This window comes from Salmo salar, chromosome 14, assembly GCF_965601325.2.
Source record: "Salmo salar chromosome 14, fSalSal1, whole genome shotgun sequence".
NCBI classification, from domain to species: Eukaryota; Metazoa; Chordata; class Actinopteri; order Salmoniformes; family Salmonidae; genus Salmo; species Salmo salar.
Window position 1 is genome coordinate 11,032,726 of NC_138304.1, and position 288,358 is coordinate 11,321,083.

Here is a 288,358-nt window from a genome sequence, read left to right on the forward strand (position 1 = left end):
ATTTGGTTATCCTCTTCAAATACAGTCCCGCCCACGTACCACTATCGGCTCTCAAAGTAGAGATCTGAACCCTTGAGTAAAAAAGTTAAGTATCATAATCTCTGTTCACTCTAATTACAATAATTTTCCGCATATACATTTATGTGGTGATTTCTACGTTTCACTCCTTAAAATATGATTTTGATAGGTATTATGTATTGTGATGCCGTTATAATGCATTTTAAGACATGTCATAAGTATGTATGATCCCGTTATATTGTCCTATGTCATTTCACAATGACCCTGTCTATAACAGCTATTTTGAAAATACATGCTCATGTAACAACTAATAACCCATTATACCTGTCAGCTGTAAGTAAAGTTTTACCCAATTGCATCATAGGAAAGAAAGCCTGATTACTGACTTGTGGTGTCAAGCAGTCATCCAATCACAGTGAAGGACACTGGTTGAAGAGAAGAGCCTACCGAGACAATTAGCTTGCATGTGAATGGGTGAAGGAGAAAGGGCAGATTTAGCCTGATTATGCGTCTGTGTGTTTGCTGATGGGATTGGAAGGTCCCACAAACCTCCTACTTGCATTACAAACCACACCAGGAAGGGGAGAAAAGAGGGATAGATGGGTAACATAGGCCTTTGAGCAAACTTACTGGAGGTTGTTTGATACTGGGCCGATGAGGTCTCTGAACAGATGGTGAACATTTTGGGAAGAAAGAGAGAAAGTGAAAGGGGTTGTTGGATCTAAAGCTTGGAATTTTTTTTACTAAAAAAGCTGTATCTGTGCAATGTAGTCATAGCAGGCAGTCGTAGTTCTGAAATATTATTTAAAGAATGGCCTTGTTTTGGCATGTTGACACTCAAGTGAGAACAGACTGGCACAGCTTTGGGGACCATTTCAACAGGATTTATATCTGAAACGATAAGGAGAGACAGGCAAACTGATTTCCTTAACCAACACAAAAGTCTTGATTTTGAGATGCGTTTACCATAGCAACAAAGCCACCTCCGATGACTAACAAACACAAAGGCATACCCGTGGCAAATTCTTATTATCTGAAACTACCTGGTATATGTGAAATAAATGAGCCTGTTGAGCGTTTGATGGGCTGTCTTGAAATCTCACATGCTTATGCTCCCTTGTCTTGCTTTCAAGTCATCATCCCCATGGAAACGCCTGACATCAACAATTTATCACACACCCCATAATACTCCAGTCTAGCCCATAAAACTCCAGCTAGCATATGCACAGCACCTGTTTTAACTTTTACAACCCTCAGCTGACAAATGACTATATGGGAGTAAAAAGCGAACGGCTTAGTCCAATCAATTTGGCGTATGCCACTGAAGCATCCATTGTTATTGATGGACATGAGAGGTTATACATGTATGTGCTAGGTGGCATGTGATGTGGTTTACGAAAGGTCAATCAGTAAGGCTTTTCATTCATCTAGTAAACTCATATAATTCACATCGCTTCCTATCTCACTCGTCAGCATAGCAGGTATTTCTAGGTAGTATATATAATGTTACCTCGTCAGCATAGCAGGTATTTATAGGTAGTGTTAATAATGTTACCTCATCAGCATAGCAGGTATTTATAGGTAGTGTCTATAATGTTACCTCGTCAGCATAGCAGGTATTTCCAGGTAGTGTCTATAATGTTACCTCATCAGCATAGCAGGTATTTATAGGTAGTGTTAATAATGTTACCTCATCAGCGAGGCAGGTATTTATAGGTAGTGTTAATAATGTTACCTCATCAGCATAGCAGGTATTTATAGGTAGTGTTAATAATGTTACCTCATCAGCGAGGCAGGTATTTATAGGTAGTGTTAATAATGTTACCTCATCAGCATAGCAGGTATTTATAGGTAGTGTTAATAATGTTACCTCATCAGCATAGCAGGTATTTATAGGTAGTGTTAATAATGTTACCTCATCAGCATAGCAGGTATTTATAGGTAGTGTTAATAATGTTACCTCGTCAGCATAGCAGGTATTTATAGGTAGTGTCTACAATGTTACCTCATCAGCATAGCAGGTATTTATAGGTAGTGTCTATAATGTTACCTCATCAGCATAGCAGGTATTTATAGGTAGTGTCTATAATGTTACCTCATCAGCATAGCAGGTATTTATAGGTAGTGTCTATAATGTTACCTCATCAGCCTAACAGGTATTTATAGGTAGTGTCTATAATGTTACCTCATCAGCCTAACAGGTATTTATAGGTAGTGTCTATAATGTTACCTCATCAGCGTAGCAGGTATTTATAGGAAGTGTCTATAATGTTACCTCATCAGCATAGCAGGTATTTATAGGAAGTGTCTATAATGTTACCTCATCAGCATAGCAGGTATTTATAGGAAGTGTCATAATGCTACCTCATCAGCCTAGCAGGTATTTATAGGAAATGTCATAATGCTACCTCATCAGTATAGCGTCACTTCTCTACTCCTCCTTTAATATTAGCGCGTCTGTGGAATGTCCTTCACGTACTGTATTAACTTCAGTCTATGAGCGTGTCACACGGTTGCACCACGGTTGCTGATTGACCTGTAGGCTCACTCATGCAATAATCCCTTTCCTTTCTTTCAACCAATGGGCTTGAATCTAGGGGAGTATTTATATGTCAACTCAAACCTTGTGTCTCCCACTTGCTGTTTTTCAGCAACGGTGTTCCAATGACCTTTCACGCCCCCACTACCACCAACTGAAGGCCCGTCATCGGATCCCCGGGGGGGTTCGATGCCAGCTGCCCAGCATAGGGCAACCTGTCATCAGCATCTGACTCTGAGGAGCATTCCTTGGAGACGAGGCCTACCCCAAACCTTTCAGTGAAATTCCATATTGTAGTCTGTCTCTGTTGTCATTCAGTTAAGCCTGTACTTAATTGAAATAATTATTATTACCAATGACAACCGTTTAGTACTGTTGTCAGTACTATGAACGCATTGTATCTTGATGCTAACCTCTGTAATTGAATGGAACTCGTTGTATGTGAGTGAGAGTCGTAGCGGTGAGCAGTGCAGATGTTTCCCTAGTATAGTCATCCCGCCATTGGGCCAGGATAGAAACATCCTCATGGTGAAGTCATCCAATTGTCTCTTCTATTCTTCACACTCTTTGACCTAAAAATATCATCATGGTGTACTTACTATGAGTGACCTTTAACCTTTTGTTGAGTCTAAATTAGCTTTGTTCCTTCCCACCTAGCATACCAAAGTAAAAGTGATGTCATACTGTACATGCTATACGTTCCATAATTTATTTCATATGTTAGACACATTTTTTTGGGGGGGGGGATCATCCTAGAGTGTAAGATATTAAACATCTGGATGAGCCCTTAAAAATGTGTTCCAGGTCTCAGGTGAAAGAAATATATAACTTCAAAAATGCATATGGAAGGACCCATTCACAAATTGTGGAAAATTTGGGAATAATAACCATTGGATATAGACCTACCTATAACATTCTGAGCTGAATACCTCAGTTACTCTAACTGTACAGTAGGTTGTGAGGTACACCCTTCTCTCCTCCAAGTTTAATGTCTCCATCAAAGGAGGATCAAAAGACGGGATTTAGCCCTACATAACAGAGGATAGGAGTTATTTTTCCCACTGAACTCCAGTGAGTTTCTCATTCCCTCGTCCCTGCCGAACGGTAGCCATGGCAACAGCTAGATGGAGGGAAGCACGCCGATGATAAGGGATGAGAGAATGGGGATGAAAGGGTCGGCAGATCGTTTGGAGAAGCCTGACCCCTCTGCCGAGGACCTGTCTCGTCTGGTGAATTAATACCGTACGCAGTTGGAGTATAGAGATTGACAGTTTGGGGCCCCCAAAACTCTCTTGGGGGGCAATTTAACACATATTATGAGACAAGAGTGACACAGACACTTCTGAGGCTATTTTCACAAATTTCTAGATGGGTCTTTCTCACTTTACTCATTTAAAGTGAAGTTGCCACTACTTTATTTTTCACTCACTATTAGAAACGCACTTTGAAAGCCAGCCTGCTTTATGAGACGACTCATTTGTCACGGTATAATTGCAGTCATAAACAGTAACCCAAAAAAACTGTGAGGTGAATTTGGGTACACCAAATACTTTTTTACTCAAAATCAAAGCTACCTTGGCTTAGAAGCTACTGGAATTGATATAAATGCACAATTCCTTTCCTTAGAGTCTTCACACTGCCAAAGAAGCTGCTTGTGTGCTTCCGTATGTTAGGCCTTAAGGCTGCCTCGGAGGCAGCTAGACAGATGTGGGGTGGGATTGGACACACAACATTTGTTTTCTCAGCAATGAATTGGGCTGAGTGTACCTAATTAGGCAAAATGGCCACTAATTGAGCCCCAGCTGTATGTAAAGAGATGTGAATTCTACTTCCACACACCCAACATCGCTACAAGCTCCGAGACTCTCATCCTCTATTCCTCTATTCCTGTTCCTCGCCCCGAGCTCCCTTTGTTCATTCACAGCAGAACGTAGCACGGTGAAAGATTTGTAAGGATAATGAGTACTGGGAGATAGACTGGAGTACAGTAGGGAGGGTTGCTGTACTTTGGGGCTCACTATTAGCTAGTACAACATGTAGTTCTGCAAGTATATTTGAAAACTTCAATTTTAAGAAAATAGTTCTAGAAATGAAGGATTTTCAAAACAATGTATGTAGGCTATATTAAATATACATATTTCAATAGCATACGTAAGATAACTTTCATGTTTGCAAAAGACCAAGATGATTAGATGCTTTGTATTACTAGCGGGTTGAACTTGAGGAAACAAAACTATGAATGATTCAGTGCATCGTTTTCAAAGGATCCATCTGCACAGCTTCTTAGGGCTGACTGAAGATAACATGAATTTCTCCCAGACTTCACAGAAAACAGATTTAAAAACTGACATTTCCGCTGAACTAAACTCCAATGAGTTAAATCAGTTGGCATTGGACTTCTTGGAAGATGAGATTTTCTTTGCAGCTCTTGTATCTTGGTCATCAAAGTGTTTGGCATGCGACCAAACTGTGAATTCTCACTAATCTGATTTTGTCGTTAGAGCCACAATGAAGCCTTTGCGGGAGCTAGTGCAAACAAAGCCCTCGACAGTTGAGAAGCTGAGGCTTGCGTCACAAATGGCACTCTACTCCCTATATATTGGTCAAAATGAGTGCACTATGTAGGAAATAGGGTGCCATTTGGCACGTCAGCCCGAGAGCCAGGCCAGGGAGGGGTTTTAGGCTGAAAGGCAGGTGGAGATGGATTTTTACGAGGACCCTTTATCTTAAATTCATGAATAGTGAGTCATTTTATGAGATGGGCGCTGCAGAAATTAATGATAGATGCACATATGGTTTAACTGTAAAAAAGAAGACTGACTGTGTGTACTATGGTAACTTAATCTTAACTTTGATGAATGTTTGAAGCTGGGCTCCCGAGTGGCACAGCGGTCTAAGGCATTGCGTCTCAGTGATACAGACCCTGTTTTGATTCCAGGCTGTATCACAACCGGCTGTGATTGGGAGTCCCATAGGGCGGCGCACAATTTGCCCAGCGTCGTTAGGGTTTGGCCGAGGTAGGCTGCCATTGTAAATGAGAATTTCTTCTTTACTGACTTGCCTAGTTAAATAAAGGTTCAATCAAATAAATAAATAAAAAGTCTATTCATCACTGCTTTTAACCACATAAGTTATCATTAATAGATAGAGCTAGATTAATGATTAACTAACACATTGAGGCCCACTCAGAACACGTGGCAAAGAGAGTTTTACGTTGCTTCCTCTTTTTCTCCTCTCCTTCTCATTCATACTGGCAGTACTGCTTTAGTAGGTGAATGAATACAATGGTATTAGTTTCTTGGTAATGCTGTACCTTTTTTAGTCTTTTGATAAAAAAATAGACAACTGCATTGTTATTATGTAAAGTGGCACCCTTATAAGAGATACACCTGCACATTTGTCTTCTTAAAAATCTAAAACCCTGACATTTTTAAGTGAAGAAATTGCTGACCTTTGCGGCCAGTATAACACATAACCACGTGATTTTGCCCTGTTTAATCTAATGTCAAGATTTTATCCTCCTTTAAATGCAGAAATAACTAGGATAGTGCAAAAGAGTGTCATTGACTTCTTCTGTCATGTCCTGACCAATATAAGTTGTTATTTTCTATGGTAGAGTGGTCAGGGCGTGACAGTGGGTGTTTTTGTGTCTGATCTATGTTTTCTAGTTCTATGTTTAAATTCTAGTTTTCTATTTCTATGTTGGGATTGTTTGGGGTTGATCTCTAATTGGAGGCAGCTGATCCTCATTGCCTCTGATTAGAGATCATATTTAAGTAGGGGTTTTTCTCATTGTCGTTTGAGTAGTGTGTCTTCCTCGCGTCACGGGTTGTTGTTGTTTTCCTATTTTCAAGTTATTAGTGTATTGCATTCAGTTTCACTTTTAATAAATATGTGGAACTACGAAAACGCTGCATCTTGGTCCGCTCCTTATAACAACTGTGACTTCTTCTAAGCCTTTTCTATTGTGTAGGCTAAGCTAAGTCAAGTACCCAGCAGCAGATGTTCTATAACTTACATGATTGTAAATTAGCCGTCTGAGGGGAGGAGTCAATATGTTGTTCAAGGTCATGAACTCGGGACCGTCTGTGTTTACACAGACGTTTGTGTCTGTGTCAAACACAAACTGAGTGTGGGGATGGTGGAAGAACGTTACAGGGTCATATTTAAAGAAACTGCAGAAACTGTTTTCAAAATAGGAGTAGTGTGATTTCCAGTAGCCCTTTCCTGCAGTCAATGACCAAAAGCCTCATGGGTGGAATGTTATTAATATTTTGCATAATTTCATAATTAATAGATATCGTTGTTTTTTTTTAAACCTGACAAATCTGGTCTTTCTATGTCACACAGTTTTGTTATATTTCAGTCGTCTGTGATGTTTATAAGTGTAATATTGTAATATTGGGATGCAAACTCAAAATGTAATACATTTCAACTCTTTATCTGACAAATCCCCTAACCATGTGTGTGATGTGTACACTTTTGTTTCAAAGTCTATTTGTTTAAGACTACCAAGAAACACTCTGTGTGACCCTGATTTAGCCCACTGCAGTAAAAGGTTAAAAGGAAAATCCACTCAAAAACCACTGTATCCAAAATGTTTTGCATATCAGCAGTCAAGTTTTCAAGTGAATGGACTTTCATGATGATGTGGCCAGTGACACTTTTCTTCTTGAAAGTGCAATATCTTGATAACATGACTGCTGACATGTAAAACATTTTGGCACTGTATCAACAGTGGACTAAGGAAAAAAATACCAAAATAAATTTTTTGGAGTGGATTTTCCCTTTAAGGCGGTTAACCAGCTGATGCATACTGTAAGGCCTGGGATTTAATCTAATTCCGGCAGTCTCATTTCAGGGTTTATTTTTCAAACCTCAGCCAAGTCACAGCGCTGTGTCCATTAGCGGACAACGCTGAGCATTCAATGAGCAAACATTCGAGGCCATGAAAATTGAGTGACTTCGGAATTGAGTTGCTTGGGAATTTAATATATTTTCCTAATTTCAACATATTACAAAGCTACAGTCCTCACAATTATCAGAGGCATAACAAGGCCATCTTGAACACATTTGTAAATAGACATTAAACATTGGATTTATGTTTGCAATGAATATACCATGAGCTATATGCCTCCAGCCCAAAAGGCAAAGAAACATAAAAGTAGCAAGGTCGGTATTTACTTTGGGCTGATAATATACTACCATTTCAACATCTCTGTCTCCAATTACCCACTAACCACTGCCTGAGCTCACATGGCCTTCCTAGTAGGTCCACAATAGCAGACGCTGTTTATCTCAAAGTAATGATAGAATTTATAATCAGGTACTATGGGTAGGAGTTAAAGTAAGGACAAGTTTAGTATGCTATTTTAAACATGTGCAACATACATGCTTTTGAAAACAATTGCTTCCAAGTTACAAGTTCATTAAGTGTTTAAACAAGAAACAGTCAACGCGAGTCTCAGAATTTCTTCGCTTTGAAGTGCTAGCCTGGCTAGTTATCACCCTGCTTTGACTTGTCCTTTTATGGCTTTGACTTGTCCTTTTATGGCTTTGACTTGTCCTTTTATGGCTTTGACTTGTCCTTTTATGGCTTTGTTAAATGCAGAAAACATTGAAGCACCAAATGGAACCGCCCCCCCCCCCCCCCCCCCCCACTCTCTCTCTCTCTCTGTTTACATTGCCAAAACAAGTGAAATGGATAAACAAAAGTGAAATAAACAACAAAAAGTGAACAGTAAATATGACACACACAAGTTCCAAAATAATACATTTCTCTCTCTCTCGCTCGCTCTCTCTCAATTCAATTTCAATTCGATTTAAGGGGCTTTATTGACATGGGAAACACATGTTAACATTGCCAATGCAAGTGAAGTAGATAATAAACAAAAGTGAAATAAACAATAACAATTAACAATTAAACATTACACTCACAAAAGTTCCAAAAGAATAAACACATTTCAAATGTGATATTATGTGCAAATAGTTAAAGTACTAAAGGGAAAATAAATAAACCTAAATATGGGTTGTATTTACAATGGTGTTTGGGTCTTCACTGGTTGCCCTTTTCTTGTGGCAACAGGTCACAAATCTTGCTGCTGTGATGGCAAACTGTGGTATTTCACCCAGTAGATATGGGAGTTTATCAAAATTGTGTTTGTTTTAGAATTCTTTGTGGATCTGTGTAGTCTGAGGGAAATATGTGTCTCTAATATGGTCATACATTTAGCAGGAGGTTAGGAAGTCCAGCTCAGTTTCCACCTCATTTTGTGAGCAGTGGGCACATAGCCCGTCTTCTCTTGGGAGCCAGGTCTGCCTACGGCAGCCTTTCTCAAAAGCAAGGCTATGCTCAGTCTGTACAAAGTCAAAGCTTTCATTAAGTTTAGGTCAGTCCCGGTGGTCAGGTATTCTGCCACTGTGTACTCTCTGTTTAGGGACAAAAAGCATTCTAGTTTGCTCAGTTTTTTTGTTAATTATCTTTTTGTTTTCTCATGATTTGGTTGGGTCTAATTGTGTTGCTGTCCTGGGGCTCTGTGGCGTCTGTTTGTGTTTGTGAACAGAGCCCCAGGACCAGCTTGCTTAGGGGACTCTTCTCCAGGTTCATCTCTCTGTAGGTGATGGCTTTGTTAAAGAAGGTTTGGGAATCACTTCCTTTTAGGTGGTTGTATAACAGTGGAGGCTCCTCAGAGGAGGAAGGGGAGGACCATCCTCCTCAGTGAATTTCATAAAAACAAAAATGGTAAAACATTGAAAAATGTATCCTTTTTAGATACAACTATTCTAAATATATTCACGTCGCCATATAATTGATTAAAACACACTGTTTTGCAATGAAGGTCTACAGTAACCACAACAGCACTCTGTAGGGTAGCACCATGGTGTAGCCGGAGGACAGCTAGCTTCCATCCTCCTCTTGGTACATTGACTTTAACAGAAAACCTAGGAGGTTCTCGGTTCTCACCCCCCTCCATAGACTTATATAGTAATTGTGACAACTTCCGGAGGATGTCCTCCAACCTATCAGAGCTCTTGCAGCATGAACTGACATGTTGTCCACCCAATCAAAGGATCAGAGAATGAATCTAGTACTGAAAGCATACGCTACAGCTAGATAGCACTGCAGTGCATAAAATGTGGTGAGTAGTTGACTTAAAGAGAGAGAAAGACAACAGTTGAACAGTTTTCAACAAATTCATTTCTTAAAAAATGAAGGAGATGCAAGAGGGAGAGAGAGAGATTTTGTCATTTTTTACTTTTAGCTAGCAAATGCAGCTGGCTAGTTAAGTTCCTCAAACACCCTGCTCAAACAGAGGGATGCTATGTTAGCTAGCTAGCTATGACTATCCAACACAACACTGGAAGTCTTCCAAGTCAAGGTAAGCTTTTGGTTTTATTAAATTATTGCCACCTGGGCCCGCCTGTCTAACTGCTTACTGACTATACACTGTAACGTTACTGCATGATTGTAGCAGGTTTACTAACACATTAGTTATATTAGCTATGTTGACTATGACGTTACTTTAGCTAATATGGAGACAACGATGTAGACTGTGTGTAGCGGTTATGACATGCTTTGGCTTCGAAAGGTGTGTTGTTCATTGTCCACAAACGAAGGGAAAAGGTGAGAGGAGGAGAGTGCATAGAGGCTAGAATGAATACAACCTGGCTGCTATGATCAGGGGTGTATTCATTCTGCCGATTCTGTTGAAAAAAAAGTTTTTTAAACGGAAGCAAACGAAACAGGGATAAAAATACCTGAATTTAGAGAAACTCTTGTTTGCAACTGTTGGACTAATGATTACACCCTAGATAAGCTAGACGCAGGCAAGAGTGTGAAAGGCGGTATTGAATGTGTCACTGTCATCTCAAATTTCTCTCTCGATCTGTGTGCACCTACGTTGTAAACTTTAATCAATAGGCTAGGTCGTAGCAACCTCATGATGGGTATAGGGACAATTTGAGTATCATGTAGTAGCCTAAACCTATCGATGTTTCATTGAACTGGGTGAATGGAATATGAATGACAGTCATCTAACATGCTGTAATAGAACTAAGGCCATGCTCATGAACAAAATGATTGTCCTCCCTCGTCATAAACAGTGTTTTACGTTGTACACAGAGGATATTTTTGTAGAGTTCTGCATGCAGTCTCAATTTGGTGTTTGTCCCATTTTGCGAATTCTTGGTTGGTGACCGGACCACCGAGACCTCACAACCATGAAGGGCAATGGGTTCTATAACTGATTCAATTATTTTTTTTCAGGTCCTAATTGGTATGTCAAATTTTATGTTCCTTTTGATGGCATAGAAGGCCCTTCTTGCCTTGTCTTTCAGCTCGTTCACAGCTTTGTGGAAGTTACCTGTGGCGCTGATGTTTAGGCCGAAGTATGTATAGTTTTTTCTCTCTCTCTTCATCCGACAACTCACCTCTAAAATGCAATGACAAATGACATCAGATCCGTGTGGGAGGGAATACGTGTTTAAATAGTGTTGAAAATAGTGTTGAAATAGTGTGGTAAAGAATGAGTGTTAAAAGTGAATCACTCCAACTGACTGGATTCATTCCTGACCGTTAAGCTCCAAGTCACCTAAAGTTAATGGCCCAGCCATTTACAGGCTGCCTCCCAGCCAGGACAGATCTTTTGACCTTCTGCTGGCATTTTAACATGCTTCAGATTCACCACAGACAGCAGTCGAGATGTGAACACTGCGATAATAGTACCAACTGAAACCAACAGTAACAATGGGATTACATAGAGTCTTCTCGTATCCCCTGCAACAACAAAAAAACAAGTACAACCCGAATCTGAGATTTTGTGTGAGAAAAGTTGAGTAGTTTTAGCGAAGTACGACTGCTATACAGTATTTGACTCGGCGGCCAGCATAACATGATTTGTCTGGAATGCGAAGGTCCATCGGTCTGGTAATAGAGAGGTGTCTGCCTGATACAATATCTGCACCCCAAATGGCACTTTATTCCCATATGCATCTGCTCAAAAGTAGTGCACTACAGATGTAGGATCTTAATTTGATCACCATGTTGCAGGAGAACGCAGGAAATGCAGGAAATGTAACACGTGTAGTGTATTGAGGTGGAAAAAGGCTTCTGGAGTTTGTAATTTCCACTTTGAAATTTCAGACTTTATTTTTCCCTTACTAAAAAAAATGTATCAACCCCACAAAAATATCCATTAATTATAATCCACATAATAATTGAAATGTCCTGTTGCTGCAGAATTATTTTCCCACTGTAGCAAAATCGCTCAAATGAAGACCCTACGTCTGTGTATAGGGAGTAGGTTGCCTTTTGGGAAGCAGCCCAATGTCTGCCTTGGTTGGTGAGAAACGGCAGACTAAATGCACAATGGACTAGGAGAAGAGAATGAGCTTGAGGATCTCATGATAAAGCCCACAGTCTCCATAGGGACAATAGAACTGCCATAGCATTTACTCACTTGTGATTAACAGTATTCTGAGAAACTCTCATTAATAATGCAAAGACAATTACTGAATTACTCTTTAATGTCAGATTGTATACTTAGAAAGGGCAGTACGGAAATTCAATGTAGCCCTGTACGATTTAATAATGTTATAGACTGACTGGATTCTCAATGTTATGTTATGAGAGGAGGAATTCAGTGATGTGTGTGACTATGACAAACAGGAGAGATTGAGTGCCAACATTTGTTTGTTGGGCGAACAAATGGTGACAAACGATGGCAAATTGGAGTGGAGCCCCCCCGCTGAGCTATAGTCTGCCAACTGGGATCACAATGGAAGAGGTACGAGGGGAAAATAAACACAGGCACACACATACACACAATGCTATCCAAATGAAAGGGTGGGGGGTAGGGGGGGGGGGGGTTCAAGGCAACATGGCATGCATACAGACAGCCCTCACACACAATAGAGGATAAAGGGATAAGAGAGCATATTAATTTGAAGGGACAGAGACACACACAACACACACATCAATGCATAAACGCTCACACGGGACCATCTAATCCAATGTTTAAGATTAAAGAGTGGAGCCACAGTGTGTGTTGAAGAGCATATGCCCTAAATCCTATAAATCTATAAAATAGCGACAGATGTAAACAGAGTTCCCTGTGTTTCTGCCTCTGATTTGGAACCCTGGGAAAAATCCCGTTCCCTACACCCTCTCATCCAATCCCATTCCCAACTCCCAAACCATTCCACATGGGCAAACTCAGTGAAGTTCAACAATGGGCATAGACTAGATCAGGGCTCTCCAACTGTGTTCATGGATAGCTACCCAACTATAGGTTTTCACTAGGTTTTCAACCCCAGTTGTAACTAACATGATTAATCTTACAAACCAGCTAATTATTACAAGTGCGCTAGATAAGGGTTGGAATGAAAACCTACAGGATGGTAGCTCTTAATGAATAGGGTTGGAGAGCCCTGGACTAGATAGATACGGTAGCCAGAACAAACCAATAAAAAATAGATTCGGAGGAGCTGCAGCCCATTTCTGAAAAGGGGATTCAATGTAATTGTCCAGAAAAACAAAGATTTTTAATTTCCCCAGAGATACGCTTTGCCAACTTTGTTTGCCTGCAGAGACCCGTGTCACGGGAAGTGCCAAGTAGCTATCCGCACATTGTTCCTCTATTGGCGATGCTGTATCTTCTCTCTTCAGACGCTATTAGCAATAATAATGTCTGGCTAATTAGCAAGACGTTTGGGTAACAGCCCCTATGGAAGTTTCTGAACCATTCTTTGTGTTGAAATAGTATTTTATGGCATGCCTATTTTTAATGTCTCTTAAATATGTGAGCTGCACTTGATTGAGCTCGCCTGGCAGCCTGGGACAATGGAACCAATGGAATAGTCCTAAAAGTGCAAACCCCAAACCCCGCCCATCTTGCACTCAAGGCAGGCTCGTTCAAACGCTCAACACTTTCCAAAGAAAACAGATACTATTTGAACCCAGGTCTGCTTTGTTTGTGTATCTATGCTTTATCTGCAGGTAACTGCCAAAATAATGAAAACACCCGAGTAAAAAATGTGGGATACAAAGTATATTGAAAGTGATTCCACACAGGTGTGGTTGCTGAGTTAATTAAGCAATTAACATCCCATCATGCTTAGGGTCAAGTATAAAAATGCTGGGCAGACCATTATTTTGGCTACCATGCTCCCATAGGATGACAATGTCCCAATCCACAGGGCACGAAATGGTTTGCTGAGCATAAAAATGATGTAAACCATATACCATGGCCGTCTCAGTCACCAGATTTCAACCCAATTATGGGAGATTCTGGAGCGGCACCTTTGACAGTGTTTTTCACCACCATCAACAAAATCCCAAATGATGGAATTTATCGTGGAAGAATGATGTCACATCCCTCCGATAGAGTTCCAGACACTTGTAGAATCTATGCCATGTTGCAAGACACTTTATGTTGGCGTTTCCTTTATTTTGGCAGTTACCTGTATATGACTATCAGGACATCTCTGGCAGACAGAGAACATCCACCAGGCCCACTCGCTCTCCTCCCAGGCCTCCAAAACAGACAAGTCATTGTGTGTGGGCACAGATGAGATTTGCATGCATGTTAGACTGGATTACACACCCAGGCTCTGGGAACCGGGACCCCTGGGGTCTTCCCCTCTATTTCCCCTCGCTGGTGAGTTCAGGCCGGGCTAGAAAGACCCTTCAACGTAGAACTTCAAACAAACCTCCCAGCTTAATTGGCCCAGAAAACATATCAGATATTACATTAAATTCTCTGATTTTGGGCTTTTTAGTTATTTTGAGCTGTCTCTGCACTTTATTGAAAGTAGCATTGAGACTTGCTCAAAATGATCATGCTATGCCAACACTTACAGATCTATACTGATACCCATTCATTCAAGGTTTAGTGGGGAGAATGACAGTGTAGAAGGGGGTAATCCTTGAACTGATACGTATATTAACTACTTTAATCCTTGAACTGAGGATGCTGTGTCTGAGAGGGTGGAGATAGGCAGGCTGACAGGGGCATGTAAAGCGCCTTAACTTAAGGATGTCTGGGGCCTTACAGACAACATGGTGCCTGCTACTGAGTACTGTACGTCAAAAGTCCCCTTTGTAGTGTAATTGAGACAGGAAATGTCAACCAGCATATCCAACTTGATTGACATATGCGACTTATGGGATAAAAAACCTGTAACATGGTTATACGGACGTTTTGGGACATCCCGCTTGAAGATTTGTGAGGGATATGGTTTTTTGGTGGGTAAATTGTGCGTATTTTACCGTATGAAAAGCAAAAGGTTGACTGTTGTCTCAAAGATTTAATGTAATGTGTGGGGTATTTTTGGAGATAAAAGTCGGTCTCGCTTTAAATTACGTTCACCTTATATAGGCTTCATAAAGCCTTCATAATGCCTTCATAAGCACTACATACATGTGTTATAAAGCATCTATAACCGTATGTCATGCTTTATAAAGGGTTCATAAATGTGTGAAGTCACATTACACCTAATCTTGTTTCCAGACACTTCCACCCAAATGCGTGGAAGGTCTTATGGACCAATACATCAAATTTGGCCTTCATTAGTTAGGGTTAGGTTTAAAATCACATTTTAAGAATATACATGTTGGAAATGGGCAGGGTTTAACCATAATTATGACTTTGTGGCTGTGTTAACTAGTGACGACCAGGGAGATGTTTTTGCTAACAAAGGACATAGCCTGATGACAAATACTTTACTCGGGAAGGTCACTCCCATAGAATTCTATGGTCACTCCCGCTAGGGCCAATTTTGAATGGTTGATATCCCAGGCTTATACGATGCATTCGGAAAGTATTCAAACCCCTTCACTTTTTCCACATTTTGTTATGTTACAGCCTTATTCTAAAATGGATTAAATAAAAATTCCTCAACAATCTACACATAATACCCAATAATGACAAAGTAAAAACAGGTTTTTAGACACTTTTGCAAATGTATTAAAAATAAAACACAGAAATACCTTATTTACATTTGTATTCAGACCCTTTGCTATGAGACTCAAAATTGAGCTCAGGTGCATTCTGTTTCCATTGATCATCCTTGAGATGTTTCTACAACTTGATTGGAGTCCACCTGTGGAAACTTCAATTGATTGGACATGATTTGAAAAGGCACACACCTGTTTATATAAGATCCAACCGTTGACAGTGCATGTCAGAGCAAAAACCAAGCCATGAGGCCGAAGGAATTGTACATAGAGCTCTGAAATAGGATTTTGTCGAGGCACAGATCTGGGGAAGGGTACCAAAACATGTCTGCATCATCAAAGGTCCCCAAGAACACAGTGGCCTCCATCATTCTTAAATGGAAGAAGTTTGGAACCACCAAGACTCTTCATAGAGCAATCGGGGGAGAAGGGTCTTGGTCAGGGAGGTGAATCAAGAACTTTATGGTCACTCTGACAGAGCTCCAGAGTTCCTCTGTGGAGATGGGAGAACCTTCCAGAAGGACAACCATCTCTGCAGCACTCCACCAGTCAGGCCTTTGTGGTAGAGTGGCCAAACGGAAGCCAGTCTTCAGTAAAAGGCACAGCAAAAGACACCTAAAGGACTCTCAGACCATGAGAAACAAGAATCTCTGGTCTGATGAAACCAAGTTTGAACTCTTTGGCCTGAATGCCAAGTGTCAGTTCTGGAGGAAACCTGGCACCATCCCTACGGTGAAGCATGGTGGTGGCAGCATCATGATGTGGGGATGTTATTCAGTGGCAGGGACTGGGAGACTAGTCAAAATTGAGCGAAAGATGAATGGAGAAAAGTACAGAGAGATCCTTGAGGAAAACCTGCTCCAGAGCGCTCAGGACCTCAGACTCGGGCGAAGGTTCACCTTCCAACAGGACAATGACCCTAAGCACACAGCCAAGACAATGCCGGAGTGGCTTCAAGGACAAGTCTCTGAATGTCCTTGAGTGGCCCAGCCAGAGCCCGGACTTGAACCCGATCGAACATCACTGGAGAGACCTGAGAATAGCTGTGCAGCTACGCTCCACATCCAACCTGATAGTGCTTGAGAGGATCTGCAGAGATGAATGGGAGAAACTCCCCAAATACAAATGTGTCAAGCTTATAGCATCATACCCAAGAAAAACGCAAGGCTGTAATCGCTGCCAAAGGTGCTTCAACAAAATACTGAGTAAAGGGTCTGAATACTTATGTAAATGTGATATTTCAGTTTCTAAACTCATGTTTTTGCTTTGTCATTATGGGGTATTGTGTGTAGATTGAAAAAACCAATTCAATCCATTTTAGAATAAGGCTGTAACATAACAAAATGTGGAAAAAGTCAAGGAGTCTGAATACTTTCTGAATGCACTGTATGTAGCCTGGGGACGATGTTACACCAAGAAACACTTACCTTGATGATAGCCCCTAACATAAGGAAACTGAAAGTTGCTTTCTTCTGGAACCAAGTTACATCTCAGTACACAAACACGCACTCAACAATATAACAAAGCCATATCGCGTGGTGCTGGGCCCAGTCAGGTCTTTGACACATTCACCCACTCCAGCATGGGAACAGAAGAGCGGTAGTCTCAGGTTGGACTATTCCAAATCACCTTGGCTCTGACACAAGCTTTGCAGGTCCATCAACCCATTTAAATACCTCTCACACCCTACAGTGGGGCAGCAGGGTAGCCTAGTGATTAGAGTGTTGGGCTAGTAATTGAAAGGTTACAAGTTCAAATCCCCGAGCTGACAAGATACAAATCTGTCGTTCTGCTCCTGAACAAGGCAATTAACCCACTGTTCCTAGGCTGTCATTGAAAATAAGAATTTGTTCTTAACTGACTTGCCTAGTTAAATAAATGTTAAAAAAAAACAGTAACCTGTGGATCATGAGAGAACCTTCATAAATCAGCAGAACGTTAATAACCAACTTATTGACGTTTGATGTAGTGTCCTGTAATACTTTGTTTGAAGTGAGCAACCTGCAGCCATTGATAACACGTAAAGGCTTAATAATGTAAACACAAATGTGTTAACACTTTAATTATTTTATTTTTTTACCTTTATGTCAGTTAAAAACAATTTCTTATTTACAATGACAGCCTAGGAACAGTGGGTTAACTTCCTTGTTCAGGGGCAGAACAACAGATTTTTACCTTGTCAGCTCAGGGATTCGATCTAGCAACCTTTCAGTTTATGGCCCAACGCTCTAACCACTAGGCTATCTGCTGCCCCACTTAGGGAAATAGGGAACATTTACATTTACATTTAAGTCATTTAGCAGACGCTCTTATCCAGAGCGACTTACAAATTGGTGCATTCACCTTATGATATCCAGTGGAACAACCACTTTACAATAGTGCATCTAAATCTTTTAAGGGGGGGGGGGGGGGGTTAGAAGGATTACTTTATCCTATCCTAGGTATTCCTTAAAGAGGTGGGGTTTCAGGTGTCTCCGGAAGGTGGTGATTGACTCCGCTGTCCTGGCGTCGTGAGGGAGCTTGTTCCACCATTGGGGTGCCAGAGCAGCGAACAGTTTTGACTGGGCTGAGCGGGAACTGTGCTTCCTCAGAGGTAGGGGGGCCAGCAGGCCAGAGGTGGATGAACGCAGTGCCCTTGTTTGGGTGTAGGGCCTGATCAGAGCCTGAAGGTACAGAGGTGCCGTTCCCTTCACAGCTCCGTAGGCAATCACCATGGTCTTGTAGCGGATGCGAGCTTCAACTGGAAGCCAGTGGAGAGAGCGGAGGAGCGGGGTGACGTGAGAGAACTTGGGAAGGTTGAACACCAGATGGGCTGCGGCATTCTGGATGAGTTGTAGGGGTTTAATGGCACAGGCAGGGAGCCCAGCCTACAGCGAGTTGCAGTAATCTAGACGGGAGATGACAAGTGCCTGGATTAGGACCTGCGCCGCTTCCTGTGTGAGGCAGGGTCGTACTCTGCGAATGTTGTAGAGCATGAACCTACAGGATCGGGTCACCGCTTTGATGTTAGTGGAGAACGACAGGGTGTTGTCCAGGATCACGCCAAGGTTCTTAGCACTCTGGGAGGAGGACACAAGGGAGTTGTCAACCGTGATGGCGAGATCATGGAACGGGCAGTCCTTCCCCGGGAGGAAGAGCAGCTCCGTCTTGCCGAGGTTCAGCTTGAGGTGGTGATCCGTCATCCACACTGATATGTCTGACAGACATGCAGAGATGCGATTCGCCGCCTGGTTATCATAAGGGGGAAAGGAGAAGATTAATTGTGCGTCGTCTGCATAGCAATGATAGGAGAGACCATGTGAGGATATGACAGAGCCAAGTGACTTGGTGTATAGCGAGAATAGGAGAGGGCCTAGAACAGAGCCCTGGGGGACACCAGTGGTGAGAGCGCATGGTGCGGAGACAGATTCTCGCCACGCCACCTGGTAGGAGCGACCTGTCAGGTAGGACGCAATCCAAGAGTGGGCCGCGCCGGAGATGCCCAACTCGGAGAGGGTGGAGAGGAGGATCTGATGGTTCACAGTATCAAAGGCAGCAGATAGGTCTAGAAGGATGAGAGCAGAGGAGAGAGAGTTAGCTTTAGCAGTGCGGAGAGCCTCCGTGACACAGAGAAGAGCAGTCTCAGTTGAATGCCCAGTCTTGAAACCTGACTGATTAGGATCAAGAAGGTCATTCTGAGAGAGGTAGCAGGAGAGCTGGCCAAGGACGGCACGTTCAAGAGTTTTGGAGAGAAAAGAAAGAAGGCATACTGGTCTGTAGTTGTTGACATCGGAGGGACCGAGTGTAGGTTTTTTCAGAAGGGGTGCAACTCTCGCTCTCTTGAAGACGGAAGGGACGTAGCCAGCGGTCAAGGATGAGTTGATGAGCGAGGTGAGGTAGGGGAGAAGGTCTCCGGAAATGGTCTGGAGAAGAGAGGAGGGGATAGGGTCAAGTGGGCAGGTTGTTGGGCGGCCGGCCGTCACAAGACGTGAGATTTCATCTGGAGAGAGAGGGGAGAAAGAGGTCAAAGCACAGGGTAAGGCAGTGTGAGCAGGACCAGCGGTGTCGTTTGACTTAGTAAACGAGGATCGGATATCGTCCACACTTAGTGAATTATCACAGCTAAAACAAATAAACATTAATGACATGTTTAAAGTACTCATGTCTGTTTATCTTTACATTTTTAAAACAACACAAATATATGAAGTTTCAAAAAGTCCAGTAATGCAATTACATTGAACATTACACAGGGCTGTGAAGACTGTAGCATGTCCCTTAGCTGGTGAAAGAATGGTTCTTGCCTCTCTGCCTGCTGGAGGTACTGCATGTTGGTTCCAACCTTAAAAGTATCAACTAAGAAAGTTAGCAGGTCTGGACAAAGGCATTTCTGTGCTGTGTCAAAAATACTCTAAATGGATAGATGCGGAAACTCCGTTCGAGTTGTATTATTATATTAATTTACAAATCCCATGACGTGACTGTCACGTCCTGACCAGTAAAGGGGGTTATTTGTTATTGTAGTTTGGTCAGGGCGTGGCAGGGGGTGTTTGTTTTATGTGTTTCGGGGTTTTGGGGTTTATGTTCTATGTTAGTATATTTCTATGTTTGTTCTAGTATGTCTATTTCTATGTTTAAGTTTCTTGGGTTGACCTTCAATTGGAGGCAGCTGTTCCTCGTTGCCTCTAATTGAAGGTCCTATTTAGTAGGGGTGTTTTTTCCTGTGTTTTGTGGGTGGTTGTTTCCTGTTTTGTGTATGTTGCACCTGACGGGACTGTTTATAGTCGTTTTGTTGTTTGAGACTTAAATAAAAGTAATTATGAGCACATCTCACGCCGCGTCTTGGTCCCCATTAGAGGACCCGCATTACAGTGACGATGAAACTTGGCTGTATCTAGGGGGATTTTTATTTAGCCGAGCCTGCTAGCTAGCTAAAATACGTTAGCTAGCTAGCTAGCAATTGCTGTGAAGTCAACGATTGAGGTATCTATGTAAATCTAACTCAAAACTGAACTACTGCAAATTAATGTAAATGAAAATAAATAAAGATTAATTGAATAGTTTTTCACTGTCCAGTGGCACCACAAGGGGGCACATGTGTGCTTACTACACTACAGAAATACTGCTAACCATACAACAGTGTAGGGCATGCTCACTGAATTAAAGGGAAACTACACACACAAAAAAAAAAATGAATTAGGCAAAACATTTTAACAGATTTTAAAAGGGTCCTACCAACGTTTTTGCTGTGCATGACTACAATTTAGAGTGTGTGTCATCCAGAAGCACAGCATTTTGGTCCAATATTGGCTATGCACCCAAGAGGGTAAGAGGTTGGGCCATCCTAGACATGTTTTAGAGTAATATAATATATGCAATTTAGCAGACACTTATCCAAAGCAACTTACAGTCATGCGTGCACACATTTTTAAGTATCGGTGAGCCCGGCAATTGAACCCACTATCCTGGTGTTGCAATGCTCCACCAAGATACATGACAAAGTTAGAAAGGCTTTGTGAAGCTTCATTTTAATAGAATTCATTCTTGTTTATGCCACCCGTTATAAAACCCAGGATTATGCCATATTTGACATAGTGGGTTATAGCACATTTGACATGGGTGGTTATGTCACACAGTTATGCCACGTTTATGAAGCCTTTATAGAGCATGACATACAGACATGTGTCACATAGATGATGTGACACATTTATATGGTGTTTATGAAGCCTTTATAAGCTGCACGTCATTTAAAACGGGACCCAAAAGTAATATCTCCGATGGGTGAGCTATACACTGACTCACTGAGTTTAGTGTGTAATAGCAGTCCATTCTAGCAGTCTCACACCGTACAGTACATGCATGACTGTATACAATTCATACCTGTGTGTATTGCATGCAAGTGTAGCCTACAGTATGGGACCAGTGTGTGTTTATCGCTGTGTCTGTTGTATGCCTGTGTTATTGCACACAAAATATCCCACAATAAAGCACCACATCGGTATAATATATTATATTATATGTTCAAATGTATTCGTCCCTCTGAGCATAACCGTGAATAGATAAACACAGCCTTGTTTAAACGCCAAAAGCCCCGCGGTGCATTGCAGCCCTGAGGATTATAAATGAGAGCGGGCTTAATATTGATCCCAGGGTAACCGATGAAGCGCTAATAATTTGATAATATCCTTCCACACACACTGTTATTAGTGACGTTAATGCTCTACTGCGGATAGCGCTACAGAAACATCCATGACCATGCACTTACTGTAATATCCACTGGGAATTTTGATGGGAGCGACATTCTCAGTAAAGACTCAATCAAATGCAACACGAGGAACACCGGTCATGCCCCTTTGGATGTTTAGGTTTAATTGATTCTATTCATATGTCCTGGGGTATGAGGTTATCGATTTGAGGCACTTGTGTTTTGCCTTTGTTTTCATGGTTGAAACGGTCTTTTGCAGGCAATGTTGTGAGGTGAGATTGTTACAGGTATGGTTGTTACAGGTGCACGTTACAGGTATGGTTGGTTTTCTTATTAGATACTGTATCTCATCATTGCTGAGCAGTGGGAGGGTTGAGGTGCTGCATCCACCCACAGCGCCTTTGGCTTTTGGAATGAGGTGCTAACATTTTCCCTATTTCCTAGAATTGTTCCCTATTTCATAAGGCCAGGAGTTGTTCCAGACCATATGACCTGGGCCGGGTATATGTTACGGAGAGAATCTCTAACTAGCGCCCAGAATATTTCCTGGTCAAGTCACACAATCAGAGAAAAAAAAAGGGTTTGATTCCACTTCTGACATGTTGCGTTACTGAGATACAGCACATGCATTAGGCAGAGAGACACGAGGCAAGTTAATATTTACTGGGTAGAACTTGAACATGACTAAAGGTTTAACCCTTCACAGGACATTGTCATAACAGATGCCTTATTCCACATAAAAGACAAGTGGTATAACACTTGCATCAAAATGCTAGATTTCATTTACTTCAGAAAATAACATTCAATCACTGTATTTCACCTCAAAAAGCAACACGACACAGATGTCCAATTCCATCCAATTCTCAATAGGTATACCTACTAATTGCCTGAGCAAAAGGCCTGAATGGATTTCAATTGGCAATGTACTACAAGTAGCAGTATCAATGAACCAGGCGTCCAACCCAACACAGGCTATCCCCCTGGGGTATTAATTTTCACAAAGGCACAGATATGAGTGTATGGGGGTGGAGAGCTGAGCCGGGGAGTGGGTGGAGGCGATTGATTCAATATCTGAGGTTGTGCCGCAGAATACAGATTCAGATTCAGATTCACACACGCACACACACACACACACTCAAGCGGCTTATGAGTTAAGGCAAATATAAATGTGGTTTGTATTCGTTGATAGTGAGCCACGAACCCTCGCTGCCTCTCTTATTTTCACGTTGTAATATAATCATCTGTAGCCTATACTGCAGGGCACTGGTCAATAGAAAATAGATACATGTGTACAGTATTCCTTCCTTAAATAAGACCTTTAAAAGGCACTTTTGTTGCGCTGAATATTGGCTCTTGTGTATAAATCAAGGCATATACACTGACTGTACATAACATTGCTCTTTCTGTGACATAGACTGACCAGGTGAATCCAAGTGGAAGCTATGATCGCTTATTGATGTCACTTGTTAAATCCACTTCAATAAGTGTTGATGAATGGGAGGTGACAGGTTAAAGAATAATTTCTAAGCCTTTAGATAATTGAAACATGTATTGTGTATGTGTTTCATTCAGAGGGTGAATGGGCAAGACAAAATATTTAAATGCCTTTGAACTGGGTATGGTAGTAGGTGCCAGGCGCACTGGTTTGTGTCAAGAACTGCAACGCTGCTGGGTTTTTCACGTTCAACAGTTCCCCGTGTGTATCAAGAAGGGTCCACCAACCAAAGAACATCCAGCCAACTTGACACAACTGTGGGAAGCGTTGGAGTCAACATGGGCCAGCATCCCTGTAGAACGCCTTCGACACTTTGTAGAGTCCATGCCCCGACGAATTGAGGCTTTTCTGAGGGCAATATTAGGAAGGTGTTCTTAATGTTTTGTACACTCAATGAGTGGAGTAACCATCCAGGCAGACATTTCAAAGATGTTAAATGGATCATCCTGGCTGATCATAGGTCCGCCACATAATCTCTCCCACAGACCCAACAGTTGATACAGTCACAATATGGCGGCTGGCTGACTCGATCCTTACATGCTACAAGGATCCTTCTAAGATCCTTGTAAGAACCTAATAAGCTATTGTGATCTTCAATCCTGGACTTCCAACCTGGGGATCCACAGGGTGTGTATGCATTCGTTCCAGCCCTTTACCGACGCAGATGAATCAACTAATCGACAGCTTGATGATTAGCTGATTTGGTTGAATCGAGTGTGTTAGTGCTGGGCTGGAACAAAAGCCTGCAAACCATATAAAAAAAATAGGACCAGGGTTCAAGAACACTGGTATAAGCCAACAACAGCACACCATATCTTCAACCAAGAGTGACGGTATATGACTGCGAGTACTGATGTCTATTTCAAAGCATTTAATAGACAAACCGAATCCAACGAAATCGCATGAATTCACGACAACGTATTCCTAAAAATGCAATCGTTTCATCAGTGGTATCTTTAAAACACATAGTTCTGTTTCTCTATAGCCAAGACTAAAATGTGCGATGGAATGAATGAAATATCCCTGGTCTGTTTTTGTCTCGTTCATATTTCTCTTCTGACTTGTTCATCAATCATCCACAGCCCATTAACAATCATTCTCCAAGACAAATAATACAATCAGGGAAAGGGTCCTATAGCCTACCGCTGTATTTCCAAAGAGATAATTGTAATATATCAGCTGATGTCAAATTATATGCTGTTATTCTTGCAGCTCACTTACCTTTATCTTTGTCAGATGACTAAAAGCTCATTTACCCTCAGAGCGGATTCGCTCAAGGTAGAATATTCCCGACATGCTCGTTCTAGACACGCCAACATGACTGTAAATCAGTGCTTAGAGATTGGGATAACACTATGTATTAGAGGAGATGTATTCCTAAATGTCTATGAGGAATAAATTGTGTAATTATGGTGTACTAGGCAGTAATCTACATTTGCATTTTGGTCATTTAGCAGAAGCTTTATCCGGAAGGACTTACAATCAGTTCCTTCAACAAATGTAGGTAAAACAACCCCATTTAACCATCATTGCTAAAATGGCTCCATAAATGTCCTTAGGCCCACTCCTTTGTTGCACAGTAGTCACATGGGAGTTACTAGGTAATTCTAGTTACGCTGATATTAGAGTAGGTTATGTCATGAAACCTGTATGACTGCAATATACGCAGCGATTATGTCATACTGTTCTGTCTTCCCTTAGTCTAGTGTCTAAAATATTCACTTTAGCATGTAGCAGCTTCATCTGCTGTAAAAACAAATCACCTTCGGTCTGAGCCTCAAAAGGCTCTCCAATGTAGATCCTTTAATAATTCATAACTCAAGTAACTTTGAGTCCATCAGGGTATATGTAAGATACAAGCACAAGGGCATGGACTTTCCCATTTTAGTCGTTGTGATTTGTCACCTGTAGACTGTTATAGAGTCCAGGTGGAAACAACAACAAATATTTCATCAATCGGATCACAGGATTATAGCCTACACCTATGCATCACTCATTCTTCCAGGTATTATTCAAACTTGAGCGGATTTCCCTCACATTTTTGGGAGAGGAAAGTACAATCTATATTTAACCTTTTACTGCAGTGGGCTAAATCAGGGTCACACAGAGTTTTTCTTGGTAGCCTTAAACAAATCTACTTTGATACTAAGGTATACACATCACACACATGGTTATGGGCTTTGAAAAAAAGAAGATGCCTCTACCATGTCAGGTATAGAGTTGAAATGTACTATATTTTGAGTTTACGTCCCAATATTACACTTTTATATACATCACAGAAGACTGAAATATAACAAAACCGTTTGATATAGAAACACTGGATGTTCAGCTGTTTGGTTTAATAATGTTTATTAACTATGAAATTATGAAAAGTATGAACAACATTCCACCCATCAGGCCACTGGAGGGCGATTTGGTCATTTGACTGCAGGAAAGGGCTACAAAAGTTAAATATGGTAACATATCATCTGAATTCCTGAATTACTTCAATAAGTAAAGGTAACTGGATCTATTTTTGGATGTATCTGTTTAAAACTAAGGCCCCAAATCAATAAAAAAAGGAAACTACGCTGCAGGTTCACTCATAATGTTTATAGTACATTTTAAAGGGATAGTTCATGTTTTGGTTTCAGCTTCGAAACAGTGAACTATCCCTTTAAGGACAGGTATGGTTTCGCATCAATGTTCAATGATAATGTCTGTGATTGGAACAGCTTATTGGGTGTGTTTTGTTTTTAATGCGGGTAATTACACCACCAATCGATGATTACAGTGATTACATCCTGATGGAACCTGCAGATTTTCCTCTACGTGCAAGTGATCGAATACAGGCCTAAGTTCCATAGTAAAATGCATTGATGTGATAATTACCAAACATGATGTTGTTGACAAGGCTAGCTTGTTCTAAAACCAAGAGTTTATCCCCTCTTATCTTTACTCAAAGGTCAAGAACATTGCATGTCCTGAGCAAGGCATAGAAGTACTAGGCCTACAGTAAACACATGGTTACATAATGCTTGCCTATGTTTTCCCATTTAATGAATACCTCTCCTGACATATGCTAAACACGCCATGCTAGCAGTATTAGAACATTGTAAAGGTTACCGAGCCTTATCTGATAGCATGGTCCAACACAGTGGAAATGGGAGACCATGGGCATTTGTGTACAGCAGATCTACAGATCCTTGATGGTGCTCCAAGCGTTCTGCTTTTCTGCAGAGCACACAGTGCTCCCTAATGGCACATTTTGGACAGTTTATGATTAAAGGGATATTTCGGGATTTTGGCAATACTCTATCTCTCCAGAGTCAGATGAACTCATGGATACCATTTTTATGTACAGTATCTGCATCCAGTATGAAGGAAGTTAGAGGTAGTTCAGTGAGCCAATGCTAACTAGTATTAGCGCAACGACTGGAAGTCTATAGTATCTACTAGCTTGCTAGCAGTTACCATAGACTTCAAGTCATTGCGCTAACGCTAGTTAGCAATTGCGCTAACACTAGTGAGCGACTTCCTTCACACTGCACTCAGACATAAAAACGGTATCCACAAGTTCATCTGACTCTGGGGAACTAGATAAAGGGCTTCCTTGCCAAAATCCTGACGTATCCCTTTAAATAGACTAGACAGTATTTCACTGCAATAGCACCCCTAATTGATGATGCTTATTTTTTAGTTTTGATTACTAAACATTATAGAGTAAATATCACTGTATATGTAAAATTCTTTAGTTTGTTGACCATTGTTAAGGTTCACAAATGTACATTACGAAGCACATGTTAAAATATCCAAAATGCAGAAAGAAATATGCACTTCCTCTACATAGGCAACACAAATGAGTGTCCTCTGTTATTTATTCTGATCTACGATACCTCTGGGTTGTCTGATTACTAATGCTACTTGCTATTCCATTCTCTTCCTTCCTCCCTATACCCTTGGCTATCTTGAATATCTATCTACATAAGCACTGATCGGAGAGAGCTAAAAACGAGAGGTGAAAGGCACTCCTCCTGGCACAACAGGATCTATTATAAGAAAGGAAAGGAAAGATTAAAGGAAGCTAGCATGGGGTACATAGTTCAGATATGGAAACACAAATGTTTTCCACTAACAAGTGCACTATAAATAGCGGTTTTGAAAACTTGATTTATTCAACATCAATTACATCATTCAAAATATTAAAACAGAGAGCAACGGTGCCCCCTTGTGTACATCCTTAATACCACGTTATATATTTTTGTATACATCTTTCGGTAGATATTAAATATTCTATCTACTACAGAAACACTACAAGCAACAATATTTCAAACAAGTTTGCTAAAATGTGCAAAGATTAATGTTGGGATAGGAAAATGGGTAACACTTTATTTGAATAGTCCATCTGTAGATGCTCTACAGACTCAGTAACGTTTCAACTAACTATGTACTAACCCTGAACCTATCTCTAACCCTAATCTTAACCCTAACCCTAGCCCTAACCCTAACCTTAGCCCTTATTCTAAACCTAACCCTAACCGTAACCTTAGCAAGCAGTATTTATTGCCTTACCTCTCTTATCCTACCTCATACAGTGAGGGAAAAAAGTATTTGATCCCCTGCTGATTTTGTACGTTTGCCCACTGACAAAGAAATGATCAGTCTATAATTTTAATTTTAATGTTTGTTTATTCCATGTGTAACCGTAACCTTAGCAAGCAGTATTTATTGCCTTACCTCTCTTATCCTACCTCATACAGTGAGGGGAAAAAGTATTTGATCCCCTGCTGATTTTTCTACTGTATTATTGATTGTATGTTTGTTTATTCCATGTGTAACTCTGTGTTGTTGTATGTGTCGAACTGCTTTGCTTTATCTTGGCCAGGTCACAGTTGTAAATGAGAACTTGTTCTCAACTAGCCTACCTGGTTAAATAAAGGTTAAATATTTGTTTTATTTTAAAGTTGCTTATCAACAGATAGTATGACTGGACTATCCAAATAAAGTGTGAACGTAAAATAGACTCCACAGAGCTTTAAAGTGGGTTGCATAAGCCTATAGGTCATTGGTTGGATCTCTTCTGCATTGCAGAGTTTAGACACACACCACCTTTATTGTAATGTGAATTCATTGACCTTCTCATAGTAGTTGGAAGACATACTGTATGTGTCACATCACCTCACCTTTGACCTTTATTAGGGCTTCAGTTGTCATTCAAGTTGACAGCAGGGACGTGTTCAGTAGTGCATACCGTAGCAAAATGTGTTGCAACGGAAACCCAGAAGCTGTGTTCTAATTGGACAAGTTCAGGTCATTGCCTCCCCATTTCAAAACATTTTCTCCCTACTGAACATGACCCTTGTCTATTCTCCATTGTCTGAGCTCTGGGCGTGCTGCACTACTTTGGGTTCAACAAGGCGATCATAGGATAGTATCAGCATCACCTGGAAATAACAATCCAATGTTAAATTGTAAAAGTGTACATGCCAGCCACAAAAAGCATCATCAAATGTGGCTAACGTGCACCACTTGAAAAAGTAGTGAGGTGCTAAATCCTAGTGAATGAAGTTCATAGATTGATAGATCGTAACTTCTTTAACTGTATCATGGGTTTGAATAGACACACACACTGTTACTCACTGTGATCATGAGGAGAAGAGCCAGCATCATTCCAAGCATCAGGTACAAGTTACCGGTTAGTCCTCCAGCCCAGAGAGGCCCCAGGATAGTAGCCAGCCCGCCAACAGAGCGCCTCACGCCTTGACTGAACCCTAGACACCAGCAGGAACACACACACAAACACAAAGACAATCCCATTCATTTTAGTGATTAATGACCTCTCCTTCCTGTAAAACAAATGGCCATTTAGTGATAGTTAATGATCATTCCCCTAATCATTCTCAGCATTGCCATGAGTCAAAGCCTCATTGCCTAGGGGGGGGTGAGTCAAAGAGCCTGATTGACTAAGATTAACTCAACCTTCACACAAGTGCGTTGTTGGAACATTTCATTTTCAGAAGGAAATAAAACAAAACCAAAGCTAAAATATTTCATTATTTTACCTAAATCAGTCTTTAATATTAATATTTGTATTCCTTCCAGAAATAACATTTCTAAACGTCATCGTAAATCAGCACTACGGTGAGTCCAGCTCAATGAACCAATACATGCAATTGTCACATTCGCTGACCCAACTGGAGTGATACGCTATCAAACTGCTATGTCATGAGTCAAACGGCGGTGATGTAAGTCAGACACCCACCTTGTGTTTTCTCTGCAGTGACTTTGGAGAAGAGGGACACCTGGGACACGGCCACGAAGGGAAGCCCGAGCAGCTGCAGGAACACTCCGATGATGAACGTTGCCAATTCCCAGGAGTACCCACCTGGACACAGGAAGAGACACAACCTCAGTCAGATGGATGATTGTTGGTGAAATGGTTGAAATTCTACTACTACAACTCCCTCTGGGAAAAGAGGTGTATGTGTGTGTGTGCGTGCGTGTTTGTGTGTGTCTGCTTGCTTATATGTGTGGTCTTCATGTGCCTCCGAGTGGTGGGTTGTATATCACTTACACATCTATCATTAACATCTTCATAGTCACCTCACCACCCTATCCACCCCAGGAGTCTCACACCAACCCTGGGTACAGATCTAGGATCAGCTTCCCCTCCCCCAATCCTAACCTTAACTTTTAGTGGGGAAAATGCTAAACTGACCCAAGATCAGCCATTAGGTTCACCCTACTCCCACCCACTCACCGTGGGGGTTGGCCAGGAAGATGAGGCACCAGACGCAGGCTACACTGCAGATGACCAACCCCACGGCCAGCACCACGCGGTCTTCCACCTGGCGACTCAGCCAGCGCACCAAAAAGAAGCCCAGGATCACCTCAACGCCACACAGGCTGTACATCAGGCTGTTGGCAAGCTCTCCGAAGCCAAAGGAGCGCTGGGTCAGAGGTGTCACCATGGTCTAGAGAGGAAGGGGAAGGGGGACATGAGAAATGACATCACTATGTCAGGGTAGTCACCATGTTCTAGGGAGAGAGAGGAAGACAGGAAATTACATCAGTATTTGTTTACCTCTTAATGGGAAAGAGTTCCCAGTACCCACTCTATGAACAAGGTGTAACGTCAAAATTATATTGTGAAAACGTATGAACATGAAAAAGAGCTTTCAGGTCTTGAAACACGGTTAGGGTTAGCCATATGATGTGGTTACGATGCAACAAAAAAAAGATGGCGTCCTTGTTTAGGCTGTTGCTGCAGAAGCTCTTACCTCCAGTGCTGTCTGGTTGAAGAGGGTGATGAACTGAGCAGTGAGGAGCACCACCACCTCCTCCCTCAGAAACTCTACTGAAACAGAGAGAGAGAGGTAAGAGAATCCATAAAAATGTTCACCACATATGCAGGCATACTTCAACCTTCCTCGAAAACTCGACGAAGCTGGAAAACGCCTGAATTTTTGGACATTTTATTTAAGCTTTATTTAACCAGGTAGGCCAGTTGAGAACAAGTTCTCATTTGCAACTGCTACCTGGCCAAGATAAAGCAAAGCAGTGCGACAAAAACAACAACGCAGAGTTACACATGGGATAAGCAAACGTACAGTCAATAACACAATAGAAAAATCTATGTAAAGTGTGTGCAAATGTAGTAAGATTAGGGAGGTAAGGCAATAAATAGGCCATAGTGGCGAAATAACGACAATTTAGCATTAACACTGGAGTGATAGATGTGCAGATGATGATGTGCAAGTAGAGATACTGGGTTGCAAAAGAGCAAAACATTTATAAATAACAATATGGGGATGAGGTAGTTGAGTGGGCTATTTACAGATGGGCTGTGTACAGGTACAGTGATCGGTAAGCTGCTCTGACAGCTGATGCTTAAAGTTAGAGAGGGAGATAATAGTCTCCAGCTTCAGTGATTTTTGCAATTCGTTCCAGTCATTGGCAGCAGAGAATTGGAAGGAAAGGTGGCCAAAGGAGGTGTTGGCTTTGGGGATGACCAGTGAAATATACCTGCTGGAGCGCGTGCTACGGGTGGGTATTGCTTTGGTGACCGGTGAGCTGAGATAAGGTGGGGCTTTACCTAGCAAAGACTTATAGATGACCTGGAGCCAGTGGGTTTGGCGATGAATATGTAGCCAGTGCCAGCCAATGAGAACACACAAGTTGCAGTGGTGGGTAGTATATGGATGGGGCTTTGGTGACAAAACGGATGGCACTGTGATAGACTACATCCAGTTTGCTGAGTAGAGTGTTGGAGGCTATTTTGTAAATGACATCTCCGAAGTCAAGGATCGGTAGGATAGTCAGTTTTACGAGGGTATGTTTGGTAGCATGAGTGAAGGAGGCTTTGTTGCGAAATAGGAAGCCGATTCTAGATTTAATTTTGGATTGGGGATGCTTAATATGTGTCTGGAAGGAGAGTTTGCAGTCTAACCAGACACCTAGGTATTTGTAGTTGTCCACATATTCTAAGCCAGAACCGTCCAGAGTAGTGATGCTAGTCGGGCAGGCAGGTGCGGGAAGCAATCGGTTGAAGAGCATGCATGTAGTTTGACTATTATTTAAAAGCAGTTGGAGGCCATGGAAGGAGTGTTGTATGGCATTGAAGCTCGTTTGGAGGTTTGTTAACACAGTGTCCAAAGAAGGGCCAGATGTATACAGAATGGTGTCGTCTGCGTAGAGATGGATCAGAGAATCCCCAGCAGCAAGAGCGACATCATTGATGTATACAGAGAAGAGTGTCGGCCCAAGAATTGAACCCTGTGGCATACCCATAGAGACTGCCAGAGGTCCGGACAACAGGCCATCCGATTTGACACACTGAACTCTATCTGAGAAGTAGTTGGTGAACCAGTTGAGGCAGTCATTTGAGAAGCCAAGGCTATTGAGTCTGCAGATAAGAATGCGGTGATTGACAGAGTCGAAAGCCTTGGCCAGGTCGATGAGGACAGCTGCACAGTACTGTCTTTTATCGATGGCGGTTATGAAATCGTTTAGGACCTTGAGCGTGGCTGAGGTGCACCCATGACCAGCTCGGAAACCAGATTGCATAGCGGAGAAGGTACGTGGGATTTGAAATGGTCAGTGATCTGTTTGTTAACTTGGCTTTCGAAGACTTTAGAAAGGCAGGGCAGGATGGATATAGGTCTATAACAGTTTGGGTCTAGAGTGTCTCCCCCTTTGAAGAGGGGGATGACCGTGGCAGCTTTCTAATCTTTGGGGATCTCAGATGATACGAAAGAGAGGTTGAACAGGCTAGTAATAGGGGTTGCAACAATTTAGCTGGATAATTTTAGAAAGAGAGGGTCCAGATTGTCTAGCCCAGCTGATTTGTAGGGATCCAGATTTTGCAGCTCTTTCAGAACATCAGCTATCTGGATTTGGGTGAAGGAGAAGCAGGGGGCTTGGGCAAGTTGCTGCAGGGGGTGCAGAGCTGTTGGCTTGGGTAGGGGTAGCCAGGTGGAAAACATGGCCAGCCGTAGAAAAATGCTTATTGAAATTCTCGATTATCGTAGATTTATCGGTGGTGACAATGTTTCCTAGCCTCAGTGCAGTGGGCAGCTGGGAGGAGGTGCTCTTATTCTACATGGACTTTACAGTGTCCCAAAACTTTTTGGAATTAGTGCTACAGGATGCAAATTTCTGTTTGAAAAAGCTAGCCTTAGCTTTCCTAACTGACTGTGTATATTGGTTCCTGGCTTCCCTGAAAAGTTGCATATCGCGGGGGCTGTTCGATGTTAATGCAGTACGCCACAGGATGTTTTTGTGCTGTTCAAGAGCAGTCAAGTCTGGAGTGAACCAAAAGCTATATCTGTTCTTAGTTCTACATTTTTTGAATGGGGCATACTTATTTAAAGAACAACCAGGCATCCTCTACTGATGGGATGAGGTCAATATCCTTCCAGGATACCCGGGCCAGGTCAATTAGAAAGACCTGCTCGCTGAAGTGTTTTAGGGAGCGTTTGACAGTGACGAGGGGTGGTCGTTTGACCGCGGACCCATTACGGACGCAGGCAATGAGGCAGTGATCGCTGCGATCCTGGTTGGAGACAGCAGAGGTGTATTTAGAGGGCAAGTTGGTCAGGATGATATCAATGAGGGTGCCCATATTTACGGATTTAGGGTTGTACCTGGTAGGTTCCTTGATAATTTGTGTGAGATTGAGGGCATCTAGCTTAGATTGTAGGACGGCTGGGGTGTTAAGCATATCCCAGTTTAGGTCACCTAACAGTACGAACTCTGAAGATAGATGGGGGGCAATCAATTCACATATGGTGTCCAGGGCACCATAACAAGGGGTCTATAACAAGCGGCAACAGTGAGAGACTTATTTCTGGAAAGGTGGATTTTTAAAAGTAGAAGCTCGAACTGTTTGGGCACAGACCTGGATAGTGTGACAGAACTCTGCAGGCTATCTCTGCAGTAGATTGCAACTCCGCCCCCTTTGGCAGTTCTACCTTGTCAGAAAATGTTGTAGTGGGGATGGAAATTTCAGAATTTTTGGTGGGCTTCCTAAGCCAGGATTCAGACACGGCTAGGACACGAGGGTTGGTGGAGTGTGCTAAAGCAGTAAATAAAACAAACTTAGGGAGGAGGCTTCTGATGTTAACATGCATGAAACTAAGACTTTTACGGTTACAGAAGTCAACAAATGAGAGCGCCTGGGGAATAGGTATAGTGCTGGGGACTACAGGGCCTGGGTTAACCTCTACATCACCAGAGGAACAGAGGAGGAGTAGGATAAAGGTATGGCTAAAGGCTATAAGAACTGGTCGTCTAGTGCGTTGGGAACAGAGAATAAAATAAGCAGATTTCTGGGCGTGGTAGAATAGATTCAGGGCATAATGTGCATACAAGGGTATGGTAGGATGTGAGTACAGTGGAGGTAAACCTAGGCATTGAGTGAAAATGAGAGAGGTTGTGTCTCTGGAGGCACCAGTTAAGCTAGTTAAGGTCTCCGCATGTGTGGGGGGTGGGACAAAAGAGCTGTCTAAGGCATGTTGAGCAGGACTGGGGGCTCGCTCACATAAAACAATAATAACTAACCGAAACAGCAGTAGACAAGACATACTGACATTAGGGAGAGGCATGTGTAGCCGAGTGATCATAGGGTCCAATGAGCAGCAATAGGTGAGTCGGGGAGCAGGTCAGTAGTCGCTACCATGCTACTACTAAGAGCAGGAGACATGGCGTTCAGAAAGCAAGCGAGCCGGGACTAGCAGATGGGTCTTTAGCGACAATGCAACGGAAAATCCTGTTGAAATCACATCGGACGATTACGTTGGCAGACCAGTCGTGATGGATCAGCGGGGCTCCGTGTCGGCAATAAAGGGTCCAGGCCAATTGGCAAAGAGGTATTGTAGCCCAAGAATTAGCTGGTATACCTCTTCGGCTAGCCGGGAGATGGGCCTAGCTCGAGGCTAGCTGGTGCTTGCTTCGGGACAGAGGCGTTAGCCAGCAATACCCACTCGGTTGCAGCTAACTAGCTGCGATGATCCGGTGTAATGGTCCAGAGCTTGTGTCAGGAATCCGGTGATATGGTAGAGAAAAGCTGTCCGATATGCTCTGGGTTGATATTGCGCTGTGTAGACTGGCAGGTATTGACCGAGCTAAAACTGGCTGGTGTCCGAGCTTACGGTGAAGACCACTAGCAGTGGCTAACTGACTACTAGCTAGTAGCTAGTTAGCTGGCTAGCTTCTGATGGGGGTTCCAGTTATAAAGTATAAAAATAGAAGATCCATACCACATTGGGTGAGGTGGTTTGCAGGAAAGTATATTCAGTTCGTAGATGGAAAGTGAGATTAAAATATATACGAAAAATGAAGAAACCGACTATTTATGCGGGACAAGACAAGACAAACACACGTCCGACTGCTACGCCATCTTGGAAACTAACGAACTAATGAATGAGAATATTTACCACATACAAAGTCGATAGGCTTTACATTCACAACTCTCCTTCCATCGCCCTCAAACCCATTCCAGAATGTGCTACAGACAGGCAAAATCAATGATAAAGAATGTTTGCAGCATTTAGAATTTAGTCTCCCTTTCGCCCACAAAACTCCACACAGGCATAGAGCCAATTAAAGAGGATGTCCAACATACATACCACCTTCTCCTTCCAAAAATCTACACACACAGAAAGAGACTCAATACGAGTGATCTGACATACACACACAAACGCAAGCTGGCACATAAAAGATACTTGAGAGACTGAATCCATACAGGAGACATTTAACATGCACTAATAGACAGAGACAACTCAACAGGCAAGATGGTGAGAAACTATCAATATACATGTCTAAAGAGTAGAGTAGAGAGAGAGAGTAGAGTGTTACTTTATTAATCCCAACTTGGGAAATTGTTTTATCACAGCATGTTTAATCAATTACTTACAATAACAACACACACAACAATGACCAACAAATGATACAAACTTTTTCAACACATTAAGATATAGTATCCCTAAAATAATAGTCTGATTCTGTAGTGCTGTTTTCTATCTCTCCACTCACCTCGACTAGCACTGAAAATTGTGAGGGGGTTTGAGATAGTCGAAGGAGGGGACGAGGAAGAGGTAGAGGAAGGTGGCGAGGGAGGGCACTGTGAAGGGTCCTGGAAAGGGTGGATCTCTGAGGAAAGGGTTGTCTCTATCTGGTCGTCCCAGACAGTGCCGTAGGTCTCCGGTGTCTCCTCTGCCCTTACCAGCGGCACCTCCTCTTCGATCTCTCCCACAGCGATACCCCCCTCTCCGGAGCTGATAGGTGGTATGTCCCAGTACAGGGCCAGCACCACAAACTGGAGCAGGATCCACATCAGACACATGAAGATCTGGAAGAGGGGGAGGAGGGGAGGAGAGGGTGTAGGGGTGCAAGATGGTTGAGATGGTAGAGTAAAATATTTTTATGCCAGCATTTTAATGTTTGTGTGTTGAGGGTGCAGTGTTTAAGAAATGTTTTATAATGTTTTCTTAGGTTTCTATTGGTTTGATGAAGTATTTATAAATACAGTGCATTCAGAAAGTATTCAGCCCCCTTGACTTTTTCCACATTTTGTTACGTTACAGCCGTATTCTAAAATTGATTAAATTCATTTTTTCCTCATCAATCTACACACAATACCTAATAACGACAAAGTTAAAACAGGTTTTTAAATAATAATAATACCTTATTTATTTATACTTTCCGAATGCAAGGTCAATAAAATCATACTGTACAGGCTATAGTGTTAATGTACCCGCTAACTCTGAACAGGAGATTAAAGGTACATGCATGGGAGCTAAACGGATGTTTGTGGTTTAGTATTCATGAAGCATAGAGCTGTAGAGGGAGAACCGGAGAGGATAGATTGTCTGGATGCTGGGTGTTTACCCCGGGAGAGGTGTAGTTGTTCACCACAAACGGCCCCAGCTGGAAGTCGCACAGCCTCAGGAACAGATTGAATGCTGGCCCTGCAAAATGGAGGGTCGTATTCATTAGGCATCAAACGGAAGAAAACAGACAAAAAGAACAGGGAGGCACCACCTAAACTTAAGATACACATGTTTTTGTTGTAGGAGCAGTTTGGGGGTGGGGGTGCTATACATTTTTATCGGTAACGGGGGGTGGGGGGTGTTCGGGACCATAGCCACGGGGGACCAGTACGGAGAAAAAAAATGTATGAAATGTATGCATTCACTACTGTAAGTCGCTCTGGATAAGAGCGTCTGCTAAATGACTAAAATGTAAATGTAAATAGCCGCGGGAAGTAGGGGTGCTGAAAACCCCCCTGAAAAATCTGAATATATTTTTGAAATAATAATAATAAAATATATTTTTTTCACAACAGTAGTGCACTGTGCCTAGTATTAACAGTATTTTCAGCATCTCCATTTTGGAAAAAAAGGTAGTTGTATAAATAAGAACAGTATCTCGCAGGATTCAATAGTTGGAATTGTCCTCTCTCTTTCTCTTCGATTGTCATTCTAATGGGATGCAGAAAGAACAAAACCCTGTCCTCAAACATTTACATCAAAAGATGCTAAGTTATGGGCAAAGACAGAAAACATCCGCATCAAATTAAATATTTTTCTTGATCAAATAACATGGAAAACAACAACATTTTGTGCAGTATTACAAACCACTTAATGTCAATGTACATTACTGTATTGTACATAGGCTGGTCATTTAGGTTTTTATCTAGACATTCACAATGCAGTAATTGAGTACATTGAGAAATCAAGTGGTTTGTGATGATGTAGCTCAGTTAGTAGCGCATGGTGCTTGCAATGGTAGAGTTGTGGGTTCGATTCCCACAGGGGACCAGTATGAACATGTATGCACTCACTACTGCTCTGGATAAGAGTGTCTACTGAAAAGGAATGAATAGACCATTAAAGTTTTCACATAAAAATACATTGCATTTGCAACGTATTTCAAAAAACTGGAAAGCATATATCAAGCAAGTGTTTTTATTTTCCACAAGTATTATCATATTAACTGTTTTGTACAGATAAGAGACTCAAGTTACAAATGCTGGTAAACACTCAAATACATAGAATTACATTTTTTTCACAAAATGTGTGCACTGGGCCTTTACTAGTCCTGTATTAGTGGACCAATATAGAAATCTTCAGTGCTGTCAAAAAAAACTAAAAACTGCATTCCCCCAAATCGCAGCACCCCCACCCCTAAACTACTTCCTGCAGCTATGCGTTTGGAACAATGTAAACAACACTAAATAAATTATAATTATTGTAAAGTTTTTTTTTAAAGCCTTTATTACAGCAAAGACTAAAAACAGTTGCATTCATTCGTGAATGCAATTTCCGAAATGGAACAGTTTAGGCCTATTTATTGTTTACGGGAGTTATTCAATGGTAGCTTTGATATTTTATTTTAAAACTGAAATGCTATGCTGTGTGATGATTGATTGATTGATACAGTAGCCTATATAAGTATTGAAATATAGGCCTAAGCAATGTTCCCTCAAATTGTTTGGGGCACTGAGCAAATTTCAGGTCTGCTGAGCGCAAAGTTGAAGTTGTGAAAATTCTGTGCAACTTCCAGCGTGCTTTTACTGTGAACACTGAGGCTGTACCCGCTTTAAGTTACAGTTTTAACAGTGGCCAACAGTGGCCATGAGACTTTTGAAAAAACATGCAGGCTTGACATTTATCTGTTTACCAACTTGTCCTTCAGACAAGGAGGTGACTGAAATTGTTGTTGTATTGTTTCATGCAAGAAACCGCTTCACAAAATAAAATGCATTATTATTCCCATACCATTATTACAGTGAATCAGACAAATTAAGCTACCCTCTGCCTATTGGTTACTTAGCTTATTAAGGCATGTCTCAAAATATTAAGACAAAAAACCTCTTTACCTGACTGGCTTTTCACTAATGACTAGAGATTTACATGTTTTATGCTCTTGTAGGAAGCAATCACTCGCCTAATGCTGACTACAAATTATCTATAACTGGGCTAATAACTCACTAACTAGCAAAGGATATGAACAAAATGTGCACACGCGGCTACATGCAGCTCTTGCTTTGATCTCCAAATAAGTGCATCTACTCAATACCACAGCTGTAAACACAGTCCAGTTCAAAGTAAATGGTAGAAATCCATATATGGCAATGGTCTGTGTAGAGTATGGGCTGAGTCGTGCACAATATAATCGAGGGTGTGAAGTACTTAAGTAAAAATACTTTAAAGTACTACATTCCTGAAGAAAAGAATGCACTTTTTACTCCAAACATTTTCTCTGACAACCAAAAGTACTCGTTATATTTTGAATGCTTAGCAGGACAGGAAAATTGCCTAATTCACGCACTTAAAGACAAAATCCCTGGTCATCCTTACTGCATCTGATCTGGCGGACTCATTAAACACAAATGATTTCTTTGTCAATTATGTCTGAGTGTTGGAGAGTGCCCCTGGCTATTCATAAATTAAAAAAAAACAGAAAATTGTGCTGTCTGGTTTGCTTAATATAAGGAATTTGAAATTATTTATATTTGTACTTTTACTTTTGATACTTAAGTATATTTTAGCAATTACATTTACTTTTGATACTTAAGGATATTTAAAACCAAATACTTTTTTTTAACTTTTACTCAGGTAGGATTTTACTAGGTGACTTTCACTCCTACTTGAGTCATTTTCTAATAAGGTATCTTTACTTTTACTCAAGTATGACTATTGGGTACTTTTTCCACCTCTGAATAGAATCCTACTGAGATGCGTTCTGCCTACAACTGCATAGTTTGTTTTGTTTCGGTATGTAGCAGTAAGGTATGCGTAACTAACTGCAGGGAAGTCAGGGCGCATGAGAACAGAATTGGGTAGCAAACAAAGCCCTTTATTACGGCGAACAAACACACGGCACTAAGAACACTAAACAAATACGGGTTGACATAACCCGGCGCAAACCAGTCTGATGTGAACATACATGGAACAACAAACAATTCCACACACAGACATGGGGGGGAACAGAGGGTTATATACACGTCAAATAATGAGGGAATGTAAACCAGGGGCACGGGAAAACAAGACAAAACAAATGGAAAATGAAAGGTGGATCGGTGATGGCTAGAAGACCGGTGACGTCGACCGCCGAACGAACAAGGAGAGGAACTGACTTCGTGACAGTAGCATTGAAAGTGGGTAATATTGCGTTGATTCGATCACAGTTGCCACAGTAAAGGCAAACTTTGATAGTGTTAACTAGATTGTAGACCTACACAAGGCTGGAATGGGCTACAAGACCATCGCCAAGCAGCTTGGTGAGAAGGTGACAACAGTTGGTGCGATTATTCGCAAATGGAAGAAACACAAAAGTGCTGTCAATCTCCCTCGGCCTGGGGCTCCATGCACGATCTCACCTCGTGGAGTTGCAATGATCATGAGAACGGTGAGGAATCAGCCCAGAACTACACGGGAGGATCTTGTCAATGATCTCAAGGCAGCTGGGACCATAGTCACCAAGAAAACAATTGGTAACACACTACGCCGTGAAGGACTGAAATCCTGGAGCGCCCGCAAGGTCCCCCTGCTCAAGAAAGCACATATACATGCCCGTCTGAAGTTTGCCAATGAACATCTGAATGATTCAGAGGACAACTGGGTGAAAGTGTTGTGGTCAGATGAAACCAAAATGGAGCCCTTTGGCATCAACTCAACTCGCCATGTTTGGAGGAGGAGGAATGCTGCCTATGACCCCAAGAACACCATCCCCACCATCAAACATGGAGGTGGAAACATTATGCTTTGGGGGTGTTTTTCTGCTAAGGGGACAGGACAACTTCACCGCATCAAAGGGACGATGGACGGGGCCATGCAATACACAAGCCACCAAGTACACAAGCCAAGTGAAGTTTTTAGTGTAATTGCAGATGAAACCAAAGATGTAAAGAAAAAAGAACAAATGTCTTTAGTTGTGAGGTACTATTACAATGGGGCCATCCACAAAAGCTTTTTACACTTTCAGTCAGCTTAAAGCTTAGACGCAGCAGGTCTCACAAAAATGATAATTGATTGCCTTGAAAAACATGGTCTGGACTCTGAGGGGCAGGCTTCCAGCAGTTTTGATAGTGCTACAGGATATCACACTTAAAAATAGTGGTGATAGATCAGTGGAGGCAAGGGGCCTTCTTTCTCAGATAGATTTACATTTCATAGGGCTTTTGGTTACCTTTTGTAAAGTGCTTGGTGATGCCAAATGTCTTTCTGACATGCTCCAATCAAGCTCTCTTGACCAAGCAAGGGCTGTGGATCTAGTAGATGCCCTTACAGACACATTACAGGACTACAGAAGTGAGGGTTATTTTGGAGAACTGGAAAGAGGTTGAAGAGATTGCAGAGCACTGCAAAATAAGTGTACAAACAGTGTGTAAAAGACAGCCTAAAACAAGCTTAAGATTTAATGACTCATTGATGATGAGCATTGTAGGACAGAAAAATAGTGACCAAAGTGATGGTGAAAGTTATCTTTTAGCAGGTGCTTGACAGTTTGAGCTGCATAGATGTTTTCAAAAGAAGAATTGCAAGATAATGCAAGGGGTCCAGTCTCTCAACCCAAAGAGCACAACATTCTTGAATGATGAGCATCTGTTTGTCTTTGCTCAGACCTTTGAGTCAGATTTACAGAACCTCAAACATGAGGTTCATCAAACCAAGTGGCTTCTTGATAGGAGAGAGAAAAGTGGAAGGGACAGACTGTCTACTCTCCTTGACTTTGTTGTGTTTCTAAAACCTTATAAAGAGGACTTCCATGAGCTATTTCGACTTTGTAAGATTTCTGTTACACCAGTCAGCAGTGCTTCTTGCGAGAGAAGCTTCTCAGCTTTAAAACTCATTAAAACCCACCTTAGGACAACAATGGTTGATGACAGGTTAAGCCACCTGGGAATTCTCAGTGTTGAGTCAAGGAGGGCCACGTTCCCCTCAACATGGATGAGTTTGTGAAACATTTTGCCAGTTCTCACCAGAACCGCAGAATTATACTGTTTTAAATCTACCTAGGATAATTTGGCACTTAGACGGTCCCTCTGGTCATGATTAAAACCTGCACTGTGTATTAGCTAGTACACTGACATTCTAAAATGATAAATCCAAAGGGTATCATGTCACACAGATTTAATTTGGTCTTGATTAGGCCAATTCCAAAACTGTTCTTTGCTATAGGTTAAAATAATATATATGAGCATAAATATGATACTGTAAGTTTGTAATATTGATGGGCACCAAAATTATAATTTTTCAAGTCCATTTTTGCTTGATACCTGGTATGTCAAATTGCAGGGTGTTTTTTTGTAAATTTACTTTTTTTTGTAAGTAAACTATGCAATTTATGTAACACACAAATGCTATCTTATCTCTTTGGTGCTTGAGCTTTATTTTCTGAAAATATTTAGGGTCTTCAACACTTATAGACCCAGATTATATATTCATGAAAACAGAGTGACCCAAGTCTCTCCAGTGTGTGTGTGTGTGTGTGTGTGTGTGTGTGCGCGTGTGTGTGTGTGTGTGTGAGAGAGAGAGAGAGAGAGAGAGAGAGAGAGAGAGAGAGAGAGAGAGAGAGAGAGAGAAAGAAAGAAAGAGGGAAAGAAAGAGGGAAAGAAAGAAAGAATGAAAGAAATTGAGCTGCAGAGGTGGAGACACTGACTATTCATAGTAGGTTAAAGAATTCTAGTGAACGAACCCTTTTGGACCACTCTATCTGCCACATTGAAGAACTCCGGGTTAAGTCTTCCTGTCTGGGTTGGCGCCCCCCCCCCCCCCCCCCCCCCCTTGGGTTGTGCCGTGGCGGAGATCTTTGTGGGCTACTGCATGGCAGTATCCAGGCTACTACGCGTCCGCGCGCAGTTTAGAGGGAACGTTGCCGTTTAGAGGGAACGTTAGGCCTAAGTAAATTACGGTATTAAGACTAAACAGGATGCGCTCTTAGGCCTACAGCTCGATGGTGGTTATACTGGGTTGAATTCAGTTGAAGTGAAACGTTCAGATATGGAATGCTACAAATCGAAATGTAGCATAGAGCTGAACAGATTCCATATTCTACATGATAGACAATAATATATTCCCATCTGAGCGGTCTGTATCACGTCGGATGTATTCATGGCATTTCTATCTGCAACGTTTGACAACATTTGGCTACTTTACGTGGCGCTGGTGTTACGCTTTTATTACCAAGTGATACAGTAGCCTAGTATCGTTCCATTTGATTTGGTTTTAGTGTATGATTTACCCCCCATGCTGTTGATCAACGTTTGGATCGGTCTATTTTTATACAAATACTTATCTACCTATTTTATTGCTGACAAAATAAAGCAAAGAGTGACAATGCTTGTTCTGTTCAATAAAATGTGTGTGATTTACAGGATTGTAGGGGACAATGTTGTCTGTCAAATGACGTTTGTAAATAAAAACAGTACATACATTTAAAAATATATATTTTCTATTTTCTATAGGCCTGTTATTTTAAAGTGATAAATGCCTATATAAAAAAAGAACAGTGTAAAATATATACAAATAATTTAATAATTCATTGTTCAAATCAAAATTAAATAAAAAACCTTTTTGTAAAATGTAAGGGGAATTAGGTTATTCTGTTTATGATGGAGTGTGTTGATGGACCTCCCCTTGGCCTATGACGTGCTACGGTGCGATGAAGTAGCATATCTTGAAGAGAAACAGTCAGTAGCCTATAGACAACATATAATAGAATATACGTATCTTAATCTCACGAAACCTAGTGTAAATTACCGTTTGGCATAAAAAATGCCGAAAACCGTTGGCGATACATTAATTGGTGTCCTTGATGACTTGGGAATGACTAAACTGAAGGGGTTCAGACAAAAACTCTGTGAACGCAAGCAGGAGCCAAAAATTCGCAGGGGCAATGTTGAAAATTTGGACCCAATAGATTTGGCAGACCTTCTGACTCGTACTTTCACTGAAGACGGGGCTTTGGATGTGGCTATAGAGGTATTGAGGGCAATTGACTGCCATGATGGCGCAAAGGAACTGACGGATTTCAAGAAAGGTAAATCGAACATACGCCCATTGGACATTTTAATATATATTTAAAAAATGTCATTTCATATCTTTGAAAGGTTTGAAAAACACTTCAGTTAACCCAAAAGTAGTCTAGAAGAAAACGTTATTAAATAAATAATACACGTGTTTTTAAATTGCATTAAAATGTCCGTATGTAAAACTAAGGAAGTTGACCGTTTTACATTCTATTTTGCACATCTGGGCTGAGTGATAGCCTAGAGGATATTTACATTTGCAACTCAAAATAGGCCTTATACATTATACAATAAACACGTATCTTTAGGCCTATTATTCATATTTCTATTCAATTGGTGGTGTCTCGTGAAGCTTATTTTACAGCTCAAGAATCTTGGGTAACATCGGGTGCTGCTAAGGGAAGTGCACCTGGACCAAATAACATGATCAAAGGTAAACACTAAAGCAGGTGTTATATAGCCTAATGTCTCAAATACGTTATTAAAATGTAGGTTTTACTGTAATTAGTAATGGTTTATGTAGGGACAAATTCAACATGTAAAGTATTCTACCTTGATGAACAATCACAAAAGTCCTTCCTTTTAATTTCTTCATTAAAATGGTAGGTGAAACTGCTGCCCTCCTCTAAATCTTCAACAGCATTTTTCACTCCCCATATTTAATGCTGTCTGAATAACAAAAAGTGCATCATCAGGCCTATCCTCCAATTTGCACACCCTACACGCACACACACACAAAAACAGGCACCATTAAAGGAGGAGTGTAGAGATATAGGCCCCTATCAAATACATTATGTATGCCTTGCAGTCCGTCACCTTTAAAATTCCTAAACCATGTCCTATCTCTACCTCAGACAAACACTTTGTGGACCATCATCGGACGGCCCTGATCGACAGAGTGAGCCAGGTGGCACCCATCTTGGATAGGCTCCTGGAGAGGGGAGTCATCACCGTAAATGCCTACAGTGACGTGAGGGCTGAAAGAACCAATCAGAACGGGATGAGGGAGCTCTTAGATGTCCATCTGAAAGCATCTGGGTCCAAAGGCAAAGATGTGTTCTTAGATATCCTGATGGAACAGGAGCCATACCTAATCAGTGAACTGAAGGGGGAAAAATGGAGATAGGGGCCACTTGATTTCTTTTTTTAGGGCAAGGGACAAACATTTGATGATAATAATGCACTCTGTTTTTCAGTATATTTTTACACTGGAAAAATGAATTCTCTCCAAAGTTTGCAAAAAATGAAAACCAATTATATTGACCCGCTGTTTTTTTCTTTTCATGAGCAAATACTGTGTCGTGAATTCTAATCATCTAGCTGTTTGGAACTCAACAATAGAAAACATACGAATACGTGTAGTAACATTGTATTATGTAGCCTATACAAATGAGTGCATCTGTGCTTTGGCTACGTAGTTTCTTAAACATAAACAATTCGAGTTTCCATTGGACACATTCAGGTATGCCCCTCCATTTTGTTCTGTCTGCTTTTGTTTGCATCAGTTTCTTCTGTTTGGTTTCGTTTGGTTCCTCGTTAGTGAATACATGCTACCATCCATATATGGCTGCCTATAGAAGTAGGTGGGACAATCATCTTGCAAATGCCGCGTTCACGTGCTAATCGGAACTAGGAAACTGACATTTCCGACAAGCTAACTGGTTGTAGTTATTCACATTCCGCGTTCAACCAGTTAGCAAGTTGGAAATGTCAGTTTCCTAGTTTTGACTAGCACGTGAACGTGGCATTAGCCTGTTTTTAAATGTTCCAAAGTATTCTTCCTTTCACAACATGTTTTCTTAGTTTGCTTGTGTGCCAATGCTTTGTTTGAACAAAACAAATGAACATAGAGTACCACAGTATGAGTCATAATACCCATAAAACCTAATGGTCAAACAGGGAAATGGTTCCAATTGTTTTTCCACCATTCACTTTTCCCATAGAGGATTTTAGAAAGACTTAAAATAAGGGGTGTATTTCATATACGCTTACCCTGGCGTGATGTTTTGATAACCGTGTAAATCTCTCTAGGACAAGATGACTTTTATCAATATATTTGCCTGTATTTACCCCCCCCCCAACCGCCCCGCCCAAAATGAAATGCTAATTAGCTGCTAATATGGCTATCATAAAGAACTGCAAATGCCATAACGATCTGAACAAGACCGCTGAATTGAGGCAAAAGGAAAATTTTTAGCTAAATGTAGTAATGAATAAATTGGCCAAAATTTTTTTAATTGACAATTCTGTGAACTGTCTTGTGCATTTTCAAAACAAAGAGTATATATAGAGCCAAATATAGCCGTGGGCAGTAGTGGTGCTAAGAAAATAAATAATGATAATACTTTTTTTTCTTTAACCTTTATTTAACTAGGCAAGTCAGTTAAGAAATATTATTTTCAATGACGGCCTTGGAACAGTGGGTTAACTGCCTTGTTCAGGGGCAGAATGAAAGATTTTTACCTTGTCAGCTTGGGGATTTGATCTTGCAACCTTCCGGTTACTAGTCCAACGCTCTAACCACTAGGCTACCTGTCGCCCCAAATATATACAGTACCAGTCAAAATTTTGGACACCTTCTCATTCAAGGGTTTTTCTTTATTTTTACTATTTACTATTATTTTACAATGTAGAAAAGACATCAAAACGATGAAATAACACATATGGAATCATGTAGAGCTTTGCACACTCTTGGCATTCTCTCAACCAGTCACCTGGAATGCATTTCAAATAAAAGTTGTGTTAAAAGTTAATTTGTGGAATTTCCTTCCTTCATAATTCGTTTGAGCCAATCAGTTGTGTTGTGACAAGGGAAGGGTGGTATACAGAAGATATCCCTATTTAGTAAAAGACCAAGTCCATATTATGGCAAGAACAGCTCAAATACGCAAAGAGAAACGACAGTCCATCATTACTTTAACACATGAAGGTCAGTCAATCCAGAAAATGTCCAGAACTTTGAAAGTTTCTTTAAGTGCAGTCGCAAAAACCATCAAGCACTATGATGAAACTGGCTCTCATGAGGACCTCCACAGGAAAGGAGTTACCTCTGTTGTAGAGGATAAATTCATTAGAGTTACCAGCCTCAGAAATTGCAGCCCATATAAATGCTTAACAGAATTCAAGTAACAGACACATCTCAACATCAACTGTTCAGAGGAGCCTGCGTGAATCATGCCTTCGTGGTAGAATTTCTGCAAAGAAACCACTACTAAAGGACAGCAATAACAAGAAGAGACTTGCTTGGGCCAAGAAACACGAGCGATGGACATTGGAACGGTGGAAATCTGTCCTTTGGTCTGATGTGTCCAAATTGGAGATTTTTGGTTACAACCGCCATGTCTTTGCAAGACACAGAGTAGGTAGACGGATGATCTCTGCATGTGTGGTTCCCACCGTGAAGCATGGAGGAGAAGGTGTTATGGTGTGGGGGTGCTTTTCGTGATTAATTTAGAATTCAAGCCACACTTAACCAGCATGGCTACCACAGGATTCTGCAGCGATATGCCATACCATCTGGTTTGTGCTTAGTGGGACTATCATTTGTTTTTCAACAGAACAATGACCCAACATGCCTCCAGGCTGTGTAAGGGCTATTTGACCAAGAAGGAGAGTGATGGAGTGCTGCATCAGATGACCTGGCCTCCACAATCACCCGACCTCAACCCAATTGTGATGGTTTGGGATGAGTTGGACCGCAGAGTGAAGGAAATTCAGCCAACAAGTGCTCAGCATATGTGGGAACTCCTTCAAGACTGTTGGAAAAGCATTCCAAGGTGAAGCTGGTTGAGAGAATGCCACGAGTGTGCAAAGCTGTCATCAAGGCAAAGTGTGGCTACTTTGAAGAATCTAAAATCTAAAATATATTTTGATTTGTTTAACACGTTTTTGGTTAATACATGATTCCGTATGTGTTATTTCATAGTTTGATGTCTTCACTATTATTCTACAATGTAGAAAAAAACTTGAATGAGTAGGTGTGTCCAAACTTTTGACTGGTACTGTATATATTTTTGGAAAACATGTATTTATCACAAAAGCAGTGCACTGGGCCTTTACTAATATTAGCGGACCGATATAGACTTCTGTAGTATAGGGAATGACCAAATAAATTCAGCATCTCAGCTTTGGCAGAAAAGGTAGTTGTATAGTTTGGACCGCTCCTGAGTGGCGCAGCACTGCATCTCAGCGCTAGAGACGTCACTACAGACCCATGTTCAATTCCAGGCTGTATCCCAACTGGCTGTGATTGGGAGTCCCATAGGGCGGCGCACAATTGGCCTGGTTAGGCCATCATTGTAAATAAGAATTTGTTCTTGACTGACTTGCCTAGTTAAATAAAATACATCAATAGTTGTATTGTTGCCCTGTCCCTTTCTCTGCAATTGTCATTCTAATGGAACATTTACATTAAAAGGTGCAAAGTTATGGACAAAGGTACAAAACATCCACATCAAATAAAAACATTTCCTTGATCAAATAACATGGAACCACAACCACTTTTTGTGCAGTTTGCATTTTCCATCCTTACAAATGACTTAATGTAAATGTACATTACTGTACTGTACATAGACTGGCCATCTAGGTTTGTACCTACAGACTTTCCATCACCATGAAGAAAAGCAATGCACAATACATGAATTGAGTACATTGAGACATCAAGTGGCTTGTGATGATGTGATTTGATGATGTGGCTCAGTTGGTAGTACAGCACCGCCGACCTCAAACTACTTCCTGCGGCTATGGGCTGGACAAATCTTTCTGCCTGCACTGGCGCTGCAGACAGATATATCTGCTAATAAGGGACTATTAAAGGCACAGTGCATACTTGTCATTTTTTGTATTATTATTATTTTAAAAATTATTCCGATTTTTCTGAATCAGCACCCTTACTTCCCGCGGCTTTGTGTAGTACAGGAAGGTACTTTGACTGAGATGCACATCTGGTAAAAACAGCGGTGCGCCATAGTACTAATAAGATCATGATGGCATATTAGGAAAAAACTGACTGACCAATCAGGAGGCCAGCTTGGCGACATGCCATGATGGCAGCGAAAACGCCAGCGCGTTCCTCTGGCCGGGTGCTCCGTGTGAGGAAGCCAAAGATGGAGGAGCCTGCTCCTGCACCAATACCTGGAAGGCATCAACACGTGTATTAAATAGGTCTAGATTGTGTGACCAAATCAAAGGCTGTATAATATCAGGACCATAAGATTGGAATGCCATCCATCTCTCTCTCTATCACTTTCTCACACACACAAACACACACACACAGACAATTGTAAATAATTCACTTAGCGTTTAAATGAGTGGGTATAGGCCTACAGTGCAACAACAGAAAACCACAAACACTCCAGAATTTGTATTTGTCTCACCTGCTACAAGTCGACTGCACAACAGCAGCCATTTTGAGTATCCCATGAAATACATGAAGCTACCTAGGGGATAAAATATGTAATTTCACCATTAGTTGTATCATCTGTGGCTTGCACTTAGGACTCTTTTAATTGGTCTTAGGAATTAATTGCCTACTGATGTTGCCATGAGTGTAAGGTTTTGCACATTCATATTTACTTTATCACAACTTTGCTGCAGTTGGAGGTTGGATAGATTTTTTCATAAACACCATAAAATCTGGAAGCAAGTCTGCCCATATTACTGTAATCAAATGTATAACAGACATTTCCATTTCTAAGGACTGCCGTTTCCTCACTCTCCCTGCAACATCACATCAGCAGGCTAGCTGGGAGGGTTGAATGGAATCTAATGTTTTTCTTTATGACTCTCAAGTCAATCATTCCTGTTTCAGTTAAATAAATCATGTGTTGTTTGTTTGCATCCCAAATGGCCAGTATTGCCTATACAGTGCGCTACATGCACTACTGGTCAAAGTAGTGCACTATGTAGGGAATAGGATGCCACTTGGGATGCAGACTTCATGTGCCTTGCGACAGCTGGTTCCTGTGCCTGGTAACAATTTGAAGCTGTGAAGCTTACCAACAATCTCAAAAAGGTTGGAGTAGAGGATGATGGTCTTTGTAGTTCGGGTCCGGTCGGACCAGAGGCCGAACAGTGGGCCCGTCAGCAGCCCACTCAGACTGAATGCAGACAAACCCAGACCCAGGAAGTATGGAGGTGCCTCCAAAATCTGGAGATACCTCCATATTGTAGGGAGGATGACAGCTGGGAGAGAGTGAGTGGATGGAGAAAGAGAGAGAGAGAGAGAGAGAGAAAGAGAGAGAGAGAGACGCATTAGACATGTCTCATTTACCATACAAGCCCATTTGAAAAAGCAATATTTTAGTGTTTTTATTATGCATGTTTTAGATTCCAATGTGACAAAAACATACAAATCATATGACAGTCAGTCAGATATTTTTCGTTTCATTGTGGAAATATGTGTACATTTAGGCAGTCGAAACCAACTCACCATACTCAATGCCACTTAACAGAAATATCAATCCAATAGTGAAAAAAGTACAATTCTTCTTCTGACGATAATCCATCACATAATATGACTTTTCTGGCTATCGCACATCAACGTTTGCCTCCTCATATCGTTCAGGGACAAATTTATCAAATTAGATTAAGCAAACAAGAGGATGATGACTCCAATCAAGCCTATTTCCCCTTGGTAAACATTGGAATGTACTCCACTGTGTTTTGGGAATAAAGTCGTATTTTGGTCGCTTCGAAACTCTCCTTTGCCCCACAGGTAGTTTCCCCCACAGGTAGGTACTATAGCAGCCTCGACAGCTGGTAAAAACTCGATAGGCCTTATCAGCATATCCCCCAGAGTCTTTCGTCCTCCATGAACCACTATAATCCAATTAGTAAATATCCCAGACAAGCGTCATTACTTCAAATACCTGAAGGAAAATTCTGTCATTGGTAGCAGGTTGACCAAGAATATTGGGGACTGTAGATCACTGCCTAAAGCCTGAGCTCTGCATATTCCACTGCAGGCATAGCCAATGTTCTTCTTCTGCTGTTTTGTGTTACAAGGTGAGATAAAGCACACAGGACATGATATCTATTATTCATTATAGACAGCTCTCATTTCACTGTATACACTAGGTGCGCACACCACTCCAGACCAAAGTGCATATACACAAGCAATGTTTTAAAATAGCCATCCAGGTTAAGTAAGTGCTACCCTAACCCTAGGGTACTAGCTACAGTATACATAGAAAATTGCCCTTTTAGTAATGGTTTATGGGTGTAGCGTACAATATTAGCGGCAATGGCCCCTGCACTGCATGCAACACCTCCACAAATATACCAGCACAGAAATATGGGATTTACATTTTAGAATGTATACTAAAGTATCTGGGCCCTCATTTATCAATGTTGCGTAGAAAAGCTTCTAAATTAACTCATACGAAGAAAATGTAGAATGTTCGTAAGTACAAAAAGTTGGTATTTATCAATTGCTCTTACGCTTGATTTACACACACCTGTAAGTATTATGCCTTGATAAATCAGACATGTTCTTAAACACTGTGCTAGTGCACGTGGAGTCTCATTTACATAGAGAACAGCCCTAAATGACCATTTATGGTCACAAACCTTCCTTTAAAGCTGAAAGAAATGTCACTGATTTCTGTCCGCCAACATGGAGGAATCAAAGAAGACAAAGAAAAACAACTTTCAGGACGCAGAAATAGAACTTTTGATCACTGAAGTGGAAGCAAACCAAGCCATACTTTTTGGCGCCCTCAGCAATGGTTTGACAAATAAGAGAAAGAAATATTGCTCGGGAGCAGGTTAGAGCTGTGGTAAATTCTGCCTCATCTGAGTGCAGAACATTTAATGACATTAAAAATAAATGGTTTGATTTGAAAACATATGCAAAAAAAATGATGATCCACAAAAGGGATATAAGTGCAGGAGGGCAGAGAGACTCTTCACTGTCTGCTATCGACCAGCGCATTGGCAGCATTATTGGAGAGACCTCAGTGTCTGGCATCATTTGTGATGGTGATACTGAGGACCGTCTCCCAGACCCTGAAGGAATACCAGACACACCAACTGATGGTGATACTGAGGACCGTCTCCCAGACCCTGAAGGAATACCAAGCACACCAACTGATGGTGATACTAAGGACCCTCTCCCAGACCCTGAAGGAATACCAAGCACACCAACTGATGGTGATACTGAGGACCGTCTCCCAGACCCTGAAGGAATACCAAGCACACCAACTGATGGTGATACTGAGGACCGTCTCCCAGACCCTGAAGGAATACCAAGCACACCAACTGATGGTGATACTGAGGACCCTCTCCCAGACCCTGAAGGAATACCAAGCACACCAACTGATGGTGATACTGAGGACCGTCTCCCAGACCCTGAAGGAATACCAAGCACACCAACTGATGGTAAATCAAGCTTTATTTTCGCACCCATATTCAGACATGGACCACATCTAAATATTTTTTCTTGAAAATAAATATAACATTATAAATGTAACAAAATTAATATTACAAAAACAACAAACATGAAATCTTCACAGATGTGGGTGATTTGCCTGACCCCCTCATCCCCAGGCCTACAAGAAGGGTGTCCTCTTTTGTGAGCGCTTCAGCTGTGCCACATGTTTTGACTGACACAATCCTGAAACAACAAGAAGAGATCAACATGTCAATTCTTGAACTCAAACAGCAGCTGGAGGATGTAAGGGAGAGCGAGGTATGTTGTCACACGTTTCACGCTGTCTAACATTTACTGGGCACAATACATCACAATGGTATAAATGTCATACCAAATGAAAGACGGAAGTCTTGGGCACATATTTTGTTTTCATTACATCTTCATATGTTATTTCAGTACGGAGTTGTAGACCGTTGAAGAGAGTGTGCCCTTGTGCCAAATTGCCCCATCAGCCGGTAAATTGTCAAACTATGTCGGGTAAGTTGTCACATTGGATTATCAACAAATAAGAACACAACTTATTAATTGTGAATATTGAACCAAATTCAACTTCATTTAAAGAACTCAAAATAAAAACAATCATGCCTAGAGAATCTGGCAAGTCATGCCTTTCAATCAAAGCAATAATTCTGGCAAAGCACACATTAAGTGGCACGTCCACTTTACTTTGAACTTTGAAATCGAACATTCTCTGGCGTGCACATACAGTGCCTTGCAAAAGCATTCACCCCCCCTTGGCGTTTTTCCTATTTTGTTTCATTGTAACCTGTAAATTAAATAGATTTTTATTTGGATTTCATGTAATGGACATACACAAAATAGTCCAAATTGGTGAAGTGAAATAAATAAAAAAATAACTTTTCTTTCAAAAAGAAAAAAGAAAAAGGAAAGTGGTGTGTGCATATGTATTCACCCCCTTTGCTATGATCCCCAAAATAAGATCTGGTGCAACCAATTACCTTCAGAAGTCACATAATTAGTTAAAGTCCACCTGTGTGCAATCTAAGTGTCACATGATCTCAGTATCATACACCTGTTCTGAAAGGCCCCAGAGTCTGCAACACCACTAAGCAAGCGGCACCACCAAGCAAGCAACACAATGAAGACCAAGGAGCTCTCCAAACAGGTCAGGGACAAAGTTGTGAAGAAGTACAGATCAGGGTTGGGTTATAAAAGAATATCAGAAACTTTGAACATCCCACAGAGCACCATTAAATCCATTATTAAAAAAATGGAAAGAATATGGCACCACAACAAACCTGCCAAGAGAGGGCTGCCCACCAACACTCATGGACCAGGCAGGAGGGCATTAATCAGAGAGGCAACAAATAGACGAAAGATAACTCTGAAGGAGCTGCAAAGCTCACAGTGGAGATTGGAGTATCTGTCCATAGAACCACTTTAAGCCGTACACTTCACAGAGCTGGGCTTTACGGAAGAGTGGCCAGAAAAAAAAAGCCATTGCTTAAAGAAAAAATAAGCAAACATGTTTGGTGTTTGCCAAAAGGCATGTGGGAGACTCTCCAAACATATGGAAGAAGGTACTCTGGTCAGATGAGACTAAAATTTTGCTTTTCGGCCATCAAGGAAAATTCTATGTCTGGTGTAAACCCAACACCTCTCATCCCCCTGAGAACACCATCCCTACAGTGAAGTAGCATCATGCTGTGAGGATGTTTTTCATTGGCAGGGACTGGGAAACTGGTCAGAATTGAAGGAATGATGGATGGCTCCAAATACAGGGAAATTCTTGAGGGAAACCTGTTTCAGTCTTCCAGAGATTTGAGACTGGGAAAGAGTTTCACCTTGCAGCAGTACAATGACCCTAAGCATACTGCTAAAGCAACACTCGAGTGGTTTAAGGGGGAACATTTTAAATGTCTTGGATTGGCCTACAGTAGTCAAAGCCCAGACCTCAATCCAATTGAGAATCTGTGGTATAACTTAAAGGTTGCTGTACACCAGCGGAACCCATCCAACTTGAAGGAGCTGGAGCAGTTTTGCCTTGAAGAATGGGCAAAAATCCTAGCGGCTAGATGTGCCAAGCTTATAGAGACATACCCCAAGAGACTTGCAGCTGTAATTGCTGCAAAAGGTGGCTCTACAAAGTATTGACTTTGGGGGGTGAATAGTTATGTACACAAGTTTTCTGTTTTTTTTCTTATTTCTTGTTAGTTTCACAATAACATTTTTTTTTTCATCTTCAAATTGGTAGGCATGTTGTGTAAATCAAATAATACAAACCCCCTCAAAAATCTATTTTAATTGCAGGTTGTAAGGCAACAAAATAGGCCAAGGGGGTGAATACTTTCGCAAGCCACTGTAGATCCACAGTAATTGTTGGAATGCAATGTAATGCTGCAGATAACTTGCTTAAATGTTTAAAGTCTTAACAAAACAGATGTGGTGTTTAAACGCACTAATGGTACAGTATTGTAACAGCCTATATGACGTACATCCGTATCTGACTAATCAGACTCATCTTCGGAGTTACAGTTCTGGCACACATATATCGCCTGGCCTGAGGCACACTTCACCTCACACACTTCACCCAAGTCTCCTTTGGAAGGCTGTTTGAAAATGGCTCCACACAGACGAGGCTGAAGCACTCCTCTTCATCTGATGATGACTCTTATACGATTTCTTTTTTTAGCTGCCTTGTTCTTTGCAGGTCCCGATTTTGCTTCCCTTTCCTTTCTTCGTAAACAGCCTTTTTGCTACATTGTGCCTTTATTCTTTTCCATTTCCAGTGCCTTCTTCACTGGTGTGTCAGTTAGAATTCCTGTTTTGCGCCGTTTTCTTCCTTTGCAAGCTGGTTTTTCAGTGGCTAGCTTTTGGATATGGCCGGATGTCCTCTGGAGTTGGTAGTCCGCTGTCAGCAATGGCATTGCTGGGCAAGGGTGAGCTGGTGTTAGCATAAGAACTGGGCAGGTCTGTGAATGAGCTCATGCTAGGCAGGGCTGGAATAGTGTTGGGGCCTGGCAAGGCTGGAATAGTGTTGGGACCTGGCAGGTTGTTGCTGGAGCCTGGCAGGGCTGGAATGTTGCTGGGGCCTGACAGGACTGGTGCTGGGGCCTAGTAGGGTTTGGTTCTGAATAGGGCGATCTGTAACATAGGATGGTGCAAACTCGGTTTCCAGAAATACAACCCTGTTGTAAGGTTGTACCCCAGCCACCCTAAAGCCAGCCTGAATGTTCAAGGGGGTTGCAGCCAGAGGATCGGCGATTGCCACAATAAATTGCCCAACCCTAAATTGACATTGTCTTCCTGGGATTGTTCCTTATCCAGGCATCACACGAGGTGTTGATGTGCCTCTTTAGTGGCCCGTAGACAGCCCTCTCTAAGGGTTGAAGCCAACGAGAATAATGGGGTGGGAATGATAGCATAATTATGCCATTTTCCTTGGCATAATTGAGTCCATCAATGGACAGATGAGACTTGTGGTTTTGTACAAAAGGAGTAAACAAGGCTTCTCCTTTGAGCACTTCATATGCTCAACTAAATGTTTCAGAAAGTCAACAAAGTGCACATCTTTCATGCATCCAGAGGGATTTGCCCCTCCATTGCTGCCAGGTGGCCCGTTGATCAGGAAATTACATTTACATTACATTTAAGTCATTTAGCAGACGCTCTTATCCAGAGCGACTTACAAAATGGTGCATTCACCTTATGATATCCAGTGGAACAACCACTTTACAATAGTGCATCTAAATCTTTTAAGGGGGGGGGGGGGTTAGATGGATTACTTTATCCTATCCTAGGTATTCCTTAAAGAGGTGGGGTTTCAGGTGTCTCCGGAAGGTGGTGATTGACTCCGCTGTCCTGGCGTCGTGAGGGAGCTTGTTCCACCATTGGGGTGCCAGAGCAGCGAACAGTTTTGACTGGGCTGAGCGGGAACTGTGCTTCCTCAGAGGTAGGGGGGCCAGCAGGCCAGTGGTGGATGAACGCAGTGCCCTTGTTTGGGTGTAGGGCCTGATCAGAGCCTGAAGGTATGGAGGTGCCGTTCCCTTCACAGCTCCGTAGGCAATCACCATGGTCTTGTAGCGGATGCGAGCTTCAACTGGAAGCCAGTGGAGAGAGCGGAGGAGCGGGGTGACGTGAGAGAACTTGGGAAGGTTGAACACCAGACGGGCTGCGGCATTCTGGATGAGTTGTAGGGGTTTAATGGCACAGGCAGGGAGCCCAGCCAACAGCGAGTTGCAGTAATCTAGACGGGAGATGACAAGTGCCTGGATTAGGACCTGCGACGCTTCCTGTGTGAGGCAGGGTCGTACTCTGCGAATGTTGTAGAGCATGAACCTACAGGATCGGGTCACCGCCTTGATGTTAGTGGAGAACGACAGGGTGTTGTCCAGGATCACGCCAAGGTTCTTAGCACTCTGGGAGGAGGACACAAGGGAGTTGTCAACCGTGATGGCGAGATCATGGAACGGGCAGTCCTTCCCCGGGAGGAAGAGCAGCTCCGTCTTGCCGAGGTTCAGCTTGAGCTGGTGATCCGTCATCCACACTGATATGTCTGACAGACATGCAGAGATGCGATTCGCCGCCTGGTTATCAGAAGGGGGAAAGGAGAAGATTAATTGTGTGTCGTCTGCATAGCAATGATAGGAGAGACCATGTGAGGATATGACAGAGCCAAGTGACTTGGTGTATAGCGAGAATAGGAGAGGGCCTAGAACAGAGCCCTGGGGGACACCAGTGGTGAGAGCGCATGGTGCGGAGACAGATTCTCGCCACGCCACCTGGTAGGAGCGACCTGTCAGGTAGGACGCAATCCAAGCGTGGGCCGCGCCGGAGATGCCCAACTCGGAGAGGGTGGAGAGGAGGATCTGATGGTTCACAGTATCAAAGGCAGCAGATAGGTCTAGAAGGATGAGAGCAGAGGAGAGAGAGTTAGCTTTAGCAGTGCGGAGAGCCTCCGTGACACAGAGAAGAGCAGTCTCAGTTGAATGCCCAGTCTTGAAACCTGACTGATTAGGATCAAGAAGGTCATTCTGAGAGAGATAGCAGGAGAGCTGGCCAAGGACGGCACGTTCAAGAGTTTTGGAGAGAAAAGAAAGAAGACATACTGGTCTGTAGTTGTTGACATCGGAGGGATCGAGTGTAGGTTTTTTCAGAAGGGGTGCAACTCTCGCGCTCTTGAAGACGGAAGGGACGTAGCCAGCGGTCAAGGATGAGTTGATGAGCGAGGTGAGGAAGGGGAGAAGGTCTCCGGAAATGGTCTGGAGAAGAGAGGAGGGGATAGGGTCAAGTGGGCAGGTTGTTGGGCGGCCGGCCGTCACAAGACGCGAGATTTCATCTGGAGAGAGAGGGGAGAAAGAGGTCAAAGCACAGGGTAGGGCAGTGTGAGCAGGACCAGCGGTGTCGTTTGACTTAGCAAACGAGGATCGGATATCGTCAACCTTCTTTTCAAAATGGTTGACGAAGTCATCCGCAGAGAGGGAGGAGGGGGGGGGGAGGGGGAGGAGGATTCAGGAGGGAGGAGAAGGTAGCAAAGAGCTTCCTAGGGTTAGAGGCAGATGCTTGGAATTTAGAGTGGTAGAAAGTGGCTTTAGCAGCAGAGACAGAAGAGGAGAATGTAGAGAGGAGTGAGTGAAAGGATGCCAGGTCCGCAGGGAGGCGAGTTTTCCTCCATTTCCGCTCGGCTGCCCGGAGCCTTGTTCTGTGAGCTCGTAGTGAGTCGTCGAGCCACGGAGCAGGTGGGGAGGACCGAGCCGGCCTGGAGGATAGGGGACAGAGAAAATCAAAGGATGCAGAAAGGGAGGAGAGGAGGGTTGAGGAGGCAGAATCAGGAGATAGGTTGGAGAAGGTTTGAGCAGAGGGAAGAGATGATAGGATGGAAGAGGAGAGAGTAGCGGGAGAGAGAGAGCGAAGGTTGGGACGGCGCAATACCATCCGAGTAGGGGCAGAGTGAGAAGTGTTGGATGAGAGCAAGAGGGAAAAGGATACAAGGTAGTGGTCGGAGATTTGGAGGGGAGTTGCAATGAGATTAGTGGAAGAACAGCATCTAGTAAAGATGAGGTCAAGCGTATTGCCTGCCTTGTGAGTAGGGGGGGAAGGTGAGAGGGTGAGGTCAAAAGAGGAGAGGAGTGGAAAGAAGGAGGCAGAGAGGAATGAGTCAAAGGTAGACGTGGGGAGGTTAAAGTCACCCAGAACTGTGAGAGGTGAGCCATCCTCAGGAAAGGAACTTATCAAGGCGTCAAGCTCATTGATGAACTCTCCAAGGGAACCTGGAGGGCGATAAATGATAAGGATGTTAAGCTTGAAAGGGCTGGTAACTGTGACAGCATGGAATTCAAATGAGGAGATAGACAGATGGGTCAGGGGAGAAAGAGAGAATGTCCACTTGGGAGAGATGAGGATTCCAGTGCCACCACCCCGCTGGCTCGATGCTCTAGGGGTATGCGAGAACACGTGGGCAGACGAAGAGAGAGCAGTAGGAGTAGCAGTGTTATCTGTGGTAATCCATGTTTCCGTCAGCGCCAGGAAGTCTAGGGACTGGAGGGTAGCATAGGCTGAGATGAACTCAGCCTTGTTGGCTGCAGACCGGCAGTTCCAGAGGCTGCCGGAGACCTGGAACTCCACGTGGGTCGTGCGCGCTGGGACCACCAGGTTAGAGTGGCAGCGGCCACGCGGTGTGAAGCGTTTGTATGGCCTGTGCAGAGAGGAGAGAAATGATTGCGGAAGTTGACACGGTCGAATATAAAATATGGAGGTATACTATACTACAGCACAGGCCAGTGTGATGAGGGTTCCCCTTTCAGCGGAGGTCAGTGACCCTACTTGTTTGAATCCACGTCTGCCCACCACTTTGTCAGGTTTATGTACAGTGGTCACCCCAGTTTCATCAACATTCCATATGTCTCCTGGTCCAAATTGATATCGCTGTAGCATTTCTGCTACATTGCCCATTTTCTCTGAAGCTACTTGCCCTGGCAAGGCTAGTTGCCTCTGGCTTTCTCAGCGACAGCGTTGGGTGCCGCTTTTTTAAGAAGCCTGTAAACCACTCCAAGCTGGCCTTCTCTTCTTCTGCCCACATTGGCGCGAACTTCAGCTGGTGTGCCACAGCAAACTGGTAGGCGAGTCTTCTGACCTCACTTGGCGACACACCAAAATAAATGTCAGCTGGCCTAGTAATGTACTGAACAAGCTGCATCTCCAAATCAGGTGAAAAAACCTGCCGTGGCTTTGAATAGACAACCACTGTTGTTGGCGTGGCTGTCTGACTTTCAACTTCTTCTCTGGTAACCTTTTGACAATACCGAGTCAGAGTACGGTAATTTATGTCAAAATCCTTCGCTGTACTCCTGATTGATTTGTTCTGCAACTTCACCTGCCTCACTGCCTTTTACATTATGCCAGGTGGTGTGCTACCATTCTTTGTCTTTCTTTTATAATTTCTAACCTTTCTTTGCTTCCTTCAAAAACACATTTCCTCATTGCAATGACATATTCATTACAGGCTTATTACGCCCACCTCCCTGTCTACTATCCTTGTTGCCACAATGCAATTCATAACACCACACTAAATTCATGAGTGTGTGTGTGTGTGTGTGTGTGTGTGTGGATATACTGTCTCATACAGCAGGAAACATAGTGTGTTAGTAGACACACACACGCCAGAGCCTATCTTGTGCAGCCCAGGGATATGTCTGCTGCTCTAAACTATACGTATATATAATCATCAATTTACAGTAACATTTAATACTATTGTCAGAGCTGATTACACCATCACAATGTTTGTTGAGCATGTTCTATGTATCCTGGGGCAAGTTGTCACATGAAGATTTGCCCCATTGTCATTGAGACAACTCACATGTTGGCTAAATCTCTCAAGGTTAGCTCAGCATAGGACTGCAGCTAAAGTATCAAAAGACACATTATTGTTTCAGAGCAAAATTATAATTTTGAACATTCATACCTAACAATGTTTTATTGCATAAAATGTAAAGTGCCAATTTTTTACTTTTGAAGGGGAAAAATTTGAAACTTGTGCTCACCTCAGATTAGTGACCTTGGCCACATGTGAACAGGAAGTTGACTATAGAACATGTAGTCACGCAATGTAGCTATTTAATTTTTGAGATAGCGCTTCTAGTGTTGGAGGTATGAACAGTTTGTATGAACAACTTACCTCGCTCTCCCCTATGCAATGGCCCGAGAGACATAAATCAATCATTGAAAGAGTTTGTTGATTTTTGTCAAACGTGTAAGACAAATTCTGGTGCAATGTGTTTTCCTTGTCGATTTGATTACAATATTTGGAAGAACAGATACATAAAACCGTTGTATGATATTGACTCTTGTCCTCAGTGCCAGAGCTATGGGTAGTGGAAAACACTCCGTCAGGCATGGGCTCATCGGGTCTGTGTGGATCATTCAGTGGAATGCCATTTTTAATTGCAATGTTGTGGAGCACGCTGCAAGCCTTGACAATGTAGCAAACCTAAAAAGGAATTTGCACACTGTATTTCATTCAAGTAATGGCATATGAAGGAATGTAATTTGAGGCAAACCTTGCTAGGCTGGTATTGCAGTGTGCCTCCTGTCCCAGACAAGCACAGACAACATCCTTTCAGCAGGCCTATGGTGCGCTCTACTGTTATTGTGCGTGCGTGGGCTTGCTTGTACCTTGCCTCTTGTTGGTTTGAGGGTTTTGTGTGGAGTCATCAGCCATGTTTTTAATGGGTAGCCCCGGTCTCCTGCAGTTCTGAACACAACATTCCGATATTGTTTCCCAGTAGATGTCTAACATGGCAAATAAAACATAAGTCACTTACCAATAAGTAATCCATCCTTAACAGCTCCTTCCTGGAAGTTAAGGCCGACTGAACTGTTCTGCACAATGAATGAATCATGTGTCCCACCTGGCCACTACATTCAACAAAGCCAAATGTGAATCACAGATGACCTGCACATTGACAGAATGGAAACCTTTTCTGTTGACGAAGAATTTGTTCAATTACAGTGCTTTTATTGCGATGTGGGTGCAGTCAATTGCTCCAATGACATTGGGAAATCCAGCTACGGTATGGAAATCCCTTTTCACTCTGGCCTGTTGCACAGCAGTGTATGGAAACTGTATGTATTGTGGGGTCAGTGAAATAATGCCATGAAGGACTGCAGGCAATATTCGGCTCATGGTTGGTTGTGAAATGCCAGACCGATCCGCAATCTCCCGTTGGAATGTCCCAGTGGCCAGAAATCCCAGGGTGGAGAGGACTTGGGTATGCACTGGTATGGCATTGGTGGATTTCGTCTCCCTTTCTAATACTGGAGAGAGTTGGTTGCAGAGATACAATAAAATATGCCTTGGAAAAATAAATCTACTAATAAGCCAAGCACGCTCATTGAAAACACGCTCCTTGCGTAATGCAGCTTGTGCCAGATCCTCCAGCAATGCAAGATTTGCCATTTTGGACAAGTCACAATGCCTCAGTGTTGCCTTTTTATATTATATAACTAAATTGCCTCCAACCTTACATTCCACTTTCTTTCTAATTGACTTTATTATTCAATTAGGCTTAATTGGTTTCATGTTTATGAATTCGATAGCACCCTGAGAACTATTAGTAGCTTAAGTGTCTATAAAAGAAATACATTAATAAACGATTCATGTATTATATTTTTCTCCATTTGGTGGATGGTATTTCATTAGCAGTTTGACTTTTCTACCACAAGGTGCTGTGCGTACGCATTGTCAGAGTGTGCGTAAACTTAAGCACACCTCTCAAGTAGAAGTACAAATGGATCAACCCCACACTTTGATTAGAAAATGATCGCACGCATGGTTAACCAACATTTCTGTTCGTACGCAACATTGATAAATGAAGGCCCAGGTACCATCTCCTGGATATATAAATATAGTTCACATAAGAGTCAAACATGTCATAACATACATTTAATTCACATGATGGTCAAACATTTTGTAATACAAATACTCCAATATCACAAACTATAGGTTTTACTCTTGCATCATGCTCAGTTCACTATTGGACATAGGCCTACTGTACTGTAGGCTAATATGTTATTGGGTTGACGATGTGTTAAATATCACATTTTAGTCATTTAGCAGAGGTTCTTATCCAGAGCTACTTACAGTAGTGCGTTCACACATTTTTCATACCGGTCCCCTGTGGGAATCACACCCACAACCCTGGCATTGCAAGTGCCAGGCTCTACCAACTGAACCACACAGGATACATTCACGAGCTAGCGTGGGCCGATGCCCTGGGGTTGTTGGATTAAACAAATATAATTTAAACAAATCACCATGTTTCCCTTTCACATTATCAACATGGCATGAATAATATAAGTTGTTTTAGTATCGGAAAATCATGAGTAATGAATTGCTAAAGGTATGCTTATGAAACTCCTGATGTTGCAGTCATATAAACTGCGGTGAGACAGTTGCAATCTTAATTTGAGACAGTTTGCTACAGCAGGAATAGAATCCTGCAGCAACAGGAAATCTGAATTGGGAAAGGTGAATTGGACATTTTCGTAGGGGTGGATGAAATGTCAAATTCCAGACTTTAGAAGCCTTTTTAAAACTCACTACAAGTGTGCATTTCCTGCTGTGCAGTAAAATTCTCAGCAACAAAAGTGATCAAATTAAGATCCTACACCTGTACATCTTTTCAGTTTATTTCAAGTGTGACATCTTCAAATAACATAATAGTATAATCCCAGTGATCCCAGTATATACAGCGGCAACTGTCAGAATGAACTAATAAACAACACTTACACTCCTACAACAGTTAATATCAATAAATACTGAAAAATAATATCTCCAAGGGTCTTTTTTCCACTTTGGTTGTGAGTCTTTCAGATATAGTTTTTTTGTGCGTCACTAGTGTTCTGAGTATAACCAGTAGCACTACTTAAGAGTTGTAGCAGTCCGTCTGTGTATTTGTCTTACCAGTAACCGGTTGACTTTACTCTGTAGATGGGTGGCAATCCTGGTGTCTGTAATATACTGTACCTCCAGTGTCGTGTTGAATTTGTGATAATCGGTCACACAGATACCAAGTTCATGGCAAAATATGTACCATGAAAATTCCATTCAGTGTAATTTAGTTCAAACAGAAGCAGAGTTGTTGTGTCAGCAATTTCACAAAACACTCTACGAATGCCATTATTTACAAACACCAATAATAACAAGACTGCCGCAGTCCTAATGCAAAGTTTTTACCTCAGAGTGACTGAGGAACCACTCCCAACATAAAACCCTGGGTAGAGGGGCTCAGTGAATTTGGTGTGGAATGTGTGCAGGTGTGTCCGTAAGTTAGATGAGACTCTGCAGAAGGACAGAATGCCGGCCTGCCAGTCCAGATACACTCCTACTCTGTAGTAAGGGGAGGATTGGACAGGAAACTCAGTGTAGTTATTATTGTGCCAGGTGGTGTTACTGTGATTAGAGGACTCCAAACTCCAAGACTTACGATTGTATCCAAGCACACAGTCTTTACGCCCTCCTGTCCTGCTGATTCCTTTATATGCCATTCCTATAACAGCCCATTCCCCATTCCAATCTGCCTCCCAGTAACAGGGCCCAGGCCCAGATAGACCCTCTCTACACAGCACCTGTTCACAGTTCCCAAATCTCTCTGGGTGATCAGGATACCGCTGCTTCTCATCCACCCATGTCACCTTTCTGTTCCCCTCAGACAGAGAGAGGCGTCTGTGTGCAGTGTTTGGGTCCAGTGTGAGATTACGTGCATCTGAATGGGGAGATGAAGACATAACTGATCACATTTCATCAAATTATCCAACAATGGGGGGGGGGGGGGGGGGGGGCAGAAAGAAAAAAATCCACAAAACTTAAATGTCAAAGCTGGCTGGACTTAAAATATCGAGATGACATGGAATACTCCACTAACTCAATGATTTTTGCTAAATGTTGAATTAAACAACTGTTGTCTGAACTTAAATATTGAAGATTTTCTTTCTAACAGTAATGGCGAGTTAAGTTTGCCGAGACCCCCAACTTAAAATATTGTGTTGGCCTAAAATACATATTTCCTAGTGTGAATTTCAGCAAGTTACATTTTACTTTATTTTATTACTTGTCAGGGACCGGTTTACAATTAAAGCATCCATTTCAGAGGCTGAAATATTATGCATTAAAACCAGATATAGCTTTAAAAAAAAAAAGTTCTCACCATTAGTGACATTGTTTCTGTTTTATCTGGTCTGTGCTTCATATAAGCATATCCAAATGAACCCACTGTCTGGTCCATTTAACTGGATCATGACTGAAACTCCAAAGGAGTCAAAGTGGAACATTCCAACAATCTCATGAGTAAATCAATTTAACTTTTCCCCAACTATCCACAATGTTTTGGTCAACCTAAAATATGAATTTCATAAAATACAAAAAGTTGGGTAAATCAAAAAGGCTGTGGAACTAGTTACAAAATCTTTTTGTTGGGCCACCTCAGTAAAAAAATTTTACAGTGTATGATTGTCATTATCTATCATGCCCAGTGGTGTAGCGGAGGTTAAACGCACATAAACACCGTTAACCCACCTTTTGTTCGGTGAGCGTATGACCATCTTTTGCGCAAAAATACATTGAAAGTATAGGGAGCGTTACTTTACTCACCCGAACAGCGATCAACGTTTACCCACTTATTGTTTTGCCACTACATCACTGATCCTACCTCCATTATCAAAGTTTGAATTTGTGGGACATTTTCACGCTGGGAGAAATTTTACAGCATGACATCACAACCAGAACGATTGGGAACTATTCCACGCTGGGAAGATTTTTTTTTTTTTTTTACACGGGACAGGGTGCCATGTAAAAAATCTTCAATCAGAACGACTGGGAACTACTTCATGCTCGGAAGATTTTTTTTTTTTTTTTACACGGGACAGGGTGCCATGTAAAAAATCTTCCGAGCATGAAGTAGTTCCCAGTCGTTCTGATTGTGATGTCATGCTGTAAAAATTTCTCCCAGCGTGAAAATGTTCCCAGTTCAATAATTGCACGGGCATCTCTTTATGTGGATGGCTGAGCTCGTGAGGATATTTCTCTCACACCCTCCCTCAATCTCGAAAAACTGTTTTGTGGGCACGAGCGTTTGCTTCACCCCACTGCCAATCAAAGGTGGCCAGGATGATTGACTCTGACAAACCAGAAGCTTGTTGAGGGATGAGGTCAGCATATAAATACCCAGACTTACGCGTCAAAGGGCTGAGGGTTGATGTGAGGAGAGATTATTATAATTATTGAATTTTTTTATTTAATTTATTTTTTATTTTTTGCGGTTGCAAAGACTAGGGCGGTGCATATATTTTGTTAGCTAGCTATACAAACTAGTTAAAACCGCACACCTCCATCTCGACCAGTTTACAAGTAATTATGCTAGCTAGCTAAATCAAGGGCAAGGGGGTGTGGTGTGAAAGAAACATCTGCTGGAGCTCAGCCATCCACACTGACACGTGTGCAATTATTGACTGGGAAAATGTTTCACTCTGACACCAGGATCATACCGGGCCTCACCCAATTTAACCCGTGTATAAGATGTGTAATTGTCAGTGATTTTCTTTTTCTTTATTGCCTTTTGTAGATATTGATCCAGCTAAAAGTTATTTAGATCTGGGCCCGGTTTTCCAAAAGCGTAAAACTGTATTGTGCAAAAAAAGTAATATGACTTTGAATAGCCATTAAATAATTTAAGAGCACCCTCTCCCTCCCCTCCCGGAGGACCTGAGCCCTGGGACCATGCCTCAGGACTACCTGGCCAGATGACTCCTTGCTGTCCCCAGTCCACCTGGTTGTGCTGCTGCTCCAGTTTCAACGATTCTGCCTGCGGCTATGGAATCCTGACCTGTTCACCAAATGTGCTACCTTGTCCCAGACCTGCTGTTTCCGACTCTCTCTCTACCGCACCTGCTGTCTCTAACTCTGAATGTTCAGCTATGAAAAGCCAACTGACATCTACTCCTGAGGTGCTGACCTGTCTACAACCACTGGGATTTATTATTATTTGACCCTTGCTGGTCATCTATGAACATCTTGGCCATGTACTGTTATAATCTCAACCCGGCACAGTCAGAAGAGGACTGGCCACCCCTCAGAGCCTGGTTCCTCTCTAGGTTTCTTCCTAGGTTCCTGCCTTTCTAGGGAGTTTTTCCAAGCCACTGTGCTTCTACATCTGCATTGCTTGCTGTTTGGGGTTTTAGGCTGGGTTTCTGTATTGCACTTTGTGACATTGGCTGATGTAAAAAGGGCTTTATAAATACATTTGATTGATACAGCGAGATATTTAGCCAATATTCTGGAATCATTTTCAGCACTGGACCGCTCCTGTGATGACAGTTAAGTTTCACTTTGTAGCGAGTGCACTGCATGGTATTTTGGGAAACGGGTGTGACATCTTCAGACGTTAATTGTTTTTACAATGCATCGTTTAAAACACTCGTAAGACTAATTTCAAATCTTTATCGGAAAACGGCCCTGATCATTTGAACATGTCTTTTCATGGCTTTGAGGGGGGAAAAAAAGATTCCATAATTTAGACATCTCGTGTCCAGGAAATAAATGTAGTAGGCCTACAACATAGATGGCTGTATTTCACTTCACTTTGACCAGTTAACAAAAATGTATTCAGATGTGTCCATCAGCTCAGAGAACAAGTGTACAAAAGGAAATTATACATTTCTGTTATGGACATGAATGGGATAAAAGTTTATTCATCCCAGCAATCAACACTCACATTTAATTTGACCTGGTTGGGTTGTGAAATCTCCATTTCCCATGCTGTAGGAAAAACAAAACAAATGAATAACATGCACGCACACACACACACACACGCACAAATACACACAAATTAATGCAAGCATGTAACAGAGCCAAAGAAAGAACGTTAAACACAACTTCACTAACTTATCTGTTCTCACAACTTTACTGGTCTGTTCTCACACTGGTTACTGGATGTTTGGCTAACAATAAATGAGAAAATGGTACAACATACTTGAGTTTCTCCAGTTTACAGCAGGGATCCTCTAATATAGCAGAGAGCAGATTCACTCCTGAGTGATTGTAGCTCAGGTCCAGCTCTCTCAGGTGTGAGGGGTTTGACCTCAGAGCTGAGGCCAGGGAAGCACAGCCTTTCTTTGCGACTCCACAGAATGACAACCTGCAGAGTGTATCATGAGTTTACATCCTCTAGTGGAGAAAATGGTAGCTGTGTATGTCTTCCTCAATCACTTACAAATGTCACATTTGTATTTAGAAAATAAATGGTAAAAAATAGAATTAAATACATTAGAATTGAATAAATATTGCATCTTAATTCATGACAAAATGTTCTTTATGCAATTAGGTACATGGCATTTGGAAAGTTTTCAAACCCCTTCCCTTTTTCCACATTTTGTTATGTTACAGCCTTATTCTAAAATTGATTAAATAAAACAGTTTTCCTCAATCTACACACAATCCCCCATAATGACAAAGTGAAAACAGTTTTTTTGTGCAAGTTTACTACAAATAAACAGATACCATATTTACATAAGTATTCAGATACCCTTTGCTATGAGACTTGAAATTGAGCTCAGGTGCATTCTGCTTCCATTGAGCATCCTTGATGTTTCTACAACTTGATTGGAGTCCACATGTGGTAAATTCAATTGATTGGACATGATTTGGAAAGGCACACACCTGTCTATATAAGCTCCTACAGTTGACAGTGCATGTCAGAGCAAAAAACAAGCCATGAGGTCGAAGGAATTGTTCGTAGAGCTCTGAGCCAGGACTGTGTCGAGGCACAGATATGGGGACGGGTAACAAAAGGTCCCCAAGAATTAAAGGTCCCCAAGAACACCGTGGCCTCCATCATTCTTTAAATGGAAGAAGTTTGGAACCACCAAAACTCTTCCTAGAGCTGACCGCTCGGCCAAACTGAGCAATTGGGGGAGAATGGCCTTGGTCAGGGAGGTGACCAAGAACCCGATGGTCCCTCTGACAAAGCTCCAGAGTTCCTCTGTGGAGATGGAAGAACCTTCCAGAAGGACAACCATCTCTGCAGCACTCCACCTATCAGGCCTTTATGGTAGAGTGGCCAGACGGAAACTACTCCTCAATAAAAGGCACATGACAGCCTGCTTGGAGTTTGCCAAAAGGCACCTAAAGAACTCTCAGACAATGAGAAACAAGATTATCTGGACTGATGATACCAAGATTGAACTCTTTGGCCTGAATGCCAAGCGTCACATCTGGAAGAAACCTGACACCATCCCTACTGTGAAACATGGTGGTGGCAGCATCATGCTGTGGGGATGTTTTTCAGCGGCAGGCACTGGGAGACAAGTCAGGATCGAGGGAAAGATGAACGGAGCAAAGTACAGAGAGATCCTTGAGGAAAACCTGCTCCAGAGCGCTCAGGACCTCAGACTCGGGCGAAGGTTCACCTTCCAACAGGACAACAACCTTAAGCACACGTCCAAGACAACGCAGGAGTGACTTTGGGACAAGTTTCTGAATGTCCTTGAGTGGCCCAGCCAGATCCCAGACTTGAACACGACTAAACATCTCTGGAGAGACCTGAAAATAGCTGTGCAGCGACGGCCCCTCCCCATCCAACCTGACATAGCTTGAGAGGATCTACAGAGAAAAATGGGAGAAACTCCCCAAATACAGGTGTGTCAAGATTGTAGCGTCATACCAAAGAAGACTTGAGGCTGTAATCGCTGCCAAAGGTGGTCCAACAAAGTACTGAGTAAAGGGTCTGAATACATATGTAAATGTGGTATTTCCGTTTTTGTTTTTACTACATTTGCTAACATTTCTAAAAACCTGTTTTTGCTTTGTTATTATGGGGTATTGTGTGTAGATTTGATTAGGGAAAAAAGACTATTTAATCCATTTTAGAATAAGGCTGAAACGTAACAAAATGTAGAAAAAGTTTAAATTCAGCTGACATATTAGTCCGATATTGTCCTCGATACATATGGTTGATAACATTAGAACTAGTTAACTAATGCAGGAATACTGACCTCAGTGTCTCAAGCTTACAGTGTGGATTCTTCAGTCCAGCCGAGAGCAGTTCCGCTCCTGAATTCCGCAGGTCATTGTCACTCAGGTCCAGCTCTCTCAGGTTTGAAGAGTTTGACTTCAGAACTGAGGCCAAAGAAGCACAGCCTTTCGCTGTGACTCCACAAAATGACAACCTGCAGTGTATCATGAGTTTACATAGTTTAGTAGTGAAAGTGGGAAATGGAAGCTTTGTATGTCTTCCTCAATCTCTTAAAATATGATAATTATTGATAACATTATTACATATAATAAGTATTGCATCTTGAAAGTACTTCTTTTTTTTTTATACAATTGTATACTGTACAATAGATTTGAAATCAAACGTTCTCTTATGTAGTTAAGTAGCCTAACTATGACATTTAAATTTGGCTGAGGTCAAACACATTAGTCTGACATTGTTGAAAGGGGAATAAATGTGGATTTGAAGAACTATCCAAATGTGAACTAATACAGGAAAACTAACCTCAGTGTCTCAAGTTTACAGTGCGGATTCTCCAGTCCAACAGCGAGCAGCTTGACTCCTGAATCCGTCAGCAGGTTGTTGTCACTCAGGTCCAGCTCTCTGAGGTGGGAGGAGTTGAGAGCTGAGGCTAAAGCTTCACAGCAGCTCTCTGTGAGGTTACATCCATTCAGCCTATGAAAGGTAAAATACTAATTTATCACAGTTACACAAATCTAGTGAACAAGTAGCTTATATTTTGATAACATTGGGGAAAAAATTAGCATTGGAAAGTTTAATTCCAAAATGCTATATATCCATTTGATTTTTAGATGAGATGTTATTGTTTAAAGAAATGATGAAAGAGTGGTGTGTTTTTTTTCACTATCTAATCATGGCATGGTGTTGTTCAATGACAGACATGTATTTGTTTAAACTCTATCAGATAGGCAAATCATGTTTTTTTGCAAAATGCTACCGTGGCTTCAGAAAGTATTCACACCCCTTGACTTTTTCCACATTTGTGTTACAGCCTGAATTTAAAATGGATTACATTTAGATTTCTTTGGTCACTGGCCTAAACACACAATACCCCATGATGTCGAAGTGGAATTATGTTTTTAGAAAGTTTTACAACTTAATAAATGAAAAGCTGAAATGTCTTGAGTCAATAACTATTCAACCCCTTTGTTATGGCAAGCCTAAATAAGTTCAGGAGTAAAAAATTGCTTAACAAGTCACATAAGTTGCATGGACTCACTGTTTGCAATAATATTGTTTAGCATTATTTTTGAATGACTACCTCATCTCTGTACCCCACACATACAATTATCTGTAAGGTCCCTCAGTCGAGCACTGAATTTCAAACGGATTCAACCACGACGACCAGGGAGGTTTACCAATGCCTTGAAAAAAAGGGCACCTATTGGTCGATGGGTAAAAAGAAAACATTGGGGGGGGAAGCAGACATTGAATATCCCTTTGAGCATGGTGAAGTTATTCATTACACTTTGGATGGTGTATCAATACACCCAGTCACTACAAAGATAGAGGCGTTCTTCCTAACTCAGTTGCCGGAGAGGAAGGAAACCGCTCAGGGATTTCACCATGAGGCCAAAGGTGACTTTAAAACAGTTACAGAGCTTAATGGTTGTGATAGGAGAAAACTGAGGGTGGATCAACAACATTGTAGTTACTCCACAATACTAACCTAATTGACAGTGAGAAGAAGGAAGCCTGTACAGAATAAAAATATTCCATTCTCCATATTTTCAAGCTTAGTGGTGGCAGCATTATGGTATGGGTTTTGCGGACAGGGAAGTTTTGCAGAATAATAAATAAACGGAATGGAGCTAAGCACAGGCTAAATCTTAGAGGAAAAGCTGGTTGTCTGCTTTCCACTAGACACTGGGAGATCAATTCACCTTTCAACAGTACAATAACCTAAAACACAAGGCCAAATCTACACAGGGGTTGCTTATCAAGAAGACCATGAGTGTTCCTGAGTGGCTGAGTATTTAAATGTTTTTATTTTTTTTACTTAAATCTACTTAAATCTATGGAAAGAGCTTGAAGAATTTTGAAAAGAATAATTGGCAAATGTTGCACAATCCAGGTGTGGAAAATTCTTACCAAGAATGACTCACAAGCTGTAATTGCTGCCAAAGGTGCTTATACAAACTATTGACTTAGGGGTGTGAATACTTATATAAATACTTGTATTTTATTTGGAATAAATGTGCACAGGCTAAATCTGCTAGGATTTACGCTGTGTACTACTCCCTTCACAGAACAGCGCAAACTGGCTCTAACCAGAATAGAAAGAGGAGTGGGAGGCCAGCATCCTGGAGTCGCCTCTTCACTGTTAACGTTGAGACTGGTGTTTTGCGGGTACTATTTAATGAAGCTGCCAGTTGAGGGCTTGTGAGGTGTCTTTCTCAAATTAGACACTCTAATGTACTTGCTCAGTTGTGCACCGGGGCCTCCCACTCCTTCTATTCTGGTTAGAGCCAGTTTGCGCTGTTCTGCGAAGGGAGTAGTACACAGCGTTGTACGAGATCTTCAGTTTCTTGGCAATTTCTCGCATGTAATAGCCTTCATTACTCAGAACACGAATAGACTGACACGTTTCAGAAGAAAGTTATTTGTTTCTGGCCATTTTGAGCCTGTAATTGAACCCACAAATGCTGATGCTCCAGATTCTCAACTAGTCTAAAGAAGGCCAGTTTTATTGCTTCTTTAATCAAAACAAAACAGTTTTCAGCTGTGCTAACATAATTGAAAAAGGGTTTTCTAATGATCAATTAGCCTTTTAAAATAATAAACTTGGATTAGCTAACACAACGTGCCATTGGAGCACAGGAGTTATGGTTGCTGATAATGGGCCTCTACGCCTATGTAGATATTCCATTTAAAAAGAAATCTGCCTTTTCCAGCTACAATAGTCATTTACAACGTCTACACTGTATTTCTGATCAATTTGATGTCATTTTAATGGACATTTAATGGACTTGTTTTCTTTAAAAAACAAGGACATTTCTAAGTGACCCCAAACTTTTGAACGGTGGTGTGAGTTATAAAAAAAATCAATACAGTAATATAAAATCTGTAAAACATTTAAATTTGACATTTTTGTCATTTAGCAGATGCTCTTATTCAGAGTGACTTGCAATAAGTCCATTCATCTTAAGACAGCTAGGTGAGACAACCACATGGAATGGAATGTTCGTATCCTGTATGATTGACTATACAGTCAAACATACAGGATGCGAACATTCCATTCCATCTAAACAATGGGTATATTAAAAAAAATCTATGAATGACAAATTTGAGAACAGTAATATTTTACACACACATTAAGGTACCCATAAGCAATAATTTCTTATGAAAAAACGCATGTGAAATTGGTGGATATAGCATTTTGGAAATAAACTCTTCACATGTATAATATAATTGAATTTTGACTGACCATTTATAATATGGTATGTTTTCAACTCACAGAGATGTTCTGGAGGCTTTGACGACTGGCAACAGTCTCAGAAGCCCCTTTTCTGATCTGGAGTATTTCTTCAGATCAAAGACAACCAGCTCCTCTTCTGAAGTCAACAACACAAAGACCAGAGCTGACCACTGTGCAGGTGAGAGTTCTTCTCTGGAGACATTTCCTGAGCTCAGGTAGTTTTGGATCTCCTTCACCAGTGAATGGTCATTTAGTTCATTTAGACAGTGGAACAGATTGATGCACTTCTCTGGAGAGTGATTCTTTCTGATCTTCCTCTTTATGTACTTGACTGTTTGCTCATGGCACTGAGAGCTGCTTCTCGTGCTCCTTGTCGGTGTCAGTAGGCCGTGTAAGTGAGACTGATTGGACTCTAGTGAGAGGCCCAGAAGGAAGCGGAGGAACAGGTCCAGGTGTCCATTCTTACCCCGTAAGGCTTTATCCACAGCACTCTTGTGAAAGGTGAAGGCAGGTTTTAATGTAAACTTCCTAAGAATTTTTCTGATGGCGGAATGGTCTTTGTTCATTAGGTTTACATTGCTGTTGTTGAATGATAAAAAGACATACAACGCAGCCAGAAACTCCTGGATGCTCAGATGCACGAAGCTGTACACCTTCTCCTGGAACGGCCCATAATCCTCTCTGAAGAGCTGTGTGAACACTCCCAAGCGAACCGAAGCTTCTCTGGCATTAATGTCACACTCTTGCAGATCTGACTCATAGAAAATTAGGTTGCCATTTTTTAGCTGTTGAAAAGCCAGTTTTCCCAGTGCCATAATGCTCTCTTTATCCCAGTGTGGATCTCCCTCACCTTTCTCATTATATTTCTCGTTCATCTGTTTAGCATGAAACACCAGTAAACCAAGGAATAATTGAGTCAGAGTCTTTGGTATTTCTCCATTCGTATCTGTACTCAATATGCGCTCCAGAACTGTAGCTGAGATCCAACAGAAGACTGGTATGTGGCACATGATGTGGAGACTCCTTGATGTCTTAATGTGTGAGATGATTCTGTTTGCCAGATTCTCATCACTGAATCTCTTCCTGAAGTACTCCTCCTTCTGTGGGTCATTGAACCCTCGTACTTCTGTCACTTGGTCAACACACCCAGAAGGAATCTGATTGGATGCTGCAGGTCTAGAGGTTATCCAGAGGCGAGCAGAGGGAAGCAGATTCCCATTGATGAGGGATTTCAGAAGTACATCCACTAAGGTTGGCTCTGTAGCTTTATCCCAGCTATCATTTTTCTTGTAGTCTAGAGGCAATCGACACTCATCTAGACCATCAAGGACAAATAGAACTTTGTACTTGCTCTCATTGTAGTTTGGGTTTCCTGAGTCTTGTAATTTTGTGAAAATCTGATAGAGAAATTCCTTCTTAATCACTTTTGCCTCTCTGATGCATTCATAAACAAGATCCACTAAACTCAGCAATTTATTCCTCACCAAATTTAGCTCTCGAAAAGGCAGTGAAAATATGAACTGGATATCTTGATTTTCTTTTCCATCAGCCCAGTCCAAAATGAACTTAAGTACAGAGAATGTTTTTCCAATGCCAGCGACTCCCTTCGTCAGCACAGTTCTGGTAGGTTTGTCTTGTCCAGTTACAAATTTAAAGATGTTATTGCATTCGATCAACTTTTCTTCTGTTGATGCTGGTGTGATGGATGCGATCTCAATCTGTCTTACCTCGTGTTCATTATTGACCTCTTCACTTCCACCCTCTGTGATGTAGAGTTCTGTGTAGATCTTATTGAGAAGTGTTTTCTTTCCCTGTTTTGGCACCCCCTCAAATACATGCTGAATCTTTTCCTTCAGTTTGTATTGGAATTTACGTCGGTACTTCTCAACATCTTCATATGAAGGACCTGACAATGGATATACAATTACAGTTTAAGATTAGGTATAATCAAGGTTTGATTGTATTTAGCGACTCAATTATCAGTCCCTCCATGATTTTGCGAAGCCAAAGAGATGTTTTTATTTTTTTAAAGTTATTGTTTAAGTGGCTTAATAATTGAACAGTGCACAAAGGGTACTTGAGACTGTGATTCCTGAAATGCAGCGCTTGTTGAAGAATTTTTTATTTATTCTGAAATTATACTTTTGTTGCATTGTTTGCTAGCTGGTTAGCTAGCTCACTGGCCACAATTGAAAATGTTGCTAATGGTAGCTAGCAAGTTAATATAACTTATTCTCTCAATGTATGTTAGCCAGCTAAGTTAGTTGTATATGAATATAACTCTCAACTGCTGTCAACATCAGAATAAGATTTGTAGAGCACTAGTTAGGTCCAGAAGTGGTTAACAGCTTTGACTGAATGCTGACAGTGCATTCAGAGCCATCCAGTGGCTAGCCAAACTACAGAATTGTGTGTTGTAACGTAACTAAAGTTCGGGAGGAAAGACCACACATGAAACAATTTACATTTCCTCGCCTTTTGACAATCAAAAAATGTAGAACTCCTTGTTAGGGCTGGACTACCCAATTTGGGGCCCCGGGACACAGACCTCCAGGGGGCACCCTCTTTTTAGGAAAACAGATATTTATTTGAAAAACAGCTAACTTCCTTCATTTCAACATATTTAGCAAAAATGTGCAGTTTTATAAAGTTATTCTACACATTTTGTAATGAGGCTAAGATTTTATTTGGAGTTTTAAAGCTAATTTCCTGCAATTCTACGGTTTTTGCCATAGGTCAGAAAGAAAAATGTGGTGTTTTATAGCTCATCTCATGCTATTGTTCATGTTTTGCCATAGGCATGAGAGACATTTTTGCATCTGGCGCGTCCGTGGCTCATTTTCAAGAGAGCACCAGCATGCTCTCCCGAGCGCATTTCTCTACTATTCACGGCCCTTCCCCGAACGCACCAGCACATCTCCCGGGCACACGCAAGCCGCATGCCCTGCTCCTCGGTGGACCCGAGAGGCTGTGCCGCCTACCATCGCATCGGAGTCTCAGCTATTCATCCATCGTCGGTCAAGTAAATCATCTTGATGCAGAATCTAATCTGTTCTAAGAATTTCTCTCCACAATCCCGTATTCTCTTCTTTCATATGAAGAGTAATGTTTGATAAAAGCTCTGCTGTTTTGCACATTTCATTATGCCATTCTTTTAAGTATTGTCCAGGGTCACATTTACAACAGCCCACATGAGGGCAGCCACATATTGTATCAGATTGTTGGATTATGCTAATTTCAACCAACCATATATTGTCCACCATACTATTTAGACTCAGACTGGCTTTCTGCCATCATTATGTCCTGCCATTGTTTTTCTCTCTCTTGTTATCTTGATCACTCCCTCCATTTTCTTCCACTAAACTACTTCTCCCTCTTTCCAATTGGTTTACTACAGCTGCCCTTCCCACCCGGCGCTACAACTACATCCACCTCCCCGCATGTTGCCCACCAACCTGGGAGACACCATGCTCCTGAGGTCCACCATGATGTCATTCCCTGCCACCTCCACTGCCGTATAGTCATTCCACAACCATCAACTCAGCCCAAACCAGCTCCGGACATGGTTTCTCACTTCACAGATTACAACCTGTCATCCAACACAGACTTCACGTCCCTGCAGCTTCCCCTGACGCCCCAGCAGCTTCCAGCAGTACGACTCTCCCTGAACCGAACCTCTCAGCTTCAGCTGCTTACATCCACAACCTACCTCCCTCAACACCGCCAAGCCACCATACAACACAGCAACTTCCTCTGCCCCACTGTCCCAACCATCTCCTTTCTCTGCTGCGGTCCACCAGCAAATCATGCAGTAAAACCTCCACGTCCCAAAGCTTCCCTGATCTTAGGCCATTGTCGAGATTCCTACCGGGATTCCCTTGCATGACACAGTCACCATTCATACCCAAGCCCACGGTTCTGCCACAACCAGATGCTATTCAGTCCGACAATCTCATACGATCATACTGACGTCCTCCTTTGCTGAAGCCTGTTCATCTGGTTCACATCGGATTAGCCATGACGCGTTTCTCCATTCAAATCGTTTGCTCAAGCTACACGTCTCCAAACACATTCCTCTGACAGTGCATTTTCATGACAAATTGGACACCAAAAATTACAAATTGCCTTGCAAAATGTCAGAATTGTCGCAGCAGAGTAAATAATTTTCGCCCGCAAATGTATATTAAAAAAAAACACAGCGAAATCCTGGAGGGACTGATTTATTATTAAGGACAGAATACAAACTTGAGATGTGTGGGGCCAAAATAAACTGTAATCCATGGTTTGGTTTTCTATAACAGCCACTACAAACGTCAGCTAACTTTAGCCACCGCTAGTTATACATCAATGGAAGTGATTTGGCCATGAAATTATTAACAGGCACTGCATACCCCTATCACTCCCATAAATATTTTCGTAGCAGTGGCGAAAGTTAGCTGAAGTTTGTAGTGGCTGTTTAAAGAAAACTGAACCATAAATCTAAAAAAAAATCCTATCCCATAGACTGCTTTCAGGGTGAGGAACTATCTAATATTAATGCTATTAATGCCCTTTAATGCTACATTCTGGGAATACAAAAAAGTATATATATTTTTTTAAATGAGAAGACATATAGTTGTATTGAATGCCTCTCTCCAAAGTGTGAGATGTTATGTTATTTACCATCATCTGTAGAGTTAACAGAGGTGAGTGTATGTTTCTTAACATGGTCTCCAGGCTCAGTGTGGTTGGAGAGATTTGCAGAAGCATCCTGAACATCCTGAACTGGTACGGTGCCTGTGTTCAGGTTGGGCCTGGTTGGTATGGCTGATACTCCTGCTGTGGCTTGGTGTTCTGTCCCTGACATTGGAACTAGATAAAACAAAAATGTATATAAATTGACGTATTGATCAGCCAATGAGTCTGCGTTTGTTTTATTTTGGAGGGACTAAATAATGTATGATTAAAGTGGTCCTCCAAAAAAAAGGGGTAGTTTAACGAAAATATATTCCCTCCTTAAACAACTCTTTCCCTCCTAGTCGGCAAACACGTCTGGTTTCAATCAAATGTGCATTTTAGAATGATTACACCCAGCATACAGTATGAATCCTGAGCTATTTTTACAGTCTGTCTTTAACTTACCAGCTAGATCATTCCGTTTAATCTTCCGCAGAATATGGTGCGTCATCTCCAGAGCACCAGCTTCCCTATAGGTATGTACCATCTGATCCACTGTGTCCTCTCTTTTAGCATTTTCCAGCCTGCTAACTGGGATGGGAGATGAGCCACCCGAAACACGCTGCTTCAGGTACCACTGAAATGACTTCAACTCCTCACTGGACAGTTGTTGAAGAATAGCTAGCAACCGCTCTGGGACAGGTGTGGGTGGAGCAGGTGATGAGGCGTCCATTTTAGATCACTTGACACTATTAAAACAACAGAACAAGTCAAATGTGTACATAACGTTCACACAAAACACAAAATACTAGGCCCCTGTCAATTGTGTCAATCTGCCGTTGATATGGCATTATTGGAGGACTGAATAGTTTGGAGGAGCATGTCTTTGGCAATTGGATGAGGGGCGCTATTTAAAAATGGGGATGGATAGACAACTTGAACAAGCAAAATTAAATATGCAGCAGTGGCGGTTGGTGCCATTTAAGATTGGGGAGGAATTTTTTGTTTGTTTGATCATGGCCTTATTTCTATTACAGCATATTGGATGACTATAATTTACTGTATATTCCATTCACCCAGCTCAATGTAACATTAATAGGTTTAGGCTAGCTACTACATGATACTCATTTTCCCTATACCCATCATGAGGTTGCTACAAACTACGAATGAAAGTTTACAATGTAGGTGCACAGGTCGAGAGAAAAATGCCAAACCTTCATAACATAACTGCTAACTGCGACACACAGCCTATATCGTTGTCACCATATTAACTAGCGTCATAGTCAAAATAGCTACTAGAACTAACACGTTAGTAAACCAGCTACAATCACGCAGTACAGTGTACAGCAAGCAGTTTAGCAGTTACATTTTATAAAACCAAAAACTTACCTTGACTTGGAAGAGTTAGTGTTGGATAGCCATAGCCAGATAGCTAACAGCATCTCCGCTTGAGCAGGGTGTTTGACTATGCTAAACTAGCTAGCTGCATTCCCTAGCTAAGAAAGTTAATAAAAAATAAATAATAATAGCTAGCTCTCTCTCTCGTTCTCTCTCTTGCTTCTCCCTCATTTTTGAATAAATGAATTTGTTCAAAACTGTTCAACTAGTGTCTTTCTCTCTCTCTGTCAACTACTCACCATATTTTATGCACTGCAGTGCTATCTAGCTGTAGCTTATGCTTTCAGTACTAGATTCTTTCAATGATCCTTTGATTGGGTGGACAACATGTCAGTTCATGCACAAAGAGCTCTGATAGGTTGGAGAATGTCCTCCAGAAGTTGTCAAACTTAATGTGTAAGTCTATGGAAGGGGGTGAAAACAATGAGCCTCCTAGGTTTCGTATTGAAGTCAATGTACAATGAAGTCAGTGCATTCGGAAAGTATTCAGACCCCTTCACTTTTTCCACATTTTGTTACGTTACAGCCTTATTCTAAAATTGATTACATAAAACAAAATCCTCAATCTACACACAATACCCCATAATGACAAAGCATAAACAGGTTTTTAGAAATGTTAGCAAATATTATTATTTTGTAATATATATTTACATAAGTATTCAGACCCTTTGCTATGAGACTCAAAATTGAGCTCAGGTGCATCCTGTTTCCAATGATCATCCTTGAGATGTTTCTACAACTCGGAGTCCACATGTGGTAAATTCAATTGATTGGACATGCTTTGGAAAGGCACACACCTGTCTATATAAGCTCCCACAGTTGACAGTGCATGTCAGAGCAAAAACCAAGCCATTAGGTCAAAGGAATTGTCCGTAGAGCTCTGAGACAGGATTGTGACAAGGCACAGATCTGGGGAAGGGTACCAAAAAAATTATTTAGCATTGAAGGTCCAAGAACACGGTGGCCTCCATCATTCTTAAATGGAAGAAGTTTGGAACCACCAAAACTCTTCCTAGAGCTGGCCACCCGGCCAAACTGAGCAATCGGGGGAGAAAGGCTTGGTCAGGGAGGTGACCAAGAACCCAATGGTCACTATGACAGAGCTCTAGAGTTCCTCTGTGGAGATGGTTGTCCTTCTGGAAGATTCTCCCATCTCTGCAGCACTCCACCTATCAGGCCTTTATGGTAGAATGGCCAGACGGAAGCCACTCTTCAGTAAAAGGCACATGACAGTCCACTTGGAGTTTGCCAAAAAACACCTAAAGGACTCTCAGACCATGAGAAACAAGATTCTCTGGTCTGATGATACCAAGATTGAACTCATTGGCCTGAATGCCAAGCGTCACGTCTGGAGGAAACCTGGCACCATTCCTATTGTGAAGCATGGTGGTGGCAGCATCATGCTGTGGGAATGTTTTTCAGCGGCAGGGACTGGGAGACTAGTCAGGGTTGAGGGAAAGATGAACGGAGCAAAGTACAGAGAGATCCTTGATGAAAACCTGCTCCAGAGCAAAGTGTCACATTCCACCTGGACAACGACACACAGCCAAGACAACGCAGGAGTGGCTTCGGGACAAGCCTATGAATGTCCTTGAGTTGCCCAGCCAGAGCCCGGATTTGAACCCGATCTAACATCTCTGGAGAGACCTGAAAATAGCTGTGCAGCGAACCTGACAGAGCTTGAGAGGATCTGCAGAGATGCATCAGAGAAACTCCCCACATACAGGTGTGCCAAGCTTGTAGCGTCATACCCAAGAAGACTCAAGGCTGTAATCTCTGCCAAAGATGCTTCAAAGTAAAGTGTCTGAATACTTTTTGTTTTACATTTGCAAAAGTGTTTTTTATTTAAATTGGGTATTGTGTGTAGATTGATGAAGATTTATTCATCAATCCTCTGGGAATGCACAGTACCCAGAGGATGACAGAAACTAGCTGTCCTCCGGCTACACCATGGTGCTACCTCAGAGAATGCTGTTGAGGCTACTGCAAACCTTCATTGCAAAACAGTGTGTTTTAATCAATTATTTGAGGACGTGAATATATACTTAAAGTGTTATAATAACCACGTAAATCTCTCTCGGACAAGGGGACTTTTATCAAAATATTTGGCTATATATACACTACCGGTCAAAAGTTTGGACACCTACTCATTCAAGGGTTTTTCTTTATTTTGACTATTTTCTACATTTTAGAATAATAGTGAAGACATCAAAACTATGAAATAACACATATGGAATCATGTAGTAACCAAAAAAGTGTTAGAACATTTGTTTATTTTAGATTCTTCAAAGTAGCCACCCTTTGCCTTGATGACAGCTTTGCATACGCTTGGTATTCTCTCAACCAGCTTCACCTGGAATACTTTCCCAACCGTCTTGAAGGAGTTCCCACATATGCTGAGCACTTGTTGGCTGCTTTTCCTTCACTCTGCGGTCCGACTCATCCCAAACCATCTCAACTTGGTTGAGGTCGGGGGATTGTGGAGGCCAGGTCATCTGATGCAGCAGTCCATCACTCTCCTTCTTGGCAAAATAGCCCTTACACAGCCTGGAGGTGTGTTGAGTCATTGTCCTGTTGAAAAAAAAATGATAGTCCCACTAAGGGTAAACTAGATGGGATGGTGTATCGCTGCAGAATGCTGCGGTATCCATGCTGGTTAAGTGTGCCTTGAATTCTAAATAAATCACAGACAGTGTCACCAGCAAAGCACACCCACACCATAACACCTCCTCTTCCATGCTTTACAGTGGAAAATACACATGCGGAGATCATCCGTTAACCCACACCGTGTCTCACAAAGACACGCCGGTAGGAACCAAAAATCTCCAATTTGGACTCCAGACCAAAAGACACATTTCCACCAGTCTAATGTCCATTGCTTGTGTTTCTTGGCCCAAGCAAGTCTCTTCTTCTTGTTGGTGTCCATTAGTGGTGGTTTCTTTGCAGCAATTCGACCATGAAAGCCTGATTCACACAGTCTCCTCTGAACAGTTGATGTTGAGATGTGTCTGTTACTTGAACTCTGTGAAGCATTTATTTGGGCTGCAATTTGAGGCTGGTAACTCTAATGAACTTATCCTTTGCAGCAGAGGTAAGTCTGGGTCTTCCATTCCTGTTGCAGTCCTCATGAGAGCCAGTTTCATCATAGCGCTTGATGGGTTTTGCGATTGCACTTGCAGAAATGTTCAAAGTTCTTTAAATGTTCCGTATTGACTGACCTTCATGTCTTAAAAGTAATGATGGACTGTCGTTTCTTTTTGCTTTTTTGAGCTGTTCTTACCATAATATGGACTTGGTCTTTTACCAAAATAGGGCTATCTTCTGTATACCCCCCTACCTTGTCACAACACAAGTGATTGGCTCAAACGCATTAAGAAGGAAAGAGTTTCCACAAATTAACTTAAGGCACACCTGTTAATTTAAATGCATTCCAGGTGACTACCTCATGAAGCTGGTTGAGAGAATGCCAAGAGTGTGCAAAGCTGTCATCAAGGCAAAGGGTAGCTATTGATTTGTTTAACACTTTTTTGGTTACTACATGATTCCATATGTGTTATTATTATTATTATTCTCCAATGTAGAAAATAGTAAAAATAAAGAAAAACCCTTGAATGAGTAGGTGTTCTAAAACTTTTTACCGGTAGTTTATATAGCTGAATATATTGATAAAAGTCCCCTTGTCCCAAGAGAGACTTACATGGTTATTAAAAAACACTAAGTATACATTTACGCCGCCAAATAATTGATTAAAACACACTGTTTTGCAATGAAGGTTTACAGTAGCCTCAACCGTACTCTCTGAGGTAGCACCATGGTGTAGCCGGAGGACAGCTAGTTTCTGTCATCCTCTGGGTACAGTGCATTTGGAAAGTATTCAGACCCCTTGACTTTTTCCACATTTTGTTACGTTACAGCCTTATTCTAAAATGGACCAAAAAAAAGAAATTTTCATCAATCTACACACAATACCCGATAAATTAAAAACATTTTTGCAAATGTAAAAAAAATAAAATTCAATATCAACTTTACATAAGTATTCATACACTTTACTCAGTACTTTGTTGAAGCATCTTTGGCAGAGATTACAGCCACGAGTCTTCTTGGGTATGACGCTACAAGCTTGGCACACCTGTATGTGGGGAGTTTATCTGATGCAGATTCTCTCAAGTTCTGTCAGGTTGGATGGTGAGCATCGCTGCACAGCTATTTTTAGGTCTCTCCAGAGATGTTCTATCGAGTTCAAATCCGGGCTCTGTCTGGGCAACTGAAGGACATTCAGAGACTTGTCATAGTTTTTATGTTTTCACTATTATTCTACAATGTAGAAAATAGTAAAAATAAAGAAAAACCCTCGAATGAGTAATGGTTAACAGTTTAAGGAACAAAGAGTAAGATGGGGAATTTTACGTGTTTGCAAAAAGACAAACTGTGGTAAGAGGCATGTAGGCCTACTATAGTGAACAGACACATTATTCTCTATTCTCTAACAAAATCTGTATATTCTGTTGCATCTTAGATATTGTCTCAAGATACTGTATGTTCACTGTATAAAACCAGCTCTCACTTTAAGAAGCAGTACTACTCACCCTGAAATGGAACTCAACTACTGACAAACACTTGAATCGTATCATATTTAACGGAAACAAACCAGTCTTAGCTTTCAGGAATGGGGTCATATAGTTAATAGCCCAAACCGTTCAAATGCTAGGTCGCAGCCAGTGAAACTTTGTCCGCAATGCGGGGCCATGGGGTGATGAACAAATAACACATATGTAAAGCTCTGATTTTGACTTCTGATTGACTTACATGTCAAGTTAAAAATGTTCCATTCAGTAGTGGTTCACTTTCCACGTCAGGTAATATTGAGTAACCTTTCATTAAATCGGGGAAATGTGAGCAGGGTTCCACAATATCAATCAATAATATGTACAAATGTATATTTAAGTAATACCTCTGTCTTGCTCTGTTCATAGTAATATTCAAGTTTACTTACTTCATTCTCTCTTCTCTTTAAAGCAGCATATTCTGCCTCGGTTCTCAAAAATTACAACACGGCCAGGAAACTACTAGAATCAGGAAGCAGATCTTACAGTCTTTAAAGTTGCCTTGTCATGAGATTTAGGGTGTTCTCACAATTGGTTCTATTCATCCAATTTTTGTGAACGATATTAAGAGTATTGCTCATTTTCTTGATTTCTTGTCAGCCCATATGTAGGAGAGTTAAAAAGGTTATTCCATCAAACTTCAAGTTATTAGAATAGTACACAACACAGAACAGAACAACCAGGTTAAGGGTCAGTGGCCCAAGACTGCGAACAGGAATATTCCAAGTTCAGACAGAAGGGGGGAGTCAGATCGCTATGATCGCCAGGAACTTTACTTTTGGTTTCTCAGTTCAATTGTTGCGCTACTAGTGCTGCCTATTGATGTTAAGTAGGCAGCTACAGTAACTGGATGATATTAACATCTTCGGTTTTTATTTCATTAAATGTATTTTATTTTATCTGGGTGTTTACGTCACCTACTAACACCCTGGTACTACACGAAAGGTATGTGTTGCAGATTACTCCTGTGTAGAAGTCCATAACGTTAAATAAATAAAGCATCCCATTGTTAATGCTATATGTATTGTAATAAGGGGGTGTGAGACTATTGAAACATGTAACTTTCATCGTTGTTATTGATTTAGTTTTACAGTGCTAAAAGTATTGCTAGCTAGCACGCCTTTCTGTGATGCAGATGGTTAGCTGAGCTGCCGAGTTGCATTATGGGAGGTGTAGTTTTGCCCTCTAAGGTCTGAATGGGCTAAATGTGATTTCACGTTGTAGCTTGTTTTTGTACATGAGTTGTTGTACTTGAATACTGTCAACACCTAGCAATGTATTGGGGTTGTGTTTTACCTTTTTCTTCGTGCTCCTGTATTTTATTTTAACATTTATTTAACTAGGCAAGTCAGTTAAGAACAAATTCTTATTTACAATGACAGCCTAGAAACGGTTGGTTAACTGCCTTGTTCAGGGGCAGAACGACAGATTTTTACCTTGTCAGCTCTGGGATTCGATCTAGCAACCTTTCAGTTACTGACTCATCACTCTAACCACTAGGCCACCTGCCGCAACTTGTCAGATGGTGCATTGGAGACTGATGTCTTCCTGTCCTGTCTTTTCATAATACTATTGCAGGTATGGTTCTATTGTCTAAGAATTAAGATTATACATTCTTTGTATTAAGGATTGTTTATTTTATTCTATACATTATGGCTTCATGTATGAATGTGATTGTGCGAGTCCGAGAAAACACTGACAGAGAAAGAACAACTTGTCAGATGGTGCATTGGAGACTGATGTGTTCCTGTCCTGTCCTTTCATAATACGATTGTAGAGAAAGATCTACATAAAAGCCCAAAAAGACAGCCGTGGTGTCGGTCTTCATTTCTTGGTTTTTCTGTTGTACATCTGAAGACGGCTACACATAAATACATATGAAATAAGTCACTGGTGAGTTGTTTTGTTTTCCATGGGTGATACAGTAGATCATATGAATATACACGGAGCGTACAAAACAGTAAGAACACCTGGTCTTTCCATGACATAGACTGACCAGGTGAATCCAGGTGAAAGCAATGATCCCTTTATAGATGTTAAATCAGGGTGGCGGCCGGTTAAAGAAGGATTTTTAAGCCTTGAGACAATTAAGACATGGATTGAATATGTGTGCCATTCAGAGGGTGAACGGGCAAAACTAAAAATGTAAGTGCCATTGAACGGGGTATAGTAGTAGGTGCCAGGTGCACTGATTTGTGTCAAGAAATGCAACAATGCTGGGTATTTACGCTCAACAGCGTGAACAGGGTCCATGCCCCAACGAATCAACAAATTGAAGCTGTTCTGAGGGCAAGGGGGGTTGCAACTCAATATTAGGAAGGTGTCCTAAAAATTGTCAAAGACCCCAGCCACCCCAGTCATAGACTGTTCTCTCTACTACAGCATGGCAAGCGGTACCGGAGTGCCAAGTCTAGGACAAAAAGGCTTCTCAACAGTTTTTACCCCCAGGCCATAAGACTCCTGAACAGGTAATCAAATGGCTACCCGGACTATTTGCATTGTGTCCCACCACCTGCCAACCCCTCTTTTACGCTATTGCTACTCTCTGTTCATCATATATGCATTGTCACTTTAACCATATGTACATACTACCTCAATCAGCCTGACTAACCGGTGTCTGTATGTAGCCTCACTACTTTTATAGCCTCACTACTGTATATAGCCTGTCTTTTTACTGTTGTTTTATTTCTTTACTTACCTATTGTTCACCTAATACCTTTTTTGCACTATTGGTTAGAGCCTGTAAGTAAGCATTTCACTGTAAGGTCTACACCTGTTGTATTCTGCGCATGTGACAAATAAACTTTGACTTGCTTTGATTCCTAATGTTTGGTATTGGATCAGGTTTGCTGTGACAAACACAAATGCACCTGCTACATGTAATACTGAACTAAATGAGCGTATACCTCTTTCCATAACGATGAGCTTATCATGGACAACAAGGTGTGGTGCTGCTAGCTGGGGTCCAATGGGAGGTCATTAGCATCTTACCTGGCTGTTTCTATAGAAACCCCTGGGAGCAGGTGGAGAGGAGAGGGGAGGATGTTTTACGCTCACCTTCTAGCCTTGGCGCACGGCAAACGCAGGGAATTCCCTCCAGTATATCTCTGTCAGTACATAGAGCCATCGTCATACAGTCATCATGCTGCTTCATTAAAGAGTAGAGCTGAGGAGAAGATATGAGAATACGCTGTAGGACCATTGGAAAAGCTACTACAGTCTTTTCTCAACCTTTTTTAGTGCCAAGTACCGGCAAGCTAGATTGTTTCCTCCTTTGGGGAAAACGTACATTTAAACTAGCACAACAAAAAGAGACAAAATCAGCATCAGCTAGCTGAACATCTCAGGGACTGCTGAGCATCATCCCAGGGACCGGAGCTGGTACTTGGGCCGGAGGTTGACAAACACTAGGCAACCAGACTACAGGAAGTTGTTGGAGTGTTTGAAAAGCAGGAATGTTGTTGAACACAGCCTCACCTCGGAAGTCTTTTAGCGTCCCCATTAGCATCAACCTGCAGGGTGCACGGAGGCGACAGACACGGTAAGACACAAGTTAGCTAGACTGATCCCAGATCTGTTGGTGCTGTCTTGCCAATGACCCTAAGAGTTGGCAAGACAGCACGAAGAGATCTGTAAGAAATCCCTAACTTGGTCCCAGATAGGTTAGGGATTACCTAAATAATGTTTTTGAATTCAATTGAAGATACAATGGGTGGGAATTTCTGAAACTGGAAGGTGGGTGAGCAAAACTGTACATCAAAGCTTCCTTTCAGCAAGTGAGACTTCCTATTACAGGGAAAACAAGCAAAATTCCTAGAAAGTGTTTCGAGTGGTGGTTCTGTCTATCCTAATGCGCTCAAGCGATTATTTACACTCTACTTTATATCCCACAAGTTACAAGGTAATGTAAAGGAACACAGAGTACATCAAACGTCTCGCTGTAATCATTCTGATGACTCCAAATGATAAGATTAGAGCAGAGGTTCCCAAACTTTATTGCGTCGAGGACCCCCTTTGTGATAGCAAATTCATCAGGGACCCCCTCATATCAGAACAATAGATAAAAGATGAAGATGAAAATACCATACACAGTTTTACCATGACTTCTGCATTGCATGGCCGGACTAATCAAGTATTTTTTTGCCGTTTTAAAACATGAATTAAAGTTCCCTGTTCCAAACATAATTATGGGGAATTTAGTGTGTGTGCCTATCTGTACAGAAGGCCGAGGCAAAAAATATAAAATAAAGTAGACTCTTTGAATTCTCAACTATCCCAAACCTTAAAGGGCAATTCTGCCACTTTTCAACCTAATTTTCATTATCACAATATCAATGTCGACATAAACTCAGCAAAAAAAGAAACGTCCCTTTTTCAGGACCATGTCTTTCAAAGATAATTCGTGAAAATCCAAATAACTTCACAGATCTTCATTGTAAAGGGTTTAAACACTGTTTCTCATGCTTGTTCAATGAACCATAAACAATTAATGAACATGCACCTGTGGAACGGTTGTTAAGACACTAACAGCTTACAGATGGTAGGCAATTAAGGTCACAGTTATGAAAACTTAGGACACAAAAGAGGCCTTTCTACTGACTCTGAAAAACACCAAAAGAAAGATGCCCTGGGTCCCTGCTCATCTGCGTGAACGTGCCTTAGGCATGCTGCAAGGAGGCATGAGGACTGCAGATGTGGCCAGGGCAATAAATTGCAATGTCCGTACTGTGAGACACTTAAAACAGCGCTACAGGGAGGCAGGACGGACAGCTGATCGTCCTCGCAGTGGCACACCACGTGTAACAACACCTGCACAGGATCGGTACATCCGAACATCACACCTGCGGGACAGGTACAGGATGGCAACAACAACTGCCCGAGTTACACCAGGAACGCACAATCCCTCCATCAGTGCTCAGACTGTTCGCAATAGGCTGAGAGAGGCTGGACTGAGGGCTTGTAGGCCTGTTGTAAGGCAGGTCCTCACCAGATATCACCGGCAACAACATCGCCTGTGGGCACAAACCCAACGTCGCTGGACCAGACAGGACTGGCAAAAAGTGCTCTTCACTGACGAGTTGCGGTTTTGTCTCACCAGGGATGATGGTGGATTCGCATTTATCGTCGAAGGAATGAGCGTTACACTGAGGCCTGTACTCTGGAGCGGGATCGATTTGGAGGTGGAGGGACCGTCATGGTCTGGGGCGGTGTGTCACAGCATCATCGGACTGAGCTTGTTGTCATTGCCTGCGATCTCAACGCTGTGCGTTACAGGGAAGACATCCTCCTCCCTCATGTAGTACCCTTCCTGCAGGCTCATCCTGACATGAACCTCCAGCATGACAATGCCACCAGCCATACTTCTCGTTCTGTGTGTGATTTCCTGCAAGACAGGAATGTCAGTGTTCTGCCATGGCCAGCGAAGAGCCCGGATCTCAATCCCATTGAGCACGTCTGGGACCTGTTGGATCGGAGGGTGAGGGCTAGGGCCATGCAGCTGGTGACCACACCAGATACTGACTGTTACTTTTGATTTTGACCCCCCCCCCCACTCACGTGTCTGTGGAACATGTTCAGTTTATGTCTCAGTTGTTGAATCTTGTTATGTTCATACAAATATTTACACATGTTAAGTTTGCTGAAAATAAACGCAGTTGACAGTGAGAGAACGTTTCTTTTTTTGCTGAGTTTATGTGAAAATGGCGCATTTCTACGTTTTGTAGTTAAAAAGTTCTACCCAATGACATCATCAAAAGTGAAAAAATAAAAAAATAAACAGTGATTTTTAAACACTATGAGAATCGAGGTGATGTAGGGAGCAAGAAAATACTCTGGCTAGAAACGTGTACTTTTAATCCTACCCTGGGATGTCACAGAGAAGCATTTTTAGGTCCTTTCTTCTTATCTATTTAACCACAGATCATAGAAACGCGGCGTTCTCACATACAGTGCATTCGGAAAGTATTCAGACCCCTTGACTTTTTCCACATTTTGTTATTCTAAAATTGATTTTTCTTTTAAATTGAGGAGCAATCTAGACAAAATACCCCATGTTTTTTAGAAATGTTTGCAAATGTATTAAAAATATAAGACTGAAATATCACACTTACATAAGTATTCAGACCCTTTACTCAGTACTTTGTTGAAGCACCTTTGGCAGCGATTACAGCCTCGAGTCCTCTTGTGTATGACGCTACAAGCTTGACACACCTGTATTTGGGGAGTTTCTTCTCTCCAGATCCTCTCAAGCTCTGTCAGGTTGGATAGGGAGCAACGCTGCACAGCTATTCTCAGGTCTCTCCGGAGATGTTCAATCGGGTTCAAGCCAGGGCTCTGGCTGAGCCACTCAAGGACATTCAGAGACTTGTCCCGATGCCACTCCTGTGTTGTCTTGGCTGTGTGCTTAGGGTCGTTGTCCTGTTGGAAGGTGAACCTTTGCCCCAATCTGAGGTCTTTAGCGCTCTGGAGCAGGTTTTCATCAAGGATCTCTCTGTACTTTTCTCCATTCATCTTTCCCTCAAACCTGACTAGTCTCCCAGTCCCTGCCGCTGAAAAACACTCCCACTGCATGAGGCTGCCACCATTATGCATCACAGTAGGAATGATGCCAGGTTTCCTCCAGATGGGACGCTTGGCATTCAGGCCAAAGAGTTCAATCTTGGTTTCATCAGACCAGAGAATCTAGTCCTTTAGGTGGCTTTCGGCAAACTCCAAGCGGGCTGTCATGTGCCTTTTTTACTGAGGAGTGGCTTCCGTCTGGCCATTCTACTATAACGGCCTGATTGGTGGAGTGCTGTAGAGATGGTTGTCCTTCTGGAAGGTTCTCCCATCTCCACAGAGGAACTCCAGAGCTCTGTCAGAGTGACCATCGGGTTGTTGGTTACCTCCCTGACCAAGGCCCTTCTCCCCCGATTGCAAGGTTTGGCCAGGCAGCCAGCTCTTGGAAGAGTCTTGGTGGTTACAAACTTCTTCCATTTAAGAATGATGGAGGCCACTGTGTTCTCGGGGACCTTCAATGCTGCAAAAATCCTTTGGTACCCTTCCCCAAATCTGTGCCTTGACACAATCCTGTCTCGGAGCTCTATGGACAACTCCTTCAACCTCATGGCTTGGTTTTTGCTCTGACATGCACTGTTAACTGTGGGACCTTGTATAGACAGGTGTGTGCCTTTCCAATCAATAGAATTTACCACAGGTAGACTCCAATCAACAAACATCTCAAGGATGATCAATGGAAACAGGATGCACCGGAGATCAATTTTGAGTCTTATAGCAAAGGGTCTGAATACTTATGTAAATAAGGTATTTCTGTTATTTTTTAATACATTTGCAAAGATTTGTAAAAACCTTTTTTTCGCCTTGTCATTATGGGGTATTGTGTGTAGATTGATGAGGGGAAAAAAATATGTAATACATTTTAGCATAAGGCTGTAACTTAACAAAATGTGGAAAAAGTCAAAGGGTCTGAATACTTTCCTAATGCGCCGTATGTAGACACTGGTTTGGTGCTGGAGATAATGAATATGAAGTTGAAAAGTGGCAGATTTGCCCTTTAAGCCTTAAATCAAATCAAAGTTTATTGGTCGTGTACATAGATTTGTAGATGTGTAACGCCCTGGCCATAGAGAGGGGTTTTTGTTCTTTATTTTTGTTAGGCCAGTGTGCTACATTGGGTGGGCGTTCTATGTTCCTTTTTCTATGTTCCTTTTTCTCTGAAGCTCGTTGTTGCTGATTGGGAGTCACACATGAGGAGCATGTTTTTCCTTTGGGTTTTGTGGGTAATTGTTTCTGTTCAGTGTGTTTCCTGTCAGTACTGTTTGGCTGTCGGTTTTCCTGTTTTTTTTGTATAGTGTTCTCTTTGTTTGAATTAAATGTCAAGATGAACACTAACTCCGCTGCACCTTGGTCTACTCTCTCTCACGACAGCCGTTACAAGATGCGTATGTTTTTTTAATATCCAATAGTTAAGTAACATCTAGCAATACAATAACAATACACACATAATCCAAATAGTTTACCAATATCAGAACGAGCAATGTCAGTGTCCGGAATATATACACTGAGTGTACAAAACATTAAGAACACCTGCTTTTTCCATGACATAGACTGACCAGGTGGATCCAGGTGAAAGCTATGAACCCTTATTGATGACAATTGTTAAATCCACTTCAATCAGTGTAGAGATAGGGGAGAAGACAACTTAAAGAAGATTTTTATGCGTTGAGACAATTGAGTGATGGATTGTGTAAGTGCCATTCAGAGGGTGAATGTGCCATTGCACCGGGTATGGTAGTAGGTGCCAGGCGCACCGGTTTGTGTCAAGAACTACAACGCTGCCGGGATTTTCACGCTCAACAGTTTCCCGTGTGTATCAAGAATGGTCCACCACCCAAAGGACATCCAGCCAACATAACACAACTGTGGGAAGCATTAGAGTCAATATGGGCCAGCATCCCTGTGGAATGCTTTCGACACCTTGTAGAGTTGAGGCTGTTCTGAAGGCAAGAGAGGGAGGGTACAACTCAGTACTCTATCAGAAAGGTGCTCTTAATGTTTTGTACACTCAGTTTATATACGGTGCATTCAGAAAGTATTCAGACCCCTTGACTTTTTCAAAATGTTGTTACTTTACACCCTTATTCTAAAATGAATTAAAAAAATAAGAAAATCCTCATCAATTTACACACAATACCCCAAGGCAAAAACAGGTTTTTAGACATTTTTGCGATTGTGCAATGACTGCACAAGTTTCACTAGTGTTAGGTTCTAATTCTCAGAGTAAAAAACTCAACAGACATTATGAAAGCTTAACCAAGTTTATTCTTCCCAGAGGATCAATACAGCTGCATTAGACAAATACATTTTCACACTAGTACTGATATTTAACCGTTCCTCATAGGCTGTCTCCTCCTACCCATCTGTACAAACATCGTTCTTTACTGCTAGGCAGGACACTAGTGATACGGGCCATGAACTTTTCTTTCTCCCTTAAGGTGACCTGACCCCCTCCATCACTAATCCATGGCTCTCTCCCCTTATCAATGCCTGCCACATGTAATCGCTTCCATGCACTCAACACATTCCAAGCTTAATTGCACACATGATATACCTTCCTCCTATAACCATTAACTCTGTTCCAGGGGTCCTAGGACTATAGGCTACACTTAAAGTTATTTGGCCACTTTAGTTGTGATACAAACCTTATGAAACATCTAGGCCTATGGGCTAGGTTACATAATGCATGGGCCTACGATTTGAAAAAGAAGCAAAATAAATGAATGCGCTGTTTCTTGCTTTAGACTGTAAATGCTGGGCATCATTTATAACTGATAGTATTCTCACCCGTCAGACTATTATCAATTTGATCTTGTCTTTACATATAATCAATGATATATGTGTGAAATTAGTTTTGATTTAGAATGGGCCGTTATCATGCACCTGTCGGAACGGGGGCATGGGGGAAAAAAAGACGTCATCAGTAGGCACTGTAGGATGCTTACCAGAGGTTCATTTTCCTGCCAGCCAGGTAGGCTACTCCAGTTGCAAAGCAATGTGCTTAATATTAGGAAAGTTGAGAAATAAATCTATTAGGCCTGGCCCAGGGGTGCACAATTAGAATTCAAAAAGGTCCAGTGACTTAACATTTTCTCCCCCCAAAGGTCCAAGCCATTAAAATGTCTAACGTGCGCTATGATTTGGGGGAATATGTAGTTCTTGTATATGTGTAGCTAATAAACAAAGTACTACATTTCAATAACATTTCAACAATATTCATTGCACATTTTCAATGTAAAATAAATATGCAGCCTAATCATAAATAAAAGTAGGCCTATCACAAATGTTCTCATTGCAAGCAAAACAAGACTGTATCTTCACAAAACAATAACAAAAGTGCCTGTTTATGAAAAAAGTGATTTTGATTTCTGAACAAATAAGAAACCACAGGTTTAATATTTATCTTTCCTCCCACTTCACTTTTCCATCTCACTTCTTTAGTGAGAGAAATGGGCTTTTGCTTGCCCTGCCAGTAATTAGAACCTTGGCTGGAATGGAGTCCGTGTCATTCTCATGCACATATATGGTGGTGCTCATTGGTGAGTCTAGAACGGTACTTATTGTTAATGATGTTCATAGTGGAGAAAGAAGACTCACAACTGTATGTGGAGCCAGACATGGTCAAGGTGTGTAGTGCTACTTATGTTAGACCAGGGAACACAGTCTCAGACACAGCCTGCAGCCAGAAAGGGTCATGATCAGTTAGTTGAAAGTGCTCTCTTAGTGCAACATTTGCTTGCAGATCAATCTGTTCCATCTGTAGAGATCCAGCATGTGCTCACTTGAAGATCTGTGTCACCTCCTTTGAAAATCCCCTGACATCTGTGATGAGGAATGGATTCTCAATTAGAAGAAGGAGCTGCTGTCAAAGTGATTTCTGAAGTTTACAATCAGCGTATCTATGAAGTCAACATGAGGAGAAACATCTCTCTCACCCTGAATCTGTTCCTGCGCTTTTGGGAAGTGTGCACAGTCTCCTTGAAGAACTTCCTTGAACACTTCCAGTTTCCTCTGGAAGGAGCGGACAGATCAGATCAAATCACAAACTGAATTGTTCTTGCCCTGTAGTTTCACGTTGAGCTCATTAAGGTGTAATGTCTACCAAAAAAGCAACAATATCCATTTTGCTCTCGTCTTGCAAAAAAAGTGAAAACTGTTGCCTTCTGACTCTTGAGCTGCACTAGAAAAGCTGTTATTTCCTTTCGAATGGACCAAAAGCGTTCCAACACCCAGCTTACGTTGTTGTGCAGCAGTAGGTCATTTGCATTTGCCTCAACTTCTTTCAGGAATTCTCTCAGCAGGCGATGTTGATGAGATGAGGATGCCCTGAGGAAGTGGATGAGTTTCATCATTGTATTCATCACTTTCAGCATACTCTTCTGACAGATTGGCGCACAGGACGGACTGATGAATGATGCAGTGGTAAGCTGTGAGTTCAGGGTTGTCCTCTTTCAGCCGTGCCACAGCTCCTCTCTCTCTTCCTGTCATGGCAGGGGCCCCGTCTGAGGTGATAGAGATCACTTGTTTTAGATCTATGCCCCTCTTTCTCAGCATGTCCTTTATGGCTATGTATATGTCTTTTTCCTCTTGTATGTGTCTCGAGTGGTGTTACACCTAACAGGTCTTCACAGAATTCCTTCTTCTCTGTGTGGTAAAATCGAACATACACCAGAAGCTGGGCATTATCACTCACAGCAGTAGATTCATTAACAGCTAATGCTACGCATGGTGCACTCCGAATAGCTTCATCAAGCTGTGTTAATACATCCTCTGTTTGTCACACCCTGACCATGGAGAGCACCTTGGTTCTCTATGCTGTAGTAGGTCAGGGCGTGACTAGGGGTTGATCTAGTATATCTATTTCTATGTTGGTGCTAATGTGGTTCCCAATTAGAGGCAGCTGTTTATCATTGCCTCTGATTGGGAACCATATTTAGGTAGCCATTTCCCCACTTGTGTTTTATGGGATATTGATTGTTTGTTTTGTGTTTGTGCATGTGCACCACGTAGTCACGTTTCGTTGTTCGTTTATTGATTTATTTGCTTTTGCTTAAAGTTTCACTTTGTAATAAATATGTGGAACTCAACATCCACTGCTCCTTGGTCTGCTCATTTCCAAGATCGTGACAGAATATCCCACCAAAAGAGGACCAAGCAGCGTATCCACGAGGTAAAGGAGTTTTGGACATGGGAAGAAAGGATGGGTGGATGCGAAACCCTTGGCGGCAGACGGAAGATAATAATGGAGGACAGTGACGACGCCAGGGTTCGCGGCCACAGAAAGCCCAAGGACAACCCCAATCATTTTTTTGGGGGGGGGGGGGGGCACAAGGGGTGGCCGGCTGAGCCGCGGGAAGAGCCAGAGCACATGGAGCAGGCGATAGAGAAGTGGTCGGTCGACCCAAGGAGAGAGCCAGAGCCCGCCTGGGAGTCGATGGAGCAATGTGAAGAAGGATATCGGAGAATGATGTTGGCGAAGAGTAGGCCGCAGCGCAGGCGGGCTGAAGATTGTGTCATCAGTCCGGTGCCATCTGTGCCGGCTCCACGCACCAGATCTCCAGTGCGCCTCCCCAGCCCGGTACATCATGTGCCTGCTCCCTGCACTCGCCCTGAAGAGCCAGAGACCGTCAGGAAGGCAATGGGGAAGTTGGGGGAGAGAGAGAGATGAGAGAGATCTTGTGCAAGTGTGTTCTGCTCAACATCCGACCAGAAGATCCGGTTAGCAGTCTGGTGCAACCTTGGCCGGTTCCACGCTTCTGGCCTCTAGTGCGCCTCCCCAGTCCGGTACGTCCTGTGTCTCCTCCTCGCACTTGCCCTGAAGTGCGCGGCCCCAGTCCGGTATGTCCTGTGCCTGCTCATCGCACTCGCCCTGAAGTGCGTGTCACCAGTCCGGTGACACATGTACCGGCTGCACGCACTAGGCCTCCAGTGTGCATTCACAGTCCAGAGCTTCCAGCGATGGTTCACAGTCCAGAGCTTCCGGCGACGGTGCACAGTCCGGAACCTCCTGCGACGGTCCACAGTCCGGAAGCTCCTGCAATGGCCCATGGTCCGGAACCTCCTGCGACGGTCCACGGTCTGGAACCTCCTGCGACGGTCCACGGTCCGGAGCTTCCAGGGACGCTCAACGGCCCGGAGCTTCCCGGGAAGGTCAACAGCCCGGAGCTTCCAGTGACGGTCAATGGTCCGGAGAGTCCAGGCACGGTGTCCAGTCCCGCTCCATGGCAGGAGCCTTCCTCTGCGCCGGTGCCCAGTCCAGGCACGGCGTCCAACCCAGCTCCATGGCCGGAGTCCTCCTTTGCACCGATGCCCAGTCCAGGAACGGCGTTCAGGTATGCGAATTGTAGTGGACCTAGGGTGTCAGGTAAGTTGTAGGTGATATGGTCCTTGATTACCCTTTCAAATTACTTCATGGTGACCGAAGTGAGTGCTACAGGGCTTAGTCATTTAGCTCAGTTACCTTTGCTTGGGTACCGGAACAATGATGGACATCTTAAAGCAATTGGGGACAACAGAATGGGACAGGGAGAGATTGAATATGTCCATAAACACTCCAGCCAGCTTCTCTGCGCATGAGGACGCGGCTTTGGATGCGACCAAAGAAGGTGTTCAGCTTATCTGGGAGTGAGGTATCAGTGACATGGTTGGTTTTCCCTTTATAATCCATGATTGTCTGACGTCCCTGCCACATGAGTCTTGTGTCAGAGCCGTTGAATTGCAACTCCACTTTGTCCCTGTACATGCTGCCATCTATCCACAGCTTTAGGTTTGGATATGTTCTGATCATCACTGTAAGAACAACATGCACTTACTGATGAACCCAGTGACGGGGTCAGTGTAATCGTCAATGTTATTCCTAGAGGCGACCCAGAACATATCCTGGTCCACGTGATCAAAACAGTCCTATAGCATATATTCCGATTGGCCCTTCCACTGATGGATATACCTTACCATGGGCGCTTTCTGTTTTAATTTCTGCCCATAGGCTGGGAGCAGCAGGATGGAGGCGTGATCTGATTTGCTGAAGGGATGACGGGGGAACTCCACCTTGTAGCCTTCCCCGAAGGGAGAATAACAATGGTCAAGTGTCCTCTCTTGTAGCACAGGAGACATGTTGGTAGAACTTCGGAAGGGCTTTCTCCGGTTTTTTCTTATTAAAGTCCCCAGTGACGACAAATGCGGCCTCGGGAAATGGGTTTTCCAGTCTTGTCAAAGTACCTTAAATGCCAACAGCTGAAAATTACTATGGGAGGTAATGGGGTCGGTATTTGATGGTAAGGAATGCAAGATCAGGAGAACAAAAGGACCTGAGTTCCTGTATGTTTTTAATCGTGAAATATACCCCTATGCCCTTATTTTCCCCGGAGTGTTCTTTCTTTCTCTCTGCGCGACGGACAGAGAACCTGGTTGGTTGGTTGGTTGGATGGATGGAGACAAAATCAAGGAAGAGAGATACATTTCCATAAAACAGATTATGTTACAGTCCCTTGTCTCTCTGAAAGGAGATCCTCGCCCTGAGCTAGTCTACCTTATTGTCCAGAGATTGTACATTAGTAAGTAATATACTGGGTGGTTTGCTCTCTTTCTGAGCCTGACTAGGATACATGCCCTCCTTCCTCTCCTCTGGTGGTGACGTTTTGGTAGAATGCCCGGGATGGATGGTACCGCTTCGGGAAATCCAAATAAAGGGTTGTGTCCAGGGAACTCAAATTTGAGGCGTGATCGCCGATCTAATGTTCAGGAGTTCTTGTTGGTTGTAGGAGATGATACCAGAAACGTTCTGAGCAAATAAAATAAGACAAAACACAACAACAAAAAAAGAACAAAACTGCAAAGTTGTCTGTTGGCGCCATCTTGTATCAACTTAACCATTCGGAATCAATATGTAAACATGAAAGTGTATAGTTGTTTCTGTTTTAACCCTATCCAAAACCTTAACCCTTAAATTAAGCATTCAGAATTAATGAAGGACAATGCTCAGCAGGAGGAGCAAGCCAGGGTGTCAAAAACACTTTGAAATGTGACGTTTGGAGAAACGTAGAAATTTGACATTTGGAGAAACGTGTATAAATGTCAGAATCTGAAGTCAGACTGGTAAAACCATGAGATCTTGTTGGCTCACATACACACTCTGGCATTCAAAAGCAGCCCTATCAAAGAATTGTCAATTAATAATCATATCATTGGATGGAGTGAATGAATGGCTGCAGCAACGGTCTGACAAGCACAACTGGCGCTGCATAACAAATGAGGCCTAATTAGACAAAATAACAATTAAGTAGAATGAACAATAGAAGTAATTCAAATGACTTAGTATCTCGTTCAAACGACTTTATCTCATTTGAATGACTTAGTAAAAAAAGAGTAAGTCGTTCAAACAATATTACTTTTTTTTTGCCTTGGGCTTCAGGGCATCCATATATGTGTGTTCATTCATGAGCATGTGTGTGTGTTCATTGGTGTGTGTGTGTGTTCATTGGTGTGTGTGCATTCATTCATGTGCATGTATGTGTGTGCCTATGACAAAGGGAGATCCTCCACCCGTTGGCGGCGAGGGAGCAGGTGTGGTGGAGAGGAGGGTACGGGCGCGGAGGGGAGAGGGCCAAGGCCCAGGTAACGGCCTCCAGTGTGGGGGAGGACAGAGCCATGCTCCTGGGCTTCACCATGATGGCCTTTTCTGTGCTCATGTACTTTCTGATTGGGATCACTCTGGTTAAACCCCACCTAAACAGGTAAGGGAGGCCTCTGTCAATAAGACGTTTATATATGGAGCAGAATCGCTATCTGGTGAGTGGACACAGAGAGCTGGTGGTTTTGTACACTTACAAAATCATCTGGGCTGAATTCGTAGGAGATGACTGTACTGTACCTTATGATCATCTTCAAAGTCGAAGAATTTGAGTTAATGCAAGATAGCCAATAATGTAAGATAACTTCAGTAACACTACTGTAGGTGTCCTTGTGCATGCATTCATAACGCCTTTATAACAGCTATGGAAAACATAACATTTGTCATAAGTTGTCAGAAAATGTTGTAACTAGTTATGAGAAACCCCACATGATGTTATAAAACTAGTTATAATTGGTGTTATAGGTGACATTTCATACTGTTGTCATATGCTCTAAGGGAAACTGTTAATAACAACTGCTATTACATAGTCTACATACAAGATGTTATATCAGGTTATCATTTAATTTACCAACCTCTGTGTCACATTATTACATTGAATGGAATAATGGGCACCATAACCATGTCATATACCCTTATAAAGTGTGCACAGACACTAAGTAAATTGACATTCATTTGAGGTGTTATAAAACAGTTATGAATTTGCTTATACCATAGGATGAGTTGAGAGTATCACAAAACTTAACCATTTAAAGGATCTCTAAGAAATATGGGCAAAGGGGAGTATAGATGTACTGATTTGTATTTATTTTGACAATGAGACAACCATCAGTATGACAACAGTATGAACAGTCATCAATAAACCAATTATAACTCGTTTTATAAAATAATGTGGGGTTCCTCATAACTAGTTATGACAACTTATAACAGCTTATGACAAATGTTATGTTATATAGCTGTTATAAAGGTGTTATGAATGCATGCATAAGGACAGCTACAGTGTTACCATAACTTATCATCAGTGGTGGAAAAAGTACCCAATTGTCATACTTGAGTAAAAGTAAAGATAACTTATCAGAAGATGACTCAAGTAAAAGTAAACATCACCCAGTAAAATACTACTTGAGTAAAAGTCTAAAAGTATTTGGTCTGAAATGTAATTAAGTGTCAAATGTAAAAGTATAAATAATTTAAAATTCCTTATATTAAGCAAACCTGAAGGCACAATTTTCTTGTTTGTAAAATGTATGGATAGCTGGGGCCCACTCAGACGCCATTTACAAATAAAGCGTTTGTGTTTAGTGAGTCTGCCAGATCAGAGGCAGTAGGGATGACCAGGGATGTTCTCTTGATACTGTAAGTGTGTGAATTGGACCATTTTCCTGTCCTGCTAACCATTCAAAATTGAACGAGTAGTTTTGGGTGTCAGGTAAAATTTATGGAGTAAAAAGTAAATTTTCTTTCGGAATGTAGTGAAGTAAAATGAAAAGTTGTAAAAAATATAAATAGTAAAGTACAGATACTTATAAAAAAAATGATGTAAGCAGTACTTTAAAGTATATTTACTTAAGTACTTTACACAACTGCTTCTCATCAACTGCTGATGGTTTCAGTGACTGGCATGAGGAGGCCAGCTGCTTGCTGGTCCAGGTTGATGTTCTGGATGAGTGGGCCAACTGCAGAGGGGTCAGCACTGCCCCATGCCTGAGGGTTCTGGTCAACCTCAGTACCTCTGGACAGAAGGCTCGCCTACACTACGATGAAGAGTCTGTACTCCTCAACCTTGAGGTACAGTTGAAGTCGGAAGTTTACATACACCTTAGCCAAATACATTTAAACTCAGTTTTTCACAATTCCTGACATTTAATCCTAGTATAAATTCCCTGTCTTAGGTCAGTTAGGATCACCACTTTATTTTAAGATTGTGAAATGTCAGAATAATAGTAAAGAGAATGCTTTATTTCAGCTTTTATTTCTTTCATCACATTCCCAGTGGGTCAGAAGTTTACATACACTCAATTAGAATTTGGTAGCATTGCCTTTAAATTGTTTAACTTGGGTGAAACGTTTCAGGTAGCCTTCCACATGCTTCCCACAATAAGTTGGGTGAATTTTGGCCCATTCCTCCTGACAGAGCTGGTGTAATTGAGTCAGGTTTGTAGGCCTCCTTGCTCGCACACGCTTTTTCAGTTCTGCCAACACATTTTCTATGGGATTGAGGTCAGGGCTTTGTGATGGTCACTCCAATACTTTGACTTTGTTGTCCTTAAGCCATTTTGCCACAACTTTGGAAGTTTGCTTGGGGTCATTGTCCATTTGGAAGACCCATTTGCGACCAAGCTTTAACTTCCTGACTGATGTCTTGAGATGTTGCTTCAATATAGCCACAACATTTTCCATCTTCAGATGCCATCTATTTTGTGAAGTACACCAGTCCCTTCTGCAGCAAAGCACCCCCACAACATGATGCTGTCACCCCTGTGCTTCACGGTTGGGATGGTGTTTTTTGGCTTGCAAGCCTCTCCCTTTTTCCCCCAAACATAACGATGGTCATTATGGCCAAACAGTTCTATTTCTGTTTCATCAGACCAGAGGACATTTCTCCAAAAAGTACGATCTTTGTCCCCATGTGCAGTTGCAAACCGTAGTCTGTTTTTTTTATGGTGGTTTTGGAGCAGCGGCTTCTTCCTTGCTGAGCGGCCTTTCAGGTTATGTCGATATAGTACTCGTTTTAATGTGGATATAGATACTTTTGTACCTGTTCCATGACATCATTTTCTGGAATTTTCCAAACTTTTTAAAGGCGCAGACAACTTAGTGTATGTAAAATTCTGACCCACTGGAATTGTGATACAGTGAATTATAAGTGAAATAATCTGTCTGTAAACAATTGTTGGAAAAATTACTTGTGCCATGCACAAAGTAGATGACCTAACCGACTTGCCAAAACTATAGTTTGTCAACAAGAAATTTGTGGAGTGGTTGATACACTTAGGTTGGAGTCATTAAAACTCGTTTATGTAAACTTCCGACATCAACTGTAGAATAAAGGCCACCAGTGACTGAATGTCGCTAATTTGAGAAATTTGCTTCAGTCATTAAGGAGAAGCTTCCATCCGGAGTGACTGGTGTTTAGCTTATGTGCATTAGTCATGCGTGCAAGTCATGATATATATCAGACTTAGATAATATAAACAAAATATGTATACTATTTTTCCCTTATCATTGCAGTGTTTCTACATACCCAAATGTCAAGTAGACAGGAAAGTCCTTGTGGATGAAGTGCAGAAAATCCAAAACACTTTGGAGGAGACACAAGGCAGTGAGTTGCGTTGTCTTTCCGACCCCAGAAAATACCCAGAGGACACCATTTTGAAGAGGAAGTACACGTTAGGCCTTGCCCTGTGGTCTCTGCTGTGGCCCAGCATGATACTGGGCGGGGGAGCTCTACTGGTGAGCCTGGTGAAGCTCAACCAGAGACTGGCACACCTCTGTATGGAGCTGGGTAATGAGGCAGCAAGGGGTAGGCTGACAACAATGACAAATACCCAAGGCAAACTCTATCAGCCCCTTAGGTGGTCTGGCTCTGGACAGCACTCACCTATGCAAGATGACTCAGTGAAGTGATAGCTGACAGTGGCTGTGTTCCAATATGCAACAAGTGTACTATGTGTATTGGAATGTATCCAGTGAAAGGACATGGAGATAACATACTGTGTAGGTGATCCCCACTGTACAGAAGGGAGTCTATGGGTTGATGTAGTAGGAAATAATTACGTTATCCACTTTGTCCTGGATTTTTTTTTATTGATATGCACAAGGGCTGCAGGGAATCCTACTGTATGACTGAATAGTAGTGGAGGCTGGTTCATAGTAATAATGGCTGGAACTGAGCGAATGGAATACCATTCCAGCCATTACCACTAGCCCCTTGGCACCAACCACCTGTGCTGAATAAGCTGACTTGAAGGTACCTTTTTCCTGGTCTGGTTATTCAAAGCAGGTACTCTAATCCACTAGCCGCATTTCTGTCAATGAGGCTAGATATTACTGACAATGTATCAAATGCTGAAATGATGTAGGATTAACTGAGTTTTTATAATTGTCCTTTTTAACGATCATGGTATGGTAAGAGGCAAATGGATAATAAGAAATGAAATGCATTGGTTCTCAAAATATCAGACGGGGATACAGAGAAATGTTATTTTTATTAAACAGTACAGTGAGTGAATGAATACAGGGTTCTTTCCAGACATGGTAAAATGAATGAGTATGAAAAGAGTAATTAGTGCATACTACAGGTCAAACGATATTTACAAAGATGAATAGCTAGATAAGATTATCAGCTTTAAAAACATGCAGGATAGCTTTTCACCATTGTGCTTTTACACTGTACTCATAGCCAGAGCAGCAGACCTTCAGTGAAACTCCACTAGATACATTCTCCTCCTTATTAAGCTCTTACGTTCATTCCTCACTCATTTCAACAACTACAAGCTGTCTACTGGGGTGTAAAAGGATGTATTATGCATAAGTCCAATGTTTTTGGGAGGGTTAGCGATTATATTTTGAGTTTGTCTACATTTAGAATACAAAAATATATATTACCTCTAGAGTTATTCAAGGAAAGTGATTTGCACAAAGTAGCAGTTCTCTTCATGGTGTGCCATTGTACATCACCAGTAACAAAAAAGGTAAATAACATGAACTTCAAGTAAACACTAGTAAAAGAAAAGGATGACATTTCCCACAGCAAAAACGAAAATAAACATTTGATAGCTCTTTGCATAGTGTATGTAATATGGGTATTGTAGTCATCTCTTTTTGAATGGGTCCTGCCCAACAGTCTGTAACCAGTACAGAAACACACAGTCAGTAAATCATTTGGTGAAGCTGGCATACCACGGACTAATAACGTAGCTCTATGCAATGAGCAAACTGCAGGATCCACACTTAGAAGGGAAGTTGTCGGGGAAGGGAACAGAAAGACACTTGAAGGGAAAACCACATTCACATCAGTCTCTTTTTTTAAACAACTTTACTGTATAGGGAGTTCATATGAAAGAGAATGCTGAGGAAGTCTGGAATAGTGTTTAATCTATACATACTTGAATTTTATAAAGACACGGTGAAGCAAATTCCAATTCACAGTTGAACAAAAATTAAAAATGGTTTCAAACGCTTCCTAAAATGTCTGTTTAGATGTTTCACTGATAGTTTTCCGACTTGTGGGTTGTTTCGTTTCCTAAAGTGAAAGGCAGGGTACAATAGCCTTTTTTCACAGTTCTTCCAGAGTCACCCTGTTAGGGAAGAGATAGATGATACTGTCACAGTGCATAATTGTACATTTGTCTTCTGTGTACTGTCTGTACATAGTTGATAGACACCCTTAATGCCATGTATATGCACAATTCAGAGATACTCCCATCTCTTGACACCAGTATTACAAGTCTATAGTACAGTACATAAATATCACAATTTGCATAGTGTAACAGCAGGGCATACTATAACATTGCACATCCTTTTCACCCCCCTTTCCCTTTAAAAACAAAGCAACCAATAACAACAGAACGAGGATGAATTTGAATATCCATTTCATCTGGGCGTCGCAAAAGGACTTTACAGTTCTTTTCTGTCGGTCATCCAAAACGTCTGCGTTGCAGCCAACGGTGCTGGACGGCAGCCATTTTGCACCTGAATGCGCCACACGCATCGTAACACTGACAAACAAATACAAATGTTATAGAGATCAGTGCTACACAGAAGATACACAGGGATTGGAATAGTAGTGACTCATTCCCACGGTAAGACCGATAAGTAAGCTGTCGGGGGGGTGCGTGTGAGAGATATATATATATTTTAGTACTTTGGCTCAGTAGAAAATAAAGACTCAGAATAATATGTGCACAGTATGGATACGAGACCATTGGGATACTTCTGTACAAAATGTCATACTTGAGGTCACGAAACATGACTCTTTCAATCTGAGGGGACACTGTGTGTAATCGTCACTTGAGATCAAACATGGGTCAGAAAGTTCTGCTCGCTAGCCTTAAAATTGATGGCAGACGATGAACGGACATCCTCGTGTCTGTTAACCATGCACCACTGGGATTTAACAATGCTGGTGGTATTCTGGGTAGTGTTCATTGGGCTCCAAGCGGAAGAAAACAGAGTGCCATGATTTGTCCAATAAGAAACAATTTCACTTTCTGTCGCATGCCCTAATGAACATGACCCTGGGCAGGCCTTCATGGTGTCCTGGCGTGCTAGCAGAATGCAGGCTAGAGATCCACTCTGTTCATAGTAAACTAGTGGATGGGGTACGCTATATAGGGATGCACAATATCGGCTGACCATAATATACATATATATATATATATATATAGACATACATACATACATACATACATACATACATACATACATATATATATATATATATAAAAATATGTTTTTATTTATTTATTTTTATTTGTTTTTACTTTTTTTTTAACATCGGCCACCATATCAGTAGACGTGATATATCGACCTTTATCGGTATTGGCCGATAAAGCAATAGATCACCCTTCATATCACTATCGACTGATAATACAATAGATCAGCCTTCATCAATTGTTTGTAATCGTGTTTGGTCCCCTAATTTTACAAGGAGAAAACTTTATGGCCATATTGCAATACCAATATGGGAAAAATAATGGCCCACAAATATGATTATCGTATCAGCCCATAATTTCCCCATTGGTGCATCCCTAATATCCAGTTGGCACCCTTCTAACGGATGGGTTCATAAGTTAGAGGATGATGTAGAGACCCGTTCTCGCCTTTCACTTCATCCAACAGCTCTATCCATTCATACCTATATTCATGGGCGCTAGCCCTGTCTGCTCTGCCATCTCAGCTCATGGCGAGCTTAGCTGGCGGATGGTGTCGAGATCCGCCCTTGTCCTCTCTGCGTTGCTGCTGCTCTCCAGGCCTATGGAACCTCTCAGTTCATGGCGTGCTGGCGGATGGTGTGGAAGATCCAGTCCATTTTGGTGGTCCAGCCGCCGTGGTGGGCGTCATTCATCTGCTTCATGAAGTAGTCCAGGGCCTCCTGCTCTGTCTTGTCCAGGGCAAGGGTCTTGCGGATGTAGGCGATGTCATCGAACGACTGCAGCTCGGGCATGCCGGAGCCCAGCATCATGGAGAACAGGTTGATGAAGAGGTTGGCGTGCTGCCGGATGGCCAAGTAGGCCTTGTAGCACATCTCCTGAAACCTGGGGGGAGTGGGAGGACAATTGTGAGGGAGAATTAGGCTGGGAAACGTGGAACCTAGCTGGGTTAGGAAGCATGTGTTTTTGTGCTAATAACGGTGCTCCAAAATGGCTCCTGAGGGGATTAATAAAGTTGTAATGTATTACCAGTAGAGCAATGATATCATTCTATAACACAATTTCATGTTCAGATCAATTAAAAGCAAAACGTAGTCAATAGAGTTCTCCATGTAGCCTTTATAAATATATATATATTTTTTTTTAACTTGCACTTCAGAGTAGTGAATCTAATCTCTAATATTCACTGATAGGAAAGCTAACGTTAACAAAACTACAGATACTGTACCTCTCAAACTCCCTGGTTTTTGTGCACTCCTGGGTTCCTTTGCTGATGACGATTAAGAAGTCCTGTGTCAAGACAAAAGGCACCCGCTCTCGCTTGTAGCCAAACTTCTTCTTCTTGTGATCCAGGAAATGGCCAAAGTCTATGTGGAATAGCTGCAAGGAGAAAAGACAAAACAAAGAGCATCACAAAAACTGCTGACAGGCCTCCTATAACCAGGGAACGTCAAGAGAAAAGAAAAGTTTATGTAGGGTTGCAAAATTCCAGCTTTCCCAGAAATCCTGGTGGAGGATTCCCAGATTTCCTACGTAATTCCAGAAATCTTCACACCAGGATTTCTGGAAAACTGGGTAATTTTGGGAAACATACCGGAATTTTGCCACCCTGAGTCTGAAGTACCTGTCCATCATCTTTGACCATGATGTTGCTGTTGTGTCGGTCACCGATCCCCAGGATGAAGGTGGCTACGCAGTATCCAGCACACGACCGTGTGAACAAGTCAATGGCCTGGTCGTACCTGGACACATTTCAATGGGTATATGTCATTAGACCAAAGACATGAAACTACAACAATCCTATTGAAGCTAAAGAAAGACAACCATAAGGCATTTGATAAGAATACAGTACATTCCACTTATAGGCAATTCGTGGATACTTTTGCCCTTTCAAGGATTAACCCCCCCCATATGTGAGTCTATTCCTTAATATACACCCAATATTTCTAACCACATAATCTAGCATGACTAAGCGTTTAGCACCTAGCATAGCTTAGAAGAACACCATGTAGAAGAAAGTAGGAATGAAGGCCTACTGGTCATGCATTCTAAGACATATGCTATGCTGTTGTGGATATTGGAACGTAGCCCAGTGCTCACATCTCTCCCCTGTTCTTGTCCTTGAGCCACTGGTGCAGCGTGTGGCTGTTGAACTGCAGCGCCCCCTTCAGGCCTCCTTTACACTGGATCTGCATGATGGTGTGGGAGTTCCTCACCACCTCGATCAGGCCCACGCAGTCGCCGATGGACAGGCAGCCGTACGGCAACATCCTGGGGACACAAACAACCAAATAGGATGACCGGTAGGTCTACCATGGTTACAGTCTCATCGATACATCATTCATCACATCTAGATACACATGCATTGATTCCTTATGTTCAATCAGAAGTGCATCCTGACGGTCAATCCACCAACAGAGATTGGGATGTGATCAGTACAATATGACACAGATCTAAGAAATATTACTCCTGATCTGGAAGTAACAAGTCATTTCCCTGATACATTATTTAAACTAGGCAAGTCAGTTAAGAACAAATTCGTATTTACAATGACGGCCTACCTATGGAAGCTATACATTCACTCCCTTCAAAAAAACAACCCGACTTTCAATTGACCTACATTCCTCCTTTTCGTATCTCATTTAGGCTACACTAGTTTTCAGCTCAGAGTTTACATGTATCAGCTCCTACAGAAAGTAATGTACTCAATGTTTAATGAATCGAATTTTAAGCTCCTGCTATCAAGGAGAAGAACATGAAGGGTGTAATCGACTATTCATGCATGCTGCTGCGTTAAGCAGCTACAGAGACAATTGTACCTGAGATCAAGCCCCTGGTTCTGCCAGATGTTCTCCATTATCCTAATTATCTGCAGAGTCAGCATGTCCTGCCTCAGATCTGAAGGAGAGGTGAGAGTGAAATAGCATGATGATGAGGAGTTTGAGCTTTGATCACACTAATGCAATATGAATCCGTGCCAGGGCAAAATGGGATTCGGTAAGCATATTTATCGTCTAGTGTGTCCGTAGTGAGTCAAGGGGGGGGTTGGGCGATTCGTTTTGCATTAGCAAGATGTACCGTCTCCATTCTTGAAGATGATCTCGTTGCTCTGGAAGAGCAGCTCTGACATCATGTCGGGGTTCTCCCAGTTGAGCCACAGAGGCCGTTTGGCCGATGACATCATCCGGCACTCTTCCAAGCTGAAAGAGATGGCAAAGGTATCAACACAGACTCAGGATAACGTTAAGAAAACATTTTGAACACAGTACATACAGCCTGTCATTAAACCTGAATTTCACAGGACACATTTCTTGGTTTCTTTGTTCAAACATTCATAAGAATATGTGGATGTTTGTGGTTACGTCTACTGTGAGTTAGAAAACCGGCAGTACCGGAGGTTTCCCAGCTGGTGAGCTGGGTTGAGCGGAGAGGTGAAGCTCTGTAGGGCATCCATGTAGTCAGGCCTTTTCATCTGCTCCACCAGGAACTTCATCTGAACCTGAGGGCAGAGAGAGAGAGAGAGCGCACGCATCACTTTACTGCAAGTGTAGGGAGTCCATAGCCCTGAAGACCAAAGAGGCCTTTATAGCAGTTCCACACTCCTTTTTGCTTAGTATCTAGTTTGTTGTAAGTAAGAAAAACATGATCACGAAACGACTGATCAATTGAGGCTTCCATATTAGGGCGGGAAGTGGAAAGGCCTTGATCACGTCGCAAACGTTACCTTCTGGGCCTCGTCCTTCTTCTCCTGCTTGAGGAGGTCGGTGAGGTTGATGAGCTTCTCCATGGCCTCCACCTGTCTGCTCAGGTGCTTCAGGTACATGCCACAGGCCCGGCAGTAGGACTCCAGTAGCAGACCAAAACGTTGGCTCACTGTCTTGTTGTGCATCTCAGACCTGGAGGCAGAGAGAACAACTTATGTAATTGTGCACCCCTATACAAATGTACTAGCAAGACTTCTCTCAATCAATGTAACCTCTAATTATTTTCTTTACGTAAACCTTAAAAGGCAGAAATGAAGCATGTTTCACAAGATTTTACACCAGCAGAATGGAATTCCGACTGCCTAAGGCAAATTAAAGCAATCCACAACACACACATTTGGTTTCATAAACACCATAAGGCTAGTGGACTAGTAAGGAAACAAACAGAAATCAAACTCACTTGAGATGCCAAAAGAAGAAATGTCCTATCCGCTGATTGGTCAAAGCCTTCTTCAGCAGAAAGCGGGCCAGTGGGTTATCGAGGTACTGCTCGTACTTCAGAACCTGGTGGCCAGAAACACAGTATGTTCAGAACACACACCCAAATGAAAGCAACATATTTTTTTTTTTCCATTGAAATGCATCTGATAGGATTAGAAGCCACCATGTAAAAGAAAGCAGTTAGCCTGAGGGGTCATATTGAATTCTTTATGTAGTGTCAAATAATTAAGACACTGTCAAACGTAAATGTAAGTGTCAAAGCCATTCAAAAACACATCAAGCTGACAGTCAGTGACATCCATGTTGAATCCCAGAATAGTATGTGAATAGAATGGACAAGCCACACCCCATCTCTTGATTCATTACAGACTATGAGTGGGTCTTATTATTGTACCTGGACCAGCTGAATGAGGTATTGAGAGAGTCTGTCGTCCGTTAAGTATTTTTCAAGGCACTTCACAGCAAAGTCTCGGATCATGGGATCGGGGAAGTTGCAGTCCAGCAACTCCATGGCTTGTTCTGGCTTTATGGCTGGCCAGTCCTTTAGAAGGCAATACATCTGGAACAAAGATTTTTTTTAAATATCAAAACAATAAGATGTATATAAATTGAAATCAAAGTTAGAGGAACAAACTGGAAAACAAAACAGATGACATGACCGTCTTAAAAATGGCATCCAATGGCTAAATGAGAACTGTGGGTGTGTTCGTGAATTCACTCCGGCTATCTACTCCAATTTCAGAGCACTCTCATCCGAGTGTGCCAGAGTACAGAATAACTGATGAATTTACAAACGTGCAACACCAGTTGAAGATGACCAGTGTCAGTAAACATCAGCATAAAAACATAATTCAAATGTTGCCAGCAGCACAGTGACAGTCACCAACATTCTAGATAACATGAAAACAGCCTAACCAGCTCTGCTAGGGCGAGTCAAATTGTCAGAGTGAGGGGTTCTCTCATTTGTGTCTGGAAGTAGCTAGCAAGCTAACCAACATTAGCTTGGGGCCTAGACTGCCGTTGTAAGGCAAGAACGCTCGGATCAACCTTACTCCTCGCTCTGAACGCGCCGAGAGCGAAACACTCTTAATTTACAGACAATCTGACAGCGCTCTGGGCGTTTGTAATCTGAATTTACCAACACACCCTGTATTAAATTAATGTTCACTGAACTAAAATATAAACGCAACATGTAAAGTGTTGGTCCCATGTTTCATGAGCTGAAATAAAACATCCCAGAGAGTTTATATATGCACAAAATGCTTAGTTCTCTAAAATTACATCCCTGTCAGTGAGCATGTCACCTTTGCCAAGATAATCCATTCATCTGGCAGATGTGGCATATCAAGAAGATGATTAATTAAAGAGCATGATCATTACACTGCTCCAACTTGTGCTGGGGACAATAAAAGGCCACTAAAATGTGCCGTTGTGTCACAATGCCAGATGTCTCAAGTTGAGGGAGCGTGCGATTGGCACGTTGACTGCAGGAATGTCCACCATTTAATTTAATGTTAATTTCTCTACCATAATAAGCCTCCTCCAACATCGTTTTACATTGTTTGGCAGTAAGGCCAACCGACCTCACAACCGCAGACCACGTGTTACCACGCCAGCCCAGGACCTCCACATCCAGCTTCTTCACCTGGGGGATTGTTTGAGACCAGTCACCTGGACAGCTGTTGAAACTGTGGATTTGCACAACTGAAGAATTTCTGCACCAACTGTCAGAAACCAACTCAAGGAAGCTTATCTGTGTGCTCATTGTCCTCACCAGGGTCTTGACCTGACTGCAGTTTGGCGTCGTAACCAACTTCAGTGGGCAAATGCTTACCTTCAATGGCCACTTGCACACTGGAGAAGTGTGCTCGTCACAGATGAAACCGATTTCAACTGTACTGGGCAGATGGCGTTGTGTGGGCGAGTGGTCTGATGATGTCAACGTTGTGAACAAGAGTATCCTACGGTGGAGTTATGGTATGGGCAGGCATAAGCTACGGACAACGAACACAATTGCATTTTATCGCTGGCAATTTGACTGCACAGACACGAGATCCTGAGGCCCATTGTCGTGCCGTTCAACTGCCGCCATCACCTCATGTTGCAGCATGATAATGCACGGCCCCATGTCGCAAGGATCTGTACACAATTCCTGGAAGCTGAAAAAGTCCCAGTTCTTCCATGGCCTGCCTACTCAGACATGCCACCCATTGAGCCTGTTTGGGTGCTCTGGATCGACAGCGTGTTCCAGTTCCCGCCGATATTCAGCAACTTCACACAGACATTGAAGAGGAGTGGTTCAACATTCCACAATCAACAGAATGATCAACTCTATGCGAAGGAAAGGTGTCGCGCTGCATGAGGCAAATGGTGGTCACACCAGATACTGACTGATTTTCCACACCCCTACTTAAAGGATAGCTGTATTCCCAGTCATGTGAAACCCATAGATTAGGGCCTAATTTATTTAAATTGACCTATTTCTTTATAGGAACTGTAATTGTTGCTTATATTTTTGTTCAGTGTATATCAAATGTCCCCTTGCCATGGTAGGCTATAAAGACAGCAATTGAAATGAGAGACTGTTCACCTGTGCAACCTCATCCCTGGAGTTCCATTTCACTGCCAGGAGAATCTTGGGCAGTATCTCCGGGATACTGACGCAGTAATGTCTACAGTAAGAGAAAATAGCAAACATTAGAATGTAGAAATTGCTTTCCTCCATTAAGAGCACACATCTTATTATAACAAGTACTTAGTACCTTGAGCAGTTAAGCAAACTATTTCAGGTGTAAGAAATGTTGGATAAATCTTGCATGGGTTTTGTTTATGCGTTTTTCATAATATAAATATATGGATTTGTTGATAAAGCACAGAGAGTAATACCTGTGCCTCCAGAGAAAGTCCTTCTCCTGCTCAGTTATTTCAGACAGTGGGTCTCTGTTACACACCAGGCGCAGCTGTTCGTTGTCGCTGTCCGTCAGAGGGTTGTCCCTTGCCAGTCTGTTACTCTGCAATAGAGAACATTATGCTGCTTATTAAAACTACAGTACTGGTGGAAAGCAGGGTCACATTCAATAAGCACTCAGTTGTAAAAGGTTTTGCAACAGAAAACGAAACCTGCGTTCATATTGGACACACTCCGGTAGTTTGCGGTTCACACCCAGTTCAAAGCAGTTTGTTCACGTTTTGTGCCTCATGAACATGTCACCAGTGTCTCCTGGGGCGTCTCTAGTACACACAACTTAACAGCATTAACCCTTTGACACGTACGATCGCATTTGTGATAATTGTTGAGTGGTCCCTGCAGCATACCGTTGCAAATATGTGATTGGAACAGTAGCAACCAAACGTATGATGTAACAAATGCGTCTAAACAGCATTGTTGTCTGAAAAGCAACTAAACAATGTTTTGTACTGATGGGAAATAAAAGGTCTTTACAATTGTATTCCTAAATTTCACCTTTTATTGTTAAAAAAAATTGAACTTCAATCATCATACAGAACACATCCACATTCATTACATAAACCAGTATAAATTGCAGGTTTCGCTGACAAAAAAAATATAAAAAAAATAAGTTAGTGACTTAACAGCTAGACTTGTTTACAATGTAACACATCTCTGGTAAGCACAAGGGAGTAATATTGTTTAGAAAAGAGATGCGTGCGAGCTAAGCTAACTTCCTTATGATGGCAGCCATGTTGGTTTGACAAGCGAAAACTCCCTAATCCCAGAATGCCTTTCACTACAAGATGCAAATAAACAAAGTCAAAGATGGCTGAGGCCATTGCCTGAAAAATATTAACTTATTTGTAATGTTCTGAAAAGTGGCCAAACTATTTGATGTAAAACATTATCACCTCAAAGATCACTCCAAATACAAGCTAGCCTAACCATAGCGCGAAAGCTAAACACGGATTAAACCCTTTTTAGGGAGGGGGGGGGGTTATGATGCAGGAAATAGTACTATGATGAGATATTTATCAATAAAAATAAGAACCCTGGCAACCCTGAGGTACCATAGATACAATCTGATGCCACATTCATGGGAACTCTGAAATCTCAGACATCCGACTTTAATGCATTGAAGACAACTGTTAACTGGGGGGGGAGCTCAGGCTGGGAAAAATGCCAACTCGGGAACTCAGGCTTCTTTCTAGAGCACAGACTTTCCAACCTGAAGATCACTGACCTCATGATTTGACCACATATTTTTCCGAGCTCCATCAGTCGAGTGAACTATCCCATCAACTCTTTTTTTTATAACATCTTTGGTCTGACAGACACTTACTTGGCAACCAGAATGCATTGTATAATGTCAACAAAGACGGTGCCACACATAGCTGGCAAATAGCTTAGCGCATCATAATAAGTACAAAAAAGTATTTCACACACATCATGTGTCCATTACAATCTATGCAAGAATCAGAATGCATGATTTGTCACCAGTACCTGAAAACATACAGTACCAGTCAAAAGTTGACACCTACACATTCAAGGGTTTCTCTTTATTTTTACTATTTTCTACATTGTAAAATAATAGTGAAGACATCAAAACTATGAAATAACAAAAAAAAAAATAAATAAATAAATAAATAAAAGTGGTAAACAAATCAAAGCCTCAAACATAAATTGTCCGCAACAGTGAAATGGGCTACTTCTTTGGTGAATTAATAAAGAGGCGGAACACACCTCAACTGTTAGAAAATTAAACTTGTTAGAAAATAATTTGAAATTGACAAGTTGAAACATAGCCTATAGATAATTTGTAGGCAGCGTGCCTTGGTCTGAGGGCAGTGCTGTCCTGTTGTGTAACAATCACATTTTGTAACAGTGAGTACATTCAGTCATCACGAGCATTAAAAAAACCGCTTGTGCGACTGTTACACAAGATATTTGGAACTCTTACGTGAAAAGGTTAAATCATTACAACAGATTAACCTACAATGTCAATATTGACTTAGACCAAACAAAAACACTTGGGACTTACCAAACCGGTGTGGCAATAGTTGAAGCCCAGCTCCCGGGATATATTCCAATTGGCGTGCTCCTCGATGGCCGGCATGTCGGGGAACTTTACTGGGTTACTGAAGTGGTCAAACTCCAGCTCCAGGCAAGGGGTTTCCTGTGGGCCCAGAGCAATATAATGGAAAGGTCATTTGGGGTCATCCAAAAGGGCTTATGAGAACAACGGCATCCTATTGTTGTGGGATTAACTTGTGTGTCAATGAGTAATTAATAAAGATGGATAAGAGGCTTAGACAGTGAGAGGGGAGATGCAGATTATTGGTAACTGTAGCTTTGTTTGCATGTCTTTCCATATGCGTGTGTAGCTAGCCAGCCAACACCTCAGACCTTGTTCGGATTGGAGCCGGTGACTCCGATAGCATTGAGCAGGTCTTCCAGGCCGTGGGGCACGGGCCATAGGTTGAGGGCCATCTTTCCAGCCACCAGCGTGTGGGTGTAATCAAACAGGTTGATGTTTCCCCAGGCTAGTGGACAGTGCTCCTGCAGCAACATTAGCACAATGATGGATTGTATGGTAGTCAATGTATGGAGATGCATTGAAATTGGGATCAATGTAAATCGAGTTTAAAAGTGTATAAAGAGGTTATAGAATCCCAAGCTATACAAGTACAAGATTGAAAGCTAGTTGTGCAAAGAAAACACATGGGACACACAGGTAGGATTTGTCAAAGCCAGGAAAGTGAGTGGTAATGTTCATATCAATTACACTACCCAAACACCCAATTCATTTACTTTTTCCACATCCCCATATATTCCCCAATCATTATTAATCTACACCAGGGATCTCAAACTGACTGGCGGCCCAGAGGCCACATCAGGCCCGAAAGCCGTTTCCCTCCAGCCCCCATGACAACAGTAACACCGACATTGGCCCCCAGGTATTTTGAGTTAAAGACCTGATTTACACTATTGATACTGATTTACACTATTGATACTTTGGTCAAACCAAAGTAACTTCTCTGTCAGAAACAACAAATTCCTGAAACCGGTGGGCAGGAGGGAGAGCTCACCTCTTTGGCCCCCTTCCTCCCTTTCACAGAACAGATTGACAGACAGAGTCGGGCGGCGCGGGGGATGTCTGGAATGTACATGTCGTAGTTCAGCCACTCGTTCCACCTTGGATGGACAACAAAAACATTCTCTCAAACAGACATCCCTATGAAGCCAACATTAAGTAGGCTACACTACAGTATGTGATTTAGCAAGTACTTCATTAAGTAATTTATTATGGATGCAGGATGGTGGACCTGGGGTTTGAGCATGGCACGCGCTGAGTGTTCACGTTGTCACACAGCTGCTCCCCACCGTGGTAAATCCCAGTCCGGACGTAGATCTAGATCAATAGCAGAGACACACATGAATAATTTACATAGACGTCTTTGACAGAAACCTTTATTGCACTACTAAAACAACAATGACATCCAGGACATTTGGGCCCCAAGCGTGATCTAAAATGTAGTTCCCCTTCTCCACGAGGACCTGCACTGAACAGAACTGACAAGTGGGTTCAGTGAGGATTTTGGGGGGGAAACAAGGAGGTACTACTTGAATTTGTGTAATAAGAACATGGGTTTTTGTTTTCCGTTGAAAAACATTTTGATACGCCCTACTGACCACCACCCAAAAGTCCTCAAGTACAGTACCTTGTCAATGTCCCTGATGTTGACATTGACATAGGTGGCACACAGTATCCTTATCCTCAGCGTGCCGTTGATGGTCCACAGAGACTTGGTGGCCGTCTCGCCGTTCATGTAGGGAGTGGCCGTGGAGATGCGGCGGGCATACGAGGGCATGGTAAAGGTGTCGATGGGCAGCTGTGAGTACAGGCTGTCCTTGGCCATTAGCATGAGGTTGGGCATGCGCCCCAGCATGATGCAACTCCTCACATACTGGGAAGGAAAGGCAATAGACATTAGGACATTAGACGCTACACCAAGCGAGAGGTATTAAACATGCAAAGAATGGAAACCATTGTTTTGCACAGTTGCTATTACCTGTGTAACATTGCTAGCTAGTCATTGGACAGTCATTCAAACATGCTACAGACAGGATTCAAAGTAAGAATGTCCTCAACACATTTTTCAAAGCCAAAGTTTCAAATCACAGACTGTCATAAAAAATGCCTTATTTGGGAATTTCTTCTTTCGTTTCGCTCACATTTATAAAACACACAGGCAAGAGACTAACTACAGATGTTTGAATGTATCCCTATTCAAGATGTGGAGTAGGCATCAGAGCAGTGTGTGTGTGTTTACCTTGTATTGACTCAGGGGGTATTTCTCCAGCAGGTACTCGTCACAGCCGCACACTTTGAGGATGTACTTGCCCTGATACTCCTGCACGCACATCTTGAGCTGCTCGTGGGACAGCAGCATGCTACGCGTCTTCTTGCGGATGGCCTCTGCGATCACGTGCTCCGGCACGCAGTCGTGGTTGATCTTCAGCGTATACTTCTGCTTGTCGTTGCTCGGTGACACGATGACCCATATGACCACTATGATTTGACCTGGAGGGAAAGAGGAATAAACGTGTTATTAAAGTATCATGGCGTGGTAAGCCAAGTAAATGTAAGTTCAAGTCTTCCACCATCCAACCTGATACATCACACGTCACCAAACATATATTTAAAACAAGTGGTTGGTGGTTCTGTCAATGCTTACAATAGGCTATTTTGATACAAATTTAGGCTGGAAAATAGCCCAGCCATGTACCTTTGCCACAGACCCCAAAACTTCATTGTGTCTCCCATGTCCTACCTTTGTCAAGCTTATTGAAGATGTGCTTAGGTAGTTCTACTGACGACTCTACATTGGGAGGGTAGACGTACAACGCTCTACTGATGGGTCCGTTAGTGTCTCGGAGGTCCACAGACTCCTTGCAGACATTTAATATGTTCCTTCTAAAGTCCTGGACCTCCGCGTCCTTGACCAGGTCAAACTCACATATAGGCATTCCTATGGCAAAACCTGCACACACACACACACACACAAAAAAAAGAAGAGATTTTCATGCACTTCTACAGCGACATTTTATCAAGCTTTATCCTCTCAGTATTCATGAAATTTGAGGGCTTGATTTCAAAACGGCCTGAGGCCACACCATACTCTGTGTGCTTATGCGACCTCAGTGACTTCGTATAAAGAATTACAAGAGACATACCAATTTCTCGGTTGAGTATTTTCTCCTCTCGGTTGCCTACTGGCTCGATGACTTTCAGGAAGGCCTGAAAAAGCCTTAGGTCGCACAGTCTCCTCGTCTCATCGTAGAACTCCTCTCTCTCAGCCTCTTGGGTAACGCTGACAAAGATGTAGGAGGTCTCCTCCTGCAGGAGGTGGTGGAGAGGATACTTCCTGGCCTCCTTGAAGAGTTCGTGTTTCACCGAAATGAGTGTGGCCTCACGTGTGCACTCCAATGTCAGAATCATCCCATTGGGGAGAAGGCAGTCCACCATGATGCTCGGGGGCATCAAGTGCATGCCCCATAGTTCCCCCGAAGATGGCCTGGGAGGCATGGTGGTCGGGTCGGCTGCTCCTCACTATGCTAATAATTACAATGAGTTGGGTCGACCAGCTGGAGAGAGAGAGGCAATTACATAAGATGCAGTGACCCATTTATAAAATTTCCATTCTGCATGAGACAGTTAGCTAGCTACTAAATATTTTGAATGAGAGCAGAGGCATTGAGTGCAAGTGCTCACTAGTAACTATCATATTATAGCAGGCAGTTGCTTACACTACATTATAAAATAATAAGTTATACTGTTCATTGTCCCCACCCCCCCCCCCCAAAAAAGGGAAATGCATGGGGACAGCTCAAGCAGGAAACTACAGTTCCTCTTGGACAGATGTTGCTCGAAGAAAACATTTTACATAACAATAAATAGTTTGATAGCTAAGTGGAGAGGTTGACAGGTCACTCACTGTGTAATCTGACAAACTAACAGTTGTAAAGCAATGTGTCACAACAAGTAATGGAACGGGAAGACTGTAGTTAGCTAGCTAATGAAGTAGCTACCTAGCTTGCTAACTAACAGTTAGCGGTTTAGAGAATTTAGTAACATCATTAATTCTGTCCTATGGGTATATTAGGATGGCACACGTTTGAGAACTAAACGGAAATTGTTATTTGCATTTTGCTTACTAGAATGCTTCTATAGCTAGTGAAAAACACCGGTGCCGCTAGCTAATATTAGCTAACAAACCGCTAGCCATTAGCAAGCTAGTTGTTTGTGCAGACTTAGCTAGGCTAACTGGCTCGAGCTAAATGTCCAATGTCAATGCCTCATCATATTTGCAACTAGCCGTGTTGTCGTCTCGTTAAATTATGTATTTATTAGTTATGATTGTCTTTTGACACCATTTTCTATTATATGACAAAATACCTGGCATTTGCAGGCAAACATTAGTTTGGTTATCGCCTCGCGCAAGTAACGCCCTGTTTTCAGTCATAACATGCAACTTTCTCCCGAGAATAGCTAGCAAATTTGAGGCAACTGTGAGCTAGCTAGCTAAACAAACCATATTCGTACCCGTTCTAGACCTCTCGCCTTTCAGACGTAGCGCTGGCTTGCTACTCCATCCAATTGTCGGGACAGTCCGGTTTCTCAACAAAGACGTCTTTCGCTATCAATATGAATGTTTTCCCAACGAGTAAGTCCATTACATTGCATGTCGTGATGCCCAGCTCAATAGCGAAAAAAACGGCATTTTGATTGCTCGCAAGCCGCCGGTCAGAGAGTTTAGTGTTCGTTTGACAAAGCTGCCTGCTTGGCGGTTTCCACTAGGTTCTATAGCCACAAAATCCAAATTGAAAAAAAAAATATATATAGCTGTTTGGTCTTAATGTAAGGTTAGGGTTGAACATAAGGTTGGCAGTGCGGTTTAGGTTAGGATTAGGTTTAAAATACAATTTTAAGAATATACATTTTAGAAATGGGCGGGGTTTAGGACTTTGTGGCTATAGAAACTGGTGACGACCATGGCATCGGGCTTTTGACCTCGGAAGACATGATGCATAGAATGTTCTTTCTGTCTTCTATTCAAACAATTTATGCCATCTCACCAACAGCATTTTAAACATTTGACATAATATTTAAAAGTGTAAAAATTCTCTAAAAAAGTGTTATATTCTGACAGCATTGCAACAAGTCAAATAAAAAATGCATGACTACAGTAAATATGGGGATGTAGGACAGGGGTTGGTAGCAGTAGTTGGTAGCCAGGGATGGTAAACAGGAGGGATGAATCTGTTTTAATGCTGGATGTGAACAAAACCCTGCACTTACAGTCCACCAGAACAATTAGGCCTACTGGTCACTCCTTATGGCTATCGATCCAAAACTATGCTTCTGGTCAAGGGGGTAACATTGTTACGAAGGGGACAGCAGAGGGGGTAAAATTCAAGGAAGCCACCTTTCTTGCTTGTAAAAGATGTACTGCTTTCCATTGCTGTCAGAGGGAGTTGGGCAAGTGGCACACCTCAAGACATTTTACATTTTAGTAATTTAGCAGACACTCTTATCCAGAGCGACTTACAGTAGTGAATGCATACATTTTTTCTCCGTACTGGTCCCCCGTGGGAATCGAACCCACAACCCTGGCATTGCAAACACCATGCTCTACCAACTGAGCCACGAGATGCCAAGTAAACAATACGTGTGATAACTAGTGAAACCGACAATGTCAAATATGTGATGAATCCATACAAGGTCTATTTCCATCCAAAGCCAGTCATATGCAAAGCCAGGGGCAAAGTTTGTCTCAAGCAAGGAAAGGCTGAGAAAGGCTCTGTCATGCCAAATGCCCTCAAAGGAAATTTGCCCAGTGACAGTGAGATAAAAAAAAATAGCAAAGTTTTCATTGGCATAGGTTCTAAGAAATTCTGAACAAGAAGGTAGGGTTTATTACAGTTGCGTCATTTGTAAACAATTGCTTGATTGTAGAAATGCATTAGATTCACCGTCAAATTTTTTATTTCATTTTGATATGCCTCACCATGGGAAGTCATAACTGCATCAATATGTTATTTTATGAGGTAATTTATTGCATACAGAGCAAAATGTATAAAAAATAAACATGAAAATGTAGCAACTTTCCTTGGTTGTCATCAGAGAGACACAAGACAAAGAAAAACATTTTTGCATAGCACACAATTTCTGTATGACAGACTGAACAATAAAATGGTAATAACTGTAAATAATATAAGCTATGGCTGACCCCTAAAATATGTTGATGCTGTCATTCAGCAATTTCCCCATTAGATTCAGCATATTCTAGCTAGTTCGGGTATTTCGACAATGGTCTTTAACCCTCTTCTGCAAAAATGACATACAGGAACTGCACAAGGTTTTAACTTTGCTAAACACAGTAGGTCATGAACAATTATCTTCAGCAAACACAGTGGACAATTTGGGAGAATGAACTCTGTCTCATTCCGTCAGCACAAATTTTGCTTGGCATTGTTGTCTGTGAGATAAAGGACACGTGCTCAACATTACTCCAAATTTAGGATTGTAAGTAGGGTCCCCAACTTTCTGTTCGAGCCCCGTGTTCAAAGTCTGCAAATCATTTACTAAGTATTTCTTATTGTGGTCGCATTGTCAAGCGGGAACCTGCAAGTTAGCCTTTCATTGTACTGTGTATCCTGTACATATGACAAATAAACTTGACAAGGTAGATAAAAAACATTAAAATAGCCTGTTAATTTCTGTGAAAAGGTTGCATATTCTGACATGTATGCATAGCTGCGGGAAGTAGGGGTGCTGAGGGTGCTGCAGCACCCCCTGAAAAATATGAATAAAAAATAAAAATGCATGATTTTTTTATTTTTATCACAAAAGTAGTGCACTGGGCCTTTAATAGTCCTGTATTAGCAGACCAATATAGCCATCTGCAGCGTCAGCGCGGGCTAAAGGTTTGTCCCCACCCCCAAACTACTTCCCACGGCTATGCATGCATGCATGTTGCTTTCCAGGCAACAGAGGTCGTACATTAATTTAGCTGCTTAGATGTCCATTTCAGAACATTCCTTTCACATTCAGTTTGCAACAGTCCCTAAGTAGAACAGAAGCAAGTCAAGCCACCTGTTCCAAATGTCTCAGCGTTGAGAGAGCGACATTACAAGAGGTCACAGGGTCATTAGGTTAAAACAATCCCTTTCATGTCATTACCTGTCTGGACTGGAGACCATGTTTGTCGCTCTCAGTTACTGCGCCAGCAAGCTTCACCTCTTGATCTTGACTACCTGCTCACACATAATGGAGAGGTACTGGGTGAGTTTGACCATGAAGATGATGGCAGTGCCCCCCGTGAGCATGCAGGAGGGCCAGAAGAGCGAGTAGAAGACGGCGCTGTGGCCGTACAATCGGGTCAGGAGGGCGCTCTCCTGCTGGTCGCTGGGGTCGTAATAGCAGGGTACCTGCTGGTGCGGCTTCAGGCGTTCTGAGATGTTCACGATCATGTGGTGCATGGCTGCAGTGTCCTTCTGGCACTTTGGTACGTAGAAACACTGGAAAGAGAAAAGTTGGTGGCAATGATGTTAGTTCAGGTCCCTTCAGCGTGCCTTAGTAAGCATCCCCAGATACTCAACGTGAATATTTATTTGTACAAATAAACTTGTGTTCCTGTTGACTTAAACATGGAAATAGAGCATCATGAGTCATGCAAAGCGCTAGGAGTTTTCCTGACCACGTGACCAGGAAGAAGCAGGCCCACATGACCCTGGCTTGTGCCAACAGCAATAGATTTCAAACCGTTCAGTCATTCACAGCCTCCATTCTGACCTTCCGTTCACCTCAAAGTTGGAGTCCCAGCTCTCCTCGTTGTGAGATAAGCGGCTGAGCCTGCCCGTGGTGTTGACACTGACGTAGACCTGCAGACAGGGGTACTTGGAGCCTCTCCAGCAGTCCGAGCCACAGCTGTAAGAGCAGTTCACGTCTGCCGTGATGGTGGAGTTGACCACGATACAGACACTCTCCTCTGTCCACACACTACATGGAGCGACGAGGGGAAGAATTCAAAGGTATTGTAGGATTTTAAACAGTGGCAGGTAAACATATTTATTTCTGTGGTCAAATAATATTGCAGAATGATTTTGGGGTATGAAAATACCGGGTAGACACCCCTCGGAGGTGTAATTTTCACATTCCACCATAGCATTTAAGCATTGCATTTTAGAATTTGCACTGATAACCCTCCATAATACTGTGGCATGCTGTGCCATACTGTTCACACAAAAAATACTGACAAACAAACATACTGCATCAACACTACAAAGGCAGGTTGATTGAATTGCAGTCTTTGAGAATTAGCAACAGCAGAGTTCACCAAAATGACAAAATATACAAAAAATGATCCACTGTCAGATTGATAGTTTAATACCTGTCTGCGTAAGAGCGCAGTATGGTGATGCCCAGGACAAAGTACATCATGATCGACGCAATGACCATGGCCAGGCCCAGGAGAATAGCCCGGTCCTCCCCAGCTTTCAGAGCCGTCACCGTCTTCTTGTCCAGCAGGTCAACATCCCGGAACTTCTGGTAGATGGACCTGAGGTAGTGGTCAGACCAGGTTTGGGGTCAAGTCCATTTTAATTCATTTTACAAGAATACTTATTTTTTACTTTAATCGTTTGAAATGTTCCTCAATTTAATAATGGGGAGAACCATCTTCTGTTTCCTACTTGGGGGAACCTCCACTGCATGTCAGCATAAAATATATGAAAATGAATGATTCAATTGGAGTGATTTTCAGAGTGACAGTGTACCTCGTCGCTCCTCCTCCCGATGATGCCCCCCCTGCACTTTTAGCCCCTGTCACAAAGAACATCTTCCCAGACACCCCAACACCTCTGCTCACAGAAGAAGCGGTGCGGACAGACTGCTGGAACAACCTGCACAAAATAATAGTCCGTTATCCCTCTGAACTCTATATATAGATAGTATAGATAGACAGATCAACAGTAGACTAGACATTTTGCTCAATATTGATTTGTTAGATATTGAGGAATGAAATGGCATGAAACATACTCATAATGACAGATTATTATAACATTGAATTAGATTAATGATGGTGATTCCTCGTATTTCATCACCGGAACTCTTCAGTCAGCCCGCTTATGACAACTTTTGCCAACTTTTGTGTCATGGAAACACTGAAATAGAACTCTATTGTTTGAAATATGACATTTATATGTACCATCACAGACACAAGGCAACAGACTGTTGTTTCAAGACAGTTTTGCAACTCAACTACAGAGACGGAGCAAAAGAAAGTCTACCTGTGTCGTGTGATTTTGTAGTCAAATTCACTACCTTTGTGTGAAAGCCAATTCTAAGTTGTTCACTAAATATGAACAGGTTGATCAAATTCAAAAGGAATGACAAAGTAGACCTATTTCTTCGAAAACATCAACAAGCATGGGTAGTAGAGATCCACCATAACCAGGATCGAGACGAAATTACTAGAATAGGACGGAAGTGTTCCTCTAATATTAAAGTGGACGGTTAGGTGCAGCATCACCAGGTAAACAAACATCTCATTCTGCAACACAAAGAAACGTTAACAAGGTGAGACAGGATAATAGATGATTAGGGATGAACGGTGTTAATGTCGATTAAGTTGTCATGAAAGACGTACCTGCTGGAGCATGAACCATTGGAACGTAACCCCTGTCAACACAAACTCATTGTGTCCTCTCATTTATCAACAACAACAAGCCATGGCTGGCACACCGAGTCCAGTAAAGGCATCTTCACTGAACATTCTACCCCAAAAAACAGACTGAAACAGGGAGGGACTACCTGAAGTAGTTCAATAAGAAGCCATCATTTTTGTTGTCTGTTGAAAAGTGTTTATCTTTCTTTTGCTACGGTGTGCACTAATGAATACGACCCAGACGTTATGACTTATATGTTTCAGGTCATCCAGGGGTCAGTGTGTAAGGTGAGGGTCGATGCAGTCCCACTTTGGAGATCGCCAGGCCTTTTATTGAAAGTATGATTTGGAACAAAGACATTTACATGACCTGATTGCAGTGGTGCAATACCAGCGTGTGCATTTGTCAATATCAATTGGGCAAAGCTCATGTCCCCTGGTATACCAATACTTGAGCCCTGAAACACGCCACACAAACTTTAGAGCGTAAATTGCGCTCCTCCAACCTTGAAGATTGGCGTCTGGCATGGTAGGATAGCCCTTGCCTCTGCATCTTATTTCTCTCATCTTAAGTCATAGATGAAAATAAAAACGAGACGGAAATGTACATATTTTTAACTGTTTTACTCCCTTCCCACTGGGCAAAAACTGGTTGAATCAATGGGGTTTCCATGTCATAAAAAAAATAAATCTATGTGATGACCTTGAATCAATGTGGAAAACTTATTGGATTTGCAAAAGTCATCAATGTAAGGGAATTTCGTCTTTATTTCACCAAACTTTTAACCTAAATCTTATGACATGGTGAAATATGTTGTTGATTTCGCGTTGAATTTACATCAGTTGACAACTCAACCAAACGTAAATCAAAACTAGACGTTGAACTGACATCTGTGCCCAGTGGGTTCGCATATGTCGACATGGTTGTCATGTGCTCTAAGTCTTCCACTTGCCAACTTAACCCTATTCCTAACAAGCTGGTCAAAGAAGTTTTCCCTGTAACAGGCCTACCAGTTTTGAACAATATTAACGCATATCTCTAAACAGCAAAGGGATTTGAAAAATGATAGGCCCATTTCAAAACTCCCTTTCCTTTAAAATATTCTACAGAAGACTGTTGCTTGTCTAAATGTTCCAAATGTTATTTGGGTGTTCCACATGGCTCTGTGCTTGGACCCTTTTTAGTTGATTTATTGTTATCACTTGTAAATGTCATCTGCAGACTTGCCATGCACTTTCACAGCTATGCAGATGACACTCAAAATGTAATTATCTTTTAAATCCCACAATACCTTGCAGGCAGCTTGCCTTGAGGCATGTATCAAGGAGGTTAAACATTGGATGACAACAAATTTCAGACTAAACAGAGATTATCCTAATTGGTAATAAAACACAAAGTTGATGTTTATTTATGGCCTTGTGTTTTTTTTTTTTTTATCTCCATCCTTGTACTGTTCAACTGTGGTGCGATTGTACATGCACATTAAATAAAGTTTGATTTGATCTTTTTATTATTTACAAATTGAGAAATACAAATTGTAAACAATTTCTGTAATAATTAGCATAACAAGTAAGTTCCCATAACATAAAGTGTGATATTCTTGTCTCCATACCAACAGTAAAATAGCCCAAAAACAGCCCACATCAGAAAGGTCTATGAGTTGCTGACTGACAACATTGTAATGCAAAGGCTTCCACAAACACTGCTGGATAGCACAACCTCAAATATATTAGAGACAATGGCATGGATAGCAACATAGTTCAACTTAAATGATTGACGGTTTAAAGTTAAATGAAGTTGAATAAAGTTAAATGACTGCAAGTGCCACGTCGTAACAGCATCACTTATTTTAAACTACATTTTCATCAATAGCTGTAATCGTTACATCTTGAGTGCCTGAAGTTGCATGCATAGCCTACCTATATTGAATTCAGCCAGGGAAATACTTACAAAGACTGTGTCCCCTTTGCTCCTGCTCCTGAGTATGGACGCTGGAAATGCTTTTTAAAAGCTTCTGGTCCAAAAGATTTGTAGCTGTGCTTCATGCACCACGGAAGTTAAAATTGCACTGGCAAGTGATTTTGTCGCTAATAATAAAAGGGATGGCCAGTGAAGTATGGAATGTAGCCCTGTGTTTCAGTCCAATTCAATGCCTGACCTTGCAGGGCTTCCCAACAGCTGGCCCATGAATGAAATTTAAGTCAAATATACCAATAGATATATAAAAAAATATGTACAAAAGCACAAAACAATTGGGGGAAATGGATTCCAAATATGTTTCACCTCTCAGATAATAATGTTAGCGATCTGATAAGAACTATAGTATCCACATATAGGTTCCTGACAATAATACTCTTATAATTTACACACTGTATATGAAACTACAGTGTAAAATATATGTATCTTACAATATATTATCCACATTTACTCTAAATATATCATGGAAATGGGCCAGTTCATATATGTTTAGAGTGAAAATGCATTTTCCTATTTCAAAAAACAATGTTAAAATTGTAAATGTATTCATTTCAGTACTTCAGGACTTACTGGAGGAAATTGGAGACAGTACTCAGCTAAGCATGATAGAGCCCCCCTACACATGAACATGGATAAGAACATATTGATTATAGATGGTTGCATACGGTTCACAGTAACCACTATTTTGAGAGAATAATTAAGGATAACCCATATGCCCTCCATGTTATCTAATTATGTAACGGTTGCTAAGTGTGCGCTATTCATCACATGAAGTAACAGGAGAGAACATTGTCTCTATCCGTGGCTAAAGGATGGCGATGATGCTTCATTGCCCATGGTTTGTGAAAACGCTGGCTACAGCAATAATGTACTTTACCTCTCTACATTCCCATTATCTCTTTAATGAACCATGTCCTCCTACCGTCGCGGACCCTGCGAGACAAACGCTTTACTACTCTCAAATTCTCTCCCAACGTTGAATCTTGTATTACAGTGGAATCACACCGCCTCTGAATGTGTTGGATGTGTCAGTGTCGTTCTTCGTTGACGTATTGATGTTTTTGTTCAGGTCAGGTCAAATCAATAGAAAGTGTTGGAAATGTCGGTTTTCCAACGTATACTTTTCTCTTGCTAAACGTGATGTTCAAAGGATGTTTGAAATACACTTACATAAGTGGCAATCTTTGGCAGAGCAACCTAAAACCTCTGTAGGACTTTTGTATGTGTGCGTGTTTCTCGTTGATCAGACTAAATTAGTCGGAGATGACATTCCATATTAATATACCATTTAACAGACACTTTTATCCAAAGCGACTTAAGTCATGCATGCATTTTACTTACAGGTGGTCCCGGGAATCGAACGCATTATCCTGTCGTTATAAGCGTCAAAGCTCCATGCTCTACCTAACTGAGCTACAGCGGACCATGAACCCAATGAAATAAGATAAATAAAAGTGAGGTGTTTATTTCTTTAGTTACAATCCCTCTGGGGACTCTGCTTTGATCTTCCACAGTTTAGTGGGTGCTAAATCTCACCACGAGGCCTGGCATTGTTACACTCACTACAGCCACAATGCATTTCAAAGTTGGCCCATGCTAATAATCTTCCTCTAACTTATTGGATACCAACATTTGCTTTTAGAGAATGTCTCAGGGTGTATTTGTCCTTCGAGTGATTATTGTTCTGTGGCCAGGTGTCCCAGTGATTAGTCTTTAAAAAGACACATGCTCCTTTGCAATGCTTCCAGCATGAAGCAGAAACTAGAGTAATTTCATAACCAAAGGTGTACAGAATGAAGAATGAGAATCGGAAAGTATGGAGTTATCGTGTTGACATGATGTTTGACACATGTCAAATGTCATACAATCAGTCACAGTTTATATATAACCATACAAACTACATATGTTGCTTTTGTTTTGCCCTCTGTTTTTCACCCACTCAAAACTGGTTAGTCTTTATGTAGTGCCAAATGAGATATAAAAAATGTAAAGGATGACAAAATCATTGAATTATCTTAATTGTTCTCACGTTTATCATTTGTGTCTATCAATCAGTGTCATAAAACATGTAATCTAGTGTAACATTGGCACCTCTGACAGTACATGATCTTGTTCACTTCATTAATTGTAACACATCCCACAAGTTACAACACTTATTGGTGAGTGTCTTGGTACCTTGTGCATTTGCACATGTCAGCTAACAATATATATATGTGTGAAATCCGGTAGGTCTTACCCCTTGCTGGAACACTGTTTTCATCTTCCAGGACCAGGGGAAGGGATTCAACTGTCAGTGTTGGCTCTCTCCAACTCGGCGTCGACTCTCAGTGACAAGCCTGCTACCTCTTATTTAAACTCCAACCCCAGTCAACCGCATGCTTGCCATACCTGTGTGGGTAACTTGAGTGACAAGTACCATACCCCATGCTTAAAATGAGTTGGTCAAGAAGTCAAGACACATTGAATTTGAGTGCCTCAATGTTTAGCCATTTTTTGGGGCCCAATGGCTGTCTGACACAGTTATAGCATTTGCTTAGGTGTGACGGTGTGTGTGTGTGAAGGAAGCAAGTTTGATGTACAGTACTCTGTAGTGCTGGAGTACAATTCATTAGTAGGGTCTACACTGCAGCTATAGAACAGAATATATTTTTCCTGTTTTGCCACAAGGTGTCTCTGCTGCCATAGAAACAGAAAAATGCAAAGCAGCTTCCCAGATTTCCTGTTATTATCTTCGTGATTATCAACTAAAATATCTTTATTTTACAATTTTGAGATAACATTTCAATTGAAATAAATGGCATATGCTAATTTATTGTTTCATTCATTTATGTGAATTTTGGAATATTAAATTCACTAGATATAAAATTCAGTATATATTGTGTACAAAACATTAAGAACACCTGCTCTTTCCATGACATAGACTGACCAGGTGAAAGCTATGATCCCTTATTGGTGTCACCTGATGACAAAAGATTTAAGTGACTTTGAACAGGGTATGGTAGTAGGTGCCAGGTGCACCGGTCTGAGTGTGTCAAGAACTGCAACGCTGCTGGGTTTTTCACACCCAACAGTTTCCCGTGTTCATCAAAAATGGTCCACAAACAAAGGACATCCAGCCAACGTGACACAACTGTGGGAAGCATTGGAGTCAACATTTTATTTAACCTTTATTTAACATGTGCCAGCATCCCTGTGGAACACTTTTGACAGCTTGTAGAGTCCATGTCCCGATGAATTGATGCTGTTCTGAGGGCAAAAGGGGATGCAACTCAATATAAGGAAGGTGTTCGTAATGATTTGTACACTCAGTGTATTCTATATAGTATATTTGGGTTATCATACTGTTTATTTGCATTATTATTATTATTATTGACTTAGAGCAATGATTGATCCCTTCTCTATTTACCCAGAGCTACGTTAGAGGAAGCCATTATAAGATATCCTCAGTGGCTTCTCCATGGTTCTCCATACTCTAGATCTGCTCAGGGGATTCCCCTGGAAACCCCTTGTAGCCATGCAGCCATATTGGATCCAAATTGGCTCATTACTGGTCTTCCATCCATAACGATCATTCACTACCAGCCTCTGCTGGTATTTCCATCTTCTCCTCCCAAGGGACGTTCAGCCCCTGCCTAATGTGCTACTAAGCTACCTCTGTCAGCAGTGTAACGTCTACTCTGTGTTAGGAGCTTACAACCTCCCTCAGGAGCCTTAAAAAGTGGCATGAAGCTGCCTCCCTATTGGAAAACAATGTGTTTTTTTGACCATGACCTCCGCTCTTAGGCCCCCAAAATAACCATGCCCATCCCCACCACATAGTGAGGAAACAGGGAGAACTCGTGCCCAACATAGCCGAAGAGGAGGAATGACATGACACAAGTACAAAAGGAATGGCATTTGTTGTATATGTGTGGCTAAGCCTAAACATAGCTGCGGTGGAGGAAGATTCGCAGGAGAATCTGAGACTTTCTGTGTGGGACAGATTTGGAGGTGAAGCAACAAGAGTAATGGGATATGAAAGCTGATTCTTCCCCTTTGTTTCCCCTGGTTGGGCTAAAAATAACTAGTGCTGAGCATGCACTGGAGCCCATGCAGTAGTCTGTCTCCAGCTGACTGCTGGGGACAGGATGAGCATGATGATGCCACACAGGCTTTCATTCATGGGGATAAATCAGCATGCATTGATTGCACCATGTTGACGTTGTGCATGAGGAAGTGCTGTGTTCTGAATGTACACAAAGAAAGTGACAGATTATTGAGGTGATTGGTTTTGAATGAACCCTTCATTTTTAGATACCATATTGTCAGTAGACCTATACTGGGCTGCATCACTGACATTGATTTATGATGAATTGCCAAAGTGCACCACTCGCTCTGGTCATGCTGTCGATGCCATAATAGTGAGCGACGACGGCTAATTGACTCTTCTGTATCCGGAACAGAACAATCACAGTAGCCTATAGCGGTGTTGGAGATATTCTGCCTTGAAGGATTTGTCCTGTTTTCCCTCATTAGTCTCCCCCCCCCTCCAGCCCCCGCCTCCAACCTATACACACACTCAAATAGAAAAAAAAGAGAATGTACGCAGTACTACTGTCGCCAAGGGAGCAGGCGAAAGCTTTCATTGGCGTAGCTGCATCCAAGCAATTACACAATGCCAACAGGTCCTCCGCATATTTAAACAAGTTACCGCTGTGCTCATATCCATTGCAACCCCTTCATCTAATAGTCCTGCTATAGCAACCTCCTCACAGACACAGACCCACGCATGTACACGCACACACACCCAAGCAGGTACACACTCAACAGATAATCAGGCCCTGTTTTGATTCCTATTCAAATCCCTAACATACATAATTTCGTATCCCACATACATGCTCCGATTCCTCCCGCACAATCAGCACCTTCAGTGTAAAATGTAGACAATATCTTTCTAATACATAACATATTGTACTCTCAGATTACAGTACAGCCCCGTAAACACATAGCTATGGCAAAATAACCATAACAGACGGAGCTACTGTGCTAACCCAAAATAATGCTTTGCGGTTTCAATATTAGTGGTTTTAGCACTCGTGTATGCATGTCCTGTATATGGATCAGTGGATTTATGTTAGTGGGGGAGAGAATTGGTGTTGAAGCCATGTACAGTTAGACTCTGCTGAATAATGCATTGAGTAAACCCTGGCATTGGGAAAGGGGAATGCACTCTGCATTTGATTAGAGAGGCTGCCAATGCGCCCACACACAGTGGGAGTGATGGAGCATATATTTCTGTTTTCCTCAAAGGGGAGGAGGGAGAGAGGGAGGGAGCATGTGAGAAAAATACCAATTATGTAGAGATGTACATTTTTGTACTAAGTCCTCTGTTGGAGCGTTGACCTTGAGCTACATAGTAGTGAACAATGCACATTTGATTTCACAATAGTACAATACAGTACACTTTCTCTGCCAACACAAATGCGTAGATTTTTCTGGCATGCTGCTGCTCAGTTAGCGATTGCATGTTCAATATATTTTCTACACAGAAACAAATTGTTTTGGCCCAAACAGGCACATGAATCCAGAAAGCCTACTAGAACGCGCACACACACACACACACACACACACACACACACACACACACACACACACACACACACACACACACACACACACACACACACACACACACACACACACACACACACACACACACACACACACACACACACACAGCCCTGTCTGTGCTTTTAGTTACCAGGGTTATTTCATGTTTCTTTTTTCACTTCATCCATTACTGTAAGCAGCTAGCAACCATTATCACCGGGAACTGAGAAGGCCCTGCGACTAGGTGGTGGGGAATAGTGAATAGAGTAATTCTTTATGGACGCAGTATAACATGCTGTCCATTCTATGAGGCACAACATGAATCACATTTACATCTATTTGAATTTGCATCGTGTGTACATGTGTAGGAGAGAGAGAGCGAGACCCTCTGAGACTCCTTGCTGAGCCTGTACTCTGTAGTGGCGGGAAAAGGAAGCAAAACATGGAATGAAGGAAGTGCTGTATATTGGCTACTCACTACTTATTCCTCTTGTTGTGCTTATTGTGTTTCTGCTGGCATTCACCATTTCATGATGTGTCATCATCTCACACAGGGAAGTCTGGAGCGATGAAGCAGAATCTTCACTTGGGGCAGTTGAGGACAACAGTCATATGTTAGCACTGAATCAGTACTATTCATTCTAGTGTTTTTAATTATGGCAGGAAAAGCTTGTGCTATTGTCATCCTATCTTTGATACAGCTATAGTAGATCTAAAATGTACTGAGGAATCATGGAATGATCCCATCTCAACATCTCATCCCAGGCTGATATACAACTTCCATGACACTTTCACAGCCTTGTCAGTGCTTCTCAGATCTTACTCCCGTGTATCTTTTGATCAGCATCTCCAGCTAAAACAGTGCAAAGCACTTAGGAACATGTATGCAAATAGAAAACAGTTATATATGTACACATCAATAATGTCAGCTTGTTATTGACTTTCACAATATGAATGACCAGCAAAGGATAGAGGGTGGGGAGTGATTTATCTATGGCTAGTGGTGCCCAGCCAGGCAAAAATGTGCAATAGTGGGGGATGGGTGAAACACTGTTTTGACTGGTGGCTGGCTGTAAGCTTGAGGCCTCTTCTCTTTTTCCTTTTCATCTGATTGGTGGAACCAAGTGAAGGTTCTTAAACCCAATTTGGGAGGGATGGTTATTATGTGATGGAGCCATTGTGTGCTGGCTCTAAGTACTGTATATGATTGTGAAAGTGAGTTGCCTATTTCTTCATAATTCTATTCTGAGTAGTTGAACACTCCCATTTCTTTATGGACAATATTAAAACATGCAAAGAGACTGGTTGTATAAAATATACATTCACAGAACTGTATGGGATCGAATTATCCAAATTAATACAATATTGGTTTACCATACGTTTTAATCGTTTTGCGTTTTGGGGAAGAAAAAAAAAACATTTCCTGTACACTGCCATCACTGCTCCTTCTTCTATTTGTGACTATGTTTTCTGTTACTCGCTTCAATGAGTGGTGTTTGGAAATACTGTAGCAAGCTGCCTTGGACTGCCCATTTTTGTAGGGAAAGTCGCGTCACTGTGTTGAGTGTCTGAAGCCGTTGGCTTCGAACCGCCTGGCTTTGTATCTTATCTATTAGCGTTAAAATGTTAATTAATTTCCTTGACATATCAATTTTGCAATCTTTGGAAAGAGATAACATGGTTTAGCTTTAACACGTGGATTACAGCGGAAGCCATCTATCAAAAGATTTCAGACAAAGTAGGTAGCTAGCTACTGGATTATGGGGACACATTTTGAAAGAGCAGCTAGCTAGCCTTACTAGCTAACCAGCACCGTTCATATAAGAACGAATCGTGTTTTTTTGTTTTGTTGTTGGAACACAGGAATAAATGCAAAATATTGCGACCCCTTTCTAAAGGTATGCCCTGTAATATGTTTTTGTGACTAACTAGTTAGCTACCGCTAAATCCATGTTTAGTAATGCCTCATGGTCGCGGGAGAGTGTGGCGAGCGAAAAACCACGTCGCGGTGCCCAGGCTAGCTAGCTAATCACCACGTTAGCTTAGCCTCTTGCGTACAACCGTGTGGGGGATGGGCTTTGTGCTCTTCGCGCTAGCTAGTTAGCAATGTAAACTACGTTAGCTTAGGCTAGCCGGTGAAATAACGCCAACTAACGGTAGCTACTGTAGCTAGCTAACGTTAGACAACATCGTTTTTTAATATTACTGTGGCTAGTTAACGTTATAAATGAGAACCTAAATTGCGCAGTTAGGTAGTTAACGTTAAGTTGCGGATAGTAAATTGTGCCGACTGGTGTAGTGCTAATGTTGTAACGTTGAATATGATTGCGTTTTCTATCACAACTGTACACGAAGGTACTGTACATGTAACGTTACAGTAGTAGCTAGGTAATTATTATTCCCAGTCTGCTGCTTGCGTACTTCTACCAGGGCACTTGTAGCACAAAGGTCCATTGGCTGTATGGATTCAACACTGACCCAGTCTGATAGTATAGCGACACACCCCTCTTGGCCAGTCAGTTTTAACTCTTTCCTCAATCTGCCTGCGTTGGCACTGCAACATTTCCCTTACAATTTCCATGCAATATTGGCAGGTAATATATCAATGCACTGGGATTGTTACGTCCCACTTGTCGTGCATGATTATAAGTTCTGACGTTGCTATGAAAGCATCATCCTCTTGCCATGCTAGCTATATACTTTTAAACAGTATACTCAAGGTTTCACTCTTATGTACTTACTCAGAGAGGGTCAACATGAACAGTGTATAAACTGGAATTAAAAATAAATGCCTTTCGTGAACTAACGCTCACGCTTGACTTTTACAGCACTGACGTTATTGCGGAAACTTACTTACTATGACTGAGATGTGGTTGTCCCACCTAGCTACCTTGAGATGAATGCACTTAACTGTAAGTCACTCTGGATAAGAGCGTCTGCTAAATGACTCAAGTGTAAATGTAATTATTCTGTTCACTGTCTTTGTTCCTAGATTGCTGAGATCCTCCTTTGGACGGTGGAGCAATGAGCTTCTGAAAGACACTTGGATCACATGGTGAGTAGTCTGGGGCTGACATAATCGTATGTAACAGCATGCATAGTGATAGCTGAGAAGTGTTTCTGAAGCAACACACAAGTTGTGCTTTTGTTGAGCTGAGAAGTGTTTCTGAAGCAACACACAAGTTGTGCTTTTGTTGAGCTGAGAAGGGTTTCAGAAGCAACACACAAGTTGTGCTTTTGTCACATTTAGTATATTAGAAAGCATAGTGGTTATCACAGAATCACACTGACATGCCTGAAGATTGCATTGTAAGGATGACTTTCTCCATACTTTGGCTCAAACCTGGACTACCAGAATGCGGAGTTGTTTTGGATATCCCACAGGAGCACATCTCCCATGATGTGTGTCACTTTCCATCAACATAGTCCTTTCTCATCCACTCTGCACTTTGGGTTTTCAAATCCCCAAACAGACCGTCAACTCTTGTGAAGGAGCAGGAGTCTGCAGATGCAGTCACACCCTCGTCAAGGTGTCAGGACTCTGGGGTTGAGGCCTGTACTTCAGTGCATGTCAAACAGAGAGACAACTAACTCACACCAGTGAGCCATATTCGCCCTCCTTGACCCAACTGAATTGTCATCACCCCAAAGAGGCACGAGGGAAACTAGGGCTGGGAGATATATTGAATTAATTCAAATTAATGTTTTAGCGCAATGTTCCAAATGCCTGTATTGCAAAAGTCAAGTATTATTTAATTGTTTTCGTTTCTGAGTGTTTTGTCTTTTTGGTCTCGTCTCCTTCACTCCTTCTGTACTGTGTACTTTCCCACTCGCACACAGACACCAAGCCCCTCCCCCTGCCACTTCCTCTCTGACAACAAGCCGTTTCAACTCGCTATTTGCATTTGAGGTTTGGTCTAACATAATCGGTCATATGGACACCGAAACACATTGAGACATTATTTGTACTGTAATGGAGGAGAACTTAACCTTTATAACGATACCCTTTTTATGTCTCCTCTCCCAAAATTTAGAGCAGACCATACTAAGACGGCAGTATCAATGAATGTGGAAAATTAATACTCAGTTTGTCGCAGGTGGCATTGCAGTACCATGTAGAGTTAGTAGCATTTTAGCCAGACTGTTATGCGCTAGCTGTCTAGTCTGTGTTTTGTAAGGAATTGGCAACTCATTCTGAGAAATAAGCATCTTCTTGTCCAGGTAGGCCACTTGATTTCCACATCTAAATAAAATGATCAGGCTATTTTGTTCAAACAGTTGGAGACGGACTGGAAGGTGTGTCCATTCGCAAGCAAATACAGTGCATTTGGGAAGTATTCAGACCCCTTGACTTTTTCCACATTTTGTTACGTTACAGCCTTTTTTCTTAAATTGATTTTGGTTTAAAAAAAAATATATCTATCTATCTATCTATCTATCTATCTATCTATCTATCTATCTATCTATCTATCTATCTATCTATCTATCTATCTATCTATCTATCTATCTATCTATCTATCTATATAGATATCTCCTCATTCTATACACACAATACCCCATAATGACAAAGCAAAAACAGGTTTCTAGAACATTTTGCACATGTATTAAGACCCTTTACTTTTGTGAATCACCTTTGGTAGCGATTACAGCCTCGAATCCAGCCTCGAATCGTCTTGGGTATGACGCTACAATCTTTGCACATGTGTATTTGGGGAGTTTCTCCCATTTTTCTCTCCAGATCCTCTCAAGCTCTGTCAGGTTGGATGGGGAGCGTCGCTGCACAGCTATTTTCAGGTCTCCAGAAATGTTTGATCAGGTTCAAGTCCGGGCCCTGGCTGTGACTTATGGTTGGATTGTGCCATACAAACTGTACTGTTTTAATGCATTCACACTTATAGCCTTGGGCCTCGTGTTCAGCGAGAGAGTGCTGTCCTTGGGCAAAGTGCAAAAGGTGAGATACAGTAGAAGTTACAGTATAGCCCACAGAGAGGCTTGTATACAAACAGACCACAATCCTTTTCACTGAAGTGTGTGGAGGGAATGAAATGGTCCAAGGCTAGAATGGCTGGCATTCTATTGTTATTTTGTTGACGTATTGAACAACAACGCCATAGTTAACATCTCCAATATAAAGTTGAGCTGAGGATCGATGGTTCCAGGGACCTTCTCTTCATTTCAGAGGTTTAAGGCCCACTGTCTTTTAGACCCACTCTCTGTGTGTCTAACCCCAAGGAGTTCTGGAAAACGGTTAAAGACCTGGAGAATAAACCCTCCTCACAGCTGCCCATGTCCCTTGAAGTTGATGATGTGGTTGTTACTGACAAGAAGTACATGGCTGAGCTCTTTAATCACCACTTCATTAAGTCAGGATTTCTATTTGACTCAGCCATGCCTCCTTGCCCGTCCAACATTTCCTCATCTCCCACCCCTTCTAATGTGACTATCACCAATGCTTCTCCCTCTTTTCCCCCTGCCCCGCTACAAAGTTTCTCCCTGCAAGCAGTCACTGAGGTGCTAAAGGAGCCCCTGAAACTTGACCGCAAAAAAACATCTGGGTCCAATGGTTTAGACCCTTCTTTAAAGTTGCTGCCCCTATCATCGCCAAGCCTATCTCCGAACTTTTTAACCTGTCTCTCCTTTCTGGGGAGGTTCCCATTGCCTGGAAGGCAGCCACGGTTCATCCTTTATTTAAAGGGGGAGATCAAGCTGATCCTAACTGTTATAGGCCTATTTCTATTTTGCCCTGTTAATCAAAAGTGTTGCAAAAAACGTAATAATCAACTGACTGGCTTTCTTGATGTCCATAGTATTCTCTCTGGTATGCAATCTGGTTCCCGCTCTGGTTACAGATATGTCAGTGCAACCTTAAAGGTCCTCAATGATGTCACCATTGCCCTTGATTCAAAGCAATGTTGTTCTGCTATTTTTATTGACTTGGCCAAAGCTTTTGATACGGTAGACCTTTCCGTTCTTGTGGGCCGGCTAAGGAGTATTTGGCCTGGTTTGCTAACTACCTCAGAGTGCAGTGTATAAAGTCAGAAAATCTTCTGTCTCAGCAACTGTCTGTCACCAAGGGAGTACCCCAAGGCTCAATCCTTGGCCCCACGCTCTTCTCAATTTACATCAACAACATAGCTCAGGCAGTAGGAAACTCTCTCATCCATTTATATGCAGATGATACAGTCTTATACTCAGCTGGCCCCTCCCCAGATTTTGTGTTAAATGCTCTACAACAAAGCTTTCTTGGTGTCCAACAAGCTTTCTCTGACCTTAACCTTGTTCTGAACACCTTTAAATCAAAGGTCATGTGGTTTGGTAAGAAGAATGCCCCTCTCCCCACAGGTGTGACTACTACCTCTGATGGTTTAGAGCTTGAGGTAGTCACCTCATACAAGTACTTGTGAGTATGGCTAGACTGTCCTTCTCGCAGCACATATCAAAGCTGCAGGCTAAAGTTCAATCTAGACTTGGTTTCCTCTATCATAATCGCTCCTCTTTCACCCCAGCTGCCAAACTAACCCTGATTCAGATGTCCATCTTACCCATGCTAGATTACGGAGACATAATTTATAGATCGGCAGGTAAGGGTGCTCTCGAGCGGCTAGATGTTCTTTACCATTCGGCCATCAGATTTGCCACCAATGCTCCTTATAGGATACATCACTGCACTCTATACTCCTCTGTAAACTGGTCTCTGTATACCCGTCAAAGACACACTGGTTGATGCTTATTTATAAACCCCCCCCCCCCCCCCCGTTCTGTCAGTCACATTCTGTTAAAGGTCCCCAAAGCGCACACATCCCTGGGTTGCTCGTCTTTTCAGTTCACTGCAGCTAGCCACTAGAAAGAGCTGCAACAAACTCAAACTGGACAGTTACCTCAATCTCTTCATTCAAAGACTCAATCATGGACACACTTACTTTCAATTGTGGTTGCTTTGGTTGATGTATTGTTGTCTCTACCTTCTTGCCCTTTGTGCTGTTGTCTTTGCCCAATAATGTTTGTACCATGTTCTGTGCTGCTACCATGTTGTCATGTTGTGTTGCTACCATGCTGTGTTGTCATGTGTTGCTGCCATGCTATGTTGTTGTATTAGGTCTCTCTTTATGTAGTGTTGCCTCTTGTCGTGATGTGTGTTGTCCTATATTTATATATTTGTAATGTTATTTTTAATCCCAGCCCCCGTCATTGTAAATAAGAATTTGTTAACTGACTTGGTTAAATAAAGGTTACATATAAAAATTTAAAAAAGGCCAAGGAGGATCCAGGCTATAGTCTGGCTTAACCTCACTAATCCTGGCCAGAGGGATGGTGTTTTTCAGCAGCTAGAAGTTAGAATGACACCCTGGCTCTTTCTCAATTTGTCTTTCCAATGCATTTTGAGGAGGTGGCGAGGAGAGAGGTGTGGAATCAAGGAACGGTACCCTGCCTGTTATTGGTATGGGACACGAGAAGAGCAGTGTACTCGGCATATAACATACACCTGTTGTGTATTATGTATGTGAAAAAATAAAATACACTTTTTAGATTTATTTCTCAGGATCTACAGTTGAAGTCGGAAGTTAGGTTGGAGTCTTTTAAAACTCGTTTTTCAACCACTCCACAAATTTCTTGTTAACCTCTCTGGGCTAGGTGGGACAAATTCGTCCCACCTACGTAACAGCCAGTTGAATCCTGTGGCGCGATTTTCAAAACCTTTGAAATGCTATTACTTCAATTTCTCAAACATATGACTATTTTACAGCTATTTAAAGACAAGACTCTCGTTAATCTAACCACACTGTCCGATTTCAAAAAGGCTTTACAACGAAAGCAAAACATTAGATTATGTCAGCAGAGTACCCAGCCAGAAATAATCAGACACCCATTTTTCAAGCTAGCATATAATGTCACAAAAACCCAGAAGACAGCTAAATGCAGCACTAACCTTTGATGATCTTCATCAGATGACAACCCTAGGACATTATGTTATACAATACATGCATGTTTTGTTCAATCAAGTTCATATTTTATATCAAAAAACAGCTTTTTACATTAGCATGTGACGTTCAGAACTAGCAAACTTCCGGCGAATTCACTAACAATTTATTAAATTACTCACGATAAACGTTCACAAAAAGCATAACAATTATTTTAAGAATTATAGATACAGACCTCCTCTATGCACTCGATATGTCCGATTTTAAAATAGCTTTTTGGTGAAAGCACATTTTGCAATATTCTAAGTACATAGCCCAGGCATCACGGGCTAGCTATTTAGACACCCGGCAAGTTTAGCACTCACCAATATCAGGTTTACTATTATAAAAGTTTGATTACCTTTTGGTGTCTTCGTCAGAATGCACTCCCAGGACTGCTACTTCAGTAACAAATGTTGGTTTGGTCCAAAATAATCCATCGTTATATCCGAATAGCGGCGTTTTGTTCGTGCGTCCCAGACACTATCTGAAATGGTAAATCAGGGTCGCGCGCATGGCGCAATTCGTGACAAAAAAATTCTAAATATTCCATTACCGTACTTCGAAGCATGTCAACCGCTGTTTAAAATCCAATTTTATGCCATTTTTCTCGTAAAAAAGCGATAATATTCCGACCGGGAATGTCCATTTAGCTAAACAGAGGAAAGTAAACAAAGCTTTCGGTCGACGCGGGCACGAGCCTGAGTCTCACAGTACTGTAACCAGCCACTACCCAAACGCGCTACTTTTTTTCAGCCAGAGCCTGCAAAGCCACGATTCAGCTTTTTACCGCCTTCTGAGACCCTATGGCAGCCGTAGGAAGTGTCACGGGACAGCTAAGATCCTCACTCTTCAATAAACAGAGACAAGAAGAACGACACCTTGTCAGACAGGCCACTTCCTGCATGAAACCTTCTCAGTTTTTTGCCTGCCAAATGAGTTCTGTTATACTCACAGACACCATTCAAACAGTTTTAGAAACTTTAGGGTGTTTTCTATCCATATGTAATAAGTATATGCATATTCTAGTTACTGGGTAGGAGTGGTAACCAGATTAAATCGGGTACGTTTTTTATCCGGCGGTGTAAATACTGCCCCCTAGCCCTAACAGGTTAACAAACTAGTTTTGACAAGTCGGTTAGGACATATACTTTGTGCATGACACAAGTAATCCAACAACCGTTTACAGACAGATTATTTCATTTATAATTCACTGTATCACAATTCCAGTGGGTCAGAAGTTGACTGTGCCTTTAAACAGCTTGTAAAATTCCAGAAAATGATGTCATTGCTTTAGAAGCTTCTGATAGGCTAATTGACATAATTTGAGTCAGTTGGAGGTCTACCTGTGGATGTATTTCAAGGCCTACCTTCAAACCCAGTGCCCTTTTGCTTGACATCATTGGAAAATCGAAAGAAATCAGACAAGGCCGCAGATAAAAAAATTGTAGACCTTCACAAGTCTGGTTCATCTTTGGGAGCAATTTCCAAACATCTGAAGATACCACGTTCATCTGTACAAACAATAGTATGCCAGTATGAACACCATGGGACCACGCAGCCGTCATACCGATCAGGAAGGAGACGCGTTCTGTCTCCTAGAGATGAATGTACTTTGGTGTGAAAAGTGCAAATCAATCCCTCAACAACATCAAAAGACCTTGTGAAGATGCTGGAGGAAACGGGTACAAAAGTTTCAATATCCACAGTAAAACGAGTCCTATATCGACATAACCTGAAAGGCCACTCAGCAAGGAAGAAGCCACTGCTCCAAAACGGCCATAAAAAATCCAGACTACGGTTTGCAACTGCACATGGGAACAAAGGTCGTACTTTTTGGAGAAATGTCCTCTGGTCTGATAAAACAGAAATAGAACTGTTTGGCTGTAATGACCATCGTTATGTTTGGAGGAAAAAGGGGAGGCTTGCAAGCCGAAGAACACCATCCCAACCGTGAAGCACAGGGGTGGCAGCATCATGTTGTAGGGGTGCTTTGCTGCAGGAGGGACAGGTGCACTTCACAAACTAGATGGCATCATGAGGAAAGAAAATTATGTAAATATATTGAAGCAACATCTCAAGACATCAGTCAGGAAGTTCAAGCTTAGTCGCAAATGGGTCTTCCAAATGGACAATGACCCCAAGCATACTTCCAAAGTTGTGGCAAAATTGCTTAAGGACAACAAAGTCAAGGTATTGGAGTGGCCATCACAAAGCCCTGACCTCATCCTATAGAAAATGTATGGGCAGAATTGAAAAAGCGTGTCCGAGCAAGGAGGCCTACAAACCTGACTCAATTACACCAGCTCTGTCAGGAGGAAAGGGCCAAAATTCACCCAAGTTATTGTGAGAAGCTTGTGGAAGGTTTGACCCAAGTTAAACAATTTAAAGGCAATGCTACACTCAATTAGTATTTGGTATGTAAACTTTTGATCCACTGGGAATGTGATGAAAGAAATAAAAGCTGAAATAAATCACTCTCTATTATTCTGACATTTCATGTTCTTAAAATAAAGTGGTGATCCTAACTGACCAGAGAAAGGGAATTTTTACTAGGATTAAATGTCAGGAATTGTGAAAAACTGAGTTGAAATATATTTGGCTAAGCTGTATGTAAACATCCGACTTCAACTGTATATCTTGAAATGTAGACACACCGCTTGTTTCTCAGCGACCTCACCCCTCATAGTCAATGTGAATAGGACCAACTATGGGTGTCTCCTGTGTGTTATCCCGAATGTACAACCAAACCCATCAGCTGTACCCGTGACTAATGCCACATATTGTAACACGATCCCATTCCCATCATTGTCATGATTGTCTGTGCGTCGTGAAGTGCATCGCATTCTCCAGAGTCCAAGGCTCTCTTGATTTGATTACCATTAGATATCCTCATTTCTGTTCTGTGTGTACTTTTCAGTGGGCTAGCATGATGAAGTGCTAGAAGTTCCTATCCAGCCATCCTACACGTCCCTGTTTATTTCCACGCCCTGTTTAAACAGTGTGTGGCTCACTTGAATAAATACGCATCTCAGGGATACAAACTATGCGGGATGTTATTCCTAACCCCCCCGTTTCCTTTCCCCCAGTGGTTTTGTCTACATGAATCAGCCTGCCCTCTTAAGGAGGGCTCAGTAATTATTTCCAGTTGTGGGGGTAATGAATGGAAACTGGTGCCTTGCCTGAGGGCCAGGATGGAATTTACCTCCATGATTGTACTGCCAATTGATGATGATAACTTTGGCCGTAACCAGAGTGTTACGAATTTGCCCCAAAGTAGGTCAGGCAAGGTAAGGGATCAAAAGGTGTGCCCATTTGATATGGTGTTACATAGTGGAGTTATGTCATCTGTTGGCAGGGCTACAGACTGAGACCATTTTGTCACATTTTGTGACCCTTTGACTTAGCTGTGCAAGTAAACATTTTTAAATTGGTCGCAATGGTGCAACCTGCACATTCTACTTTGTCACCTCAATCAAAACATTCAAATTTTGGGGCAGATAAAACCATTAATTTGTTCAACAGTAAAGTGCATTATCCTCATGATTCCTGTAAGTGTCTGCCCTGCTGCTGTGCCTGCCTGTTTAGCTGGGGCTTGCTGTTGTAATGTGCAAGCCTCTGTCCCCCCTCATGATTGTATAATGGTGATGGGGGGAAAATAACGCTAGTTACATATCACAACATTATTTTTGGACACCATTATATTGATACTTGGAGGAGTCAAAGTATCGGTTTTAGATATTAGCTAACGCTAGTCAGCTGTACTAGTGCCAAAACGCCGGTATTTTACACCCTATAGCTTGTTCTCCGTCTTTTTAAATAGTGAGCCATGTTTTCAGCACTTTTATTTCCGTGACAGAAACTAATTTTTCTCATGCTCTCTTGTCTGCAGCAGACATAATGAGCAATATGTTTGGAGAATCAGATCGCAGTATCGAATCACAATACATATAGAATCGTGAGAATCGCAATACATATCGTATCGGTATCGTGATAATATTGTGTCGTCAGGTCAATGGCATTTCCCAGCCCTGTTGTATAATATTTCAAAATACAATGGGGGGAAAAAACACAACTTTGGTAGCAACTAGTGTCGCTATTAAATAGAGAGACTGCCCCTAAAAAGCTATTTCTCGTTTTCAAAATCGCCTGTGTGTCGTCTAATATTCTAGTGTCGAAATTTGTTTCCAACTTTGTGGCAACAGTTTGCGGAATGCCCTTTCCAGTTTCAACTTGACATTGCCCCCTTGCGAAATGCGATGTCCATACAGAAATGTTTTGTGAAGATCGGTGTGGAAGACTTTGACTGGCCTGCACAGAGCCCTGACCTCAACCCCTTCGAACACCGTTGGGATGAATTGGAACGCCGACTGCGAACCAGGTCTAAGCGCTCAACATCGGTGCCCAACCTCACTAATGGAAGCAAGTCCCTGCAACAATGTTCCAACATCTAGTGGAAAGCCTTCCCAGAAGAGTGGAGGTTGTTATAGCAGCAAAGGGGAGACCAACTCCATATTGATGTCCATGATTTTGGGATGAGATATTTGACAAGCAGGCATGTGTGACACTGCAAATATGTTTAGGGGGTGCCACCAAATCATGGGCTGGTGCCACTAACTGAAACAGTTAGAGGCACCAGTGCCACCAGGGGTAAATGTTAGTGTGGAACTCTGCGTTGTGAGTTCATGTCATTTTACACCTTGTTTTATTGACTTGGGAATTGACTCAGGGTATTTGCATGGATCTACTATCATTGACTTTCAACATGTAGTCTAGATTGTAAATGTTGCCACTCGCCAAGACTCCCAAGTTCAAAAGCAAGCTCAGTTCCAACTAGATGCCTAGTCACTAATCAGTGTAGTGGTAAGCTGAAGCCCATCGGCAAGCGTCCAAATGTTCAACCATGACGAAGGCACTGGGTTCATTTGAAGTGTCTGTTTTAATCTGTTAATAAGTATCTGAGTATAACACAAGCTGGCCAGCATTCATATTTTGTCAGGCTGTGTTGTAACTGTGCGTGTGTCTCTCTCTCTTTCTCTTTCTCTCTCTCTTTCTCTCTCTTTCTCTCTCTCTTTCTCTCTCTCTTTTCTCTCTCCTTTCTCTCTCTCTTTCTCTCTCCTTTCTTTCTTTCTTTCTTTCTCTCTCTTCTTTCTCTCTCTCTTTCTCTCTCTCTCTTTCTCTCTCCTCTTTCTCTCTCCTTTCTTTCTTTCTTTCTTTCTTTCTTTCTTTCTTTCTTTCTTCTCTTCTCTCTCTCTTTCTCTCTTCTTTCTTTCTTTCTTTCTTTCTTTCTTTCTTTCTTTCTTTCTTTTCTTTCTTTCTTTCTTTCTTTCTTTCTTTCTTTCTTTCTCTTTCTTTCTTCTTTCTTTCTTTCTTTCTTTCTTTCTTTCTTTCTTTCTTTCTTTCTTTCTTTCTTTCTTTCTTTCTTTCTTTCTTTCTTTCTTCTCTTTCTTTCTTTCTTTCTTTCTTTCTTTCTTTCTTTCTTTCTTTCTTTCTTTCTTTCTTTCTTTCTTTCTTTCTTTCTTTCTTTCTTTCTTTCTTTCTTTCTTTCTAGGCTCCCATTCCCTTCGCTGACCCCATGGTTTGACCACCAGGATTAAAAATGAGCATTAGCAGTGATGAGGTCAACTTCCTGGTGTACAGATACCTGCAAGAGTCAGGTAAGACCCACATCTGATCTACAGTGCCTTCGGAAAGTATTCAGACTCCTTGACTTTATATAACATTTTGTTACGTTATATAGCGTTATTCCAAAATGGATTTAAAAAAAATCCTCATCAATCTACAAACTACCCCATAATGACAAAGCAAAAAATGTGTTTTGGAAATGTTTGCAAAAATAAAAATGGAAAGTTGGCTTGGTTTTTGCTCTGACAGGTGTGTACCTTTCCAAATCATGTCCAATCAATTGAATTTACCACACAGGACTCCAATAAAGGAAGATCAATGGAAACAGGATGCACCTGAGCTCAATTTCAAGTCTCATAGCAAAGGGTCTGAATACTTATGTAAATTAGTTATTTCATTTTTTATACATTTGCAAAAATGTCAAGAACTGTTTTCACTTTGTCATTATGGGGTATTGTGTGGCGATTTGATGAGGAAATGTTTTTATTTAATCCACTTCAAAATAAGGCTGTAACTTAACAAAAGGGGGAAGGGGTCTGAGTACTTTCTGAATGCACTGTATATCTACTAGAGGTCGACCGATTAATCGGAATGGCCGGTTAATTAGGGCCGATTTCAAGTTTTCATAAGTTTGGAAATCGGTATTTTTGGATGCCAATTTTTTATTTTTATTATTTATTTAGATTTTTTACTTTTTTAATTATTATTATTTTGTAAAATTATTATTATTTAAAAAAAAAACATTACTTTTTTTTTTTTTTAAATGTTTTTATTTAACTAGGCAAGTCAGTTAAGAACACATTCTTATTTTCAATGACGGCCTAGGAACGGTGGGTTAACTGCCTTGTTCAGGGGCAGAACGACAGATTTTTACCTTGTCAGCTCAGGGATTCAATCTTGTAACCTAACGTTAACTAGTCCAACGCTCTAACCACCTGCTTTACATTGCACTCCACGAGGAGCCTGCCTGTTACGCGAATGCAGTAAGAAGCCAAGGTAAGTTGCTAGCTAGCATTAAACTTATCTTATAAAAATCAATCAATCAATCAATCATATTCACTAGTTAACTACACATGGTTGATGATATTAGTAGTTTATTTAGCCTGTCCTGCGTTGCATATAATCGCTTAGGTACACGTTGCTCCAACCATAAACATCAATGCCTTTCTTAAAATTAATACACAAGTATATATTTTTAAACCTGCATATTTAGTTAAGCTCTTACATCTAGACGTTCCGCTAGCGGAACACCTGCTCCAATATCCAATGATAGGCGTGGCGCGAATTACAAATTCCTCAAAAATACAAAAACTTCAATTTTTCAAACATATGACTATTTCACAGCATTTTAAAGACAAGACTCTCCTTTATCTAACCACACTGTCCGATTTCAAAAAGGCTTTACAGCGAAAGCAAAACATTAGATTATGTCAGCAGAGTACCAAGCCAGAAATAATCAGACACCCATTTTTCAAGCTAGCATATAATGTCACAAAAACCCAGAAGACAGCTAAATGCAGCACTAACCTTTGATCTTCATCAGATGACACACCTAGGACATTATGTTATACAATACATGCATGTTTTGTTCAATGAAGTTCATATTTATATCAAAAAACAGCTTTTTACATTAGCATGTGACGTTCAGAACTAGCATACCCCCCGCAAACTTCCGGGGAATTCGCTAACAATTTACTAAATTACTCACGATAAAAGTTCACAAAAAGCATGACAATTATTTTAAGAATCATAGATACAGAACTCCTCTATGCACTCGATATGTCCGATTTTAAAATAGCTTTTTGGTGAAAGCACATTTTGCAATATTCTAAGTACATAGCCCAGGCATCACGGGCTAGCTATTTAGACACCCGACAAGTTTAGCCTTCACCAAAATCAGATTTACTATTATAAAAGTTTGATTACCTTTTGTTGTCTTCGTCAGAATGCACTCCCAGGACTGCTACTTCAATAACAAATGTTGGTTTGGTCCAAAATAATCCATCGTTATATCCGAATAGCGGCGTTTTGTTCGTGCGTCCCAGACGTAAATCAGGGTCGCGCACATGGTGCAATTCGTGACAAAAAAAAATCTAAATATTCCATTACCGTACTTCGAAGCATGTCAATCGCTGTTTAAAATCAATTTTTATGCAATTTATCTCGTAAAAAAGCGATAATATTCCGACCGGGAATCTCCTTTTCGGCAAACAGAGGAAAAATCACAAAGACGGGGGCGGCCAGGGCACGCGCCTAAGCCCACAGTCCCTTGATCGGCCACTTGAGAAAGGCGATAATGTGTTTCAGCCTGGGGCTGGGATGACGACATTATGTTTTTTCCCGGGCTCTGAGCGCCCATGGAAGCCGTAGGAAGTGTCACGTTAGAGCAGAGATCCTTTGTAAAAGATAGAGATGGCAAAGAAGTTCAAGAAATGGTCAGACAGGCCACTTCCTGTAAAGGAATCTCTCAGGTTTTGACCTGCCATTTGAGTTCTGTTATACTCACAGACACCATTCAAACAGTTTTAGAAACTTTGGAGTGTTTTCTATCCAAAGCCAATAATTATATGCATATTCTAGTTACTGGGCAGGAGTAGTAACCAGATTAAATCGGGTATGGTTTTTTATCCAGCCGTGAAAATACTGCCCCCTAGCCATAACAGGTTAATATTGCCTGCTAACATGAATTTCTTTTAACTAGGGAAAATGTGTCACTTCTCTTGCAAACAGTGTCAGGGTATATGCAGCAGTTTGTAAACTGTCTTTATTACTGCCAGACCTCTCCCCGTCTTTGCAACCATTCAATCTATATGTTTTGACCATGACAGTTTACAATGTAAGGTAACGCCAAGTAATTTAGTCTCCTTAACTTCTTCAACACCCACACCATTCATTACCAGATTCAGCTGTGGTATAGCACTTAAGGAATGAATTGTACCAAATACAATGCTCTTAGTTTTAGAGATGTTCAGGACTAGTTTATTACTGGCCACCCATTCTAAAACACTGTCATTCTTTGTTAAGGGTTTCAGTGACCTCATTAGCTGTGGTTGCTGATGCGTATATGGTTGAATCATCAGCATACATGGACACACATGCTTTGTTTAATGCCAGTGGCAGTCATTGGTTAAAAATAGAAAAGAGTAGAGGGCCTAGAGAGCTGCCCTGCGGTACACCACACGTTATATGTTTGACATTAGAGAAGCTTCCATTAAAGAAAACCCTTTTGAGTTCTATTAGATTGCCAAATCGTGGATTCAGAACTGAGGTTGAAAAGCCATAACACATGTTTTTTCAACAAGAAGTTATGGTCAATATTATCAAAGGCTGCACTGAAATCTAACAGTACAGCTCCCACTATCTTCTTATCAATTTCTTTCAACCAATCATCAGTCATTTGTGTCAGTGCAGTACATGTTGAGTGCCCTTCTCTACAAGCATGCTGAAAGTCTTTGGTTAATTTGTTTACAGAGAAATAGCATTGTATTTGGTCAAACACAATTTTTTCCATACAGTTTGCTAAGAGCTGGCAGCAAGCTTATAGGTCTGCTGTTAGAACCAGTAAAGGCCGCTTTACCACTCTTGGGTAGCGGAATTACTTTGGCTTCCCTCCAGGCCTTAGGACAAAGACTTTCCTATAGTCTCAGATAAAAAAAAAATGACAGATAGGAGTGGTTATAGAGTCAGCTTCCGATTTACATTGTGTTGTAGTCGGTTCTGGAAATAAGTGTCTCACCCTTTTGAAAATAGTTTTTTGAACTATTTGGGAAAGCAATACATTTTCCATTATCAGATCTGCAATTTATCTAAAATGCTTAATATCGCAAACATTTCAGCTACCATAATCCCCAAAATGAATCTTAACTACTCTGGGATATGTGGGACGCTAGCGTCCCACCTGCGAGACACACTCCCAACAACCAAAATCTCATAATTCAAATTTCTCAAACATACAACTATTTTACACCATTTTAAAGATACATTTCTTAATCCAACCACATTGTCCGATTTCAAGAAGGCTTTACGGCGAAAGCAAAACATTAGATTATGTTAGGACACCACCTAAACAAGAAAAGCCACACAGCCATTTTCTAAGCAAGAAGAGGCATCACAAAAAACAGAAATACAACTAAAATTAAGCACTAACCTTTGATCTTCATCAGATGGCACTCATAGGACATGTTACACAATACATGTATGTTTTGCTCGATAAAGTTCATATTTATATTAGAGGTCGACCGATTATGATTTTTCAACACCGATACCGATTATTGGAGGACCAGAAAAAGCCGATACCGATTAATCGGCTGATTTATTTATTTATTATTTTTTTTCTCCCTTTTTAGTTTTTTTCTTTTTATTTATTTGTAATAATGACAATTACAACAATACTGAATGAACACTTATTTTAACTTAATATAATACGTCAATAAAATCAATTTAGCCTCAAATAAATAATGAAACATGTTCAATTTGGTTTAAATAATGCAAAAACAAAGTGTTGGAGAAGAAAGTAAAAGTGCATTATGTGCCATGTAAAAAAGCTAACGTTTAAGTTCCTTGCTCAGAACATGAGAACATATGAAAGCTGGTGGTTCCTTTTAACATGAGTCTTCAATATTCCCAGGTAAGATGTTTTAGGTTGTAGTTATTATAGGAATTATAGGACTATTTCTATCGCTACGATTTGTATTTCATATACCTTTGACTATTGGATGTTCTTATAGGCACTTTAGTTTTGCCAGTGTAACAGTATAGCTTCCGTCCCTCTCCTCGCTCCTACCTGGGCTCGAACCAGGAACACATCGACAACAGCCACCCTCGAAGCAGCGTTACCCATGTAGAGCAAGGGAAACAACTACTCCAAGTCTCAGAGCGAGTGGCGTTTGAAACGCTATTAGCGCGCACCCGCTAACTAGCTAGCCATTTCACATCGGTTACACCAGCCTAATCTTGGGAGTTGATAGGCTTGAAGTCATAAACAGCGCAATGCATTGCGAAGAGCTGCTGGCAAAACGCAATAAAGTGCTGTTTTGATTGAATGCTTACGAGTCTGCTGGTGCCTACCATCGCTCAGTCAGACTGCTCTATCAAATCATAGACTTAATTATAACATAATAACACACAGAAACACGAGCCTTAGGTCATTAACTTTTTGAGGCTAGTAGGATGTCAGCGTCCCACCCACCATGTAGCCAGTGAAAAATCAGAGCGCCAAATTCGAAAACAACAATGTCATAATTAAAATTTCTCAAACATACAACTATTTTACACCATTTCATAGATAAACATCTCCTTAATCCAACCACGTTGTCCGATTTTAAAAAGGCTTTACGGCGAAAGCATAAAGTTAGATTATGTTAGGACAGTACATAGACAGAACATTACACACAGCCATTTTCAATGCAAGGACAAGCGTCACCAAAAGCAGAAAACCAGCTAAAATTATGCACTAACCTTTGACAATCTTCATCAGATGACACTCCTAGGACATTGTTAGACAATACATGCATTTTTTTGTTCTATCAAGTTCATATTTATATCCAAAAACCCAATTTTTACATTAGCGCGTGACGTTTAGAAAATGTATTTCCCCCAAAACTTTCGGTGAATCAGCACAACAATCTACAAAAATATTCGTCATAAACGTTGATAAAATATTAAACTGTTATTCAAAGAATTATAGCTTAACATCTCCTGAATGCAACAGCATTGACAGATTTCAAAATAACTTTACTGGGAAAGCACACTTTGCAATAATCCGAGTACTGCGCTCAGAAAAATACATCAGGCAATTACAGATAGCCGCCAATTTGGAGTCATCTAAATGCATAAATAGCATTATAAATATTCACTTACCTTTAATAATCTTCATCAGAAGGCATTTTCAGGAATCCCAGATCCACAATAAATGTTGTTTTGTTTGATAAAGTTCATAATTTATGTCCAAATAACTCCATGTTGTTTGCGCGTTCAGTAAGCTACTCAAAATGTAGGACGTACAAGGAAAATGTCACGACAAAGTCAAAAAAAGTTATATTTACGTTCGTTCAAACATGTCAAACGTTGTATAGCATCAATCTTTAGGGCCTCTTTCAATCAGAACTTCAATAATATTCCAACCGCACGATTCCAGTGTCTTGAAAAACGTTTTGGAACACAGCTAACTCTCGCGTGAATGCGCGCCAATGAACTGATTGTCCTTCCTTGGGTCACCAACTTCCCAGCCTTCTTGTTCGGTCTCTGTTCATCATAGACACCTCAAACAACTTTCTAAAGACTATTGACATCTAGTGGAAGCCTTAGGAAGTGCAAAATGAACCCTAACTCATTGTGTGTTCGATATGCAGGGACTTGAAAAAACTACAGGAACCAGATTTTAATTTCCTGGTTGTATTTTTCTCAGGTTTTTGCCTGCCATATGAGTTCTGTTATACTCACAGACATCATTCAAACAGTTTTGGAAACTTTAGAGTTTCTATCCAAATCTACTAATAATTTGCAAATATTTGACTCTGGGCCCGAGTATTAGGCCGTTTACTCTGGGCACGCTTTTCATCCGAAATTGAAAATACTGCCCCCTATACCTTGACAGGTTAATATGGTCGAATCCGGAAACTATCAAGTTTTATTCTTTCAGTGAAATACGGAACCGTTCCGTATTTTATCTAACGGGTGGCATCCATAAGTCTAAATATTCCTGTTACATTGCACAACCTTCAATGTTATGTCATAATTACATAAAAGTCTGGCAAATTAGTTCGCAACGAGCCAGGGGGCCCAAACTGTTGCATATACCCTGACTGCGTGCAATGAACGCAAGAGAACTGACACAATTTCACCTGTTTAATATTGCTTGCTAACCTGGATTTCTTTTAGCTAAATATGCAGGTTTAAAAATATATACTTCGGTGTATTGATTTTAAAAGAAATTCATGTTAGCAGGCAATATTAACTAAATATGCAGGTTTAAAAATCTATACTTGTGTATTGATTTTAAGAAAGACATTGATATATATGGTTAGGTACAAGTTGGAGCAACTTTCTTCGTGAATGCGCACCGCATCGATTATATGAAACGCAGGACAGGCTAGATAAACTAGTAATATCATCAACCATGTGTAGTGAACTAGTGATTATGATTGATTGATTGTTTGTTTTTTATAAGATAAGTTTAATGCTAGCTAGCAACTTACCTTGGCTTCTTACTGCATTCACGTAACAGGCAGGATCCTCGTGGACTGCAATGTGAAGCAGGTGGTTAGATCGTTGAACTAGTTAACCGTAAGGTTGCAAGATTGAATCCCCAAGCTGACAAGGTAAAAATCTGTCTTTCTGCCCCTGAACAAGGCAGTTAACCCACCGTTCCTAGGCCGTCATTGAAAATAAGAATGTGTTCTTAACTGACTTGCCTAGCAAAAAAAAAAAAAAAATATATATATATATATATATATATATATATATATATATTTTTTTTTTTTTTTTGCTAGGCAAGTCAACTATATATATATATATATATATTTTCTGCAAATCGGTGGCCACCGATTTGTTATGAAAACTTGAAATCGGCCCTAATTAATCGGCCATTCCGATTAATCGGTCAACCTTTAATTCATATCCAAAAACCCCATTTTACATTGGCCCGTAATGTTCAGAAATGTTTTTACTTCAACAACTTCCGGTGAATGAGCACATCAATTTATAGAAATACTCATCATAAACGTTGGTAAAATATTATTCATAGAATTATAGATAAACAGGGGAAAGCACATTTACGTTCGTAGAAACATGTCAAACGATGTATAGCATCAATCTTTAGGGCCTTTTTAACATAAAACTTCAACAATATTCCAACTGGACGATTCCAATGTCTTGAAAAATGTAATGGAACACACGTGAACCCGCGCCAATGAACTCATGTCCTTTCCTGAGTCAACAACTTCCAACTTCCTTTGTTCGCTCTCTGCACCATAGAAGCCTCAAACAACTTTCTAAAGACTGTTCACATCTAGTGGAAGCCTTAGGAAGTGCAAAAAGAACCCTAAGTCACTGTGTTTTAGATAGGCAATACTTAAAAACTACAAGCCTCAGATTTCCCACTTCCTGGTTGGATTTTTCTCAAGTTTTTTCCTGCCATATGAGTTCTGTTATACTCAGACATCATTCAAACAGTTTTAGAAACTTCAGAGTGTTTTCAATCCAAATCTACTAATAATATGCATATCCTACCTTCTGAGCCTGAGAAGCAGGCAGTTTTCTCCGGGCACGCTTTTCATCCGGATGTCAAAATACTGCCCTTTACCCCGATGAAGTTAACTGAGTGCTGCCCAGCGGGCAAAGCCAGTTGAAATGTTTATTACAACCAGACATTGGTTGAAATTACATTATTATGACATCATTTCAACCAGTTTTGCACGCTGAGTGTAAACTCTGCAAGGTGAATGTAAACTTAGTGATGCAGTGGTGTGGTGATTTGAAGGACAGTGGTGTGCAACTCATTTTCCCCTTCCTCTCGCTACATCCTTCTGCCAGGCTTCTCCCATTCGGCTTTCACCTTTGGCATAGAAAGCCACATCAGCCAGTCCAATATCAACGGAGCCCTGGTTCCCCCTGCTGCCCTCATCTCCATCATCCAGAAGGGCCTGCAGTACGTGGAGGCAGAGGTCAGCATCAATGAGGTCAGTACCCGCAACGCTAACTTTCCTATTTACTGACTGTACCCCAAACTAACTGGGTGGTATACCACATTTTACTATATACGGGTATTGATGCATGGACCGGTTTGGGGTTTTACTTTACAATCTATAACAGTATTTCAATATTTGGTTAGTTAAATGTGATATGCAACTCAGGCAGGTATAATGTCCATTTTTATAGTTTACTCGGGTGGCTACTTGAGTCGTCTTTCTCCCTCCTGCTGCATGCCACTTCCAAACACAAAGCCCTGCCCCCTGTCACACAAGGAGACATCAGTTGTTCGACCACGGAGTCATGAACACTTTCTTGCCGTTCACTCGGCAGTCTGCATGGGTCAGATAGACGGAACAAGATGTTGGTGAAAACTATGCTGCTTTCCATGTGTTCTATAATTACACAAACTAATAGTAGTTTGCAGACAGTAAGATACACTATCTGCTAGTTTGTATTTTCTTAGCCATTTGGACTAAAATATATATTTTTAGCTGCTAATGCTAATTGCTAGTTAGCTGGCTAGCTAGCTTGCTAAATGTACTAAGAGTCAGAACAAATGTATAAAGATAATACAGCCTGGTACCAGTGCTGGTGTAGGCCTAGATAAGCATATTGTTTGCGCAACAATATGTTAAATCAGAGAAGAATAGGTGAAACATATGTTAGCTAGCTACATAGGTTAACAAAATATCTCATTTACGGTCCCCTGGAAACATTGACCAACACTTTGGTTCCTACCCTGTCAATAATTCATTCATTTTCATGTCAAACAACAATGCACAACAAATATTATGGCTGAACTCAAATGTGCTGGTTGATAAAATACCTGTATTTATGGGAAAGATGTTTGAAAAGGGTATTTTGTTTTTAACCTGTTGGGGCTACAGGTTAGCAATGAACCCCGAGTCGGGATTGCTAACAAGGCTGGAAATTCAAAACATCAAAAATCTAATAATTTCAATTTGTCAAACAATCAACTATTTTACACAATTTAAAAGATAAACATCTCCTTAATCTAACCACATTGTTCGATTTTCAGAGGCTTTACGGCAAAAGCATAAAGTTAGATTATGTTAGGACAGTACATAGCCACAAAAGTACAAACATCCATTTTCAATTCAAGGTCAGGCGTCACCAAAAGCAGAAACCAGCTAGAATTATGCACTAACCTTTGTCAATCTCCATCAGATGACACTCCTAGGACATTATGTTATACAATACATGCATTTTTTGTTCCATCAAGTTCATATTTATATCCAAAAACAGCATTTTACAGTAGCGTGAAATTCAGATTTTTTTCTTCTCTGAAATGCTTCCGGTGAACATAACAAAATTACTATTCGACAACATTGGTAAATTATAATATTGTCATTCAAAGAATAATATATTATCATCTCGTAATTGCTACCGAATGGCCAGATCTCAAAATAACTTTACTGGGAAATCACATTTTGCAATAAACGGGGTGCTATGCTAAGAACAACAGGCTATGCTATACAGTTAGCATCATCTAAAATCGATAATAACATTGTAAATACCCCCTTACCTTTGATTATCTCCATCAGAAGGCAGGATCCCAGGTCCGGAAGGCATTCCAGGTCCGGAACAAATGTGGTTTCTTTTGACAAAGTTCATAATTTATGTCCAAATAACACCAAGTACTTAGCGTTCATTATGCTCCCACAAAACGTGGTTGGGGGGCTGGTAAAATCACGCCGAAAAGCTAAAAAAACCTAGTAAATAATCTATTTATGTTCGTTCAAACATGTCAAATGTTGTTTAGCATTAATCTTTTGGTCCATTTTTAACGTTAAACATCAGTAATATTTTCACACAACCTATCCTATGTCTAGATAAAAAATGATGACAAACTCACGTTTCTCAGATTTATGCGCAGGCGCAAAAAAATGAAGTGATGACATGTCAAATTCCTTGGATTCTAATTTGCTCTCTGTTTATCATAGACGCTTCAAACAACTTTATAAAGATCGTTGACATCTAGTGGAAGCCGTAGGTGTTGCGAAATGAATCCTTTCTCACTATGGTATCTATAAAACAATGACACTAAATAGTACAGTCACAAAATTCACATTTTTTTTAATCTATTTTTCACAGGTTTTTGCCTGCATTATGAGTTTTGTTATACTTACAGACACCATTCAAACTGTTTTAGAAAATTCAGAGTGTTTTCTATCCGAATGTGTTAATAATATGCATATCCTAGCTTCTGAGTTGGTGTAGGAGGCAGTTAAAAATGGGCACATATTTTTTTCAAAATGTCTCAATACTGCCCCCGAGCCCCAACAGTGATATTGTAAATTGGAATGGTAGAGTTATCAGAATTGTACGGGAAGGTCTGCTCAATCCAAGAGTACAACCAATTGATTACAGCGTTACCCCAAAAATGGAGGAGGTAGGGAACTGGTCTGTCTGCCCAATATAAAGGATCAAAACTGGCGGAGGAATAAAAATAGCTCCAGAGTACAGGCCTCGGTGTAACGCTCATTCCTACGACGATAAATGCCAATCTGACCAGCACCCCTGGTGAGACAAAACCGCAACTCGTCAGTGAAGAGCACTTTTTGCCAGTCCTGTCTGGTCCAGCGACGGTGGGTTTGTGCCCATAGGTGACGTTGTTGCGGGTGATGTCTGGTGAGGACCTGCCTTACAACAAGCCCTCAGTCCAGCCTCTCTCAGCCTATTGCGGACAGTCTGAGAACTGATGGAGGGATTGTGCGTTCCTGGAGTGACTCGGGCAGTTGTTGCCATCCTGTACCTGTCCCGCAGGTGCGATGTTTGGATGTACCGATCTTGTGCAGGTGTTGTTACACGTGGCGTGCCACTGCGAGGACGATCAGCTGTCCGTCCTGTCTCCCTGTAGTGCTTTCTTAGGCGTCTCACAGTATGGACATTGCAATTTATTGCCCCGGCCACATCTGCAGAACTCATGCCTCCTTGCAGCATGCCTAAGGCACGTTCACGCAGATGAGCAGGGGCCCTGGGCATATTTCTTTTGGTGTTTTTCAGTCAGTAGAAAGGCCTCTTTAGTGTCCTAAGTTTTCATAACTGTGACCTTAATTTTCTGCTGTCTGTAAGCTGTTAATGTCTTATTGACCGTTCCACAGGTACATGTTCATTAATTGTTTATGGTTCATTGAACAAGCATGGGAAACAGTGTTTAAACCCTGTACAATGAAGATCTGTGAAGTTATTTGGATTTTAACGAATTATCTTTGAAAGACAGGTTCCTGAAAAAGGGTATTTAAAAAAAAAAGTTGAGTTTATAAAACTACCCAAGATTCAAGACTTCGTGCTTTTCAGCTAAAATTGTTATATAGAATTCTTGCCACCAACAAAATGTTGAATATTTGGGGCATTCAATCATCGAAGCTCTGCAGATTTTGTGAGGATACAGAATCCTCACAAAATTTGGTATTGCCCTCAGGTAGCCTGTTTCTGGTCTCAGGTTCAGGAATGGCTGACAATGCAGAACATTGATCTAAAACTGACCCTATAAATAGTGCTGTTGGGAGATCTGGAGAGACCGGGTCAGTCAATTAATAATATACTAATACTCTTAGCGAGTTGAAGATAAATACTTTTACTATCTTTGGATTCGATTAGATGGATTGAAATTGTATGTCAAACATCACAGCATAGTTGAAAGATATATATGGTGCGTATAAATCCAAAGAGGGTGGCCAGCAGAGATGTGAGGGAAGCTGAGGGCTGGGATGTGGAATTGGAGACAAGTGGGAGTGGAGTTGCTGGACGTGGGATGACGGTGTGGGACAGTGTTTTTACAGCTAATGCCTGTTTGCCTGAGGCTGATGCCGTGCTGGTGTTTGTACACATGCATATACACACACTCATTCAAATCTGCACATACACGGGGACACACACACACACACACAGGTAAATAGTGCCATACATGCACTCAAACATATTCAGTTGGCTTTGCCGTTACGATTTTTGTTGTCCTTGATGTCTTTGTTTTTTGCATGGTTGTTTTCAGTTTTTTTCTCTTTTGTTCATTTTGTTGGTGCATGGGGGGGTGGAGAAATTGAATTTCTTTTCTGAGTGGAGGGAGGTCTCGGATGGTTGAGGGGCAGCTCTTGGGGATCTGGGGGGGGGGGTCTTGGAGGGCTGGCGGTCGGGAGCTTAGGCCGGTGGCTGATGGATCCCTGTTTCAGGTCCCCGTTTTTTGACCTTGTGGGAGTACCCTTGAGCAGGGCGTTGACCCTGGTTGCTTGTGTGTGTCGCTCTGGATGGGAGTTTGTTAGATGACTAATGTGATGTAGTTGTTGAGTGGCTTTATGGCAAGTATATTGTATGTTTTAATCACTCAACAATAAGGAAATAAATGCATTCAAGGAGCTCCCTGCCCACTATATTCCGCCTATAGTATTAGAATAATAATTATGATTCAAACAGTTCACCAATTAACTAGGCCTAGATGTGTGCCCATATCATGCAGCCCTGCATGGCACAGTGTGGAAATTATAACAAAAGTGCAAGAAATGCAGAAATTGTTTAAAATGCTGAGTTTGGTTTGAAGTTGGATTGAACATTATAAAACAATCAGAATGGAGAAAGCCCCATTGCAGTCACTTACAATTTGTGTTGCCACCCTAGGGTCATATTTAGAACTTTTATTAATCAAAAACATAAAATAGCGTCATACCGTCTAAAAAGTAAAACATTTTGTTATGATATTTAGGCTATATCGCCCAGCCCTATGTTAGACATATCTGTTGAAATATTAAAAGGTTAAGAACGAAACATCAAATTTGAACTTTTGAGTCGAATTCCCCTCTTTTAATGAAAACGTTTCTGAACCTGTATCACTGGTCAATGGCAACTGCTGTGTTGAAACCCAAACATATGTCTCAGGTCGTGTTAATGCTGCGTTTTTTACACAGGAAAGGAAGGTTAAAATGTAGAAAAGTTCTTGCTGCATTTTGTAAACGGATATCTAAAGTACTTCCTATTGAAAATTCAGTTGCACTTCTCCACTGGGATTAAATATATTTGCTCTTGTCATTGAACCACCAGACAGCGCTCTGACTTGATGTGTAGGTTACTTTTCTCTGGTACTTTCGTCCGGTGTATTTCTTTTTCTTCAGTCGCAAATTTAAAATGCAAGATTAACTTCAAACAAAACATTAGGAAATGTAGCTGGCTACATTCTTTCTATGATAAACATTTAAAAATATGCATCGTTTTTGAAAAAAATACCTTGCTTTTTCTTTGTACGTTAATTTACTTGTGTGGCTGGTAGCCAAATAGATTAGCACTATTTCTGTTGTCATCTGATGAAAACGGTTTTCTGCCTAATGTGTTGCGTTAATGCATTTTCTGTGAAGAAAAACTAGGGTTGCATGCCCTGTATCACTCGATTTGAAGCAAAAAAAACAGACTTTCAATGTGAAACTAGGAATGGGCATGAGTACTCAAACTGATGTCAAAACTCAATCTTTAACCCGGAGATCTCTTTTTTTTATACTTTAAACGATTTGGTCAATGTTGTCTTGAAGACAACGTTCATTTGCTTTGATTCTAGTGTTCTATTTGTACATGTGCATTTGTGGGAAACAACAAAAAAAAATAAACCAGGCCAGGCATCACACGGTTCTGCTCCCTAAATTCCCTTTCCCCTCTGTCTCACTAACTCGTTTGTGTCTCACTAACTCGTTTGTGTCTCACTAACTCGTTTGTGTCTCACTAACTCGTTTGTGTCTCACTAACTCGTTTGTGTCTCACTAACTCGTTTGTGTCTCACTAACTCGTTAGTGAGACACAAACGAGTTAGTGAGACACAAACTCTGTTTGCCGTCCGACTGCGCCCTTTACACAGAAGTGCTGAGTGCGCCTACAGAATGAAATGCGTATAAAAACGTATCTAACTGATGGGATACACGAGCTACATTTTTTGCACATATTCAAAATGGACTGGTTGAAGTAGGGAAATATGTGTTCCCACAATGAGCTGCAGTTTTGGAATAACTGTGTAAATTTCCTCTTAGGCTACTTTGTGGTTATCACTGGTTACCACAGCCACAAAGTCAAAGTTGGCTATCGTAAAAATTCATGATGACAAAAATGTGCTGAATTTGTCCTTTTCTGTGTGAAAAACGTATAATCCTGCGTTAACGCGAAATGTATCTTCCGCATTTAACCCAACCCCTCTGAATCAAAGAGGTGTGGGGGGGCTGCCATAATCAACATCCACGTCTTTGGCGCCCAGGGAACAGTGGGTTAACTGCCTTGCTCAGGGGCAGAAGGACAGATTTTTACCTTTTCAGCTCGGGGATTCGATCCAGAAACCTTTCGGTTACTGGCCCAACGCTCTAACCACTAGGCTAGCTGCCGCCATTTTGAAGATTATGTTCCATGATATAATATAACCAGTTACAGTTTCAATAAATGAATGTTAAATGGATATATGAGGCAATTTAGCAATTAGGATTCGTTATCTGTAATGTTTTTTTGATAAATTAGGCATTGTTGCACACTGTTGGCATATAGATAAATGTGCACATTTTTTCCCTTGTTCTAAAAAATAGCTCATGCGAGTACAGTCAAAGGCCAAATGCCCATTCCTATATAAAATGCAGATTAAATCGCAGATTTGATGGTCAGCGTTTTGAAAATGTAGATTTCTGAAAGCTAATGCTGCGACCCCTGTATTATGTCACCCAGGATGGCACTCTGTTTGACGGGCGGCCCATCGAGTCGCTGTCTCTGATCGACGCTGTGATGCCCGATGTGGTGCAGACGCGGCAGCAGGCCTACCGGGAAAAGCTGGCCCATCAGCAGCAGGCAGCCGGGGCTGGCAGCGCCAGTGGCACCCAGGGCCCCCAGCCCGGTGGCACCAAGAACGGAGAGGGTGGAACCGCTGCCAACGGCGAGGAGAATGGCGCCCACGCCTTAGCAAGTGAGCAGAACCTTTCATTATGACACCTCTTTTATTTTTATTGAATTTGACAAAAAATGTATATTTCGTAATAGTTAACATGATATCATAACCAGGGTTGGGTTCAAATCCAATTTTATTTGAAATTCCAATCCCATTTTTTATGAACTAATGACTGAATTCTATTGAATTCAAGTTATGGAATTGGAATTGTAAAAACATTTAATCAGTTAATGAAATTAATGCACTTAGTATAAAAAATGTACTGCAGGATTTGTTTTAAATAATTAACTGATTTTGTATGTCTAGTATAGCGAAGCTGTCTGAACATTGACATTATCGGCCTGAAAACCGGAGGGAATTGAAATCAAATTGGAATTTGGGGAATTCTTGGGGATAATATTGAACTAGAAATTGAATTCACCTAACATTGGAATTGAGAGGACTTGAATTGTCTCTGACCTGGAATTTGAATTGAATTAAATGGAATTTATTGGAAGAGGTAATTGAATTAAGATTGGATTTGTTTAACCCCTGGTCACAACAGTACAAATGATTTACAATACATAGACCTACATAATCACCTCCTTGTGTTTAAAGCACAACTGACAGTGGAGATGGTTTTACCTTTTCCTCTCCAAATCATTCCTACTAACACTAGCATAGGTTTAGCTGCTACTCGATAAGCCGGACCAAATGAAAATCTGCATTTTAAGTGGTCGAAACTCCCTTCAGCCAATTCCGTACATCAATCCCACATTTTTAAAAGATGATCAGGGAATGTCCAAGTGCATCGTTGGGAGATTTAGGGGGCAGCCCAAGACCTCAATGTGATGGTAAGAGGACAAGATGGATATAATCCGTTTGATACAAAGTTGAGTCCTCTATCTAACTATATGGTGTATTCCATCCCCTCCCCCTCCAGACCACCATGCAGACATGATGGAGGTGGACGGGGACGTTGAGATTCCCCAGAACAAGGCCATGGTGCTGCGAGGCCACGAGTCCGAGGTGTTCATCTGTGCCTGGAACCCCGTCAATGACCTGCTCGCCTCAGGGTACAGAACCGACTCCTTTATCCTTCTGTTTCTTTTCTCTTTCTAACGTCTCTTTCTCGCTCCTTCGGTTTCACTGTCGGTCTTCTTCTCTCCTACTCCTCTCTCCTTTCCTCTCACCCTCCTATCCTTCACGGTCTCCCTCTCCTTCTACTTCTCTATCCCTGTATCCCTGTTTCTAGAGAAAGACAGCCTAAAGATAAATGATTTTTGTTCATGAAGTAAATTCCCCCTTCATATAGCATTGGCAGTTTTCATGATTAGTATGCGTTGACCTACATTTTGATCAGACTTCCTTGATTAAGTTGAGCAGAACTTAATCAAGGAAGTTTACAACAGAGTGTTGGTGGTAAACTTAAGATAAAGCATGCGGCGTGTATTTGGCAGGGATATGTACTCGCACATCTAATTTAATCCTGAGAAGTGTGTTTTATTAGCCCTTTACACACGTACCTGTACACAGTTTGAAAATTGAAGATTTGGGCACTAGTAAGTGCCTAAATTGCAACGTAGTGGCTGTACAGTAACCTGCTATACATGACGTCAGAGCTCTCTCCTCAAAGAGTGATTTATTTAAAACAGGGCTCAATTTGGGGAGTTGAAAGACAATGTTTTCAGGGATACACAGACAGATGTTCAATTTAGTTTATTCTGCATGTTTTTGGGGATTTTTGAAATGGATTAACAATTCCACATTGAACGTTGCACAGTGATGAATTACGGCCATGACATCTGTTTGGTGAGTAGGCCTAGGCTTAATGATTCTGTTCCGAACAGAATGAGCCGATGTTTGTTTATTGTGAAGAGAACTTGCCGCAGCAAATGCACCTGAATGCACTCATGACTCTTTCTATGCGCACCACAATGACGACCTGTTTCTCTGAATCGCCTTGTGAAAGCCTAACACTGTAAGATCGTATTTTATAACTTAACTAGTCATGTTGGCAATAGGGCAAGCTTTCAAATTATGCCCACCTGACCCAGATTGCTATTTAAAATGGACCGCTTTTGGATTGCGTAAACAACAGTAATTGTGTGATGTTGGGGATGCAGGGTTGTGTTCCAAACGAAACAACTACAAGTGTGCTTGCTCTAGTTCCTCAACGACACAGCCAGGAGAGCTAAAAAAAAAAAAAAAAGTTACTTATAGTTGAAGACTTCTTTTAGTCATAAAAGTGAATTGAAAATGCTTAGGAACTACGTATACTTTGGAGATGTGTGTGGTCATTTGGAGACACCAGTTAGTCCTCTCACTCAAACACTTTTTTTTCTTTTTTTCTTATGTTGCACCTACCCACGTTTTCCAGGAATTAGTCTTGTCATTTCACGGAATGTATCCAGAGTATTTTAAGATTCAATTTAGCCCTATCGCTATAGTCCAATTCCCACGAGTGTAAAGGGTTAATGTTGCTATGTTTTAGGCTGACAAGCAGCCAAAGACGTTGCACATTAGACGACTGTGTGTGTGTGTGTGTGTGCGCGCGCAGGTCTGGGGATTCAACGGCGCGGATCTGGAACCTGAGTGAGAACAGCACAGGCAGCTCCACCCAGCTGGTGCTGAGACACTGCATACGGGAGGGGGGTCAGGACGTACCCAGCAACAAAGACGTCACCTCACTGGACTGGAATGTGGGTTAGAGAGAGAGAGTGTGTGTGTGTGTTTGAGGGGTGGGGGCAGACAGACTGTGTGTGTACACACTCTGGTGTGCGTGTATGTCTCGGCTGCCAAATGCATTCTCTGGCAGCGCTTCCCAACCGGATATATGGGACGGCTTCGCTCCCTCCCATGGAAAATGCAGGGCTTTCACTACCGCTACTCAGAATATAGACTTAGTCATTTCTCCCTGCTCTACAAGTTGCTGGAGGATACTGAACCAGCATTTTTAAGTACTTTTGGCCAAATCACAACTCGAGATAAGTAGGAAAAACTGACTTTCTCAAATGTTTGTCATCAGGAGATTTAAGCCAAGATTTGAGTAATTCACATAAATCTCAAGTTAGGATCAGTGCCATGTTTTGTTCTAATTTGGGGTGCCACAGAAACCCAGAACTACAGGTTATTGAAAAGGTTTGGTTTTGGTCCCAAAAATGACTAACTGAGGAATTTCTATCTTTCAGAGTGAGGGTACGCTGCTAGCCACAGGCTCGTACGATGGCTTTGCCAGAATATGGACTAAAGACGGTAAGCAATTTAAAGATACTATGGGCATGCTAATTGTTTACGTAAAATGTTGGCTTGAATCCTTAGTTTTAGGCAAAAAATATAAGGTTTTGCTCACGGGCGAGGGGAGGAGTGACGCTTTCTGTCCAATTAGGTCATTATGGACAATATTTCTGTCCATTTAGGGGACCCCTTTGTGTGGCTCAAGAGCAACCTCGAAGGCAAAAGTTCCGTATTGCCTCTTTTTTTTTTAATGTCAGAACTTTCACATCTCAACATTTCTAAACAGATTCACAGATGGTCTAAAGTACTGTTCTCTTGCTAAACAAGCACCATGACATGTTTTTTGCAGGTAATCTCGCCAGTACCTTGGGCCAGCACAAAGGTCCTATATTTGCCCTCAAATGGAATAAGAAAGGCAACTTTATCCTCAGTGCAGGAGTAGATAAGGTAAGATAATGGTTTGTGTGTGTTAAAGGTCCAATGCAGACATTTTATCTACATTTTTACCCAGAAAGGATTTGATATTAAGTGCCTTACTGTGATTGTTTCTTGTCGGCCATTTTCATTGAACATAAAAATAGCTTCTTAGCAAAGAGTAATTTCTAAATTAAGATTTTTGCTAGGACTGTCTGGTTGTTGTCTGAGTGGGGAGGGGAAAACTAGCTGTTATTGGCTTAGAGGTTTGGAACTCTCTTATTCGTCTATTAACTAATTTACTGGCAGGCCAAAAATCCTTCCCACCAAAACAGGTAGAAATTTCAGGCGGTCGTTTCAAACAACTCTTACACTAAAAGGGCTTTATCATAATTGTAACAATTTCACAGTATTATTCCAAACTCATAGTGAAAATACCATGAGTGTACAAAACATTAAGAACAACACCCCCCTACTCATTCCAGTGTTTTTCTTTATCTGTACTATGTTCTACATTGATGAAGACATCAAAACAATGAAATAACACATGGAATCATGTAGTAACTAAAAAAAAGTATAGTTGAGATTCTTCAAAGTAGCCACCCTTTGCCTTGGATGACAGCTTTGCACACTCTTGGCATTTCTCAACCAGCTTCACCTGGAATGCTTTTCCAACCGTCTTGAAGGAGTTCCCACATATGCAGAGCACTTTTCCTTCACTCTGCGGTCCAACTCATCCCAAACCATCTCAATTGGGTTGAGGTCAGGTGCAGTTGGAGGCCAGGTCATCTAATGCAGAACTCCATCACTCTCCTTCTTGGTCAAATAGCCCTTACACAGCCTGGAGGTGTGTTTTGGGTCATTAGCCATGCTGGTTAAGTGTGCCTTGAATTCTAAATAAATCACAGACAGTGTCACCAGCAAAGCACCATCATACCACCACCTCCATACTTCACGGTGGGAACCACACATGCGTAGATCATCGGTTCACCTACTCAGCGTCTCACAAAGACAGGGCAGTTGGAACCAAAAATCTCACATTTGGACTCATCAGACCAAAGGACAGATTTCCACCAGTCTAATGTACATTTCTCGTGTTTCTTGGCCCAAGCAAGTTTCTTCTTTATTATTGATGTCCTTTAGTAGTGGTTTCTTTGCAGCAATTCGACCATGAAGGCCTGATTTACACATTCTCCTCTGAATAGTTGATGTTGAAATGTCTGTTACTTGAACTATGTGAAGCAATTATTTGGGCTGCAATCTGAGGTGCAGTTAATTGCCGATTTCTGAGGCTGGCAACTTTAATGAAATTATCCTCTCAGCAGAGGTAACTCTTTTCTGTGTCGGTCCTCATGAGTGCCAGTTTCATCATAGCGCTTGATGGTCTTTGCGACTGCACTTGAAGAAATGCTCAAAGTTCTTGAAATGTATGTCTTAAAGTAATGATAGACTGTCGTTTCTCTTTGCTTATTTGAGCTGTTTTTGCCATAATATGGACTTGGTCTTTTACCAAATAGGGCTATCTTCTGTATACCACCTCTACTTTGTCACAACACAAATGATTGGCTCAAACACATTAAGAAGGAAAGAAATTCCACAAATTAACTTAACAAGGCGCACCTGTTAATTGAAATGCATTCCAGGTGACTACCTCGTGAAGCTGGTTGAGAGAATGCCAAGAGTGTGCAAAGCTGTCAAGGCAAAGGTTGGCTACTTTGAAGAATCTCAAATATAAAATATATTTTGATTTGTTTAAACACTTTTTTTGGTTACTACATAGAGGTCGACCGATTAACCTCTCTAGGATAGGTGGCACCAAATCGTCCCACCTACGTAACAGCCAGTGTAATCCCGTGGCGCGTTATTCAAAAACTTCAATTTTTCAAACATATGACTATTTTACAGCATTTTAAAGACAAGACTCTCGTTAATCTAACCACACTGTCCGATTTCAAAAAGGCTTTACAACGAAAGCAAAACATTAGATTATGTCAGCAGAGTACCCAGCCAGAAATAATCAGACACCCATTTTTCAAGCTAGCATATAATGTCACATAAACCCAAACCACAGCTAAATGCAGCACTAACCTTTGATGATCTTCATCAGATGACAACCCTAGGACATTATGTTATACAATACATGCATGTTTTGTTCAATCAAGTTCATATTTATATCAAAAACCAGCTTTTTACATTAGCATGTGACTAGCATGTGACTAGCATTCCCACCGAACACTGCCGGTGAATTTACTAAATTACTCACGATAAACGTTCACAAAAAGCATAACAATTATTTTAAGAATTATAGATACAGAACTCCTCTATGCACTCGATATGTCAGATTTTAAAATAGCTTTTCGGTGAAAGCACATTTTGCAATATTCTCAGTAGATAGCCCGGCATCACAGGGCTAGCTATTTAGACACCCAGCAAGTTTAGCACTCAGAAAAGTCACATTTACTATAAGAAAAATGTTATTACCTTTGCTGTCTTCGTCAGAATGCACTCCCAGGACTTCTACTTCAATAACAAATGTTGGTTTGGTTCAAAATAATCCATAGTTATATCCAAACAGCGGCGTTTTGTTCGTGCGTTCAAGACACTATCCGAAAGGGTAAATAAGGGTGACGAGCATGGCGCAATTCGTGACCAAAATATTCGAAATATTCCATTACCGTACTTCGAAGCATGTCAACCGCTGTTTAAAATCCATTTTTATGCCATTTTTCTCATAAAAAAAGCGATAATATTCCGACCGGGAATCTGCATTTAGGTAAACAGAGGAAAGAAAATAAAGCATTCGGTCGACTCGGGCACGCGCCTAAGCCCACAGTACTCTGAGCGGCCACTTGCCAAACGAGATAATGTGTTTCAGCCAGAGCCTGCCTCGATATCCTTCAGCTTTTTCCGGGCTCTGAGAGCCTATGGAAGCCGTAGGAAGTGTCACGTTATTGCAAAGATCCTAAATCTTCAATAAAAAGAGCCCAGATAAAACACAACTTGTCAGACAGGCCACTTCCTACATGGAATCTTCTCAGGTTTTGGCCTGCCATATGAGTTCTGTTATACTCACAGACACCATTCAAACAGTTTTAGAAACTTTAGGGTGTTTTCTATCCACAAGTATTAATTATATGCATATCCTAGCTTCTGAGTTTGAGTAGGAGGCCGTTTAAAATGGGCACAAATCTTTTTCAAAAATCGCTTTAGCGCCCCCTATCCTAGGGGAACGCCAAGAGGTTAACTAGGGAAATTGTTTCACTTCTCTTGCGTTTTGTGCAACAGAGTCACGGTATATGCAGCAGTTTGGGCCACCTGGCTCGTTGCAAACTGTGTGAAGACTAATTCTTTCTAATAAAGACAGCCAACTTTGCCAAACGGGGGATGATTTAACAAAAGCTTATTTGTGAAAAAAAGCACAATCGTTGCACGAATGTACTTAACCATAAACATCAATGCCTTTCTTAAAATCAATACACAGAAGTATATATTTTTTTAAACCTGCATATTTAGTTAAAATAAATTCATGTTAGCGGGCAATATTAAACTAGGGAAATTGCGTCACTTCTCTTGCAATCATTGCACGCAGAGTCAGGGTATATGCAACAGTTTGGGCCGCCTGGCTCGCTGCGAACTAATTTGCCAGAATTTTACGTAATTATGACATATAGCAGCAATATTTAGACTTAGGGATGCCACCCGTTAGATAAAATACGGAACGGTTCCGTATTTCACTGAAAGAATAAACGTTTTGTTTTCGAAATGATAGTTTCCGGATTTGACCATATTAATGACCTAAGGCTCGTATTTCTGTGTGTTATTATAATTAAGTCTATGATTTGACTGAGCGATGGTAGGCAGCAGCAGGCTCGTAAGCATTCATTCCAACAGCACTTTACTGCATTTGCCAGCAGCTCTTTGCAATGCTTCAAGCCTATTAACTCCCGAGATTAGGCTGGCAATACTAAAGTACCTATTAGAACATCCAATAGTCAAAGTTATATGAAATACAAATGGTATAGAGAGAGAGAGAGTCCTATAATAACTACAACCTAAAACATCTTACCTGGGAATATTGAAGACTCATGTTAAAAGGAACCACCAGCTTTCATATGTTCTTATGTTCTGAGCAAGGAACTTAAACGTTAGCTTTTTTACATGGCACATATTGCACTTTTACTTTCTTCTCCAACACTTTGTTTTTGCATTATTTAAACCAAATTGAACATGTTTCATTATTTTTGAGACTAAATAGATTTTATTGATGTATTATAGTAAGTTAAAATAAGTGTTCATTCAGTATTGTTGTAATTGTCATTATTACAAATATAAAAATAAATCTTCCGATTTTAACCAGTATCGGCTTTTTTTTGGTCCTCCAATCGGTATCGGCGGTGAAAAATCATAATCGGCCGACCTCTATTACTACATGATTCCATATGTCATTTCATTGTTTTGATGTCTTCACTATTATTCTACAATGTAGAAAATAGTAAAAATAAAGAGAACCCTGGAATGTGTATGTGGAGAAAGCCATTTAAGAATAGAAGAAACCAGATGTTTTTTTCCATTTGGATTTAACATCCCTTTAATATGTACTTGCTTTGTCATGGTATTGTGTAATTTTGTCACGCACATGACGAAAAGACTCTGACAATGTATCCTTCTCTTGTTTAGACCACGATCATTTGGGATGCTCACACAGGGGAGGCCAAGCAGCAATTTCCCTTTCACTCAGCGCCGGCCCTGGACGTGGACTGGCAGAGCAACAACACGTTTGCCTCCTGCAGCACGGACATGTGCATCCATGTGTGTAAGCTGGGCCAGGACCGGCCAGTCAAGACCTTCCAGGGACACACGGTAAGACCTGAGACTGGACTGGCTTTCTGGCCTGGGTGCATCTCGATAGTCTCTTCTCCCTGTCACGTTAACAATGGTTGCGTTAACACAGGCAGACCAATTCTGATCTTTTGCTCAGTTATTTGCAAAATATCTAATCTGATTGGTCAAAAGATCAGAATTAGCCTGCCTGTGTAAACGCAGCCATTGCGACTGACATTGATTCATCTCAGTAGTCTAAAGTGGCACCCTCTAGTTCAAACGCATTGATCTGAATATAGAGGATAGGTGAAAGCTTTTGCCCATCCTGTTTCGTCACATCACTGCAGGAAGTGCCTTTGTACGTGCACCCCGTTTGTGCACTACCTATATTATAAAGTTCACAAAATGTTTCCTTGTATCCTCCCTCATCCCTTTCTCTTTTCCCTCTAGAATGAAGTGAACGCAATCAAGTGGGATCCTACGGGGAGTCTGCTGGCCTCCTGCTCCGACGACATGACACTCAAGGTCAGTACACACAGCTCACACACAACTTCCTAACTACTGGCAAATATGTAATTTCATGGAGTAGGAACGGTACAAAATAAGTTATCGGGGTCCACTTTTGGCTGTAGTTTATAAGCCGTAACTAGAATCTTTTCTTCCCTAGTCGGTACATATAATTGATTGGAGTCCTCACGTGTCTCTCTCTCTCTCTCTCTTCTCCCCTCCATCTCTACCAGATCTGGAGTATGAAGCAGGACTCGTGTGTCCACGACCTGCAGGCCCACAGTAAGGAGATCTACACCATCAAGTGGAGCCCCACGGGGCCTGGGACCAACAATCCCAATGCCAGTCTGATGCTGGCCAGGTAATACAAGGCTAGGAACCACTCCAACTCCCAGCATGCCTCTGTGGGTTTGGGCTAATAAGGGGTTTTGTGTCAAACAAATGCATTTAGGATCTGTACGTGATGTAGTATGGAGTCATGTATGTTCATTCTATGCTTCTCAATCTGTTACGTTCTGTTTGCCCCAACTGAATAGATCCCAGGATGGTCACTGTAATCAAATGAAAGTGAATGGTTCCTCTCTCTCTCTCTTTCCCCTCTCTCTCTCTCTTTCCTTTCCTCCTCTCCTAAATTGCTTCGGGGCGCTGCACTGGGGCTGACCCTGTAGTCCCTCCCAAGTGTGTTGTCTGCTTTTCTGTGGTGTCTTGGAGGTTAGGAGCAGAGCAAAAGATGCATTTCCTTTCCAAGATGGACACTAAAGTCTTATTCCATCTCCCCCCCAGTGCGTCGTTTGACTCGACTGTGCGCTTGTGGGACGTGGAGCGTGGCGTGTGCATCCACACTCTCACCCGCCACCAAGAGCCCGTCTACAGTGTGGCCTTCAGCCCCGACGGGCGCCACCTAGCCAGCGGCTCCTTCGACAAGTGTGTCCACATCTGGAACACACAGGTACGGGATGGACTGACACACACACACACACACACACACACACACACACACACACACACACACACACACGCCCTTCTCACTCGTACGTCATTCACATCTCAAGACCAACTGTTTATTGCAGGGCTGGTCTGATGGTCGATGCATGGGTTTGAATATTTAGGTCCAAATCCTAACTTGAGATCTGAGCGCAAAACTCGGACTTTCACGTAAATCATGCGTTGATTTCAACCGGTGATTTGTTCTAACTGTTCTCAAGTAAGGATTCAGCCCTAAGTGAGATGCGTTTTAAAACATGATTGAAATTGACTTGTCCCCAGTTCTTCTGCTTATCATTGTTTTGCTGATCACATCCCTGTCTGTCCGTACAGACGGGTGCTTTAGTCCACAGCTACAGGGGAACGGGGGGCATCTTCGAGGTGTGCTGGAACGCTACGGGGGACAAAGTGGGAGCCAGCGCGTCAGACGGATCAGTAAGTCACCAGCCGCCTCTTCATGGCCAGGACTTAATTTCCTGTTTTCAGAAGGAACTGAGAAGGGAAAAAATATTCGACCACAGTTAAAAGCTATATGTAGGGTCCCAAGTTTTTCCTGGCTTCATTTATGGTCACTGTTCATGATCACCTATTAGTGACACCTATATATGGATAATGGCACTGTGCTAATAGCAACTCGCAAGCCCAGCCCACCTGAGGATCTGTCTTTTTTTCAGCCATCTATGTCCTGTGTTTTTGAGAGGTGCCAAATCCAATTCTTACTTCAATCTCGCTGGATTGATTGCTTTCATTTTACTCATCATACTCTTTCGTACCTGCTGTTTTTTTTTCCTCCGTTAACGTTACGACCGTGAAAATGTTTGGAATGACCTGTCAGACACACCCCGGTAATGGCTGAAATGGGCTCAGTGGAACACATCGTCTTTCCAGTGAATCTATATGAACGCTAAAGCTTCGTCAGGGATTTAACACATCTCGACACTTGCATCACACGAAAGATTACTTTTTTTCAATTACACCAAAAAAGTTCTCATTTGATACAGTTGAAATGTTTGCAAATTAGATGAGCTGAAATGAAAGAAACTTCCGAAAATGAACACTCGGATTATAGCGGTATATCTGATCTCGCAAACAATGTAAAGTGTGTGTGTGTATACTGTAGACTGTGTAATCTAGAGCCAAGCGTGTAGATTTTTTAATCAGAGCGTATCCTGCTATTGACACGTTTGTTGAATTATGCAACAGAACGTGACAACAGTAATTAAAGAGGCAGTCTAGAAAAGTGTAGGTAGGCCTAAACGGATGACTTTTTTGTGGTTGTAAGCCCTATTCCACCTAGGGTTGTGGCGGTCCTGAAATTGTCAGCCAGTGATTGTCAAGCAAATAACTGCCAGTCTCACAGTAATTGACCGTCAATTAGCATAACCAAGTTTAGCATCTCCTGGCTTCCACACACATCTTACAAGCCACTGATGCAAACTTTTAGAACATCTACATTTTTTTTTTAAGTCTAAGAAATCAATTTAATATAGTCTACGCCATCCCAATAAATCCATGATTTTATTTTAGACCGGTCTAAAGAAACGTATGAAGAAAATGTTGTCCATTTCAGAAGAACAGAATAGCATACTCTGAGTTGTCCTTATGTTAGGTCCTGTTCTGGCTATGCCATATGGCTGTGGGCTACACTAGTTCATTTAGCAGATTTGCTTAGAATTCCGTGGCTTTATTTTTTAAATTATTTTTTAACATGGCTTAATAAAATAGAAACAATATTTTCTCAATGATTTCAAAGGAAGTGTACACAAGCGACTATTCTGTGTCGAGCGATTAACGAAGAAACGGTATATGCTTAACTTTAATTGTGATAAAGGTTGGGCTATATGTTTTGATGTTTAATACATTCTAAGGCTGCATGATGAGACTGATGATTTGAAAAAAGTCAGAAGCTGCACTTCATCAGTCTCCCATTCACAATTTGACAAGCACTTGATAATATTCTCACCAGGCCTTGAATTTCCTGGCGGAATCCCCCTTGTGTGGCCCTTAAAAAAAAAATCTATGCCTCTTGTGGCCATTGTGCCCTTGGCCTGAATATGATAGGCTAATTGTAATTCCCTTCTCCCAGCTGCCGTGCTCCGACACACCTCTCAAGGGACAACGGAGCGCTGAGTACCAGGCAGTAAGCAAGTTTGGTAGGCTGCTAATGACCATCCGCAACATCAGAGCTTGGAGAAGCCTAGTTGCCGTGACTAAATGGCCACGTGGAATTTGACTGCTGTCATGACTCGTGGTCCCGTGTGGCTCAGTTGGTAGAGCATGGCGCTTGCAACGCCCAGGGTTGTGGGTTCGATTCCCACGGGGGACCAGTACTGAGAAAATGTACGCTCTGGATAAGAGAGTCTGCGAAATGACTAAAATGTAAAAATGTGACACAAAATATAAAATAAATACCTGATACCATTCGAAAATAGACTTGAGTATACAAAACATTAAGAACATTCTCTTTCCATGACATAGACTGACCAGGTGAATGCTATGATCCCTTATTGATGTCGCCTGTTAAATCCACTACAATCAGTATAGATGGAGGGGAGGAGACCGGTTAAAGAAGGATTTTTAAGCCTTCAGACATAGATTGTATGTGCCAGGCTCTCCGGTTTGTGTCAAGAACTGAAATGCTGCTGGTTTTTTCACGCTCAACAGTTTCCCGTGTGTATCAAGAATGGTCCACCACCCAAAGGACTTCCAGCCAACTTAACACAACTGTTGGAAGCATCAAAATGGGCCAACATCCCTGTGGAATGCTTTCGACACCTATGTCCTGATGAAATAAGGCTGTTCTGAGGGCAAAAGGGGAGGGGGTGCAACTCAATATTAGGAAAGTGTACCTAATGTTTGGTAAACTCAGTGTATATGTGTAGTCTAAGAAAAAATAAGGAACATTTGTCTAATTGATAAGCTGAATTCCCACCAAAATCCTTGAACTTCATTCATTATTTGTCCGTTCCAGTAAAATGTTTTATGTGCTATAATTCATTAAATACCTGATGGATTTAAGACATTCAAAAAGTTGAGTGTCTTCATCCATTTGTCCAACTGTTGCGTTAAAAAATAAACGTTATTACAAACTTTGAACAATTTTGATGATTGTCGCAAATGATCTGTAGATGTAGATTCTCTGTATCTAAGTTGGTAGAGCATGGCACTAGCAATGCCAAGATGGCGGGTTAGATTCCCGGGACCACCAGGAATCTAACTACCTATCCAGTTTCCAGTATCTGTTTTTAATCATCAAGTGTCAGTATTACAGCTAGAGCAGTAAACAATTTTTTTTTTTTTTTATGTCAATAGTTGCAGCTGTGGAGTAATTAATCAAACAGATAGTTTGTCAATAGGTTTGAGCATCTACGGATAATCTGTAAGGGATTGTCCTAGTAAAGTGAGACCCACCACCAATTATCTCCTTGCATGATGCAGTGTCTATTGACGGGGACGGTTAGGAAGTCGATGGCTATCGTTCTGACTGGACTTGAGAGGTTTTACACATTGGTGCAGCTGAGAGTTCTAAAATTGAATAATGAAAGGAAGTATTTTTCAGCAGTGGAAACAGCACTACTTAGACAAATAATGGATGTGTGTTTGTCTTGTTGTTAAGGCTAGGGGTTTCAGTGGTCACAGAAAAAAAAAAACAACCTTGCCCTGCTCATTACATTTGACCTTCAACCTCTCTCTCTCTCTCTCTCTCTCTCTCTCTATTCCAGGTTTGTGTATTAGACCTGAGGAAATGACGCTCGTTTGGGGAGCCATGGACCGACTACGAATGTGTACATAGCCAAAATGACTGTCCCAGCCTGTCGTCTACACTGCTGTAGTCCCATCAGAAGCCATGGCCCGTCATCACAACCACCACCATTACCATCACAGCCAAACAGAGCACCCCAACACCCCCATAAACACACAGACTACCCCTCCAGAGAAGAGGTCAAACTAACCCCCAGCAAAGGGGATCTGGACTTCTCTCAAGTCAGACTCAGACCCACAGGAGAGAAAAAGGACTTTATTATGGTCACCGAGACAAAAATCATATTGAAGAGAAGAGGACCCATTGCATACATACCAAAATATCTGCAATTTGTTGTTTTATTTATTACTTTTTTTTTTTATCCTTTTTTCCAGAAATAAGAAATGTTAAGCTTTTCCCCCCCCCCCCACGTCGTTGGTGTGTGCATATTGTACATGTCCACATTTTTTGTCGTCCTGTGGCCATTTTTTTTGCTTTAGGTTTTGACTTTTTTTGCCGTAGGTTTGTGTTACATGTCGAGAGAGGTAAGGTCAGTAGGATTTTTTTTAAACATTTTTTATTTGGGTTTCAAACTGATATTGGGAGAATTCATTCATTTTGGCACTGTCCATGCATGTTTTTGTGGTTCAAAAATACATTGAACAACAAATATATATTTATAAAGTTGAAATGGGTTCATTTGTTTTCAATTCAAAGCTTTCTTTCAGTTTGCCAAAATCCTTTTGATGAAACATTTTTGGGAGAGCAGTTAGTGGGGATTAAAGGTGCCATACGCATACTTGTACTTCTTATTACCTTTTAAATGGCTTCAGGTGTGCAAAACTGTTAGCTTAATAGATATCTGAGAATTCTAATAAACTCTTGGACTAAAGATCATCACTGCTGCTACTAGAAAGCCCCACCCTCTTACATCCTAACTACATGTGATGTTAGATTTGAGTGTAATGGATTGGTTAGGGGAAGTTGCAGACACTGATCTAAGGTCAGTTTGGCATTTTCTCCCGTAATGGCTATGGCTTGGATTGGGGGAGGGTAAGCTGATCCTCGATCTGTGCCTCCGGGGAGCTTTTAGCCAGAACCTAGGGATGGCAGTGCTTTGGGTAGCTCATGAATGACAGGACAACCCACATCCAAAGCCACAATGTCCTACAGGCGGGTTGTGTTCAGTAGGACACTACGTAGCAACAAGTTTTGCAATGGAAAAACAAGTGTTTCACTTTGGACACGTTCAGTTAGAACCTCCGTTTCAGAACGATTTCTCCCTATTGAACATGCTCCATGTATCCTGATTGGTTGATAGAGGACGTTACCATTAACCTCTGAGTTGTGCTATTTACAATATGTTGTACCTCCACAGTCCATCGCGTGCTAAGCTAACAAATGCTAAATGATAATCAGACTAAGCCATCACTAAGTTTTTTTTTTGTTTGTTTTTTGTTTTTTGCTTTGTTTTGTTGACCGGTCTTGCTTGGTAATTAATCTGGACATACTGTAGCTGTCTTGATTTCAGCAGTAACTCTAGCATAGAGTGGCGTGTACTGTACATAGGACCTTCAAAAGTATTACGCCAGCCCTTTCAAATGTCGGCAGTCAGTTTCAACTATGCTTCCTTCAATCGACAACCAACTCTTATCACATTTGAAATGTTAACGCTGGGCAACCTTATTGCAATTTGTCATGTTGAACAAAATGTTTATGATTGTCATTGACTGTTGATGTCTGGGATCTAGTGATGTTGATGTCTTCAGGTGTCATGTTTCGGTGGTTGACTCCAACGTCAAAGTTAGTCGGTAGTTTTCGGACCCGAAAGTGGTCTAAAGGCGTCTGCATGCTTCAGTTTGGCTGGCGGCTAGGCGAACTGAACAAGTGTGCTCGTATACTTCCTTAAAAGCCCTTCACTTGAAAAATTTGAAACAAGCGGCAATAGTACTGTTTGTCCATTTTGAGACACCGTAGCCAGTATACACTTTCTCAAAATAAGGATTTATTTAAAACATATTTTTTTTACCTTTGTTTAACTAGGCAAGTCAGTTAAGAACAAATTCTTATTTACAATGACAGCCTAGAAACGGTTGGTTAACTGCCTTGTTCAGGAGCAGAACGACAGATTTTTACCTTGTCAGCTCTGGGATTCGATCTAGCAACCTTCCAGTTACTAGTCCAACACTCTAACCACTAGGCTACCCTGCCACCCCAAATCTATCATTAATTTTGACGTTTTTGCAGAGGAGATCTTAGATATAAAATTGTGTGACTAAGATGTTTGGTGCAGTATTTCTCAATGAAAAAATGTGCATGAAAACGAGTTGTCTCGTTGAATGTTAACACAGACTTCACTGAAGAATCCTAACTGTTGACCAATCACTGACGAATGAGTGTAGACTTCAGCTACCAACCTCGGCTTTCCTCAAGAGAAAATGTTGTGTGCCTGAAAAACCCTTACCGAAGTCCAAAACAAACAAAAACATCACAAAATGTCGTCATAATATATGCACAAACTGTTTCGGCTGGGAAGCATGCGGACGCCTTTAAACAAGATGACTCCACGTTCCAAGACTACTTTTGAGTTCTATAAACATCTGACAAAGTTTGATTTTTGGAGTGAACCATTGCTTTAAGTGTTCTGTTTTAGGACACAATGCTGTGTCTGCTCTTTGGTCGTGGTTTTAAAAGTGATTTTGTGCACAGCACCAACACAGGCTGTGTTGAGGCCTATGCATGGATAGACAGCGTTTTTGTTTTGTTGTTTCAGAAGGTGCAGTTTTTTTTTTAAGCCTTTTTCTCTTTTTTTCTGCAGGGAGATTAGTTGAGATGAGAAGCGGACTTTGGAACATATATGACTTCATGTAACATTGTAACTACATATAATATATCTGTGACATCACAGGCGATTCTTTTTATATGCCGCTCAAGTGCAAGGGTGGTTTAAAAAAAAAATCTGGAACTCTCGAAGACATGCTTGGAAAATGTGGCGGTACTATATATCATGTGGGTCTTTTACCATGAGAAATGGTTCTTTATAAAATACCATTAAACGGTCATAGCTATAAAAGAGCAGCCCTAAGACTGGGTTTATATACGTTCTTTATTTTCTGCACTTCAGAATAATGCGTAACAGGGAGATGTTTAAACCAGGGTTGTAGTCAATTCTATTTTGATTCATTCTGTAAGTGAACTTTCAATTCAAGAATTGAAAAAAATTCCTTGTTGAAAATGAATGGCACTTTCTTTCCATTCTTGAATTGGAATTTCAGTTCATCCCATGAATTTAATTTAGAGTTGACTTCCAACCCTGGTTGATACATCCAGACAGGGATTAATTCTCATGGTTTTATTTCACTCTTTCAGCTGAACGTGTGCAGTAGTTCCGTTAAAAAGGAAGGGGAAATAGGAGTCTAAACTGTTGACTTATTGGTTACACATTGGATCCAGGCCAACTTCATGGCATTCCAAAATCCCATATCTTAGGCCTAGCTATCATCCTGTCGCTTTAAAACACCAATGTTGTTGTTTTTGTTGTATTTTTTCAAAAGCCTCCTTTGCGATTTTCTTTCTCAGAATGTCACTTGTTTTACAAACAAATTTTATACAGAAGCTAAGAGTATTTTGAAGTTTTCTTTAATATAATCAACAGTGAGTGGATTGTACCATGATGACACTATTTATTATGAAGTCTATGACAGTGGAATGGTATTTTATAACCCTTTTGTTTTTAAAAAGAGACGCTTTTTACACTGCATTCAAGTGTGCTATTTTTTTTGTTCCTACCTAAAGTACTAATTCTATCTTTGCTATGTCTAAAAAGCCCTTGAAGGTTTTGTACTCTTTGGAAACTTTTATAATTCAGATTTATTTGTAGCTATGTACGCAAAAATGAACAAAAACAATAAATCTCAACTTTAACAAGGACGTGTCATAACACCCTGGACCATGTAAATACCTGTTTGCAGATTTTTTTTGTTTGTTCCATGTTGTCTTTGCCCTCACCCTTGTTATGTTCTCTCTCTCATATGGTTGCTGAGACTCTCTGCAACCTACGCATTTGACTGTTGTAATATCACTCAGATCTTTGAAACGTCTAGAATAAAATCTATTTTGATAATAGCCAAGTGGTTTTTCTGTTGACTTGCATTGTTCCTCACGACACCTAGAGGGCCTTTGTTGTATTGCATTCTCCCTCAATGTACAGTTAAAGTGGCAATCAGCAGTAGAAACAATAACTTAGTGGCCTCCCCACTGAGGCTGGAGAAATGTTCTCAAATCATAGACCAAGCTATGGATACAAGGATTGACCATCTATGGTATCAAAGTTTGTTTAAACCAAGTTTTGAGGCGGTTTGTTGACATTATTTTTTTTCAATTACAAGCTTATTTTGGGTTCTGATGGGGTACGACAGTCGAACTAAGCTCGAGTTGTAAGTTATATTCTAAAATAATGAATGGGTAAATATCAATTTATAAGAATTGATGTAGCAACTGCTGGTTGCACCTTTTAATGGTATCTGTATCCCCTTTAGCCATTAGGGGCTGGTTGTGTATAGTACTCTATCCTTGGTCATGGTACATGGCACAATGTCTTGAGCACTTTCGGGTCTTGTGATGTTTGCATGCTCTAAATCCAGGCTACAAGTTAAGAAAACATGCAGTCCAGAAGACAGCATAGCCTGCATTTGTTCTAAAGGCTAGTGACTGCCGTCTAGTGGTCAAAGGTATTATGAAATTGGGAAGTTAAAGGTTCTACACATAATTTCTCAGAATTTCTCCCCTACGTGGAAGCTAGGTGAATTCCAACAGCACTAGGCTACATTCAAATTTCCCTCCCCAGAATACCATTTCACTAACAAGGTCAGAGACTCCCACTTGAGCCTTTTACTTTCTGTTTTGGTCCACCAGCTTCAAACAGCTGTAATAATTTTTGTTATTGAAAATATATTTCAGATGGTAAAATGATATCCTACAGTGCTTGTTTTCTCACTTAAACAGAAATTGAGCGAACAGTGTAGAATTGTAGCAACCAGGAAAATTACAGAGGTTTCTACATTGGCTGCTTGCCCAGGTTTCCATTAAATAACACAGACACAAAGTCAAAACAGTTTTCGCATTTTTATGGTCCAGCGGGCGAAATTAATTAGCGAATGTCACAGCCAAACACAACACTGACGAGTAGACTTTAAAGGGGCAATCTGCGATTGCTACATTTGTGGACATTTAATGTGTGACTGCCTTTCAAAAGCAACAAATCCCTTCGAAAATGGCCTATGTGGCATCGATTTGAGTCAGAAACAGTTATTCGAGTGTCGAAATTGACTACAAACTGTAAAATTCATTTTAGTCATGAAGTCAGTCTTGTCTAAAAAGGAGTTTGGAACATCACTGCATCACAATGGGTAAATAATGAAGGTTGGGTTTTGATTTGACAATGTCCATTTGCACACTAACATGGGGTGACCAGTTGCGGTGATTGCCCTCTATCCAATAGCACAGACAGTAAGACAGACCTGCCCAGCAGCTCTGACTTTGTTTACATATGACAACACGTTGCGCATTTTTTTACTTGAGAAATATTGCACCAAACACCTTAGTTTAGATGTAAAATTGAGCAATTATTGCCAAAAATGTCGACATTAATTACAGATTTCTTGGAGTTATCTTACATTCGTTCTGGCGATTTTGAGGAATTGAAATAGGCTTCTGCGTCTAGCGTCTCATGTGGGACAAATATCATTAACCAAAAGCAGAATCGGTCAGGAAACACACCTCCTTCATAATGATGAGATCTGCCAACAGCCCAGGTCTGGTTTGAAAGCTTCCCCCACCTAGACATACATTGAAAGGTATAGAACAGGTCTGAGGTTGTGTGATAACAATGGCAGCAATGAGAATAGCCATTTCATTGAAGTTACGTTGAACCCAAGTGGAATAGACATTGAATTGACAGCTGTGCCCAGTGGGTTGTTGTAGCCTACTCCATTGTAAGCAATGTAATTGTAAGCGAACATTGTTTAGCTTAAAACATGGTATAAACAATATTTTATGGATGGTCAGTCATTACATCCATAGGTCTGTCTATGAATTTGAGTGGTTACATTTCTCCAGTGCCATCGCTCAGCTGTTTACCTAAAAATGTGTCTGGGTGACTGCTTTGTTGTTGTTTGAAGTGCTCATTTCCATTTAAGATCATTGGAAGAAAGAGGAATGTCTGTTTCAAAAAAATGATCAGAATAACAATTTGAGGTCAAGTCATTATTGACCTACATAGGCATACATACACAATCCATTTTAAACAAGTTTGATATTCAAGAGATACCGTTTGGTCTTTGAAAACAATTGCTTCTGAGTTAATTCACTCCTATTGTTTTGGGGGCAAAATATACCAATGAAAAATAAACTAGGAGGACAAAGTCAGAGAGCATTGGCTTTCTTTATTACAGATAAAGGCTTGTATTACTGTGACATTGCAAATTCAATTGTAAATTGACACCTGGGCCCTACTAAAATGTGAACCTAATATGTCTTGTTTTTTCTGTTCTCAGACTGGTGTCAGGCTGGAGCTTGAGGGCCACGGCTGTGTGGAGAAACATCTATTCTTCAACGTGTCTTTTCTGCAGCCCTTGGAGCAGCTCTCTCTGGCGCAGCTTGAAATCAAGTTCCTGTGGGACGTGTTCCGCACACCAAGGTTCCTCCTGGGCCCACAGGCTTTCAGTGTATCCCTGTACAAGGTGCTGCGTGCGACCCTGAGGGGAGCGAGCCAAGAGGCCAACCGCAGGCTGGTGCTGTCCCAGTCCCAGTCGGTGCAGCTAGAACCAGAGCCCAGATCCCTCACGCTGGACCTCACAGCCTTGGCTGAGAACTGGCTTAAAACCCCCTACAGTCAATTTCAAAGGCCCCATGTGAATCTAATCAGCATAACAACACAATCAGTGTTTTTGCATTGGATGCATCTCAATCCACTGCATGTCGCACTTCTGCATCTGCAGTGAAAGGTGACAGCTAGAGCGGTGTTCTCACACATTCGTCTGTTGCGTCCGAACGGTTTAGCCTACAAACTATTATGACTACTCTATGGAAAGATGACTCTCACAAACACGAAGTCGGAAGAGCCGATCTGCCAACTTCTGTCTGTAGTGTCCGAACAGTTTGGACACTAATGATGTCGCTCTTGCTGCTGGTGATTCTCTGATCCACCTCTACGCAGACGACACCATTCTGTATACATCTGGCCCTTCTTTGGACACTGTGCTAATAAACCTCCAAACGAGCTTCAATACCATACAACACTCCTTCCGTGGCCTCCCAACTGCTTTTAAATGCTAGTAACCGATTGCTGCCCGCGCCCGCACCCGCACCCGCCCGCCCACCCGACTAGCATCACTACTCTGGACGGTTCTGACTTAGAATATGTGGACAACTACAAATACCTAGGTGTCTGGTTAGACTGTAAACTCTCCTTCCAGACTCACATTAAGCATCTCCAATCCAAAATTAAATCTAGAATCGGCTTCCTATTTCGCAAACAAAGCCTCCTTCACTCATGCTGCCAAACATACCCTCGTAAAACTGACTATCCTACCGATCCTCGACTTCAGCAATATCATTTACAAAATAGCCTCCAACACTCTACTCAGCAAATTGGATGTAGTCTATCACAGTGCCATCCGTTTTGTCACCAAAGCCCCATATACTACCCACCACTGCAACATGTATGCTCTCGTTGGCTGGCTCTCGCTACATATTCGTCGCCAAACCCACTGGCTCCATCTATAAGTCTTTGCTAGGTAAAGCCCCACCTTATCTCAGCTCACTGTCACCATAGCAACATCCACCCGTAGCACGTGCTCCAGCAGGTATATTTCACTGGTCATCCCCTAAGCCAACACCTACTTTGGCCGCCTTTCCTTCCTGTTCTCTGCTGCCAATGACTGGAACAAATTGCAGAAATCACTGAAGATGGAAACTTTTATCTCCCTCTCTAACTTTAAGCATCAGCTGTCAGAGCAGCTTACCAATCACTGTACCTGTACACAGCCCATCTGTAAATAGCACACCCAAATACCTCATCCCCATATTGTTATATTTTTTTCTTGTCTTTTGCACCCCAGTATCTCTACTTGCACATCCTCATCTGCACACTCCAGTGTTAATCCTAAATTGTAATTATTTCACCTCTATGGCCTATTTAAATAAAGGTGAAATTAAATAAATAAAAAATATAGCCCCGCTATTGTTATTTACTGCTGCTCTTTAATGATTTGTTCTTCTTATCTCTTACTTTTTTGTTGTTGTTATGTTCTTAAAACTGCATTGTTGGTTAAGGACTTGTAAGTAAGCATTTCACTGTAAGGTCTACACCTGTTTCATTTGGCGCAGGTGACAAATACAATTTGATTTGATTTTGAAGTCATGCCACCTCTACATCGACTTCAAGGACATGGGCTGGTAGGACTACTGCCACGTAGAGTGCCCATTCCCGCTGAGTGAGCGAGCCTGAACGGCACCAACCATGCCATCCTGCAGACGCTGGTACACTCCTTGGACCCCTGCGGCACGCCCCAGCCCTGCTGAGTACCCATCCGCCTGTCACCTACAACAACAACGACAATGTAGTCCTATGCCACTACAAGGACATGGTGGTGGATGAGGAAGGCTGTAGATGAAATACATGAGGTGTGAAAAGAAAGAAAATGCCTTGTTGATTAGTGGAGTGGATTTTAGGAAAAATTGATTTGTTATATGCATTGTTTTTTTTTCGTTTTTTTTTCATCACTCATACAACCCAAATATTCAGTGAGTCTCCTGTGGTCAAATGGCTTTGACATCATCATACAGATAGATGGTCTCTCTCCTCAGTTTGGCACATCAAATCAAATGTTATTGGTCACATACACATATTTAGCAATGTTATTGCGGGTGTAGCGAAATGCTTGTGTTTCTAGCTCCTACAGTGCAGTAATATCTCACAATTCACAACAATACACACAAATCTAAAGTAAAAGAATGGCGAATAGAAATATATAAATATTAGGATGAGCAATGTCAGAGTGGCATTGACTAGAATACAGTATATACATATGAAATGAGTAAAGCGGTATGTAAACGTTATTAAAGTGGCCAGTGAATCCATGTCTATGTATATATGGCAGCAGCCTCTAAGGTGCAGAGTTGAGTAACCAGGTGGTACCTGCTAGTGATGACTATGTAAGTCTGATGGCCTTGAGATAGAAGCTGTTTTTCCTAACATTTTACCTAACACAGAAATATCAGATAGAAATTGATATACCTCTCACAGACTGGGATTTATAGTGCCATCCTCTGGCCACTACACATACCGAAAGCAATCCCTGACCTATTTTTCATTCTGCAGTAAAGAAAAATCAAGAGAATGGGAGTGAGTGTCGATGATGTTTAGAAACAGCTTCGCTGGTAAGATATTTGCATCATATAATCAACTCCAGGGAACTTGTAAGATGTTTCTGCTTGACTGTCATGATCGGAGAAAATCTCAACAATGAGGCTATTCTCATTGCTGCCATTGTTATCACGCAACCTCAGACCTGTTCTATACCTTTCAAAGAATGTCTAGGAGGGGGAAGCTTTCTGCTGTTGGCAGATCTCATCATTATGAATTATATAGTTATCTGAAATTGCCTTGGTTTGCAGGAAAGAAGCAGAACAGAGTTCCTGGCTTTCAGTTATTGTTTTATGGGGAAAGGGGAAGGGGATACCTAGTTGCACAACTGAATGCATTTAACCGAAATGTGTCTTCCGCATTTAACCCTGAGAGGTGCGGGGAGCTGCCTTAATCGACATCCACGTTATCGGCGCCCGGGGAGCAGTTGTTGTTGGGGGTTAACTGTCTTGCTCAACGACAGAACGGCTCGGGGATTCAGACCAGGGACCAATGCTCTTAGCCACTAGGCTTCCTGCCACCCATCCTATAAGCAGCATTCATCCTGTTTGGCTTCTTTCCAATGTTGTCAAAAGGCAGTGTCTTTGAGTCCTTCTACATGTTGTTATTTGAAAGCGGTGCTGTCAAAATGGTCTACACTGTAGTAAGTTGCATGCACTAACAAAATTCTTATTCAGAACAATGGTGTTGGAGGTTTTACATGTTTAGCTCTGCAGGCAGTTCAATGTAGAAACCACAGTGTCCTAAAATGTAAAATACTGCTGCATGCAAAAACAGCAAATGCTATGTGGTTGTTTAGATTATGTAGAAGTATCTACCTCATCCCCATAATATATTTATTAATCTTGCTCCTTTGCACCCCAGTATCTCTACTTGCACATTCATAAATATATATATACACACACATATATAAACAGTGGGGGAAAAAAGTATTTGATCCCCTGCTGATTTTGTACGTTTGCCCACTTAGAAAGAAATGATCAGTCTACAATTTTAATGGTAGGTTTATTTGAACAGCGAGAGACAGAATAACAACAAAAAAATCCAGAAAAACGCATGTCAAAAATGTTATAAATTATTTGCATTTTAATGAGGGAAATAAGTATTTGACCCCTCTGCAAAACATGACTTAGTACTTGGTGGCAAAACCCTTGTTGGCAATCACAGAGGTCAGACGTTTCTTGTAGTTGGCCACCAGGTTTGCACACATCTCAGGAGGGATTTTGTCCCACTCCTCTTTGCAGATCTTCTCCAAGTCATTAAGGTTTCGAGGCTGACGTTTGGCAACTCGAACCTTCAGCTCCCTCCACAGATTTTCTATGGGATTAAGGTCTGGAGACTGGCTAGGACACTCCAGGACCTTAATTAATGTGCTTCTTCTTGAGCCACTCCTTTGTTGCCTTGGCCATGTGTTTTGGGTCAATGGCATGCTGGAATACCCATCCACGACCCATTTTCAATGCCCTCGCTGAGGGAAGGAGGTTCTCACCCAAGATTTGACGGTACATGGCCCCGTCCATCGTCCCTTTGATGCGGTGAAGTTGTCCTGTCCCATTAGCAGAAAAACACCCGCAAAGCATAATGTTTCCACCTCCATGTTTGACGGTGGAGATGGTGTTCTTGGAGTCATAGGCAGCATTCCTCCTCCTCCAAACACAGCGAGTTGAGTTGATGCCAAAGAGCTCCATTTTGGTCTCATCTGACCACAACACTTTCACCAGTTGTCTTCTGAATCATTCAGATGATCATTGGCAAACTTCAGACGGGCATGTATATGTATTCTTGAGCAGGGGGACCTTGTGGGCGCTGCAGGATTTCAGTCCTTCACGGCGTAGTGTGTTACCAATTGTTTTCTTGGTGACTATGGTCCCAGCTGCCTTGAGATCATTGTAGTTCTGGGCTGATTCCTCACCGTTCTCATGATCATTGCAACCCCACGAGGTGAGATCTTGCATGGAGCCCCAGGCCGAGGGATATTGACAGTTCTTTTGTGTTTCTTCCATTTGTGAATAATCGCACCAAATGTTGTCACCTTCTCACCAAACTGCTTGGCGATGGTCTTGTAGCCCATTCCAGCCTTGTGTAGGTCTACAATCTTGTCCCTGACATCCTTGGAGAGCTCTTTGGTCTTGGCCATGGTGGAGAGTTTGGAATCTGATTGATTGATTGCTTCTGTGGACAGGTGTCTTTTTTACAGGTAACAAGCTGTGGTTAGGAGCACTCCCTTTAAGAGTGTGCTCCTAATCTCAGCTCGTTACCTGTATAAAAGACACCTGGGAGCCAGAAATCTTTCTGATTGAGAGGGGGTCAAATACTTATTTCCCTCATTAAAATGCAAATCAATTTATAACATTTTTGACATGCGTTTTTCTGGATATTTTTGTTGTTATTCTGTCTCTGACTGTACAAATAAACCTACCATTAAAATTATAGACTGATCCTTTCTTTGTCAGTGGGAAAACGTACAAAATCAGCAGGGGATCAAATACTTTTTTCCCCCACTGTATGTATGTATGTATATATATATATATATATATATATATAACACACACACACACACACACACACACACACACATATATATACATATAAAAAATATATATATTCTGCACATCTACCATTCCAGTGTTTAATTGCTATATAGTAATTACTTCGCCACCATGGCCTATTTATTGCCTTACCTCCCTTATCCTACCTAATTTGCACATACTGTATATAGACTTTTTCTACTGTATTATTGACTGTATGTTTGTTTATTCCATGTGTAACTCTGTGTTGCTGTATGTGTCGAACTGCTTTGCTTTATCGTGGCCAGGTCGAAGTTGCAAACGAGAACTTGTTCTCAACTGGTCTACCTGGTTAAATAAAAAATTAATAATCAGAGTGTAGGCTATACACTGTTGTTTTTATGCTGCATTAACAGCTACTAATGTCTCAACAAGATTTCTAGATATTGCGTACTAACAGCTCCTTGAGGTGAACAATCATGTGGACTCAAGCAATAGCATAATTCCTCTCTCTGATGTGAAAGCAGCAGTAAATGGTTTTCCTCATGAGTATAGTTTCTGTGGTTTCCTGTCAACTGTGAGAAAATAGTAAACAAACTGTTACTCTCCGATGGTGTACAAAAGGGCCTTACTCTACCGTGAGATGTCTGTACTTATGGTCACTCTTTCTCTAGGTAAAGAGTAGTTACATATTAAACATTGTAGTTCCCCAAAAAATGTTTTGTCAATTATTTTACCATTAAGCTCATCGCCTTCTTTATTCTATATGAGTAAATCAGCAAACAAATGTATATTTCAAGAAATACGTTTTTTTTATATACATTGATTCCATACTTCATTAATATGTGTAGAAATTATAAAAGAAAACCATTAAAATAAAGCACATCACTTGTAGAATCATCATAGATTTAAAGAGGCAGCAGCATTCATATACAGTGCTTTTTTTTAAATGTATAAAAAAAAAAAAATGAAATATCATATTTACATTTACAGTCATAGGTTTGGACACACCTACTTATTTAAGGGGTTTATTTATTTGTACTATTTTCTACATTGTAGAATAATAGTGAAGACATCAAAACTATGAAATAACACATATGGAATTATGTAGTAACCAAAAAAGGCTTAAACAAATCAAAATACATTTTATATTTGAGATTCTTCAAAGTAGCCACCCTGAAACAGGTTTTTATCAAGGATCTCTATGTACTTTGCTCCGTTCATCTTTCCCTCGATCCTGGCTCGTCTCCCAGTCCCTACCTCTGAAATACACACGGTGACCTCACCCAGTTTAACCAGCGTGTCCAGAGATGCAACCTCTTTTATCATCACTCAGTGCCTGGGCTTACCTCCACTGTACCCGCACCCCACCATACCCCTGTCTGCACATTATGCCCTGAATCTATTCTACCACGCCCAGAAATCTGCTCCTTTTATTCTCTGTCCCCAACGCACTAGACGACCAGTTTTGCTAGCCTTTAGCCGTACCCTCATCCTACTCCTCCTCTGTTCCTCGGGTGATGTGGAGGCTAACCCAGGTGTGTCACCCTGCGTGTCCCCAGGCACTCTCATTTGTTGACTTATGTAATCGAAAAAGCCTTGGTTTCATGCATGTTAACATCAGAAGCCTCCTCCCTAAGTTTGTTTTACTCACTGCTTTAGCACACTCCGCCAACCCTGATGTCCTTGCCGTGTCGAAATCCTGGCTTAGGAAGGCCACCAAAAATACTGAGATTTCCATACCCAACTACAACCTTTTCCGTCAAGATAGAACTGCCAAAGGGGGAGGAGTTGCAATCTACTGCAGAGATAGCTTGCAAAGTTCTGTCATACTTTCCAGGTCTATGCCCAAACAGTTCGAGCTTCTACTTTTAAAAATGAATCTCTCCAGAAATAAGTCTCTCAGTGTTGTAATTTCCTCACCATCTTCAATAAGCATGCCCCTTTCAAAAAATGTAGAACTAAGAACAGATATAGCCCTTGGTTCACTCCTAGACCTGACTGCCCTTGACCAGCACAAAAACATCCTGTGGCGGACTGCAATAGCATCGAATAGTCCCCGCGATATGCAACTGTTCAGGGAAGTCAGGAAAGCAAAGGCTAGCTTTTTCAAACAGAAATTTGCATCCTGTAGCTCTAACTCCCAAAAGTTTTGGGACACTGTAAAGTCCATGGAGAACAAGAGCACCTCCTCCCAGCTGCCCACTGCACTGAGGCTAGGCGACCCGGTCACCACCGATAAATCCATGATAATCGAAAATTTCAATAAGAATTTCTCTACAGCTGGCCATGCTTTCCTCCTGGCTACCCCAACCCCGGCCAACAGCTCGCAGCTACTTGCCCGAGCCACCCCAGCTTCTCCTTCACCCAAATCCAGATCGCAGATGTTCTGAAAGAGCTGCAAAACCTGGAGCCGTACAAATCAGTTGAGCTAGACAATCTGGACCCTCTCGTTCTAAAATTATCCGCCGCCATTGTTGCAACCCCTATTACCAGTCTGTTCAACCTCTCTTTCGTTTCGTCCGAGGTCCCTAAAGATTGGAAAGCTGCCGCAGTCATCCCCCTTCAAAGGGGGTGACACTCTAGACCCAAACTGTTGCAGACCTATATCCATCCTGCCCTGCCTTTCTAAAGTCTTTGAAAGCCAAGTTAACAAACAGATCACTGACCATTTCGAATCCCACCGTACCTTCTCTGCTGTGCAATCCGGTTTCCGAGCTGGTCACGGGTGCACCTCAGCCACGCTCAAGGTACTAAACGATATCATAACCGCCATCGATAAAAGACAGTACTGTGCAGCTGTCTTCATCGACCTGGCCAAGGCTTTCGACTCTGTCAATCACAGTATTCTTATCGGCAGACTCAATAGCCTTGGTTTCTCAAATGACTGCCTCGCCTGGTTCACCAACTACTTCGCAGACAGAGTTCAGTGTGTAAAATCGGAGGGCCTGTTGTCCGCACCTCTGGCAGTCTCTATGGGGGTACCACAGGGTTCTCGGGCCGACTCTTTTCTCTGTATATATCAACAATGTCGTGTCCGAACAGTTTGGACACTAATGATGTCGCTCTTGCTGCTGGTGATTCCCTGATCCACCTCTACGCAGATGACAGCATTCTGTATACATCTGGCCTTTCTTTGGACACTGTGTTAACTAACCTCGAAAGAGCTTCAATGCCATACAACACTCCTTCTGTGGCCTCCAACTGCTCTTAAACGCTAGCAAAACCAAATGCATGCTTTTCAACCGTTCGCTGCCCGCACCCGCCCAACTAGCATCACTACTCTGGACGGTTTTGACCTAGAAAACGTGGACAACTACAAATACCTAGGTGTCTGGTTAGACTGTAAACGCTCCTTCTAGACTCATATCAAACATCTCCAATCCAAAATCAGATCTAGAATCGGCTTTCTATTTCGCAACGAAGCCTGCTACACTCACGCCGCCAAACTTACCCAAGTAAAATGTACTATCCTACCGATCCTCGACTTCGGCAATGTCATCTACAAAATAGCTTCCAATACTCTACTCAGCAAACTGGATGTAGTCTATCACAGTGCCATCCGTTTTGTTACCAAAGCGCCTTATGCCACCCACCACTGCGATCTGTATGCTCTAGTCGGCTGGCCCTCGCTACATATTCATCGCCAGACCCACTGGCTCCAGGTCATCTATAAGTCTATGCTAGGTAAAGCTCCACCTTATCTCAGCTCACTGGTCACGATAACACCCACCCGTTGCACGCGCTCCAGCAGGTATATCTCACTGGTCATTCCCAAAGCCAACACCTCCTTTGGCTGCCTTTCCTTCCAGTTCTCTGCTGCCAGTGACTGGAACGAATTGCAAAAATCGCTGAAGCTGGAGACTTACATTTCCCTCACTAATTTTAAACATCAGCTATCTGAGCAGCTAACCGATCGCTGCAGCTGTACATTGTCCATCTGTAAATAGCCCACCCAATCTACCTACCTCATCCCCATATTGTTTTTATTTACTTTGCTGCGCTTTTGCACACCAGTATCACTACTTACACACATCATCTGCTCATCTATCACTCCAGTGCTAGTCTGCTAAATTGGAATTACTTTGCTACTATGACCTATTTATTGCCTTACCTCCTCACGCCATTTGCACACACTGTATATAGACAAATTTTTTCCCTATTGTGTTATTAACTGTACGCTTGTTTATTCCATGTGTAACTCTGTGTTGTTGTATGTGTCGCACTGCTTTGCTTTATCTTGGCCAGGACGCAGTTGTAAATGAGAACTTGTTCTCAACTAGCCTACCTGGTTAAATAAAGGACTTGTTCTCAACTAGCCTACCTGGTTAAATAAAGGACTTGTTCTCAACTAGCCTACCTGGTTAAATAAAGGACTTGTTCTCAACTAGCCTACCTGGTTAAATAAAGGACTTGTTCTCAACTAGCTACCTGGTTAAATAAAGGACTTGTTCTCAACTAGCTACCTGGTTAAATAAAGGTGAAATATTTGTTTTATTTTTTTAAAACATCCCCACAGCATGATGCTACCACCACCATGCTTCACTGTAGGAATGGTGCCAGGTTTTCTCCAGACGTGACGCTTGGCATTCAGGCCAAAGAGTTCAATCTTGTTTTCATCAGACCAGAGAATCTTGTTTCTCATCGTCTTATTCCTTTAGGTGCCTTTTGGCAAACTCCGGGCTGTCATGTGCCTTTTACTGAGGAATGGCTTCTGTCTGGCCACTCTACCATAAAGGCCTGATTGGTGGAGTGCTGCAGAGAAGGTTGTTCTTCTGGAAGGTTCTCCCATCTCCACAGAGGTACTCTGGAGCTCTGTCAGAGTGACCATTGTGTCTTGGTCACCTCTCTGACCAAGGCTGTTCTCCCCCGATTGCTTACAAACAGTGTGAATAATACGGGCCCTAAAATGGACTTTTAAAACACCTTTTGTAATCTCAAGGAATTGTGAGTTGAGACAGTCAGCAACTATACACTGAGATGTCCATAAAGTAAGCCGGACAGCTTGCATCAAGTTATTTTCCCTACAGAATAACCAGCTCTCTGTCTGTCTCAATGGTTCCAAACACAGGGTAAATCTTTCCAAAGTTATCAAAATTGACATTAAAAGTGTAAATGTGGCATCTTTCCTCTGCATCATAGAAAGATACCTGTCCCTCCTCTATGTCTAGGAACACCCCTAACCTAGAGGGTGGAGACTGGTTCAGTTTAATGACTGGTGCACTTAGAGCCATGAGCTCCCCAAGCTGCAGACGCAAGTTCCAGTAACCAGCATTTGTGTTCAGATTTGCAAAGCCATTCCTTGGTGCTGACTCTCTAACCACACCTATCCTCCACTCTGCCTTGCCCTTGACTCTCACCTCCCAGTAATGTCTCCCAGATGTAAAGCCCTCCTTTGCAAGCACACACCACCAGCCATCATACTTGTGGGAACTAGGACTGTATCCATCCCAGGGATCGAAAACATCTTCAATGATGGTGGCCATTTTCACTCTTTTCCTGTCAGCGGACAGTAGGAGATTTGGGTTGGCTGTTTTTTCATCCAGAGTGATCTCAACTGCAAAGATATTGAAATAATGAAGCTGTTAATCATACCAGAACAATGAAACAAGTATTTTGGTTTTATCTTATTTGAATAAAATTTGCATTGGCAATAAACCATACCAACCTGATGCTTTCAAAATCAAGTTCCAAACTGTAATGAAAACAGACAACATTTAGGATCACGTTAGCAACGAAGAGCTACAAACATTATTATTATTATATATTTTTTTTTAAGCAGACGTGAACAGTGGGATTTGACGTACTTGAGTCAGGAACACGATTCAGAGTCACTAAGGGAAAAATATTAGATAAATGAACTGATTAATACGATCTGTGTTGACTTATTTAATAACCTAATAAAAAGCATGAGCTGGAGCACACCAAGAGAATATTATTTTGTGTGGAGGTGCTGACTAACAGCGAATAAACTGTAAGGTATAAAAATAAATAAAGAGAGTCGCACGTTCTCTATATATAAACTCCCAGTCATTTATTGGGTAAAACACCCTGAAGGTGGCACAGCGATACCGAAACGTTGGTGTTTTACCCAATACATTACTGGAAGTTATATATATATATACACACAGTATCTCACAAAAGTACACCTCTCACATTTTTGTAAATATTTGAATATATCTTTTCATGTGACAACACTGAAGAAATGACACTTTGCTACAATGTAAAGTAGTGAGTGTACAGCTTGTATAACAGTGTAAATTTGCTGTCCCCTCAAAATAACACAACACACAGCCATTAATGTCTAAACCGCTGCATGCATATATATAGCAACTATTTATTTTCGTAGCAGAACTCACCTCTGCTTCTGGACCTTTGTCTATTTCTAAGCCAATGCTTTACAATGGAACCCTGTGAAAACAACAGCTATGTCATATTACAGTTCAGCCGTATTTAAATGTCACTTAAAGAGACATTCGATAAGTCTCTGTTTATGGCTGACCTCCTGCTGTTCCTGTTGTATGCTCCAAATGAGGAAGTCCATGACAGGGAGCATGTTGGGAAGCTTCCCCCTCTTCCACTGTCTTTCCAGATCCTGCAGTACTGAACACACCTCCTCACCCGGACACACTGAGTCCTGCAGAGACACAGAGACATAGGGTGATATTGTAGGATCATCTCCTTGTATTATGTATCATTGTAATGTTACAGATTATTTTTTTGCGGTTCTCTTTTTGTTTTAAAGTCTTCCTCTCACCTGTCCCATATCCTTGAGTCTCCAGGCCCACTCAGAAAGGGCTTTTCTGGCTTCCCTCAGTTTCTGTTCCCTGTCTGGTTTCTGTTGATCTGGAGGGTCATCACTCCTCCTGTGTCTTGTGATTTCCCCTGCTGGTGTCTGGTAAACAGCAAAACAGGTGGTTTATTACAATCCTCTGTCCCAATTTATTACAATCACTGTCCCAATACTTTTGGAGCTCACTGTATGATTTACAGAGAGCTGTTCGCATTTCTCAACAGTAAATCATACAGTGAGCTCCAAAAGTGTTGGGACAGTGACAATTTTGTTGTTGTTTCGGCTCTGTACTCCAGCACTTTGGATTTTAAATGATATAATGACTATGGAGGTTAAAGTGCAGACTGTCAGCTTTAATTTGAGGGTATTTTCATCCATATCGGGTGAACCGTTTAGATATTTTTGTACATAGTCCCCCCATTTTAGGGGACCAAAAGTATTGGGACAAATTCACTTATATGTGTATTAAAGTAGTCAAAAGTTTAGTATTTGGTCCCATATTCCCAGCACGCAATGATTACATCAACCTTATGACTCTACAAACTTGTTGGATGCATTTGCTGTTTGATTTGGTTGTGTTTCATATTACTTTGTGCCCAATAGAAATGAATGGTCAATAATGTATTGTGTCATTTTGGAGTCACTTTTATTGTAAATAAGAATAGAATATGTTTCTAAACACATCTACATTCATGTGGATGCTACCAGGATTACAGATAATCCTGAATGAATCGTGAATAATGATGAGTGAGAAAGTTAGACGCACAAATATCATACCCCCCCCCAAAAAAAAAACATTAACCTCCGCTGTTATTGTAATGGTGAGAGGTTAGCATGTCTTGGGAGTATGATATTTGTGCATCTGTAACTTTCTCAATCATCATTATTCACTATTCATTCAGGACCATATGTAATCATGGTAGTCATTGTATCATTTCAAATCCAAAGTGCTGGAGTACAGACCCAAAACAATAACAAATGGTTCACCATCCCAATACTTCTGGAGCTCACTGTATGTTACTTCATCCAGAGCGACTGGCTGTCAATACTGTATGTTACTTCATCCAGAGCAACTGGCTGACAACACTGTATGTTACTTCATCCAGAGCAACTGGCTGACAACACTGTATGTTACTTCATCCAGACGAACTGGCTGCCAACACTGTATGTTACTTCATCCAGAGCAACTGGCTGCCAACACTGTATGTTACTTCATCCAGACGAACTGGCTGCCAACACTGTATGTTACTTCATCCAGATGAACTGGCTGACAACACTGTATGTTACTTCATCCAGACGAACTGGCTGCCAACACTGTATGCACATGACATGTACTTATACTGCTTGTAGTGTTGTGTTTGAACCAGCGCCAGGTGAATCTCCAACATATGGGGGCAGTTTCCCGGACAGAGAATAAGCTTAGTCCTGGATCAACATCCCAAATTATTTTTAGTCTAGGACTAAGCTTAATATGAGTCCGTGGCAACTGTCCCATGGTGTATGTGTTATTTACCTGTTGTGTCTGCGATGAGTGTTTCAGTTCCTCAGCCCACTGCAGTATAAAGTCTTGACGCTCCTCTTGACAAGATCCATCCTCATTCACTCTGGTCAGAAGGGAGGTGTTGCTGATCTGTGAGGAATGGTACAGGACAACTGATTATGACTCATGGCCATGTAAGAGAACATATGATCACATACCTTCTTTTCTCTATACAGACTGACGTACCTGAACTACCTTGCTCAGTTCAGCAGCAAGCTCTCTGATGATACATTTAGACTCATCAAAGGTGAAATCTTCTTTCTCTTTGGTCGTTCCCTAAGAGAGACAACAAATTGAGGGCTGAAAGGATTCTGCTGCTGTCTACTCCACATCATTGTGATACTGCTGTGGCATGTCTACTTTGTCTAAGCAGTAGACATACTATGTATTTAATTCACCTTACCTTTATTTGTGCCAACAACTTAAGTACTTTACGCTTGAGGCTTTTCTTCCCCTGTGCTAACTGTTGAATAGAACAAAGTATGGACATTACAATGACTGTTGCTGGTTTGAGAGTGAAAGTGAAGTCAAAAGACTACTGGCATTGAAAAGACTGGTTTGATCACAATACATTCCTGTCGAGAACAGGTTACCTGTATCTTGCCTTGCCTATAACCTGTTTTACTACTTAAGATTGTTTCAGAAAATAATTGTTGGACTGTGGAATGCTGTCCAGATACCTGAAGGAATAATCTGAGTCCTGACTAATAGAAGAAGAAAAAAAGAACATTCTGCATAATGGAGCTCCTTCACAATATATTAAGGTTAATTTAAACCAGTGTTGGGGTTCCTGTTCCGTCAGTTGAGACATTCCATGACTGAAACATTGGTTTAAGTGAACCGTGTCAAGAAAGGTACAGCATATATTTTTCTGTTTGATCAAAACTGAAACTGAAACTTCCTTACCCGTTTCTGTTAGGAGTTGTTTACCAGAAACTACACAGCACATAATGACAGGGTGAGAACTTGTCTAAGCATCTAAAGCATATCAAATCTTGGCTGTAAACGCTACACCCTGAGCTGAGAAGGAATGCGTGTTCCACTGAGATACACAGTGCATGCATTGGCAGTTAAAACTAAAATACAACCCACTTCAAGGGGAATTTCGACAAAATAATTACATTCTCTAAACATTTGACTATCTTACCTTGTGTAAGCTCATTAATGGTTTGTTGAAAGGTTGTGAACAACAGGTTCTGTGATTGTTCTCTTTATTGCAAATTCTTCCAATGCTGCCACAACTGCCACCAACTCTCAGTATCGCTGCAACAATGAATAACAAAGAGCTGTGAGTCAGGTGAAGAAAAAAAAGTTTTTGTGATAAATATCTTCAAAAGATGCACTTTGCCCTCTTTGTTGGTCTACTTCTAGTAGCTTAAATAGCTAGTATAATAACACTTCAGAAAACGCATATAACAGCTGTTATTGTTTATGTAAATGTAAAAAATATCAACTTACAATCTGTCTGTAAAGCCATCTTTTTCCTATAATAGTGCTTTAAAACCCAGTGAGAGTACAGAATGCGGAATAATTTTCAGGAGTCCTGTTGTTCACCGCCATCCACAGAATTAAGAACTTGTTTTGACGATGGTTTGTTTACAGTCTCCCGAATCTCCACCCACTAGCACCCACTGGTTCAATTCAAACAATGTTATTTTTTTAAATGAATAAACAGAAAGTGAAATGGAACACAGTAATGCAGCTTTATTCCAATTACTGTCACTACAGTATAAAACAACCTAAAAACGAGTACAATATTGTACAACTAAAACATGGATTTGTCTCAAAAAGTTAGGTTGCTATGAGAACCCAAATATAAAATGAGAAATCATGCCATCTAGAGGTCAGAATAAACTCATACACAGTGAAGAATAAAAAGTAGACAGTTTATAATTTAGACCTGTGAGGAGCAGCCCAGTCATTGTCATAAGGGGGAAACAGTATCACAACAAATGCTGCGTTCAAGACAACTCGGAAATATCCAACTTGCAAACTCGTTGTAGAAAGATGAGCTCCGAGTTTCCCACTTGGAAAGTATCACAATCAACCAGTAGGAAGCTCTACGCAAAAAAAAAGTGCACAGATGCAGTCTAAGGCACTGCATCTCGGTGCTTGAGGCGTCACTACAGACATCCTGGTTTGAATCCAGGCTGTTTCACATCCGGCCGTGATTGGGCGGCGCACAATCGGCCTAGCGTGGTCCGGGTTTGACCGGGGTAGGCCGTCATTCTAAATAAGAATTTGTTCTTAACTGACTTGCCTAGTTAAATAAAAATAAAACATTTTGACTATAACTTGACATGCACAATTTGTTTCCAAGAGATCATTCCCTTAGGGCTCAATTTAATCAGATCCGCTGTGGCCAACATGCGCATAGCGGTTGTTTTGGGAGTATCGGAGGTGGAACTGCATTAGAGCTGTCAAATCCACAAGTGGCTTCTGGCATTATACCTAAAGCAGATATTGCCATTGGCTGCACAGATGCAGCCTTGTTAACAAGTTGGAAGACTGGAATGTGAGACGTAATCTACACCTCGATTAGGATGATAGAAATCCTCATTATTTTATTTAATGATTTTTTTAATTTGAGCATAATTATTTCTATATAGCCTACACTTTCTCAACTTCTAACCCGAGTGGGGCGGATGTGGCTTCGTGACAATGATCGCAAGACAAACTGCTCAGCGATTTGACGGCTCCAACGCAGTTCCACCTCTGACATCGCCCCAAAATCTCCTATGCGGGTGTCCACTATCGCGGTTAATGCTTGATCTGATTGAATTTAGGCCTTAATGTCAAATAGAACTTGGTTACCATGTCCTCAGAACTTAAGATATTAATGTTCTAGACACGTTTCATGGGAACGTTGCAAGAAGATTCATGTGATCATTTTTCTGAGGGTTAGGAGAATATTCCGTCAACATCCCACCAAACATACACAATATATCGTTGCCATGTTCAAAGAACATAAGACATGAATGTTCTAGGCACGTTTCATGGGAACGTGGCAAAAACATTTGTGCCCCCCTCCCCATCAAAGTGCATCCATCCTACCAAGTTGTTTCAGATCCAAGTGCCTAGGGAGGAGGGGTTAGGGTTTCTTCTGGACAAGGCCTAACTGTACTGGCCCAATAAGCACATGCCCTAGAGATATCCCTTTTATTTTTGGATGCCAGGTGTTCATCATTGGCTCTGGTGGTCTGGGTTCGAGACCCGCTAGAAGACTCACCTTACTTTCACATTCTTTTCATTATATGTTAATGTAATTATTTGGCAACAGTTACAATACAGGTACAGTATATGATCTAATTAAAATGTGTTTCTCATTGAAAGGTGGGAATTGGTAGAATTCTAGATAGCTGAGCATCTCAAAGAGAACTCTCTATCTTCTTTTTGAAATCCACACCTCATATATCATGTAGAGCAAATGTGTCTCTGATAAGGAATCACATCAGTTCTAGTCATTGCATTTCTATCTGGAACGTTCCTCATTTATTGCCAAAACATGGCCCAGGTGGTAGTGTTGCTTCTGATAGAAACATACCCAGAACACTGTTGCCATATTCTCAGAATATCAGAAATGAGTATTTTTACGGTTGCACATCTGTACTTTCTCAGATTTGCCATTTAAGCAATGATGATGACAGTTATACCAAAACAATACACATCACAGAGTTCCATCTCCAAGTTTTAATGTGGAAAAACAGACAAATTGCAACAGAATCACTTGGGACAAATGACAAATATCCCAATATGTTAAAGGAGCCATCTGCAATTACCTACATCCATTCTTGAACTTTAAAAATGTTTAAATTCCTGTTACTTCTGCATTTCACCAAGTGTCAAATGGTGAAATTGTGAATTTTTTCAACTTCCTCTTACTTTAGTAATTCAGCACATACGGTAAAAAAAAACTTTTGCAACAATAGTACTAGATACCAGATTATTACAATTCAATTACTAATTATGGTCTATAATTGAATGTTATTTTAGGTTCCATGATGGGAGCTATTCCAGGTGTTTCCTCCTCCTGATGAAGTGAAAGATAAAGATATGTTGATTGTTCAGAACAGGGATGTGGGTTGCAGAATGGCAGGATATGGGCTCCACTGCAAATGTTCTGACTGCAAATGTCTCATGTTTCACAACTCTTGCAAAAGCAAATGTTCAATTGACTGAGCACAACAAACAAATTCACAAAGTTAGTTGTTCGCCGCACAAAATCGCTATTTCAATTTGCATACTGCACATTAATCATACTGCTCAAAATGGATAACTTAGTGCCTAATTTACATAAACAGTTTGAGAACTGTTTAGCATTTCTATATTTCTGCCGTAAAAATGTATCTATTGGAAGGTTAAACAAAATCATATAGGGCTGATTGCTTCAGTATAGTAGGGCAAAGTGGAAAGAGTCATTCTATTGCCTACGACTGCAAGGCACTACAGAGGGTAGTGTGTATAGCCCAGTACATCACTGGGGCCAAGCTTCCTGCCATCCAGGACCTCTATAGAGGAAGGCCCAAAAAATTGCCAAAGACTCCAGCCACCCTAGTCATAGACTGTTTTCACTGCTACCGCACGGCAAGCGGTTCCGGAGCCCCAAGTCTAGGTCCAAAAGGCTTCTTAACAGTTTCTACCCCCAAGCCATAAGACTCCGGAACAGCTAATCAAATGGCTCCCCGGACTATTTGCATTGTCCCCCCCGCCGCCATTTGTACGCTGCTGCTACTCTGTTTATTTTCCATGCATAGTCACTTTACCTCTACCTACATGTACATATTACCTCAATTACCTCAACTAACCTGTGACCCCACACATTGACTCTGTACCGGCATCCCCTGTATATAGCCCCGCTACTGCTATTTTATTGTTGCTCCTTAATTATTTGTTGTTTTCTATTTCTCTATTTTATTTTTTATTTATTTTATTTATTTATTTTTGACTTCAGTTTATATTAGTAAATACTTTCTAAACACTTTTTTTCTTAAAACTGCATGATTGGTTAAGGGCTTGTGTCACGCCCTGACCTTAGAGAGACGTTTATTTTCCTCTAGTTTGGTTAGGTCAGGGTGTGATGTGGGGTGTGCAATCTAGTTTGTCTATTTCTTTGTGTTGAGCCGAGTATGGTTCCTAATCAGAGGCAGCTGGCTATCGTTGTCTCTGATTAGGAATCATACTTAGGCAGTCCTTTTTTATTTTTTTCACCTTTAGTTGTGGGATCTTGTTTTTGTGTAGCTGCCTTTGAGCAGCCCCAGAATGTCACGTTTTCCTGTTTTGGTGAGTTTCATTTTCATTAAAAAAAGATGTGGAATTCCATGCACGCTGCGCCTTGGTTTATTTATGATCGGAGTTCGAAGATAGCGATCGTGACAGCTTGTAAGTATTTCACTCTAAGGTCTACACACCTGTTGAATTCGGTGCCTGTGACAAATCAAATTTGATTTGATGTACTACCATTTGAAATGATGGTGTAGTTTACAATGCACTGCTGAAATACTTGGATTGAAAATTAAAGTAAAAGAATATATGAATGTCATTGAGACACACTGTAAGCTGATGGTTTTATAGTTTCAATTCAAATAACTTGTATTTCCTTGGCAGGAACTTCATGTGTGGTGATGAATGGTACATAAAAGACACATAACACAAAACATGTATGCTACAGTATAAAGGATTTGAAGCATTCTATACTAAACTGACATGGAATTGTTTCAAGGTAGTCATACCATTGATCAGTTAGCTATCTGATTTTGAATTTTAGAGCCCCTTTAGGTATAATCAATTTATTTTTTCTCAAAATATTGAATTTGTCCTTTACTACTATAGCCCATAGAAACGCATTGAATAACTGTTACGTGAATTAAGTTATCAATGTTCTAAAACCGAACCTGGGCTACTGCCCTGTGGGAACACCAGCCGGCCATGTGCGCTAGTTTGGAGGGCTTCGTGGGAGAAGTGAGGAAGGTCTTTGATGCCCCGTTCTCTGGACGAGAGGCCATCCGGAAGCTAATCCAGCTTCGGCAGGACTCCCGCAGTGTAAATGATTATGCGGTGGAGTGCTTGGCAGTGGTGGAGTGCTTGGAATCAAGAGGCACTGTTCAATATGTTCCTGCACGGTGTCTCGGAGGAGGTCAAGGACGAGATTGCAGCTTGGGAGTTACCTACGGAGCTCGATTCCCTCATCGCTTTCAACATCCGTATCGATGGGCGATTATGGGAATGACGGAGGGAGAGGAATTTGGATTACACTCGCACGCCCAGGGATCCCACCTTGCCTCCGAGTCATCCCGGAAGCTCCCGACGGTCTCGTTGCCGAGAGAACCCGAGCCTTCCCGACCTGTCCCGAGGGCTGCCAAAGACGGCAGAGTCACCACTTCCTGAGCCTATGCCAATAGGCAGAGCTGGGCTGTCGCCAGCAGAACGGCAATACAGGATTGACACAGAGTTGTCTGTATTGTGGGACTTGGTCATTTCGTGTCCTCTTGTTCTTTAAAGAAACCAGGCTCACCGGTAGGAGCAAGTACTCTGGTGGGCCATATGGACTATGTTCCTGCTTCCCCTGCTCGCACCCCTTTTCATGCCATTCTGCTGTGAGGAGACCAGTCCAAATCTCTCCGGGTTCTCATTGACTCTGGGGCCGACGAGAGCTTTTTGGATGCTACCCTGGCATCCGAGCTGAACATCCCCATTCAGCCACTTTCCATTCCCATGGAGGTTAGAGTGCTGGACGGGTGCTCTATAGGCTGAGTCACCCACAACACCACTCCCATCAACCTACGGGTGTCGGGGAACCACAACAAGGCTATCCAGTTCCTGCTCATCAAGTCCCCTGTGGTTCCCATGTTATTGGGATTCTCCTGGCTCCAACAACAATCCTCTCATTAACTGGTCTCCTGGTTCCATCATGGGCTGAAGCCCGTTCTGCCATGCCCATTACCTGAAGTCAGCACAACCTGCCCGGGACGTCTTCCTGGGGGCTCGGAAGGTGCCCAGGACCTCTCCACCATTCCCGCGGAGTACCAGGACCTCCGGGAGGTGTTCAGCAAGGCCCAAGCCACGTCGCTTCCGCTGCACCGACCCTATGTCTGCGGGATTGACCTTCTCCATAGCACCATGCCACCCTGGGGACGTCTTTGTCGGGAACGGAGACCAAGGCAATGGGGACTCCCTAGCTGCTGGATTTATCCGTTCCTCTTCCTCTCCCACCCGTGCATTGACTCCCAGGGACTCAATTAAGGACCGTTACCCGCTACCACTAATCTACTTGGCCTTCGAGCCACTCCAGGGGGCCACTGTTTTCCAAGCTGGATTTACGGAATGCCTACCACCTGGTGCGGATACAAGAGGGGGATGTGTGGAAGACCACCTTCAACACAGCCAGTGGCCACTACGAGTATCTGGTCATGCCCTTTGGCCTCACCAATGCCCCTGCTGTGTTCCAGGCTCTGGTGAATGATGTCCTCCATGACATATTGAACCAGTTCGTCTTCGTCTACATTGATGACATCCTCATCTTCTCCCGCTCCCCTCAAGAACACGTGCTCAACGTCCGGCAGGTCCTTCAATGCCTTCTGGAGAACCAGCTGTTTGTGAAGGTGGAGAAGTGAGAGTTCCATCACTCAAACCATCCCCTTTCTGGGTTACATAATCTCTGCTGGGAGTGTCCAGATGGATCCCGGGAAGGTGAGAGCAGTGATGGATTGGCCTCAGCCTACGTCCAGGGTTCAGCTGCAATGTTTCCTGGGGTTCGCCAACTTCTATCGCCGCTTTATCCGGGGTTACAGCACCCTGGCTTCCCCCCCTGTCAGCACTCACCTTGCCCAAAGTTCTGTTCACGTGGTCTCCAGCTGCTGACCGGGTGTTCCAGGACCTCAAACATCGCTTCACCACAGCTCCCATCCTGGTTCATCCTGACCGATCTTGTTAGTTTGTGGTGGAAGCCGATGCTTCGGATGTTGGAGTGGGGGTTGTCCTGTCCCAGCGTTCTGCCCTTGATCTCAAGCTACTTCCCTGCGCCTTCTCCCATCGCCTCAACGCCACGGAAAGGAATTACGATGTGGGGAATCGCGAGCTTCTTGCTGTAAAGATGGCTTCGGCGGAATGGAGGCACTGCATGAAGGGGGCCGGAACATCCGTTCATCGTGTGGACTGACCACAAGAACCTGGAGTATCTCCGCACCGCCAAGCGCCTCAACTCCAGGCAAGCCAGATGGGCCCTGCTGTTCACACGGTTCAATTTCTCCCCCTCATACCGGCCGGGATCCAAGAATGTCAAGCCGGATGCACTGTCCTGCCGCTATAGCCCCACGACTACTACCCCGGAACCCGAGACCATCCTTCCCACTTCATGCCTGGCGACGGCACTCAGCTGGGGAATAGGGAAGCAGCTCCGTGAGGCGCAGCGTTCCCAGCCAAACCCCGGGGGGGGGGGGGGGGGGGGCTCTGATAACAGGATGTTTGTTCCTGACCCGGGCCCACTCTTCCAGGCTCGCCTGCTACCCGGGCCCCGTCGAACCCTGGCCTTTGTGCGACAGCGCTTTTGGTGGCCTTGTTTGTCAAGCCAACCAGCGTTTTTGTCAGTTCCTGATTTTCCACAGTCTCTCTTTTCTTGTCCTCCTGGTTTTTGACCCTTGCCTGTCCTGACCCTGTACCCACTCGTCTGACTACTCTGCCTGCCTCTGACCCTGAGCCTGCCTGCCTGTTGTCCTGTACCTTTGCCCCACCTCTGGAATACCAACCTCTGCTTGACCTGACCCTGAGTCTGCATGCAATCCTGTACCTTTGCCCCTGTTGCTGTAATGAACATTGTTACTTCGAAACGGTCTGCATCTGGGTCTTACCAGATGCTATTCGTTGATTGGTCTGGGGAAAACAGGTCTATTTAGCCTACACTACTTTTATTAATGTAAACATTCGTTCAGAACAATTAGCTTGATAGCAAGATAAAATGATGCTCTTAAAAAGCATCAAAAGTAAGGTGGATAATGAAAATCAAAGTGTCAGGGAAGAATGTACAGAGATATGCGTTCATCTTACCATCTTTTCCCAGTGCCAAGGCAGTGTCTTATTTGCAATGAAAATGTTGCGGTTTTCAAACAATTCAATCTCAGACGTCATTATGAATCTAAGCATGGAACTTTCAAAGTGGATTTCCCTCCCCAAACATAGGCCCGACGCAGAAACCTTGAAGCGTTAACTGCAAGCTACACACAGCTTTTTTTGGCTGAGATATTCTGTCACATAAACGGGTTAAATCTCCAGTTACAAGGAAGTGGGTAAACATTTGTGGACATGGTGGAAAAACTTGAGACCTTTACTAGGAAGCTTGAGTTGTTTGATTTGGACTTGTCATCTGGAAGGCTACTACACTTCAGCACACTGAAGAAATGACAGGCGGAAAGGGGGATACCTAGTCAGTTGTCCAATTGAATGTATTCAAATGAAATGTGTCTTCTGCATTTAACCCAGAGGGACCAGGCCGCAGTATTGTCACAGAGCAGATGGAAGATTTCATCAAGCAGCCGAGGGACAACTTCTCCATCAGATTTGAAGACTTCAGCATGCCCAATGATATCATTGACTTTGTACATGATCCTCTCACAGTCCGCCTAGGTGGAGAATTCTCCTCCCTTGCTAAGAAAACGATACCCTAGCTGGATGAGGTTGCAATTCAAACTGAGCTTATTGAATTCCAGACATCAAACTTGCATTTTATGTGCTAACAATGTTTGGATCGACTTACACCTGCAAGTCCTTATTTTTCTCTATAAACGCAATATGGATGCATGACAGGAACCGGCTTTCACAAGTCAATCGAGGACAGCCTACCGCATCAAAATCACATCCATCTCACGCGACATCCACAATATCGTGTCCAAGGGGAAATGCAACTTTTCCCATTGAGTAAGTAACTTAATGGACTATATGACTGACTCCAGGGCTTTGCCTGAGAAGCAAGAGACGTGGGTGGACACGCTCTCACGTCCCGAAGGAGCCGGGTGGATGGTCGCCAGGTAGAGCTCCAGCTGTAGTAGGAATCCCTGGCATCCGGCAGCCGTCCCATCATACTCCCTTGGGAGCGCGAGCCGAATCCCGCTGGGACTGGGTGAAGGAGGGGTGGACAGTGGGGTCGACGGTAGTGGGGCTGGTGGAGGCGCTGGAAATCCTCCTCTCTCCCAACAATCCATTGTCTGCAGCACGCGATCCATGGCGGTGCCCAGACGTTGCAACATGGTCGCGTGCTGCTGGACGCGCTCTTCTACCGCCACAGGGAAGGCGTCTGCTCCTGCTGACTCCATTCATTTGGGTGAGGGATTCTGTAATCGGCCTGTGTAGCTGGTGTGGAGGAGTCAGGCGCAGGACAGCAGATATGAGTAAGGAACGTAATTTACTCAAGGAATCAATAAATACAACACAAACTAGCCCACAATATGGACCGTGTACAAACAAACAAACACAAAAAACCATGGGTGAACAGAGGGTTAAATAATGAACAAGTAATTGGGGAATTGAAACCAGGTGTGTAAAACAAAGACAAAACAAATGGAAAAATAAAAGTGGATCGGCGATGGCTAGAAAGTCGGCGACGTCGACCGCCGATCACCGCCCGAACAAGGGCGGTGATCATTTGATTACAGTACACCTATGTTGTAATTGTATCTGAACAATACATGTATTTTTTGCATCAGTGATTGTAAAATATGTCTTCAATGATTACACCTTTGATCACACATGGGATGGAAATTGTGTATTGCCTAATGTAAAAACATTGTAATGTACTGTAATTTACAGCACTGTGGCATAATACTTCCCAAATGCAATTTTTAAACATGTATCTAGCATTTTTTGCAATTGGATTTGCTGGTTGTTAAAACTCTTTAGGGATAGAGGGCAGCATTGGGAAGTTTGGATGAAAGTGTGCCCAGAGTAAACTGCCTGTTACTCAGGCCCAGAAGCTAGAATATGCATATAATTAGTAGATTTGGATAGAAAACACTAAAGTTTCCAAAACTGTTAAAGTAATGTCTGTGTATAACAGAACTCATATGGCAGGCGAAAACCTGAGAAAAATCCAACAAGGAAGTGGGAATTCTGAGGTTTGTAGTTTAAGTGAATGCCTATCGAATATCCAGTGTCTGTGGGGTCAGATTGCACTTCCTATGGCTTCCACTAGATGTCAAGTCTTTAGAAGCTGTTTCAGGCTTCTATTGTGATAGGTGTAGTGAATAAGAGCACTCTAAGCAGATAGCCCAGGTGAAAGCCTTTAGTTTTCATCACGCATGTGGCTGTGAGCCCGAGCTCCGTTCCCTTTCCTTTCTAATGAAAACAGTATTGTCCGGTTGAAACATTATTGAATATTTATGATAAAAACACCCTAAGGATTGATTAGAAACATCGTTTGACATGTTTCTACGAACTCAAATGGAACTTTTTTGACTTTGCGCTTTGTGCATTTGGATTACTGGATTACAAAAAGGAGGTATTTGGACATAAAGATGAACTTTATCAAACAAAATGAACATTTGTCAAACATGGAAACCTGGGAGTGCCATCAGATGAAGATCATCAAAGGTAAATTATTCATTTTAATGCTATTTCTGACTTTTTTGACACCTCTCCTTTGGAAAATGTTTTTTGTGGCTAGGCGCTGACCTAACATAATCGCATGCTGTGCTTTCACCGTAAAGCCTTTTTGAAATCGGACACAGTGGCTGGATTAACAAGAAGTGTATCCTTAATCGTATGTATAACACTTGTATCTTATATCAATGTTTATGATGAGTATTTCTGTAATTTGATGTGGCTCTCTGCATTTTCATCGGATGTTTGTTAGAGACAATGCATTTCTGAACATAACACGCCAATTTCAAGTGAGGTTTTTGGACATAAAGATTAACTTTATCGAACAAAACAAACATTTGATGTCTAACATGGAGTCCTGGGAGTGCCACCAGATAAAGATCATCAAAGGTTAGTGATTAATGTTAACGCTATTTCTGACTTTTGTGACACCTCTCCTTCTTTGGAAAATGGCTGTATGGTTTTTGTGGCTAGGCGCTGACCTAACATAATCGCATGGTGTGCTTTCACCGTAAAGCCTTCTTGAAATTGGACACTGTGGTTGGATTAATGAGAAGTTTATCTTTAAAATGGTGTATAATACTGTATGTTTTGAGGAATTTTAATTGAGATTTCTGTTTGAATTTGGCGCCTTGCAATTTCACTGGCTGTAGGCCAGGTGTTCCGCTAGCGGAACCCCCTTCCCAGAAAGGTTAAAACGACTATATTGAGAAGATATCATGTTGTGTTTTGGATTAATGATTGTGTTGTGAAAGATGTCTCCAAACAAATCGAATGCACAATAAAAGTATTTGAATATAAGACTTACTGTGTCACAAGTGTTACCTGTTTTGAGTTTTATAAATTGATGGCAATTGATAGGTTTATGATATAAAAAAGAGACTACAGTCTTCAGCACTTATTAAACTATATACGTTAACTAGGCAATACATCATTTTGGTTCAGTAGTTATCATTTTAAAGCAATTTGATTAAGTGAAAGTTGAATGTATGGGTAACAAATGACAAGAAAATCATACCAAAAGTAATGTGAATATTGCACTTTAAAATCAAATACTTAGATACGGTTGAAGTTGGAAGTTTACATACACTTAGGTTGGAGTCATTAAAACTCATTTTTCAACCACTCAACAAATTTCTTGTTAATAAACTATAGTTTTGGCAAGTCGGTTAGGACATCCACACTGCATGACACAAGTAATTTTTCAAACAATTGTTTACAGACAGATTATTTCACTTATAATTCACTATCACAATTCCAGTGGGTCAGAAGTTTACATACACTAAGTTGACTGCCTTTAAACATCTAAGAAAATTCCAGAAAATTATGTCATGGATTTAGAAGCTTCTGATAGGCTAATTGACATAATTTGAGTCAATTGGAGGTGTACCTGTGGATGTATTTCAATGCCTACCTTCAAACTCAGTGCCTCTTTGCTTGACATCATGGGGAAATCAAAAGAAATCAGCCAAGACCTCAGAAAAAAAATTGTAGACCTCCAAGTCTGGTTCATCTTTGGGAGCAATTTCCAAATGCCTGAAGGTACCACGTTCATCTGTACAAACAATAGTACGCAAGTATAAACACCATGGGACCACGCAGCCGTCATACAGCTCAGGAAGGAGACGCGTTCTGTCTCCTAGAGATAAACGTACTTCGGTATGAAAAGTGCAAATCAATCCCAGAACAACAGCAAAGGACCTTGTGAAGATGCTGGAGGAAACGGGTACAAAAGTATCTATATCCACAGTAAAACGAGTCCTATATCGACATAACCTGAAAGGCTGCTCATCAAGGAAGAAGCCACTGCTCCAAAATGGCCATTAAAAAAAGCCAGACTACGGTTTGCAACTGCACATGGGGACAAAGATCGTACTTTTTGGAGAAATGTCTGAAGAAACAAAAATAGAACTGTTTGGCCATAATGACCATCGTTATGTTTGGAGGAAAAAGGGGGATGCTTGCAAGCTGAAGAACACCATCCCAACCGTGAAGCACGGGGGTGGCAGCATCATGTTGTGGGGGTGCTTTGCAGCAGCAGGGACTGGTACACTTCACAAAATAGATGGCATCATGAGGAGGAAAATGATGTGGATATATTGAAGCAACATCTCAAGACATCAGTCAGGAAGTTAAAGCTTGGTCTCAAGTGGGTCTTCCAAATGGACAATGACCCCAAGCATACTTACAAAGTTGTGGCAAAATGGCTTAAGGACAACAAAGTCAAGGTATTGGAGTGGCCATCACAAAGCCCTGACCTCATCCTATAGAAAATGTATGGGCAGAATTGAAAAAGCGTGTCCGAGCAAGGAGGCCTACAAACCTGACTCAGTTACACCAGCTCTGTCAGGAGGAATGGGCCAAACTTCACCCAAATTATTGTGGTAAGCTTGTGGAAAGCTACCCGAAACATTTGACCCAAGTTAAAAAATGTAAAGGCAATGCTACCAAATACTAATTGAGTGTATGTAAACTTCTGACCCACTGGGAATGTGATGAATGATATAAAAGCTGAAATCAATCAATCAATCATTCTCACTACTATTATTCTGACATTTCACATTCTTAAAATAAAGTGGTGATCCTAACTGACCTAAGACAGGGATTTTTTACTAGGATTAAATGTCAGCAATTGTGAAACTGAGTTTAAATGTATTTGGCTAATGTGTATGTAAACTTCCGACTTCAACTGTACTTGCATCAATGGCTCATGTTTCAAAGCGCTAAACACATTTTCAATTGACTAAGAAGTACAACAAACAAATTCGCAAAGTCACTTGTTCAATGCACCAAATGCATACATTTTCAATCTAAGTATGTGCTTTTCACAATGCATTATTCACAGGACTTTTGATATGATTGTCTTGTCATTGACATTAAACTCCATGAGACCCACGGTTGCAAAAATGCAATGCTACCTAAATTGTTGAATGTACAGGTTCTAAACTAAAAAATAATGTTTAATACTACATTGTGCATCTCCTTAGACCCAAATGTATTAGGTGTATTTGTTGTCTGTCAGTATTATTATTGTGGCATTATTATGTGACTTGTTAAGCAAATGTTTACTCCTGAACTTATTTAGGCTTGCCATAACAAAAGGGTTGAATTCACTCTTGACTCAAGACATTTCAGCTTTTAATTTGTAAACATTTTGAAAAACAGAATTCCACTTTGACATTATGGAGTATTGTGTGTAGGCCAGTGACAAAAAATTCTAAATTTAAATGTGGAAAAAGTCAAGGAGTGTGAATACTTTCTGAATTATTCCTTCTATTCAGCACTTCAGAGTTATGTTTTGGAAATTGTATTGTGTATTTTGTGCTCTGGATTAAATGTTAGTAAAAAAATGACTAAACGGTGACCCTATCATTATCGGATCTATTGGTGACAAAACAAGATCTCTCATGGTATTTAATGAAAAACATACACTACATTTCAAAAGTTTGGGGTCAATTAGAAACGTCCTTGTTTTTGAAAGAAAAGCACATTTTTTTGGTCCATTTAAAATAACATCAAATTGATCAGAAATACAGTGTAGATATTGTTAATGTTGTAAATGACTATTGTAGCTGGAAACGGCAGATTTTTTATGGAATATCTACATAGGTGTACAGAGGCCCATTATCAGCAACCATCACTCCTGTGTTCCAATGGCACGTTGTATTAGCTAATCCAAGTTTATCGTTTTAAAAGACTAATTGATCATTAGATTTTGCATGAATGACTGAGGGATGAAACATGGGTTCAACTTCAATGAATGCACAATAAAAAGTTCTGAACATAATATAGGGGGCATTACATGTATTATCAGTTTAGAGTTTGTACTTAGTGCTTTGAAAATACACCAGTTACATCTGCAAAATGTGCCAAAGTGATAGTACTTTTTTTTTATTTCATGTAGCCAATAAAGATATTCACTGGGCAATCAACATTGTTTCACCGTAATTTGTCAACTTATTGTGATGTGGAATCAACATGGAAAATACATTGGACTTGAAAAAAGTAATCAACCATTACTGTTTTCATCTAACTTCAACCAGCATTGTAAATATTGAAATGAGGTTAACTTCAACATAAATACATTGACATAACCTGTCTAACAGGTTGTTACATCAATCTAATTTTTGCGTAATCATCAGAACCATGTATACATTGAAATTGCGTTAAATTCTACATAGAAACATAAAAAATATTTGTAATCCTATATTGGGCGGTTGAAATTGTTGCATTTTATATTTGATTAGACATATTATATATTACATTGTTTCAATGTTGACAGTAAAATGGTATGTTTTAATCAGCGGCCTTTTTCAACATCATGCCATCAACCTAAATAAAGAGGTACAGTGCCTTGCAAAAGTATTCGTTCCCCTTGTCGTTTTTCCTATTTTGTTGCATTACAACCTGTCATTTAATAAATTGATTTTTATTTGGAGTTCATGTAATGGACATGCACAAAATAGTCCAAATCGGTGAAATGAAGAAAAAAAATACTTGTTGAAAATTAGATTGCACGCAGATGGACTTTATTTAAGTGTCACATGATCTGAAACTGTATGTATGTATGTGCCCCAGAGTCTGCAACATCACTAAGCAAGGGGCACCACCAAGCAAGCGGCACAATAAAGAGCAAGCAGCTCTCCAATCAGATCAGGGACAAAGTTGTAGAGAAGTACAGATCAGGGTTGGGTTATAAAAAAAAATATCAGAAACTTTGAACATCCCAAGGAGGACCATTAAATCCATTATTAAAAAATGGAAAGAATATGGCACCACAGCAAATCTGCCAAGAGAGGGCTGCCCACCAAAACTCACGGACCAGGCAAGGAGGACATTAATCAGAGGACCAAAGATAACCCTGAAGGAGCTGCAAAGCTCCACAGCGGAGATTGGAGTATCTGTCCATAGGACCACTTTAAACCATATACTCCACATAGCTCGGCTTTACGGAAGAGTGGCCAGAAAAAAGCCATTGCCTAAAGAAAAAAATAAGCAAACACATTTGGTGTTCGCCAAAAGGCATGTGGGAGTCTCCCCAAACATATGGAAGAAGGTACTCTGGTCAGATGAGACTAAAATTGAGCTTTTTGGCCATCAAGGAAAATGCTATATCTGGCGCAAACCCAACACCTCTCATCACCCTGAGAACACTATCCCCACAGTGAAGCATGGTGGTGGCAGCATCATGCTGTGGGGATGTCTTTTATTGGCAGGGACGGGGAAACTGGTCAGAATTGAAGGAATGATAAATGGCGCTAAATACAGGGAAATTCTTGAGGGAAACCTGTTTCAGAGGTTCGCCTTCCAGCAGGACAATGACCCTAAGCATACTGCTAAAGCAACACTCGAGTGGTTTAAGGGGAAACATTTAAATGTCCTGGAATGGCCTAGTCAAAGCCCAGACCTCAATCCAATTGAGGATCTGTGGTATGACTTAAAGATTGCTGTACACCAGCGGAACCCATCCAACTTGAAGGAGCTGGAGCAGTTTTGCCTTGAACAATGGGCAAAAATCCCAGTGGCTAGATGTGCCAAGCTTATAGAGACATACCCCAAGAGACTTGCAGCTGTAATTGCTGCAAAATGTGGCTCTACAAAGTATTGACTTTGGGGGGTGAATAGTTATCCACGCTCAAGTTTTTTTTTCCTTCTTATTTCTTGTTTGTTTCACAATAAAAAATATTTTTCATCTTCAAAGTGGTAGGCATGTTGTGTAAATCAAATGGTACAAACCCCCCAAAAATCTATTTTAATTCCAGGTTATATGGCAATAAAATAGGAAAAAATGCCAAGGGGGTGAATACTTTCGCAAGCCACTGTATATTGAAATAAATGAGAATCCACAGGCCAACAATGCCTGCCAAACAGTTACTCCTACTGGAATAAGAGGGGTAATGCACTTCAGTGAGAACAAGTCTGCAATCCAGATGCCTACCTCTATGTACCATGCGTAGCTTTGGAAACAAACTGTGTACGTTTCAGCTGAGCTATCATGTCAACACATTTAAACATTGATCAGCTTCCACACTAATTTGTGTAGACTACCTAAATAACATTGAATAGTTGAAAGTAACTACTCTAACTTTTCTTACACAATGTGAAAGTAAATTAGGAGTGGTTGGTTTACAATGGTTTACAATGCTTTTGGAAAGTATTCAGACCCCTTGACTTGTTCCACATTTTGCTACATTACAGCCTTATTCTAAAAAGGATGATGAAAAACTATCCTCATCAATCTACACACAATATCCCATAATGACAAAGCAAAAACAGGTTTTTAGTATTTTTGGAAAATATCAAATTGACTTTTGTATTCAGACCCTATACTCAGTACTTTGTTGAAGTACCTTTGGCAGTGATTGCAGCCTTGAGTCTTCTTGGGTATGATGCTACAAGCTTGGCACACCTGTATTTGAGGAGTTTCTCCCATTCTTCTCTGCAGATCCTCTTAAGTTCTTTCAGGTTGGATGGGGAGAGTTGCTGCACAGCTATTTTCAGGTCTCTCCAGAGATGTTAGATCAGGTTCAAGTCCAGACTGGGCCCCTCAAGGACATTCAGAGATTTGTCTTGAAGCCACTCCTTTGTTGTCTTGGCTGTGTGCTTAGGTTCATTGTCCTGTTGGAAGGTGAACCTAATCTCCGGTCTGAGGTCCTGAGCGCTCTGGGGCAGGTTTTCATCAAGGATCTCTCTGTACTTTGCTCGGTTCATCTTTCCCTCGATCCTGGCAAGTCTCCCAGTCCCTGTCGCTGAAAAACATCCTCACAAGATGATGCTGGCACCACCATGCTTCACCGTTGGGATGGTGGCAGGTTTCCTCCAGGCGTGACATTTGGCATTCAGGCTAAAGAGTTCAATCTTGGTTTAAAATAACTGATGATGGATCAGCAAGATTATAGTGTCATGGAAATTACCACGAAGGACTCCAAGTCAATATTCAATTAACAGATACCAGTCAAAAGTTTGGACACTCCTACTCATTCAAGGGTTTTTCTTTATTGTACTATTTTCTACATTGTAGAATAATAGTGAAGACATCATAATTATGAAATAACACACATGGAATCATGTAGCAACGAAAAAAGTGTTTAAAATAATCCAAAATATATTTTATATTAGAGATTCTTCAAAGTAGCCCCCCTATGCTTTGATGACAGCTTTGCACAATCCTGGCATTCTCAACCAGTTAACCTGGAATGCTTTCTCAACTCTCAAGGATTTCCCCCATATGCTGAGCACATTTTGGCTGCTTTTCCTTCACTCTGCGGTCCAACTTATCCCAAACCATCTCATTTGGGTTGAGGTCGGGTGATTGTTGAGGCCAGGCCATCTGATGCAGCACTCCATCACTCTCCTTCTTGGTCAAATAGCCCTTACACAGCCTGGAGGTATGTTGGGTCATTTTCCTGTTGAAAAACAAATGATAGTCCCACTAATGGCAAACCAGATGGGATAGCGTATCGCTGCAGAATGCTTTGGTAGCCATGCTGCTTAAGTGTGCCTTGAATTTTAAATAAATCAGACAGTGTCACCAGCAAAGCACCCACACACCATCACACCTCCTCCCCCATGCTTCACGGTGGGAACCACACATGCGGAGATCATCCCTTCATCTACTCAGTGTCTCACAAAGACATGGCGGTTGGAACCAAAAATCTTACATTTGTGTCACGTGTGCTCCCTCACCGGCCTCTAGGTCACCAGGCTGCTCGTTATGGTGCACACCTGTCACCATCGTTACGCGCACCTGCAGGCTGTCAGACTCACCTGGACTCCATCACTTCCTTGATTACCTGCCCTATATATGTCACTACCTTTGGTTCCTTCCCCAGGCGTCATTGTTTCTGTTTCATGTTTGTGCGTTGTTCGAGGTTCTTGTTTTGTATTATGTTCCGTCATTTTATTAAAATACTCACTCCCTGAACTGGCTTCCCGACTCTCAGCGCACATCGCTACAGAATGACGCCTCACCTAAGGGAAGCATCAGGGAGTGTTTTTTAAGATACCTTGGCACGAAGACAAATGGAAAACTTACTAAACCCAAATGAAATAGAACATTTACAACCAAATCAAACGTAGTATTTTAAAAACAGTCATAACAAGTGTGCTGTGTATGTGGGTATTTGCAAACCTTAAGGTAAAAACAAACAAAAATGGCCAGGCCTCATTTAATTTGGTAGTTTAGGGCCTCAATCTCACTCATTGCTGTCCCCAAGACGACAACCCCAGGAAACATTTCAAAGAGAGACAATGAAACCCCCATTTTCCCGGAAAAAAACACAAAACATTTAGTTAGCATTCACTATACTACACCCATTCAGCAACTGAAAAGTTTTAACCTGATAATAAATCAACTGTACTCCCTCAAATCATTCATCTCTGAAGCTGGAGACTCATATCTCGCTCACTAGCTTTAAGCACCAGCTGTCAGAGCAGCTCAGAGATCACTGCACCTCATCCCCATACTGTATTTATTTATTTATCTTGCTCCGTTGCACCCCAGTATCTCTACTTGCACATTCATCTTCTGCACATCTACCATTCCAGTGTTTTAATTTCTATATTGTAATTACTTTGCCACCATGGCCTATTTATTGCCTTAACTTACCTCATTTGCACTCACTGTATATAGACTTTTTTGTTTTCTTTTGTTCTACGGTATTATTGACTGTATGTTTGGTCCCGTGTGGCTCAGTTGGTAGAGCATGGTGTTTGCAACGCCAGGGTTGTGGGTTCGATTCCCATGGGGGACCAGTACGGGTAAGAAAATGTATGAAATGTATGCATTCACTACTGTAAGTCGCTCTGGATAAGAGCGTCTGCTAAAAATGTAAAATGTTTGTTTATTCCATGTGTAACTGTGTTGTTGTATGTGTCAAATTGCTACGCTTTATCTTGGCCAGGTCGCAGTTGCAAATGAGAACTTGTTCTCAACTAGCCTACCTGGTTAAATAAAGGTGAAATAAATAAATAAAAATCATTTTAATGTATCCTAACGTTTATGTTTATTTGAGCGACACTCAGACACTGCAACGTATCTCGCCCCCGAGTCTAATGATTTACTCCCATATTATATGATTCACTCCATAACCATGTAAAATCATCCTGGTATCATTACTAGATCAATGTCCAACAACATATGTAATAGCCGTTTCGCCTGAGATGTTTCCTGTAACCCCTCTAAATGTAATACTTTTTTCTGTTGCAAATGTAATCAATGTCTCAGCGTAAGGATAGCAACCCAGGGCATACCTGTTTACCACATTTAACAAAACATTTCATCAATTACATACACATTAAAATTTGAACTTCACCAAAGTCAGATGCCTCGCAAGGTGTCAACTGCACTCCCGGTCTTTGTTCAATACGTTAACCTCACCAGTCCTACTGTGATCTAGCCAGTACCACGGATCTGGACTTTTGGTGGCCCACAACTGGCTAATTAACAAACATGTCCAAGGATACCTCACTTAAGAACACTCTCAACTCACATCAACTCAATTCAGTCCTCCTAGTTATGCCACCTGTGGCCTTCTTAAGGAAGACCTCGCTCTGAGCGTACTCTTAACAGGAGCTTTTGTTATTTTTTTATATCGTTTTTATTTTTTCTTATCTTTTCATCACTTAAATGTTCAGTTACTGTCTAATTAGTACTATTCATTCTGTGCACTTTCAAGTTAAATTATTTAAAGAAACCAGTCTGACCCTTAATCCAATTCTGTTTTGAAATGATGTATCCATTCAGCTGACGCTCCCAACCAGGTGGGGATCCAATCTACTCCAAATAGTGGAGAGTGGCTTTCCCTTGGTTGAATCTAATGCAACTACCTGTGCACGGTTAACCTGAGTTTCACTGGGAACAATCAGAAAAATGAAGTTTATCATCCCATCCTCATCACCAAAATTGTGGTGGAATTAATGTAATCGAAAGGAGAGACTTTTAGATTTCTTCAAAACAATCAAACTTTATTATTTAATTACTGCACTAATGGAGCTGGTCGGTAATCACTCCTGGAGGTGATCACTGAGAACTCAACGAGCTGGTTTGAGCCACAGCATTTTATAGCAAAGTCCATCCTCCTTCAGTCTACATGACAAACAGCAGATATATGGAATGGGTCACACGGTTAAGATTTGTATGAAAGATACTTATAATTCACAGCAGACAGTATCAGCTGTAAAAACTGTCCTCATTGTGTAGAGACCAGGGTCTGGCTCCACCACTCCATACTGGAGCCATCTCCCCCTGGTACCACAGTACAGAAACATTACCACATTCCAGAGCATGAGTTATCACCCAAAGACATCGTAAATCTCCTGTCAGTGTTAAATCTCTCAGAGGCCTACTTTCAGTTCACACAGACACAATAGAGTTATAAGAACCCTCTATTCTGTTGCATAAAACAATCATTTGATGCAATTACAGCCTTATAACATAATTTTGCAATTTTGCTCTCACACTCCCAATCACGCGTGGATGTGATACAGCCTTCTACAAGAGAACAATTATTGCTACCATTAACCTCTAGGGGACCCCTTCCCGTTCTTATCCCGTTAACGGGATTGATTTTGACAACAGCCAGTGGAAAATCAGAGCGCCAAATTCAAAACAGCTAAAATCTCATAATTCCATTTTCTCAAACAATCAACTATTTTACACCATTTTAAAGATAAACTTCTCGTTAATCCAACCACATTGTCCGATTTCAAAAAGGCTTTACGGCGAAAGCATACAATTTGATTGTTAGGACAGTTCCAACACAAGAAAAACCACACAGCCATTTTCCTAGCAAGGACAGGCGTCACAAATACCAGAAATTCAGCTAAAATTATGCACTAACCTTTGACGATCTTCATCAGATGACACTCCTAGGACATTATGTTACACAATACATGTATTTTTTGCTCGATAAAGTTCATATTTATATCCAAAAACAGCATTTTACATTGCCGCGTAATGTTGAGAAATGTTTTCCCTCCAAACCTTTTGGTGAATGAGCACAATGAGCACACATATTACAGAAATACTCATCGTAAACTTTGATCAATATAGAAGTGTTATGCACAGAATTATAGATACACTTCTCCTAAATGTAACCACTTTGTCAGATTTCAAAAAAGGTTCACGGCGAAAGCACAATTTGCAATAATCTGAGTACAGCCCAGAAGACACCAATAACAAGCAAACAGAAACCCGCCATCTTGGAGTCAATAAAACTAAGAAATTACATTATAAATATTCACTTACCTTTGATTATCTTCATCAGAAGGCACTCCCAGGTATCCCAGCTCCACAATAAATGTTCGATAAAGTTCATATTTATGTCCAAATAATCAATTTTGTTCGTGCGTTAGGTTCACTATCCAAATCCACAACGCGCATGCTTAGTTAGTCCAGACGAAAAGTCAAAAAAGTTATACTACAGTTTGTAGAAACATGTCAAACGATGTATAGAATCAATCTTTAGGTTGTTTTTATCATATATCTTGAATAAAATTCCAACCGGACCTATCCGTTCTCTTTAGGAGTGAATATGATCTCAGCTCGCTCCCAAGTCCTTGCGCATGACTGAGCCCATGCCTTATAATGGGGCACCTACTTCCTTGTGCTGTTATTCCTATCAAATTCACCATAGAATCTTCAAACACCATTCTAAAGACTGTTGACATCTAGTGGAAGCTTTAGGAAGTGCAAAATGAACCCTAAGTCACTGTATACAGTCAAGGCAATCACTTGAAAAAACTACAACCTCAGATTTTTCACTTCCTGCTTGACTTTTTCTCAGGTTTTTGCCTGCCATATGAATTCTGTTATACTCACAGACACCATTCAAACAGTTTTAGAAACGTCAGATTGTTTTCTATCCAAATCTACTAATAATATGCATGTTCTAGTTTCTGGGCCAGAGTAGTAACCTGTTCAAATTGGGTACGTTTTTCATCCGGCCGTGAAAATACTGCCCCCTAGCCCCAACAGGTTTTAACCAACATAGTACAGTTACAAACATTTTTAACCAAATGGTTTCTCCCATATCCTCTAATACACCAAGGGGCTACCAGGGATCCTATTATAGGGATGGGTGGGTCACTGCAATTTTTTGGTCTAGGTTATACAAGGCTGACAATAACATTGAATATTGGAAAATAAGTAATGGGGTCAGGATTCTTAGTGGGGGAATTGGCCAATGACAATATTGAGGACAGTTGAATAGTTAAGTTCATCCCCAAGGGAACCCCTACATATGGGAGAACCTTACCTACTCCCACAGGACCCAATAAGAAGTCCTATATTAGGTGCCATTTTCCACCATTTCAGCTCGAGAGAGGAACAGATTCTCTCATGTTGACCTTTTACTTCTCTTTTCCTTCGGCTGACTTCTCCTTCAAATCAAATCAAATCAAACTTTATTTGTCACATGCGCTGAGTACAACAAGTGTAGACCTTACCGTGAAATGCTTACTTACAAGCCCTTAATAACTCTTTGTGAACTGCGCTGTTGGTTAAGATAATATTTACCAAATAATCTAAAGTAAAAAATAATACAAATTAACACAATAAAATAACAATAACAAGGCTATATACGGAGGGTACCGGTACCGAGTCAGTGTGCGGGGGTACAGGTTAGTTGAGGTAATTTTTACATGTAGGTAGGGGTGAAGTGACTATGCATAGATAATAAACAGTGAGTAGCAGCAGTGTACAAAACAAATGGAGGGGGGGAGGGTGTCAATGTAAATAGTCCGGTGGCCATTTGATTAATTGTTCAGCAGTCTTATGGCTTGGGGGTAGAAGCTGTTAAGGAGACTTTTGGTCCAAGACTTGGCGCTCTAGTACCGCTTGCCGTGTGGTAGCAGAGAAAACAGTCTATGACTTGGGTGACTGGAGTCTCTGACAATTTTATGTGCTTTCCTCTGACACCGCCTATTATATAGATCCTGGATGACAGGAAGCTTGGCCCCAGTGATGTACTGGGCCATATGCACTCCCTTCTGTAGCACCATCGGTCAGATGCCGAGCAGTTGCCATACCAGGCGGTGATGCAACCGGTCAGGATGCTCTCGATGGTGCAGCTGTACAACTTTTTGAGGATCTGGGGACCCATGACAAATATTTTCAGTCTCCTGAGGGGGAAAAAGTTTTGTTGTGCCCTCTTCACAACTGTCTTGGTGTGTTTGGACCATGATAGTTCATTGGTGATGTGGACACCAAGGAACTTGAAACTCTTGACCCGCTCCACTACAGCCCTGTCGATGTTAATGGCGGCCTGTTCGGCCCACCTTTTCCTGTAGTCCACAATAAGCTCCTTTGTCTTGCTCACATTGAGGGAGAGGTTGTTGTCCTGGGCCACTACTCTGGGTCTGCGGCGGTCCCTTTGGCTTGGGACTTTCATCTTCACCTGAACGGTCACCCACTGGACGGCAACCAACTGTTCCAATCAACACAATGGTACAGATCCAGACAGGCAGGCCACACGGCCTAAGGGATGGGACTCCCACCATCCTCCTCAGGGCAAGGAACTCATCTGCAGTGCGAGACGTGAATCCAGGTGTCACTCTCAGCTACCTTTACCGCAGTCGGGGTGGTCAGCAAAACCCTGATATGGTCCTCTCCAATGAGGATCCTTCCAGCTCTTCCTTCTGTAGTCTTTTACCACCACCAAGTCTCCAGGGCGCAGACAATGCTCTGTTCCTCCTGATAGATTGGGCAGAGAAATCTTCACCTGTGGGAAGAGTCTTAAGAACATTGATAAGTGAGACACAGTATGCTACCATATCTTCTTCCATTCCCAGCAACGTCAACCTGTTTTGAGGAAATGGTGTTATTCATTCTCATGGATCGCCCTGTCAGCACCTCATAGGCAGAGAGAACATTCACTGTGCGGGATCTTCCTCGCATGCTCATCAGTGCCAATGGAAGCACCTTCACCCATGTTAGGCATGTTTCACCAATCAGCTTAATCAATTTAGTTTTCAGGGTTTTGTCTTATTTTCACACACACCTGGTTTCAATTCCCTAATTACATGTATATTTTCCCTCTGTTTCCCCCATGTCCTTGTCGGGAATTGTTTATTTTGTAAGTACTCGTGCTATGTGTTACTGGTGCGCTACGGGTTTTGTACCCATGTGTTTGTTGTTTTGTACGCTGTTAGTTTTATATATTAAACTGCTCCGGCTATTCACCAAGTTCTGCTCTCCTGCGTTTGACTTCCCTGCCACCAGTTACGCACCACTTACACTTTGTGACAGATTTCCTCAGATGAGGAACAGACCAACAGGTCATTAATGTATTTTACCACAGTACTACCTCCAGGGGGAATAAAACCTTGCATGTTCCTCTGCATTTCTTGGGGCAAAATTTATATATTTTTTCTCTCCAAGAAATATAAATAGAACCAATCCTGTGACCCAGGGTCAAAAGGGATGCTGAAAAATGCATTAGCCGAATCTATAACCAAAAAACAACCGCTCCCTGGGGGAACTTGGGAAAGAATAGTAACTGTGTTTTGGCACCAGGGGTGCTTCCTAACAGATGGCTTCCTAACAGGGTTTTACAGGGAGAATTTTGGCATGGGATCAAAGCCCCATTTCCAACCAGGGGCTGATGGATGGGAATAATATATTTTTCTGCTTCTTTGCTAAGAGGGTACTGAGCTTTAAATGGTCTGATTGTTCTTCAGGACAACTTTCACCGGGGTGGCACCTCTTATCTGCCCAATATCAGTCTTGGAGACAGCCCAGAGCTGTTCTGGCACAGAACATATCTACTTTTACTGTTCCCCTTCCCCATTATTACTTTTAATTATACCTTATCAATTTACTTTACTCTAACAATATCACACTTATCCCTCAATCATTATGGGAACTCATTTCCCCTTTTCAATAAATTTGTCAATCATACAAATACATCAACCAAAACGTGTCTCTGCATGACACCAAAACCTTCTGAATGAGAGCGGTGCTGGGGGCTGCCTTAATCAACATCCATGTCATAGGTGTCCGAGGATCAGCTGTTCTTAACTGACTTTCACAAGGGCAGGAGGTCATATTTTTTCCACCTTGCCGGCTCAGGGATTCAAACCAGCAGCCTTTCGGCTTACAGGCCTAAAGCTCTTAACCGCTAGGCTACCTTGCCGCCCAAGACTTCTGAGTATACTTGGCATATTATTATCTACAAGGATGTTTTTTATATATATTTTTTATTATTTGTATTTTCGCTATCCACCGTAAAAAGCCCCAAATCAGAATTCTCATTGCAGTGGAGCCCATATCCTGCCATTCTGCAACCCACATCCTTGTTCTGAACAATCAACATATCTTTATCTTTCACTTCATCAGCAAGAGAAAACACCTGATAGTTACCATCATGCAACCTAAAATAACATTCAACTATATGTCATGGATTTGTAATCATCTGGTATGTAGTACTATTTTAGCAAAAGTGTAATAGCATTTCAGTCTGAGTTTGTTGATTGAATGTGTTGAATGACTAAAGTAACAGGAACATTTAAAATGTCACAGCTTCACTGTTTGGCACCTAGTGAACTGCAGAAGCCTGTGTACATAGAGCTCTCTACAATAAAGCACCCAGTAACTGTTGGAAGACCTCGAGGATACATCTTTGTATTCACAAATTGAATATATGGCCCCTTGATGGAAATAAATTATAGGGAAGTTCAGAATAAAATGTACATTTTAAACTTGGTTGGTTTGTAAGGGGGGTGTGTGTGTGTGTGTGTGTGTGTGTGTGTGTGTGTGTGTGTATTTCTTTAAAAAAGTGTTTTAAAGGTTCATAGCACATGACAAGTCGAGACTGAGTACTAAACAACAATTAAATCGCTAATAACACACTCATTCTCAATGTCTAGCCAGTAAAACCTATTAAGGTGATTGGCAGTAGTGCTTCAATTGAACGCATTCATTTAAACGTACATAAAGTACCAGTCAAAAGTTTTTGACACACCTACTCATTCAAGGGTTTGTCTTTATTTTTACTATTTTCTACATTGTAGAATAATAGTGAAGACATCAACACTATGACATAACACATGGAAACTTGTAGTAACCAAAAATGGGTTAAACAAATCAAAATATATTTTAGATTTTAGATTCTTCAAAGAAGCCACCCTTTGCCTTGATGACAGCTTTGCACACTCTTGGCATTCTCTCAACCAGCTTACCTGGAAACCTTTTCCAACAGTTTTGAAGAATAGCTCTTACACAGTCTGGAGGTGTGTTGGGTCATTGTTCTGTTGAAAGACAAATTATAGTCCCACTAATTACAAACCAGATGGGATGAAGTATCACAGCAGAATACTGTGGTAGCCATGCTGGTAAAGTGTGCCTTGAATTCTAAATAAATCACTGACAGTGTCACCAGCAAAGCACCCCCGCACCATCACACCTCCTTCTCCATGCTTCACAGGGGGAACTACACACGAGGAGATCATCCGTTCACCTACTCTGCGCCTCACAATGACACAGCGGTTTGGAACCAAAAATCTCAAAATTGGACTCATCAGACCAAAGGACAGATTTCCACCAGTCTAATGTCCATTGCTCGTGTTTCTTGGCCCAAGCAAGTCTCTTCTTATTACTGGTGTCCTTTAGTAGTGGTTTCTTGGCAGCAATTTGACCATGAAGGCCTGATTCACACAGTTTCCGCTGAACAGTTGATGTTGAAATGTGTCTGTTACTTGAACTCTGTGAAGCATTTATTTGGGCTGCAATTTCAGCAGAGGCAACTCTGGGTCTTCCTTTCCTGTGGCGGTCCTCATTAGAGCCAGTTTAATCGAAGCGCTTGATGGTTTCTGCGACTGCACTTGAAGAGACTTTCAAAGTTCTTGAAATTTTCTGCATTGACTGACCTTCTTGTCTTAAAGTAATGAAGCACTGTCATTTCTCTTTGCTTATTTGAAAAGTATTGCCATAATATGGACTTTTACCAAATAAGGCTATCTTCTGTATACCACCCCTACCTGGTCACAACACAACTGATTGGCTCAAACGCATTAAGAAGGAAAGATATTCCACAAATGAACTTTTAAGAAGGCACACCTGTTAATTGAAGTGCATTCCAGGTGACTACCTCATGAAGCTGGTTGAGAGAATGGGAAGAGTGTGCGAAGCTGTCATCAAGGCAAAGGGTGGCTATTTTGAAGAATCTAGAATATAAAATATATACTGCTCAAAAAAATAAAGGGAACACTTAAACAACACAATGTAACTCCAAGTCAATCACACTTCTGTGAAATCAAACTGTCCACTTAGGAAGCAACACTGATTGACAATACATTTCACATGCTGTTGTGCAAATGGAATAGACAACACGTGGAAATTATAGGCAATTAGCAAGACACCCCCAATAAAGGAGTGGTTCTGCAGGTGGTAACCACAGACCACTTCTCAGTTCCTATGCTTCCTGGCTGATGTTTTGGTCACTTTTGAATGCTGGCGGTGCTTTCACTCTAGTGGTAGCATGAGACGGAGTCTACAACCCACACAAGTGGCTCAGGTAGTGCAGCTCATCCAGGATGGCACATCAATGCGAGCTGTGGCAAGAAGGTTTGCCGTGTCTGTCAGCGTAGTGTCCAGAGCATGGAGGCGCTACCAGGAGACAGGCCAGTACATCAGGAGATGTGGAGGACGCCGTAGGAGGGCAACAACCCAGCAGCAGGGCCGCTACCTCCGCCTTTGTGCAAGGAGGAGCAGGAGGAGCACTGCCAGAGCCCTGCAAAATGACCTCCAGCAGGCCACAAATGTGCATGTGTCTGCTCAAACGGTCAGAAACAGACTCCATGAGGGTGGTATGAGGGCCCGACGTCCACAGGTGGGGGTTGTGCTTACAGCCCAACACCGTGCAGGACGTTTTGCATTTTCCAGAGAACACCAAGATTGGCAAATTCGCCACTGGCGCCCTGTGCTCTTCACAGATGAAAGCAGGTTCACACTGAGCACGTGACAGTCTGGAGACGCCATGAAGAACATTCTGCTGCCTGCAACATCCTCCAGCATGACCGGTTTGGCGGTGGGTCAGTCATGGTGTGGGGTGGCATTTCTTTGGGGGGCCGCACAGCCCTCCATGTGCTCGCCAGAGGTAGCCTGACTGCCATTAGGTACCGAGATGAGATCCTCAGACCCCTTGTGAGACCATATGCTGGTGTGGTTGGCCCTGGGTTCCTCCTAATGCAAGACAATGCTAGACCTCATGTGGCTGGAGTGTGTCAGCAGTTCCTGCAAGAGGAAGGCATTGATGCTATGGACTGGCCCGCCCGTTCCCCAGACCTGAATCCAATTGAGCACATCTGGGACATCATGTCTCGCTCCATCCACCAACGGCACATTGCACCACAGACTGTCCAGGAGTTGGCGGATGCTTTAGTCCAGGTCTGGGAGGAGATCCCTCAGGAGACCATCCGCCACCTCATCAGGAGCATGCCCAGGCGTTGTAGGGAGGTCATACAGGCATGTGGAGGCCACACACACTACTGAGCCTCATTTTGACTTGTTTTAAGGACATTACATCAAAGTTGGATCAGCCTGTAGTGTGGTTTTCCACTTTAATTTTGAGTGTGACTTCAAATCCAGACCTCCATGGGTTGATAAATTGGATTTCCATTGATTATTTTTGTGTGATTTTGTTGTCAGCACATTCAACTATGTAAAGAAAAAAGTATTTAATAAGATTATTTCATTCATTCAGATCTAGGATGTGTTATTTTAGTGTTCCCTTTATTTTTTTGAGCAGTGTATTTTGATGTGTTTAACAGTTTTTTGGTTACTTCATGATTCCATATGTGTTATTTCCTAGTGTTGATCATCAATCAGCTTTCTGAATTGCCCTAGAGGCACCAAAACAACAAATTTAAGAGCATTTTGAAGATTGTTCCACAAATAAGGTGCAAGACAACTAAAAGCTGATTTAACTAACTCAGTAGAGACCAAAGGAATTTCCAGAGTTAGCCATCCCTGAGACCGGGTGTGGCAACTCGTATGACTACACTGTAAAAAAAAAAATGTAGTTAATATGGTAAAAAGTCTGGCAGGAAAGTTGCCAAACAAAAGCTGTCAAATAACAGAAAAATATTGTAAGAAAAAAACAACATAAACTGTAGAAATATGGTAATTTACTATACCTTTAAACACAGTATACAATATGACTGTATTTTCTTTACAGACATTGACCGTTATTAACCCCCAAAATCAAATTGACTTAACTGGTATGGAACATCATGTATTGTCCTGTTGAAAAACAGAATGAACTCATTAATTTACTGTACACTGAACAAAAATATAAAACGCAACATGTAAAGTGTTGGTCCCATGTTTCATGAGCTGAAATAAAACATCCCAGAAATGTTCCATATGCACAAAAATCTTATTTCTCACAAATATTGTGCATAAATGTGTTTACATCCCTGTTAGTGAGCATTTCTCCTATCCCAAGATAATCCATCCACCTGACAAGTGTGGCATATCAAGAAGCTGATTAAACAGCATTATCAATTTAAAGCTGGACATCGTTCTGGGGACAATAAAAAGGCCACTCTAAAATTTGCAGATTTGTCACACAGCACAATGCCACAGATGTCTCAAGTTTTGAGGGAGTGTGGAATTGGCATGCTGACTGCAGGAATGTTCAATAGCACTGTTGTCAGATAATTTTATGTAAATTTCTCTACTATAAGCCACCTCCAACATTGTTTTAGAGAATTTGGGAGTATGTCCAACCAGCCTCACAATCACAGACCACGTGTAGCCACGCCAGCCTAGGACCTTCACAACCGGCTTCTTCACATGCGAGATTGGCTGAGAGACTAGCCACCCGGACAGCTGATGAAACTGTGGGTTTGTACAACCAAATAATTTTTGCACAAACTGGCAGAAACCGTCTCAGGGAAGCTCGTCTGCGTGCTCGTCATCCTCACCAGGGTCTTGACCTGACTCCAGTTCGGTGTCGTAACAGACTTCAGTGGGAAAATGCTCACCTTCAATGGCCACTTGCACGCTGGAGAAGTGTGCTCTTCATTGATGAATCCCGGTTTCAACTGTAGTAGGCAGATGGCAGACAGCTTGTATGGCGTCGTGTGGGCGAGCGGTTTGCTAATGTCAATATTGTGAACAGAGTGCCCCATGGTGGCGGTGGGGGTTATGTTATGGGCAGGCATAAGCTACAGACAACGAACACAATTGCATTTTATCGATGGCAATTTAAATGCACTGAGATAATGTGATGAGATCCTGAGGCCTTCACACAGCCTTTGAAGAGGAGTGGGATAACATTCCACAGGCCACAATCAACAGCCTGATCAACTCTATTCGAAGGAGATGTGTTGCGCTGCATGAGCCAAATGGTGGTCACACCAGATACTGACTGGTTTTCTGATCCACTCCCCTGCCTTTTTTTAAAAAGGTATCTGTATCCAACATATGCATATTTGTATTCCCTGTCTTGTGAAATCCATAGATTAGGGCCTAATGAATTTACTTCAATTGACTGATTTGCTTATATGAACTGTAAATAAGTAAAATCTTTGAAATTGTTGCATGTTGCGTTTATATTTATGCTCAGTGTAAAGTTTAGTAAAGATGTTAGGTACAGTGGGACTTTTGGTAAAAGGGCATTATAAATGAAAACATAGTGTGTATCAACCTACGTGACATCAAAGAGGGCCAACCAACTTTCTGGTAGGGAATGCAGTGATGAGTACTAAAATTGTCACCCGTAAGAAAGCGCAATGCTCTGTGATAAACTGCATCTAACGATTCTAAGAAAGTGGCAACTGTGTTCATATAGATGATGTTACCATAGTCCTAGGACAGACAGGAACATCGAATAATCTGCTTTCTACTATTTAGCAAGAGGCAGGACCTATTTCTATTGAAGAAGCCCATTTTTATTCTCAGCTCCTTAACAAACTCATCGATATGCTTTTTAAAAGATGGGCTTTTCATCTATCCAGATGCCCAGATATTTGTAAGCAGGAACACGATCAATATGGACACCATCCAATGTACAGTACATATAGTGCATTCAGAAAGTATTCAGACCCCTTCACCTTTTCAACATATTGTTAAGTCACAGCCTTATTCTAAAATGAATTACATTTGTTTTCCCCTCATCAATCTACACACAATACCCCATAATGACAAAGCAGGATCAGGTTTAAAAATATATATCACATTTACATAACTATTCAGACACTTTGCTATGAGACTTGAAGTTGAGCAGACTGAACCAGGTTTTCCTCTAGGATTTTGACTGTGCTTAGCTCCATTCCATTTCTTTTTTTATCCTGAAAAAACTCCCCAGTCCATCACGATTACAAGCATACACATAACATGATGCAGCCACCACTATGTTTGAAAATATGGAGAGTGGTACTCAGTAATGTGTTGTATTGGATTTTCCCCAAACATAACTCTTTGTATTCAGGACAAAACGTACATTCCTTTGCCAAATGTTTTGCAATGTTACTTTAGTGCCTTGTAAAAAACAGTTTTGGAATATGTTTTGGAATATTTTTATTCTGTACAGGCCTACTTCTTTTCACTCTGTCAATTATGTTAGTATTGTGGAGTAACTATAATGTTGTTGATCCATCCTCAGTTTTCTCCTATCACAGCCATTAACCCTTCTCCTACAATTTCAGAGGCCCTGCAGAAATCAAACTAACATAATTAAAAAATCCCCATCAAAATACATCTATTTAAGCTAGATGTTTTTTTTGCATGGGCTGCTTTAAATTGCGGTGGATTGTCTCAATCCACTGATATCGCCCTCCCACATCTGCTGTGACGGTAGAAGAGCTAGAGCGCTGTTTGTCAGACCATGAGGCATCCTGAAAATCGGTCTTGCAACAAAAATGTCTGTAGTGTTCGAACAGTTTGGGCTACACACTAATATGACCCCTCTGTGGAAAGGTTTGCTCTAGGACGCCCACAAGCCTCACAAGACTCGTCTAAAAGTCCCAGTATCAGTTTAAAAAATGAATGAAAGTATGTAGTATATGTTGGAAAGACATAACCCATCCTCATACAATAATAGATGTAAACTCAGCAAAAAAAGAAACGTCCTCTCACTGTGAACTGCGTTTATTTTCAGCAAACTTATTAACATGTGTAAATATTTATATGAACATTACAAGATTCAACAACTGAGACATAAACTGAACAAGTTCCAAAGACGTGACTAACAGAAATTGAATAATGTGTCCCTGAACAAAGGGGGGGGCAAAATCAAACGCAAAAGTCAGTATCTGGTGTGGCCACCAGCTGCATTAAGTACTGCAGTGCATCTCCTCCTCATGGACTGAACCAGATTTGTCAGTTCTTGCTGTGAGATGTTACCACACTCCTCCACCAAGGCACCTGCAAGTTCCCAGACATTTCTGGGAGGAATGGTCCTAGCCCTCACCCTCCGATCCAACAGGTCCCAGACGTGCTCAATGGGATTGAGATCCTGGCTCTTCGCTGGCCATGGCAGAACACTGACATTCCTGTCTTGCAGGAAATCACACACAGAAGAGCAGTATGGCTGGTGGCATTGTCATGCTGGAAGTTCATGTCATGATGAGCCTGCCGGAAGGGTACCACATGAGGGAGGAGGATGTCTTCCCTGTAACACACAGCGTTGAGATTGCCTGCAATGACAACAAGCTCAGTCCGATGATGCTGTGACACACCGCCCCAGATCATGACGGACCCTCCACCTCCAAATCGATCCCGCTCCAGAGTACAGGCCTCAGTGTAACGCTCATTCCTTCGACGATAAACGTGAATCCGACCATCACCCCTGGTGAGACAAAACCGCGACTCGTCAGTGAAGAGATCTTTTGCCAGTCCTGTCTGGTCCAGCGATGTTGGGTTTGTGCCCATAGGCAACGTTGTTGCCGGTGATGTCTGGTGAGGACCTGCCTTACAACAGGCCTACAAGCCCTCAGTCCAGCCTCTCGCAGTCTATTGCAGACAGTCTGAGCACTGATGGAGGGATTGTGCGTTCCTGGTGTAACTCGGGCAGTTGTTGTTGCCATCCTGTACCTGTCCCGCAGGTGTGATGTTCGGATGTACCGATCTTGTGCAGGGGTTGTTACACATGGTCTGCCACTGCGAGGATGATCAGCTGTCCGTCCTGTCTCCCTGTAGCACTGTCTTAGGCGTCTCACAGTACGGACGTTGCAATTTATTGCCCTGGCCACATCTGCAGTCCTCATCATCCTTGTTGCATGCCTAAGGCACGTTCACGCAGATGAGCAGGGACCCTGGGCATCTTTCTTTTGGTGTTTTTCAGAGTCAGTAGAAAGGCCTCTTTAGTGTCCTACGTTTTCATAACTGTGACCTCAGTTGCCTACCGTCTGTAAGCTGTTAGTGTCTTAACGACCGTTCCACAGGTGCATGTTCATTAATTGTTTACGGTTCATTGAACAAGCATGGAAAACAGTGTTTAAACCCTTTACAATGAAGATCTGTGAAGTTATTTGGATTTTTACGAATTATCTTTGAAAGACAGGGTCCTGAAAAAGGGATTCTTTTTTTTGCTGAGTTTATTTTATTTATTTTAAGTTAACCTTTATTTAAGTAGGCAAGTCAGTTAAGTAGAAATTATTATTCACAATGACGGCCTACCAAAAGGCCTCAGAACAAAACAATACAACATAAATAACACAACATAAACAAAACAATAGATCACACAAGGCATTGTGCACTACACAAATGTACACTGCTCCACCATTACAAATGTAAAATGTACAATGTTACAATGTGTGGGTGTGTGTGTCTCTTCATAGTTCGTGTTGTGCCATGAGCTGTTGTTTTCTCTGTTTATAAATCTGATTTTACTGCTAGCTTGAGTTACCTGACGTGGAAGAGTTCCATGTAGTCATGACTATGTAATACTGTGTGTTTCCCAGCCCCTGTTCTGTACTTAGGGACTGTGAAGAGACTCCTGGTGGCATGTCTTGTGGGGTATGCATGGGTGTTTGAGCTGTGTGTTTTTTTTAACAGACAGTTTAGTGCTTTCAACACACCAATACCTCTCACAAAGATAAGTTGTGATGCAGTCAATCTCTCCTCTACTTTGAGTCAGGGGAGATTGACATGCGTGTTCTTGATATTAGCCCTCCGTGTACATGCAAGAGCCAGCCGTGCTGCTCTGTTCTGGGCCAACTGTTATTTGACTATGTCCTTACATTTACATTTACATTTAAGTCATTTAGCAGACGCTCTTATCCAGAGCGACTTACAAATTGGTGCATTCACCTTATGATATCCAGTGGAACAACCACTTTACAATAGTGCATCTAAATCTTTTAGGGGGGGGGGGGGGGGGGTTAGAAGGATTACTTTATCCTATCCTAGGTATTCCTTAAAGAGGTGGGGTTTCAGGTGTCTCCGGAAGGTGGTGATTGACTCCGCTGTCCTGGCGTCGTGAGGGAGCATGTTCCACCATTGGGGTGCCAGAGCAGCGAACAGTTTTGACTGGGCTGAGGAGCGGGAACTGTGCTTCCTCAGAGGTAGGGGGGCCAGCAGGCCAGAGGTGGATGAACGCAGTGCCCTTGTTTGGGTGTAGGGCCTGATCAGAGCCTGAAGGTATGGTCACTCTCCATCCTTCTTTGCAGCACATGACTATATAAATGGGCAGTAGTCCAGGTGTGATAAAACTAGGGCCTGTAGGACGTTTGGTCGATTGTTATGTCAAGAAAGCAGAGCAGCACTTTATCTTGGACAGACCTCTCCCCTGTGAGGGGAAAATGATGTATTCACCTTATTTGTTGGCTATGTAAAAAACTATGCATTCACCTTATTTGTTGGCTATGTAAACAATTATTTACTTAACGAACAGTAAGATATTTCTGTCCTGCTAATGCTGTGTTTTATGGTCTCCACTCTAGCACCCTGCAGCTAGTTTGGGTGTTGAGGACACGGGTTCTACTAGAGATAGCTTGAAGCTGACAATTGATTTGTGTTGGTGATAAAAACCTACAAGCTAGCATTCTATAGACAAGATCTGGTGGTGTGTGTGTGACTCAAGATTGAGAGAGCCTGGAAGAGTTAAGAACAATGCCTCATTGTCTCATCTTCCTAGCATCTGGGAAACTAAGTAAAATACCATCTTGTGTAGATAACCAAGGTGGCTTATGGGAAGATTAGAAGTGACTGACAAAGCAATCTTGGTATCAGCTATATAAAAACTGTGCATCGTCAGTAAAGGCTAGACTCTCAGCCTAACAGTCAGTCAAGACTGGTGGGCTGGCGGTCTCATTATTGCAATAATTAATCGATTTTAAATAAAGATGATTGTTTGAAGAAATGACCAAGACCAAGTCTCTCTCAGTACTGAATTTCCACAACATTGTTGGCGACGAGGATGGGAACTGCAACTTCACCTGTTGACCGCTCCTGAAGATCTGGGTAAACTGTGCACAGGGGATCAGAAATTAGGATCTCAGGATACACCACAGTCATTTTTATTATTGAGCAGCTGGACCCACCTATGATCTGAGGTAGCGGGCACGGGTGGATACCAGATCTCGGACAGAGTACTGAGAGAGGTAGGCTTGGACAATCAATCAATAAGTGATGAAATTATAAATCATTTTATAAAAATGTAAGGCCCCTGTTTGAGGGTACGCACAGAGCGTGGTCTTCCTTAAGAGGGCCACAGCTGAGGTAACTAGCAGGACTGAGTTGAGTTGATAAGAGTGTTCTTAAGTGAAGTATGCTTGGGCATGATTGTTAATTAGCCAGTTGCGGGCAACCAAAAGTCCAATCCGTGGTACTGACTTGATCGCAGTAGGATGGTGAGGTTTGTGGCAATGAGGGACCAGAGCCTGGTGACACCCTGCGGGGGCACTAGTCCTGGTGAAGTTCTATTAGACGAGGGACCTGCGCCCGGTGACACCTGAAAGGACACTGGCCCTGGCAAAGTCTAATTATAACGTGTTGTGTTAGTTATGTGTGTAAGAGGTGCGTAACTGGCTACAGGGAAGTCAGGCGCAGGAGAGCAGAACTGGGTAATAACCAGAGCAGTTAAATGATGCAAAACCAACGGCACCCAGAACAACAAAATATGGGTTGAAATAACCCGTTGCAAACCAGTCTGAAGAGCACATACACTTCACAACAAACAATTCCACATACAGACATGGGGTAACAGAGGGTTATATACGCGTCACGTAATGAGGGAATGTAAACCAGGTGTGTGGGAAAACAAGACAAAACAAATGGAAAATGAAAGGTGGATCGGCGATGGCTAGAAGACCGGTGACGTCGACCGCCGAACGCCGCCCGAGCAAGGAGAGGGGGAGGAGGAACCGAGGGGGCGGAGGAACCTCCCGCACCTCAGACTCCTGGAGCGGACCAGCCACCACCGGCCTGAGGAGAGACGCATGGAACGAGGGGTTAATACGGTAATCGGGGGGGAGCTGTAACCTGTAACACACCTCGTTCAGTCTCCTCAGGACTTTAAACGGCCCCACAAACCATGTCCCAGCTTCCGGCAGGGCAGGCGGAGGGGCAGGTTTCGGGTCGAGAGCCAGACCCGGTCCCCCGAACACCGGGGCCTCACTTCGGTGACGTTCTGCGCTGGCTTTCTGGCACAGCACGGCGCGCTGAAGGTGAACATGGGCGGCGTCCCATGTCTCCTCCGCGCGCCGGAACCAGTCGTCCACCGCAGGAGCCTCTGTCTGACTCTGATGCCAAGGAGCCAGAAACAGCTGATACCCCAGTATGCACTGGAAGGGGGAGAGGTTAGTGGAGGAGTGGCGAAGCGAGTTCTGGGCCATCTCTGCCCAGGGCACGAATTCCGCCCACTCCCCGGCCGGTCCTGGCAATAAGACCGCAGAAACCTACCCACATCCTGGTTAACTCTCTCCACCTGCCCATTACTCTCGGGGTGAAAACCTGAGGTAAGGCTGATCGAGACCCCCAGACGCTCCATGAACGCTCTCCAGACCCTCGACGTGAACTGGGGGCCTCGGACAGACACTATATCCTCAGGCACCCCGTAGTGCCAGAAGACGTGAGTGGAAGGCCTCCGCAGTCTGTAGGGCCGTAGGGAGATCGGGCAAAGGAAGGAGACGGCAGGATTTGGAGAAACGGTCCACAACGACCAGGATTGTAGTGTTACCCTGTGAGGGGGGAGATCTGTGAGAAAATCTGTCGACAGGTGAGACCATGGCCGTTGTGGAACAGGTAAGGGGTGTAACTTACCTCTGGGCAGGTGCCTAGGAGCCTTACACTGGACGCACACCGAGCAGGAGGAAACATAAACCCTCACGTCCTTGGCCAGGGTGGGCTACCAGTACTCCCCACTCAAACAGCGCACTGTCCGACCGATACCTGGATGACCAGAGGAGGGTGACGTGTGAGCCCAATAGATCAGCCAGTCACGGACAGCAGACAGAACATACAGACGCCCAGCGGGACACTGGAGGGGAGCGGGCTCTGCACGTAACGCCTGCTCAATGTCCACGTCCAGCTCCCATACTACCGGCGCCACCAGGCAGGAGGCTGGGAGTATGGGGTAGGATCCATGGGCCGCTCCTCTGTGTCATATAGCCGGGACAGTGCACCTGCCTTGACATTCTGGGAACCTGGTCTGTACGAAAGGGTGAAAACAAAACAGGTAAAAAACATGGCCCACCTTGCCTGGCGAGGATTCAGTCTCCTCGCTGCCCGGATGTACTCCAGATTGCGGTGGTCAGTCCAGATGAGAAAAGGGTGTTTAGCCCCCTCAAGCCAATGTCTCCATGCCTTCAAAGCCTTGACGACAGCCAACAGCTCCCGGTTCCCCACGTCATAGTCATAGTTTCGCTCGGGTGGCGTACCTGAGCGCTGAGAGAGCACGGCTCCTATCCCAGCCTCGGACGCGTCCACCTCCACTGTGAATGCCAAAGAGGGATCCGGATGGGCCAGCACGGGAGTCGAGGTAAACAGAGCCCTTAGGTGACCAAAAGCCCTGTCCATCTCAGCCGACCACTGCAAACGCACCGGGCCCCCCTTCAGCAGTGAGGTAATGGGAGCTGCTACCGGACCAAAACCCCGGATAAACCTCTGGTAGTAACTGGCAAACCCTAGAAAATGCTGCACCTCCTTTACCGTGGTGGGAGTCGGCCAATGACGCACGGCTGAAATGCAGTCACTCTCCATCTCCACCCCTGAGGTGGAAATGCGATACCCTAGGAAGGAGACGGACTGCTGGAAGAACAGGCATTTCTCAGCCTTGATGTACAGGTCATGCTCCAACAATCGTCCAAGCACCTTGCACACCAGGGACACATGCTCGGCGCGTGCAGCGGAGTATATCAGAATGTCATCAATATACACCACTACACCCTGCCCGTGCAGGTCCCTGAAAATCTCGTCCACAAGACTAATGGGGCATTCATCAACCCGTACGGCATGACGAGGTACTCATAATGCCCTGAGGTAGTACTGAACACCGTCTTCCACTCGTCTCCCTCCCGGATACGCACCAGGTTGTAAGCGCTCCTGAGATCTAGTTTCGTGAAGAAGCGCACCCCGTGCATTGACTCAATCGCTGTGGCTATGAGAGGTAGCGGGTAACTGTACTTCACAGTGATGTGGTTAAGAGCTCAATAGTCAATACATGGGCGAAGACCTCCCTCCTTCACAAAAAAGAAACTCGAGGAGGCGGGTGAAGTAGAGGACCGAATGTACCCCTGACGCAGGGATTTGGAGATATATGTTTCCATAGCCGCCGTCTCCGCCTGTGACAGGGAATACACGTGACTCCTGGGAAGTGCGGCAGCTACCAGGAGATTTATCACACAATCCCCCCGACGATGGGGTGGTAATTGAGTCGCCTTCTTTATGGAGAAGGAGAGAGCCAAATCAGAATATTCGGGGGGAATGCGCACGGTGGAGACCTGGTCTGGACTTTCCACCATAGTAGCACCAACGGAAACCCCTAAACACCACCCCGAGCACTCTCGCGATCACCCCATGAGAGCCCTCCGTTGCCATGAAAGAGTGGGGTCGTGAAAGGCTAACTAGGGTAGGCCTAGCATCACGGGAAATGTAGGAGAGTCAATGAGGAGGAGACTGATTCTCTCCTTGTGACCCCCATCCATCACCATGCCCAGGGGAGCGGTGGCCTCCCTCATCAACCCTGACCCTAGTGGTCGACTGTCTAAGGCGTGAACTGGGAAGGGCATAGCCACTGGAACAATGGGGATCCCTAAACTATGGGCAAATGATCGGTCTATGAAATTCCCAACCGCGCCTGAATCGACGAGCACCTTATGCTGGGAATGCGGGGAAAACTCAGGAAAAGTGTCATACAAAAAAGACTTTGGCGGAAGTCGTGACAATGTCTTTTGTTAAGTTAGGTATTCAGGTATGCCCTGGGTTACTATTGTTAGGTGTTACTGTAAGTGTTTTGTTATTCCTGATACTTAGTAAATATGAGGTAAGGTTGGATATTTTGGGACTGTGTTACGCAATTTGATAGCAGAGATGGGTGCTCTGTTGGTAGTTTTGCACATTTGGATAGACATAAAATAATCTCTACCATAGTAATCGCAGTAGGCGTTATCCCAGTGTGGATACAATACCACGTTGTGGGACCACTAATTAGGCAATATTTTGATAATGGTATGGGGTTCCCTGTTTATATAGACAGGGTTTTCAAATCTAAAAACAGGCTAACCGGTTTTCCTTGTCTATCTCATTCCCCTCTGCGTTTTTTGTTTGTGTTTTCTGTGAATGTGATACAAGAGAGTGTGAGGGAAGTATGTTTTGGGAACAGTATTGTGTGAATGAGAGTTTTGAGAGTCTAGATTAATCTTACATTTGGATAATAAGATATGTAGCGTTATCTTGGGGTTCCGTTCAACACTGCCCATCATAGAATATCACGGAGTGGTATTATTAAACGCTAGATGTTATTCTATCATTTCTGGAAGACTAGAGAACCGTTGAGAATTAGTCCCATAGAGCAGCGTCCGAGAAACTAACGTTTTTGGGTTACGCTGGGAGTGTATGGATGAGGAGTCGTTGGAATTGGAGTGATTCATTATTGTGGTACCTAAGATTTCCTACATTATATATCGATTCTGTGAAGACATGAAAAAAAATAAAAAATTGTATGTGTGCATAATCGATTACTAGAGATTTGATAAAGTAAATACTGGGAAAACAATTAAGGTGAATACCAAATTTTTCCCTCACACCCCATCTTAGCAACTGTTGCATCAATATGTTTGGACCATGTCAATTTACAATCTAGGGTTACATCAAGCAGTTTAGTCTCCTGAACTTGCTCAATTGCCACATTATTCATTACAAGATTTAGATGAGGTTTAGGGTTATGAGAGTGATTTGTCTCAAATACAATGCTTTCGTTTTTAATATATTTAGGACTAGGACCCATTTAGGACACATTCTAAACCTGACTGCAGCTCTTTGTTTAGGGTCTCAGTGAATTAACTTTCTGTGGTAGCTGACATGTATAATGTTGAGTCATCAGCACAAGGCTTTACTCAAGGCTACTGGTAAGTCATTAGTAAAAATAGAAAACAGTAAAAGACCAAGACAGCTGCCTTGAGGTATACAGTACATGCCACACTTTACCTGGTTTACGTTAGAGAGGCTTCCATTAAAGAAAACCCTCTGTGTTCTGTTAATAAATAGGTAGCTTGAAATCCACAATACAGCAGAGGATGTAAGGCCATAACACATACGTTTTTTTCAGTTGTAGATTATGATTAATAATGTCAAAAGCTGCACTGAAGTCTAACAAAACAGCTGCCACTGTTTATTATCAATTACTTACAGCCAATCATGAGTACCTTTCCCTATAGCATATGCGGAGTCGCCAAAAAATGCTAACATCCGGTTTTCAGGGTTACAGTATTTTCAACCTAACTTTTGTTTCACCTGAGAGACGGAAGTGGGAACTCCGCTCAAGCGTCTTTGTACGCCTGCTACGTTAGGAAATTCCCTATAAGCGTGCTGAATGTCTGTTGTTAATTTGTTTACTGTGAAATACCATTGTATCTGGTCAAACACCCTTTTTACCAAAGTTTACAAAGGGTCAATAGCAGGCTTAGGCTGATTGGTAAGCTGTTGGAATCAGTAAAGGGTGCTTTGCTATTCTTGGGTAGTGGAATGACCTTTGCTTCCCTCCAGTTCCTATGGGCACATACTTTCCAGTAGGAAGAGATGGCAAAGATTGAAGAGATGGCAAAGTGGCAATATAGTCCGCTACCATCCTCAGTCATTTTCCATCCAAGTTGTCAGTTCCAGGTGATTTGTCTTGATAGACAGCAGGGTTGTGTTCAATTCAGAATTTTGGAATTGACTACCATTCAACTCATGAGTTGAAATTCAAATTGAATTGGCAACACCCCACAGGATGTAGAATTTGAATTTGAGTGGCAGGAAATAGAATTGAATTCAGTGCAATTCTAAGAAATTCCACTCAGTCATAGAACATGAGAGTTCCATTGAATCTGACAACTCACACTTCCAGATAACAAAGAATATATCACTTTTCTCTGGAAGAAATGTTCATATACTATTTAGAGTCTATTGACACACATGTGTCAATCTAATGAACATAATAAAGAATCCCCATAAAAATCTGTCAGTTTAAACTAGAGATTTCAGTTTTTTTTCACGGGCTGCGTCTCAATCCATCACATCCGTCTATGTTGCTCTTCCGTATATGCGGTCGAAAGTGGTAGTGCTACAGTGCGGTTTGTCAGACCACGAGACATCTCGAAAATCGATCTTCTCCCAAAAATGTCTGTAGCCTCTGAACGGTTTGGCCTACTCTTTTGCAAGATGAGACTCCCATGAACAAGATGGGGCTGGATACCCTTACAAATAAATGGAAGTATGGAGGTAGTTTTGTGCCAACAAAAATAAGGGTTTAAATACAGTTGAAGTCAGAAATTGACATACACTTAGGTTGGAGACATTAAAACTCGTTTTTCAACCACTCCACAAATTTCTTGTTATTAAACTATAGTTTTGGCATGTCAGTTAGGACATCTACTTGGTGCATGACACAAGTCATTTTTCCAACAATTGTTTACAGACAGATTATTTCACTTAATCACAATTCCAGTGGGTCAGAAGTTTACATACACCAAGTTGACTGTGCCTTTAACCTGTTAGGGCTAGGGGGCAGTATTGACACGGCTGGATAAAAAACGTACCCGATTTAATCTGGTTACTACTCCTGCCCAGTAACTAGAATATGCATATAATTATTGGCTTTGGATAGAAAACATTCCAAAGTTTCTAAAACTGTTTGAATGGTGTCTGTGAGTATAACAGAACTCAAATGGCAGGTCAAAACCTGAGAAGATTCTGTACAGGAAGTACCCTGTCTGACCATTTCTTGGCCTTCTTTGCCATCTCTATCCATTACAAAGGATCTCTGCTGTTACGTGACACTTCCTACGGCTGCCATAGGCTCTCAGAAGGCTGCAAAAAGCTGAATCGTGGCTTTGCAGGCTCTGGCTGAAACAAAGTAGCGCGTTTGGGTAGTGGCTGGTTACAGTACTGTGAGACTCAGGCTCGTGCCCGCGTCGACAGAATGCTTTGTTTTCTATCCTCTGTTTACCTAAACGGAGATTCCCGGTCGGAATATTATCGCTTTTTTACGAGAAAAATGGCATAAAAATGGATTTTAAACAGCGGTTGACATGCTTCGAAGTACGGTAATGGAATATTTAGATTTTTTTTGTCACGAATTGCGCCATGCTCGCGACCCTGATTTACCATTTCGGATAGTGTCTGGAATGCACAAACAAAACGCCGCTATTTGGATATAATGATGGATTATTTTGGACCAAACCAACATTTGTTATTGAAGTAGCAGTCCTGGGAGTGCATTCTGACGAAGACAACAAAGGTAATCAAACTTTTGTAATAGTAAATCTGATTTTGGTGAAGGCTAAACTTGCTGGGTGTCTAAATAGCTAGCCCGTGATGGCTGGGGTATGTACTTAGAATATTGCAAAATGTGCTTACACCAAAAAGCTATTTTAAAATCGGACATATTGAGTGCATAGAGGAGTTCTGTATCTATAATTCTTAAAATAATTGTTATGCTTTTTGTGAACGTTTATCGTGAGTAATTTAGTAAATTGTTAGTAAATTCCCCGGAAGTTTGCGGGGGGTATGCTAGTTCTGAACGTCACATGCTAATGTAAAAAGCTGGTTTTTTATATAAATATGAACTTGATTGAACAAAACATGCATGTATTGTATAACATAATGTCCTAGGGTTGTCATCTGATGAAGATCATCAAAGGTTAGTGCTGCATTTAGCTGTGGTTTGGGTTTTTGTGACATTATATGCTAGCTTGAAAAATGGGTGTCTGATTATTTCTGGCTGGGTACTCTGCTGACATAATCTAATGTTTTGCTTTCGTTGTAAAGCCTTTTTGAAATCGGACAGTGTGGTTAGATTAACGAGAGTCTTGTCTTTAAAAGGCTGTAAAATAGTCATATGTTTGAGAAATTGAAGTAATAGCATTTCTAAGGTATTTGAAAATCGCGCCACAGGATTCAACTGGCTGTTGCGTAGGTGGGACGAATTCGTCCCGCCTAGCCCAGAGAGGCTAAACAGCTTGGAAAATGCCAGAAAAGGATGTCATGGCTTTAGACGCTTCTGATAGGCTAATGGACATCATTTGAGTCAATTGGAAGTGTACTTGTGGATGTATTTCAAGGCCTACCTTCAAACGCAGTGCCTCTTTGCTTGACATCATGGGGAAATCAAAAGAAATCAGCCAAGACCTCAGAAAAATTTATTGTAGACCTCCACAAGTCTGGTTCATCCTTGGGAGCAATTTCCAAACTCCTGAAGGTACCACGTTCATCTGTACAAACAATAGTACACAAGTATAAACACCATGGAACCACGCAGCTGTCATACCGCTCAGGAAGGAGACGCGTTCAGTCTCCTAGAAATGAACGTGATTTGGTGCGAAAAGTGCAAATCAATCCCAGAACAACAGTAAATGCCCTTGTGAAGATGCTGGAGGAAACAGGTACAAAAGTATCTATATCCACAGTAAAACGAGTCCTATATCGACATAACCTGAAAGGCTGCTCAGCAAGGAAGAAGCCACTGCTCCAAAACTGCCATAAAAAAGTGAGACTACGGTTTGCAACTGCACATGGGGACAAAGATTGTACTTTTTGGAGAAATGCCCTCTGGTCTAATGAAAAAAAAATAGAACTGTTTGGCCATAATGACCATCGTTATGTTCGGAGGAAAAATGGGGAGGCTTGCAAGCCGAAGAACACCATCCCAACCATGAAGCACGGGGATGGCAGCATCATGTTGTGGGGGTGCTGCAGGAAGGACTGGTGCACTTCACAAAATAGATGGCATAATGAGGGGGGGAAATTATGTGGGTATATTGAAGCAACATCTCAAGTCATCAGTCAGGAAGTTAAAGCTTGGTCGCAAATGGGTCTTCCAAATGGACAATGACCCCAAGCATACTTCCAAAGTTGTGGCAAAATGTCTCAAGGACAACAAAGTCAAGGTATTGGAGTGGCCATCACAAAGCCCTGACCTCAATCCCATAGAACATTTGTGGTTAGAACTGAAAAAGAATGTGCAAGCAAGGAGGCCTACAAACCTGACTCAGTTACACCAGCTCTGTCAGGAGGAATGGGCCAAAATTCACCCAACTTATTGTGGGAAGCTTGTGGACGGCTAAATACTAATTGAGTGTATGTAAACTTCTGACCCACTGGGAATGAGATGAAAGAAATAAAAGCTGAAATAAATCATTCTCTCTACTATTATTCTGACATTTCACATTCTTAAAATAAAGCGGTGATCCTAACTGAACTAAGAGAGGGAATTTTTACTAGGATTAAATGTCAGGAATTGTGAAAAACTATTTTTAAATGATTTGGCTAAGGTGTATGTAAACCTCTGACTTCAACTGTATGTGTCCAAAAAAAAAACTAAAATATTTCTGAGCTTTCTTATATCTTCTAGATATAGGACAGACACTTCAAAACCTTATTCCTTATGATTTATTTCATTTTTTGCAATTTATGAATGTGTTATTCAATGCGTTTCTGTGGGCTGTAGTAGTAAAGGCCAAATTCAATATTTTATCAAATATATATTTTTATACCTAAAGGGGTTCTAAAATTCAAAATCGAATCGCTAAATTATCCATGGTATGACCATCTTAAAACATTTCCATGTTATCTTAGTATAATGAGCCATCTGATAAATGAATAATGAATGAAACATCTGATTCTATGAAGGATGAAGCTGAGTTTGCCTTTTTGGACAAAATTTAAGGTACTCCAAATCTTTTTACGTGTCACGTCCTGACCAGTGTAAGAGGTCATTTTCTATAGTAGATGGATCAGGGCGTGACAGGGGGGTGTTTGTTTGACAGTCTGTGTTGTTATTTCTATGTTGTGGGTTCTAGGTTTTCTGTTTCTATGTCGGGTGTTGTTTGGGGTTGATCTCCAATTGGAGGCAGCTGTTTCTTGTTGCCTCTGATTGGAGATCGTATTTAGGTAGGGGGGTTTCTTATTGTATGCTGTGGGTTGTTAATTGTGAGTAGTGTGTTTTCCTGCTCTGCGTCACGACTTTATTGCTTTGTATTTTCAAGTTTATTGTATATGGCATACGGTTTCACGATTCAATAAAAGATGTGGAACTACGATCACGCTGCGTATTGTTCCGATCCTTCAGAAAGCCCTGACATTACGATCATCCTTTATATCATCGATCGTTGTTCCAAAGTACAGTTTCATCTTCTTTTTGTTTAGTCACATGATTTCTCAATTTACAGTATGTTTGCTAATCAGCTGTGTAACCAGACTTATTTGCTTGTCTTTACTTTCATTATTATTAGATGAGTATAATGTTATATGTACAGAGGCTTGCGAAAGTATTCACCCCCTTGGCATTTTTTCTATTTTGCTGCATTACAACCTCTAATTTAAATGGATTTCTATTTGGATTTCATGTAATGGACATACAAAAAATAGTCCAAATCAGTGAAGTGAAATGAAAAAAATTACTTGTTTAAAAAAAAAAAGGAAAAGTGGTCCGTGCATGCGTTTTATCCCCCTTTGCTATGAAGCCCCTAAATGTGATCTGGTGCAACAAAACACCTTCAGAAGTCACATAATTAGTTAAATAAAGTCCACCTGTGTGCAATCTAAGTGTCACATGATCTCAGTATAATACACCTGTTCTGAAAGGCCCCAGAGTCTGCAACAACAGTAAGCAAGGGGCACCAACAAGCAAGTGGCACCATGAAGACCAAGGAGCTCTCCAAACAGGTCAGGGACAAATTGTGGAGAAGTACAGATCAAGGTTGGGTTATAAAAAAATATCCAAATCTTTGAACATCCCACGGAGCACCATTAAATCCATTATTAAAAAATGGAAAGAATATGGCACCAGAACAAACCTACCAAGAGAGGGCCGCCCACCAAAACTCAAAGACCAGGCAAGGAGGGCATTAATCAAAGAGGCAACAAAGAGACCAAAGATAAACCTGAAGGAGCTGCAAAGATAAACCTGAAGGAGCTGCAAAGCTCTACAGCGGAGATTGGAGTATCTGTCCATAGGACCACTTTAAACCATACACTCCACAGAGCTCGGCTTTACGGAAGAGTGGCCAGAAAAAAAACCTTGCTTAAAGAAAAAAATAAGTAAACACATTTGGTGTTCGCCAAAAGGCATGTGGGAGACTCCCCACACATATGGAAGAAGGTACTCTGGTCAGATGAGACTACAAATGAGCTTTTTGGCCAACAAGGAAAACGCTATGTCTGGCACAAACCCAAAACCTCTCATCACCCTGAGAACACCACCCCCACAGTGAAGCATGGTGGTGGCAGCATCATGCTGTGGGGATGTTTTTCATCGGCAGGTACTGGGAAACTGGTCAGAATTGAAGGAATGCTGGATGGCGCTAAATACAGGGAAATTCTTGAGGGAAACCTGTTTCAGTCTTCCAGAGATTTGAGATTGGGACGGAGGTTCACCTTCCAGCAGGACAATGACCCTAAGCATACTGCTAAAGCAACACTCGAGTGGTTTCAGGGGAAACATATAAATGTCTTGGAATGGCCTAGTCAAAGCCCAGACCTCAATCCAATTGAGGATCTGTGGTATGACTTAAAGATTGCTGTACACCAGCGGAACCCATCCAACTTGAAGGAGCTGGAGCAGTTTTGCCTTGAAGAATGGGCAAAAATCCCAGTGGCTAGATGTGCCAAGCTTATAGAGACATACCCCAAGAGACATGCAGCTGTAGTTGCTGCAAAAGGTGACTCTACAAAGTACTGACTTTGGGTTGTGAATAGTTATGCACGCTCAAGTTTTCTGTTTTTTGTCTTATTTTTATTGTTATACAATAAAAAATATTTTGCATCTTCAAAGTGGTAGGCGTGTTGCGTAAATCAAATGATACAAACCCCCCCAAAAAATCTATTTTAATTCCAGGTTGTAAAGGCAACAAAAGAGGAAAAATGCCAAGGGGGGTGAATATTTTCGCAAGACACTGTAGATGAGTATCCTGTTATATATAAATGTGTATAATGTTATATGTAGATGAGTATCATGTTATATGTAGATGAGTATTATATCATATGTAGATGTGTATAATGTTTAACGTAGATGTGTATAACGTTATATGTAGGTGTGTGTGTATAATGTTATATGTAGATGAGTATAATGTTATATGTAGATGTGTATAATGTTATATGTAGATGTGTATAATGTTATATGTAGATGTGTATAATGTTTAATGTAGATGACTATAATGTTATATGTAGATATGTATAGCGTTATATGTAGATGTGTATAATGTTATATGTAGATGAGTATGTTATATGTAGATGTGCATAATGTTATATGTAGATGAGTATCATGTTATGTAGATGTGTATAATGTTACATGTAGATGAGTATAATGTTATATGTAGATGTGTATAATGTTTAACGTAGATGTGTATATCGTTATATGTAGATGACTATAATGTTATATGTAGATGAGTATCATGTTATATGTAGATGTGTATAATGTTATATGTAGATGTGTATAATGTTATATGTAGATGTGTATAACGTTATATGTAGATGAGTATAACGTTATATGTAGATGAGTATAACGTTATATGTAGATGAGTATAACGTTATATGTAGATGTGTATAACGTTATATGTAGATGTGTATAACGTTATATGTAGATGTGTATAACGTTATATGTAGATGTGTATAACGTTATATGTAGATGTGTATAACGTTATATGTAGATGTGTATAACGTTATATGTAGATGTGTATAATGTTATATGTAGATGTGCATAACGTTATATGTAGATGAGTATCATGTATATGTAGATGTGTATCATGTTACATGTAGATGTGTATAACATTATATGTAGATGTGTATAATGTTATATGTAGATGAGTATAATGTTATATGTAGATATGTATAATGTTATATGTAGATGTGTATAATGTTTAACGTAGATGTGTATAACGTTATATGTAGATGACTATAATGTTATATGTAGATGAGTATCATGTTATATGTAGATGTGTATAACGTTATATGTAGATGTGTATAACGTTATATGTAGATGTGTATAACGTTATATGTAGATGTGTATAACGTTATATGTAGATGTTGTGGCAAACCTCTTCAAAGTTAGGAGCGTTTGTCACAAATTAAGTGGGAAACTGTCACCAAAGTCAGCCCAGAATGAAAATTCTTTCGAACATGACAGTACCTGTGTGTTTGTTTCGCTGTCCTGGTCCACCCAGGCCGCAGGTACTGTCAGGGATAGCAGGGTTCGGTACACAAATCTGGTTCTCGGTAGGTCCAGGTCTAAACGCCAACAGGTAAGTCCAAAACAGTCCAGCTCGTACACGGTAAATCCAGCCAATGTAGATTGTCTCTTTCTCTATGGTTCATAGATCCTTCCCGCCCTCTCTCTCTCTTCCTGGTTTTTCTTGACCCTTTATCTGTGGGTCGGCGCCACCTTCTGAGGGTTCCCCTTGCTTCTGGGAATTGTAGTTTTGTCAGTCGGCCATTTTGTGATCTGTAGTTCTGATCGGGGTGGCCATTTTAGTGATCGGGCAGAGCCCGTTTATTAGTTCTGCCCTCACATATCTGCCATTTATCACTCGACCCCCTTCTTTGCCACACATCTCCCCCCCTAGATCCGACCCCCTAGGTCGGATCAAAATATGCGTGCATGCGGGATAACCCATCCACATTTCCCATTTCCTTTCCTGCTCTGTGTTTCAAGTCAAAGTGAAACGGTTGGAGACTCAAAAACCACCGCATCACCCGAGCGTTCTTCTCTTTAGCCCTATGCATCCAGGTGAGTGGTGCATGGTCACTGATGAGGGTGAAGTGGCGCCCCAGCAGGTAGTATTTCAGGCTTTCCAGAGCCCACTTTACTGCCAGCGCCTCTTTCTCAACAACTGAGTAGTTGGTTTCCCGTGGTTCCAACTTCCTGCTTAAAAACAGGATGGGGTGTTCCACCCCTTCTACCTCTTGGGACAGCACTGCTCCCAAGCCGACCTCTGAAGCATCCGTCTGAACCACAAACTCTCTCTCAAAGTCTGGTACCACCAGCACTGGATTACAGCAGAGGGCCTCCTGTAATGTCCTAAATGCTTTGGTGGCCCTTTCATCCCACTTGACCATGTTTGGCCCTCTGGCTCTAGTCATGTCGGTGAGTGGGGCGGACACTGTGGCATAACTTGGGATGAACTTCCGGTAGTACCCGGTCAGCCCTAGGAAGGCTGGAACCTGCTTCTTATTTACTGGTTTCGGCCATTCTCTAATTGCCTCCACCTTCTTACGTTGGGGTTTGATTAATCCTCTTCCCACTGTGTATCCCAGATACTCCGTTTCCTCGAACCCCACATAACACTTGGCAGGGATCGCCGTGAGCCCTGCCTTTCTAAGGGCGTCTAACACTGCCTGTACCCGGGGTAAGTGGGATTCCCAATCTGGGCTGTAGATCCCCACGTCCTCTAAATAAGCTGCGGCGTATGCTTGGTGCGGTTTTAGGACCTTGTCCATGAGCCGTTGAAAGGTGGCTGGGGCCCCGTGTAGGCCAAATGGCATGACGGTGTATTGAAACAAACCGTCAGGGGTTGCAAAGGCTGTCTTTTCTTTGGCCCTGGGGGTCAGAGGAATTTGCCAGTACCCTTTTGTCAGGTCCAGGGTCGTAATGTACCGAGCTTTACCAATTTTCTCCAGTAGTTCGTCTACACTGGGCATGGGGTAGGCATCAAACTTGGAGATTTCATTTACCTTCCGAAAGTCGTTACAGAACCGCAAAGACCCATCGGGCTTGGAGACCATCACAATTGGGCTAGACCACTCACTATGTGACTCTTCGATCACTCCAGCTGTCAACATTTTCTCCGTCTCTGCTCTAATCGCTGCCTGTCGAGCCTCGGGTATCCGATATGGCCTCATGCTCACTTTTCTACCTGGTAGGGAAACGATATCATGAGCTGTAACCTCAGTTCGGCCGGGTACCTCTGAAAACACATCTCTGTTTTTCTGGATCAGGGTCTTTACTTCCTGTACTTGTGCTGGGGACAAAGTAGGTGAAATATTTACTTCGGCTGTCTCCTGAGTGTGTGTGGGGTACGTGACCATTAGTGTTTCTCTCTCTCTCCATGCTTTTAACATGTTTATGTGATATATCTGTTCCTGGGGCCATCGACCTGGCTGTCGGATCCGATAATTAACTTCTCCTATTCTCTCCAGTACTTCATATGGTCCTTTCCATGTGGCTAGTAGTTTGCACTCTACCGTGGGGATCAGCACTAACACCTTATCTCCCGGTTGAAATTCCCTCAGGGTAGCCTGCCGGTTATAAGTGTGCCGCTGGTGCTCTTGTGCTTGTCTCATGTGCTCTCTGACGATGGGCATGACTGTGGCTATCCTGTTTTGCATTGCCGTGACGTGCTCTATGACACTAGTATACGGGGTGGATTGGTGTTCCCAGGTTTCCCGGGCGATGTCTAAGATTCCCCGGGGGTGCCTCCCATATACCAGCTCGAAGGGAGAAAACCCCAGCGAGGCTTGAGGAACCTCTCTAATGGCAAACATCAGATATGGCAACATGCAATCCCAGTTTTTCCCATCCTTGTCGATTACCTTCCTGAGCATTGACTTCAGGGTCCAGTTGAATCTCTCAAACAGCCCGTCCGTCTGTGGATGGTAAACCGATGTCCTCAACTGTTTCACTTGCCACAATTTACAAAGGCCCGCCATAAGGCGGGACATAAAGGGGGTCCCCTGGTCAGTAAGGATCTCCTTTGGGACCCCGACCCTGGTGAACAATAGCACTAGTTCCTTGGCGATATTTTTGGAAGCCATTGTCCGAAGGGGAATGGCTTCTGGGTAGCGAGTGGCATAATCTAGAATGACCAGAATGTATTGGTGCCCTCTGGCAGATTTGGGTAGTGGGCCCACTATATCCATCGCTATCCTCTCAAATGGCGTTTCGATTATGGGGAGTGGCACTAACGGGCTTCTAAACGCTGGTCGGGGAGCTGTTACCTGGCACTCCGGGCACTCTCCACAATGCCGAGCCACTTCAGCCTGAATTCCTGGCCAGTAAAACCTCCTTACAATCCGGTCTCGGGTTTTATCGATACCAAGGTGTCCACCCAGAATGTGCCCATGAGCTAGATCCAGTACTGTCTTCCTGTACCGGGTGGGGACCAACAACTGTTCCACCACATCAACCCCTATTTTTGAGACTCTGTACACCAAACCATTTTTCATGATGAAGTGGGGAAAACTATTAGGCATCATCCAATCATTTATGGGAGTACCATCTACGACCTGCACGTCTGCTCTGGCTTGTTGCAGGGTTGGATCCTGGTGTTGGGCCATCCCGAAATGAGTCATGGACCCTGCCAGGTCTGCTGGTTCTAGATAGTTGTCCTCTGGATTCAGATCGACCCCAGCCCCACTAGTACTGGGCTGTTCATTATCAACGAGGTTTGCCACTTCATCCTCATCCTCCCCTACTAGTACCTGTGAGGTTGGCCCCTGGGAGACCTCTTTTCTTGGCCTTGGTTGAAGGCCCCATGCTTCTTCCTGCTTGGTCAGGGTTGTTGGCTTCTCAAATATGCCGTTCTTTTGGCCTAACTTCGCAAAGTTAGGAAAGTATCTACCCAATATTACGTCATATGGCATATTTGGGACCACGCCGACCTCATAATCCAGCAGACCGTCCTCTGTTTGTATGCTCACTAATGCTGTGGGGTACAGACGGGTATCCCCATGAATGCACGTAACACTGATATCCTGACTTGTATCCAGTTTATGCGTCGGCACTAGGTTTGCAACGACCAGGGTTAGCATACTGCCGGAATCCAGTAGTGCTTCAACCTCTTTCCCTTCAACCTGCACATATGTTTGTTTCTTGATCTTTCAAGTACAGTGGTTACCATGGGACATGCATACCATATCTCATCTTCTTTTTCACAGAGGTTACATTGCATTGGCTCTTCTTTAATAGGGCAGTAGGCTGCAATATGTCCCGGTCGATTACAATTGTAACAGATAATAGGGTTTCGGGGGGGAGACCTCCTCGACCCCCAGTCCCGGTTTCCGGTTTTTCCCTTAGTGTCTCGCCCCGATTCTGATTCTTTCCTCATGGCCCCACGCTGCTCTCCTCCCTCTCCACCTGTTGGGACAGTCTTACCCTGTTCGCTGGTTCGCCCAGGCCTGGGGAATGGGAATCTTTCCTCCTGCGCCTGCTCAGCTGTTCCTGCCGTACAATACCGTTCAACCAGGCCGACGAGATGGTCGGCGGAAAGTACCTCGTTCTGGCCAACCCATCGTCGCACTTCTTGGGGTAGAACTAGCTGAAACTGGTTGAGTACGATGGTCTCGACGACCTTGGCGGACGAACGGGTCTCCGGTCGCAACCGTTTCCGTGCCAGGTGATTCAAGTCGAACATCTGTGTTCGGGGGGGTTGTCCCGGTCTGTAGGACCACTGGTGGAAGCGAAGTGCCCTCACGGCATCGGTCACTCCCAGTCTAGTCAGAATCTCTCCTTTTAGTTTATCGTAATCCTGTGCATCCTTCAACTCCAGGTCGAAATATGCTTTTTGAGCGTCCCCTGCCAGGTATGGTGCCAGAAGCCCTGCCCATTCTTCTTTCGGCCACTTCTCCCTCTCTGCCGTCCTTTCGAAGGTGGTAAGATATGCTTCCACATCATCCTGCGCTGTCATTTTTTGAAGAAAATGATTGGCCCACCTTTGGGTATTTGCAGCTGGTAACTGAGCCCCAATTTGGTCCGCTAGCCCCTTTAGGCCTTCTCTTAACTCCCGGGTGTTTCTCTCTTGCTCTTCTCTGAGCAGCTGGTTGGTGCGGTGCTGGACCTGTAACGTGTCCTGATACATTCGAATTGCATCCTGATGAGCTATTTGTTGAGCTCTAGTTGCCTCTTGTTGGGCGGCCGCCGCTTGTAACAGGGCCTGTATGGCTCCCTCCATACTAATTTTCCTGAAAAAAAAATGTCCTAACCAAACAAAGCCACAAAAAAAAAAAAAAACCTGACTCCCCTTTGGAGTGCTAACTAAACTTTTTTTTTTCTTTCTTTTTTTCTACCTAACCAGCGGTATGGTTAATCCAGTATCCACATTCTCCACCACGTGTGGCAAACCTCTTCAAAGTTAGGAGCGTTTGTCACAAATTAAGTGGGAAACTGTCACCAAAGTCAGCCCAGAATGAAAATTCTTTCGAACATGACAGTACCTGTGTGTTTGTTTTGCTGTCCTGGTCCACCCAGGCCGCAGGTAAGGTCAGGGATAGCAGGGTTCGGTACACAAATCTGGTTCTCGGTAGGTCCAGGTCTAAACGCCAACAGGTAAGTCCAAAACAGTCCAGCTCGTACACGGTAAATCCAGCCAATGTAGATTGTCTCTTTCTCTATGGTTCATAGATCCTTCCCGCCCTCTCTCTCTCTTCCTGGTTTTTCGGCTCCACCTTCTGAGGGTTGCCCTTGCTTCTGGGAATTGTAGTTTTGTCAGTCGGCCATTTTGTGATCTGTAGTTCTGATCGGGGTGGCCATTTTAGTGATCGGGCAGAGCCCGTTTATTAGTTCTGCCCTCACATATCTGCCATTTATCACTCGACCCCCTTCTTTGCCACAATGTGTATAACGGGGGCTTATATGTAGATGTGTATAACGGGGGGGGTGGTATCGGGGGGATGTAGATGTGTATAACGTTATATGTAGATGTGTATAACGGGGGTCGTTATATGTAGATGAGTATAATGTTATATGTAGATGTGTATAATGTTATATGTAGATGAGTATCATGTTATATGTAGATGTGTATAACATTATATGTAGATGTGTATAATGTTATATGTAGATGAGTATAATGTTATATGTAGATATGTGTAATGTTATATGTAGATGTGTATAATGTTTAACGTAGATGTGTATAACGTTATATGTAGATGTGTATAATGTTATATGTAGATGACTATAATGTTATATGTAGATGTGTATAATGTTATATGTAGATGAGTATCATGTTATATGTAGATGTGTATAACGTTATATGTAGATGTGTATAACGTTATATGTAGATGTGTATGATGTTATATGTAGATGTGTATGATGTTATATGTAGATGTGTATCATGTTATATGTAGATGTGTATCATGTTTAACGTAGATCTGTATCATGTTATATGTAGATGTGTATAACGTTATATGTAGATGAGTATAATGTTATATGTAGATGAGTATAATGTTATATGTAGATGAGTATAATGTTTTGTTGGAAAGACATGACAATCTCAACCCAGCCTCATATGGTAATAGATACATGACACAGATCATTTCCTTTGTCTTTACTTTCTCTGTATGAGATGAGTATTACGGTATGTGTTGATATGTAATAATGATCTGGAACTAAAGCTGCTGTTCTGTTTGTTTATAGATGTAATGTTGTTAAGGGAAACCTGTGCTTGTAAATGTGTGGGTGGGCTGTGGAGGTGAAGGCAGTCTTTTGCTCCCTCATCTGCGCTTCTTCCTCCCTCACTTCCCCTGCCGCGCCCTCACAGAGTGTGTGAGGGAAATGAGCAGAAGGAGGTAGTTGCAACCAAGGCAACAGATACACACAAGCAGAGTATTCACACGCTCTGGACAGAGTGAGGCTCATACACTAACACACAGCTTAACTGGCAGCTGCTGCCGCTGCTCCTGAAAAGTGGAGTGTGTGTGTGTGTGAACACACCCTAATCTCTCCAGGGAGAGGTACATTGAAAAACTTCCAGAGCTATTACAAGGAGAGAATCTGTTCAGGAGGGGAGAGAGCGAGAGAACTCAATTCACTGAACTCAACAGGAGGTGGTTGTTATTAGGCTACTGGGACTACTTCTTCTTACAACTAGTCACTTGGATACATAGCAGCAGCATTGATACTTTCTCTCAGCGGTAAGTGGCATGGTGTGATCAGCAATGATTCTTTCAAGTGTGAGGTCCATTTATACGACCTGTGACTTTGGAGCTACGCTGACAGAGAAGGCTCACTTTCACAGAAGCTGGTTTTAGTTAGTTGTGTGAGTAAGGAACCCACCGGGCGGCTGTTTGAATTTGCGCTTCCATGAAGAATTTCAATTGTTGAGTACAGGTTTGTCAGTGTGTGTGTGAATGGTTTAAAGGCATGCTAATATTATCAAAATATTAGCAGAATCTGTTTAAACTGTTTCAGGATGTATACTGAGGATTGTACCGAGGCCAAACTATGTCAATTTGATTTTATTTCACCCAAGATGGAGTAAGAAATATTCATGGTAAATTAGTTGATTTGAAGTCGGTTGTCATGTGTCACTGAACAATTAGCTTCAGTGTTTTCGTTTTTTTGCCTTTTAGTGCTGTCTAAGAGTGTATCACATTGCAGGAATATTTTATCCAGTGTTGAAGACAAGGTGACCAATTCAATTGGAATTAACACAGTTGGCAGTGGATGTGGAGCACCTGTCAGCCCGGCATAGTGATGTCTATTTGAGACAGGTCTCATGCCGAGGCAATTTAGTAACACAGTTAGCTTTGTTGATATTTACCGGTACCTTGCTGCCCCATGCTGACTCCAATGCTTCCCACAGTTGTGTCAAGTTGGCTGGATGTCCTTTGGGTGGTGGACCATTCTTGATACACACAGGAAACTGTTGAGCGTGAAAGACCCAGCAGCGTTGCAGTTTGACACACTCAAACCCGGTGCACCTGTCTACCATACTCCGTTCAAAGGCACTTCAATCTTTTATCTTCCCATTCACTCTCTGAATGGCACATATACACAATCCATGTCTCAAGACTTAAAAATCCTCCTTTAACCGGTCTCCTCCCCTTCATCTACACTGATTGAAGTGGATTTAACAGGTGAAAGCAATAAGGGATCATAGCTTTTAACTGGATTCACCTATGTTCCTAATGTTTTGTACACTCTATTTCCGCAATGTGAGGTTGGAATAATACTGTGAAAATTATGATAATGCCCTTTTAGTGTAAGAGCTGTTTAAAAAGATCGCCTGAAATGTCTGCCTGTTTTGGTGGGACGGACCTTTGGCCTGCCTGTAAATTAGTTAATAGACCAGTAAGAAAGACCTCTCTGCCAATAACAGCTAGTTTTCAGTATTCCCCACTCAGACCACTCCCAGACGGTCCTAGCTAAATTCTTGACTGAGAAATTGGTCTTTGCTAAGAAGCTGTTTCTTTCTTACCATTTTAATTTAAAACAATCACAGTAAGGCACTTCACTGTTATTGAGAAATGATTTGATATTGAGATAAAAACATCTGCATTGGACCTTTAACATCAAACCCAAGGCAATACTGATATTTCCTGAATAACATGTTTGAGTGAACAGGATCTATCTGCTCAACAAATCACAGTGTTGGATTTACTTGAAAGGGTAAACATAGGTAGAAAGGAAGTAGCTTAAAGTAAAGGTAAGGACATACCACACATTACAAACCACACACACACTTATGCGGGAAATCCTGTTTGATTTCCAACGGCTGCCAAACAAAACCTGCTGAACAAGTTTTACTGGCAGACATCAATGATGAGACTTGAGGTGAGACACACCTTTATCTTTGTTAGATTGTTAGGCCATGACACCATCTTCAGGAATGCCAATAAAAACCCTTATCTTTTTAACAGAGTACTTAAGTGCCGGTGCAGTATACTCAATATGTCTTATGTCAAAGAGCGCAATGCATCATAGTAACACAACGTTGACTGCTATTCAGAGCCATATATTAAAATATTTACCTAAAAGATATGGCTTTACTGCTATCTAAATATTCTTTCATTTAGCAATGAATAATGACACCTCATTTCATATACGGTAAGCTGTTGTGAGAGTGGAGTGGTGTGCTTGAACTTCCATTCCGATAAACTCCAGATTTAGCCCAACTAGAACATTTGCAGATTATTTTCTCATTCAAAAAAAGCTGGTTAAACATATCAGTTCACAGAGGTGGTAGTGAAAGAACACAAAAACGTTTTCTTGAGCCATTGTCTAAACACTCTAAACACTGTCTAAACAGCTCATTACATCTAAACACTGACTCGTCCAGGCATGGACTTTACTGTAACACACAGTCAACATTCTCATTAATACGTGAGGGTTTCTGAACGTTTTTTTTTTGAGGTTCGACAAATCCGCATTGCCTCATCTCACATTTATTAGAAGGCTGACATATTTCTCAGGCAGAGAGAGAGGGAGAGAACTATGAAGAAAGAAGGATGGAAAGAGAGAGAGAGAGAGAGAGATTCTGAGTGAGTGACCCCGTTAGGAAGAGGCAGGCTAATGACGTTTAAAAAGCTCTCGGGGCGCGACAGCCCGGTGGTTTGCCTGGATTCCCAAGCCCATCCATGATCCCCCCCTTGGTTTTTACCCAGGCCAAACGGGCGGAACAGCCTATTCTCATCCATGCTCTCATTGTGCTCCCGGAGCTATTCTGATGCCCTCCATTGTGTGCCGTACACTTTCCACGGCTCTCAGCGGTTTTGGTGGGTCCACATCTTAAACCCCTCCATTATGGGAGAACCCCCAGCGCCACATTTGGCTGTGCTGGCTTTTATCATTCACCGGCCACACGTTTGACTTCTCAGCTAATGTCACACAAACACACAACAGGAAGTCAGAGAAGAGGAACGAAACAGAAGTACTTCTTTTTATGGTATGAAACTGCTTTAGTTTGAATGACAAGCCTATAGATTTCAAACAGGTACAAAAAATAGCATAGGAGGCTGCTGAGGGGTGGACAATTCCAGAACAAAGCTAGTGGAAATATCAATATATCAAACCATAGCTGCGGTCCAAACACTTAAAAGACACACCTTATGCCCTCTGCCCTCAAATTAAGTTGACACTTCTGATGATGTATCATGACGTCTGACGAGTATACACTTGCAGGGCCGAGGGAGGAAGGAATGATTTTTAAATGGACCACCTTCGGACTGAAATTTGTCACTCGTTCATCCCTTGATGATTGTGTTTTCAGCCACCGGTAGCTTGTGGTTGCTGTATATGCGCTACAGTCAATTATGAGTGCATGTCTACTTGTATATATACAATTATTAATATACACCTACTGTATGATAGGTAGCAAATTAATTAGCTAACTAATGTTAGCCAGCCTAGCTGGAAATTCTGAAGAAGGAAAATGTTTTATTTCTACAATTTCCAAAAGCTAACCAAACAAAAAGATTTACTTTTTACCAGACGTGTTTGTGCCATCATGTGCATTAGTAGCACAATTTCTAACTTATTTGCATTCGTTTTTACTTACACTTTTATGTTCACTTCTCCATTGATGTTGATTTTAAGTTTTCGCGGATGTACAATCGGCGCGAATTGAATTATGGGGAGTTTCAGGCCCCGGAGTAAACATAATTGTATGCTCGCAAAGCCGAAAAATGAGGGCTGAGGTGCTTATGTTGCAAACTTCTCTTGCCGATTCCGCTCCAGCCATTACCACGAGTCCGTCCTCCCCAAATAAGATGCCACCAACCTCCTGTGATATATAGTATACTGTATATAATATAGTATACTGTATATATTTCATGGGACCGATATTAATATTTTTACGCACATCATGTCCAAATCTCCTGAAAGTATCTAAAATTGATTGTGAAGCTCACCAAAGTCACTTATAGATGATTTGAACATCATGCTCAGAAAATGCTAATTATAAGTCCCATGACTTTTAGCATTTGGTAACAGTGACAGCCACTGCCAGGGAAACTAAACCAAAGCATGGATTGCTGTCATACCTTGTACATAGACTGCTTACGGGGTAAGGAAACCAATGTGTCATTTTGTAATTTGGATGAACTATCACTCTGCATATTAACCTCTCCAGTGATGAATAATCCTTCAAAGCCCTGGCAGGTAATATTTATTACCTCAACATACATACACAGTGGCTTGGACATTGGCCAGTGAAACATGCCTCTGTGTGCCACAATTCATCATTATGACACTCAATTACCCTGACTAGCTAAAAAAGCATTGCGATCCGCCAAAGGTTCTCTTTCAATTATTCGTTTCGACATCTCACGTGGAAGCAGCGTTCCACGACCTCCGTCCATGCATCCATTTTCTAACACCCACCGCCGTAGAGTGCACATAGCAGCCCAATGTGGTTCGTCTCCCACTCTTAACTTGAGCAGGAAGACCCAGCCCTCACGGGCCGACATCATGTATGGCTACCCTGAGGACCTTCACCCACTTTTCCAGGGCTTGGCGAGGGTATGACCAACCTCTTCCAGGCAGCGGAGGAGGAGGAGGACGAGGAGGCAAAAGCCGCTAGGCCCTCTTCCGCCCTTAGAGGGGCATCGATGGCAGATGACATATACACTGTATTCTCTCATTGATGTCTGTAAACAGGCAGCGTGCCATGGGAGAAAGCCTTGTGGCTCAATCTGTCCAGCCTGTCGGACAAGCAGAAAGCAGATTTCCTTGACGCTTCTGCCGCATGGTCCGGCTGTTGCTGCCATGCGGCAGAAGCCTTAAACTTCTCCCTGCCCTATAGAATCGTGAAGGGGTATGCCGGGTAGCCAAAAGCCAAGGCTTCACTTCAGGGAGAGGGCAAATCGCTGAAACCAGGGCGTTCCGCGGGAAGCCCACCGCGACACAGCGGGATCTCCAAATAGGGGCCGACAGTGGGGAAAATGGCATTTTGCTGCAGCCGCATCGAGGTCCCGCCCATTTGATTAGGGGCACCTCCCCTATGAGGGAGAGACATCTCTGCTCCTAAAACCCTTCCCTTTGTGCAGAGACCCATTCTCATGCATTAGCTCTCAAGAAAGACAGAGGGAATTTATTATACCCCCGAGTGCCCTCCGTGACATGGCGCTTCCCCCGGCTCTAGTTCTAGCAGCTGGGGGCAGGAAGACTAATTGTCAGTTGCCATCAAGCACTTTCCCTTTGTTCCAGTGTGTCAACACTGCCCTTTTCAATAAAAAAAACTCTGCTGTATCCAGGCGTGATGCTAAGCACACAAAGCAAAAATGCTATGAAAAGGAGACTCGCTCCATAGCCACCAGAGGGCGCTCCGGCAGGGTATACCGTCCTGTGGGCTACAAGCTAACAGAGCAGGGAACTGGTGTGCATGTGCAGTCCAGCTCTGCGTCTGAGTCTGATCCACAGTTACGAAGGGGTGCAGACTGCAATTCTCTCTGAGACCACTAGTTTTCAACTGAATTTTGGAATCAGTAGCGACTGGCGACTCGGGACACATAATAAAGCAGAAAATCTTTATCTCTTTATTAAGCAAAGGGCCTATCAGGGCGATAGCAGTAGCAGAGAGCCACCTCGGCTTCTACTTCCCGGTACTTCCTGCTTCCCAAGAAATGGGGAGGGTTTTGCTCCATTCTGGACCTATGTGTCCTCGACAGCTATTTGCCGAAATTCACATTCCGTCTGCTTACAGAGGTACGATCGTTTGCTCAGCAGGAAAATATTATGTGGATTAAAATGAATGGAAATGTTTTTTTTTGTAGGAGTTGATACATTTTTAGTTAGTGGAAATTACAAACTTTAGGAGCCTTTTTAAAGCCTGAGTTTAAAAAGGCTTCTAAAGTTTGCATTTCCTGATGTACAGGAAAATTCTCAGCAACATGGTCGCCAGGTGTACAGTGTTTCCTCTGACACATTGGTGCGGCTGGCTTCCAGATTAAGCGGGCGTTGTGGGTTGGGACAGGACTGTAACTACCAATTGGATACCACAGAAATTGGGGAGAAAAAGGGGTAAAAAAATATTATATTTAAAAAACAAAAGAGTGATCAAATTAAGATTCCACATGTGTGCGTTCAACGTGCTGTCTCTATTCGTCCAGGCGACTGGTTTACCTCGGTGAACCTACAGGTTTCTGAGGCTAGCACTAACTTCCTGAAAGTTCAGAAAGTGTGTAGAGGTAGCTCTCACACCCTTGAGAAACAAGGGGCTGAGTCTCCACCTACATAGACAATTACCTGCTTTGCTCCCCAACACGGGAACAAGCGGAACAAGACACAACTTCCCTTGTAACCCACCTCTCCGAGCTAGGGTTCCAGATCATTCAGAAAAATAGCTGTTTGGTGCGATCACAGAGAATAGAATACCTAGGCTTAATGCTGGATTCTCTCTCTTGGAAGACTGCATCATGTCCCTTTGACAGTGCCTCTCCCTGTTCCACAACGTGTGTTCAAGATTTGCCTCCAAGTGCTGGGGTTGATGGCATCCCACCATCTCAGTAGTACCTCTTGGTCTACTGAGAATGAGAGACTTCCAGCGCTGGGTGTTAGCCTCAAATCTGTGTACACGGCTTCAGCTCAATTGCCAGATAAAGGTAATTTCCACATGATTCTCGGCTCTCTGTCACTGGAAAAAAAACTTGATCTTTGTTCCTGGCACTCCCCTAGGGAAGATAGTGGTGAAGAGGGGACTGGAGACTCCTCTCCCAAGTGGTTAAACAGATCTGGGAAAGATACGGTCAAGCATTCGTAGATATAAAGTTTGTGCCTATTCTATAAGATCAGTCTTGTGAAAGCTGCCTTTTTCTACACGAGAAAATCTGGACATGGAAAATCATCATGAAATTGTATGTAAAACTAATAAGTCACCACTTTAAAAAAAAAATTTGACTCTCACGAACGCATTAGTGTCGGTTGTTTGGCTCTACGACATCCACAAGCTTTGCAGCAGTTGTCTGAACTCTGTCACGGACGTCCTCATTTTAAGAGGTCTTCTCACAAAACCAACTGTCCAGACCGAACCGTTGGAGCTACAAATTAATATCTCACCAATATCTCATGAACACGAAGGTGTCGGTTGTTTTGCTTTACGACACACACATGCTTCAGGGGAGTCTTCTGAAGGTAACCCAGTACCGGGCTGTAAAAATGACAAAAAGTGCATAGGGGGTAAAATGTCTCCTGAATAATGTGATCAAACATGGTTCTAAATTTCAAATGCTTCAAAACCTTGTTCCTAATGCTTTATTTTTAGACTGTCTGTTTTGCTATTTACAAATGTGTTATTCAATGCATTTCTATGGGCTATGGCAGTAAAGGCCAAATTCTATGTATATATATTATACCTACAGGGGTGCAAAAATTCTAAATCAAATGGCTAAATTATACATTTTAGATATTGCGATGTTAGGGCTTAGACCTACAGGGGTTGTAAGGTCTCTCTCTAGCCACTATCTTGGCCTGTCATATAGGCTTCGACAAGACACCCCGTTATGTCATTTCCTGTTGCGTCCAGCTCCCAAGCCTTTAGTCCCGTCATGGGATTTTTCTATTGTGCTTGAGGATATTTCAGCAGCCTTCTGAGTCACTGGAAATCGTGGAGATGAAATATCTCCTTTATGACCATGTTACTGGTCGCCCTTACCTCGACAAAGTGAGTGAGTACATGCACTGTCAGTTCACCATTAGTGTCTACAGTTTGCCTGGGGCTTTCCAAGGTTACCTTGTTACCCAACCCTGCCTTTATGCTTAAAGTTAGTGCCAATTCAATTGTCTCGCCTTGGAGCTTGTCGCTTTCCACTCCCCACCTTTCCCTTCTATGGAAGAGGAGCGGCTACGCAGTTTGTGTCCAGTATGCGAGTTGCGCATATACTTGGATAGGACAAGAGCTTTGCCCAAAAGCGACCAACACTTTGTGTCCTGGGCACCTTTCTGCAAGGGGAGGACCCTTTCTCATCAATGATTGTCACATTGTATTGTGAAAGCTATTATATTGGCCTATAATAGCAAGGGGTTACAGCCTCTGGAGGGCCTAAGGGCTCACTCCACCAGAGGTATAACTACCTCTTGGGCACTGTTCAAGGGCATCTTCTTACAGGAGATTTGCCAAGCGGCTTGTTGGGCATTCCCTCATACTTTTATGAGGTTCTACCGACTAGATGTCACTGCACCTTCATTGGCGCATACTGTCCTCAGTGTCGGGACCTCTGAGTGTTGATACGTTGGAACTACCTGGCTTCGGAGAGCATGTGCGATACGGAAGTGGGCCATATCCCTCTAGTGAGATGTCAAAACAAATAATTGAAAGAGAACTTAAGGTTACTTGCGTAATCCCGGTTCTCTGATATTATGATTGAGACATCTCACCACATTCCCCTACTTGCAAAAGTGTGAGGAAATTCGGCATGCTCGAGAATGATCACAAACCAGGCGAGTGGCTCTTTAGTGTGAGGGGAGGGGCTCCCTCATTTGCCACTCGACCTGACGGTCTCCGACAGACGTGTATGATTGGCTCTTCAAGACTCTTATAAGATTCTGGGGAATCTCTCTACTGAGATGTCTCACTCATAATATCAGAGAACCGGGGTTATTCAAGTAACCTTAAGTTATAGAAGCAAAAGCTATGCTAGCTAAGAGTAAATATAGCAACTGTTTGGTAGCTAACACTTTACATTAAAAAAATGTTAAGTCTTTACATTAAGTTACTCTTGTACCTGTGTTGTAATGTTATTATTACTCTGGTGATAAAATTGCATTAACTAACATTGTATTGTGAAGTTAAAACATTGTAGTTTCTAGATTAATTACAGGGTAAATACACAGCAGAACAGCCTAATGGAAAATGTTACCAAATGTTTAAGAACGACCAGACCCCGTCAAAACTGTAATATTCAGTTTCAGACTCGTTGATTTGATCGGTTTGTCTGGTTTACTCTAAGGAACATTATATTTCACTTAATTGTCAACACAGAGTAAAACGTGCATTCTCTGTTCCATTTCAGAGCGATGGTCGGCAACCTGGGGATGCTGGATGAGTCTGAGCCACTATGAGGACGGCTGTGTGGGAATCAGTAACAACAGGATTGTGAGTGTCTCACCAGACAGAGGCGATGCTTTCCAGGAGGCCCTCCTGTGAATCTCCCCGAAACACCCATGCCTCCTGCTCCTGGTGGGAAAACTAGGATGGAACACACACACACTGCTCTGCAAAGAGTCACAGGAACAACCGCCTCTGCAGCTGCTCATTCACACACAAAGACACGCATACCACTGTTGCCATCACTACTCTGACCTGACAGAGGAAGAACACCGGAAGGTTCCGGAATACATTTTCCAGGATGTTTGTGAATTTCCGGCGGATCCGCAAGTGCCAGTGCGTGCAATTGATGACCACGTGCCTGGTGCTGTCGGTGGTGATGTTATGCTGGGAGCAGCTGGACAGTGGCGTGGTGAGCCACATCTACTCCTACTCTTACCGCTCTTACCTGGTCAACAGCTACACTTTCATCAACAAGAGCTTCACCATCCCACGACAGGAGGCCCACATGTTCAGTAACCACCGCTACCTACTCAACCACCCGTACAAGTGCTCAGGAGAGAAGGACATTTTACTGCTTCTGCTCATCAAGTCCTCCCCGGAGAACTTCGAGAGACGGCGAGCCATACGGTCGACGTGGGGTAACGAGACCTACATTCGCCAAGACCTGGGGGTGACGGTGAAGGTGATGTTTGTGCTGGGCCTTCCCAAGCAGCATGAGACTGCCCAGACGTGGAGGAGGAGGAGCGGAGGCATCCAGGACAACCTTGTCGATGAGGACCGCAGGCATGGCGACTTGGTCCAGCAGGACTTTGTGGACACGTTCCACAACCTCACCCTCAAGCTTCTGCTACAGTTCCGCTGGGCTCATTTCTACTGCCCGCATGCCCGCTTCCTCATGACGGCTGACAACGACATCTTCGTGCACATGCCCAACCTGGTGCTCTACCTGCAGTACATGGACAGGAAGGGCGTGACGGACTTCTGGATCGGTCACGTGCACAGAGGTGCGCCACCGATCCGCCAGAAGGAAAGCAAGTACTACGTCCCGCAAGAGATGTACCCTTGGGCGTCATACCCGGACTACACGGCAGGGGCCGGTTACGTCGTCTCAAGAGACGTGGCGGACAAAATCTACCAGGCCTCATTGACGCTCAATGCCTCGCTGTACATCGACGATGTCTTCATGGGCATCTGTGCCAATGCCATGGGCGTGTCGCCACAGGAACATGTGTACTTCTCAGGCGAAGGCAAGGCGCCCTACCACTTGTGCATCTACGACAAGATGATGACATCGCACGGCCATGTGGCCGACATTTATGAACTCTGGAAAGCCGCCACAAACCCGGAGGTCAAAAGGGTCACATCGGGACTTTTTGGGAGGTTGTACTGCACGGCAGTGAAACTCACCCTTCTGTGCAGACCTTACTTCTTCAACACCTACCCCTGCAAGGCAGCCTTGTTGTAGTACTGTAAACATACTTACTGTGTTTGGTTCAAAACGGAGTGCGGGGTCATTTTGCTTTCATCACTCCCATTATTTGAAAAGACTGAGGAGGGAAGGGGGGGGGAGAAACACATGAGTCATATCTTTTGCTGTAAATGTGGGTTTTACAGTAACCGTCTATCTATATGGATTTACAGTAACCGTCTATCTATATGGTTTTACAGCAACCGTCTATCTATATGGTTTTACAGCAACCATCTATCTATATGGCCGGCAGTGGTCCAGTTCTTGCTAGCTTTACGATGTATTGAATAGTCCCACCTCTCTGGGAGGGCAGAGACTGAATGTGATGAACAGCAGATGCTTCCCAAGGAGATACTGTCCAGACATAATGTTGAAACATGGGATTCTAAGTGAATTTCTGCTCCCACTCCCCATCTCCTCCATTAAACTGATTGAGAGAATGTTTCCCTGGCCTTGAATTCTGTTGATTGTGCAGTTTAAAACTAACTGCGCATGAACACAGTTGGCTCATTGTCTGTCATTTCCCGGTAAGGTTAGCTGAGGTTAACAAGAAGAGACTGTTTATAACTTTTTTTATAACTTAATAACAGTCCATATGGTTGGCCGACAGTATAACTGCAAGCAATCATTTGAAACTGAGGTTAATGAAGTCTTACAAACTCAGCAGTCGTAAGGTGTAAGCTGTCTGGGGTGTAGCAGTACATGAATGTGTAGCCTATGTGTGAGTTATTAGTGGTGAATAGTGACACTGACACACACTGTATAGGCTATCATGTGTGAGTGTATAAGCTATCTATGTTACGAGGTGCAAAATTCCACCTGCAGATTCAAAGTATTATGCATGTCAGCTGATCACTTATTATTAATTAATTGTTCTGTAAATTACATGAGGATGCAGGTGAAATATACAGCTGCTTTCAAGCAATTTCTTCATATTTCATTTGGAAACCCAACCCAAAGCATATAGGCAGCCTTTTCAATCTGTCGCAAAGTAAACAGGAAACAAACAATGGGCTTCCAGGTAGACTGAAATGTGATACAGCTCCAAGCATAAACTATTTTTAGTTCTTCTTTGGGGGGGGGGGGGGGGGGGGGACTCAGACTGGGTCTCATCTTACTGTTGAAATTGAAATTTGGTTGTTCATCAGCAGTTTTTCTCTTGTTTTGTCAGTCATTGACAGTCACTCAATTAGCCGTGTCAGCTACCAATTTTTTTTTTCTTGCCAGTTATCTAAACCTGCAGTAATCATGGCCGAATACCGACCGTGCACGCAGGGCACGTGCCCAGGGGCCATGACCTCCAGGGGGCCCCCATTGATTTTGTTAAGGGTCAGACACACTGAGAAATCTGACTGCTGATGGGTACTTAGCACTTCTGCCCAGAGTGCTGGCAGTTAACTTATTGTTCCTCATATAGAAAACTTTTACCTCTGATTTGCTTCATTTAAATACTCCACGCCACAAGGTGGGAGTAGTTTGTTTTGCTTGTCCCTTCTGTGGCTAATGTTGTTGCTAGCTAGCTAGAATTTGTAGTAAGCTATTGTTGACACTAACCATCTGTCGGCTCCCCACGTGGAGGTTCGTGCTTTCTGATTGGTTCAAAGTCAAATTCTCAGCCACTAACAAGCCTTGTTTTTCTACAGTAGAAACAGCAGGTTTGTCGGTACACAGCAGGGACATCTTTTGTTCTATCAAGAGAAGGAACGGCCTCATAAGTACCTATCGGCAGTCAGATTTTTCAGTCTGTCTACCATTAGTCACTCTCATTCAGATATCATTAACATGGCATAAGTCATGGCAAAATGGGTAGAATTGCAGGAAATTTGCTTTAAAACTGCAAAAATGTCTCTCTGCCCCATAGCAAAATTTGTAGAATTACATGACATTTGTAATAAAATAGCTAACATTTTTCTCCACCACATGGAAAATGTATAGAACTGCAGAAAACTTATTTTAAAACATGCATTTTTCTCTCCGCCGTCAAGAGGGGGGCCACTAAAAAAAATGACCCGCATGGTGGGGCCACAACCAAATCTTGCTTAGGCTAGAGCCGGCCCTGTATAGACTAATTGCGTAACTAATTCACCTTGGAGAAAACAGAACAGCACCAACCCCTTTCATGGGTTTTCACTTCTCCATAGCACCGCATGTTGAGCAGCGGGGGAGTGGGTGAGATGAGAGTGAAACACAAGCCTCATCACACAGCTCTGGGTTGTGTTCCTGTGGACATTCTGTCTGACGGCTGTTGACATAATTTCACTTTTGTTTCAGGCAGTGGGAGTTTTTCGAGGATGTCAAATCAAATCAATGTTTATTGGTCACGTACACATTTTGGCAGATCTTTTCGCAGGTGCAGTGAAATACTTATGTTTTTTAGCTCCAACAGTGCAGCAATATCTAGCAATACAATAATACACACACAATCCAACAGTAAAAAAAATAACAAATTAAGACATATCAGAACGAGCAATATCAGAGTCCAGAATATAACTAAATATACACTGAGTATACCAAGCATTAGGACCACCTTCCTAATATATATGCCCTCAGAATAGCCTCAATTTGTCGGGGCTTGGACTCTACAAAGTGTTGAAAGCGTCCCACAGGGATGCTGGCCCATGTTGACTCCAATGCTTCCCACATCTGTGTCAAGTTGGCTGGATGTCCTTTGGGTGGTGGACCATTCTTGATACACACGGGAAACTGATGAGTGTGAAAAACCCAGCAACGTTCCAGTTCTTGACACAAACCCATACGCCTGGCACTTAATACCATACCCTGTTCAAAGGCACTTAAATATTTTGTCTTGCCCATTCAGCCTCTCGATGGCACACATTACATGTTTCAATTGTCTCAAGGCTTAAAAATCCTCTGTTAACCTGTCTCCTCCCTTCATCTACACTGATTGACATCAATAAGGGATCATAGCTTTCACCTGGACTCACCTGGTCAGTCTATGTCATGGAAAGAGCAGGCGTTCTTAATGTTTTGTACACTCAATGTATATGTACTGTATGTGAATGGTGTGTGTATAGAAAAGGTGTGTACATCAGTAGTTATATAGGATGAGCCATGACTAGAATACAGTATATACACATAAAGTGGGTAAAACAGTATGTAAACATTATTAAAGTGACCAGTGTTCAATGACTATGTACATAGGGCAGCAGTCTCTAAGGTGCCGGGTAGAATACCGGGTGGTAGCCAGCTAGTGACAGTGTCTAAGGCTCAGGGCAGGGTACTGGGCATAGGCCGGCTAGTGATGACTGTTTAACAGTCAGAGGGCTTGGAGACAGAAGCTGTTTTATCAGTCTCTCGTTCCCAGCTTTGATGCATCTCTACTGTCTCCGCCTTCTAGATGGAAACGGGGTGGCTCGGGTGGTTGAGGTCCTTGTCGATCCTCTTGGCCTTCCTTTGACACCGGGTGCTGTCGATGTCCTGGAGGGCAGGCAGTGTGCCCCCGATGGTGCGTTTGGCTGACCACCCTCTGGGGAGCCCTGCGGTTGCGGGCGATGCAGTTGCCGTACCAGGCATTGATACAGCCCGACAGAATACTTTCAATGGTGCATATGTAGAAGATCGTGAGAGTCTTTGGGGCCAAGTCAAATTTCTTCAGCCTGCTGAGGTTGAAGGGGCGCTGTTGCGTGAAGGGACAATTTCAGGTCCTCAGTGACAGTAGCTTAAAAACTGGAGCTCTATTGCTATTGATGTAAGACATTAAAACTGGGCTTTTCGGTCTCCACAATAACAATCGACAATCGTTTTGAGTGAGTGATTTTGTGGCTTGAGTAAGATAAGTGGTTGAAATGTACAAAAATAATGAATAAAAAAAAATGTAACCCTTATATACAATATATTTACAAAAGTATTGCACACCCCTTCAAATAAGTGGATCCGGCTATTTCAGCCACACCCGTTGCTGACAGGTGTATAAAAATCGAGCACACAGTCATGCAATCTCCAAGGACAAACATTGGCAGGAGAATGGCCTTACTGAAGAGCTCAGTGACTTTCAAAGAGTCACAGTCATAGGACGCCACCTTTCCAACAAGTCAGTTCGTTCTTTCTGCCCTGCTAGAGCTGCCCCGGTCATCGCGTGTTATGCCACACAAGCTCACAGAACGGGACCGCCGAGTGCATAAAAATTGTCTGTCCTCGGTTGCAACACTCACTACCGAGTTCCGAACTGCCAGGAAGCAAGGTCAGCACAATAACTATTCGTCGGGAGGTTCATGAAATGAGTTTCCATGGCCGTACACAGATCACCACGCGCAATGCCAAGCGTCAGCTGGAGTGATATAAAGCTTGTCACCATTGGACTCTGGAGCAGTGAAAACACATTCTCTGGAGTGATGAATCATGCTTCATTTTACATTTAAGTCATTTAGCAGACGCTCTTATGGAACTAGGACCTAGCCCGAACCATGAAAGTGCATTCATTATCATACTAGTCCCTCGTGGGAATCGAACCCACAATTCTGCCGTTGCGGGCGCCATGCTCTACCGACTGAGCTACACGATCTGGAAGTCTGACAGATGAATCTGGGTTTGGTGGATGCCAGGAGAACGCTACCTGCCCCAATGCATAGTGCCAACTGTAAAGTTTGGTGGAGGAGGAATAATGGTCTGGGGCTGTTTTTCATGGTTCGGGCTAGGCCCATTAGTTCCAGTGAAGAGAAATCTTAATGCTACAGCATACAGTACAATGACATTCTAGACGATTCTGTGCTTCCAACTTTGTGGCAATAGTTTGGGGAAGGCCCTTTCCTGTTTCAGCATGACAATGCCCCCGTGCACAAAGCAAGGTCCATACAGAAATGGTTTGTCAAGATCGGTGTGGAAGAACTTGACTGGCCTGCAGAGAGCCCTGACCTCAATCCCATCGAACACCTCACAAATGCTCTTGTGGCTGAACGGAAGCACGTCACCGCAGTAATGATCAAACATCTTGTGGAAAGCCTTCCCAGAAGAGTGGTGAGGCTGCTATAGAATTAAAGGGGGGACCAACTCCATATTAATGCCCATGACGAGCAGGTGTCCACATAGTTTTGGTCATGTAGTGTACCACTCCAGCCGACACTTGGCATTGCGCATAGTGGTCTGTGCGCGAAGCTCACGACAAACAGTACTTGTGCTGACGTTGCTTCCAGAGGCCTTTTGGAACTCGGAGGACAGATGATTTTTACTCACTGCTTGCTTCAGCACTTGGCAGTCCGGTTCTGTGAGCTTGTGTGACCTACCACTTCGGGGCTGAGCCGTTGTTGCTCCTAGATGTTTTCACTTCACAATAACAGCACTTACAGTTGCCAGGGCCATTCTAGCAGGGCAGAAATTTGAGAAACTGACTTGTTGGAAAGGTGGCACGTTGAAAGTCCCTGAGCTCTTCAGTACGGGCCATTCTCCTGGCAATGTTTGTCTAAAAAGATTGATTGGCCGTGTGCTTGATTTTATACACCTGTCAGAAATGGGTGCGGCTGAAATAGCCAAATCCACTAATTTGAAGGGGTGTCCACATACTTTTGTATATAGTGTATATCCCTCGCATTTTCCTATTTGTGTGTTTTCTATGCCTGATGGCCCACGACTCATGCTGAAAGAGGTGCGTAGGGATATCTTTGAGATTAGCCGCTCTCCAAACAGGAGGCCTGTTTCCAAGGCAACGCCACAGAGAATAATTCACTCAAATGGTTAAAAGAGGAGTCCAAAACAGGGTCCAACAACCTACCTCCAACGATTCATAGCCACTATACTGCACATTTAGCTTAAACTTTCATTTTGCCCTTGGGTTGCTATTGTAACGTCCTGTTCAGAATGACAAAACTACCCAAACATATTCCTTTTAGTTGGTTATCGCTTCAAGATTGTAGCTTTACAATAATCAACTTCTATTTCCATGTTTCTCTCTAGTGCTCCAGTCCTTTGGAAGACTGGCTTCTCTGCAGGAAAACCAGACCAAGCAGGATCAGACACTCTGAAGTCATCTAAATATCCAATATGAGTTAATAGATTTTTCTTCTCTCCTCCCTCCCAAAGCGTCCCTGCCAGTATAATTGCATTGACTTCTGTGAACGTGGGAGTCAAAGAACAGAGTTGATGTGCTAAAAATAAATGCACATATCATAGCCAATTACGCATTCACTGAGCTGCTCAGTACTCCTGAGGCAGACTATAATTATAACTAACCTGCCTGCCTGCCTCAGACCTATACACATGCAGAGAGATTTGGATAATTGATTCGTATGATACAGTGAGGGAAAAAGTATTTGATCCCCTGCTGATTTTGTACGTTTGCTCACTGACAAAGAAATGATCAGTCTATAATTTTAATGGTAGGTTTATTTGAACAGTGAGAGACAGAATAACAACAACAAAAATAAACTGATTTGCATTTTAATGAGGGAAATAAGTATTTGACCCCCTCTCAATCAGAAAGATTTCTGGCTCCCTGGTGTCTTTTATACAGGTAACGAGCTGAGATTAGGAGCACACTCTTAAAGGGAGTGCTCCTAATCTCAGTTTGTTACCTGTATAAAAGACACCTGTCCACAGAAGCAATCAATCAATCAGATTCCAAACTCTCCACCATGGCCAAGACCAAAGAGCTCTCCAAGGATGTCAGGGACAAGATTGTAGACCTACACAAGGCTGGAATGGGCTACAAGACCATCGCCAAGCAGCTTGGTGAGAAGGTGACAACAGTTGGTGCAATTATTCGCAAATGGAAGAAACACAAAAGAACTGTCAATCTCCCTCGGCCTGGGGCTCCATGCAAAATCTCACCTCGTGGAATCGCAATGATCATGAGAACGGTGAGGAATCAGCCCAGAACTACACGGGAGGATCTTGTCAATGATCTCAAGGCAGCTGGGACCATAGTCACCAAGAAAACAATTGGTAACACACTATGCCGTAAAGGACTGAAATCCTGCAGCGCCCGCAAGGTCCCCCGCTCAAGAAAGCACATATACATGCCCGTCTGAAGTTTGCCAATGAACATCTGAATGATTCAGAGGACAACTGGGTGAAAGTGTTGTGGTCAGATGAGACCAAAATGGAGCTCTATGGCATCAACTCAACTCGACGTGTTTGGAGGAGGAGGAATGCTGCCTATGACCCCAAGAACACCATCCCCACCATCAAACATGGAGGTGGAAACATGCTTTGGGGGTGTTTTTCTGCTAAGGGGACAGGACAACTTCACCGCATCAAAGGGACGATGGACGGGGCCATGAACCGTCAAATCTTGGGTGAGAACCTCCTTCCCTTAGCCAGGGAATTGAAAATGGGTCGTGGATGGGTATTCCAGCATGACAATGACCCAAAACACACGGCCAAGGCAACAAAGGAGTGGCTCAAAAAGAAGCACATTAAGGTCCTGGAGTGGCCTAGCCAGTCTCCAGACCTTAATCCCATAGAAAATATGTGGAGGGAGCTGAAGGTTCGAGTTGCCAAACGTCAGCCTCAAAACCTTAATGACTTGGAGAAGATCTGCAAAGAGGAGTGGGACAAAATCCCTCCTGAGATGTGTGCAAACCTGGTGGCCAACTACAAGAAACGTCTGACCTCTGTGATTGCCAACAAGGGTTTTGCCACCAAGTACTAAGTCATGTTTTGCAGAGGGGTCAAATACTTATTTCCCTCATTAAAATGCAAATCATTTTATAAAATTTTTGACATGCGTTTTTCTGGATTTTTTAAATTATTTTTTTCTCTCACTGTTCAAATAAACCTACCATTCAAATTATAGACTGATCATTTCTTTGTCAGTGGGCAAACGTACAAAATCAGCAGGGATCAAATACTTTTTTCCCTCACTGTATGTGTTAGTTTGTCGATGTCCATCATCTATTTTGTATGATATGTTACGAATTGCAATTCGTACATTAAGTTACTAATTTGCAAGACGTGTATGTTACAAATTCCAATTTGTTGTGGCTAGGCGTGGCTAACTGGTGGCGTGGCTAGCTGGCTAACATTAGCTAGGCTAGGGCTTAAGGTTAGGATTTAGGTTAAAGGTCAGCTAAAAGGATTAGGGTGAGGGTTAGCTAACATGTGAAGTATTTTCAAAGTTGCCAAATAGCACAAATTGTCAGTGATGACATTCTAACATGCAACTTTTGGATTGCTAGATGTTTACGTTATACGCCCGATCAACCACCCTCCAAATGTTTTTGCCTTAATTAACCTTCTGTCTTATATAACCATATCAAATGTAACATATCATACTAACTTGAGTGTCCTGAATTCGAGTATGTCCCAGACTTGAGACCAGTCCGAGTATATCCATAATCTCTGAGTAAACAGTCCATGTAGGCCGTTTCTGTGTTGTTACATACAGATGTGTCTATGCTCCCATATGTAATGCTACTAAAGTATGGCACCTCTAAGTGTGCAAGTACTCAATAGTTATCCATTGACTACTAGTCACTTAGTCAAATCATAAGAGAAACCATTTGTTCACTAAGAGACAATTTTGGAAATCATTAGCTGGCAACTCCACTAGCAGCCTTCTGCAACAATATCCTAATACTCAGTGAGCATCGACATCTACTGTTTGTCCTTGATTGGTGTAATAGGACACACCATAGGTTCTCCACAATATATGCTGGCTTTGATCCACTAGGTGGCAATATTGAGCTACTGAGAAAGGCCTCAGTCCTGTATGGCACAGCAGAAGATGCTGTTCTGACGTGACATGACATTTTTTTTAACTAAGGCTGTAGAGTCCTCTTTAAAATGGGGTCAAAAAGAAACAAAATAACTCAGCGCTCTTTGTATTCACACTGCCCTTGCCTTTGAATGAGTCAACTCTTTTGCCAGTTCACTTCACCTATTTTGTGGACCGAATCCTTTAGAAAGGAATCAAGATCTTTTTCCAACATGCCTCTGAGTTTTTACAAAGTGCAAGACTAGACATTCAATCAGAATGTGTTATCGGACAGCTAGATACACCTACTTACACTTTGGAAGCTAATAGATTGCGTTTAAATTCAAATATGAGACATGAATTGTAATCAGAAGATACTATTAACATGTACATTTTATTGCTAACAGAATAAATAGCAATAGAATAACTACAGAATAAATAATGCCGTAATTATATTGTACACCCAAGGTTGGCTACTGCGCCTTTAAGAGGGAGAATAGATTTCGTATCCTATGTTATGTCACCAAATATGTTGTCTTCTCACACTATTCAAACCCCACAATTAATAAACAGCTTCAGAAGCTCTCTTAGCTTATAAATCACACATTGCAAACAAATAATCTGAACTAAAAACCTTCTGTGCGTCCTTGACAATCGCTAATCAATATCCAAAAAAACAGCACAACCTTCACATCATCTTCTTTCTTTTGTGGCACCAATGTGAGGGGTTATGTCAGGGGAAACGGTGTTGCAGTAGTCTAGTGTGTGGTGCGGGAATCATGACAAGCAAACCTGGGGAGCTTAGTGTTCACGTTGCCCTAAAAAAGGGAACCAGACCCCAATATTTAAGAGAACCAAACTCAGACCACCTCTTGTGATGGTCTCAGTTCGGTTTGCTTCAGGGGCTCTTTTGAGGAGTCTGAGTTCATTTGGCGTGTTCACACTGCACAAAAATGTAAGCGAACCGTTCACAAAAACTGTCTGAAAGGGACCAAGTGTGAAAACATCCTAAGAAGTCATGTTCTCATTGGACAAGATCGCGTATCAACTACACCAGGGGTCTTTAACGCTTACAATACGAGGTCCAGAGCCTGCTGGTGTTCTGTTCTACCTGAATTAATTGCACCCACCTGGTGTCCCATGTCTAAATTAGTCCCTGTTCAGAGGGGAACAATGAAAAACACAGCGGAACTGGCTTCGAGGTCCAGAGTTATTTGAGGGAACTAAACCATTGTAGTGTTCCTCTGCTCAGACATTGCATGCATTAACCAATAGTTGCGTGCGATGTAGTCGGCTGTGCCGTCTGGCACCACATTGCTATAACACAGAGATGGGCAACTCCAGTCCTCAACGGTCTGATTGGTGTCCCTTTTGCCCCAGGTAATACACCTGCCTCCAATAATCAGCTAACCCTGATTTTCAGTTTATAATGCAATTAATTTCAAGCGGAACTGACAGCGTTTGAACTACTTTGCAGATATGAAACAAACAGACAACATAATATCAGTCACAAATATCAAATTTCCAGTTTATACTTCAAAACCAACTTTATAGCTGAGGTTTTAAAAATAGGTTTTATTTTCCTCAAAATTCCACAACGTACAGTAAGGCATTGTTTGCTGAATAGATAGGAATTCAATGCATTATTAATATAATTCAAAAATACATTACTTGGTAGTACAAAAAATATTGCTAACAGGTTGTAAATCACAGACGGCCTGGTACATTGTTTTCTGCCGCCACCCATTCCGGATGCAGTTTCAGTTTCAATGACTCAATATTTGGAACAAAAACGGACGACTGTAAATAAGGTTGGGAATGTCAATACAATCAAACTAGCAAGGGCAATGACCACAAGTCAGTCCTAACGTGTCTAATAGGCTAGCGCACGTGTCAAACAAGGCCCGCGGTCCGATTAGGACACACAAGCGAGTCTAAATGAGTCAAAAGTTTAGTCATTTACTTTATTAAATTACAGCCTGATGAACTCGCATTGGTGAATTCAACTTCAATTGCGCTGCTTTGGTGTGTCCCGTTTTTGTTAGTATTTGGAGTGAATACTGTACTTTTTTGTTTATGGTCGCGGTATATTATGCACATCTGTAAGCATCAACGGCTGGACAAATATGTATATTTTGTTTTATGTTAAAATGCTATATAAAGCATCCTATTGCAACGACCCTGGGTTTATAAGCACGGATATAGACTCTGCCGCACAAGCATGCTTTTGGGGCACAGTCGATAGCGCACTGGACTTCGGCCTAGAAGGTCGAGGGTTCGAGACCTGCGCCCTGCTTGTTTCATTGCATTGGTGTCAGAAGTGATCGGACCTTGCATCCACGACAGTGCGTGTGCTTGGCCGGTGAAGCGAGTTCCTATAATACCCTGACTACACTGCTCACGTCGCGTGCGCTGCAAAATAAATGTAGAAATCTATGTTATTCAATAATTGCACCCGCAGTCAACGAGCGTCTGCGTTGCCAAGGATATAAACAGAGTTGGTTTTTTTTACCTGAAATGCACAAGGTCCTCTACTCCACCAATTAATCCACACATAAACCGGTCAACCGAATCATTTCTAATCATCTCTCATCCTTCCAGGCTTTTTCTTCTCGACTTTATATTGCGATCGGCAACTTTCATAAATTAAGTGCATTACAGCCACTGACCTCGTTCGTCTTCAGTCACCCACGTGTGTATAACCAATGAGGAGATGGCACGTGGGTACCTGCTTCTATAAACCAATGAGATGGGAGAGGCAGGACTTGCAGCGCAATCTGCATCAGAAATAGAACTGACTTCTATTTTGGCAACGCAGACGCTCGTTGGCACGCGCGAGCAGTGGGGGTGCAATAATTGAATAATATAGATTTCAAGATGTATTCATGCGCGAGCGGTGTAGTCAGCATGTAACGACCCTGGGTTTATAAGCACGGATATCGACTCTACCGCACGAGCATGCTTTTGGGGCACAGTCGATAGCGCACTGGACTTCGAGCCAAAAGGTTGAGGGTTCGAGACCTGCTCCATGCTTGTTTCATTAGGCTGGTCGGCTAATTCTGTTCAATATGTGAATCGCGTCGCTGAACTTGAACTGTTAGTCACCACACACAATCCATACCGCAAACACTGTTGCTCATCTCTTAGTTGTCGAATTTATATGGCATCGCTAAAATGGTCAGATAGGCAAGTTCCTATTCAGTTGTCAAAACGTGGGTTGGGATTAGCATACATGCTGCAGAACGATGAGCAGGCTACTATTCCACATAGTTAGCCAGTGCAATTTTGACGGCCAACTAGCTGAAAAAGTTGTAGGTTTATCCAAGGTTCTCATTAGGTTTTAGCTCATCTCGCTTTGGCTAGCATTAGTAGATATTGATGTGCATAGGCAACTGAGAGCCTAACTTTTCATGGTTGTTTGATCAATAGGATTGTGAAGTACCCAAATGTAAGCGGATTTTACATATTTGCGGAAATCCATGCAGGTGTATCCTATGGCGAATGCGTTGTAATTATAAACTCACTACTGCAAATCAGTCCAGTTCAAAGCAAATGGCTTATTTGCATATAGGCCTAGTGTCAGAACACACATAGCCAATCAGACTATGGTGCACAGGTCTGCATAGACCCCGGTGCTGGACAGATCTTTCAATTTACTAGTCAATTGTCCAGATACATTTATTTTTATATTAACTACACAAGACAGCTAAGGACAAATTCTTATTTACAGTGACGTCCTAGGAACAGTGGGTTAACTACCTTGTTCAGGGGCAGAATGACAGATTTTTTTTACCTTGTCAGCTCAGGGATTCAATCTCGCAATCTTCAGGTTACTGGCCTAATGCTCTAACCACTAGCCTAACTACCGCCAACATGGCCGCTTTCCCACTCTATATTACCTTGGAATTTTGACAAATGCTTTGTCATACCCAAAAATGTATTTATGAGAATGTGAAAATGATCGTAAGTGCTCGCGTGTCAGAAAATGCACCAAAAACAAAGTTATTCCTGGGATGTATAGGAACAGGAATTATGCAAAAGCCATCTGCGCCACTTTAAAATCAGCTGTTTGCTAGGGGAAAACTGACAAGACTCAAGCCTCCCTCCCTGATTGTAGCACACCTGATTATATCTAAACAAGGGCTGGATATTAATTGATAAGCTAAAAATCAGGTAGCTAGCTCTGGTATAGATAAACGCATGAAACTGCCCGAGGTCCCCAGGGAGAGGTTTGAGAAGGCAATTCAACTATTTAAACATTAAACAAATGTCAACGCATTGTATAATTTAGTACAGCAAGTTTGGTTTTATTAATACATTCATAGTTTCAGGGAAAATAGCTACACGCTCAAAACGTTGAGTTCTGGAAAACTAAGAGGTAAACTGCATGTGAGCAAAATATGGTAAAACCAAGGACTTGGACAAAGTGATAAAATATAGTACACTTTAACACATTGCATAAAATAGAGGGTTAAATCTATAACAAAAAGTACAGAATTGCAATTACACAGAACATATGTTAGCGTAACATAATTATCAGACTTAATACAGCACTTATACCGTTTTGTCCACAAGAAGATCACTAAACGGTGAAGCACATCTACTACACAAACCTTAGTTGAACACTGAAATAAACCGATGAGAACCATAATGGTACCTGTCGCCAAGGCTTTTGGAGCTCTGACCAACAATCTCTAAAAAGGTTAGAATCTACAACTGTCCACGAGAGACCATCGACGTCGCCTTATCCTACAAATATCCGAAGTCTGATTCAGGCATAGCATTGAGAGAAGTTTACCTCGAACAATAATGTAAGCACAATGCAAGTGTACGACCGCTAGCACCGCGCTACAAATAAATCCTCAAACCACCGGTTCAAATCAGGTCAGCCACGTTCAAAGGCATCTCGTCAACAGTCGTATTGTAAAACGTCTCGATATCCCGAAGGATACGCTTGTCCTCTTCGGTCACAAAGTTAATAGCCACGCCTTTTCTGCCAAAACGGCCACCGCGACCAATTCTGTAGAAATGAGGGGAAACAAATGTCAGGTCCAAGAGCAAACTTTTGCCATTACATTAAAGACTCATACCACAAGGCGTCTATTTCAGACTACATACCGGTGAATATAATTCTCTCGGTTTGTAGGAAGGTCATAGTTTATGACAAGGGAAACCTGCTGCACATCAATTCCTCGAGCCTGGAATATCAACACAAACACTAGTTAAAAGGAAGCAAAGTTGAGGCACCGACATGAATGTCAAAAGCACATTTGATTTTAAATGTAGTCTGACATTAACAGATTCCTACAGCGAGAGAAACCCGTGGTGGAGAACAGACCTTTCATCTCCCAAAAGGTATTAGTGCTAAGCCATAAAAGGGCCCGTCGCAGAGAAAAACCCTTGGGGTTGCATTTGGGGATAACGCAACATGTACCCATGTTAAATCATCACTAATGACAGATCAGTGATATTCTAGCCTCACCAGTAAGTCAGTAGTGATGAGCACTCTGCTGGAGCCAGACCTGAACTCCCTCATGATCACATCCCTTTCCTTCTGATCCATGTCTCCATGCTAAAAAAAAAAAAAGTATAATTTTAAAACATGTTCATTCAACCTGAACTTTATAATACAACTGTCCATTCCATTAGCAATGTTTTCTGGTGGTCTTACAAGAGCAGAGACAGTAAAGTCCCTCGCGTGCATCTTTTCTGTCAGCCAGTCAACCTTCCTCCTGGTGTTGAGGAAGATGACTGCCTGAGTGATTGTCAGAGTCTCGTACAGGTCGCACAGCGTGTCCAACTTCCACTCCTGGAAGAAACAGGAAGGGTACAACTTATTTTACTGAGCAGGCCTGGCTAGCCTTATGACAAATTATTTCTAAATGGAACATTAGATTGTAGCACAGAATCTTGAAACATAAGACACCGGACAGTAAGCGGTCCACCCTAGTCTCATTTGCGACACCGCCTTCACTTTTCTTGCTTGGTGTACCCATACTCGCATGCCTGCAAGGGTCAAGCCCAGAGGCTACACCCCCACAATTTTAGCAGGGTGCTTTAAAAAAAAAAGGGAAACACTATACACACTTGGTTGGACTACAGGAACTCAATATTTGCAACTGAATAAATGTGGAGCCATGGCGTTGGTGAACACAACCCACCTCGCGCTCTACATTGATGTAGAACTGCTTGATACCCTCCAGGGTAAGCTCCTCCTTCTTCACCAGGATGCGAATGGGCTCTCGCATGAACTTCTTGGTCACCTCCAGGACATCCGCAGGCATGGTAGCAGAGAGGAGGACCACCTGTGGAGATACCGGAGAAACACTTGTTGCCCTGTGAACTGGAGAAATGCACATGTCATCCAAAGTTGCTGATTCATTGTTGCACTGGGCCAGGAGAGAGAAGTTAACGAATATTAAGAACGAGGTTAGACCACGACGCATTTCCAGCACAGCGCGAAGTGCTCTCCTTCCACGCAATACTTTGCTAGCTTTATTGCATAAACCAAGCTAACCAGTTACTTTATGTGGAAGTGGGGTGACTAGGGAAAACAACCCCATATGATTGCCTTGTGAATACAAGGTCACAGGTTCAGCTCCTATGCTCTTCAGCAAAGAATGCTAAATAGTTGTGTATACTTGCACAACATTTTACTGAGTTACTGTACAAAAATGCAACATGTAAAGTGTTGGTCCCATGTTTCATGAGCTGAAATAAGACCCCAGAAAAAAATCCTAACCAAAAATTATTATATATATATATACATTTAATTAATTATAATTTTTGGTTAGGATTTTTGTGAGAATTTCTTCTTTGCCAAGATAATCCATCCACGTGTAGCATTTCAAGAAGCTGATTAAACAGCATGATCATTACACAGATGCACCTTGTGCTGGGGACAATAAAATGTGCAGTGGACACAATACTACAGATGTCTCAAGTTGAGGGAGAGTGCAACTGGCATGCAAACTGCAGGAATGTTCACCAGAGCTGTTTGAGATTTTAATGCATCTACCATAAGCCACCTCGAACAGTTTGAGAATTTGGCAGTACAGCCAACCGGCCTCACAACCGCAGGCCATGTGTAACCGCGCCAGCCTAGGTCCTCCACATCCAGCTTAAGTCACCTGCGGGATCGTCTGAGACCAGCCACCTGGACAGCTGATGAAACTGAGTATCTGTCTGTAATAAACACCCTTGTGGGGAAAAACTAATTCTGATTGACTGAGCCTGGCTACTAAGAGGCTGGGCAAGGCTAATAAGTGGGTGGGCCTATGGCTGCGCCCCTGCCCAATCGTGAAATTCATAGATTACTGCCATTTGCCTCATACAGCGCAACACATCTTCGCATAGAGTTGATCAGGCTGTTGATTGTTGTGGAATGTTTTCCACTCCTCTTAAATGGCTGTGGGAAGTTGCTGAATAACGTCGATCCAGAGCATCCCTAATATTATCGATGGGTGACATGTCTGGTGAGTATGCAGGCCATGGTCCTGGGAAATGTTCAGCTTCCAGGAATTGTGTACAGATCCATCCGGCATAGGGCCGTGCATTATGCTGAAACATGAGGTTATGGCAGTGGATTAAATGGCACGACAATGGGCCTCAGGATCATATCACCGTCTCTGCATTCAAATTGCCATTGATCAAATGCTAATGTGCTCACAGCTTATTCCTGCCCATACCATAACCCCACCACCATGGGCCACGCTTCACAACGTTAACTTCAGCAAACAACTTGCCCACACGACAGCATACAGTGTGCTCGGTACTGTTGAAACACTCATCTGTGAAGAACACACCTCTCCAGTGTGCCAGTGGCCATCGCAGGTGAGCATTTTCCCACAAGTCGGTTACGACGCCAAACTGCAGTCAGGTCAAGACCCTGGTGAGGACGACCATGCAGATGAGCTTCCCTGAGACTGAGTAGAAATTCATCACCTGCGGTATCATCTGAGACAGAAATAGAATGAAATAGGCATTCTATTTTTGCTCCATTATAGTGGCAACTACAGAAAATGTCAATCAAGTGCACAAGGCTACATGTGTGCAAAAATAACGTTCACTGAATAAAAATGTAATAATCCCCCTTCCCTCACGTGTTACTGGCAAGTTCAACACAACAAAAGCAATATCTTTGGGCTACACTGCACATTATTACATTTTCCACAGGCCAAGTGTACATCGGTTCTACAATGTGCCAGCAGAGCATGAGACCCTTTGTTGGCATACTCCTTTTTATCCACTGGATTGATAAAGTGAACAAGAGAGAAAGTGTGTGGTGTTCCTTTCACCTCTAGTGGCATCTAGCTTAAGCCAGGCCCAGCTACACTTGATCCCTGAATCCACTTGTTTAACAACTAACACCTCATTTTTTACCCAATTCATTCTGAAAATTAACCACATACCGTAGAGGGAAAACAATAATTCATAGATAAACTAACATTTCACAGATTGGAACAGGAACGGCAAGGAGTCGTAAACCACTTAATACTAGAGCGAATTGGTTAGGTTACTAATGTTAGCTAGCGGTCCGACTTTATTAGCCAGCTAATTTTCACATCATAAAGTTAATTATTTGATCACCTAAATTGCTCAACATTTCTCTGGCTAGCTAATGGAGAAGTCAATCCAGCTAGCAAGATACTTAACAACGCTAACAATTCTTGTTCCACCACACGCGCTCCCTCACCTCAAACGCCAGTGTTTTTCGGTCACAGCTCATGAAGTAAGCTTCATCACCTTCCCACCCCCGTGGTCAGGCTTCTCACCTACCTCTTCGTTACCGTTCAGGGGACGCGCTGCTCTAACTGGCAAACTGCCTTTCCACTCTCCGCTGTCTTTCCAGAGCGCACAGCTGATGCTGTAGCTAGCAAGTTGGTTGTCTCTTCAGTCACGTGAACAATTGGCTGAGCCTTTTTTCATCTGATCTACACAGATCACGTAGGCGACTCATTTTGGATTCAAAACGGTACATGTCGCTGAAAGGTGACTAGTTTGCATCCCTGTTAATAAGCTTCTTGATATGCCGCACCTGTCAGGTGGATGGATCATCTTGGCAAAGGAGAAATGCTCACTAACAGGGATGTAAACAAATTTGTGCACCAAATTTGAGACATAAGCTTTTAGTATGGTCATTTTCTGGGATCTTTTAATTTCAGCTCATGAAACCAACACTTCACGTGTGTGTATGTATATAAATATGTGTTCCGTGTGTGTGTATATAAAGAAAAGAGACCTACTTGAATGTTTGTGCTCAGTTTCTGAAAGATCTCATAGATCTGATCCTTAAAACCGCGACTCAGCATCTCATCAGCTTCGTCCAGGACAAACATCTTGATGCATTTTGGAGCTATAATATAGTAGACAAAACTGCAATTTAGCACGTGTATTGTGATCAACAAGCTAGGAAGGCCTCTAAAGAATACCAATGGACGAGAGAAATGAGTTGGTCAGATGGCAGATACTTACACTGATGAGTACTTACACAGGTATCTCCTGTTAAGCATGTCAAACACCCGGCCTGGAGTCCCAACCACTATGTGGGGGGCCTCGGCCGTCAGCTTCTGCATCTCGTTGCGGACATTGGTGCCCCCAATGCAGGCGTGGCAGGCAGCCCCCATGTAGTCTCCCAGAGCCAGAATCACCTTCTGGATCTGAAACGAGTCAAAATGTTTAATGGTGATTTACTCTTGGCATCAATGCATTATATTGACTTGAGGGTTTCTTGAGTGATCAGTATAGAAATGTGTCACCATTATCAGGTCTGTCCCGAAAGATGAAATGCCATCATTTCACTCAACCCTCGTTACAGAAGGGAACTGAAACCCCCCCATAACAAGTGGTGTGCAAGGAGTCAGGTCAACTTTCAGAGCAATGCAGCCATGGACAGAGACTACACCGATCCTAAGAGATCCATCACCTCCTTTAGTCCAATTTGTTGATTTTGCATGAAGGAAGGAAGGGGGGAAAATATAAATACCTTTTTGTTTGTGACTTAATATGCCGCCTTGGTCTGATACACACTTAAGTTTATCCTGACCTCAGGTACAGCATACCTGCTGAGCCAGCTCCCTGGTGGGGGCCAGTACCAAAGCCTGGGTCTCTTTCTGCTCCATGTCCAGCTGCTGCAAAATAGAGATGGCAAACGTGGCAGTCTTGCCAGTCCCTGACTGGGCTTGGGCAATGACATCGTAGCCTGGGTGGGGGGGGGTGAGAGCAAAAGGGTTTCATGATCAGAATGCAAATTAAGTCCTCATTCACTTGAGTGATCAGTAAGACTAAAAAGTAGTTCTCTACTGCAGTCCCAAAAGATGGTATGCCATCATTTCAATGAATAACAGGATGTTTAACTTTCATTCATTGGTATAAACAAACCATTGATTTACATACCTTTGATACAAGGAATGATTGCCCTCTGTTGAATGGCCGATGGCTTCTCAAAACCATACGCATAAATACCCCTAAGGAGTGTCTCCTTCAGGGCCATGTCATCAAAGTTGTCTGTAATCTCATTCCAGTTGCTCTGCACAATGACATTAGTATTTAGTTTACGGTGTTCAAATTATAAAGATGACAAAAGTAGTTGATTAGTGAGTCAACTGCAGGCCTATGCTTGAGGTTGAGTGATCAGTATAAAAAGTAGTCACCATTATCAGGTCTGTCCCGAAAGATGAAATGCCATCATTTCACTCAACCCTTGGTGAAGGGAACTGAAATCCCCTTTAACAAGTGATGTGCAAGGAGTCAGGTAAACTTTCAGACCAATGCAGTCACGGACAGATTACACCAATAATCTGAGATCCATCATTTATTTTAACCAAACTCGTTTGGATTTAGCAAGGAGTGAGTTGAAAACGTACCTCGATGACACCATCAGGCTCCATCCCCTCTGGCCCTGCGTCATGCTCACGATCTCTTGAGCTATAGGTGAAAATAAGGGGCAGAGTCAGACAAACGGAGCAACCAAAACATTCAGATTAACCAGAATATGGTTATTGGGACAGGGTTGGTGAATAAATTACAGGAAAATCCACATCAGCCAAGTTTAACATGAAAGTGTGATGAGTAAAATACTGTCGACTTGATTGGTTTGTCTTGCACGTGTCAACATCCCGATGGGGCAAAAGTTATGTAATGTTAGCTAACTAATCTTCGTTGGGGCTGATAAGCCTATGAAATTCAATAAGATCAACAAAGTTTCCCCCCCTTCTATTCCTGCGACCAACTCAGTCAGTGCGTGGCAATGTTTGCAAGCTGACTAGCTAACGTCTGCCAACTACCTAGATCATTTAGCCAAACTAGCTGGAATCAAAGCCATAAATTGATTACTCTAGTCTGGCTGAAACTTAGGTCAACCTAGGCTGGAACTAGGCCGTGGATGACACCATCTGACGTTATCTAGCTGGTTTTAGTGGTAAACATCACATTTACTGACTGTAGGAATGTCAAAATTGTGTCTAGATAATAAAATTGTATATTTTTCTGCATATTCTTTGCTTCAGTCAAACATGAGGCGGACGTGAACTACCATCTTGACAGAACACTAACGTGGCTAGCAACGTTAAATAACATTTAGCTAGCAGGCTAATGCCAATGGGGTCCGGCGTTGTAAACAACCTAGCTAGCTAGTTTCCTACGAATAGCTAGCTACAAGATGAATGGAAAATGCATGTCATTTTAATTTGACGCCAGGAAACAAGGCTTTACCTGTTGTAATCAGGAGAATCGCTAGACATGATCAGTTCAAACTTCAACATGCGACTGGAAAAGATCTACAGCGAGGAGGACAAGCGATTTTATACGGCCGGACTATTTTCACTGCTATGTAAAGAGTCAATCGGGTCATTTTTCGGGACAGACAAGACATTCTCCACACAAAGACAATATTTTTAATACACGAATATTTATGTTTTATGTGTTAATACTGTGACGCTGCGTTCTACAAAGCGAAAACAACAAAATATGTAGACTATATTTTATAGCGGAAGGATATTGCAGCATAAGTTGCATGTGTTTGGGTTACTACGGCGTTCTCATCGTGTCAAAATGTATGGCAAGCTAAATTCTATGGGAAATTTACTCAAAATGGTGCATGCACCTTTGCCAAGACAACATATCAACTTTATGAAATAATTTCTAACCTCAGTCTCCTCTGTTCCTCATTTCTGATGTATAGTAACGCCCTGTTTTACCACTCATACATTTGGAATGTTTTGTATTATTTTCTAACTAGATTTATAACCTTCCCAGGCCAGGCCCATGAAAAAAATGTATACATGTTTTTGTTGTTGTGTAATGTAAAGCATTCAAATCAATGAATTCCCTCCCAGAAATGTATGTCATTATCAATCTCACAACTAAAACCCCAACTACAAAGTCTTGCATTTGATAGCTAAATACAGTATTTCACTTGTGTAAACCCTGCAGGTGCAAACACAGCTCACAATTCGAGGGAGATAGAACGTTTTTGTAATGTTCACCTGTTTGAGTGTCATTTTTTTTTTTCATTGGTTAGGGGAACATTCTATCTATGTTAGCAAAAGCCTGAGAACTTAAAAAAAATATATATATATATGTTTTGGTGTTAATGTTAGGAGAACATTCCCCTAATGTCTAGCAGAACATGGTTGCAATGTTCTCCAAATATACAACAAATGTTCTAGATGGGTTTTATGGGGTGTTTTAAGAACATTCATGTGTACCGTCTTCTGAGGGCTAGGAGAATATTCCATCAACGTTCCATCAAAAGTACACAGAACATGGTTGCCATGTTCTTAGAATATACACTGAACAAAAATATGAATGCAAAATGCAACAATTTCAAAGATTCTACTGAGTTATAGTTTATATAAGGAAATCAGTTAATTTAAATAAATAAATTAGGACCTAATCTATGGATGCTCGAAGGGTGATATGTCTGGTGAGTATGCAGGCCATGGGAGAACTGGGACATTTTCAGCTTCCAGAAATTGTGTACAGATCCTTGTGACATGGGGTTGTGCATTATCATGCTGAAACATAAGTTGATGGCGGCGGATGAATGGCAAGACAATGGGCCTCAGGATCTCATCATGGTATCTCTATGCATTGAAATTGTTTTTGTTGTCCATAGATTATGCCTGCCCATACCATAACCCCACTGCCACCATGGGGCAGTCTGTTCACAATGTTGACATCAGCAAACCACTTTCCCACACAACGCCATACACGTGGTCTGCGTGTAACCAATGTGGGGAATCACCAATATAACCCTGTTATATGCGGTTGTGAGGCCGGCTGGACATACTGCCAAATCCTCTAAAAACACTCTGAAGGCGGCTTATGGTAAAAAAATAAAAATAACATTGAATTCTCTGGTAACAGCTCTGGTGGAGATTCGAGGAGTCAGCATGACAATTGCACACTCCCTCAAAACTTGTGACATAACTGCACTTTTTAAAATGTTATTATAATTTTACCTTCATTTAACTAGGCAAGTCAGTTAAGAACACATTTTTATTTACAATCACAGCCTACCCAGGCGACGCTGGGGCAATTGTGCACCGCCCTATGAGACTCCCAATCACGGCCAGATGTGATACAGCCTGGATTCAAACCAAGGACTGTAGTGACACCTCTTGCACTGAGATGCAGTGCCTTAGACCGCTGCGCCACTTGGGATAAACATGAAAGGTGGTTATCGAGGAGGGGAAGAGACTTCTGTTTACCTACTAATGAATTGACACACTCCTCGACCACTTATCGGTTTCTGGGTCATGGAGGAGAAAGGACGGAGGAGAGAGAACAGAGGACGGTAAAGTCTACACCTGTTGTATTCGGAGCATGTGACAAATACATTTTGATTGATTTGATTTAAGGCCAGGCAACACACCCTCATAATCCCTCACCCTCCTTAATATTTTACCAGTTGAATGTAGACACAAATATAACACTTTATTGTACTAAAATATTTCTGAAATATTGTATAAAAATATGCAAATGAGGCAATATTTCATTAAATATGTGCATATTTATTGCACAAATACATTTTTGGTTTTATTATGTTAAGACACTCCAGGACCAGACCTGTCCGGAGCAGATTGTGGATAAATACTTTTTTCATCTTTCTATCTGTAAAACACTAAAGATTTTTCCAAAGAAAATGTTATCTAGAATAAAAAATGGACAACATATCAACAATTCCCGCTAAGGATAACGACACAAAATTTGGTGAATGCAGGTGCTTCAGGAGCTGAGAAAAATTATTTGGCGTGTGGGAAGAGTCTGACTTTCGGGGAAATGGCAGTTAAAGACAAGTACACTGAATTTAGACTACCAAACAACAAACGCCTATTTAGACCCAATCACCATCTCTTCAAAGTAATTTATTAAATATAGGCCTAGTGCAGTTTGTAACACTCTATGAAATTGCCTTTTTTTTTTAAAGTGATTGATGTGCAGTGCCTTCAGAAAGTATTCATCCCCCTTGACTTATTCCACATTTTGTTGTGTTACAGACTGAATTCAAAATGGATTAAATTTATTCTACACATACACCATTTTTGGAATGTTCGAAATGTATTGTAAAATGAAATACAGAAATATCTCATTTACATATGTTTTCACACCCCTGAGTCAATACTTTGTAGAAACACCTTTGGCAGCGATTACAGCTGTGAGTCTTTCTGGGTAAAGTCTCTAAGAGCTTTCCACACCTGGATTGTGCAACATTTGGCCATTTATTATTTGCAAAACTCTTCAAGCTCTGTCAAATTGGTTGTTGATCATTGCTTGACAACCATTTTAAGGTATTGCCATAGATTTTCAAGTACGGTTGTCGCAAAAGTTTTGAGAATGACACAAATATTAATTTCCACAAAGTTTGCTGCTTCAGTGTCTTTAGATATTATGTCAGATGTTACTATGAAATACTGAAGTATAATTACAAGCATTTCATAAGTGTCAAAGGCTTTTATTGACAATTACATGAAGTTGATGCAAAGAGTCAATATTTACAGTGTTGACCCTTCTTTTTCAAGACCTCTGCAATCCGCCCTGGCATGCTGTCAATTAACTTCTGGGCCACCTCCTGACTGATGGCAGTCCATTCTTGCATAATCAATGCTTGGTGTTTGTCAGAATTTGTGGGTTTTTGTTTGTCCACCCGCCTCTTGAGGATTGACCACAAGTTCTCAATGGGATTAAGGTCTGGGGAGTTTCCAGGCCATGGACACCAAATTATCGATGTTTTGACTTGCTTAAACAAATGTGGTTTCTACTGACAATTGAGATTTACAAACTATGGCAATAGGCGGACGACAAGCGGATAAGAGGCAATCCGTAATTTCGATTAAGACATTAATGAGCGAGTTAGGATGGATGTAGTCAATATAACTATTTGTTCAGCACTTTTGAAATGTACAGCAACAGAATTCAGAATATGGGCCATTCTTACAGTGTTCTCCCTGTACACCAAGTCAGAACCGTAGGATAAATAAAGGGGGCATATGAGCAGACAATGAAAGCTCTTACAATATTCAATGATTACGTTTCTTAAAAACAGGTTATAGGCTACATGTGGACCACATGTAGCCTATAACCTACATGGTCTAAGATTAAGGTCTAAGATTAAGGTTCTCTTTCCTAGTTTAAAATGATAAACATTCAGCATTGGGCCATGCTGTCAATAAAAAATGATTTGTGCCACGAAAAAAATCGGAACTGCAAAAGCTGACTTGAATGATGGGTTTCCACTGTGTACAATGATTTGGAGTGTAGAAATACTCCTGAGTAGAATGGTCCACCATTTCACTGCGACACAACGTACAGAAAATTGTGTACAGTCCAATAAATGATAAGATTACACACACAAAACATGTGTTGATAATTTAGTCTTGAAAAAAAACACACATTTTATAGAAATATTTTTAATCATGATTTGTATGATAACTATTGTAAAATATATCGACAATGGTCCCCATTTCCCATAATAATTAATTTACAAAGTTAACAGAACGAGACTTTCTACAAAATATATATATTTCTTAGGGTGCGTTCGTGAAATCGCTCTGGCTATCTACTCCTATTTCAGAGCACTCTCGTCTGAGTGTGCCAGAGCGCAGAAAAACGGATGAAGTTACGAACGCTCAATATGACCGGTGTAACAAAACGTCATTAAACTGTTGACAGCAGCAGTTACATGCGAGTTAAGTATGCTATGCCGAGTAAAATTGTCAGAGTGAGTTCTCTTACTTGTGTCTGTAAATTTCTAGCTAGCTAGCCAACTTTAGCTTGGATGCTTGACTGCCGTTGTGAGGTCAGAACGCTCGGATCAACCCTACTCCTCGGCCAGAGGGTCCAGTGTACGCTCCGAGAGCGAAACGCTCTGAATATATGAACGCCCAGATCTCAGGCAGGCATTCCAAAGTGAATTTACGAACACACCATTATTCTGAAGGATTGCAAAAATCCGTGACCCGGAAGAGTTTAGCTAGTTTTTATTGCCTGCTTCACAGCGGTGGGAAAACGGGAGTCGGGCAATTACAAACATGGTGAGGAATATGTTCTGTTTATTTCGTTTTGGTGTCTATTTGTAGTTATCCCCTCCTTAGTTTATCAAATTAACACCATGAACACTGAATTTAAACACACTTGCGTAAACGGTTATCTGTTACCTTTGTTTTTCATCCTAAACACTGCTAACGTTAGCTGGCTAGTTTTTTAGCAACTCGGCTGGTTTTCGGTTCATTGTCATTGAACAACCAGGCTAGCTAGCGTGTCAATAATGCAGCATAGCTAGGTTGTCAGACCGCTATAGCCAACAACATGTACTAGACAGTCAATTTAGCAATCTAACTTTGCTAAAGAAGCCGGCCAATCTCCGCTAGCTTGTCGTTAAAATGAACATATATGCGCCGTCGCGGATCATAGCTTTGAGTAGGCCTGTTTGTTTTGCCTATAAACGCCTTGGCTAAGTAGTGCATACTGGATTAGAATGTGCGAATGGTACAATAACTTAATTGTTGTGCTCTGTATGTCATGGATACAATTTAATGCACCCAAACCTCGCATGCATGGTCGACTAAGCAGTTTTACGTTATGTTGAGTAGATACCTAGAGGAAAGTCATTACACAACTAAATAACTTTTCAAACGGACCTCCATGGCTATAAGCAAGCTATTACAACATGCATTCAAGATTATTATTGACAAGATACCATCAGAAGAAGTGTGCAATGGATGCATGTATTGTTAGGTTTGCAGACTGCTGCCAGGAATGGCATTTCTCCCTAAGGCTATACAGTTTTGAAAGTTCTCACAATTCTGAGCCTGAGTAGAGCTATACTTCAGGGAGTCATTTGGAAAATGCGCAGGTGTTAAAATGAATGGTTTTAGTTTTGACAAAGCATTGTCAGAATGAAAGCTACAGGTTGTGCCTTTTAACCTGCATACTCCATATTGTTTGTCCTGAAAATGTCTCTTTACACAGAACAAGCTGAAGTCCTCACAGAAGGATAAAGTTCGACAGTTCATGATCTTCACACAATCGAATGAGAAGACTGCATTGACCTGTCTGTCACAGAATGACTGGAAACTAGATGTCGCCACAGACAACTTTTTCCAAAATCCAGACCTCTACCATTCAAATCTAAAAGGAGCATTAGACAAGAAAAAGTTAGAACAGCTCTACAACAGATACAGAGGTAAGTGTCATAACTCAAGGTTGTCAAGGTTTTAAGACAGTAAAAACAACAGCAGTATTACTGACTGTAAAAATAAAAACTGCTGTATGCCATGCATGCTGTTGCTCACAGTGACGAAAGTATTAATTGAACCCACCCCCTTTATCCTTTACTTAGACCCACAAGATGACAACAAGATCGGTATAGATGGCATCCAGCAGTTCTGTGACGATTTGGGCCTGGACCCGGCCAGTATTAGTGTGCTCCTC

General features: G+C 42.0%; 10 protein-coding genes, 4 non-coding genes and 1 pseudogene across 24 annotated transcripts in view; 6 read left to right on the top strand and 9 right to left on the bottom strand.

Moving 5' to 3' along the window:
• The first annotated feature begins 43,337 nt into the window (after positions 1-43,337).
• Positions 43,338-46,456, top strand: LOC106568745 (apoptosis-associated speck-like protein containing a CARD). Its single transcript, XM_014139356.3, has 3 exons — positions 43,338-43,714; positions 44,056-44,136; positions 44,558-46,456. The coding sequence occupies exons 1-3, from the start codon at positions 43,450-43,452 to the stop codon at positions 44,827-44,829; spliced, it is 618 nt and encodes a 205-aa protein (XP_013994831.1). The 5' UTR covers positions 43,338-43,449; the 3' UTR covers positions 44,830-46,456.
• A 15,564-nt stretch (positions 46,457-62,020) lies between these two features.
• On the bottom strand, positions 62,021-83,934 carry LOC106568746 (NLR family CARD domain-containing protein 3). The gene is made up of 9 exons (XM_014139359.3): positions 83,624-83,934; positions 77,698-77,981; positions 77,239-77,427; positions 72,616-74,482; positions 69,642-69,812; positions 69,139-69,312; positions 67,119-67,283; positions 66,861-66,904; positions 62,021-63,857 (listed from the first exon to the last, which is right to left on the bottom strand). Exons 2-9 carry the CDS (start codon positions 77,963-77,965, stop codon positions 63,325-63,327), a joined length of 3,411 nt encoding a protein of 1,136 aa, XP_013994834.1. The 5' UTR covers positions 77,966-77,981; positions 83,624-83,934; the 3' UTR covers positions 62,021-63,324.
• Positions 83,935-86,689: 2,755 nt separating this feature from the next.
• On the top strand, positions 86,690-102,608 carry kcnmb3 (potassium calcium-activated channel subfamily M regulatory beta subunit 3). The gene is made up of 5 exons (XM_082960675.1): positions 86,690-86,775; positions 98,318-98,521; positions 99,835-99,847; positions 99,955-100,272; positions 101,611-102,608. The coding sequence occupies exons 1-5, from the start codon at positions 86,690-86,692 to the stop codon at positions 102,043-102,045; spliced, it is 1,056 nt and encodes a 351-aa protein (XP_082816801.1). The 3' UTR covers positions 102,046-102,608.
• LOC106568747 (phosphatidylinositol 4,5-bisphosphate 3-kinase catalytic subunit alpha isoform) lies at positions 102,608-118,916 on the bottom strand. Of its 2 annotated transcripts, XR_001320389.3 has the most exons (22): positions 118,555-118,916; positions 117,186-117,596; positions 116,783-116,992; positions 116,282-116,532; positions 115,670-115,915; positions 115,274-115,359; positions 115,037-115,142; positions 114,354-114,506; positions 113,989-114,123; positions 111,884-112,008; positions 111,588-111,669; positions 109,392-109,556; positions 108,957-109,060; positions 108,517-108,688; positions 108,185-108,291; positions 107,871-107,992; positions 107,612-107,690; positions 106,893-107,063; positions 106,417-106,534; positions 106,021-106,172; positions 105,278-105,677; positions 102,608-104,138 (listed from the first exon to the last, which is right to left on the bottom strand). XR_001320389.3 is itself a non-coding variant. In XM_014139360.3 (21 exons), the coding sequence occupies exons 2-21, from the start codon at positions 117,535-117,537 to the stop codon at positions 105,407-105,409; spliced, it is 3,207 nt and encodes a 1,068-aa protein (XP_013994835.1). In that variant the 5' UTR covers positions 117,538-117,596; positions 118,555-118,916; the 3' UTR covers positions 102,608-105,406. The 2 variants fall into 2 exon arrangements, 1 of the variants encoding a protein (XP_013994835.1); XM_014139360.3 differs by having other exon boundaries at positions 102,608-105,677.
• A 1,063-nt stretch (positions 118,917-119,979) lies between these two features.
• On the bottom strand, positions 119,980-128,029 carry LOC106568748 (calcium-activated potassium channel subunit beta-2). 3 transcript variants are annotated; one of them, XM_014139363.3, is made up of 5 exons: positions 127,894-128,029; positions 122,790-122,915; positions 122,405-122,572; positions 121,818-122,013; positions 119,980-121,532 (listed from the first exon to the last, which is right to left on the bottom strand). In XM_014139363.3, exons 2-5 carry the CDS (start codon positions 122,849-122,851, stop codon positions 121,248-121,250), a joined length of 711 nt encoding a protein of 236 aa, XP_013994838.1. In that variant the 5' UTR covers positions 122,852-122,915; positions 127,894-128,029; the 3' UTR covers positions 119,980-121,247. The 3 variants fall into 3 exon arrangements, with proteins under 3 accessions (XP_013994838.1, XP_013994839.1, XP_013994837.1); XM_014139364.3 differs by lacking the exon at positions 127,894-128,029 and adding an exon at positions 126,999-127,329; XM_014139362.3 differs by lacking the exon at positions 127,894-128,029 and adding an exon at positions 125,631-125,839.
• Positions 128,030-132,768: 4,739 nt separating this feature from the next.
• Positions 132,769-178,248, top strand: LOC106568749 (F-box-like/WD repeat-containing protein TBL1XR1). Of its 3 annotated transcripts, none has more exons than XM_014139370.3 (15): positions 132,769-133,144; positions 134,239-134,301; positions 144,756-144,861; positions 153,362-153,507; positions 160,223-160,457; positions 161,362-161,494; positions 162,979-163,120; positions 163,610-163,673; positions 164,005-164,102; positions 168,747-168,929; positions 169,341-169,415; positions 169,631-169,758; positions 170,181-170,346; positions 170,715-170,816; positions 174,104-178,248. In XM_014139370.3, exons 3-15 carry the CDS (start codon positions 144,804-144,806, stop codon positions 174,128-174,130), a joined length of 1,557 nt encoding a protein of 518 aa, XP_013994845.2. In that variant the 5' UTR covers positions 132,769-133,144; positions 134,239-134,301; positions 144,756-144,803; the 3' UTR covers positions 174,131-178,248. The 3 variants fall into 3 exon arrangements, with proteins under 3 accessions (XP_013994845.2, XP_013994844.2, XP_013994846.2); XM_014139369.3 differs by having other exon boundaries at positions 132,769-132,984; XM_014139371.3 differs by lacking the exon at positions 132,769-133,144 and adding an exon at positions 134,096-134,158.
• LOC106568784 (protein DVR-1 pseudogene) lies at positions 174,180-182,798 on the top strand (annotated as a pseudogene).
• Positions 182,799-186,846: 4,048 nt separating this feature from the next.
• Positions 186,847-196,122, bottom strand: LOC106568750 (uncharacterized). Its single transcript, XM_014139372.3, has 11 exons — positions 195,849-196,122; positions 195,538-195,653; positions 194,794-194,853; positions 194,577-194,666; positions 194,364-194,480; positions 192,815-192,952; positions 192,560-192,694; positions 192,417-192,468; positions 191,865-191,891; positions 191,726-191,752; positions 186,847-191,614 (listed from the first exon to the last, which is right to left on the bottom strand). The coding sequence occupies exons 1-11, from the start codon at positions 195,865-195,867 to the stop codon at positions 191,082-191,084; spliced, it is 1,314 nt and encodes a 437-aa protein (XP_013994847.1). The 5' UTR covers positions 195,868-196,122; the 3' UTR covers positions 186,847-191,081.
• A 54,992-nt stretch (positions 196,123-251,114) lies between these two features.
• On the top strand, positions 251,115-262,221 carry LOC106568751 (lactosylceramide 1,3-N-acetyl-beta-D-glucosaminyltransferase A). Of its 5 annotated transcripts, none has more exons than XM_014139373.3 (2): positions 251,115-251,457; positions 260,272-262,221. In XM_014139373.3, the coding sequence occupies exon 2, from the start codon at positions 260,608-260,610 to the stop codon at positions 261,772-261,774; it is 1,167 nt and encodes a 388-aa protein (XP_013994848.1). In that variant the 5' UTR covers positions 251,115-251,457; positions 260,272-260,607; the 3' UTR covers positions 261,775-262,221. The 5 variants fall into 5 exon arrangements, with proteins under 5 accessions (XP_013994848.1, XP_013994850.1, XP_013994849.1 ...); XM_014139375.2 differs by lacking the exon at positions 251,115-251,457 and adding an exon at positions 251,458-251,642; XM_014139374.3 differs by lacking the exon at positions 251,115-251,457 and adding an exon at positions 251,460-251,653.
• Positions 262,222-274,702: 12,481 nt separating this feature from the next.
• On the bottom strand, positions 274,703-282,244 carry eif4a2 (eukaryotic translation initiation factor 4A2). 2 transcript variants are annotated; one of them, XM_014139379.3, is made up of 11 exons: positions 282,137-282,244; positions 281,290-281,350; positions 280,820-280,952; positions 280,486-280,625; positions 279,915-280,083; positions 279,670-279,779; positions 276,586-276,729; positions 276,096-276,233; positions 275,907-275,996; positions 275,543-275,622; positions 274,703-275,444 (listed from the first exon to the last, which is right to left on the bottom strand). In XM_014139379.3, the coding sequence occupies exons 1-11, from the start codon at positions 282,184-282,186 to the stop codon at positions 275,300-275,302; spliced, it is 1,260 nt and encodes a 419-aa protein (XP_013994854.1). In that variant the 5' UTR covers positions 282,187-282,244; the 3' UTR covers positions 274,703-275,299. The 2 variants fall into 2 exon arrangements, with proteins under 2 accessions (XP_013994854.1, XP_013994855.1); XM_014139380.3 differs by lacking the exons at positions 281,290-281,350; positions 282,137-282,244 and adding an exon at positions 281,077-281,283.
• Positions 276,318-276,495, bottom strand: LOC123726959 (small nucleolar RNA SNORA81). Its single transcript, XR_006759065.1, has one exon. It is a non-coding gene; the product is annotated as a small nucleolar RNA SNORA81 (small nucleolar RNA).
• LOC123726960 (small nucleolar RNA SNORD2) lies at positions 280,157-280,227 on the bottom strand. The gene has a single exon (XR_006759066.1). It is a non-coding gene; the product is annotated as a small nucleolar RNA SNORD2 (small nucleolar RNA).
• On the bottom strand, positions 280,693-280,762 carry LOC123726962 (small nucleolar RNA SNORD2). The gene has a single exon (XR_006759068.1). It is a non-coding gene; the product is annotated as a small nucleolar RNA SNORD2 (small nucleolar RNA).
• LOC123726961 (small nucleolar RNA SNORD2) lies at positions 281,051-281,121 on the bottom strand. Its single transcript, XR_006759067.1, has one exon. It is a non-coding gene; the product is annotated as a small nucleolar RNA SNORD2 (small nucleolar RNA).
• A 4,501-nt stretch (positions 282,245-286,745) lies between the features above and the next one.
• dcun1d1 (DCN1, defective in cullin neddylation 1, domain containing 1 (S. cerevisiae)) overlaps positions 286,746-288,358 on the top strand; it is a 3,475-nt gene continuing 1,862 nt past the window's right edge. The window contains exons 1-3 of the mRNA XM_014139381.3: positions 286,746-286,959; positions 287,897-288,110; positions 288,267-288,358. The exon at positions 288,267-288,358 is cut by the window's right edge and continues 77 nt beyond it. Coding sequence (XP_013994856.1) covers positions 286,957-286,959; positions 287,897-288,110; positions 288,267-288,358 — 309 coding nt within the window. The 5' untranslated portion in view covers positions 286,746-286,956. The remainder of the gene's footprint in view (positions 286,960-287,896; positions 288,111-288,266) is intronic.

Bases quoted from the DNA above. Each gene is read 5' to 3' on its own strand.
- LOC106568746 (XM_014139359.3), bottom strand. From the start codon at position 77,965: ATGGACGCCTCATCACCTGCTCCACCCACACCTGTCCCAGAGCGGTTG. The intron at 77,428-77,697 runs GTAAGTTAAAGA...TGTTTTATCTAG, and splicing joins TAAACGGAATGATCTAGCTG to TTCCAATGTCAGGGACAGAA. The intron at 63,858-66,860 runs GTGAGTGTTGAT...CTCCCCATTCAG, and splicing joins CCAACCAGGTCAAATTAAAT to ATGCACGTAATCTCACACTG.
- LOC106568749 (XM_014139370.3), top strand. From the start codon at position 144,804: ATGAGCATTAGCAGTGATGAGGTCAACTTCCTGGTGTACAGATACCTG. The intron at 153,508-160,222 runs GTCAGTACCCGC...TATGTCACCCAG, and splicing joins CAGAGGTCAGCATCAATGAG to GATGGCACTCTGTTTGACGG. The intron at 170,817-174,103 runs GTAAGTCACCAG...TCTCTATTCCAG, and splicing joins CCAGCGCGTCAGACGGATCA to GTTTGTGTATTAGACCTGAG.
- LOC106568748 (XM_014139362.3), bottom strand. From the start codon at position 125,725: ATGAAGCACAGCTACAAATCTTTTGGACCAGAAGCTTTTAAAAAGCAT. The intron at 122,916-125,630 runs GTAAGTATTTCC...TATTTTGTGCAG, and splicing joins GCAAAGGGGACACAGTCTTT to GTTGTTCCAGCAGTCTGTCC. The intron at 121,533-121,817 runs GTGAACGGAAGG...TTCTCTTTCCAG, and splicing joins GCTGGGACTCCAACTTTGAG to TGTTTCTACGTACCAAAGTG.
- kcnmb3 (XM_082960675.1), top strand. From the start codon at position 86,690: ATGTTGTTGAACACAGCCTCACCTCGGAAGTCTTTTAGCGTCCCCATT. The intron at 86,776-98,317 runs GTAAGACACAAG...CCTATGACAAAG, and splicing joins GCACGGAGGCGACAGACACG to GGAGATCCTCCACCCGTTGG. The intron at 100,273-101,610 runs TCCTGACATTTA...CTTAGATAATAT, and splicing joins TAAACTCAGTTTTTCACAAT to AAACAAAATATGTATACTAT.
- LOC106568745 (XM_014139356.3), top strand. From the start codon at position 43,450: ATGCCGAAAACCGTTGGCGATACATTAATTGGTGTCCTTGATGACTTG. The intron at 43,715-44,055 runs GTAAATCGAACA...TGTCTCGTGAAG, and splicing joins ACTGACGGATTTCAAGAAAG to CTTATTTTACAGCTCAAGAA. The intron at 44,137-44,557 runs GTAAACACTAAA...TCTCTACCTCAG, and splicing joins ACCAAATAACATGATCAAAG to ACAAACACTTTGTGGACCAT.
- eif4a2 (XM_014139379.3), bottom strand. From the start codon at position 282,186: ATGTTGAAGTTTGAACTGATCATGTCTAGCGATTCTCCTGATTACAAC. The intron at 280,084-280,485 runs GTATGCTGTACC...GACTCGTTTCAG, and splicing joins CCAGGGAGCTGGCTCAGCAG to ATCCAGAAGGTGATTCTGGC. The intron at 276,730-279,669 runs GTAGGTCTCTTT...GTATCTCCACAG, and splicing joins AACTGAGCACAAACATTCAA to GTGGTCCTCCTCTCTGCTAC.
- LOC106568751 (XM_014139373.3), top strand. From the start codon at position 260,608: ATGTTTGTGAATTTCCGGCGGATCCGCAAGTGCCAGTGCGTGCAATTG.
- LOC106568750 (XM_014139372.3), bottom strand. The intron at 194,854-195,537 runs GTAAGATAGTCA...TCTATTCAACAG, and splicing joins CATTAATGAGCTTACACAAG to TTAGCACAGGGGAAGAAAAG. The intron at 192,695-192,814 runs GTGAGAGGAAGA...GTGTCTCTGCAG, and splicing joins GACTCAAGGATATGGGACAG to GACTCAGTGTGTCCGGGTGA.
- LOC106568747 (XM_014139360.3), bottom strand. From the start codon at position 117,537: ATGCCTCCCAGGCCATCTTCGGGGGAACTATGGGGCATGCACTTGATG. The intron at 109,557-111,587 runs GTGAACAGTCTC...TCTTTGTTCCAG, and splicing joins CCAGGGATGAGGTTGCACAG to ATGTATTGCCTTCTAAAGGA. The intron at 106,535-106,892 runs GTGAGCACTGGG...AAATGTGTCCAG, and splicing joins GACAAGAACAGGGGAGAGAT to GTACGACCAGGCCATTGACT.